The following is a 282982-nucleotide window of genomic DNA, read 5'->3' as shown; positions in this document are numbered from 1 at the left end:
GGCGGGTGGGAGACGGGGGGGGAGGGGTTGGGGGCGGTGGATCGCAGGGTCCGGAATATCTGTATCGGGGTTGGCTGGCTGGGGTTGGAGACTGGCAGTTGAGAAAGATGGTAGAACACGTGACCTCCCCTCGTCCGGCAAAATCCCTTATCTGGCACAGGCCAAGTCCCGAGGGTGCCGGACAAGTGAGGTTCAACCTGTACTGTGCTCCCATACAAGAGGTTGCCTGCTATTACCTTATTCTTTGGACAGTTTAAATAAAATGTAACCAATTGCAACCTTATACATGTGATTTGTGTATGTTCCTTTTGGGTCCGCGAGAATGTAACCTAAAGCTCCTTCTTGAATCTTGCTCATTAGAAGGTATAAGTTAGGTGCCTAGTTCCAGTGTGCCAGTGGATGCCTCTTTGGATTGAGTTGGCCATCTGCCTCCTTGTGCTGAGTCTTGATATTGCCCTGTAACTGGTTCTGCCACGTCTGCTGCTGGCTGTTTGGTCCCACTTACCTTCTGGCATGTTTACTGTTGTTTGACTAGGGGAGAGCTGGAGAGGCCAGAGGTAGCATTGCCCTAAGAGGCAGCAGACTCATCCCTAACTACTTTTCATGTTCTCAGGACATCCCAAAGTGCTTCACATCAAATTAACTACTTTTGGCATGTAGTCACTGTTATTATGTATGCAACAACCAATTTGCACACAGCAAGATCCCACAAAGAGATGAGCAAAATAACCAACTAATCTATTTTTTGGGTATTGGTTGAGGGAGAAATGTTGCCCAGGGCACCGGAAACCCCCATTTGTCCTCAAATAGTGCCATGGGATCTTTTACATCTACCATGGGACCTTAACAGGCAACCAGAGCCTCTGTTAATGTCTCCTTTGAAAGACATCATCTACAACAATGCAGCACTCTCTCAGAACTATACTGAAATGCCAGCCTGAATTATGTGGTCATGTCTTGGAACTTGGTTTTTCCAGGATGGAATTTCCAGGGTAGCGTGAGTACTTCCCCAAACACATACCCTTAATATGGGGGAACAGATGCTTATACCCTCATACTGTAAAATAAATCACTTTCAACTATGGAGTGGAATCTCAGCTCCACCCCATTTTCCAATCTCCTTCAATGAGTTACATTGGGTTTTAACCTTGACCCCAATTCGAATTTCAGGGCTTTAATTTCAGAACAGTTTTTTGAGAAAATACATAAAATTCAATCTATCAATTTAATCTGATAACCTCAGAAATGATTTCAAAATTCAATGTTATTTATCAAATTTTGTGAGTACAATTCAAGCAATTCCTTTTCATATTTTATCACCTACTCCTACCTACACTGGCTCTCCAGTTTCTTTGTCTGCATCTTACTATGACATTTGAGAAAGACTATGCTAGTTATTTAAGAAAAGCAATGTTAAAAAGAAGCTAACAAGATATTACAGTAGAGAGTGAGTGAGACTGAAATAAATTTAATAAGAAAGATTGAGAGAGATGGACCAGAGTTGTGGAGAGCAGAGTGCATCTTTAAATGCTGTTTGTACTATAAACTGATAAAATATAATTGAAATGTAAATATATGCAGCAAAACTCTTCCTGCTTCTTTTTGTCTAATTTCTCTTTTAAATCTATTCAGCTACATAAATACTTCTTCTAACGTTATTATTAGCACCTTCAGTACTTCAAGTGCTTTGATTTTCTCTGCTTGAACTGTTAATGAGACTGCTTAATGCCACATGGAATACCTGCCTGGAAAGTCTATTCAAACCTAATTCTCTGAGAATTTTGATGAATAGGGCCTTGTTGAGTTATGTGAATGTATAAGGGATACAAGTACTATTAAATGGTTGCTTCTTCTGCACTATAATACATTTCATATAATATAGTTGAGATGGCTTTATTCTTGAATAAAATTAATACTTAATACAAGCCTTTACATCTTAAACTAATTTCTCATAATTGTTCATTATCTGCTCCGAGAGGCACCAGGTTTAATTCAGTTTAATTCTGTTGCTGGAAAGTCTGGAATTTTTTTCAATGTTGCTGTATGCACAGAATCTGCACACAATTAAAACAACTTGGCAATCTGTACTCTAACATACAAGGGAGCCTTATTTACTGAAACATAGAAACATAGAAACATAGAAAATAGGTGCAGGAGTAGGCCATTCGGCCCTTCGAGCCTGCACCACCATTCAATAAGATCATGGCTGATCATTCACCTCAGTACCCTTTTCCTGCTTTCTCTCCATAACCCTTGATCCCTTTAGCCGTAAGGGCCATATCTATTTCCCTCTTGAATATATTCAATGAACCAGCATCAATAACTATCTGCAGTAGGGAATTCCACAGGTTAACAACTCTCTGAGTGAAGAAGTTTCTCCTCATCTCAGTCCTAATGGCATACCCCTTAACTTTAGACTGTGTCTCCTGGTTCTGGACTTCCCCAACATCGGGAACATTCTTCCAGCATCTAACCTGTCCAGTCCTGTCAGAATTTTATATGTATCTATGAGATCCCCTCTCATCCTTCTAAACTCCAGTGAATACAGGCCCAGTCGATCCAGTCTCTCCTCATATGTCAGTCCAGCCATCCCGGGAATCAGTCTGGTGAACCTTCGCTGCACTCCCTCAATAGCAAGAACGTTCTTCCTCAGATTAGGTGACCAAAACTGAACACAATATTCCAGGTGAGGCCTTACCAAGGCCCTGTACAACTGCAGTAAGACCCCCCTGCTCCTATACTCAAATCTACTAGCTATGAACGCCAACATACCATTTGCCTTCTTCACCGTCTGTTGTACCTGCATGCCAACTTTCAATGACTGATGTACCATGACACCCAGGTCTCGTTGCACCATCCCTTTTCCTAATCTGCTGCCATTCAGATAATATTCTGCCTTTGTGTTTTTGCCACCAAAGTGGATAACCTCACATTTATCCACATTATACTGCATCTGCCATGCATTTGCCCACTCACCTAACCTGTCCAAGTCACCTTGCAGCCTCTTAGCATCTTCCTCACAGCTCACACCACCACACAGCTTAGTGTCATCTGCAAACTTGGAGATATTACACTCAATTCCTTCATCTAAATCATTACTGTATATTGTAAATAGCTGGGGTCCCAGCACTGAGCCCTGCGACACCCCACTCGTCACTGCCTGCCATTCTGAAGAGGACCCGTTTATCCCTACTCTCTGCTTCCTGTCTGCCAACCAGTTCTCTATCCATGTCAGTACATTACCCCCCATACCATGTGCTTTAATTTTGCATACCAATCTCTTGTGTGGGACCTTGTCAAAAGGCTTTTGAAAGTCCAAATACACCACATCCACTGGTTCTCCCTTGTCCACTCTATTAGTTACATTCTCAAAAAATTCTAGAAGATTTGTCAAGCATGATTTCCCTTTCATAAATCCATGCTGACTTGGACCGATCCTGTCACTGCTTTCCAAATGTGCTGATATTTCATCTTTAATAATTGATTCCAACATTTTCCCCACTACTGATGTCAGGCTAACCGGTCTATAATTACCCATTTTCTCTGTCCTTTTTTTTAAAAAGTGGGGTTACATTAGCTACCCTCCAGTCCATAGAAACTGATCCAGAGTTGATAGACTGTTGGAAAATGATCACCAATGCATCCACTATTTCTAGGGCCACTTCCCTAAATATTCTGGGATGCAGACTATCAGGCCCCGGGGATTTATCGGCCTTCAATCCCATCAATTTCCCCAAAACAATTTCCGGCCTAATAAGGATTTCCTTCAATTCCTCCTTCTCACTAGACCCTCGGTTCCCTCGGAAGGTTATTTGTGTCTTCCTTCACGAAGACAGAACCAAAGTATTTGTTCAACTGGTCCGCCATTTCTTTGTTCCCTATTACAAATTCACCTGAATCTGACTGCAAAGGACTTACGTTTGTCTTCACTAATCTTTTTCTCTTCACATATCTATCGAAGCTTTTGCAGTTAGTTTTTATGTTCCCAGCAAGCTTCCACTCATACTCTATTTTCCCCCTCCTAATTAGACCCTTTGTCCTCCTTTGCTGAATTCTAAATTTCTCCCAGTCCTCAGGTTTTCTGCTTTTTCTGGCCAATTTATATGCCTCTTCCTTGGATCTAACACTATCCTTAATTTCTCTTAGCCATGGTTGAGGCACCTTTCCCATTTAATTTTAATCCAGACAGGGATATACAATTGTTGAAGTTCATCCATGTGATCTTTAAATGTTTGCTATTGCCTATCCGCCGTCAACCCTTTAAGTATCATTCGCCTGTTTATTCTAGCCAATTCATGTCTCATACCTTTGAAGTTATCTTTCCTTAAGTTCAGGACCCTAATCTCTGAATTAACTGTGTCACTCTCCACCTTAATAAAGAATTCTACCATATTATGGTCACTCTTCCCCAAGGGGCCTCGCACAAGAAGATTGTTAAATAGTCCTTTCTTATTTCACAACACCCAATCTATCATGAGAGATCCCTCCATGATACCTCATAATATATCAAGCAAACAGATCACGTTCACACTTTTGTTGAGATTTCCCACATTAATATTCAGATTGCTACAAAATGTAAATGAATGGTGTCATGTAAAATATAATCTATGGTTTAATTAGTAAACAAAATGAATGTTAATGTCCTAATTTAAGCAAAGTGCATCTTATTCAATTGATTTGTTTTTATGTTGTGACGGTGGAATGCTGAGATCAATCATAATCTTCAACAATTTTCTGTGCCCTGTGTAGAATAACTAATTCAAAATGAAGTTGGAAACCTAATAGACAATCTTGCAGAGGACTATATGGACAGTGAATTTTAATATTCTCCTCTCCTGTGAACTCTGGTTTTTAATCCAGTGCAGGCAAATGACATGAGCAACCCTGCCATGTAATGATAGTGTAGGGTGTGGAATCTTGGCAGCCGCACCCAATTCAGAAAATATAGCACAGTTCTCTTGTCACACAATAATTGCCCCTATTCTCTGCATTCTAACTCTGCATCGCCTTAAGGCTAAGAAATGTATCCAACTGAAAGTCACAGGCTTAGTATGAGGTTCTCTTTTGAGGTTGAAACACAAATTCACAGCAGTTGTAGGGTACATATACATGCCATACTTTGGGCTGGATTTTCGGCTTTACTGATCTTGGGGCAGTAATAGCAGCGGGGTGGTCCTGATACCGTCTGGAAGACATTTGCGCCCTCGTCTTCAAATTTCAAACAACAGAGAGACTAGAAAGATCATTCATTTTGCAGCACAGCTAAAAATCCAAAGCAAATTACAAGCATACTTGGCCGAACTGAAGAGTCCAGATGGCTGCACCTATGGGACTAATAGAGCACTTTGTGAAACGGCTAAAAATATTTTTCACCACAAATAGTATCATCGAAGTCCCCGATGATGAAATCAGTAATCAGGTGTTTTTAGAAACAAAACGGGCTATTTTCCTGACTGAAGCAGGTCTCGCGGTGTATGAAACCCTGAAAAATGTGTTTTTGCCATCAAGCCAAAGTACACCACATATGGAGATTCTAAGCAAATTAGAACAGCACTACAGTCCTGAGCCCCTGGAAATTGCTGCAAGTTATCATTTTGGAATAGAAAATCAATTCACTGACAAGAATAGCAGTGAGTACATTGCAGCATTAAAAAAGCTATCCATTCATTGTCATTTTGGAAACTTTCAGGACCGAGCATTGCGTGACCGCTTTGTTTGTGGGCTGAAAAATGAAGCAATCAGAAAAAAGTTGTTGACAACTCTTAACTTGACTTTTGATTTAGCTTGTCAGGCAGCTATGATCAATGGATATGGCCGACCAATATTCCCAAGAATTTTGTGCCATTTCCAGTCGTCAGATAACCAAGGTGAATTACCTGCAGGTTAAAGGTCAAATCCATAATAATGTATTGAATGAAGTGCTCAAAACGGCTAGAGAAGCACAGAGTGTGAGTGACTACTCGCAAGTGTGAGTTATTTCAAAACTCAGTGGCGTACATCGGGCACAGAGTAGTCAAATATGACTTATATCCAACCAAGGGAAAGCTGGATGCAATTAGAAATGCACCCACTCCCAAGAATGTCACTGAACTTCACTCATTTTGGGGTCTTTTGAACTATTATGGAAAGTTCCTACCAAACTTGGCTACAGTGTTACATCCACTGTAGCTGTTGAAAAAACAGGTCTATTGGAAGTGGTCAGAAGAGTGTGACGCAGCATTCAAGGAGTGTAAAAGCCAGTTGGTAGAGAGTACTATGTTAGTTCACTATGACGTACCTAAGGAGATCAAGCTAGCATGTGACATCCCTCCGTATGGAGTTGGGGCAGTGATCTCTCATGTACTACATAGAGGGAGGACAGACCAATTGCTTTTGCTGCACGTATTCTCACGGCCAGTGAGCATAATTTTGCGCAAATCGAAAGGGAAGCTTTGGTATAAATTTTTGGGGTTAAGAAGTTCCACAAATACTTGTATGGTCGTAAGTTTACCACCGTTATGGACCATAAGCCCCTGACAGCAATCCTCCATCCAAAGTCCCCAGTTCCAACCTTAGCTGCAGCCCGAAAGCAGAGATGGGCTTTGATTTTGTCAGCATAGACTTATGACATTGAGTACAGATAATAAGCTGATCACAGTAATGCTGATGCTATGTCTAGGTTGCCATCCCCATCACAAGTTACACCAAACAGGGAAGAAGTGTTCTATGTTTCATACATTGATGAATTGCCAATCACAGCTGAAGAGATAGGTAGAACAACCAAATGTGACCCAGTTATGTCAAAAGTGTATGATTACATAGCAAATGGCTGGCCAAACCAGGTATAAGAGGAAGATATTCATCCATACTTTGTTTGTAGGGATGAATAGTGCATAAATATTGTATCAGGCGGGGTGCATGAGTGGTTATCCCAAATAAATTAAAGTTCAGATTTCCATCCGACTGCCATATTAGTTTAAACACTCCCCAACAGCACGAGCAAACACTCCCCCAAGAACATCGGTTCCGGTCCTGCCCAGGTGCAGACCGTCTGGTTTGTACTGGTCCCACCTCCCCCAGAACCGGTTCCAATGTCCCAGGAATTTGAATCCCTCCCTCTTGCACCATTCCTCAAGCCACATATTCATCTTAACTATCCTGCTATTTCTACTCTGACTAGCACATGGCACTGGTAGCAATCCTGAAATTACTACCTTTGAGGTCCTACTTTTTAATTTAACACCTAGCTCCCTAAATTCAGCCAGTCGGACCTCATCCCGTTTTTTACCTAAATAGTTGGCACCTATATGCCCCACGACAACTGGCGGTTCACCCTCCCCGTCCATTCAGATAATAATCTGCCTTCCCATTTTTGCCACTAAAGTGGATAACCTCACACTTATCCACATTATACTGCATCTGCCATGCATTTGCTCACTCACCTAACCTCTCCAAATCACCCTGCAGCCTCTTAGCATCCTCCTCGCAGCTCACACTGCCACCCAGCTTAGTGTCATCTGCAAACTTGGAAATATTACGTTAAATTCCTTCACCTAAATCATTAATATAGATTGTAAATAGCTGGGGTCCCAGCACTGAACCTTGTGGTACCCACTACTCACTGTCTGCCATTCTGAAAAGGACCCGTTTATTATCACTCTTTGCTTCTGTCATGTACGTAACCACAATGTAACACCACTGTGTCACTGTATACACTCAACCAAGATGCACACCTTGACCACAAGGGGTGAACTTGTGGGAGACACTCGTTACCTGATCACACAGGTATAAAAAGGGAGGTCCCATGCAGGGTCCTCATTTTTGGAGTCCTGTGAATAAAGAGTTAAGGTCACAGAATGACCTTGTCCCTAGAATGTGCCTCGTGTGGTTTCATACTGTAGAGTAAGGACTTTACATTGGTGACGAGAAACGGGAATTCATGGCCCACGAGAATGGCCACCGGTAGCACAGAGGAATGGCACTGTGTTGGGGAAGACTGGGACGATTTTGTCGAGAGGCTTCAGCAAAGCTTCGTTATGAAAGAATGGCTGGGGGATGCAGTGGCCGACAAGCGAAGGGCTCATCTTTTGACCAGCTGCGGACCAAAGACTTACGCGCTCATGAAGGACATACTAACACCCGAAAAGCCGGCGGAGAAAACCTTTGAAGAACTTAGAAAATTGATCGGGGAGCGCCACAAACCGGCGAGTAGCATACATATGGCCCGACACAGATTCTACACCCACTGACGTCGTGAATGACAGAGCATACCGGACTTCGTAGTGAATCTCCGGCGTTTGGCCAGCCTCTGTAAGTTCACAGACGCCTGCAGGGGGGAGATGCTAAGGGAGTTCTTTCTCGAGGGCATCGGTCATGCGGGAATTTTCCTCAAATAATTGAAACCATGGATTTGACCTTGGAAGCGGCGGCGTTGATAGCTCAAACTTTCATGGCGGGGGAGGAAGGGACGAAAATAATATACGCATGTAATTCTGCCTCTAACGCGGCGATGGATCAGGGAGTCAACATCATCAATGCGACTCAGAGCCCCGCAGTAGGCAGGGGCAGTCCGACACTCCCCAGGCAGCAACAGACCCCAGAGTAGGACTTCAACAGAGACAATGGTAGGCTGAGCGGACATTCACGCCATCACAGTGGACAATGCGGCCCAGGATGGGGCCATTGACACCCACTAATAGGGTATTTAAGAGCAGTCAAAGGGACAATCAGTATGGAATGCCTGGCCATAGTCCCTTTATACCCAACAATGGAAACTTTAACTCATGCTGGAGGTGTGGGGGAAAACACTCAGCTAGATCTTGCAGATTTCAACAGTTTTTATGCAAGAACTGCAATCTCAGTGGCCACTTAGCTCGAATGTGCAGGAAGTCCTCAACCAGACTAATATATGAGGCGGATGGACCAGAAGAGGATTCTTTGAGGCAGGTTGACTTTTGGGGCAAATCGATGGACGCCGAGGTTCAGCGGGTCCATGTGGTGAATATTCACAGTTCATACTCCAAAACGCCACCAATGATGATGAAGGTTTTATTAAACATTATCCGAGTATGCATGGAGCTGGACACTGGGGCCAGCCAGTCACTCATGGGCGTTCAGCAATTTGAGAATCTACGGCCACTTAAAGCCAGTAGACCCAAATTAGCACGTATTGGGACACAATTACAGACTTACACTAAAGAAATCATTCCGGTGCTAGGCAATGCAATGTTGGCTGTCACACACAATGGGTTAGTGAATCGGCTGCCGCTCTGGATTGTCCCGGGCAATGGTCACGCACTGTTGGGGAGGAGCTGGTTCGCCAAGATGAACTGGAAATGGGGGGAATGTTCACGCAATGTCATCTGTGGAGCAAAGTTCGTGCTCACAATTCGATTCACTATTCCAACCTGGTGCGGGACTTTCATAGGCACTAAAGTAGTGATACACATACACCACAAAGTGCACCACAAAGCCACAGCGGTGCCGTAAGTGATGTGGGAAAAGATCGAGAGCGAATTGGACTGGCTGTTGAGAGAGGGCATCATCTCGCCTGTTGAATTCAGCGACTGGGGGAGCCCCATTGTTCCCGTCCTAAAAGTGGATGACTCTGTCAGGATCTGTGGCGACGACAAGGCCACCATCAATCGGGTGTCCCTACAAGATCAATGAGAGTGGAGGATCTCTTCGCCACACTGGCAGGCGGCAAGCTGTTCACAAAGCTGGACCTCACTTCAGCCTATATGATCCAGGAACTGGCCGACGAATCTAAACTACTGACCACCATCAACATGCAAAAGGGACTGTTCGTTTATAACAGGTGCCCGTTTGGCATTCGATCAGCGGCTGCGATTTTTCAATGAAACATGCTTAAATCCATTCCTGGAACGATCGTATTCCAGGACGACATCCTCATCACGGGTCGAGACACCGAGGAACACCTCCGTAACCTGGAGGAGGTGCTACGCTGACTGGACCGGGTAGGCCTGTGACTCAAGAAGTCTAAATGTGTGTTCTTAGCTCCTGAGGTTGAGTTTCTGGGCAGGAGGGTTGCTGCAGATGGGATTCGGCACACCGAATCCAAAACAGAGGCGCTTCGACGAGCACCCAGGCCCTGCAACACATCGGAGTTGCGTTCATTCCTGGGACTGTTGAACTATTTCGGGAACTTTCTGCTGAACTTGAGCACATTGTTGGAGCCGCTACACGTGCTCCTGCGTAAGGGTTGCGATTGGTTTTGGGGGGACTGCCAGGAACAGGCTTTTGATCGGGCGCGAAACCTACTTTGTTCAAACAAGTTGTTGACCCTGTACGACCCCTTCAAAAAATTGGTTCTGACATGTGATGCATCGTCCTACGGGGTTGGGTGCGTGTTGCAGCAGGGCAATGCTGAGGGTCAACTACAACCTGTGGCTTATGCCTCCAGGTCGCTCTCTCAAGCAGAACAGGGATATGGGATGGTCGAGAAGGAAGCGCTTACATGTGTCTATGGTGTAAAAAAAATGCATCAGTACCTCTTTGGTAGGAAGTTTGAATTAGAGATGGACCACAAGCCATTAACATCCCTGTTATCAGACAACAAGGCTATCAATGCCAACGCATCAGCTCGCATACAGCGATGGGCTCTCATGCTGGCTGCTTATGACTACTCTATCCGGCACCGGCCCAGCACTGAAAACTGCGCTGACGCCACTGCCACCACTGTGGGGGCAGCGGAGCAAAGCGCTGAGATGGTCAAGGCTGTCGATGCCTTTGACAGCGCAGGCTCCCCCAACACAGCCTGCCAGATCAAAATCTGGACAAACAGAGATCCCCTCCTATCCCTGATTAAGAAATGTGTCCTGACTGGGGATTGGGCGCCCGCACACGGAACATGCCCTGAGGAGCTCAGACCGTTTCACAGACGGATGGATGAGCTCTCCATCCAAGGCGACTGCCTACTATGGGGCAGCCAGGTAGTTATGCCCCAGAAGGGCAGGGAGGCATTCATCAGGGAACTCCACAGCGAGCACCCAGGCATTGTGCTGATGAAGGCCATTGCCCGGTCACACATTTGGTGGCCTGGAATTGATTCAGGCCTGGAACACTGTGTTCGCAGGTGCACGACGTGTGCCCAGCTGGGTGATGCCCCCAAGGAGACCCCGCTCAGCCCGTGGCTCTGGCCCACCAGGCCATGGTCACGCATTCATGTTGACTACGCGGGCCCGTTCATGGGAAAGATGTTCCATATTGTGGTAGATGCGTACTCGAAATGGATCGAGTGCATCATTCTGAATTCACCACCATAGAAAGCCTATGTGCGATCTTTGCAACCCATGACTTGCCGGACATCCTGGTTAGTGATAATGGCCCATGTTTCACAAGCTCCGAATTCCGAGAGTTTATGTCGGGCAATGGCATCAACCACGTCAGGACTGCGCCGTTCAAGCCGGCCTCCAATGGCCAGGCGGAACGTGCGGTCCAAATCATTAAGCAAGGTATGCTCAGTATTCAAGGACCCTCCCGACAATGCCGCCTATCGCGTCTCCTGCTGGCATATAGATTAGATCCCGACCACACTCGCTCACGGGGGTCCCGCCCGTAGAGCTACTAATGAAATGGACACTCAAAACTCGGTTGTCCCTCATTTGCCCAGTCCTGACATAGTTGAGGGCAAGCGCAAGTCACAAAACGAGTACCATGACTGTAATTCGAGGGGGAGATGTATAGAAATAAGTGATCCTGTATTCGTCCTCAATCAGGCCAGGGGGCCCAAATGCTTGAGGGCACTGTAGTTGACAAAGAGGGGAATAGGGTCATCGTGGTAAAACTCAACAATGGTCAGATATGCCGTAAACATCTGGACCAAGTAAAAAAAAGTTTCAGCATCGACACGGAGGAACCTGGAGAAGACCATGAGATGGAGGTCACAACACCGCCAGTGAATGAGCAACAAGAGCAATCAGAAGAATGCACAGTCCCTGCGGTCAACCCAGACAGGCCGGAATCACCACAGGTGATAGACACTCATGTCAGTGTCCAACAACCAGAGCCCCAACTGTGGCGCTCCACGAGGGAGCGTAGACCACTTGGAAGATTAAACCTATGATCCCAATAAGACTTTGTGGGGGGTGGGGGCGGGGGTGCAGGAGGGGGTCATGTATGTAACCACAATGTAACACCACTGTATTACTGTATACACTCAACCTAGATGCACACCTTGACCACAAGGGGTGAACTTGTGGGAGACACTCCTTACCTGATCACACAGGTATAAAAAGGGAGGTCCCATGCAGGGTCATCATTTTTCGAATCCTGTGAATAAAGAGTTAAGGTCACAGAGTGACCTTGTCCCAAGAATGTGTCTCGTGTGGTTTCATACTGTAGAGTAAGGACTTTCCAGCTTCCTGTCTGCCACCAGTTCTCTATCCACGTCAATGCATTACTCCCAATCCCATGGGCCTTAATTTTGCACACTACCATTGAACCTAATGAAATTATGCAAATACACCTGACTCCAGGAAATTCACAAGTCAGCAATCACCAGCTCAGGTTGACACAAAGTCTTACCCACCACACCTCCATTAATGATGGAACGACACAGAAAATCCTGCTGTAAATCTCTTAGGAACAAAAAGCTTTTTTTCAACTGTATATGAGTTAGTGTAGCCCAGGTCTAATAATCGATCATAAATTGTGGTAAATCATTTACTGGGCATTACATGGGATATCCATCATGTTCCACCGGAGATGGAAAATAACATATTGCTGGATCAGTGTGTCTAGCTACAATTATCCAGATTTACTTGAAGATAAAATAATGATGTGGAAGTAGAAATGGCAATGAGACAACGCTCACATAACAATGAGCTGCAGCTTCATTTAAATATTACAATCAATCAACCACTTGTAATTATAAAGTGCTTTAATGTAGAAAAAAGTCTTAATGCACTTCAAAGGGATGGCTATAAGGAATAACAGATGCTGAGCCAAAGAAGCAAAAATGAAGAGGAGCAATTAGAAGCTTGTTCGAAGAGGAAGTGGGTATTCGAGAAGGAGAGGGAGGTGAAGAAATAGAGAGGACAAGGCGGCTGAAGCTACAACCAGCAACGGTAGTGCAAAGGGTATGGATTTGTTAAAGAGGCCAGATTCAAGAGGAATTAAGATTTTGGAGGAGAGCAAGGGCAGGAGGGGGCGGGGGCGGTGCTGGAGGAGGTTGCAATGATAGGGAGAGGTGAGGCAATGGATGGATTTAAACATGAGAATGAGAATTATCTGAGCGAGAAAAATCAGGTTGAAGCTGTTTCTGCTCATTGTGCCCATTCAAAACAGTTCCCCCAAGTTCCCTTGTGCTTTTTCAGCCATCCCGCAATCTGGCCGCTGCGTCCACACTGGCCTTATTTGCATAAGTCAGAGTGAGAGCCAATGGTGTAATAGCTGCAGATTCTCTGGGTTTCTACCACTAATGCACTCTGGATTAGTTACCCTGAGATTTATGAAGCACAGCAGCTGCCAGGATCGCCCGATCAAGGTAGAAATGAGGAGATTGTGAGATCTAGTTAGTTTTTACTAATTTGAACCGATATCCCCTTGTCCTACTCCCACAATTTAATTTAAACTAATATTCTGGAGTTACCGTTTCCATACAATTTATTATTTTACATATCTCTATGAAATCACCTCCTCGATGCCTGCTGTAAAGAAAATCTGGCGAGGTGTAGAACAGTCTACAGATTCACTATCACCCATTTTGCACCATACCCCAAGATCAATTTCTGTCTTCGCGTTTTTCCAATCTTTATTGATATCTTCGACCCCCTGCCATCAGGGATGAGACTCGTGGCTCTTCTTTGCACTGACTCCAGAATTCAAATGTCTGCCATGTGTCTCAGTGAACAGAACTTGATGCAGTACTCAGGTCTGGTCTGACCAACACTGGACTGTTTCTTCATGACTTCTTCTGTCTTATAGTCAACCATTGCGGCTATGTAGTTCAAAATTTAATTGGCTTTCTTGATTGCTGCTTTGCTTTGGTTGGACATGTTTAGTGTAGAGCTTACTAAGGCATCTCGAGGTCTCTTTCCACCATGCTTAGCTATTTTACACAGTTGTTTACTTTTTCCATCCTATGTACAGTAATTTGCATTTGTCTGCGTTAGATTTCATCCACCATTGATCTACGCACATACTTATTTTATCCACTCATTCTGTTGTTTTTGAGCTGCAGGCTGGCTCCAGGTGGAGAGGCCTGAGGCACTAGGCCGCAGAGAGGAGGGAGGAAGCAAATGATCGCATGGGGGCAGGGGGGCTGCCGCAGGAGCGAGGGATGTTCCGGTGAAGATCGGGAGCCAGGACCAGCATGGGGGGGTGGGGGGCTGGTGGGGGGAGCGGGTGGTCGGGTGAGGATTGGGGGCCTGACAAGCATGGAGAGGGGTGTAGTCACGTGAGAATGGGGGGCCGGGAGGATTTGGTGAGGTTTGGGGGCCTGGACTAGCATGGGAAGGGTGGGGGGGAAAGAAGGGTTCAGTGAGGATCAGGGGCCGGTGTGCAGGGGTGGTTGGTTAGAGAACGATCATCAGTTGGAGGAGCATAGGATAGGGGGTGGCGGCGAAGGGGAATGGGTGGGGGTCGACCTTGTGGAGGGAAGTTTGAGGCCTGAGGGGGAGGATCAGAGGCCTCATGGGTGGGGGGGGTTCCAATCGTGGGGGATCGGTTCGGCAAGGACCCCCGATTCAGGAAGCAAACCCAGCCAGCTGAAGATAAATTGAAAGTGGAGGTTCAAGCAGAGGCTTCCAGCTTCATGATAATATTTAAATGGATGACCCGCTGTCTGGGAGTGGGTTGGCTGCCTGCCCCCTGTCACACCTCCGTTAAAACTGGAAGTGGGCGGGATTCTTATTTTTAACACTTTAACTTCCCATATGACCCCAACCTAGTTAACACGGATTTTCAGGCATCACTTTCCCCTTCTGAATCATGTTGGCTACTTTTTATTAGGCTATTAATATACAAAGTGATTATTTGCATGAACGATTTTGTGTCCTTATGCGCATTAGCGCAGTTGGCCCCGCTCTTTTTTGCGCATGCGCACCCGATCCCCTTCTGCGCATGCGCGCTGTACCGAGGGTCAGCTGCACATGCGCAGTAGCCCACAGTTACAGCTACAGTGCAGCACGGGCCATGCTTTGTTCAGCTCCTTGGGACAAGGCCCGTTACTGGGTTTGTGGGGAGAAGAGTGAGAGGGAGAGGGGGAGAGAGAGAGGGAGGGGGATCGGAGGGTGAGAGGGGATCGGAGGGAGAGTGAGGGGGGATAGAGGGGAGGGGGATCAGAGATAGAGAGAGGATCGGAGGGAGAGAGACGGGATATTGGAAGGATAAAGGGAGGGAGGGGGAGCTAGAGGAATCGCAGGGAGAGGGAATCGTAGGGAAGGAAGAGAGGGAATTGGAGGGAGAAAGAGGGGGAATTGGAGGGGGTTGCAAGAGAGGAGAGCAGGAACTCATGGGGGTGGTGGGGACAAAGAGTACGGAGAGCACAGTGGGGTGGCTGAAGAAAGTGATACAGTCTAAAGGAGGGGGACTTGAGAGCGAAAACATGATCCAGATGCGAAGACTGGATGAAATCTGAAGTCACGACATTGTCACGAATCACTTCAATAGCCAATAAACCTGTTAACAATCTGTGACCCACACAAAATGCCCCATCTAAGGTGGTGGGGTGGCGGTGGGGAGGGGGGAGTCAGGATCTTGTTGGGGCCAGAAGGTCATGAATCTGAGGGGGAAGAAATTGGGCAAGGGGAGAAATTCAGGAACCGAGGATGGGGAGTGGTGGGGGAAGAAGGTCAGGAATTTTGGGCAGGGAGAGAAGGTCAGGAAGCTGGGTGGGGGGAGAAGGTCGGAATTTGGGCCGGGTGGGTGGGGGGGTTGAAGGTCAGACATTTGGGTGGGGGAGGTCAGGAACCTGGGTGGTCGGGGGGGGTGGGCAGAGAGGGGAGTCGGTCAGAAACTTGGGTGGGGGGGCAGGACCTTGTTTGGGGGTGGGTGGGAGAAAGTCTTAACCTGTGAGGATGAGCCCCGTCTGTTCCAAGTGAGCTCTGTAATGTCTGGAGTTAGCAGTCAGAATGGCTTGAATTACACTTTGCAAAGTAACTGATTCCGTAGGCAGGGAGCATCTAATTACACATTCCAGAGAAACTGTTGGGTATGCCTTGTCCTCCAAGGGGATCAATCAGCAATCAGGACTTGTCATCCAAGGGGACGAATCAGAGCTTTAGGTGTTGCAAATTAACAAATCCATTAATATATAGATATTCCTCAAGTTTACTCTTAATGATTAATTCCATTATTTTACATGGAATGCTTCCAATCTATCAGTAACTCCCCATTGTCCAGCGATTCCTTCTAAATGGTTGGCAGTGCCAAGAAATCTTCTCCTGAGTTTCTTTCAACACTCTGATATAAAAACCATCTGTCCATGCCAATTTGTTTTGAGCCTTTTAACCTGTCTAGAACTTCTATCACACTTATATCAAAGGCATTGCGGAAGAAATTCTGGAGCACCACATTTGGGGTGCCAACCTATAAAAGTTGGGAAAATTAGTGCCAGGCAGCGAGGAAGGACTTCAATTTAGTCAATTTGTTCATGTCGGAGTTCTGCACTTGTGCCATCCGGTGGCCAGGAATGGTTCCGGATGAGGGGTGGTTCCGGATAAGAGAGTTCCAGATAAGGGAGGTTCAACCTGTACTGATAATATGTTTTTCTACAATATAAATGATTTTGCATCAGCTCATGTGGTTTAAAAAAAGCTGATTATAATACTAGATGTCTCTTGAGTTCATCGACAATTATAATCACAGTGAAGTGCAACATTCATTAATTACAACAAAACTTACAAATTGACAAAATCTTTTGCAATTTTCACAAACCCCTCCAGGTTACATATTTCTGCATTTGTGCTCCATTTGGTCCTATGGTAATAGAAACAAATTTGAACATTGATGCTAAAGAATGTTTAAAATGAGAATTTTAACATGAGAATTTTCAAACAGCACATTTTAATGTGCACTGCAGTTGTACAGAGCCTTGGTGAGGCCACACCTGGAATATTGTGTTCAGTTTTGGTCTCCTAATCTGAGGAAGGACATTCTTTCTATTGAGGGAGTACAGCGAAGGTTCACCAGATTGATTCCCGGGATGGCAGGACTGACATATGAGGAGAAACTGGATCAACTGGGCTTGTATCCACTGGATAGAAGAATGAGAGGGGATCTCAAAGAAACATATAAAATTCTGACAGGATTGGACAGGTTAGAGGCAGGAAGAATGTTCCCATTGCTGGGGAGTTCCAGAACCAGGGGTCACAGTCTAAGAATAAGGGATAAGCCATTTAGGACCAAGATGAGGAGAAACTTTTTCACTCAGAGAGTGATTAACCTTTGGAATTCTCTACTGCAGAAAGTTGTTGAAGCCAGTTCATTAGATATATTCAAAAGGGAGTTAGATATGGCCCTTATGGCCAAAGGGATCAAGGGGTATGGAGAGAAAGCAGGAAAGGGGTACTGAGGTTGAATGATCAGCCATGAGCTTATTGAATGGTGGTGCCGGCTCGAGGGGCCGAATGGCCTGCTCCTGCACCTAATTTCTATGTTTCTATGTTTCGATGTAAGGACAAACATAGGAAGGCATGGGGCTAGATTTTCCACTTTTGTGCACATCGCCCAAAAATGGGTGTTATTTCGGGTGTGGGCGGTAATTATGCATTTTCAGATCACCGGATTATCGCCCATTTTCAAATGCCCCTAGTTTCCATTTAAAAAAATGAACGTTAACCTGAGCGATCTGAAATGGGCGTTAGCGTTAAATCTCTCTGACCTTCTACCGTAAAGTCTCACCGTCCTTATCAACGGTGTGGCAACGCTCGTTTTCCGCGATTCAGGAGGTGAGGGGTCATCATTACATGCGCAGAAGAGGAGACAGAGTGAGAGGGAGCAGAGAGAGACTGAAAGTGTGTGTGGGTGTGGTGTGTGCTTGTTTGGCTGTTGTGGGAGGCACGAGGGAGATTCACCAGCAGCAAAAACCCTACTAAGCACCAAGAACGTAATTGGCACTGAGTTTTTGTCCAACAAGTAATATATAACATGGAAGGGATGGAGGAAGCCCTGGAGCTGTTAGCCAGGAACACTGGTGGCAGAGGGCTCCCAGTGGTCCCAGAGCATGGCACTGCACCCTAAGGTGCCGCACCCCCATTGCCAACCACACATGAGAGCCAGGAGGAAGATCTTGCTTCTGGCTCAAAGCACGTTCCCACCTCAGGCTTGTCCTCTCCCGTATCCGTCCAAGCAGAGGTTCTGCCGTTATCACCCCCAATGTAGCATCGTCTGAGGAGCTCCTCGGCCAGGCGGCTTGGAGTCACGAGGGGAAGGGGAAGGGGTAGAGGTGGGGAGGAGAAGCGGGTGGGAGAGAAGGAAAGTGAAGTGCATGGCCGCAGGTGTTGTCTGGGTCATATATTTAGGTTGCTGGTGCTATTTTGTTGGGAGGGTCAGGGCAAAGGTCGAGGGGGCTACCTTGTTGGTTTGCATTTGTCGTCTGTTTTGCGGGAAATGGGGACCATTGTAATGATCTAAATGTGATAAATTTGTTGTGGGATGGGCGGAAGTTGGGTGAGGTGTTTTTTACAGATATACTTATGATTTCAGACAAATGGTTGGCTTAAATGTCTTTTATTTAACATGACCTTGTTGTGCATTGGCTCAGATAGCTGCACTGTTACACACTGGTGATTCCTTAACATGAAAGGGTACAATTACATTTAACTTGAATCAACTTAAACTTTAACTGTCACCAAGGTGATGCACACCATTGATGTAAGACCTGCACATCCAGCAGTGTTGCAGCTTTGTAAATATCGCCAGCGTTCTTTCAAGCAAAGTGCTCATTTATGAGCCGCTGATATAAGAGTCTTGCAGCTATGTAGCTACCATGGGCCCTGTCCTGCAGTCTAGAGAGGGGCGAAGGCATAGTTTCAGCATCAGCCTGTTTGTCTGGCCTGAGGTCAACGTCCACCTCCTCATCCTCCTCTTTCTCTCTCTCCTGAGGTGGACGGTCAGTCCCTTCTGGTAATTCTTGTCCCCTCCTGATAGCCAAGTTGTGCAGCATGCAGCACACCACCACGAATTGACCTACCTGCTCAGGGTGGTATTGGAGCTCACCTCCTGAGTGGTCCAGGCATTTAAGTGCTGCTTAAGCACTCCAATGGTTTTCTCGACGATATTGCGAGTGAATCTGTGGCTCTCGTTGTATCGCTTCTCGGCTTCGTTGTGGGTTTCACGCAGTGGGGTCATCAGCCAGTTGGCGAGGCCATATCCTTTGTCACCAAGCATCCAGCATTGACCTTGTGGCTGATTGTTAAACAAGTCAGACAGTGCTCTCATGCAGGATGTGAGCATCATGGATGCTGCCCAGAAATTTAGCATTCACTGCCATAATAAGTTGTTGGTGGTCGACAACCAGTTGCACATTCAGGGAATGGAATCCCTTACGGTTCCTAAAAACCTCTGCATCCTGAAAAGTTGCCCGCATTGCGATGTGCATACAGTCTATTGCTCCCTGCACTTTGGGGAAGTTAGCAATTCGGTAGAATCCTAAAGCCGTCTCAGTCTGAGCCTCCCTGGTCATCGTGAAGCTGATAAAGTTCATCCTGCATGCATAAAGGGCTTCAATGACCTGTCTAATGAAGCAATGTGTGGCATGCTGAGATATAGTGCAACTGTTGCCAGCTGAGGCCTGAAAGGAACCCGACGTGTAGAGCGAAAGGTGACCTTGACCTTGATGGCCAGGCAGTCCTGATGGTGCTGGTAGGCTGCAGATCTCCCCTGATGAGCTGGCATATCTCACTGATAACCTCTTTGTGGAAGCCAAGTCTCCGAAGGCGGGTGGTGTTGGATAAGTTGAGGTAAGATTGCTTCTCCCTGTAAGTGCGGGGGGTGTAACGTCTGGTCCTCCTCATCAGTCTGGCGTGTTTTACATTGGGCACATAATGCTGTCGAATGTACATTCTGCCATCTCGAGTCTGCAGCATGTGCATGGTCATCAAGAGAGGCTAGGAAATGACAGGCCCCATTCCAATAGCTATCTGTATAACACCGATTGTACACAAACAATGAATGTCCCCACTAAGACATCTAAAGTAAATTCCAATCGTCCACAGTATGATAAGATGTTTGTTCAGATGTACACATCACCTCAAAATACCTCCAGAGTACATCCAAACTCTGCCGAAGTTGAAGCAGAGCAGCTTTATAAATTATGTGACCTGTGATTTAGAACATGGCGTCCATACTGCTGTGAGTAATTCCGGTTAGTTCAACTTTTTCACAACGGTTTTTTCAGCAAACGATATTGTCAGCAAGATGTGTGCGAGGTGCTGAAAGTAAGGATGGGTGATTTTCTGGGCATTAGTTTCGGCAAATGTTTATCTTTACGACAAAAAACAGTGGCCGGGCGGTATTATTAAATCTCGGCGTTAATTACATGCCAAAAGTAACACTGGGTGATATTATGGGCATTGCTGTCGCCCATTCTGATCTTCCCGCCCAAAAAAGTAGGCGGGTGGTATTATTTTTTATTGGTGTTACGTACATGCCGAAAGTAACGTTCGGCGATAAGTGACTGAGAAATGGGCATTACTTTCCATTTTGTGGCTAAATGGACGATATATGGGCGTTAGACCTCATTTCAGTGTTAAAATGGGCGTTAAGTGCAAAAATATGCAAAAATAATGGAAAATCTAGCCCATGGTCACCAATGATGAAACAAACATAGGGATAGGAGGAGGCCATTCAGCCCCTCGAGCCTGTTCTGCTGTTCAATTAGATCATGGCTGATCTGTACCTCAACTCCATTCATGCATGTTTGTTCCTTATCCCTTACCTAACAAAAAAGTAATCTCTTGTACAAAGTCGATCTGAATATGGCTTTGGGGATGGGTGAATTGGGGGTGGGGTCACAAACTTATTTTACGGGAGGAGAGGAAAGCACGACGGTAAAATGAAGTGCTGATGTCAGTGATTAAAAAATGTGTTGGACGCGGTTAAAAAATAGTTGTGGAAGCCTGGAATCAGTAAGTGAAGTTGGTGCTCTCTTCAGCTCACCAACTCTCACAAGCACTTGTCTGAAGCACTTGATCTTTTTTGTGTTTCAAGTACCACCAATTGCAGGAGTTGCATTAACCCAAAAAACTTCTGTGTACTTGAATAGTGCAGCTATGTAAATGATCCATGAAGCATTATATTAGCATTGTTAGAAAGATTGAAGAAATTTGTGCTTAGCATAGTAAAAGAGCATAAGAGGTGTAATACTCTAAAATGGAAGGGGACGAAATTCACCATCCCCGAAGGGATGGATACCGCGGGGTTTGGGTGGCCGATCAAAAAAATTGACCGGCCGCTGCGGTTGGATGATTTTCCCTCCCCGAGCCATATTCAGCTCGGGAGGGATTTGACCGGTGCTCAGTTCCGCCGGAAATGGTGGGATGAAGCCGCTGTAAAGGTAACTTTCCAGTGGTGAGCTCTGCAGCATGCAGGCTGCTGAAAAGCAGCAAGGACAGTAATTTTCAGCTGCAAAAAGGTAAGACTTTTCCCGGCAGTGCCCCCGCGAGGTATTCGATGCGGTGCTCAAACGCGACACCACGAGAGTGTTGCTGCAATCGGGCCCTTTGGTAGGGAAATAGTTTTATTAATTTTAGTGTTTTTATTTCAGATTCCAGCATCCACTGTATTTATCTTTTCATAGTTTTATTAATTATCAGTGTTCTTATGTCAGATTACATCATCCGCAGTATTTATCTTTTCATATAGTTTTATTAATTGTTTTGGCTCCATTCAACCTGCTGAGTGCTGCTCAGAGGTTTGCACATACTTTTGTACAGCTTTCAAGTCTGACTCTTTAGTGGAGGCCTATGGGCTGCAGAGACCTGCTTGGCAGGGTTCACCCTGAGGATGGGAGGAGTGTTGGGAGGGTGACACCTGGTACACCTGGTCAGAAGCAGGGCAGCACGCAGGAGAAGGCGTTGCCGCCAGCACCGTGCAGAGAGACAGTGGGCAAGGGTGGCAGCAGCCATAATGCGTTTATTCTGCACCAGACTAGTGTGCCTGCTGTCTTGTCCGCCTGAATCAGGATTGCGATTCGTTGCTTGGGGACAAGGGATATCCCCTGTCCACTTTGCTGCTCACTCCACTGCGGAACCCCAGGACAGTGCCAGAGCATGCATACAATGATGCTCATTGTGCCACCAGGTGCATCATCGAGCAGCGCATAGGCATCCTTAAGCAGAGGTTCTGGTGCCTGGCCCGCTCTGGTGGAACCTTGCATTACTCTCCTCAACAGGTCTCCATCATCGTCGTGGTCTGCTGCATGCTATACAACCTGGCCATCATGCAGGGACAGCTGCTGGAGGTCGAGTCAGCAGTACCACCTGAGGAGGAGGATGAGGCACAGGAGGAGGAGGAGGAGAAGGAAGAGGAGGATCCCCGTCACCCCAGAGCTAGGAGGCATCGATCCATCGCCACCCTTGAAGGGCTGGGTACAGACTGGCCAACACCCTCCTGGGAGGTGTGTCCTCACATATATGGAGGTGCCTGACACCTTCCCTGCAATCACCCTCCATGCATTATGTACTGACAGTCTGCCAGATCTCCCCACGTCAGGAGACAGTATTCTTCTGTCCTCCACACCGTCCATCAGTGTCTCCAACTCCATATCAGTGAACCTGTTGGCTCTCCTTGCACCTCTTACACCAGCCATCCTTCCAGACTCCTTCCAAACTCCTTCCCCGCTCAGAGCCTTGCTGCAAGCTCTGGCTTTGAGCAGCTGGCTCATTAGAAACCCTTACCTGTATGCTGAATTTCTCAGTGGTGATAACGCTCAAATTAAGACAGCCACACCACGGAAAAATCCACTTTGGTAGATTTCATTCGCGCTGGAACCCATTTATTCGCTCTTGGAACTGAATATGGGGCGGCCCAGCCATAAAAAACGTTGGCACTAATGGCCACAAAAAGTTTTCCAGCGGTACTGAATTTTGGGCCCCAAATCTCTTTGCTCTTTTCATCACTATAACAGCTAGTGATAAAATGGTGTAGTACCACGGCTGGTAAAATGCAGCAGCGGTGGATACAAGGAGGGTTGCTCTCTTTGCACTCCAGGGCCCCTTCACAAGGGGCAGCAGTACAGCATGCCTGGTTAAAAAAAAAAAGTTGTGGAAGGAAGTAACTTTGAATATCAATAGCAGTGTTGTGCTTAAAATGCAGGTTGGCTGCAGAAACCCTTATAGTCGATGACCGTGATAACCTATAGACCCACTTACTTGTCTTTGGAACTGGAAATCTACCCTTGTGTGGCATTCTCATTGAAAATGAATGGCAAAATAAGTATTTTCTTTCAATCTGGTAGATAGGTTGTGTCACTTCATATGTAGTGTACAGATTTAAATTTGTTATTGATTAAAGGTGTACGTTTTTTAAATTTTTTTATAAAGCTATACCTATTGGTTCCTAAAAATGATAAATGAATAATTATAGGAAAAAGCAATTCAGGAATAATTTATCAATTCAGTAAGAAAAAGCTTCTTGTAGTTGAGAATCTGGTTCCTCATGGGAGTAGAATGCTCAAGGCTGTCAAGCTCCCTCTCTTTATAAGTGCATTCGTCATAACAGAGACTCACTGTACTAGGTTAACAAGCTGCTTTAGTTTCTGGGTTCAGGGATTTACTGTTCTAAATTCCAAGCCATTCTACTTAAAATCAATGCAGTAGCTTAACTGGTCTTTACTGATCTTAACTGGAATTTTCTCCAAATACGAGGAAATTGAAATTTTGGCAACTCAAAATCATATAAAACTCATTTGCTAACAATGTTTGTTTTTTCAGTATTGCAAAGCTAAACCCAAAGATGTTAGGATTGATTTTCCCTATTGGTAACATAAAATATTTTCTGACATAAAATGACACTAAATTGAAAAGGGTGCAGAGATACATCATGCCAGATATCTGCCTATTTTGTGCAACACTTTTTATTTCTGGTAAGGGATTTGATGGGCGCTGGAAGGTCCTACCTAAAATAGCTGTAAGTTCAATTTGAATATTTTAATTAAGTCCTGATGACATCACTTAGACAGCACAACATCCTCCAATGTTCATGCATGCCAGCACTGGATCATCTATTTTCCAATATAAAATATCTGGCAGAGCTAGGGACTGAATTGTATACAGAATCTAATTAAAGAAACCCTTTCAGAAGATTCTTTTTATAATTATCAAGCCATCATTTCAACTGGATTTCTTGGCCTGGAGTTTCCATTAGGTTTTCCAATGCAATTTGCCCACAATTGGCACAAAAAGTTCAAGAATTTTCAAGAGCAAATTACGTCAGCGCAAATAGAGGGATGGATTTTATGAACCATGGTGGGTCTTGGCATGTGACATTGGGGTCGGGTCCCAGCCCCGCTGCTGGCTCCAGCCTGCTGTGTAGAATCAATTTACTGTGACTGGGCTTGTTAAGCCTACCCAGCACGTTTCCTGGCCAGCTAGAGGAAGATGATCAGGTGATATAATTTGATGACACGTAATCAGACAGTTTCCTTAAAGGAACCATGGCCAAATTTAATTTGACGTATGTGCTGTCAGTGTTTTACAGCATTGAGGTGCTGCAAACATTGACAATCTCTGCACAGAGCTGCAGGGCTACATTCAGGCTCTCCCATGACTCCCTCCATATGCTTATGGAGGGAGTCGCAGCATGCAAGAGGTCCTCTTCCCTTCCCATAGGTGGAAGAGACTTCCCTAGGAGATCAGCACAGCCTGGTTGCACATTGCACAGGAGGGCACAAACAGGAATGTAGTCAGGAGGACTTGGGTGCAGTGCCGCAAATGTTTCAATGATCTCAGTAGATCACGAAACGTACAAAGCCACACTCAACCTTGTCCTGCTGTGCCTCTCATCACATCCCCATCACTCTGCCTTCGCTTACTTACACCTGCATATTCTCAATTTGCACCTCCATCCATCTCTCTGTAGCTGCATTATCACATCCCCATCTCACTAACCGCCCCTCACACTCACCATCATCCTAGTGCAATCATACTATCTAACAACACACAAGGGTAGACCCTTGGGTGTTTTATCCAATGTTCATGTAAAGTTTCTGTTAATGTGGTGTCAAACATTGAAATCTTTATTTTCATTATTTTGCATTTTTGGACAGATTTGTGTGCACCGTTGGCAGTGGCTTAGTGAGTTGCAGTGAATGGTGATACATAACGGTAACCCCCACAATGTTGGTGAATGTGAAAGGAATGCTTTGAGCATTGTAGGGATACATTATGGTGTTGGTGTGGGATGGTGCCAACCTGGCACATCATGTGGCAGCCAGGGTGTACAATGTCAAGTGAAGTAAATCTGGCCATGGTGAGACCATCCCTGGCCTCCCGGGCAGAAATATGGGTGGATGCTGATGCCCTGTGTCCTGTGTAGCATCAGTTGATCACGGAGAAGGTTGGTGTTGTTGTTTGAGCTGCTGGTGTGCCTGATGCTGCTAGTTTGCCTGGTGATGCCGGTGTTGGGGCTGATCGTGGTGGGATTCTGAGGATCAAGGTGAGAGAGTATCAACCATGCTGATGGAATAGATGGCAGGTGAAGTAGAGATGACAGAAGCAATCTGTCAATGGTGGAAGAGGTAATGAGGTCAAACTGGATGGAGATGTGTAAAGACTTGCAGCATTCTGAATCTGTAGTGGGAATGCGGTTTAGAGAAGCCAGTGGTTAAGGGAACATTTCTCAATCAGCTGGGAGCTTTGAGTTGACATTTGAAGCTGTCAACTCATCAGGTGATTCAATGGCCACTGACCTCCTGCCTCAGCTTCACTGATGAGGTCTCGGCACAGTAGGAAACTGGTGGGTGACCTGTCAAAAAGCTGAGAAAAAAAACATTATTAAGTGGCTGTAAACAAGCCTTAAATGATTTTAATTCCCTTACCCTGCCGCTGCGTGTCGGGCCTGCTCAGCACTGACAGACCTGACATTTGGTAAAGGTGTGTGGCGATGGGTTCACAGCGGGATCCCGACCCGCTGTCAAAAAAAAACCACTTCCGCACCCAACCTGCCACCGATTACACCCGTTGATCCCCACCCCAGGAAAATCCAGCCCATATTTCTACTATCTTTTGCGTGGTTCTGGCGATTTTGGGCGAATTACATTGGGAAAACTAGCAGAACCTCCAGGCCAAGAAATCCAGTTGAAATGAAACCAGTGCAAATGATTGAGAAATTTCAAGCGCAAACCATGTCCAGCGCAAATAAAGTTTCTGCGATCTTTTGTGCTGATTCCAAAAAACATTGCGCTAGAAGCCAACCCCGCCCACAAAACTAGCAGTAACCCCAGAGCGAATTAATTAATTAATTAATTAATCACCATGTTGAGCTTCTGTTAATTGCTCCTGTTTGCGGGCCTTCGAGGAGCCCCTTAAAATGAAGCCTTTTTTTAGGCACAAGGAGCTATAGGCACCTTTTAAAAGCTTAAAAATATTAAAATAAATATTTCATTTATTAAGAAACTGACTATTGTACACCAATGAAACTAGGAAATAATTCTGTATAGTTTTTGAAAGTTATTTTCAGTTATTTAAAATTGGCTAACTCTCAAGTAGTGGACTAGGCACTTTGAATAAAATGCTTATTTTTTTCTGATAAGCCCATTTTCTAGCTGTATTAATAATAAATATATCAAAGAACATTTTTAATACAAATTAAAAAAAAAAAAATTCTAAAATGCTGCCCGATTGCAGTGGTTCTTGGAAGATTTTACATTTGTGATCAATGAGTTTGAGCAGAAATTTGAGCGAAGATTTAATTCAGAAAACGACTGCAATTTTGAGCGCAATTTGTACTTGGATTGCCGATTGCTCCCAAAGTGGAAACTCTACCCCCTTAGCTTTATTTGTTTTTTGCTGTTGTCACTTAAGTCTTGGCCTTGGTTCGATGTTAACACTCTTGTCGTTAAGTCAGATGGTTTGGATTCAAGTCCCACTCCTGAACTTGATTACATAATCTAGGCTGATAATTCAGTGGAGTAATGAACTGTTTTGGATGAGATATTAACTGAGGCTCCATCTGCCCTCTCAATAAAATATTACAAGGTGTAATGTATGAACCTGTGAGTATGCTCACAGGTTTATAGAGCTAGTTCATTGTGAGTGACAAGACTCAATAAAACCCCAGTCAGTTGGGTCTAGGTCATCCATGATGAGGCATGCAGTTGTGAGCCTAGTGGATGAACTGGTAATGTATAGTGTGATTGTTAAACCTTTGTTAATAAATCAACTAGTTCTTAATAGCAACATGTTGCTATGAATTCTTAAGCAAATAAACCCATGAAGCAAACACATTACACATGGCACTATTTGAAGAGGGAGTTCCCTTGGTACCTTGGCCAACATTGATCCCTCAACCATCATTAAAAAATGTACCTTATCTGGCCATTTATTTCATTGCTGTTTGTGAGATCCTATTGTGCACAAATTGGCTGCTGTGTTTCCCTACATTACAATAAGGATTAAACTTCAAAAGTACTTCATTGGCTGTGAAGTTCTTTAAGATATCCCGAGGTCATGAAAGGAGCTATATAAATATGAGTTTTTTCTTTCTTAGATGTTCAAGAGCCTTTGGGCATTTGTTGTGGTGCAGGTTTATGTTCTGCCAACAGCTCCAATACTGCCACAATAGCTTGCCCATAAATCCCTCTATTCTATGTGCTTTTTGGAGAAAGAACAGGAAGATTGATGGAAGGATGCCAGGCTGGTCAGGCTGCACAGAAGCTGCTGGTAACCACCTGCTGGCACTCCCATACAAGGTTTGCCAGTCCTGAAGAGAGACCTACTGTTTTTTTTCTTCTCTTTTCAGGATGACTGTCTGTTTCCATTATTTTCTGGTTAAATTGAGCAGTGGCAGACATTTAAGGAAATATTTCATAACTCGCAACAAAAATATATCCCAATGAGAAGGAAAGACTGTAAGAGAAGGGATAACCACCTGTGACTAACTAAGGAAATAAGGGAGGGTATCAAATTGAAAGCAAGGGTATATAATGTGGCCAAGACCAGTAGGAGGCCAGAGGATTGGGAAACTTTTAAAAGCCAGCAAAGAACGACTGAAAGAATGATAAAAAGAGGGAAGATAGATTATGAAAGTAAACTAGCACGGAATATAAAAACAGATAGCAAGAGTTTCTACAGGTATATAAAAAGGAAAAGAGTGGCTAAAGTAAATGTTGGCCCCCTAAAGGATGAGACTGGGGAATTAATAATGGAGAACAGGGAAATGGCAGCGACGTTGAACAAATATTTTGTATCGGTCTTCACAGTAGAAGTCACTAGAAACATCCTAATAGTGGATAATCAGGGGGTTATAGTGAGGGAGGAACTTAATACTATCACTAATGAAGTAGTACTCGGTAAAATAATGGGACTAAAGGCAGACAAGTCGCCGGGACCTAATGGCTTACATCCTAGAGTGTTAAAAGAAGTGATTGCAGAGATAATGAATGCATTGGTTGTAATCTACCAAAATTCCCTGGATTCTGGGACGGTCCCAGCGGATTGGAAAACCGCAAATGTAACGTCCCTATTTAATAAAGGAGGCAGATAAAAAGCAGGAACATATAGACTAGTTAGCCTAACATCTGTGTATGGGAAAATGCTGGAGTCCATTATTAAGGAAGCAGTAGCAGGGCATTTGGAAATGCATAATTCAATCAAGCAGAGTCAGCATGGTTTTATATTTGACAAATTTGCTGGAGTTCTTTGAGGATGTAACGAGCAGGGTGGATAAGGGGAAACCAGTAGATGTGGTGTACTTGGATTTCTAGAAGGCATTCGATAAGGTGCCACATAAAAGGTTACTGCACAAGATAAAAGTTCACAGTGTTGGGGGTAATATATTAGCATGGCTTACTAACAGAAAACAGAGTCAGGATAAATGGGTAGTTTTCCGGTTGGCAAACAGTAACTAGTGGGGTGCCGTAGGGATTGGTGCTGGAGCCTCAACTATTTACAATCTATATTAATAAGAACATAATAAATAGGAACAGGAGTAGACCATACGGCCCCTCGAACCTGCTCCGCCATTCAACAAGATCATGGCTGATCGGATCATGGACTCAGCTCCACTACCGTGCCCACTCTTCATAACTCCTTATCCCCTTATCGTTTAAGAAACTGTCTATTTCTGTCTTAAATTTATACAAATGTCCCAGCTTCCACAGCTCTCTGTGGCAGCGAATTCCACAGTTTTACAACCCACTGAGAGAAGAAATTTCTCCTCATCTCAGTTTTAAATGGGCGGCCCCTTATTCTAAGATCATGCCCTCTAGTTCTCGTCTCCCCCATCAATGGAAACATCCTCTCTGCATTCACCTTGTCAAGCCCCCTCATAATCTTATATATTTCGATAAGATCACCTCTCATTCTTCTGGATTCCAATGAGTAGAGGCCCAACCTACTCAATATTTTCTCATGTCAACCCCCTCATCTCCAGAATCAACATAGTGAACCTTCTCTGAACTGCCTCCAAAGCAAGTATATCCTTTCATAAATATGGAAACCAAAACTGCTCGCAGTATTCCAGGTGTGGCCTCACCAGTACCTTGTATAGCTGTAGCAAGACTTCTCTGCTTTTATACTCCATCCTCTTTGCAATAAAGGCCAAGATTTCATTGGTCTTCCTGATCACTTGCTGTACCTGCATACTAACCTTTTGTGTTTCATGCACAAGTACCCCCAGGTCCCGCTGTACTGCAGCACTTTGCAATCTTTCTCCATTTAAATAATAACTTGCTCTTTGATTTTTTCTGCCAAAGTGCATGACCTCACACTTTCCAACATTATACTCCATTTGCCAAATTTTTGTCCACTCACTTAGCCTGTCCATGTCCTTCTGCAGATTTTTTGTGTCCTCCTCATACATTGCTTTTCCTCCCATCTTTGTATCATCAGCAAACATGACTACGTTACACTTAGTCCCTTCTTCCAAATCGTTAATATAGATTGTAAATAGTTGGGGACCCAGCACTGATCCCTGCAGCAACCCACTAGTTACTGGTTGCCAACTTTGGATTAAGAGACCGAGTGTAATGTAGCCAAGTTTGTTGATGATACAATGATGGGTGGGAAAGTAAATTGCGAGGACACAAAAAATCTGCAAAGGGATATAGACAGGTTAAGTGAGTGGGCAAACATTTGGCAGGTGGAGTATAATGTGGGAAAATATGAGGTTATCCACTTTGGCAGGAAAAATAGAAAAGCAAATTATAATTTCAATGGAGAAAAATTGCAAAGTGCTGCAGTAAAGAGGAGCCTTTGGGTCCTTGTGAATGAAACACAAAAAGTGAATATGTACGTACAGCAAGTAATCAGGAAGTCAAATGGAACTTATTGCAAGGGGGATAGAGGATAAAAGCAGAGAAGTCCTGCTACAACTGTACAGGGCACTGGTGAGGTCACACCTGGAGTACTGCGTACAGTTTTGCTCTCTGTATTTAAGGAAGGATATACTTGCATTGGAGGCTGTTCAGAGAAGGTTCACTAGGATGATTCTGGAGATGAGGGGGTTGACATAAGAAGAAAGGTTGGGTAAGTTGGACCTATACACATTGGAGTTCAGAACAAAGAGAGGTGATCTTATCGAAACATATAAGATAATGTGGAGGCTCGACAAGGTGGATGCAAAAAGGATATTTCCACTCCAAGAAAGGAAAGATAGATTACGGAAGTAAACTTGCGCAAAACATAAAAACAGATAGTAAAAGCTTTTACCGATATATAAAATGGAAGAGAGTGACTAAAGTAAATGTTGGTCCCTTAGAAGATGAGAAGGGGGATTTAATCAGGGGAAATGTGGAAATGGCTGAGACCTTAAACAATTATTTTGCTTCGGTCTTCACCGTGGAAGACACAAAAACCATGCCAAAAATTGCTAGTCACGGGAATGTGGGAAGGGAGGACCTTGAGACAATCACTATCACTAGGGAGGTAGTGCTGGACAGGCTAATGGGACTCAAGGTAGACAAGTCCCCTGGTCCTGATGAAATGCATCCCAGGGTATTAAAAGAGATGGCAGAAGTTATAGCAGATGCATTCGTTATAATCTACCAAAATTCTCTGGACTCTGGGGAGGTACCAGCGGATTGGAAAGCAGCTAATGTAACGCCTCTGTTTAAAAAAGGGGGCAGACAAAAGGCAGGTAACTGTAGGCTGGTTAGTTTAACATCTGTAGTGGGGAAAATGCTTGAAGCTATCATTAAGGAAGAAATAGCAGGACAGCTAGCTAGGAACAGTGCAATCAAGCAGACACAACATGGATTCATGAAGGGGAAATCATGTTTAACTAATTTACTGGAATTCTTTGAGGATATAATGAGCATGGTGGATAGAGGTGTACCGATGGATGTGGTGTATTTAGATTTCCAAAAGGCATTTGATAAGGTGCCACACAAAAGGTTACTGCAGAAGATAAAGGTACGCGGAGTCAGAGGAAATGTATTAGCATGGATCAAGAATTGGCTGGCTAACAGAAAGCAGAGAGTTGGGATAAATGGGTCCTTTTCATGTTGGAAATCGGTGGTTAGTGGTGTGCCACAGGGATCGGTGCTGGGACCTCAACTGTTTACAATATACATAGATGACCTGGAAGAGGGAGCAGAGTGTAATGCAACAAAATTTGCAGATGACACAAAGATTAGTGGGAAAGCAGGTTGTGTGGAGGACACAGAGAGGCTGCAAAGTGATTTAGATAGGTTAAGTGAATGGACTAAGATTTGGCAGATGGAATACAATGTCGGAAAATGTGAGGTCAAAAAAACAGTAAAAGGGAATATTATTTGAATGGGGAGAAATTACAACATGCTGCGGTGCAGAGGGACCTGGGGGTCCTTGTGCATGAATCCCAAAAAGTTAGTTTGCAGGTGCAGCAGGTAATCAGGAAGGCGAATGGAATGTTGGCCTTCATTGCGAGAGGGATGGAGTACAAAAGCAGGGAGGTCCTGCTGCAACTGTATAGGGTATTGGTGAGGCCGCACCTGGAGTACTGCGTGCAGTTTTGGTCACCTTACTTAAGGAAGGATATACTAGCCTTGGAGGTGGTACAGAGACGATTCACTAGGCTGATTCCAGAGATGAGGGGGTTACCTTATGATGATAGATTGAGTAGACTGGGTGTTTACTCGTTGGAGTTCAGAAGGATGAGGGGTGATCTTATAGAAACATTCAAAATAATGAAAAGGATAGACAAGATAGAGGCAGAGAGGTTGTTTCCACTGGTCGGGGAGACTAGAAATAGGGGGCACAGCCTCAAAATGCGGGGGAGACATTTAAAACCGAGTTGAGAAGGAATTTCTTCTCCCAGAGGGTTGTGAATCTGTGGAATTCTCTGCAAAAAAGGAAGCAGTTGAGGCTAGCTCATTGAATGTATTCAAATCACAGATAGGTAGATTTCTAACCAATAAGGGAATTAAGGGTTATGGGGAGTGGGCGGGTAAGTGGAGCTGAGTCCACGGTCAGATCAGCCATGATCTTGTTGAATGGCTGAGCAGCTCGAGGGGCTAGATGGCCTACTCCTGTTCCTAATTCTTATGTTCTTATGTTCATAGGAGAAACTGAAACTAGGGGACATAGTCTCAGAATAAGGGGCCGCCCATTTAAAACTGAGATGAGGAGAAATTTCTTCTCCTAGAGGGTTGTAAATCTATGGAATTCTCTGCCCCAGAGAGCTGTGAAGGCTGGATCATTGAATAGATTTAAGGCGGAGATAGACAGATTTTTGAACGATAAGGGAATAAAGGGTTATGGGGAGTGGGCAGGGAAGTGGAGCTGAGTCCATGATCAGTTCAGCCATGATTTTAATAAATGGCGGAGCAGGCTCGAGGGGCCAGGTGGCCTACTCCTGCTCCTATTTCTTATGTTCTTACATTTCGGATTTCCCTAATCTTTCCTCATCTATTTACCTTTCTTCTTGATGGAGCTTTTCATGTGCTTTTCACCAACTTAGCTATTTACAATTCTTATATTCTAAGGTATTTTGATTGCCTCAATAAGATTTTCTTCTATATTATCTTATAATTTTCAGCTTTCCTTAAACATTTTGCAGGATATTCAATTTATTAATTTCCCTGTGATTGGTGCATCTGTTATCTTCCCCCCCCCCCCTTCTCTCTTCCACTTTCAGAGGCTATACGGTTTCCCTGAGGAGTAGCTGCATAAATGGTGGCTGTGAGCACAGCAAAGGAGGGGATTATGAAGTCCACATTGATATGAAAGACTAATACTCAATTAAGTAAGGAACATTATGTAAAAAAGTTTAAACTAACCAGGGCGATAATAATGGTATGCCAAATGCTTTGCTCAAATTTGGAGTGTTCCGCTAGCTTAAACCTATGTGGACACCACTGTTGGAATTTTCCCATTGCCAAGCGTGCAGGTTTGGGGGCGGGTCAGCACTTAAATCCGCGGAAATTGCCAGCGCGTCAGGAACCCACTATCATCCTGCCGACTTCTGCATTTAACTTGGGCGCGTTTGGAGACGCACCAGGGACCCGCTCGGAGAGGCGGGTGACCTCACTCAAGTGCTTAAATGCTTGTTGAGGGACCTTTAAGAGGGTTTTTAACAGCAGCTTTTGGTTTTAACTTCAAGAGCATGGGATTGACACACCTCGGGAACCTCGCCGTGAAGGGGAGGCGGAAGCCCAGTGGCCATTGTGTGAGTTCATTAATTGAGAGCTGGGAAAGCACATAAATACTCCCACATTACACCTGATGACTTGGCTATTAGAAAGGCTCTTGCTGACTCCATTTTGTGCAGAAATTTAGCTGTCAGGAGTTTGCAGGTCATTTCTGCAACCTCGGAAACCATTCTCATCACATTGGTAGTCAATCAGAACATTGAGGAATTGAGCTCTGATCTCCACTTTGAGTGACTGCTGTATGCCATGTGGCTGTGTGAGATGTAATTCTGTCACTAGGTTGCTGGAATGTCCCCCTCTCTCTGTCTCCCACCGCCAGAAGCTCTGCAAATCCAGAGATCTCCAGGTCCTCCTCCTATGCTGGAGTCAATTGAATGAAGACTGGAGGGCCATCTCCGGTTCTCTGCCTCTCCCTATTGTTGTAGGCTCTCTTCTCCTGCAAGGAGGGAAAGAAGAGAACTTTGAGCAAGAGTGATGGAATGCGTGTAAGGATTGGATGGGCTACATCTTGAGAGGGTGACTATGAGGGAGTGGCCTGACATTGCCAAATGGCCTCCTTCTATGGTGTTACTTGCTATGATTACATTAGGATGAAGGTGAGTGCCAACAATGATTAGTCAGATGGGGATGTGAGAAGGTACATAGACAGAGAGGGATGGGTAGGCCTGCAAGGTAGGTTGGTGTGAGGAATTATGTGCAGAAGTTGGCTTGGGAAGGCAGAGTGATGGGGTTGTGGTGACACGCACATCAGGATGTAGGTGAGTGTGGCATTGCACTCACCTTTTCTGATCTCATGAGATCATTGAATCTTTTCCTGCACTGATTCCATGTTCTCCTGACCACATCCTTACTGCTGACCTCCTCTGCGATCTTCAACCATACACTTTTGGTGTCTTTGGGTGGTCTTTTGCACCTATCGCCAGGGAAGAGGACTTCCCTGCACGCTCTCACTGCTTCAACCAGCACATCGAGAAAGGCATCATTAAATCTTTTGTGCGGCCATCTGCCTTTATGTACCCACACTTTTATTAGCTAGTCAGACCTCTGGAAATTAACTGGAACTCTCCTTCATCCAATTTTAAATGAGATGTGTGCAAGGCTGCCATAAATATCGGCGCTGGAAATGAGTCATCAATGACATCCTCAGACCCACATCATTTAATTGGGTTGGGAAATGCACATGACTGGTTTAATTGGGGCCATTAAGTAAAAGTTGTACTGAAGAACATACTGCTCACAACCCACCTCCAAGGTAAAGATTCCGGCCCACATCTAAAAGACACCGAAATTGTTGTGTCAACGGTCCAAAAGTTGGCTACCTGACAGAGTGCATAGATTTATGTGCCTGGTTGTATTTATGCTCTTCTATTTTAACAGTGCAAGATGATTGTGAGCTACGGTTTTAATCCACAGTCATGGTTTCCCAAGAAACAGCTTTGCAATAAATTATCCTGTAGCTTGTTTAATGCTTAACTCTTTCACAAGAGCTATAAAGCCAAGAATTTCTAGGTCTGTGTGATAGACTAATGTTTACTGCTGCTCATCTAGGCCTGATTGGCTGTGAAATATCAGGATGGACTGAATCTATTAAGAAAACGATTATGAACAAATGCCTCTGCTGGGTCCATATAGTTTCTTTACACAAATGGTTTTTGTCACAGCAGTGATTTTTGGGCTCAAGAAAAATCTATCTATTCTAGTGAATCTCCCAAGGCATTGTTCATAGACAGCGTTATGTTCAGAATAATTCCACAAGACTGTGTTGTAAGCTCAAACCATTGTGACCTTGGTCTCTTTAATGTAGCTCCAAAGTGAGGAAGCAGCATGGTGGATTGCCTTTTATACCTGCTTGCCCAGGGTATACAGGTGACCCTTAGGTCTCCCACAGGTGTGTCCCCTGGTGGCAAGTCTTACTCATTGGTGAGGTTAGCATACATAACAGGCAGTATGGGGTATGCAACTATAGAGTCATGGGATGATATAGCACAGGAGGCCATTCAGCCAATTGTACCTGTGGCGGCTTTCAAAATGTCATCCAATTAGTCCCACTCCCCTGCCCTGACATCATAGCCCTGCAAATGTTGTGCTTTCAAGTACTTATCCAATTCCTTTTTGAAAGTTATTATTGAATCTGCTTCTACCACCCTTTCAGGCATTGTTGTGATGTTTAGCTAGCTTATACCTTTGGGATTATTACTCAGTATTACCTATGGGGAAATTATGTAAATAAGTAAATCCAGAGAATTTTAGCTGCTTTTGAACTTTTGAGGTCAATCAGAGGATATTAAGTAATTCTGCTCCCCAGCCTGCTTCAATGGTGCTCGCAGGCCAGGGGCCGCTCAGCCTGCTCACCCACCATCTCACACACTAGGTCCCAGCAGGCTGAGCGGCCCCGGCCTGCGAGCACCATTGGAGCAGGCTGGGGAGCTGAAGGAGCAGCGTGGCGGCATACCACTCCAGGGAGCAGCATGTGCTGGAGCAGGAGAGCAATGGCAGTGAAGAGGGACGTCTCCAAGATCCAGGTCGGTGATTGGAGTGTGGGCAGATACAGCATGAGCGGCGAGGTCAGGGCGAAGGAGCAGCAAGAGATTGTAGAGGGACATGATCGGGGCCCAGGAGGGGCATAAGTTTGTGGCCCAGAAGAGGCGAGGCCCCAGGGGCCCTCTGCGATTTGTGTGTGCACGAGGCCCATGCAGCAGAGCTGGTCTCCAGTCATCTTGGTTAATCTTTGCTACTGGACCAAGACCTAGCTCTGTCAAGCCCGTGTGATGGTTGGTGTGCAACGGCCACCACACGTTAAAAAAATCCACGCACAGGCATCTTCCATCCTTCAAGATTTAGTCCGGGACCTGGAATTTTAGGTCCTTCATTGAAACACCTATGAACTTTTTGACGTGGAAGCAAGTCATCCTCGATTCAAGGAACTGCCTATGATGATGATGAGTTAGTAATTGCTTGTAAACCTCTGCTTTTAGGATAAAAGGACCTTTCATGAAATGATTGGCTTCCTTTCTCTTTTAAAATTGTTTTTTTCATTTATGAATATGTTTAAGTCTCATGTCTAGAGTGTATTGGACACATGCTAGATTCAAGACTTGGATATTTAAGGATAGTTTCCCAAGTTCTCGCCCGTGGAGCAGTACCTGACCCACTGTGGATGTAAATAGAAAAAAAATAGTGGGCAGCATGCTTGTGGTTTTCTGATCCATGCTCAGTGACTTGGAAAATCTATCCTATAATCTATAACATTCCCGTGTTAGTCATGGCTCAGTGGGTAGCACCCTCATCTCTGAGTCAGAAGGCTGTGGGTTCAAGTACTACTCCAGTGACTTGAGCACAAAAATATAGGCTGACGCTCCAGTGCAGTACTGAGGGAGTGCTGCACTATCGGAGGTGCTGCCTTTCGAATGAGATGTTAAACCAAATCTTCTTTCTCAGGTGGATGTAAATGATCCCATGGCACTATTTTGAAGAAGAGCAGGGTATTTGCCCCAGTATCCTGGCCAATATTTATCCCTCAATCAACATACCAAAAACAGATTCTTTGGTCATTATCACATTGCTGTTTGTGGGAGCTTGCTGTATGTAAGTGGCTGCTGCATTCCCTCCATTATAACAGTGACGACACTTCAGAACTACTTCATTGACTGTAAAGTGCTTTAGGACATCCCGGGGTCGTGACATGCACTTTATAAATGCAAGTCTTCCTTTTCCAAAAATGATACATCTATAAATACATTTCCAGTCCATCACAATTTACGTATCACTATCCGGTATCACACCTCCCGTGTCACAGTCTGCTGTCACACTTCAAAATGTACACACTTTGTTCACTACTTAAATTTTGCATTCATAAAACAATATCAAATCAGAACAGAGGAGGTAGGGAATGTATAACTAAAACAAGGAACATGGCTGGAAAACTACCCGTAAAAAACTACTAAGGATATGAAAAAAATCAATCCTGAATGTTTAGCCAGGAAGATTTATCAATAAAAGAAAATAGGGCAACTAATCAAATCATTCAAAATATTTTTTGAAATACATTCTTCTCTTAACAACTAAAATATATACAACATTTTAAAAATAATGGCCTACAAATCCCGGTCATAGAAACATAGAAACATAGAAAATAGCTGCAGGAGTAGGCCATTCGGCCCTTCGAGCCTGCACCGCCATTCAATGAGTTCATGGCTGAACATGCAACTTCAGTACCCCATTCCTGCTTTCTCGCCATACCCCTTGATCCCCCTAGTAGTAAGGACTACATCTAACTCCTTTTTGAATATATTTAGTGAATTGGCCTCAATAACTTTCTGTGGTACAGAATTCCACAGGTTCACCACTCTCTGGGTGAAGAAGTTTCTCCTCATCTCAGTCCTAAATGGCTTACCCCTTATCCTTAGACTGTGACCCCTGGTTCTGGACTTCCCCAACATTGGGAACATTCTTCCTGCAGCTAACCTGTCTAAACCTGTCAGAATTTTAAACGTTTCTATGAGATCCCCTCTCATTCTTCTGAACTCCAGTGAATACAAGCCCAATACATGTGCATCGTGTGCTGAAAACCGACTTTTGCGATGCTTTCCCGGGTCCGTACACATTCCGTACGGGCCCGGGGAGGCCGGGATTTCTAGGTCAATGTTTATGATATAATAAACATATAAAAATCATTAATTTCACAATGACATGGTTAAACTTATTTAGAAAATCATCTTTTGTGTCTTTTATTAACATTTTTCATTGGAGGATACAGCTTCTCTGAAAAGCTTTAGGTTTGAATTGATATTCTTTTGGGTGTGGGCCATCTTCTTGAACCACTGCAGTCCATGTTGTGAAGGTATCTTGTGTAGTGGTTTGATACATCTGAGTGCATTGCTAGGCCATTTCAGAGGGCAGTTAAGTGTCAGCCACATTGTGGGACTGAAGTTACATATAGACCAGACTGGTTCACAGTGGTGGAAACTGGCAGATTAACAACTTTGAAGTGCTGCACTTCGGTTTTCTGGCAGTTGAGCTCAAGTGCTAATGGTTCAGCCACATCCCTAAGTATATTCTGTGCCAGAATTACAATCTTCAGTGTTATGGCAAGAAGGGCACCATGGCCCACGTAGCCGATGTCGGCGAATGCTTCCAAACCCAGTTCAGTGCCGTTCATTCTTTGACCAGCTGTGCCTTCCAAGATCCAGTCCATGGGTGGCAAAAAACTGATCAGTGCCAGTGATGCATTGTTGCCGAACTCCAGATCCAATTTCAAAGAAGGTGTTGATTTTGTTGCCTATACATGCGCAACAAGTCGAAATAGTTAGACCAACCAGTAAAGCAACTACTCGTTTTAAAAGTAACCAAATTGAATTTATGTCCACTGAGTCAAATGTTGCCTGAAATCAATGTAGATTACCCATAGTGCTTTTTGGTGTTCTCTGCGTGTTTGGACTACGATGTTAAGCCCCGAAGTTTGGTTGGTTGTGGACCTGCCTGGCATGAAACCACTCTGCTGGTGTCATCTGTTACTTAAGAAGACATCTTTAATCCTTCCTAGAATTGTGGAAACAAATGCATTTCCTGGAACTGAGAGGAGAATGATTCCTCTGTCATTTCCAAATGTGGTTTTGCTTTCTTTGCCCAGAGTGAGATTATTACTCCACGCTTCCAATCTCTGCCCCCTTGCTCCCAGCATTGCGTATCAACTGATGTAGAGCTTTAGTGTACACCTCTCCACCCCCTTTCAGTAAATGAACAAATAGTCCACATATGGCAGGAGATTGTCCATTCTTGTTTTCTAATGGAAGCCTCCACTTGCAAATTATATCTTTCCATCTGGCCTTTGAAGTGTGCACTCAGCACATCTTTTTTGGTGAAAACTTTATTTTGTAGCAGTCAAGGGACTCATTTCCTGCTTGCTAACAGACTAAACTAATAATTGCTACCCTGATGTCATTAGTCCAAAATAGTTTGCTAATCTTGGTGATTAGGAAACTTCAACAATCCAACTTTCTTCATATTTGCTGATAAATAGCGGATCGAATTTCTGACGAGCATCCCCACTTTTTACTTTGATCTCAGACAATGCACTATTTTGGATGGATTCGAACTATCACTGTTTGCAATACATTCAAACTCCAGCAATGGAAAGCATGTCCATGGACTCGGGCTACTTAGCCAGTGAGTCAAAGATATATTATTCTTCAATAATTCATCAAATCAGAAGCATCCTGTGACTTTCCAAAATAAATTTGATACTTGGCAAGTATGTTATTAATCTTCTCACACAATAATATAAATATCACAATTATTTATGAGATTACTGCCTATTGTCAGATATTCCTAAAAATTGTATATAATTTATCACAGTTATTACAAAACATTGAGCAGGTACTAGGCTGTATATGGATTAGTATGATAACATCTGTAGATTTGTATGTGCAAAAGCAAAGCTGAATGGCAAATAAAAGTGAGATTTAATGGGTCCACAATTCGTCTGGAAGAGAGCAGATGGAACAATCTTTTCAGGTAATTTGGTATGTGACTATTTCAATATGAACATTTCATGGTTGAAAGTCCACAGGAATTACCTAGGCGACCATATCTAGGACACAGTGCATTTTTAAAAGAAATATCCTGGTAAGTTTTAAAATGGATGACTTCACAACTAACACAAATTGAACACATTAGCATGAACACTACTATAGCTACAGGGATTTCTGTATTTTGCAGTGAAAACATGTCCAAATAAAACAGTGTTTTGGAGCGCCCACTGGGGATGAAATTACTTGACATGAGAGTTAGCGCATGTGGTAAGTATGCATTAATGTTTGGTCATTTGGCAATTTAGCATTAACCTATTATTAGTGCATTTTTGTTCATGTTCCCAAAATTCCTCCAGGGATCAAACTGAATTAATGCACAGCAATGTGCAGACCAGGCAGTAATGTTTTTCTTGGCTTGTTAAGCATTTGTTAAGCACCAATTAAAGATGAATATGCAAATTTATTCTTGCTTACCTTCAAGTCTACATTTCATTAATGTTATGCTAGGTGCCCTGAAGAGACCTAGCATCATGGTTGTGGTGTGCTGCTTTCCACACAACTGAACTATTGAAAGAGGCATTAATTGTTTTTGGAAAATGAGTAGCCAGAAGCCATGGTTCAAGCAGAGAAAAGGTAGGTAAAGGATGATGACAAGGAACTAGTAGAAGCTTAACAACTACAGCAAGAAGGAGCTCGCTCTCACCAAACTTTGATTGTGCAGTTTTTTCCTTGAGGCCTGCGTTTCTGTCACAATGGTCCCAAAATTCCTTGTCATATTTGGCATTTCTGGGGCATAAAATTAGAGCAGCTCAATGTACCGACTTACAAATTGGATTGTAATCCCTTTCTGCCACTTTTCCACCCCAACATCAACATATCCAATTTCCCGATCGTGGTTTGGGCCTCTGCAATTCGACCGCTGAATCCCCATGGCATTTTCATGCTAAGCCTTCAGTAGTTATGCTCACAATGCAACATGGGTGATTTAGAACATGGTTTTAAGATGTACCTGTTGCTAGCATCACCTGAGACTAGCAGAAGTGAGGAGCTTCTGTCAGCCTGAAGAGTGTTGAAACTTTGTCTATGGCAAGAGTTTTTGGAGCATTTCTTTTTTGCTGCATTTTTTTCATAGACAGCAATGAACTTACTGCCTGCAGGACTGAAAGGCCATGGGATATTTCTCCCCCCCCCCCATCCCCCCACCCCCTCATCCACAGTTAAAAGTTCTCAGGTACGGGATTCCCAATGGGCATTCCTTTGTAGTAAGGCAGCATATCATAACAATGTGCCCTTTGAGATATTACACGCCAAAGAATTTACAGGCTACAAAGGTTGTATGAAGACCTGAGTGAGGAGCCCTGTGTTAAAAGCGGCACTTCACCAAAGAGGAAATAGGAAGCCATGCCAGCTGCTACATGAGGAGCTACAACGACTGTCTTCTGTCTGGACAGATCAAGCTATGGATCATTCGAGACAGATACTGCAGATTTATGAAATATAATCACAGGGATGTCACGGCGATTGTCTAGGTGTGCTACCGCTAACCCGCAGCCGCACTGTCAAGGGCAGTCACTCTCACCTCACCTCTGGACAGCTCTTTTGTTCATGTTTGGACCAAGACTGTAATGAGGTCTGGAGTCAAGTGGTCCTGGCAGAACCCAAACTGAGCATTGGTGAGGAGGTTATTGATTAGTAAGTGCTGCTTGATGGCACTGTCGATGACACCTTCTATCACTTTGCTGATGATTGAGGGGGCAGTAATTGGCTGGATTGGATTTGTCTTGCTTTTTGTGGACAAGACATACCTGAGCAGTTTTCCACATTGTCGGATAGATGCCAGTGTTGTAGCTGTACTGGAACAGCTTGGCAAGAGGCGCAGCTAGTTCTGGAGCACAAGTCTTCAACACAACAGCCGGGATGTTGTCGGGACCCATAGCCTTGCTCTATCCAGTACACTCAGCCATTTCTTGATATCACCTGGAGTGAATAGAATTGGCTGAAGACTTGCTTCTGTGATGGTGAGGACATCAGTAGGAGGCCAATATGGATCATCCACTCGGCACTCCTGGCTGAAGATAATTGCAAATGCTTCAGCCTTGTCTTTTGCATTCACATGCTGGGTTCCGCCATCATTGAGAATGGGGATATTCACGGAGCCTTCTCCTTCCGTTAGTTGTTTAATTGTTCACCACCATTCATGACTGGATGTGGCAAGACTGCGGAGCTTTTATCTGATCCGTTAGTTGTGAAATCACTTATCTCTATCTACGTCCACTGTTTAGCATGCATTTAGTCCTGTGTTGCAACATCCCCAGGTTGGCACCTTATTTTTAGGTATGCCTTGTGCTGCTCCTGGCATGCTCTTCTACTCCTCATTGTACTAGGGTTGGTCACCTGGTTTGATGCTGATGGTAGATATACCAGGCCATGACGTTACAGATTGTGATGGAATAAAATTCTGCTGCTGCTGATGGCCCACAACACCTCATGGATGCCCAGTTTTGAGTTGCTAGATCTGTTCTGAATCTATCATATTCAGCACGGTGGTAGTGCCACACAACACAATGGACGATGTCCTCGGTGTGAAGATGGGACTTTGTCTCCACAATGACTCTTTGGTGGTCACTGCTACCAATACTGTCATGGACAGATGCATCTGTGACAGGTGGATTGGTGAGGATGAGTTCAAGTTGGTGTTTCCCTCGTGTTGGTTCGCTCACCTCCTGCTGCAGGTTCAGTCTGACTCGACCAGCTCAGTCAGTAGTGGTGCTATCAAGTCACTCTTAGTTATGGACATTGAAGTCCCCCTCCCAATGTATATTCTGTCCCCTGCTACCCTCAGTGCTTCTTCCAAGTGATGTTCAACATGGAGGAATATTGATTCATCAGCTGAGTGAGAGCGGTAGGAGGTAATCACCAGGGGGTTTCCTTGTCCATGTTTGAGCTGAAGCCACGAGATTTCATGGGGTCTGGAATCAATATTGAGAACTTCCAGGACCACTCCCTCCCGATTGTATACCACTGTGACATCTCCTCTGGTGGGTCTGTTCTGCCGGTGGAACAAGATATACCCAGGGATGGGACATTGGCTGAAAGCTATGATTCTGCGAGTATGACTATGTCAGGCTGTTGCGTGACTAGTCTGTGGGACAGCTGTCCCAATTTTGGCACAGGTCCCCAGATGTTGGTGAGGAGGACTTTGCAGGGATGACCGGGCTGGGAATGCCTTTGTCGGTTGGTTTGTCCCATTTTATTCTTATTATTGGTTTCTGTAGCCATTGGTTACAACTGAGTGACTTGCTAAGCCATTTCAGAGTGCAGTTAAACGTCAACCACATTGCTGCGGGTCCTGAATTACTTATAGGTCATACCGGATAAGGATGGCCGATTTCCTTCCCTAAAGGACAGTAGTGAACCAGATGGGTATCCATGACAATGTGGTGGTTTCAATGGTGCACAACAAACTGTGAGATATTGCTGATGGCACCTTCAGCAGTCTTAAACGAACCTGAGGTATAAAAGTTAAGGGCACGATGACTTTGACAGCCACACATAACACTGTTCATGCCCTGTTTTGGGGCTGCAGTTGTGGCTGCAGCGCATTACAGAGGTAAGTAATAGTCTCCTTGGTGAAGCTCAGGCACCTCACGCATTTCTCTTCAGTGAAGTTGAGGTATGAAAAATGCTTCTTGAAGACCAGCTGTGGGTATGGCCTCCTGTGCTGTACCCTCCTCCTCCCTCTTCTCCGAACTGTTCCTGCTCTCTCCTGCTCCAGCCCAAATGGCAGACCCACCAGAGCACCCATGACTGCAATATAAATTGTTTGCAAAGCAGACAAAAGCAGTCTAACACCAGCACAAAGTTGTTCCTAGAAGTAAGAAAATAGCCCTCAAAGAAAGGACCAGAGGTTAACCAGCAGCATAAGAAGGCAAACCAGCAATTAATCTCTATGGAATGGCTAAGTCCTTTAAATAGCGCTCTTGCAGGGTGCTTGCTGCCTGTTGGCATCATAATTTGCTGGGTGAGTTTATCACATAACAATTCAGGCACTGAGGCAGACCAATTTCATTAAAGTTTCCTACAATAAGCATCGAGCCCTTATTCAAATATTATAATGAGGCTTTTAGATGTTTCTGGTGCGCTCCCTGGATGCTGACTAAGCCCAATCCAATATGGTGGAGGTGCACTTATGCCTTGGAAGGAACACGCGCAAGCCGGCCACCATATTGGACCCTTCGGCACAGCACGATTGAATTTCTAGGTGTGGATATTTTAAGTGATATTCCTCCCCTAGTTGCATTTCTCTGGCACTAACTATGTGTCACGCGACTGCTTCCAGCACTGTTAGGCAGTGCTTGGGATTGTGGAGATTGCACTGACTATTTCAGCCAGCTCCCGCCATACCACCTGAACCACAATCAATCCCTTGTTCCCAGGAATCATTCCCTTACAGCTCTTACTTTACAAGTAAAACATCCATGGCTATATCTGAGTGCCCCAGAGCTCTTCCTACAGATGATGATCCTGACGCTGCTGATCCTTCTTTCACATGTGCTTTACTTTCTAAAAAAGATGTTTTAAATGCTGCATCAGTTCTCAATTTCCTTCTCTCTCAGCAGCAGTAACCAATGGTATTACGGCTTCGAACGTACCCGCATAGGACCCCTGGAGGAAGATCCAGAAGATTAGCAGTGGACTTATATAGGTTGGTGGGTGATAATCCTTCCGCTATTAACTCACCAATCAGAGCCAATCCTATGCTGTGGGAGTGAATTTCCACAGGGGTTCACCTGTTCTCCTGCTATAACATTGATGAAAGAGCTGCGGAAACACCGGAAAAATTAGGTAAACACCATTTGCACCATTCCTCCAGGGTTTTCGTGGCTCTTCCACCAAAGTTACGATGGATAAACGAGTTATAATGGCCCGGATTTTGGGGTCAGCAGCGAACGAATGACGCAAGCCATTCATTATGTTTACACTTTCCCACAGACTTTCTGTGGGCTTTTGCACTGCGACCCCCTCTACAGGGGATTTGGGACTTGTGTGGCAGGGAAAGCAACAGTGTGATTGCTCAACCAATCAGATTGAAGAATCGTTAATGAGCAGCACAGCATCTGAACCAGGCAGTATCAGTTAGAATATTTAATTCAATGCCAAATCAGGTACAACAGAAAGCAAAATAAAGAGAGGGAAATAAAGATGGGATTAAGGGAGAGAGATAAGAGGCAGAAAGAAATAGCAAAAAAAATATTTAAACTTTTAAAAATCTCCAACAATTATTAAAATCTGAAGGAATGAGACTCTAAACTTGTAAAATTATTTTTTCAGTGTCAGAGAGGTTGTTTGGCAATAATTAAGATTTATCATGCCATTAAAAGTTCACTTACACTTGAATTGCCAAGCCCTAACTTTTTGTGATGTATTTAGTGGGTAAATACTACGTTCCATGTATTTTAATGCCAAGTCTCTTGGTGAGATACTGGTGCAGTGAAACTTCTGGAGGAGCAGAGCAAAACAGGCAGGACGTTCCTGATTTCCGTATTTAACTGCACATGTGCGGATGCTGGAAGTTGCACTGATAGCCTCACCTTAAATTTTACCACAAAATCCAGGGCAATATCCATATAGTAGAATACTGGGAGAGAAGACATTTGAGGCACTACTTAGCAGACATCTCCATTTGCACACTTTGCTCCATTATGATTGGAAAGTATCTAAAATTTGAAATGTGTATTGATTTCTATTACCTCCTGGCATTAGACAAAAAACAGAGGTTTCTGAAGATTTTAGATGAACCGTCAACATGTGAGCAGGAGTTTGTGCTTTTATTCTCCATATAGCAAATAACTGATCTATACTGTGCTATGTCAGGGAGTGAAGGAAACATTGGAGAACTGGCCCCTCCCTCCCCAGCTCTTTTTGTTTCTAGTGAAGAATAATATTGACAGAGGCCTGTGAGAAGATCTTGGCTAGGGAAGGTGAATAGCGCAGGAGAGACAAAATCAGAGCAAGAAACATAATAAATGATGTTCAGAAACCAAAACCAAATGAATGGAGAACACCACATAAAAATGTTGAGCTTAGTAGAAGCAAAGCTATTTGGGTTTCCAGAAACACTATCGATGTCGCCAACAACCACAAATCTTAAAATCCTGTAAACACACAAAGCAGCTGTTGCTGATATCCACAAAAGCAGCTCTAAACACAAATGTTTACATTTTATGTTTGCAAGTTATTTACTCAAATGTAAAATATTCATAGTTGTTTTACTGATATTGGTAGTACAACATTTTCCATTATTCTCTTGTGCTTTTCCCTCTATGCTTTGCTGACCTTTCCTGCTTAACATTTATTCAAAGCTCCATGTTGAATTTTGATTGAATAGCACAGGTGTGACTACAAGGGATGACGCCTGCTGGAAAACTGTGATAGAATATTACAAACCTGTGTCATCCATTGAAAATTAGTAGTGCCAAATTGTGATGCTTGAAATATACTAGTCACTTTTTATTGCTCAGATTTAGTACAAATAATATAACTAATTAAATATAAGTACGGTATGCAATACAGTATGTACAAAAACCAGCTTTCTTTCAGTCTCATTTAATATTCAATATAACAAAAAACTTCTTTCTCTTCTTTTTCTATACAATCTTTTGTCTAGATTTCCTTGCAGTCATTCTTGATGCAAGTTGCCTGATGGTCAACTCTCCAAGTGCCATCTTCATAGGAACAATGGCAAGTTGTGCATTCATCAATCTTCACCTCTCGACCAGCTGGGATAACAGTAACTCCTGCAAAACAATTGGGTCCTAAGACAAAACAGCACGGTGGTTATTACTTATTGTCTGTGCATACTGGATGTCCAACATGTGGCAAATATTGAAAGTAAATGCTTTTAAAAATATTGTCTAAGGTACAAATTGATATTCAAGTATTCAAAATAACAATACATAAAATTATTATTTTGATTTTAAAAAATTTGAACAAAATCAACATATTTCCAGTGGCACTTTTTATTAAAATATGCTCTATTCAAAGTAAAGATAGTGACAATATATAGAATAATTATGTATTTACTACATTTGATTATTTTACTATTTTCTCTTGATGTGAAAGTGACTTTCAGCCATGGATTGTTCTATTTTAAGGCAGGGTAAAATGGCTGGCAAGGATCTTTTAATGTTTGCATATGGAAGGTTATACTAATATAGCTGGTAATGGAAATGGAGTAATTGCTTTAGACACTATAAATTTATTATATTTATATTTTAGTTTAATAAAAGCTATGATAAAATATTAAAACTACATTAATTTGCATTGTTTGGTATAGTGTTAATTTGCTGCAGTGTCCAACATGATGGATTAGCATCAATTTTCCAAAAAATTATGCTAACTGCTTAGGCCTGTGATGGCAGCACTGTCTCTGTTAATGCAGTATATAGAAATAAACTACTTCCAGATCTTTGGAAATGTACAAATAACTACAATTTGAAGTAATAAATAACATTTTAAAAATCTGAACCTAATTGCTTCAAGACTGCCTTTTACTGATTTCCTGCAGGTTAACAATAAATAACTGCCCTCGCATGGTATTGACCAACAAAAGACAAGATAAAACATTCTTCAAAGGCATTATGCTTGAAAAATAGAACACACAATTCTACAGAATGCATAAAAAGACATGAAGCACTTCATTTTTACAGCCGTGACAAAATATTTTGTATTTCCTTTATGTGGGTCTTTATCTACACTGTATTCAAAATGTACAAGTCCGGGAAACAAGCCAACGGAAGTGCTTTGTTGTATTACTCCTGGCAGTTTTATACAGTAGAATTAAAAATTCATATATTCCACAACCTCTGCTTGATGCATATTCTACATCAGCAATGGTCTCTTCTCATATCATGGGTATATTAACATTGATGATTGTCTAGAAGCATTTCATAGTAACTGTTGTTAATGTATCTGAAATCAGTATTTCCATCCCTCAGGCTGAAAGAATGTTATAGAATCTGTATCCCGCAACAATACACAGGAATATGTTTTGTGATGTTTACCAAATCTAAATAATGTTTCTAAACCTTTGGAGATAATAGAAGTATTGCATAAACAAACAAATCGAAGCTAATTGTTTATGTGAAGAATTCAGAAATATTGTTTTCTTTAGTTAATTTTTATTTTTTATATTAAAAATTTACATAAAATGAAAGGGGGAGTGAGTCTGCTTGGTGCATTGCATGTAAAGACTATCCCAAGTTCAAATCTAGATTGCAAACTCTGACAGCTGTAAGAATCTGAAATGAGCTGGGCCAGTTTAGTCCAGTTCCCAAGGTGCATGTCCATAGAATTGCCTGTAATTTGGCACTAATTGGCTGTAATTGAGCCACAAGGATGGATTGTCTACTAAATGGAACTGTCATACTGCAGGAATGGGAGGATATCTCCAGAGGTCAGTGTTAAAGCATGACATTGCAGTTTTAGGGAAAGAAATTAAATTGCTTGGCTCTGGAGCAGTTGAGAGTTATTTGCATCACTTAGTGTCATGAGAAGAGCATGTGCAAATTACACCTTTTTTAATTCATTCCTGGAATGTGAGCATCGCTGGCGAGGCCAGCATTTATTAGCTATCCCTAAGTGCCCTTATGAAGTTGCTGGTGAGCCATCTTCTAGAACCTCTGCAGTTCGTGTGGTGAAGGTACTCACACAATGCTGTTAGAGAGGAAGGTCCAAGATTTTGATCTCGTGATGATGAAGGAACGGCGATATATTTCCAAGTCAGGATAGTATGTAACTTGGAGGGGAACTTGCAGGAGATGGTGTTCCCATGCGCCTGCTGCCCATGTCCTTCTAGGTGGTCGAGGTCGCGGGTTTGGGAGGTGCTGCCGAAGAATCCTTGGCGAGTTGCTGCAGTGCATCTTGTAGATGATACACACTGCATCCACATTGCGCCGGTGATGGAGTGAGTAAATGTTTAAGGTAGTCGATAGGGTGCCAATCAAGCGGGCTGCTTTTTCCTAGATGGTGTTGAACTTCGTGAGTGTTGTTGGAGCTGCAGTCATCCAGGCAAGTGGAGAGTATTCCATTATACTCCGGATTTGTGCCTTGTAGATGGTGGAAAGGCTTTGGGGAGTCAAGGGGTACGCCACAGAATACCCAGTCTCTGACCTGCTCTTGTCGGCACAGTGTTTATCTGGCTGGTTCAGTTAAGTTTCTAGTCAATGGTGACCCCCAGGATGTTGATGGTGGGGGATTTGGCGATGATAATGCCATTGAATGTCAAGTGGTGGTGGTTAGACTCTCGCTTGTTGGAGATAGTCATTGCCTGGCACTTGTGTGGCACAAATGTTACTTGCCACTTATTAGCCCAAGCCTGAATGTCATCCAGGTCTTGCTGCATTTGGGCATGGACTGCTTCATTATCTGAGGAGTTGCGAATGGAAGTGAACACTGTGCAAACATCCCCACTTCTGACCTTATGATGGAGAGAAGGTCATTGATGAAGCAGTTGAAGATGCTTTGGCATAGGACACTGCCCTGAGGACCTCCTGCAGCAAAGTCCTGGGGCTGGGATGATTGATCTCCAACAACTATAACCATCTACCTTTGTGCTAGGTATGACTCCAGCCAGTGGAGCATTTTCCCCCTGAATCCCATTGACTTCAATTTTACTAGGGCTCCTTGGTGCCACACTCGGTCAAATGCTGCCTTGATATCAAAGGCAATCACTCTCACCTCACCTCAGAATTCAGCTCTTTTGTCCATGTTTGGACTAAGCCTGTAATGAGGTCTGGAGCCGAGTGGAATTGGCAGAACACAAACTAGGCATCGGTGAGTAAGTACTGGTGAATAAGTGCCACTTGATAGCACTGTCGATGACCCCTTCCATCACTTTGCTGATGATTGAGAGTAGACTGATGAGGCGGTAATTGGCCGGATTGAATTTGACCTGCTTTCAGTAGACAAGGCATATCTTAGCAGTCTTCCACTTTGTCGGGTAGATGTCTATGTTGCAGCTGTACTGGAACAGCTTGGCTAGAGGCGCGGCTAGTTCTGGAGCCCAAGTCTTCAGCACGACAGCAGGGATGTTGTCAGGGCCCACAGCCTTTGCTGTATCCAGTGAGCTCAGCCATTTCTTGATATCACGTGGAATGAATCGAATTGGCTGAAGACTGGCCTCTGTGATGGTGGGCACCTCAGGAGGAGGCCGATATGGATCATCAACTCGTCACTTTTGGCTGAAGATGGTTGCAAATGCTTCAGCCTTGTCTTTGCATTCGCTGGGCTCCATCATCATTGAGGATGGGGATATTCATGGAGTTTTATCAAGTTAGTTGTTTACTTGTCCACCACCATTCATGACTGGATGTGGCAGGACTGCAGAGCTTTTATCTAATCCGTTGGTTGTGGGATTGTTTAGCTCTGTCTATAGCATGCTGCCTCTGCTGTTTAGCCTGCGTGTAGTCCTGAGTTACAGCTTCTCCAGGTTAGTACCTCATTTTTAGGTAAGCCTGGTCCTGCTCCTGGCATGCTCTTCTGTACTCTTGATTGAACCAGGGTTGGTCCACTGGCTGGCTTGATGGTAATGGTAAAGTGAGGGATATGCCAGGCCATGAGGTTATAGATTGTGGTGGAATACAATTATGCCGCTGCTGATGGCCCACAGCGCCTCATGGATTTGAGTTGCTAGATCTGTTCTGAATCTATCCCAATTAGCACAGTGGTAGTGCCACACAAGATGAAATTTCATCTCCACAAGGACTGTGCGGTGGTCAGTGCTACCAATGCTGTCATGGATAGATGCATCTGTGACAGGTGGATTGGTGAGGACGAGGTCAAGTAGATTTTTCCCTCGTGTTGGTTCTCTCACCATCTGCCCAGTCTGGCAGCTGTGGCCTTCAGGACTGGGCCAGCTTGGTCAGTATTGGTGATACCAAGCCACTCTTTGTGATGGTCCTTGGTGTCCCCCACCCTGAGTACATTCTGTTCCCTTGCTACCCTCAGTGCTTCTATGTCAGGCTGTTGCTTGCCTAGTCTGTGGGACAGCTCTCCCAATTTTGGCACAAGTCCCGAGATGTTAGTGAGGAGGACTTTGCAGTGTCGACTGGGGTGGATGTGCCGTTGTCGTGTTCGAAGCTGGTGAGTTTAAATTCCCCAGCTGCCGTGGTGGGATTTGAACTCACGTCTCTGGATCATTCGTCCAGGCCTGTGGATTACTAACCACTATGCTACCATTCCCTCATTGTTATGTGAGTGATATCTTTGCATCATGGATGATTAGAGAAAAGAAAAATATTCTGTATCAAAATTGGTAATTTTGTTGCAACCTCACCCTATTAAAATTTGCCTAACATATATTCATACCGAGGAAGGCTACTCTTCTTTAAAAGCTGAAAAATATGAGATTTGAAATGCATACAGCAACCTAAAGAAATATACATTTTCATGTTCAAGGTATTTATATTTTACTGATAGATATCCACCGTGTTGCCATTTAAGTGATTTTTCAAAAAAATTGCTGAGGCACAGAGTTGATCAATTACTAATTTTTAAGCATAATTTGCTAATACTTTGACATATACTTGAGCAGTAATGCTACTTCTAATTAAATGGTGCAGTGTCTTTAAAAGACTTTGGCACAGTGTTTTCAACATTGAGCTACCTGCCATCCATCATGTAAACACATTGCACAGAAGTTGATTATTCTTGAAGTGGTGATATGTATAATTTAGTTAAACCGTGTCTGATAGAACTTCTTTGCTCTCAGAAAGCAAAGCCCACTGGGGTTTAGTAATGAGTTACTGGAGAAGAGGTGGACACAACTATTATGGAATGCATGAAGCATCATCCTCAAGGCCAAACAGATAACTTTTTTAAAAAGTGTGCAATTAGAACATTATTCAAAACCACAGGTGGTGGTGGGGAATGATCTTGGACTTTCCAACAATGTGTAATCTGGAGAACATAATGTAGCTTGTCCATAGTCCAAGCGATGAAAAATTACATATGAATACAGGGGGACTTTCAACCCAAATTTAGCCACCTCCCAGAATGCTGTTTTTATGCCATGGTCACCTGGATCAACAGTTGGGATCGCCACTAGTATTGACCACAGTATGAAACATTGAACCAGCCCCTTCACATTGCTCTATTTGAAGGGAATCTGAAAAAAAATCACATATTTTGCTTAAAACAAAATTTGATCAATATATACAGGGCAAAAACAACTTACATATACATAGCACCTTTAACATAGAAAAATGTCCCGAGATGTTTCAGAGAAGTGCAATCAGACTAAAATTTACAACAAGCCAAAGGAGATATAATAAGGTATGGCAAAAAATTGGTCAAAAGGTTACAATTTAAGGAGGGTATTAGAGGACAGGGAGGTGGAGAGACAGAGAGGTTTAGGGAGGGGATCCACGAGGATGGGGGCTACACAGCTGAAGGCATGGCCTCTAATGTTGGGTTGAAGGGACAGGGGTATGCACAAAAGGCCAGAGGAATGCAAAGTTATGAACATATGAACAATGATGACAGGTAAAGACCCTCTGGTCCATCAAGCCTGCCCCATACAATTGTAATACCTTGAGTATCACAATATATACTCTCCACACCACCAAAAACATGTGATCTCCTGGGAGAAGTGAAAAACCAGATAAAAATATGCAGGCCAATTTAGGGGAAAACATCTGGGAAATTCCTCTCCGACCCATCTAGACAATTGAAACTCATCCAGGAGATCACATTAGCCCTGAATTCCATACCTCTGTAAGAGGTGATCTCCGCCCTAAGAGAGATCTCGAAGAGATATAGGGCTGCAAAAGGTTATAAAAATAGGGAGGGTGAGGTCATAAAGAGATTTAAACACGAGGATGAGAATTTAAAATTTGAGGCATTGGGGGACAGAGAGCCAATGTAGGTCAGCAAGCACAGGGGTGCTTGGTGTGATCGACCGTGTCAAAGGCTGCAGGGAGATTGAGAAGGATGAGTAGGGATAGTGCACTATGGGCACTGTAATAGAGGGTGTCATTTGTGACTTTGATTAGAGCCGTTTCAGTGCAGTAGCACGGGTGAAAATGTGATTGGAGAGAATCAAACATAGAGTTGCTGAAATTATGGGCATGGATTTGGGAGATGACAACGCATTAAAGGACATCAGAAAGGAAGCAAGTTGGACATAGGGAGGTAGTTTGCAAGGACAGAGTGGTCAAGGGTGGATTTTGAAGAGAGGTGTGATGACAACAGTTTTGAAAGGGAGAGGGGCAGTACCTGAGAAGAGGAAACCATTTACAATATCAGCTAGTACATGGGCCAGAAAGGGAAGTTGAGTGGTCGGCAGTTTTATGGGAATGAGGCTGAGAGAGCAGAAGCTGATGGACAAAATGAGCATGGAGCAGAGAAACTGGAGAATGATTTGGTTTCAGATTTAAGGCAGGGGTAGCCTGAGACGAGGTTAGCTTGGTGGGCAAGGGAAAGGGGGAGAGGGAGAGGAAGAAGCTGGGCAGCTGAATGAATGATTATCAATTCCAGTGACAAAGAATTGCATGAGCTTCTCACACTTATTATTGGAGGTGAGAAGATGGGGGAAAGAGGTTTAAAGAGATAGTTGGCAATGAAGTAAAGGAACTGGGGGTTATCTTTGCATTCCAGGATAATCAAGGAATAATGCTGGTTTTGGCAGAGGAGAGCAAAGCTCAATAGTGCTTGTATTGATTCAGCCAGATCTGTTGATTGATAGCTAAACCAGATATACTCAAGTCTGGGCCCTTTGGACTCAAGGGAGTGAATATGGGGGTCATACTGGGGGAACAACCAGGTTGAGAGAGTAAGGGTTATATTGGGGACAAGGGCATCAAAGGTAGAGATGGTGGAAATGAGGGAGTGGTTAAGCAAAAAGTAAACAACCCCAGAATAGTGAATTTTCAAATTATATTTACATTAGCATTTTACAAAGTCAAGGAAATAATTTGTAAGTGAGTGTAATATTAATTCTTTAGTCATTCATCTTGTAGAATAGTCAAATCTATATAATTAACATAACTGATAGTGTGAAGAACAAACTCCTGTGAGTTATAAACTTGTATTAAGTTTGTTGCCAAATGTTTTTTTCGTAAATGCAGTCAAATGTATTATTTTGTAAGAATTTTCTGTAACTGTATTTTTAAAGTGTAATGAATTATATTTGAAATATTTAAATAATATTTTTATGACTGAAGCCTTCAGACTCTACAGAATTACAAGCAGTAACATTAACAGAACTAGTTAATTAACCAGTCTTTAAAAATAAAACAACCATATCTCAATGCTGTGCTTCCTTGATTTTATAATGACAGCTTGATGCTTCAAATCTGACTGTAAAATCAGAATTGTTATTAGGTAAGGACATGAGTGCTTCTTCAGTTATGAACAAGAAACTTCAATTTGTTTCACAAGATGGAACAAATGTGTTCTGTGGCCACTGACAATCTTATTCTCCCTGATGTAATAATTCACTGCTGTAAAATAAAAAATGAGAATACATAGAAATGAGTTATCGCTCAATGGCCAGATTGTACAGCATACTCCAGAATGATTGAAAATGTCAGCGTTAGCACTTAAAGACAATGATTACAGAACCGACAGGACATAGCATGAATACTGGTACAGCACTGGTTTTAGTACACACACAAGACATTCTTACACAACTCATTTAGACTTGGAGTGCCCAACAATGATAGGAGGCATTTGATAAGGTGTTTTTCAAGAGACTTGTTGGAAAAATTGATGCATATAATATGAATGGAAATGGCGCAACATGGATTGAAAGTTAACGGGAAACAAAGTTAGAATGAATAGATGTTACTCAGATTAGAAAAGGCTTTGGAGTGTAGTACTCATGGGGCCAGTGCTAAGTCCACTTTTGTTCGCAGTATATATTGATTAAATGGACTTGGACACAGGGACCACAATTTTAAAATGTGCTGATGACACAAAAGTAGAGGGTTTGACAAACAATGAGGAAAACAGCAAAAGACTTCAGGATACACAGATAAGCGAAAAAAGCAGGAAGGTGGAATTTAATATGGATAAGTCTGAGATAATACTTAATGGGAGGACACACAAGGAATGGGAGTATACACTCAATGGAAAGACACTGAATTGCGTGGATGAACAGGGACACCTGTTCAAGTATATAATTCATTGAATGTGTGAGTGCAGGAGGTAGATTTTCATTTTTGGCTGTGGCAGAAAATGGGTGTATAAAAATATAGATAGAATTCCATGATTAAAAAGCAATGTGTGAGGAGAACACAAAAAATCTGCAAAAGGACACAGACAGGCTAAGTGAGTGAACAAATGGAGTATAATGTTGGAAAGTGAGGTCATGCACTTTGGCAGAAAAAAAATCGAAGAGCAAGTTATTATTTAAATGGAGAAAGATTGCAAAGTGTTGCAGTACAGCGGGACCTGGGGATACTTGTGCATGAAACACAAAAGGTTTGTATGCAGGTACAGCAAGTGATCAGGAATGCCAATGGAATCTTGGCCTTTATTGCAAAGGGGATGGAGTATAAAAGCAGGGAAATCTTGCTACAGCTGTACAGGGTATTGGTGAGGCCACACTTGGAATACTGCGTGCAGTTTTGGTTTCCATATTTACGAAAGGATATACTTGCCTTGGAGGCAGTTCAGAGAAGGTTCACTAGATTGATTCCAGAGATGAGGGGGTTGACTTATGAGGAAAGGTTGAGTAGGTTGGGCCTCTACTCACTGGAATTCAGAAGAATGAGAGGTGATTTTATCGAAACGTATAAGATTATGAGGGGGCTTGACAAGGTGGATGCAGAGAGGATGTTTCCAGAGAGGATGGGGGAGACGAGAACTAGAGGACATAATCTTAGAATAAGGGGCCGCCCATTTAAAACTGAGATGAGGAGAAATTTCTTCTCTCAGAGGGTTGTAAATCTGTGGAATTCGCTGCCTCGAGAGCTGTGGAAACTGGGACATTGAATAAATTTAAGACAGAAATAGACAGTTTCTTAAACGATAAGGAAATAAGGGTTTATGGAGAGCAAGCAGGGAAGTGAACCTGAGTCCATGATCGGATCAGCCATGATCGTATTAAATGGCGCTGCGGAATATGGCCTACTCCTGCTCCTAGTTCTTAAATTTTTATGTTCTTATTACAGCCATGATAATGACACAACAGAGATTTACTCGGTTATATTTGGGATGAGAGGTTATAGTTATGACCTACGTCTATATGCACTAGAGAAGAGAAAGATAAGGGGAATCTAATAAAGTCTTGAAGGGTTTGAGAGAGTGAATAGTGAAAGATTTCTTCCACTAGTTGGTTAATCAATAACAAGGGATTGACAGGATAGGTGCTGAGAGGTTGTTTCCCCTGGCTTGAGTGTCTAGAATTAGGGGGCACAGTCTCAGGATAAGGGGTCGGCCATTTAAGACAGAGATGAGGAGGAATTTCTTCACTTAGAGGGTTGTGAATCTTTTGAATTCTCTGCCACAGAGGGCTGTGGATGCTGAGTCTCTGAGTATATTCAAGGCTGAGATAGATAGATTTTTGGAGTCCAAGGGAATCAAAGGATTATGGAGATCGGGCGGGAAAGTGGAGCTGAGGTCGATGATCAGCCATGATCTTATTGAATGGCGAAGGAGCCTGCTCCTGTTTCTTATGTTCTTGAGAAACATACATTTAGGATTAGTACTGGACGCTTCAAGGAAGAAATTAGAAGATTTTTTTGTGTAAAGTGTTTTTAAATATGCGATAACCACAAGTGCCTAATGAAGGCAAAGCAATCATGGCATTTAAGACTGAATTCAAGAAACAATTGAAATGGAAAAGTATTAAAGAATACAGAGAAAGAGCAATGTTTTATTGACTCCCACTTGTTCATACATTATTGCCCATGTGATGAGCAGGGACCAATTTAAAACAAGGAAGCAGACAGATGGTTATTGTTGCTGTACCTTTTTCACTCTTCCCTTGGAGGGTAATGTGAAGTAGTGCAAGAATTTGCAGGCTGATTAATAGGCTATCAGCCATGCAACATAAATGTTGTTTTCATGAGTATAATCATCTTGATACCAGCCAATAGGGTGGTTAATCTTATCTGGTCAGAAGGTTTTATGAGCTTCCACAACCTATATGATGTGGGGTTGGCCGCCCATGACCATTGAATATGACTATTCCGCTGGATGTCAACCCAGAATTCAGAGCTGGAGCTCTAGTCTCCACCTGTTAGGACTGTCTGGTACTGAGTTCAAACTGTGCACCTTCAGCCTCAGAGGCAGGAATGCTGCCACTAAGCCAAAGGCTCGTTCCAGGTAGATGGTGAGAAGATAACTTACATAGATTTTTCAACTAGAAGAAAGAGATTATCCAGATTCCTAAATTTCAACGCATCCTACTATAAGGACAAGTGAAGCAGATCTCTGTCAGATTAGACAAAAGTAAACACTATTTAAATGTTTTTATGAAGCTTTTGGGTGGACAACAGAACCCAAGTCAAAAACTGATATTAGTCTCTGCTAAATAGTTGGATCTGCAATTTCCTCCAGATATGTGCTCAGAGACACAGGTAATCAGGATGCAAACCAATTTTGTGACTTAAAAGATTGCAGAATTTTGGGTATGATTTACCCATGTAACTACAATGTGCCCAAGTCTCCTCGATCTTTCACATCTGTCCATCAAATCCCCCATCCAAACTGGCCATGCCCCCAACTCTCACATTTGAGTATCCTCCAATTGCCCTTGTTCTGGGGATCTGTCAACACTGTGTCCCGATCTTCAGGTGCAGCAGGAAACAAAGTCATCGTTCTGAACTTTTAATTGCAAGTTTTTGAGTATTTTTGTTACATTTATCCTCACTGAGACCAGTTCTGTATTTTCTGTTTCTTTTAATGTATTTTTATGGCATAAGTATAGGTCACATTAAAACTGAAAAGCTTCCCCAATTCTTAAACATGCTGCATCTGATGTGTATGAAGGATGGTTAAATGAGCTGAAATTTCAATTTTAAGCTTGAAAGAATAAATAAACTGTTGTGAGTGGCATTTCCTTGGGTCTCGATTGTTTACGCTGAGTTATGCCACTTTACTCCATTTTAAATTTGGGCGTATTCTAATGTGATTGGGAAAATACTTATTTGTAATTTGACATCGACAAAATGAAAGCAACATTAGCACATTTTCAGGGTAAACTTTCGAGTTGCATTAACCAGCATTACCCATGTAGCCCTTTTGCTTTGTTTCTTATATTAAAAGGGTTCAGTTAAACACAACAAAACACTTTGGCCTGGAAACTGACTTCCTTAGCACCTACTGTTATCGCCTTCGGGGAGCGATAATGGGGAGCTAATGATTTATTGAATGGACGCGGCAAAATAAATGGCTCCCGCTAAATTGGCTGAGGGGTTTGCATTGGCTGTTAAACCTTGCGCCACGATCTCCTGCGCTCAGAGATTGTGACGCCATTGTCTTACGCATAGCCCCGGTAGTGCCCCAGAACCGACCTTCGGTTCTGCCCCCTGCAGCATCACTGGGTGACAACACCGACAGTTGCAGGAGGCGTTGTTCAGGAGGCCGAGCGCATTGGAGGCGCAAGTTAACGGATAATTTGGTGCGGTAACTACAAAAATTGTTTTAATGCATAAGTTCAATTTTTGTTATTAGTCTTTGGCCGTGATCGATCAGCCCGACACTCTGCTGGTGTGCTTGGGCCTCATAGTTTCAGAATAAGCGGTCGCCCATTTAAAACAGAAATGAGGAGCAATTTCTTCTCTCAGTGGGTCGTGAATCTTTGAAATTCCCAACGCCAGAGAACTGTGGAGGCTGGGTCTCTGAATATATTTAAGGTGGAGATAGAAAGATTTTTGAATGGTATGGGAGTCAAGGGTTATGGGGAGCAGACGGGGACGTGGAGTTGAGTCCAAGATCAGATCAGCCATGATCTTATTGAATGGCAGAGCAGGCTCGAGGGGCCAAATGGCCTACTCCTGCTCCTATTTCTTATGTTCTTATGAAGTTATACTGCATGTTTTCATTGATGTAGACCTGAAATTGCTTTGCATTTAGGTATCTATTCTGATCGAACACCTGAGCACATTAAAGCCAAGTGACGTGAATCCTTTCTCTCCAAGATGCAGTTTTAAATTAGGTTATATTGTAGCCAGTCAAGTATAATTTGGTTACACTATCGGGACAATTTTATGAAATCATGTTCAAGGTGCAAAGCCTTATCTGCCTGAAGTATAGATACCTACTACCCATGATTTAGCATCTATTAAAAGGAGTGTGCACTTAAATTCTTGATACATTCTCCCGGTGAGGCTTATGCTGGGAGTGCAATTTCATAAAATTATCCTCTTTAACTCCAGTCTGGTCCAGTCCCGTATAATTAATTGGAGTACCTGAGAATTTTTGAGATTTCTAATGGGATCTTTTTAATGTCTAGACAAATTGGATGCTTTCAAACAAGTGCTACAAAATAGCCACTTAGAGAGAAAAGTTCTGGTCATGCATCAAAGCAGACATGTGCAGAATTCCATGTCACTCATCTTGGTGTCAGGCAGATGGAGGTCAGTCTGCAGTAGAACATTATCCAGATGACTATATATCACAACTGGGTTTAGATCGGCAGTTTACCTATCATTGTAGATTAGTCATATACAGTTTTGAATTTAGAAAACCTTAAACAAATATATATCTCATCAAATCATACACTAACATTTTATCAGTCCAAATTAATTCACTGTTGTCGAGCAGTCGATTTTAACTCTAGCCACTTGGCGGAACCTGGGCAGGTAGGAAGTTAAATCGACCGGGTGACTTACATGCTGTCTTCAATTTTAACCTGCTCTTCTGAACAGGCAGCAAATGCACCCACCCAAAGCCAGCAGGGTCCTTCCTTAAATATGCAGATCGGTGTCCAATGATGTCATCAAGCCCCATCTGTGATTTTAACTCCCACCTGAGGAGGGAAGCTGCTGCGATTTTCCGCCATATAAATTTATGAGAGAAAAGGATCAAAAGAAGAGACCGTTTTTACTTTCCTTTTGGAGAGCCGGGGGGGCGGGGGCAGGCAGAACAGCAATGCTCCTCTGGGCCCCTGAAAAAAGGTTAAGGCCTTCACTGCCCGGGAATTCTCCCTCCTTCGGTATTGCGAGATCCCCTTGGATACCTTGACCCTACATTTCGCTGGCAGCCCAATTTTCGGCAGGGTTGCAGCGACATCATATCCACTTCCCGCTCATTCCAGATGGGAAGTCGACTGGCAGCATATTACTAAGGACTGGCGGTTAAAATTACAGGAAATTGAGAATCTAATTCAATTTATCAATTTTCTACTGTAAACACATTGGCAGTTAAAATCTCTGCCAAAGTTTCTGACCTAAGCATAAAATGTTCCTGCAATTGTTTTTATCACTCTCAGTAGACTGAATAATCAGTCTGTGATAACATTTCACATAGAGATTGCAGTACATTTAAAAATTCTAGGCAGCTTTTTGTCCAATTTGTTTAGTTTAACTGAATAAATAATTGAAAAGAAAACAATAGATATTAGAAAATTAGCTTCTTGCATGTACTGTCATTGTTTAAATATAATCGTCTGGAATTTCCGTAAGGGTTCTCCCAATCATCTGCCATAACTTTGGAGGAAGATCGGTGGAAAACCGGAGCAACGGTTTGTAGTAAGAAAAAAATTTAATTGCATTTATATAGTGCCTTTCACAACCTCAGGATGTCCTAAAGCGTTTTAAAGTCAATTAAGTACTTTTGAGTTGTTGTCACTATTGTAATGTAGGCCATTGTAATGTATCAACAAGAGCAGACATTGACGACGAGATCCAACACCGCCTCCAGTGCGTTAGTGCAGCCTTTGGCCGCCTGAGAAAAAGAGTATTTGAAGACTAGGTCCTCAAATTTGCCACCAAGCTCATGGTCTACAGGGCTGTAGTAATACCTACTCTTCTGTATGGCTCAGAGACATGGATCATATACAGTAGACACCTCAAGTCGCTGGAGAAATACCACCAACGATGTCTCCGCAAGATCCTGCAAATCCCTGGGAGGACAAACGCACCAACATTAGCGTCCTCGAACAGGCCAACATCCCCAGCATTGAAGAGCTGACCACACTTGATCAGCTCCGCTGGGCAGGCCACATTGTTCGCATGCCAGACACGAGACTCCCAATACAAGTGCTCTACTCGGAACTCCTTCATTGCAAACGAGCCAAAGGTGGGCAGAGGAAACATTACAACGACACCCTCAAAGCCTCCCTGATAAAGTGCAACATCCCCACCAACACCTGCGAGTCCCTGGCCAAAGGGGAGGAAGTGCATCTGGGAGGGCATGCAGAAATCAAGCGCAAGCAGCGGAAAGAGCGTGAGGCTAACCAGTCCCACTTACCCTTTCCCTCAATGACTATCTGTCTCACCTGTGACAGGGACTGTGGTTCTCGCATTGGACTGTTCAGCCACCTAAGGACTCATTTTTAGAGTGGAAACAAGTCTTCCTCAATTCAGAGGGACTGCCTATGATGATGATGATGAATGTAGAAAATACAGCTCTTGATAGATTTTCCATTGCTGAGAGAGAGGGGCAAATGCAGTTCTGGCACAGCCTTTAAAAGGCTGCAGATAATTAAAGGACAATATCACTTTCTGGATGAATGGCATAAGCAGCAGGCTTGGGGATGTCAGTGGCTGAAAGAGCTCCCAGATTCTCTGACACGTCCTTGGAGGTCTTTTTTGCAGGTCAGGGATAGGAGAGCGAGACGATTGGAGAGTGAGGGCAGGAAGCCTGATTAAAGGGTGGTGTAAGTTGTCTAGAGGGAGGCGGGTGACAGATACAATGGTGGTAATTTTGACTTTGTGCCATCAGGAGGCATTATCAATTGTGAAGATCTCGGCTGGGATTTTACTAACCTCGGCTGGTCCAGGACGGTCAATGTCAATGGCGGGTCCCGCTGCTGGCTCCAGCCTGCTCTGTAAAATGAATTTCCCTTGATGGGGCTTGTTAAGTTGGCCCAGTGTGTTTCCCAGTCCAATTAGAAGTGGGTCTGGTGACGTAATTTGATGACGTGTAATCAGCCTGTTTCCTTAAAAGGACCATGGCCATCTTTAATTTGACATTTGTGCTGTCAGTGTTCTACAGCATTGAGATGCTGCAAACACTGACAAGCACTGCATAAAAGCACAGGACTACACCCAAGCTCTCTCATGACTCCCTCCATATGCTTATGGAGGGAGTCACAGCATGCAGGAAGGTCCTCTTCCCTTCCCATGAGTGGAAGAGACATCCCCAGGAGATTAACATAGCCTGGTTGCACATTGCAGAGGAGGGCACAAGCAGGGATGTGGTCAGGAGGACTTGGTGCAGTGGCGCAAACCTTTCAATGATCTCAGTAGATCATGAAACGTTAGTACAAAGCCACACTCAACTTCATCTTACTGTGTCTTTCATCACATCCCCATCACTCTGCCTTGCCTACCCTACTCATGCACATCCTTACTCACACCAACTTACTTCTATCCATCCTATTTATCTCTATTGTCTCATTCCCATCTCACTGGTCATCCCTCACACTTACCCTCATCCCAGTGCAATCATACCAATTAACAACTCATAAGGTTAGGCACTTGGTTGTTTTATGTAATATTCATGTAACGTTTCTGTTAATGTTTCAAACATTGAAATCTTTATTTTCAATACGTTGTGTTCTTGGACAGATTTCTGTGCACCTATGGAAGTGGTTTATTGAGTTTCACTGAATGTTGAGACATTGGTGATGAGTGTGAAAGGAATGGCTTGGGCATTGTAGGGATCCTCTATTGTACCAAAGTGGTTTGGGATTGCACTGGGCCTTATGGGGTAGAAATTGCCCCCATCTGAAACATGGCGCATGCACCCCGTTTCAATGTTTTTTTACCACAGCTGTGATTGAGGTTGCCTCTTGAGCAAAATTCTGCTCTTTTGTTGTTTTTTAAAATTGGATCCGGAAGTCAGTCTTAATGGGGGCGGTGACTACACTAGAAGGGCGGAAGTTGGGGGTGGTGCGGAATGACCGCCGCAATGGCAACATCACGGCGGCATGTCATCACGGTTCTCCCCTTCACTTAAAAGGGAGAGCCACCGCGATTTTAAAACTTCAGTCCACTGGGCCACCAGGGAGGGTTTTGGCCGGGCCAGCGGCCTGGCACCCACGAGGGGGTGCCAGGCTGCCTATTGGCGGCCCGGCTGAACCTGGGGACATCATTGTCGGGCCGAGATGGCAGTCGGCCGACAAAAACAAAAATGGCGACAGCGGCAGTGCGTCCTCCCCTTTAAGAGAAGCTGCACCACTGTTGCAGCATGGCCGCTGATTTGCAGTGGTAACAGGCCTTAAGGAGAGGGGCAATTTTGGCCCTTCTATGATTCTATGAAAACAATGGGAATCATTTAAAACGGTGTTCAACAGAGACCAAGAAAAATATATTCTGCTTAAAAAGAACAAGCTAAACACTAATGAGACACCATGGATGAATAAAGCCACAAGGGAAAAATTGGAGGTAAAAAAAGAGGCATACACGAACTTCATGGACAGCAGGGGAGAGTATATGAATAGATTAAGAGAGATGTCAAAAAAGCAATTAGGAAGGCAAAGAGGAACTATGAAATTAAATTTTCAAAGAACATAAAACAAAATAGTAAAATATTCTGCAGGCACATAAATTAAAAAAGGAAAGTTGCGATGGGATTGGGTCACTAAGGGACGGTCAGGATAAAATCATAGGCAGTGATAGCAAAATGGCAGAAATATTAAATAATTACTTTGCTTCAGTATTAAACAGTGAGACAGATCAGGTGGACATGACATCGGAAGATGAGATTAGAAATGATATTACTGCATATAAAATAAAAAGAGGAAAAATATTAAATAAACTAATCAAATTCGAAAAGGATAACATCTCTAGATGGATTATATCCACGCATTTACAAATATTCTAGGGAAGAGATAGCAGAGGTTCTATTACACATATTTAATCATTCGTTAGAAAAAGGTGTAGTGCCAGAATCATTCTCGTAAATCTTTTCTGCACCTTCTCTAAGGCTTTCACATCCTTCTTAAAGTGTAGTGTCCAGATTTGGACACAGTACTCCAGTTGGGTCTGAACCAATGTTTTATACAGGTTCATCATAAATTCCACACTTTTGTATACACCTCTATTTATGAAGCCCAGGATCCCGTAAGCCTTTTTAACTGCTTTCTCAACCATCTTCCATCTTCAACGATTTTTGCACACATACCCCCAGGTCTCTCTGTGTGTGCACCCCCTTCAGGATTGTACCATTTAGTTTATATGTCCTCTCCTCATTCTTTCTACCAAAATGCATCACTTCACATCACTTTTCTGTATTAAATTTCATCTGCCACGTGTCTCCCCATTTCATCAGCCTATTTATGTCTTTCCTGAAGTCTATCACTCTCCTCCTCACTGTTCACTATATTTCCAAGTTTTGTGTCATCTACAAATTTTGAAATTGTGCCCTGTATACCCACATCCAAGTCACTAATATGTATCAAGAAAAGTAGTACTCCCAGAATCGACCCCTGGGGAACACCACTCTATACCTTCCTCCAGTCCAAAAAACAACCGTTCACCACTACTCTGTTTCCTATCACGAAGCCAATTCCATATCTATGTTGCCACTGTCCCTTTTATTCCATGGGCTTCAACTTTACTGGCAAGCCTATTATGTGGCACTTTATCAAAAGCCTTTTGGAAATTCATGTACACTACATCAACCGCATTATCCTCATCAATCTGTTGCCTCATCAAAAAACTCGATCAAGTTGGTTAAGCAGGATTTGCCTTTAACAAATCTGTGCTGGCTTTCCTTAATTAATCCACACTTATCCAAGTGACAGTTAATTTTGTCCCCGAGTACTGTTTCTAAAAGCTTCCCCACTACTAAGGTTAAACTGAGTGGCCTGTAGTTGCTGGGTTTATCTTTACACCATTTTTTGAGCAATGGTGTAACATTTCTTCTCTCAGAGGGTTGTAAATCTAGGGAATTCTCTGCCCCAGAGAGCTGTGGAGGCTGGTTCATTGAATATATTTAAGGCGGAGATAGACAGATTTTTGAGCGACAAGAGAGTAAGGGTTATAGGGAGCTGGCGGGGAAGTGGAGCCGAGTCCATGATCGGATCAGCCATGATCTTTTTGAATGGCGGAGCAGGCTCGAGGAGCCAAATGGCCTACTCCTGCTCCCATTTCTTATGTTCTTACGTTTTTATTTGCAATTCTCCAGTCCTCTGGCATCACCCCCGTATCTATGGAAGATTGGAATATTATGGCCAGTACCTCTGCGATTTCCTCCCTCAATTCCCTCAGCATCCTTGGAAGCATTCAATCCGCTCCTGGTGATTTATCTACTTTAAGTACAGCCAACCTTTCTAATACCACCTCTTTATCAATTTTTATCCTATCAAGTATCTCCACTACCTCCTCCGTCACCATGTCTATGGCAGCATCCTTGGTGAAGACAGAGGCAAAGTATTCATTTAGTACCTCAGCCATACCCTCTGCCTCCATGCATGGTCTCCTTTTTGGTCCTTAATAGCTCCTCTTACTATCCTTTTACTATTTATATGCCTATAAAAGACATTTAGATTATTTTTTATGCTGTCTGCCATTCTAATCTCAAACCTTCTCTTTGCCCCTCTTATTTTATTTTTCACTTCTTCTCTGACCTTTCTACAGATAACCTGATTCTCAGATGTGTTCGCAACCTGACATTTGTCATACGCGCTCTTTTTCTGGTTCCACATATTCTCTGTCTCTTTCATCATCCAGGGAACCCTGACTTTAATTGCTCTGCCTATCCTCCTAGTGGGAATTTACCTCAACTGTACCTGAATTATTTCCTCTTTAAAGGCAGCCCATTGTGCCATTACAGTTTTGCCCACCAATATTTGATACCAGTTTACCCGAGCCAGATCCATTCTCATCCAACTGAAATTGGCCTTCCCCCAGCTAATCTAATCTAAACCTAGCTAATCTTAATCTTATGATACTCTGATCGCTGTTCCCTAAATGTTCACCGACTGGCACTTGCTCCACTTGACCCACCTCATTCCCCAGAATCAGATCCAGCAATGCCTCAGTCTTCATCGGGTCGAAACATACAAGAAAGTTCTCCGGAAACATTATAGAAGTTCTTCCCCTTCACTATTATGCTCCCTGTCATGTATTTCACCATCTTGCAATGACAATAGTTATGTAACTGTAACTCATGCATGCTGTACCTGTACCCTTGAAATGCACATCCTGACAACAGGGGGTGGGCTTGCGGGAGACACTCCTCACCTAGGTTTCCAGGTATAAAAGGGGAGGTCCCACCGAGGGTCAGCACTCTTTGGTCCTGGGAATAAAGTGAAGGTCACAGAGTGACCGTGTCTGATAATGTACATGCCTTGTTTGAGTTTGTAACAAGGTGCAGAGACACTACAACTGGCGACGAGAAACAGGAATCGCCGAACCACAAGGATGGCCACCGGTGGCACAGAGGAACACGACTGTGTGGGTGAGGACTGGGATGACTTGGTGGAAAGACTCCAGCAGAGCTTTGTCACAAAGGACTGGCTGGAAGAGACAGTGACTGACAAGCGGAGGGCGCATCTACTGACCAGCTATGGTCCACAGACGTATGTGCTGACGAAAGACCTGCTCGCACCCTAAAAGCCAGCGGACAAGTCCTTCGAAGAGCTCAGCCAGCTGATCAGTGAGCATCTCAAGCCTGCAAGTAGCGTACACATGGCCCGGCACCGGTTCTACTCTCACCGGCGTCGGGAAGGTCAAAACGTCTCAGACTTCGTGGCAGAACTGCGGCGTTTGGGCAGTCTCTGTAAGTTCTCCGATGTCTGCAGGGGGGAGATGTTAAGGGACTTTTTCAGAGAGGGCATTAATCATGCCAGCATTTTCAGGACATAAGAACATAAGAACATAAGAATTTGGAACAGGAGTAGGCCATCTAACCCCTCGAGCCTGCTCCGCCAATCAACAAGATCATGGCTGATCTGGCCGTGGACTCAGCTCCACTTACTCGCCCGCTCCCCGTAACCCTTAATTCCCTTATTGGTTAAAAATCTATCATTCTGTGACTTGAATACATTCAATGAGCTAGCCTCAACTGCTTCCTTGGGCAGAGAATTCCACAGCTTCACAACCCTCTGGGAGAAGAAATTCCTTCTCAACTCGGTTTTAAATTGGCTCCCCCGTATTTTGAGGCTGTGCCTCTTAGTTCTAGTCTCCCCGATCAGTGGAAACAACCTCTCTGCCTCTATCTTGTCTATCCCTTTCATTATTTTAAATGTTTCTATAAGATCACCCCTCATCCTTCTGAACTCCAACGAGTAAAGACCCAGTCTACTCAATCTATCATCAGTAGGTAACCCCCTCATCTCCGGAATCAGCCTAGTGAATCGTCTCTGTACCCCTCCAAAGCTAGTATATCCTTCCTTAAGTAAGGTAACCAAAACTGCATGCAGTACTCCAGGTGCGGCCTCACCAATACCCTATACAGTTGCAGCAGGACCTCCCTGCTTTTGTACTCCATCCCTCTCGCAATGAAGGCCAACATTCCATTCGCCTTTCTGATTACCTGCTGCACCTGCAAAATAACTTTTTGGGATTCATGCACAAGGACCCCCAGGTCCCTCTGCACCGCAGCATGTTGTAATTTCTCCCCATTCAAATAATATTCCCTTTTACTGTTTTTTTTCCCAAGGTGGATGACCTCACACTTTCCAACATTGTATTCCATCTGCCAAATCTTAGCCCATTTGCTTAACCTATCTAAATCTCTTTGCAGCCTCTCTGTGTCCTCTACACATCCCGCTTACCCACTAATCTTTGTGTCATCTGCAAATTTTGTTACAGTACACTCTGTCCCCTCTTCCAGGTCATCTATGTATATTGTAAACAGTTGTGGTCCCAGCACCGATCCCTGTGGCACACCACTAACCACCGATTTCCAACCCAAAAAGGACCCATTTATCCCGACTCTCTGCTTTCTGTTAGCCAGCCAATTCTCTATCCATGCTAATACATTTCCTCTGACTCCGCGTACCTTTATCTTCTGCAGTAACCTTTTGTGTGGCATCTTATCGAATGCCTTTTGGAAATCTAAATACACCACATCCATCGGTACACCTCTATCCACCATGCTCGTTATATCCTCAAAGAATTCCAGTAAATTAGTTAAACATGATTTCCTCTTCATGAATCCATGTTGCGTCTGCTTGATTGCACTATTCCAATCTAGATGTCCCGCTATTTCTTCCTTAATGATAGTTTCAAGCATTTTCCCCACTACAGATGTTAAACTAACCGGCCTATAGTTACCTGTCTTTTGTATGCCCCCCTTTTTAAACAGAGGCGTTACATTAGCTGCTTTCCAATCCGCTGGTACCTCCCCAGAGTCCAGAGAATTTTGGTAGATTATAACGAATGCATCTGCTATAACTTCCGCCATCTCTTTTAATACCCTGGGATGCATTTCATCAGGACCAGGGGACTTGTCTACCTTGAGTCCCATTAGCCTGTCCAGCACTACCCCATTAGTGATAGTGATTGTCTCAAGGTCCTCCCTGCCCAAATTCCTGTCACCAGCAATTTTTGGCATGGTTTTTGTGTCTTCCACTGTGAAGACCGATGCAAAATAATTGTTTAAGGTCTCAGGCATTTCCACATTTCCCATTATTAAATCCCCCTGCTCATCTTCTAAGGGACCAACATTTACTTCAGTCACTCTTTTCCGTTTTATATATCTGTAAAAGCTTTTACTATCTGTTTTTATGTTTTGCACAAGTTTACCTTTATAATCTATCTTTCCTTTCTTTATTGCTTTCTTAGTCATTCTTTGCTGTTGTTTAAAATTTTACCAATCTTCTAGTTTCCCACTAACCTTGGCCACCTTATACGCATTGGTTTTTAATTTGATACTCTCCTTTATTTCCTTGGTTATCCACGGCTGGTTATCCCTTCTCTTACCGCCCTTCTTTTTCACTGGAATATATTTTTGTTGAGCACTATGAAAGAGCTCCTTAAAAGTCCTCCACTGTTCCTCAATTGTGCCACCGTTTAGTCTGTGTTTCCAGTCTACTTTAGCCAACTCTGCCCTCATCTCAGTGTAGTCCCCTTTGTTTAAGCATAGTACGCTCGTTTGAGACACTACTTCCTCACTCTCAATCTGTATTACAAATTCAACCATACTGTGATCACTCATTCCGAGAGGATCTTTTACTCGGAGATCGTTTATTATTCCTGTCTCATTGCAGAGGACCAGATCTAAGATAGCTTGCTCCCTTGTAGGTTCTGTATCATACTGTTCTAAGAAACAATCCCGTATACATTCTATGAATTCCTCCTCCAGGCTACCCCGTGCGATTTGGTTTGACCAATCGATATGTAGGTTAAAATCCCCCATGATTACTGCTGTTCCTTTTTCACATGCCTCCATTATTCCCTTGATTATTGCCCGCCCCACCGTGAAGTTATTATTTGGGGGCCTATAAACTACGCCCAGCAGTGACTTTTTCCCCTTACTATCTCTAATCTCCACCTACAATGATTCAACATTTTGTTCATTAGAGCCAATATCATCTCTCACAACTGCCCTGGTATCATCCTTTATTAACAGAGCTACCCCACCTCCTTTCCCTTCTTGTCTATCTTTCCGAATAAAGACCAAGGACATGACTTTAGAAGGGGCGGCGTTGATAGCTCAGAACTTTATGATAGGGGAAGAAGAGACCAAGCTAATTGACGCACACAGCCCTGGTTTTAACGTTGCGATGAACCAGTGAGTCAATGTTGTAAAAGTAAAACAGAACCCGGCAGGCAGGCAAGGGCAATTTGACACCGCCCAGGCAGGCAGGCAAGGGCAATTCAACACCGCCCAGGCAGCAACAAACTCCAGCAGGGACAATGCAACAGGGACAATGGAAAGGAGATCGGCAATTCACGCCATCACGAGGAACAATGCATCCCGTGATGGGACCATTCAAAGTGCTTAGAAACAGCCAAACGGGCCATCAGAGAGGAATGCCTGGGAAAAGTCCTTTTGTTAACAGCAATCTCAGCTCATGTTGGAGGTGTGGGGGTAGACACACTGCCAAAAGCTGCAGGTTGCAGCTTTACACCTGTAGGATTTGTAATGTCAGTGGACACTTGGCCAGGATGTGCAAAAAGGCAATAGCGAGGCTAGTCTGCGAGACAGAGGAACCAGACGAGGGGTCTGCAATGCAGGATGAAGCCTGGGGAACAACCATGGATGCTGAAGTTCAGAGAGTTCATGTGGCTGACGTCCACAGCTCATACACTAAAACGCCACCCATAATGATGAAAGTCTTACTGAATGGCTAATGGAACTGGATACGGGAGTTAGCCAGTCACTCATGAGCGCCCAACAATTTGAGAGACTATGGCAACACATAGCGAGCAGGCCCAAAGTGGAACGCATTGAGACTCAGCTACGTACGTACACCAAAGAGATCATCCCAGTGTTGGGCAGTGCAAACTTGGTGGTAACGCATAATGGATTACAGAACCGGCTGCCACTCTGGATTGTTCCAGGAAATGGCCCTGCGCTTTTGAGGAGGAGTTGGCTAGCTTAGATGAATTGGAAATGGGGGGGGTGTGTACGCCATTTCATCCGTGGAGCGAAGTTCATGCTAAGGGCATTAAAGTAGTGATACACATCACTCTGGACGCTAGACCAGTGCACCACAAAGCCAGAGCAGTGCCGTACGTGATGCGTGAGAAAATTGAAAGTGAACTGGACAGGCTGCTCAGAGAGGGCATAATTTTGGCCGTTGAATTCAGCGACTGGACAAGTCCCATCGTTCCCGTCCTCAAAGCAGATGGCTCGGTTCGGATTTGTGGCGACTGCAAAGCCACCATCAACCGAATGTCACTGCAAGACCAATACCCGCTTCCGAGAGCGGAGGACCTCTTTGCCACGCTGGCAGGTGGAAAGCTGTTCACGAAGCTGGACCTCACTTCGGCCTACATGACTCAGGAACTGGCAGAAGATTCCAAGCTTCTGACCACCATCACGACGCACAAAGGACTATTTGTCTCCAACAGGTGTCCGTTTGCCATTCGTTCGGCAGCGGCTATCTTTCAGCGAAACATGGAAAGATTGCTCAAGTCCATCCCTGGAACGGTCGTATTCCAAGGCAACATCCTTATAATGGGTCGAGACACCGAGAAACACCCCCGCAATCTGGAGGAGGTGCTACGCCGATTGGATCGAAAAAGGCCAAGTGCGTGTTTATGGCCCCAGAGGTCGAGTTCCTGGGCAGGAGGGTTGCCGCAGACGGGATACGGCCCACTGAATCAAAAACTGAGGTGATTCACCGGGCGCCCAGGCCCGGCAACACGTCGGAGTTGCGATCATTCCTGGGACTTTTGAACTATTTTGGGAACTTTCTGCCGAACTTAAGCACATTGTTGGAGCCGTTACACATGCTCCTCTGTGAAGGTTGTGAATGGTTTTTGCGGGGGATTGACTCAGATCTGGAACACTGGGTTCGCAGGTGCGCGACGTGTGCCCAGCTCGGCAATGCCCCCAGGGAGGCTCCACAGCCCGTGACCCTGGCCCACCAGGCCATGGTCACATATTCACGTAGACTATGCGGGCCCGTTCATGGGGAAAATGTTCCTGATCATTGTCGATGCATACTCGAAGTGGATCGAGTGCATCATATTGAACTCGTGCACGACATCCATCACAGTGGAGAGTCTGCGTACGGTTTTCGTGATCCACGTCTTGCCGGACATCCTGGTCAGCGACAATGGCCCGTGTTTTACCAGCCATGAATTCCAGGAGTTTATGTCGGGCAATGGGATCAAGCACGTCCGGACAGCGCCGTTCAAGCCGGCTTCTAATGGCCAGGCGGAACGGGCGGTCCAAGTCATAAAGCAGGGCATGCTACGCATCGAAGGACCTTCCATTCAGTACCGCCTATTGTGCCTCCTGCTGGTCCCGGTCGCACTCGCTCACGGGAGTCCCGCCAGCGGAACTCTTCATACGGGATTGTTTCTTAGAACAGTATGTTACAGAACCTACAAAGGAGCAAGCTATCTTAGATCTGGCCCTGTGTAATGAGACAGGAATAATAAACGATCTCCAAGTAAAAGATCCTCTCGGAATGAGTGATCACAGTATGGTTGAATTTGTAATGCAGATTGAGGGTGAGGAAGTAGTGTCTCAAACAAGCGTACTATGCTTAAACAAAGGGGACTACAGTGGGATGAGGGCAGAGTTGGCTAAAGTAGACTGGAAACACAGACTAAACGGTGGCATAATTGAGGAACAGTGGAGGATTTTTAAGGAGCTCTTTCAGAGTGCTCAACAAAAATATATTCCAGTGAAAAAGAAGGGCGGTAAGAGAAGGGATAACCAGCCGTGGATAACCAAGGAAATAAAGGAGAGTATCAAATTAAAAACCAATGCGTATAAGGTGGCCAAGGTTAGTGTTAAACTAGAAGATTGGGAGAAGTTTAAACAACAGCAAAGAATGACTCAGAAAGCAATAAAGAAAGGAAAGATAGATTACGAAAGTAAACTTGCGCAAAACATAAAAACAGATAGTAAACGCTTTTACAGATATATAAAATGGAAAAGAGGGACTAAAGTAAATGTTGGTCCCTTAGAAGATGAGCAGGGGGATTTAATAATGGAAAATGTGGAAATGGCTGATACCTTAAACAATTATTTTGCTTTGGTCTTCACAGTGGAAGACACAAAAACCATGCCAAAAATTGCTGGTCACAGGAATGTGGGAAGGGAGGACCTTGAGACAATCACTATCACTAGGGGAGTAGTGCTGGACAGGCTAATGGGACTCAAGGTAGACAAGTCCCCTGGTCCTGATGAAATGCATCCCAGGGTATTAAAAGAGATGGCGGAAGTTATAGCAGATGCATTCGTTATAATCTACCAAAAGTCTCTGGACTCTGGGGAGGTACCAGCAGATTGGAAAGCAGCTAATGTAACGCCTCTGTTTAAAAAAAGGGGGCAGACAAAAGGCAGGTAACTATAGGCCGGTTAGTTTAACATCTGTAGTGGGGAAAATGCTTGAAGCTATCATTAAGGAAGAAATAGCGGGACATCTAGATAGGAATAGTGCAATCAAGCAGACGCAACATGGATTAATGAAGGGGAAATCATGTTTAACTAATTTACTGGAATTCTTTGAGGATATAACGAGCATGGTGGATAGAGGTGTACCGATGGATGTGGTGTATTTAGATTTCCAAAAGGCATTCAATAAGGTGCCACACAAAAAGTTACTGCAGAAGATAAAGGTACGCGGAGTCAGAGGAAATGTATTAGCATGGATAGAGAATTGGCTGGCTAACAGAAAGCAGAGAGTCGGGATAAATGGGTCCTTTTCGGGTTGGAAATCGGTGGTTAGTGGTGTGCCACAGGGATCGGTGCTGGGACCAATGTCCTAGGGGGAGTGTTTGCTAGTGCTGTTGGGGAGGATTTAAACTAATATGGCAGGGGGATGGGAACCAATGCAGGGAGACAGAGGGAAACAAAAAGGAGACAAAAGCAAAAGACAGAAAGGAGATGAGGAAAAGTGGAGGGCAGAGAAACCCAAGGCAAAAAACAAAAAGGGCCACTGTACAGCAAAATTCTAAAAGGACAAAGGGTGTTAATAAAACAAGCCTGAAGGCTTTGTGTCTTAATGCAAGGAGTATCCGCAATAAGGTGGATGAATTAATTGTGCAAATAGATGTTAACAAATATGATGTGATTGGGATTACGGAGACGTGGCTCCAGGATGATCAGGGCTGGGAACTCAACATTCAGGGGTATTCAACATTCAGGAAGGATAGAATAAAAGGAAAAGGAGGTGGGGTAGCATTGCTGGTTAAAGAGGAGATTAATGCAATAGTTAGGAAAGACATTAGCTTGGATGATGTGGAATCTATATGGGTAGAGCTGCAGAACACCAAAGGGCAAAAAACGTTAGTAGGAGTTGTGTACAGACCTCCAAACAGTAATAGGGATGTTGGGGAGGGCATTAAACAGGAAATTAGGGGTGCATGCAATAAAGGTGTAGCAGTTATAATGGGTGACTTTAATATGCACATAGATTGGGCTAGCCAAACTGGAAGCAATACGGTGGAGGAGGATTTCCTGGAGTGCATAAGGGATGGTTTTCTAGACCAATATGTTGAGGAACCAACTAGGGGGGAGGCCATCTTAGACTGGGTGTTGTGTAATGAGAGAGGATTAATTAGCAATCTCATTGTGCGAGGCCCCTTGGGGAAGAGTGACCATAATATGGTGGAATTCTGCATTAGGATGGAGAATGAAACAGTAATTTCAGAGACCATGGTCCAGAACTTAAAGAAGGGTAACTTTGAAGGTATGAGGCGTGAATTGGCTAGGATAGATTGGCGAATGATACTTAGGGGGTTGACTGTGGATGGGCAATGGCAGACATTTAGAGACCGCATGGATGAAGTACAACAATTGTACATTCCTGTCTGGCGTAAAAATAAAAAGGGAAAGGTGGCTCAACCGTGGCTATCTAGGGAAATCAGGGATAGTATTAAAGCCAAGGAAGTGGCATACAAATTGGCCAGAAATAGCAGCGAACCTGGGGACTGGGAGAAATTTAGAACTCAGCAGAGGAGGACAAAGGGTTTGATTAGGACAGGGAAAATGGAGTACGAGAAGAAGCTTGCAGGGAACATTAAGGCGGATTGCAAAAGTTTCTATAGGTATGTAAAGAGAAAAAGGTTGGTGAAGACAAACGTAGGTCCACTGCAGTCAGAATCAGGGGAAGTCATAACGGGGAACAAAGAAATGGCGGACCAATTGAACAAGTACTTTGGTTCGGTATTCACTAAGGAGGATACAAACAACCTTCCGGATACAAAAGGGGTCAGAGGGTCTAGTAAGGAGGGGGAACTGAGGGAAATCTTTATTAGTCGGGAAATTGTGTTGGGGAAATTGATGGGATTGAAGGCCGATAAATCCCCAGGGCCTGATGGATTGCATCCTAGAGTACTGAAGGAGGTGGCCTTGGAAATAGCGGATGCATTGACAGTCATTTTCCAACATTCCATTGACTCTGGATCAGTTCCTATGGAGTGGAGGGTAGCCAATGTAACCCCACTTTTTAAAAAAGGAGGGAGAGAGAAAACAGGGAATTATAGACCGGTCAGCCTGACCTCAGTAGTGGGTAAAATGATGGAATCAATTATTAAGGATGTCATAGCAGTGCATCTGGAAAATGGTGACATGATAGGTCCAAGTCAGCATGGATTTGTGAAAGGGAAATCATGCTTGACAAATCTTCTGGAATTTTTTGAGGATGTTTCCAGTAAAGTGGACAAAGGAGAACCAGTTGATGTGGTATATTTGGACTTTCAGAAGGCTTTCGACAAGGTCCCACACAAGAGATTAATGTGCAAAGTTAAAGCACATGGGATTGGGGGTAGTGTGCTGATGTGGATTGAGAACTGGTTGTCAGACAGGAAGCAAAGAGTAGGAGTAAACGGGTACTTTTCAGAATGGCAGGCAGTGACTAGTGGAGTGCCGCAAGGTTCTGTGCTGGGGCCCCAGCTGTTTACATTGTACATTAATGATTTAGACGAGGGGATTAAATGCAGTATCTCCAAATTTGCAGATGATACTAAGTTGGGTGGCAGTGTGAGCTGCGAGGAGGATGCTATTAGGCTGCAGAGTGACTTGGATAGGTTAGGTGAGTGGGCAAATGCATGGCAGATGAAGTATAATGTGGATAAATGTGAGGTTATCCACTTTGGTGGTAAAAACAGAGAGACAGACTATTATCTGAATGGTGACAGATTAGGAAAAGGGAAGGTGCAACGAGACCTGGGTGTCATGGTACATCAGTCATTGAAGGTTGGCATGCAGGTACAGCAGGCGGTTAAGAAAGCAAATGGCATGTTGGCCTTCATAGCGAGGGGATTTGAATACAGGGGCAGGGAGGTGTTGCTACAGTTGTACAGGGCCTTGGTGAGGCCACACCTGGAGTATTGTGTACAGTTTTGGTCTCCTAACTTGAGGAAGGACATTCTTGCTATTGAGGGAGTGCAGCGAAAGTTCACCAGACTGATTCCCGGGATGGCGGGACTGACCTATCAAGAAAGATTGGATCAACTGGGCTTGTATTCACTGGAGTTCAGAAGAATGAGAGGGGATCTCATAGAAACGTTTAAAATTCTGACGGGTTTAGACAGGTTAGATGCAGAAAGAATGTTCCCAATGTTGGGGAAGTCCAGAACCAGGGGTCACAGTCTGAGGATAAGGGGTAAGCCATTTAGGACCGAGATGAGGAGAAACTTCTTCACCCAGAGAGTGGTGAACCTGTGGAATTCTCTACCACAGAAAGTAGTTGAGGCCAATTCACTAAATATATTCAAAAGGGAGTTAGATGAAGTCCTTACTACTCGGGGGATCAAGGGGTATGGCGAGAAAGCAGGAAGGGGGTACTGAAGTTTCATGTTCAGCCATGAACTCATTGAATGGCGGTGCAGGCTAGAAGGGCCGAATGGCCTACTCCTGCACCTATTTTCTATGTTTCTATGTTTCTATGACCACAACTGTTTACAATATACATAGATGACCTGAAAGAGGGGACAGAGTGTACTGTAACAAAATTTGCAGATGACACAAAGATTAGTGGGAAAGCGGGTTGTGTAGAGGACACAGAGAGGCTGCAGAGAGATTTAGATAGGTTAAGCGAATGGGCTAAGGTTTGGCAGATGGAATACAATGTCAGAAAGTGTGAGGTCATCCACTTTGGAAAAAAAAACAGTAAAAGGAATATTATTTGAGGGGAGAAATTACAACATGCTGCGGTGCAGAGGGACCTGGGGGTCCTTGTGCATGAATCCCAAAAAGTTAGTTTGCAGGTGCAGCAGGAAATCAGGAAGGCGAATGGAATGTTACCTTCATTGCGAGAGGGATGGAGTACAAAAGCAGGGAGGTCCTGCTGTAACTGTATAGGGTATTTGTGAGGCCGTACCTGGAGTACTGCGTGCAGTTTTGGTCACCTTACTTAAGGAAGGATATACTAGCCTTGGAGGGGGTACAGAGACGATTCACTCGGCTGATTCCAGAGATGAGGAGGTTACCTTATGATGATAGATTGAGTAGACTGGGTCTTTACTCGTTGGAGTTCAGAAGGATGAGGGGGGATCTTATAGAAACATTTAAAATAATGAAAGGGATAGACAAGATAGAGGCAGAGCGGTTGTTTCCACTGGTCGGGGAGACTAGAACTAGGGGGTACAGCCTCAAAATACAGGGGAGCCAATTTAAAACCGAGTTGAGAAGGAATTTCTTCTCCCAGAGGGTTGTGAAGCTGTGGAATTCTCTGCCCAAGGAAGCAGTTGAGGCTAGCTCATTGAATGTATTCAAATCACAGATAGATAGATTGTTAACCAATAAGGAAATTAAGGATTACGGGGAGCTGGCGGGTAAGTGGAGCTGAGTCCACGGCCAGATCAGCCATGATGTTGTTGAATGGCGGAGAAGGCTCGAGGGGCTAGATGGCCTACTCCTGTTCCTAATTCTTATGTTCCGATGTTCTTATGAAACGCACGCTCAAGACGCGGCTGTCCCTCATTCACCCAGACCTGGCAGACATTGTTAAGGGCAAGTGCTAGTCCCAAACCGAGCTCCATGATCGAGGCTCAAGGGGGAGGTGTATAAAAATAGATGACCCGGTATTTGTTCTTAACCATGCTTTGGGACCCAAATGGCTTGAGGGCATCATAATTGGCAAAGAAGGAAACAGGGTCATGGTGGTCAGACTAAACAATGGGCAGATATGCCGCAAACACTTGACCAAGTAAAGACAAGGTTCAGCATAGACACGGAGGTACCGGAAGAAGAGCATGATGAGATAGCACCCACATCACTGCCAGCGAACGAGCAACAAAGACAGCCCTCAGCATGCACAGTCCCTGCTACCAGCCCGGACAGGCCGAAATCACCTCAAGTGACAGAGACGCGTGCTGAGGCTCAGCCACAGAGCAACAACTGCGGCACTCCACGAGAGAGCGTCGACCACCCGATAGACTTAACCTCTGAAACCAGAAGACTTAAGGAGGGAGGTGATGTCATGTATTTCACCATCTTGCAATGACAGTAGTTATGTAACTGTAACTCATGCATACTGTATCTGTACCCTTGAAATGCACACCCTGACCACAGGGGGTGAGCTTGCAGGAGACACTCCTCGCGTGGGTTTCCAGGTATAAAAGGGGAGGTCCCACTCAGGGTCAGCACTCTTTGGTCCTGGGAATAAAGTGAAGGTCACAGAGTGACCGTGTCTGATATATACATGCCTCGTGTGAGTTTGTAACAAGGTGCAAAGACACTACAATTCCAGTCTATATTAGGATAGTTGAAGTCCCCCATTATTAGGACTCTACAGTTCTTGCACCTCTCTGTAATTTCTCTGCAAATTTGCTCCTACATATCTTTCCCACCATTTGGTGGTCAATGGAATACATCAAGTAATGTAATGGCACCTCTGTTATTTCTTAACTCTAGCCATATAGATTCAGTCCTTGACCCTTTGACCTGATGGCCTACATCTCGTGTTTTGAAAGAAGTGGCTATAGAGATAGTGGATGCATTGCTTGTCATCTTCCAAAATACCATAGGTTCGAGAACGGATCCCACAGATTGGAAGGTAGTTAATGTAACCCCGCTATTTAAGAAAGGAGGGAGAGAAAACGGGCAACTACAGACCAGTTAGGCTGACTTTAGTGGTCGGGAAAATATAGAATCTATTATTAAGGACGTGGTAACAGGGCACTTCGAAAATAATAACAGGATTGGGCAGAATCAACATGGATTTATGAAAGGGAAATCATGTTTGACAAATCTGTTAGAATTTTTTGAGGTTGTAACTAGTAGAATAGATAAGGGACCAGTGGGTGCGATGTATTTGTATTTTCAGAAGGCATTCAATAAGGTGCCACACAAGAGGTTATTAAACAAAATTAGGTTCATGGGATTGGGGTTAATATACTAGCATGGATTGAGGATTGGTTAATGGACAGAAAACAGAAAGTAGGAATAAATGGGTCATTTTCAGATTGGCAGGCCATAACTAGTGGGGTGCCGCAAGGATTGGTGCTTGAACCCCAGCTATTCACAATCTATATCAATGATTTGGATGCGGGGACCAAATGTAATATATCCAAGTTTACTGATGATACAAAGCTAGGTGGGAATGTAAATTGTGAGGAAGACCATGGCAAATGGAATATAATGCAGAGAAATGTGAAGTTATCCACTTTGGTAGGAAAACAGAAAAACAGAATATTTATTAAATGGTGAGAGATTGGGAAATGTTGGTGTTCAGAGGGACCTGGGTATCTTTGTACACAAATCACTTAAAGTTAACATGCAAATACAGCATGCAATTAAGAAAGCAAATGGTATGTTGGCCTTTATTAACAAAAGGATTTGAGTATAAGAGTAAAGATGTCTTACTGCAATTATATAGGGCCCTGGTGAGACCACACCTGGAGTATTGTGTACAGTTTTGGTCTCCTTCCCCAAGGAAGGATATACTTACCATAGAGGGAGTGCAACGAAGGTTCAGCAGACTGATTCCTGGGATAGGGGGATTGTCCTATGAGGAGAGATTGAGTAGACGAGGCCTATATTCTGTAGAGTTTAGAAGAATGAGAAGTGATCTCATTGAAACATTAAAAATTCTTACAGGATTCGACAGGGTAGATGCAGAGAGGATACTTTCACTGCCTGGGGAGTCTAGAACCAGGGATCACAGTCTCAGGGTAAGGGGTCGGCCATTTAGGACTAAGATGAGGAGAAATTTCTTCACTTGGTGGGTGGTGAATCTTTGGCGTTCTCTACCCCAGAGGGCTGTGGAGGCTGTCTGTGAGTATATTCAAGACAGAGATCGATAAATTTTGGGATATTAAGGGAATCAAGGGATATGGGGATAGTGCAGGAAAGTGGAGTCGAGGTAGAAGATCAGCCATGATCTTATTGAATGACGGAGCAGGCTCGAAGGTCTGTATGGTCTACTACTGTTCCTAATTCTTATGCTTTTATGTTATTTCTTACTTCAGTGCTCTCTGTCTCTCCCAATCCTTTGAGCACTTTATTTCCCCTTTCTAATGTTACTTCCTGGTGCCCATCCCCCTGCCAAATTAGTTTAAACCCTCCCCAACAGCACTAACAAACCTTCCCCCGAGGATATTGGTTCTGCCTTGTTGAGGTGAAACCCATCTGGCCTGTACAGATCCCACCTCCTCCAGAACTAGAGTGGTTGAAGCAAATAGTATAGGTGCATTGAAGGGGAGGCTAGATAAGCATATGAGGGAAGAAGGGAATAGAGGGTTATGCTGATAGTGTTAGATGAGTAAAGACGGCAGGAGGCTTGAGTGAGCATAAGCACCATCATGGACTGGTTGGGCCGAATGGCCTGTTTCTGTGCTGTATATCCTATGTAATTAGAAATACAAAGAGGAGTTCCTCAGGGCAGTGTCCTAGGCTCAACCATCTTCAGCTGCTTCATCAATGACCTTCCCTCCATCATAAACTCAGAAGTCGGGATGTTTGCTGATGATTGCACAGTGTTCATTCGCAACTCCTCAGATAATGAAGCCGTCTGTGTCTGTATGCAGCAAGATTTGGAAGACAGTCAGGCTTGGGCTGATAAATGGCAACTAACAGTCACGGCATGCATGTGCTAGGCAATGACCATCTCCAACAAGAGAGTCTAACCATTGCCCCTTGACATTCAATAGCATTACCATCGCCGAATCCCGCACCATCAACATCCTGGGGGGTCAACATTGATCAGAAACTTAACTGGGCCAGCCATATAAATACTGTGGCTACAAGAGCAGGTCAGAGGCTGGGTATTCTGGGGTGACTGACTCCCCAAAGCCTTCCCATCATCTACAAGGCACAAGTCAATAGAGTGATAGAATACTCTCCACTTGCCTGGATAAGTGCAGCTCCAACAACACTCAAGAAGCTCGACACCATCCAGGACAAAGTAGCCCGCTTGATTGGCACCCCATCCAAAATTTTAAACATTTATTCCCTCCATCACTGATGTACCATGGCTGCAGTGTGTACCATCTACAAGATGTACTGCAGCAACTTGGCAAGGCTTTTTCGACAGCACCTCCCAAACCTGTGACCTCTATCGCCTAGAAGGACAAATGCAGCAGGTGCCTGGGAACACCATCACCTGCAAGTTCACCTCCAACTCACACGCTTTTCTGACTTGGAAGTGTATCGCCGTTACTTCATCGTCGCTGGGTCAAAATCCTGGAACACTCTCCCTAACAGCACTGCGGGATGACCTTCACCACAAGCCAGTGATGAGCTTATTGTGAATGATCACAATGACATCACAGCCTTGACAGAGACATGGCTGAGGGGTGATGACACCTTTCCCCTTAATGAAGCTTCCCTGCCTAGCTATGCTTTCCACCACTTGTCCCACTTAAACTGCCAGTGATGGTGTCGCTCATCTCTAAATCACAACTTGGACTGTCTCCCTACTGCTCTTGCAATTTCTCCTCCTATGAGCATCTCACCTTGTTCCACCCTTCACCCCTCTCATTTAAAATCCTTGTAGTGTACCACCCACCCATGTATCACACCAAGTTTCTCACTGAGATATCTTCTCTGCTTTCCTCCCTCTGAGCAACTGCTCATCCTTGATGATTTCAACCTCCATCTCAACTGTTCTTGGTCTCTCTCTCCTCTGAGTTCACTCTTTTCCTCCCTAAATCTCTCCCTCCTTATAAACTCTCCTAATATACACGGCCACCCCCTCAATCTTGCCTTGCTACTCCCATCGTAACTATCATTAATATTGTAATCTCTGATCATTTCCTTGTATCACTCTCTACCCATAGGAGCAGGGAGGTCTTACTGCAGTTGTACAAGGCCTTAGTGAGGCCTCACCTGGAATATTGTGTTCAGTTTTGGTCTCCTAATCTGCCAAAGGACATTCTTGCTATTGAGGGAGTGCAGCGAAGGTTCACCAGACTGATTCCAGGGATGGCTGGATTGTCATACTAGGAGAGACTGGATCAACTGGGCCTTTATTCACTGGAGTTTGGAAGGATGAGAGGGGATCTCAGAAACGTATAAGATTCTGAGGGGACTGGACAGCTTAGATGCGGGAATAATGTTCCAGATGTTGGGGAAGTCCAGAACCAGGGGACATAGTCTAAGGATAAGGGGTAGGCTATTTAGGACTGAGATGAGGAGAAACTTCTTCACTCAGAGTTGTTAACCTGTGGAATTCCCTGCCGCAGAGAGTTGTTGATGCCAGTTCATTGAATATATTCAAGAGGGAGTTAGATATGGCCCTTATGACTAAGGGGATCAAGGGGTATGGAGAGAAATCAGGAAAGGGGTACTGAGGGAGTGATCAGCCATGATCTTATTGAATGGCGGTGCAGGCTTGAAGGGCCGAATGGCCTACTCCTGCACCTATTTTCTATGTTTCTCTGTTTCCCTTCCCCCTCCCAACCCCACTTCTTTCTGTGTCATCCCCTGGAAAAATCTCTCCCACAAGTCACTTCCCACTACACTTTCAAATTTCCAACTATGTAGCCTTTGGCCTACAATTCATCATGACATTTCTGCAACTATTGATTTGCTGAATCACATCTGATGCCCTTGACCCCATTAAAACTATTACTCTCTCTCACCCTATTCATTACCCGGGGTATACTCCTCATCTCTACTCCCCTCCAAGGGACGCAAATTTGAACATGTTTGGTGGACAACTGGTTTCACCATCCATTGCCAGATCAGGCTGGACCATATAAAGCATTATTGGTCCTGCTCACCATCACTAAAACAGCCCACTATTCATAGATCATCCAGGAATGCAAAGATAACCCCGGCTTTTCTTCTCCACCACAAACCATCTTCTTAAACCACCCTCCCCTGCCTCCTCCATCCTCACCTCCAACAACAAGTATGAGGAGCTCATGGACTTTTTGTCACAAAAATCAAGACTACCTTCAGCCACTTCTCTCCCTTCCCCAGCCTAACAAGCCAAACTTTACCTAATGTTCTCGGTGCCCTAACCCTAAATTCAAGCCTTTCACTAGATTCTATCCCATATCCTGCCTTGCTCTCGCCAAGCTCATCTTGTCCATGAGACCCACCTCTCGCTCCCTTGATCTTATTCCAAACAAACTGTTGATCACCCAACTTCCCATCCTGGGCCCCATGTTAGCTGATATTGTTAACACTTCCCTCTCCTCAGGTACTGTCCACCCTTCAAATCTTCAATCATCACCCCTTTCCTCCAAAAAACCCACCCATGACCCCTCTGTCCTTGCAAAGTACCAACCCATCTTTAACCTCCCTTTCCCCTCCAAAGTCCTTGAAGGTTGTCACCTCCAAAATCCATGTCCATCTTTCCTGCAATTCCATGTTTTTATCCCTCCAATCAGGTTTCCGGCCCCGCCACAGTACTGAAAGGGCCCTCATCGGAGTCATAAATGACATTTTTTGTGACTGCGACTGTGATAAACTATCCACCCCATCCTTCTCAACCTATCTGTAGCCTTAAAAACAGTTGATCACACCATTTCCCTCCACAAACTCCATTCCCTGGCCACCATTTTCAGCCCTGGCAAATCTCACCAAGATTGTCGACTTGCACTTCCACAACGTTGCCCGACTCCCACACTGCCTCAGCACATCTATGCTGAAATCCTCATCCATGCCTTTTGTCATGTTTGTAACCTTCACATAACTGTAAACTTTATGTAACAACACTGTACACTGTATACACCTGAGTAATGCGCACCTTGACCAAGGGGGTGAACTTGTGGGAGACACTCTTCACGTGGTCATCCAGGTATATAAAGGGAGGTCCCATGCAGGGTCAGCACTTCTTGGTCCTGGGAATAAAGGTTCAGGTCACGTAGTGACCTTGTCTGCAGTACATGCCTCGTGTGATTCTGTAGTAATGTGGAAGGACACCACATTTGGCGATGAGAAACGGGAATCAACGACCCACGAGGATGGCCACCGGTAGCACAGAGGAACGGTACTGTGTTGGTGAGGACTGGGACAATTTTGTTGAGCGGCTCCAGCAGAGCTTTGTCATGAAGGACTGGCTGGGAGAGGAAGCGGCTGGCAAATGGAGGGCGCATCTACTGACCAGCTGTGGATCCAAGACGTATGCGCTGATGAAAGACCTGCTCGCACCTGAGAAGCTGGCAGACAAGTCCTTTGAAGAGCTCAGCACTCTGATCGGTGAGCGCCTCAAACCGGCGAGCAGTATACACATGGCCCGGCACCGTTTCTATACACACCAGTGTCGGGAGGGACAAAGCATATCGGACTTCGTTGCAGACCTTCGGCATTTGACCAGCCTCTGTAAGTTCACAGATGCCTGTAGGGGGGAGATGTTAAGGGATTTCTTCATTGAGGGCATTGATCATGCCGGGGTTTTCAGGAAGTTTATTGAGACCAAGGACTTGACTTTGGAAAGGGCAACGTTGATAGCTCAGACCTTCATGGCAGGGGAAGAGGAGACCAAGATAATTTACGCATGCAGCCCTGGTTCCAACGTGGCGATGGACCAGGGAGTTAACATTGTAAACGAGACACAGAACCCCGCAGGCAGGCAAGGGCAATTCGACACTGCCCAGGCAGCAAATGGCTCTAGGGTCGGCCAGCAACAGAGACAATGGCAGGGGGATCGGCAATTCACGCCATCACAAGGGACAATGCGTCCCAGGATGGGACCATTGACAATCAGCAACAGAGTGCTCAGGAGTAATCAGAGAGACAATCAGAGAGGAATGCCTGTTAACAGTTCCTTTGTTCACAACAATCTCAGCTCATGCTGGAGGTGTGGTGGCAGACATGCTGCGAAAACCTGTAGGTTTCAACAATGTATCTGTAGAAACTGTAACTTCAGTGGACATCTGGCCAGAATGTGCAGAAAGCCCATAGCGAGGCTAGTTTATGAGGCAGAGGAACCAGATGAGGGATCTGCAAGGCAGGGTGATGCTTGGGGCAAAGCTATGGACGCTGAAGTCCAGCGGGTTCATGTGGCAGACGCCCACAGCTCGTATACCAAAACGCCACCTATGATGATGAAAGTTCTATTAAATGGCATTCCGGTACGCATGGAGCTGGACACAGGAGCCAGCCAGTCACTTATGAGTGCCCAACAATTTGAAAAACTATGGCCACTCAAAGCTAACAGGCCCAAACTGGAACGCATTGACACGCAGCTACGGACGTACACCAGAGAGATCATCCCAGTACTAGGCAGTGCAAACTTGGTGGTCACACACAATGGATCGGAGAACTGGCTGCGACTCTGGATTATCCCGGGGAATGGTCCCACACTCTTGTGGAGGAGCTGGCTAGCCGAGATGAACTGGAAATGGGGGGATGTGCACGCCATTTCATCTGTGGAGCGAAGTTCATGCTCACAGGTTCAACAGACATTCAAGCCACTTTTTCAATCAGGTGTTGGGACCTTTAAGGGCACCAAAGTAGTGATACACATCACCCCGGACGCCAGACCAGTGCACGACAAAGCCAGAGCCGTGCCGTATGTGATGTGTGAAAGAATTGAGAGTGAGTTGGACAGGCTGCTAAGAGAGGGCATAATTTCGCCTGTTGAATTCAGTGACTGGGCAATCCCCATCGTTCCTGTTCTCAAAGCGGATGGCTCGGTCAGGATTTGTGGCGCCTACAAGGTCACCATCCACCGAGTGTCACTACAGGACCAATACCCGCTTCCGAGAGCGGAGGATCTTTTTGCCACGCTGGCAGGTGGCAAGCTGTTCACCAAGTTGGACCTCACTTCAGCCTACATGACTCAGGAACTGGCTGAAGAATCCAAGCTTCTGACCACAATCACTACGCACAAGGGGCTATTCGTTTACAACAGGTATCCATTTGGCATTTGTTCAGCGGCTGCTATCTTCCAGAGGAACATGGAAAGCTTCCTTAAATCCATCCCTGGAACAATCGTATTCCAAGATGACATCCTAATCACGGGTCGAGACACCGAGGAACACCTCCACAACCTGGAGGAGGTGCTACGCCGACTGGACCGGGTAGGCCTGTGACAAAGAAGTCCAAGTATGTGTTTTTGGCCCCAGAGGTCGATTTTTTGGGCAGGAGGGTTGCCGCAGACGGGATCCAGCCCACCGAATCCAAAACGGAGGCGATCCGTCGTGCACCCAGGCCCGGCAACACATCAGAGTTGCGGTCATTTCTGGGACTATTGAACTTAAGTACATTGTTGGAGCCGCTGCACGTGCTCCTGCGTAAAGGTTGTGAATGGTTTTGGGGGGACTGTCAAGAATCTGCTTTGTTCTAACAAGCTGTTGACCTTGTACAACCCCTGTAAGAAACTGGTTTTAACGTGTGATGCATCATCCTATGGGGTTGGGTGCGTGTTGCAGCAGAGTAATGATGAGGGCCAACTCCAACCTGTGGCTTATGCCTCCTGGTCGCTCTCCCAGGCAGAGCGGGGATATGGGATGGTTGAAAAGGAAGCACTCGCATGTGTCTACAGGGTGAAAAAGATTCACCAGTACCTTTTCGGCAGAAGGTTCGAATTAGAAACGGATCACAAACCATTAACATCCCTGTTGTCCGACAGCAAAGCTGTCAATGCCAATGCGTCAGCTCACATACAGCGGTGGGCCCTCACGCTGGCTGCGTATGACTACACCATACGGCACCGGCCAGGCACCGAAAATTGCGCTATCGCGCTCAGCAGGCTCCCACTGGTAACCACCGAGGGGGCGTCGGAGCTAAGCGCGGAGATGGTCATGGCCATTGAGGCTTTCGACACCGCAGGCTCCCCCATCACAGCCCGCCAGATCAAAATCTGGGCCAACAGAGATCCCCTCCTATCCCTGATAAAGAAATGTGTCCTGACTGGGGATTGGGCGCCCACACACGGAGCGTGTCCCGAGGAGGTCAGGCCGTTTCACAGACGGATGGACAAGCTCTCCATCCAAGCCGACTGCCTGCTATGGGGCAGCCGGGTAGCCATGCCCCAGAAAGGATGGGAAGCATTCATCAGGGAACTCCACAGCATGCACCCAGGCATCGTGTTAATGAAGGCCATTGCCCGGTCACATGTACGGGGGCCGGGAATTGACTCAGACCTGGAACACTGGGTTCGCAGGTGTACGACGTGTGCTCAGCTGGGAAATGCCCCCAGGGAGGCCGCACTCTGCCCGTGGCCCTGGCCCACCAGGCCATGGTCACGTGTTCACGTAGACCACGCGGACCCGTTCATGGGAAAAATGTTCCTGATTGTTGTCGATGCAAACTCGAAATGGATCGAGTGCATCATATTGAATTCGTGCACGACATCCACCAAGTCTGCGTGGTAAGTCTGCGTACGGTCTTTGCGACCCACGGCTTGCCGGACATCCTGGTTAACAATAATGGCCCGTGTTTCACTAGCTAGGAATTCCAGTTTATGTCGGGTAATGGTATCAAACACAGGTTCAAGCTGGCTTCTGATGGCCAGGCGGAACGTGCGGTTCAAATCATAAAACAGGGCATGCTCTGGATTCAAGGACCCTCCCTTCAGTACCGCCTCTCGTGCCTCCTGCTGTCCTATAGGTCCCACCCGCATTCGCTCACGGGAGTCCCGCCCGCAGAACTACTCATGAAACGCACGCCTAAAACGCGGCTGTCCCTCATTCATCCAGCCCTGTCAGACATTGTTGAGGGCAAGCGCCAGTCCCAAATCGAGTGCCATGATCGCAACTCAGTGGGGAGATGCATAGAAATTGATGACCCTGTATTCTTTCTCAATCATGCTTTGGGACCCAAGTGGCTTGCGGGTACTGTAATTGGCAAAGAGGGGAATAGGGTCATAGTGGTCAGACTTAACAATGGGCAGATATGCTGCAAACATCTGGACCAAGTAAAGAAAAGGTTCAGCTTGGACACTGAGGAACCTGAGGAAGATCATGAGATGTCACCCACACCACTGCCAGTGAACGAACAACAAGGACATTCACCAGCATGCACAGTCCCTGCGGCCAGCCCGGACAGGCCAGAATCACCTCAGGCGACAGAGACGCATGCCAAGGCCCAACCACCAGAATCCCAACTGCGGCGCTCCACGAGAGAGCGTCGACTGCCTCAAAGACTCAATCTTTGACCCAAAGATGTTGGGGAGAGGTGATGCCATGTTTGTAACCTTCACATAACTGTAACCTTTATGTAACAACACCGTACACTGTATACACCTGAGTAATGCACACCTTGACCACAGGGGGTGAACTTGTGGGAAACACTCCTCACCTGGTCATCAGGTATATAAAGGGAGGTCCCACGCAGGGTCAGCACTTCTTGGTCCTGGGAACAAAGGTTCAGGTCACGTGCCTCGTGTGATTCTATAGTAAGGTGTAAGGACACCACACCTTTTTTTATCTCTAGACTTGATTATTACAAAGCTCTCCTGGCTGGCCTCCCATCTTCCACCTTTCATAAACTCGTGATCATCCAAAACTCTGCTGCCCATATCCTAACCCGCACCAAGTCCCTGTCCTCACTGAGCCACACTGGCTCCCGGTCAGAAGATCAGGGATGGATGACCAGGGTGGGAGGAGGGAAGATCATGGCTGGCTACTGGAGGATCGTGACGGGCCTCAGGATGATCTCAGCGGGGGCTGGGGGGAAAGAGAAAATTGGGGCCAGCTACCGGAGGATTGTGCCCAGCCTCCAGATGATCTGGATGAGGGGGGAAGAAGATCAGGGCTTCAAGATGATCGGGGGTAAGGAAGATCACGATGGCCACCGGACGATCGGGGCCTGCCTGAAGATCATCAGTGGGGGAGGCGGGGATAGTCTGGGAAGGTGATCGGCGGCCACATGAGGGGGTCTCCGATCGTGGGCGGTGGGTTAGGCTAGGATCCTTTATCCAGGAGGCAGGTGTAAAGGCACTTACCTCCTGGATGCAGCAGTGCTCGCCTTGTTGTAACTGCAGGGCTTTATAAAGTATGTAAAACCCGACCAGCTACAGGTAAAAATAAAATGGAAATTAAAAAAGACATCCCATTCGCTATCTGCCCCCTCCTACCCTTTGTCCCACCTCCGTTAAAACTGGAAGTGGGCAGGTTGGAGGCCGGTTTAGGTCGGGATTCCGATTTTTAACAATTTAACTACCTCCATACTCCAAACACTCCTGTATTTTTTAGGTTAAAATTCCCCCAATGTCACAACGGGAGATTAGATTGCCCAAGATATACCAGCAATCTAAGAGTTAATCTTATGATATAAAATAATGTTTAATATTAACCAATGGGTTTCCAATAAGTTGCTCATCATTCTGCACACTAAAAAATTAATTGAGATAAATTCCATAAGGTTCTAATTTTAAGCTTAAAGCAACCTTGCTCATTTACCAACTTCTACCCGCTCCATTCAAGCATTATGTGAAGAGAAGACAAGAGAAGAGAAAACCACAGAGCACCACTTTTAGATCTAGCAAAGAGGTGTTATTAAAGCCAACAGGGTGCTCTTCATGTCCACTTACTACTGAGCTGCTAACATAAGAGTTTACAATCCATCACTTAACTTATTATCAGTGATGAATTGTCACTTAGTCACAGGACATTAGTATTAATATGAGTTAATGAGCTCATGAGCGCTATAAGCCATCACCTTTAATATTGACGGCAGAGCTGAATGATTGGCAGTATAAAAAATTCCAGCAATCCAGGTTTATTGAAAGGGTGGACCATGTGATGATCAGAGGAAGGAGGCAGTAAGCAGGATGACCTCACTCGTTTGAATCCACCAAATCTTCACATAAGGAGGGTTGCCTGGCAGCAGATTGGAAGTTGAATCTCGTATGATGAACGTGAATGTATATTCTGGAGGGAGTTGCGGAGAAAGGCAATAATAGCCGATCCATTGGCAGAGTCCATAGGGTCAGCGCTGGGATTGATGAGAAAGACGGGAAGGTTGATAAGATTAGATCCCAGCGAGCGGGCAGGGCAGGAAAGGTGGGGAGAGAATAGGATGGGACGATTGGAGTTGCTGCTCGGTGGGAGGCAGCAACGAGTGCCTCAGTTGAGCTTTCAGAGGATTTCAAGAGAGGCACAGAGGGAAGTTGTAGGATTATGTAACAGGGAGTCAAGCCTGAGATGGCGGCGGGAGAGTAGGAAAGATGATGGGTGTTGAAGCATTAGGGTTTGTGAGGGTAGAGTACCCGAGGGCGGAGAAAAGTAAGGAGGCATGATGGCAGGAGAGGTAAAGTGGAAATACGGAGAGGTAAAGAGGAACTAGAAGTGATGGGCTTGGGTCTGGAGTGGCAGCCAAAACGCAAACGTGAATGGACACGCGGAAACTAAGTTACATCGGTGTAGTTACATGTTAGTTCAAGATAGCTATGCTTTGAAATGCACGGGGAGTAGAGAGGAGACAACACATGGGATAAACTAGATTTAAAATCAGAGGTCTGATAAAGTTGATGTAGGTTGGGGAAAATCAGCGACAAACTGATGTCCGGGTGCCCAGACAGGTGAGTGAGACCAGAGACTATTTGAGGGGTAGAGCATTGAGATGTATATTTCCAATAATTTAAATATTTCCTGCGGCTATATTGAAACCGCTGTTGCTGGTGCCTGGACTTCCACATGAAGACAAGCTGGCAACTGGTGTCTGGGGATGGGTCTCCCCGGAATCACAGCTGAGAAATTTAAAAGTCGCAATAACGATGTGCCATTTCTCCAACAGTCAGACTGAGAATCAAGAATCATTTTAGTGAAACAAGTTTTATAGTTTCCTATTAATTTCAAATCAATTGAAAAATTAATTAAATCCCCCAGCTGTCACTGCCGGTAAATCAAAAGCTGTAGCGAGAAGTCGCTGTCCGAACTACTGTTGCTCCAATGACTGATAAGGACCTTGGGTGATTTGACAGTGAGGCAGCCTGTGACTGTGGAGCATGTCCTTCAACAAGTCTCTACTGCCTAGCCTTCACAAAAAGAATAGTGATAGCTCGTTGAAAGTGACCGGAGCTGCGGGGTGGATCAATATTGATGTCGATATCATTAGTGTTCTTTTCAGTCACTGTACTGGTTGAAGTGGATATCATTAATTGATGGCAGCATTTAATCCGAAGGACGGATCTGGTCTAACAGTTTTATCAGCGAGCTAGCCCTCTCCCCAGTGCTGTGAGATCCCAGGCCCCCCTTTAAACAAACTCCAATTCTGCCGAAGAGACCCAGGATACAGCTTACTGCTATGATAGCTAGGAGCCACCCTACAAATCGCAACTATGGCCACCATGTTCATGTACAGTAACATACAGTGAGATTTGCCGACGATATAAAGATGGGAGAAAAAACAATGTGTGAGGAGGACACACAAAATCTGCAAAAGGACATAGATAGGCTAAGTGAGTGGGCAAACAATTTGGCAGATGGAGTATAATGTTGGAAAGTGTGAGGTCATGCACTTCGGCAGAAAAAATCCAAGAGCAAGTTATTATTTAAATGGAAAAAGTGCTGCAGTACAGCGGGACCTGGGGGTACTTGTGCATGAAACACAAGGTTAGTATGCAGGTACAGCAAGTGATCAGAAAGGCCAATGGAATCTTGGCCTTTATTGCAAAGTGGATGGAGTATAAAAGCAGGTAAGTCTTGTTACAGCTGTACAGGATATTGCTGACGCCACACCTGGAATACTGCGTGCAGTTTTGGTTTCCATATTTACGAAAGGATATACTTGCTTTGGAGGCAGTTCAGAGAAGGTTCACTAGGTTGATTCCGGAGATGAGGGGGTTGACTTATGAGGAAAGTTGAGTAGGTTGGGCTTCTACTCATTGGAATTCAGAAGAATGAGAGGTGATCTTATCGAAACATATAAGATTATGAGAGGGCTTGACAAGGTGGATGCAGATTGGATGTTTCCAGTGATAGGGGAGACTAGAACTAGAGGGCATAATCTTAGAATAAGGGGCCGCCCATTTAAAATAGAGATGAGGAAAAATTTCTTGAGGGTTGTGGTTCTGTGGCATTCATTGCCTCAGAGAGCTGTGGAAGCTGGGGCATTGAACAAATTTAAGACAGAAATAGACAGTTTCTTAAACAATAAGGGAATAAGGGGTTATGGAGAGTGGGCAGGGAAGTGGACCTGAGTCCATGATCAGATCAGCCATGATCGTATTAAATGGCGGAGCAGGCGCGAGGGATCGTGTGGCCTTCTCCTGCTCCTAGTTCTTGTGTTCTTAGATGTAGTTTAAATTTTTCAAATCATATAATATTAATGTCTTAGTTAACTGAGCATTGTGTATAGGAAATGATCAGAAAACATCAGTGGAAAACTGCAGATACCCATAGGTAGTTCTGTTAGATTCAATATTTTTTCTTTAGCCCATGTCCATTTGTTTGATGAGCTAAGTTTGGCTGAATGGCATTCTCCATTCACATTTATCTTGTTGTCTTGTGACTTTCTAGCTGCTGGAAAATGTTTGGAGGCAGCTATGAATAGAATCAACAAGTGACAAAAATAAAGGATAAATAATTATTATTACTGAATGTAAATTAGACTGCTGAGAAATCATCTCCAGAAGAAACTGTAAATGAGTATACCGCAGAGGTCTCCAACAGCAATTTTGGATAATGGTTCTATCACTGTTTCCGAGAACACTGCTATTAAAAATATATATCCAAACCTCTCCTCAGGTATTAAAATGAGTCTTTATAAAGTCCCTTGCTTGACAGACCTAGGATAGGCATTAGAAACAAAAGACAGCCTCAAGAACAATTACATGGTAGTTATCCAGTGACGGCATTTGGCTCTTAGCGAAACACCCTTGGAACAAAAACCTCACAGGAGCAAAGTACCTTTGAACATGCCGCCTTAAAGCTCAAGTAATAATTATAGTACATTTACGATTGTAAAAGCAATGAGTTCTCCCCATAGTTAGCTAGTTTTAAATGTTAAACAAATTTTAGCTGTAAAGCGATTATCAAATAGCTAAATGCGATTAGTCAGAACTATCTGATATTTTTTTTCCCCTCTGGGTGTACAATTTCTGTTGCAGCTTTGATCTTTATATTTTCAACTCTATAGTAGAAACATAGAAAATAGGTGCAGGAGAAGGCCATTCAGTCCTTCTAGCCTGCACCGCCATTCAATGAGTTCATGGCTGAACATGCAACTTCAGTACCCCATTCCTGCTTTCTCGCCATACCCCTTGATCCCCCTAGTAGTAAGGACTACATCTAACTCCTTTTTGAATATATTTAGTGTATTGGCCTCAACAACTTTCTGTGGTAGATAATTCCACAGGTTCACCACTCTCTGGGTGAAGAAGTTTCTCCTCATCTCGGTCCTAAATGGCTTACCTCTTATCCTTAGATTGTGACCCCTGGTTCTGGACTTCCCCAACATTGGGAACATTCTTCCTGCATCTAACCTGTCTAAACCTGTCAGAATTTTAAACGTTTCTATGAGATCCCCTCTCATCCTTCTGAACTCCAGTGAATACAAGCCCAATTGATCCAGTCTTTCTTGATATCAGTCCCGCCATCCCAGGAATCAGTCTGGTGAACCTTCGCTGCACTCCCTCAATAGCAAGAATGTCCTTCCTCAAGTTAGGAGACCAAAACTGTACACAATACTCCAGGTGTGGCCTCACCAAGGCCCTGTACAACTGTAGTAACACCTCCCTGCCCCTGTACTCAAATCCCCTCGCTATGAAGGCCAACATGCCATTTGCTTTCTTAACCGCCCGCTGTACCTGCATGCCAACCTTCAATGACTGATGTACTATAGAAACATAGAAAATAGGTGCAGGAGCAGGCCAATCGTCCCTTCGAGCCTGCACCGCCATTCAATGAGTTCATGGCTGAACATGCAACTTCAGTACCCCATTCCTGCTTTCTCGCCATACCCCTTGATCCCCCTAGTAGTAAGATTTGAGTACCATGACACCCAGGTCTCGATGCGTCTCCCCCTTTCCTAATCTGTCACTATTCAGATAATAGTCTGTCTCTCTGTTTTTACCACCAAAGTGGATAAACTCACATTTATCCACATTATACTTCATCTGCTATGCATTTGCCCACTTACCTATCCAAGTCACTCTGCAGCCTCATAGCATCCTCCTCGCAGCTCACACAGCCACCCAACTTAGTGTCATCTGCAAATTTGGAGATACTACATTTAATCCCCTCGTCTAAATCATTAATGTACAGTGTGAACAGCTGGGGCCCCAGCTCAGAACCTTGCGGTACCCCACTAGTCACTGCCTGCCATTCTGAAAAGTACCCATTTACTCCTACTCTTTGCTTCCTGTCTGCCAACCAGTTCTCAATCCACGTCAGCACACTACCCCCAATCCCATGTGTTTTAACTTTGCACATTAATCTCTTGTCGAAAGCCTTCTGAAAGTCCAAATCCACCACATCAACTGGTTCTCCCTTGTCCACTCTACTGGAAACATTCTCAAAAAATTCCAGAAGATTTGTCAAGCATGATTTCCCTTTCACAAATCCATGCTGACTTGGACCTATCATGTCACCTCTTTCCAAATGCGCTGCTATGACATCCTTAATAATTGATTACATCATTTTACCCACTACCGAGTCAGGCTTACCGGTCTATAATTCCCTGTTTTCTCGCTCCCTCCTTTTTTAAAAAGTGGGGTTACATTGGCTACCCTCCACTCCATAGGAACTGATCCAGAGTCTATGGAATGTTGGAAAATGACTGTCAATGCATCCGCTATTTCCAAGGCCACCTCCTTAAGTACTCTGGGATGCAGTCCATCAGGCCCTGGGGATTTATCGGCCTTCAATCCTATCAATTTCCCCAACACAATTTCCCGACTAATAAGGATTTCCCTCAGTTCCTCCTTCTTACTAGACCCTCTGACCCCTTTTATATCCGGAAGATTGTTTGTGTCCTCCTTAGTGAATACCGAACCAAAGTACTTGTACAATTGGTCTGACATTTCTTTGTTCCCTGTTATGACTTCCCCTGATTCTGACTGCAGGGGACCTACGTTTGTCTTTACTAACCTTTTTCTCTTTACATATCTATTGAAGCTTTTACAGTCTGTCTTAATTTTCCCTGCCCTAATCAAACCCTTTGTCCTCCTCTGCTGAGTTCTAAATTTCTCCCAGTCCCCGGGTTCGCTGCTATTTCTGGCCAATTTGTATGCCACTTCCTTGGCTTTAATACTATCCCTGATTTCCCTTGTTAGCCACGGTTGAGCCACCTTCCCTTTTTTATTTTTACGCCAGACAGGGATGTACAATTGTTGTAGTTCATCCATGCGGTCTCTAAATGTCTGCCATTGCCCATCCACTGTCAACCCCTTAAATATCATTCGCCAATCTATCCTAGCCAATTCATGCCTCATACCTTCAAAGTTACCCTTCTAAATAGTGTCTATAACATCATAGTTTCTAAATGGATACTAGAATTACTGAGATATGGAAATAACCTAATGATGAAAGATTGTTTGCGTAAATGAGTGGCTTGTTTCTTGTAGAAGAATTGTTTGAGAAAGTTGGGTGGTGGAGAGCAGCGGCTGAGAAAATTTGCACATAGGTATTTAATAGATTGCATTTGCACATAGGTATTTAATAGATTGCGAGGGATGGTCATTTCACATCTACTTGTGTATGAGAATGGAAGGTTGTTAAGGAAAATAAAGCCACCAGAAATGGGATATTGAGTGTTCTTAATTTGGGTATTTAGCTGATTCAAGAGTTTTATATAGGCTGAAGTCTAGTGATAGATTGTAAACAAAAGCAAAAAGAAATACAAATATAGAGTGGGGATTCAGTCGTGGCGACTCTTGGGCAGTTGAAGCAGATGCAGAGACAGGGATAAGGGAATAAGGTGCATTAGCACTGATCTTCTGTGCAACATTGGGGGAGCAGGACTCAATCACAGTATATAGTCATTTCATAGCATTCAAATACCATATTTGTCCCTGACTTTCAATTGGCATATGGTGGGAGTATGTTGCAAGGCCTATGGATTTTGAGGCTGTGTATAATTTTTAATCAAGAAATGAATTTCTGAATTTTATTGAAAACGACCCTATTTTGCACTTGGGAATGAATTAGTTAAAGGCTTGGAGTTTCCTGAAACATAACCTGGAACTCGGCCCCGATTGCTGCTGCTACAGTTCTTCCCTCTATCCCAGCCTTTTCTCTTCCCCGATCCAAGCTGGCCTGACTGCAGGCACCCCCCCCTCCTGCCCTCTGTTACGCTCTCTCCCTACCACCACTACCCTCCCTCCTGATTCGGCTGGCCACCCCCACCACCGTTAACAACTTGCCAGACGGCCACTGCTGATGTTATAGTGGTCCGATCTTCGAGTCCGGGGATTCTTACCTGTGTGCCCGTTTTTGGGCATGCTCCAATTTCATCGGCCATTAAGCATTTGTGCAATAGTATCACATAGCATAATTTCAAGCCTGACAATGAACTAGTTCTTTAAACTTTAAGCATAACAGCTCTATCTATGTGGGGAATGAAATTCATTTGCTTTTTAGCTTTAATAAAGCAAATGAGAGTCCTCCAAAAAAGAAAATAATTTTTTCCACATTAATGAATGTTTAATATAAATGTTAAAGATCAGTGTTCTTAACCGGGGTTCTGCAAGAAGGTTTCAAGGGATCCGCCAAAAATAATAATAAATTCCTGTTGGACCATCGCTGAATGACAGCAAGTGAGCAGCTCCCAGCAGAAGGGAGGCTGGAAATTGAAACTTAGGGCCAGTGGGTCCCTGTCTCCACCGCGCAGACAATTTATTATCGATATAAATGCCAATCCCCAAAGCTTACAGTATCCAAGGCACAGAGTTTCATCTTCCAGCCCCGAATAACCAATCAACACCAGCACAGTATCACTTTAGTCCCTGGCCCCGCACAGGACATGAGGAACCGGAAACCCCGCTTGGCCTCAGAGGCTCATGGTCATTGCTCCGCTCGCCTCATTAGTAACAGACAAGAGGAGAAGGGAGAGCTGATACAGCCGTCAATATCATCGGTCTCATCAGCTCCAAATGACACTTTAGTAACCTCAGTGACAGTCTAACTTCAGTATAACTCTACCATCTTCAGCAGAACTCTACCAACCTCAGCCACAGTTTAGCTACTTCAGTGTTCAGCGCCAGCAACAAATTTCACATTAAGCAAGTCAATAATAAATATATATATTTAATCGTCTGACTAATTTTTATACAGAAAAAAATACATATGTTATATTACAGGGGGTCTGTGGAATTTTTAATGACACTAGAGGCGGACCTCAGAAGCAAAATGGTTGAGACCCCCTGCTATAGATAACAAGAGAAAACAGAAAAGATATAGTGGGCCAGAGAATACTTTTATTAACTTTGTTGACTTTGTGTTGAAAGTAATGTCATCTATAGCGTTAGAACTATCTTGCTATACATGAATTGGTTGTACTGTGACTAACCTTATGAAAGTAACTTTGCAAAAATGAACTGTAATTTCTAGATTGCAAAGTTGTGTTGGGGAGCCAGAGAGTGGCAAACTAGCATTGCCAACTCTGCACGTATTCCTGGAGGTATCATTACATGACACTTGCGCCTCCAACCAGCCCTCCCCCACACTCCTGCCAGCGGCAGAAGAAAATGCTACAAAAAATGAGGGCTCAAAAAAAATGTCACTTACCTTATGGGCAATCCCTTTAAATACCGCTTTCCAAGCGCTGGCCTAACTTACAACACCTCCTGCAGCCAGTGTTGACACCCGGCGACACTGCAGGGGGCCGAACTGAAGTTTGCATCTGGGGCAGTACCAGGGTGCTGCGCACTAGATGACGTCATGATCTCTGGGGCACAGGAGATTGTGGCGTATGGGGTTATTGCTGCCGTTAACCTGCAAGGGAAGTTCGCGGGTGTTGGTACTCTCATCACAGAGCCCCGGAGGTGCAAACAGGAGGCACAAAGGAGGCCAATTTATCCCCCAAGGTGTTCAAAGAAAATGAAAAAATAACAGTCCTGGAGGGTTGGCAACCCAAAAATAGACATCAGGAGCTAATCAATGTGGCATTTCGATAAAGAAGCACAGAAAAGGTGAACATTTCTCTTAATGGTGTTTGAACACAGTCAAGGGCAAGAATAATGGGAGGGGTGTAGTCTTGGGATGATGCTATGCCTAACAAAGAGAGATTTAGGAAATCTGCTTTCATACAGAGAGAAAAGAGAGACTCCTGTCGAGGCGTATGACCCCACACTAACCTTTGAAAAATGGGCGAGCTGCCTGTGGAGGTGTGACAGACACCGGCTGTCGGCTGCCAACCTTTCCATATTATCCGGGCGTCTCCGCAAATGAGGATTGATTTACAAGGATTGAGCTCACTCTTGTGAGTAACCAGGGAGAAAAAAATTACAAGATCGCCTGGTAACCGTCGCTGCTGTATTGGGAAGGCTGCAGCTTGTTCTTTCCAGCTCTTGGTCCGTAGCCGTGTAGATTACAGCAATTCAAGTAATTTTTAAATGCAATGAGGGTTTCTGCTTCTACCGCCCTTTCTGGCAGTGAGTTCCAGATCCCCACCACCCTCTGGGTGAAAAAGGTCCTCCACAACTTCCCTCTAATCCTTCTACCAATTACTTTAAATCTATGCCGCGTGGTATTGACCCCTCTGCTAAAGGAAATGGGTCCATCCTATCTACTCTATCTAGGCCCCTCATAATTGTATACACTTCAATTATGTCTCCCGCCAGCCTCCTCTGTTCCAAAGATAACAACCCCAGCCTATCAAATCTTTCCTCATAGCTAAAATTCTCCAGTCCAGGCAACGTCCTCGTAAATCTCCTCTGTACCCTCTCCAGTGCATCTTTCCTGGTGACCAGAAATGTATGCAGTTGTGTTTTATACAGTTCAAGCTGCTATGATCAGATGATGTCACATGTTCAAACCTCCAGTTGGCAATCCTAGCCAGCAGATCGGCCAAATATTGTTAATGAGGACCTCAAAGGTAGTAATCTCAGGATTGCTACCAGTGCCACGCGCTAGTCAGAGCGGGAATCGCAGGATAGCTCAGATGAATATGTGGCTTGAACAGTGGTGCAGAAGGGAGGGATTCAAATTCCTGTGGCATTGGAACCGGTTCTGGGGGAGCTGGGACCAGTACAAACCGGACGGTCTGCACCTGGGCAGAACCGAAACCAATGCCCGAGGGGGGGTGTTTACTAGTGCTGTTTGGGAGGAGTTAAACTAATATGGCAGGGGGATGGGAACCTATGCAGGGAGACAGAGGGAAATAAAATGGAAACAGAAGCAAAAGCTAGAAAGGAGAATCGTAAAAGTGGAGGGCAGAGAAACCCAAGGCAAGAAACAAAAAGGGCCAATTTACAGCAAAATTCTAAAGGGTCAAAGTGTGTTAAAAAGACAAGCCTGAAGGCTCTGTGCCTCAATGCGAGGAGTGTTTGCAATAAGGTGGATGAATTAACTGCGCAGATAGCAGTCAACGGATACGATGTGATTGGCATCACGGAGACATGGCTCCAGGGTGACCAAGGCTGGGAACTCAACATACAAGGGTATTCAGCATTTAGGAAGGACAGACAGAAAGGAAAAGAAGGCGGGGTGGCGTTGCTGGTTAAAGAGGAAATTAATGCAATTGTAAGGAAGGACATTAGCTTGGATGATGTGGAATTGGTATGGGTGGAACTACGGAATACCAAAGGGCAGAAAACGCTAGTGGGAGTTGTGTACAGGCCACCAAATAGTAGTCGTGAGGTTGGGCACAGCATCAAACAAGAAATAAGGGATGTGTGCAATAAAGGTACAGCAGTAATCATGGGCGACTTTAATCTACATATTGATTGGGCTAACCTAACTGGTAGCAATGCGGTGGAGGAGGATTTCCTGGAGTGTTTTAGAGATGGTTTTCTCGACCAATATGTCGAGGAACCAACCAGAGAGCTGGCCATCCTAGACTGGGTGATGTGTAATGAGAAGGGACTAATTAGCAATCTTGTTGTACGAGGCCCCTTGGGGAAGAGTAATCATAATATGGTAGAATTCCTTATTAAGATGGAGAGTGACAAAATTAATTCAGAAACTAGGGTCCTGAACTTAAGGAAAGGTAACTTTGATTGTATGAGGTGCGAATTGGCTAGATTAGACTGGCAAAACTACTTAAAGGATTGATGGTGGATAGGCAATGGCAAACCTTTAAAGAGCATATGGACGAACTTCAGCAATTGTACATCCCTGCCTGGAGTAAAAATAAAACGGGGAAGGTGGCTCAACCGTGGCTAACAAAGGAAATTAAGGATAGTATTAATTCCAAGGAAGAGGCATACAAATTAGCTAGAGAGAGCAGCAAACCGGAGGACGGGGACAATTTTAGAATTCAGCAGAGGAGGACAAAAGGTTTAATTAAGAGAGGGAAAATAGAGTATGAGAGGAAGCTTGCCGGAAACATAAAAACTGACTGCAAAAGCTGATACAGATATGTGAAGAGAAAAAGATTAGTGAAGACAAATGTAGGTTCCTTGCAGTCGGATTCGGGTGAATTTATAATGGGAAACAAAGAAATGGCAGACCAATTGAACATGTACTTTGGTTCTGTCTTCACAAAGGAAGACACAAATAACCTTCCGGATGTACTTGGGGACCGAGGGACTAGTGAGAAGGAGGAACTGAAGGATATCCTTATTAGGCGGGAAATTGTGTTAGGGAAATTGACGGGATTGAAGGCTGATAAATCCCCAGGGCCTGATAGTCTACATCCCAGAGTACTTAAGGAAGTGGCCCTAGAAATAGTGGATGCATTTGTGATAATTAACCAACAGTCTATCAACTCTGGATCAGTCCCTATGGACTGGAGGGTTGCTAATGTAACACCACTTTAAAAAAAAGAGGGCGAGAAAACAGGTAATTATAGACCGGTTAGCCTGACATCAGTGGTGGGGAAAATGTTGGAATCAATCATTAAGGATGAAATAGCAGCGCATTTGGAGAGCAGTGATCGGATTGGTCCAAGTCAGCATGGATTTATGAAAGGGAAATCATGCTTGACAAATCTTCTGGAATTTTTTGAGAATGTAACTAATAGAGTGGACAAGGGAGAACCAGTGGATGTGGTGTATTTGGACTTTCAAAAGGCTTTTGACAAGGTCCCATACAAGAGATTGGTGTGCAAAATCAAAGCACATGTTATTGGGGGTAATGTACTGACGTGGATAAAGAACTGGTTGACAGACAGGAAGCAGAGAGTCGGGATTAACGGGTCCTTTTCAGAATGGCAGGCAGTGACTAGTGGAGTGCCACAGGGCTCAGTGCTGGGACCCCAGCTCTTTACAATATATATTAATGATTTAGATGATGGAATTGAGTGTAATATCTCCACATTTGCAGATGACACTAAACTTGGTGGCGGTGTGAGCTGCGAGGAGAACACTAAGAGGCTGCAGGGTGACTTGGACAGGTTAGGTGAGTGGGCAAATACATGGCAGATGCAGTATAATGTGGATAAATGTGAGGTTATCCACTTTGGGGGCAAAAACACGAAGGCAGAATATTATCTGAATGGTGGCAGATTAGGAAAAGGGGCAGTGCAGCAAGATCTGGGTGTCATGGTTCATCAGTTATTGAAAGTTGGCATGCAGGTACAGCAGGTGGTGAAGAAGGCAAATGGTATGTTGGCCTTCATAGCAAGGGGATTTGAGTATAGGAGCAGGGAAGTCTTGCTGCAGTTGTACAGGGCCTTGGTGAGGCCCCACCTGGAATATTGTATTGAGTTTTGGTCTCCTAATCTGAGGAAGGACGTTCTTGCTATTGAGGGAGTGCAGCGGAGGTTCACCAGACTGATTCCAGGGAAGGCTGGACTGACATATGAGGAGAGACTGGATCAACTGGGCCTTTATACACTGGAGTTTAGAAGGATGAGAGGGGATCTCATAGAAACATATAAGATTCTGACTGGACTGGACAGGCTAGATGCGGGAAGAATGTTCCCGATGTTGGGGAAGTCCAGAACCAGGGGACACAGTATTAGGATAAGGGGCAGTCCCTTTAGAACTGAGATGAGGAGAAACTTCTTCACTGAGAGTTGTTAACCTGTGGAATTCCCTGCCGCAGAGAGTTGTTGATGCAGGTTCATTGGATATATTCAAGAGGGAGTTAGATATGGCCCTTACGGCTAAAGGGATCAAGGGGTATGGAGAGAAAGCAAGAAAGGGGTACTGAAGGAATGATCAGCCATGACCTTATTGAATGGTGGTGCAGGCTCGAAGGGCCGAATGGCCTATTCCTGCACCTATTTTCTATGTTTCTATGTCAACATTCAACCGTTAGTCAACCTCCTTCTTTCTATGGTTCATAATGTTACGTTTTGAGGAAGCATAAGATACTTGATGGTGGAGGCTACGGAACAGAATTTATTGTTATCTGGTATAGTTGATCAGCCCAACTAGACACAGTGGCCATGAAATTGGGCTGTTGTTTCGGCGCCATAATGATGTCTGCGTGCACACACTTCTGGTCCAAGTTTCACTGCACGTGCACAGAGCATGCGCTGGATGTATGCAGAGTAGGCAGATCATGATGTCAATCAGCGTGTAATGCTGATTTCACGGCAGCGCTGCTATTTTGGAGCTCAACACTCCAGCTAACGCCCTCACTTAAACACACACAGCTGAACACACAGTTCAACAGCAGGAAGGACCCCCCACGAGTGCTAATTAAAGGGATCATCAACTCCTTACAGGTTAGTTGCTGATTCATTTCTATTGTCTCTTGCTCTGTTTGTCGAAATGTTTGGTGGTTTCTCGAGTGATTTAAACCTGCTAAATTCTTAAGGGAGTGATGTGGAAGGTGCTGACGAACTTTGTCCTGACTTCAAGAATTCTGCAGACCACTTGCTCCCAGACATGGGTGCACCAGCAGACATTCCTGTTGGACTACTGCATGACATGGAGAATGAGCAGAGGCGACACTGAGCAGGACAAGCTGCTCAGAGGAAGGAGAAGAAGGAGGAGGGGGAACGAAGAGCTCTCAGCAGGAGCCCATATCCACCCAGGCTGTTCAGGGAGCAATACTGATTTCTGAACCTCAGAGAAGGAACAGTGTGTCAGACGTCTATGCTTCACCAAGACATTTTCACTGACATCACCACCTGCTGAAACCACAACTGCAGCCTTGGAGCAAGGCGAGGACCACATTGCCAGTAGTTGTTAAGGTCACAGTGGCCATGAACTTTTATGCATCGGGCTCCTTCCAGGCCGTCCACTGTAACCGAGACTCTGTATTCCAAGAGAGCTGAATAGATTTCCTTCTCTCTGACCAGTGCGCAACAGGCAGAGTGAACCCGCGGCTTCGTGAGGATTGCAGGCTTCCACATGGTGCAGATGCCATTGTGGGCACTGCATGTAAACTCTGAGATGTACTGTAACCGAAAGGGATTCCACTCCCTCAATGTCCAGTTGGTGTGTGACCATACTCAGCGAATCATGCAGGTCAACATCCGGTATCCTGACAGCAGTCATGATGCCTTCATTGGTGGACAGATTGCTGGACTGCTGTGACACCCTGCAAGCCTCTTTGAACACTGGTATCTACAGGCACAATGGCAGCAGTCTGACCTTGCATGCCAGAGGTCTGAACTTCCACTGTAGGACCCAGACGTTGGGTGGCTTCTGCTTGTGCTGCAATGCAAGCGGAGACATCGCCCATCAGACACTGCATCAGAGTTGAGTCCACAAGTGTGCTAATGGAGTTGGCCGCCACTTCCATCTTGGAAAGGATGGACTCCAAGCTCTGCGCAAAGTCCCGTGCCAAGTTGGTGCTGGACTGCTCCATGCTCCTTGACATTGCACACATGTTTTGACAGGCCTGCAAATGCACTCAGCATTTTATTGTGCATACCCATTAGCCTTCTTCTGTAGCCCGCCCCATCGAAGTCCTCATCTGAGTCCTGTGCAGCAAAACTTGTGTTAGTATCTGATTTAGTGGCTTCAAGTGTAAAATCAAGTGACGGTGCTCTGCCTTCATCATCACTGCCGCCTTCTTCCAATTGTTGCTCTTCCACCACTGCCTGGCCAGGTTGCAGTTCCTGGTATCTGAAAGGAGAAAGGCATAAAGGGTAGGTCTGCGGTATGGGAAGTGGGGGGAAAGTAAAAAGTGTATACTTGCACCACCTCCACTGTTTAAATCAAAAGACATTGTGGGAGGGGGGGGGGAACTGGGATGTGAGAACAAGGATTATGTATGAGGATACAATCATCTTTGATGGTTTCAGCCCCGCTGCTGGCCATGACCTCACTGATGGCTACTCCAATGGCGGCGACCTCGGTCTCCTCCATCGGGAATAGGCCATGCAGTTGTGGCTGTCTCCAAGGGCCGTGTTAGAGAACCTTAAAGCACGCTCTCTCCCCTGTTGAGCCATTATTCAGTGTTCTTTCTGCTCAGAGTCTCCCCCACAACAAGTTCCTGCATCAGAAGCAACAGGCGCTGGTTATTTGCGCATCGCGATCCCCAGGCCCGTTTTTGAGGGTATTGAAATTAGGCCCCAGAGAGTGGCTTTCGGTGTATAGTTCTATCTTTCGAGCCCTCTGAAAAACAATTGAAAACCATACACCATATTTTGGCTACATCAAAAGTGCATGTCACAGATAAGACCCCATCACGTGTCTGTTCCCTTGAAAACAGTTTATTCGTGTAAACAGTTAAGAACATAAGAAATAGGAGAAGGAGTAGACCACATGGCCCCTTGAGCATGCTCCGCCATTCAACATGATCTTGGCTGATCCGATCATGGATGTCATGTATCTTACATTTTTATATCTAACTGTATCCTAACATGCTATACATGACTGTAATAAGATATGACCTGTAACCACCAGCATACCTTACCACCAGGGGTGCACTTGCAAGAGACAGGTATATAAGGGCAGGTCTCAGGCAAGTGCAGCATTCCAGAGCTGTGAAATAAAGGTGCAGGTCCAGAGTGACCTTGACTTCACGACATGCCTCGTGTGAATCTGTACTGAGGGGACAGGACTATACAGTGGCGACGGGTTACAGGATTACAGAATCCACAGAATGGTGAACAACGGATCAGATGAAACGTACAATGCGGGAGACAATTGGGAGGACTTTATAGAAAGGCTCCAGCAAAGCTTTGTAACCAAAGACTGGTTAGGCGACGATAAGACAGACAAGAGAAGAGCCCATCTCTTGACCAGCTGTGGCTCCAAAACATACGCTTTAATGAAGGATCTGTTGGCACCCGAGAAACCAGCAAGCAAGTCGTTTGAAGAATTGAGCACACTGTTAAGAGACCACCTGAAGGCAGCGAGCAGCCTACACATGGCCAGACGCAGGTTCTACAACTACAGACGCTGTGTGGGCCAGAGCATACCCGACTTCGTGGCGGAACTTCAGAGGTTGGCTCGTTTATGTGAGTTCTCCGATGAACTGAGGAGAGAAATGCTGAGAGACTTTTTCATTGAAGGAATAGGCCATGCAGGCATATTCTGAAAGCTCATAGAGACCAAGAGCCTGACCTTAGAGGCAGCAGCACTGGTTGCACAGACATTCTTGGTAGGGGAAGAAGAAACGAGGTTGATTTACAATGCAGGTACAACAACTAACGAAATATTGGAACAAGAAGTTCACAGCACTAAACAAGCTGCTACCCCCACACACAGACAAAACCGGGAGAACAGATTCTCGACAGCAGACAGAAGCCATCAAGGGCCACAGAAACGGCCGTTCACACCTCATCAACCCACAATGCGAGCAATCAACTACAAACTGAGAGAAGCTCAAGAGAGATCAGCCAGACGCAGCTCATTCTTTGGAAACTCTTTGAACAATGGAACAGGTCTGTGCTGGAGGTGTGGGGGTTGGGGGTGGGCACTCGTCAAGGGGATGTCGATTTCAGCAGGCTGTTTGCAGAAATTGTGAATATACAGGGCATTTGGCCCGCATGTGCAAAAAAACAGCAGCTCGGCTGGTATACGAATCGGATGGGTCGGAAAGCGGACCAGAAGATGGTGGGGACAGTATCCAGGACACCGGTGTACAGCAGGTCAACACGATCAAAGGCCGCTGCTCCTACACCAGGATGCCTCCTATAATGGTGAGGGTCCTACTCAACGGGATATCTGTCAACATGGAGCTGGATACGGGAGCGAGTCAATCTCTCATGGGCGCTCAACAATTTGAACAACTGTGGCTGCATAAAGGAGACAGACCAAAACTCACAAGGGTTGACACCACACTAAGGGCCTATACCAAAGAAATCGTACCAGTCCTCGGCAGCGCCATGCTCTCTGTCACACACAAAGGGACAGTGAACCGACTTCCCCTGTGGATTGTCCCCGGAGACCCCCCAGCACTGCTGGGGAGAAGCTGGCTGGCAAAACTAAACTGGAAATGGGATGATGTCCATGCCATGTCATTAGAGGAATGGACCTCCTGCTCAACAGTTATAAAGCGATTTGAACATCTCTTTCAGGCAGGTGTGGGCACTTTCAAAGGGACCAAAGTCAAAATCTACATCACACAGGATGCTAGACCGGTCCATCACAAGGCCAGAGCTGTACCCTATGTGATGAGGGAAAAGATTGAACACGAACTAGACAGGCTTCTGCGGGAAGGCATTATATCACCTGTGGAATTTAGCGACTGGGCAAGTCCCATTGTCCCAGTCATGAAGCCTGATGGATCCGTACGAATCTGTGGAGACTACAAATCTACCATAAACAGAGTCTCCCTACAGGACCAGTACCCGCTGCCCAGAGCGCAGGACTTATTTGCCACATTGGCTGGAGGTAAACTTTTCTCAAAATTAGACCTCACATCTGTGTATATGACGCAAGAATTGACCGAAGAATCCAAGCTACTCACCACCATCAACGCACATCGAGGCCTTTTTATGTACAATCGATGCCCATTCGGCATCAGGTCGGCAGCTGCCATATTCCAGCGCAACATGGAGAGTCTGCTCAAGTCCATCCCGGGGACGGTTGTATTTCAAGATGACATACTTATCACGGGCAGGGACATTGACTCCCATCTCCGTAATTTGGAGGAAGTACTAAAGCAGTTGGATCGGGTAGGCCTACGAGTCAAGAAATCCAAGTGCCTGTTTCTCGCACCCGAGGTTGAATTTTTGGGCAGAAGGATTGCCGCTGATGGAATCCGCCCAACAGAGTCCAAAACAGAAGCAATTCGCCTGGCACCCAGGCCCCGGAATGTCTCAGAGCTGCGCGCCTTTCTCGGGCTACTCAATTACTTTGGGAACTTTATGCAGAACTTAAGCACGTTGTTGGAGCCTCTCCACATGCTACTCAGGGGTGCGATTGGTTTTGGGGGGACGCCCAGGAACGCGCCTTCAATAAGGCATGCAACGTTCTGTGTTCCAACAGTGTTTTGACTTTCTTTGACCCAGGTAAAAAGCTAGTTCTCACATGCGATGCGTCAGCGTATGGGGTCGGGTGCGTTTTGCAACATGTCAATAGTGCGGGCAAATTACAATCCATAGCTTATGCCTCCAGGTCACTTTCGTGGGCGGAGCGCGGGTACGGAATGGTAGAGAAGGAGGCGCTCGCGTGCGTGTACGGTGTCAAAAAGATGCACCAATACCTTTTAGGGGCCAAGTTCGCATTAGAAACCGACCACAAGCCCCTCACGTCCCTCCTATCTGAGAGCAAGGTAATAAACACCAATGCCTCGGTGCGAATTCAATGGTGGGCACTCATGCTGGCGTCCTACGACTATACCATAAGGCACAGACCAGGCACAGACAACTGTGCCAACGCGCTCAGCAGGCTACCCCTGGTGACCACGGAAGGGTCTGACGAACAGAACTGTGAGATAGTCATGGCAATCAATGCCTTTGAGTCCACAGGTTCGCCCATGACGGCTCGCCAAATCAGAGCCTGGACGGCCAGCGATCCCATGTTATCCTTAGTAAAAAGATGTGTCCTAACCGGTGACTGGGCAGAGGCTCGTGATGCCTGCCCCGAGGAATTAAAACCCTTTCACACGTGCATGCATGAGCTATCACTACAAGCAGACTGCCTGATGTGGGGCAGCTGAGTAGTCATGCCTCTGCGAGGTAGAGAGGCATTTGTCCGGGAGCTCCACCGCGAGCACCCGGGGATCGTTCTCATGAAGGCCATAGCCAGATCCCACGTCTGGTGTCCTGGTATTGACGCGGACCTGGAGCTCTGCGTCCGAAGGTGCACCATTTGTGCCCAACTCAGCAATGCCCCCAGGGAGGCTCCACTGAGCCCCTGGCCCTGGCCTACCAAACCGTGGTCGCGGGTGCACGTAGACTATGCGGGCCCATTCATAGGCAAAATGTTCCTTGTAGTTGTAGATGCATTTTCAAAGTGGATCGAATGCACCATTTTAAACTCGAGCACAACCTCCACCACTGTGGAGAGTCTCGCAACCATGTTTGCAACGCACGGAATCCCTTACATATTGGTCAGTGACAATGGTCCGTGCTTCACCAGTGCAGAATTCCAAGACTTTATAATTGACCACGGCATAAATCACATCAAGACGGCACCGTTCAAACCGGCCTCCAACGGCCAGGCGGAGAGAGCAGTGCAAATCATTAAACAAGGCATGCTTAAAATCCAAGGTGCCACGCTGCAGGGTCGCCTGTCGCGACTTCTGCTGGCAGACAGATCTCGTCCGCACTCACTGACTGGGATCCCCCCCCGCGCAACTGTTGATGAAAAGGACTTTAAAAACAAGGCTCTCATTAATCCTCCCAGACATGCACTAAATCGTTGGGGCAAAGTGCCGTAAGCTGACTGAGTACCATGACAGAAATTCGAGGGGGAGATGGAATTAAATAAGGGACAAAGTGTTTGTACTAAACTATGGCAGGGGTCCCAAATGGCTTGCAGGGACAGTAACGGGCAAGGAAGAAAACAGGCTACTGGTAGTACAAATGGACAATGGCAAAACCTGCCGAAGGCATGTAGACCAAGTCAAAAGCAGATTTACCAAAAACACTGCGGAACCAGAGGCAGACTACAATGTGGAACTCGCACCACACCTGGTGGACAGACAGAGGGAACAACCTGAGGAAAGGGCAATCCCAACAGACAGCCCAGGTGAGTCAACAACAATCACACCAATCGAAACAGACAGCCCAGGCGAGATACCAGCAACCACACCCAAAGAAAAACAGACACCAAGGCAAACAACTGAACCACAACTCAGACGCTCCATGCGAGAGCGTAGACCACCTGAGAGACTGAACCTATAAAGACAATAAGACCTTGGGGGAGGGTGATGTCATGTATCTTACATTATTATATATAACTGTATCCTAACATGCTATACATGACTGTAATCAGATATGACCTGTAACCACCAGCATACCTTACCACCAGGGGTGCACTTGCAAGAGACAGATATATAAGGAAAGGTGTCAGGCAAGTGCAGCATTCCAGAGCTGTGAAATAAAGGTGCAGATCCAGAGTGACCTTGACTTCACTACATGCCTCGTGTGAATCTGTACTGAGGGGACAGGACTTTACAATGGACTCAGCTCCACTTCTCTGCCGTCTCCCCATAACCCCTTCTCGATTAAGAAGCTGTCTATCTCTGTCTTAAATTTATTCAATATCCTGGCTTCCACAGCTCTCTGAGGCAGCGAATTCCACAGATTTACAACCCTCTGAGAGAAGAAATTCCTCTTCATCTCAGTTTTAAATGGGCGGCCCCTTATTCTAAGATTATGCCCCCTAGTTCTTGTCTCCCCTATCAGTGGAAACATCCTCTCTGCATCCGCCCTGTCAAGCCCCCTCATAATCTTATACGTTTCAATAAGATCACCTCTCATTTTCTGAATTCCAATGAGTAGAGGCCCAACCTCCTCAACCTTTCCTCATAAACCAACTCGCTCATTTCCAGAATCAACCTCATGAACCTTCTCTGAACTGTCTGCACAGCAAGTACATCCTTTTGTAAATATGGAAACCAAATCTGCACACAGTATTCCAGATGTGGCCTCACCAATACCCTGTATAACTGTTGCAAGACTTCCCTGCTTTTATACTCCACCCCCTTTGCAATAAAGGCCAAGATTCCATTGGCTTTTCTGATCACTTGCTGAACCTGCATGGTAACCTTTTGTGTTTCATGCACAAGCACCCCCAGGTCCCGCTGTACTGCAGCACTTTTGCAATTTTTCTCCATTTAAATAATAACTTGCTCTTTGATTTTTTTTTCTGCCAAAGTGCATGACCTTACACTTTCCAACATTATACTCCATCTGCCAAATTTGTGCCCACTCACTTAGCCTGTTTAAGTCCTTGTGCAGATTTTTTGTGTCCTCCTCACACATTGCTTTTCCTCCCATCTTTGTATCGTCAGCAAACTTGGCTACGTTGCACTCGGTCCCGTCTTCCAAGTCGTTCATATAGATTGTAAATAGTTGGGGTCCCAGCACTGATCCCTGCGGCACCCCACTGGTTACTGATTGCCAACCCGAGAATGAACCATTTATCCCGACTCTCTGTTTTCTGTTCGTTGGCCAATCCTCTATCCATGCTAATATATTACCCCTAACCCCGTGAACTTTTATCTTATGTAGTAACCTTTTATGTGGCACCTTGTCAAATGCCTTCTGGAAGTCCAAATACACATCCATTGGTTCTCCTTTATCCACCCTGTTGATTACATCCTCAAAGAATTCCAGCAAATTTGTCAAACATGACTTCCCCTTCATAAATCCATGCCGATTCTGCCTGACTGAATTATGTTTTTCCAAATGTCCTGCTACTGCATTTTTAATAATGGACGCCAACATTTTCCCAACCACAGATGTTAGGCTAACTGGTCTATAGTTTCCTGCTTTTTGCCTTCCTCCTTATTTAAATAGGGGTGTTACATTTGCAGTTTTCCAATCTGCTGGGACCGCCCCAGAATCCAGGGAATTCTGGTAAATTACAACCAATGCATCCACTATCCCTGCCGCTACTTCTCTTAAGACCATAAGATGCAAGCCATCAGGTCTAGGGGTTTAATCCAAAGCTACTTCCCTCAAATAAGTCTTCCTGATTTGAATCCTTTGAAGAATAGGCTTTATTAACTGTTATATTTCTATGCTATCATTAATGGATCTCCCTATGTTTATTGTACCAGCCACTGAAGTTATACTTTAATCACTCATGCTTGATATCTTCCCAGTCACTTATTTCCTTGCACAAGCATTTCTCGTAGATAATACTCAAACATCAAATACAGAAGACAAGCTATGCTTTCTTCTCATGGCAACCCAAAGCTACCTTGTTTAGATTGGAAAGCCTGTTGTTCCAAGACACAATTAAGTTTGATTATTAACCTTTAAGTCTCGAAGATGTCCAGCATACAACTCTCCAGGATGTTCATTAGAGATCCAAGGCCCAATTTCAGGTCGGACTTGGGTCTCCCAGTTGTGGTGGCAATCATTTCAGGCCTGAATGTGGGTCAAGCGTTACTCCATGTGTTTCAGTGTCAGTTTGCGACTTAAACTGTTACTTTCACATTGCTGTCAAGTGGAAACCATTTCACAGCAGCACAAATGTGGTTACACGACTGCACATTATCCTTTAGACCATTAGAAACCTAACTGAAATCTTCTGGCTGTGAATAGAACATTTAATTTTAAAATAATGTGGCCTGTGATCCGGTGCTAATAACAGAAAGAAGTGCCTGAGTTTCAGCTGTGGGTTTGACCCAGCACTGACACAACAATTATCTGCATCATGCCTCTAATTTTACTGCAGTTATGAATTGTCGTCATTATGTAATGACATGCAAAATACTTTACTTGTGCCCAGCACAAAAATGTCCATGCTTGTAAGTCAATTCTTCCTTCCTGTGAAGTGAAAGATTAGCTCTGATTTTAAACCCCTGTGCCCGAGGAAAACGGGGAGGAGAGGGATTAAGATGGCAGCCAAGTGCCAGTCCCTTGCTTCTCACCGACTTCGTGCCATGTACCATTTAAACGGAGCATTTTCGGTAGTGTGTGATGCCCTCCCCACATTCAGGCAAGGGTCTCATTCAGATTCAAAATTAAGGGTCTGATGAAGTCAATCAGCCCGAAGGCAATTTTAACTTTGTGTCGCAAAGTCGGACTTGGGGCTGGCCTCAGCAGGGAAACCTGGAGCCAAGGAACAGCAGGACCAGAAAAGATAAAGGACAGAATTTTCCTTACCAAGTCAGATAGGGTGCGTGCGGATCACGTGGCGGGTCGGTACTGCGTTGTATTGATCACCCTGCTCCTCAGAGTGACTTTCAGTTAATAGCCCCATTAAGGCAGACATGCGCATTTCCTGGCCTTATTAAAGGGTGCAGATCGGATGACTTATTTCCAGTGGGGATATTTAAAGCAGCCTTGGCCACATTGCATTTGAAGGTTCATCTAGGAGTGTGGAGGGAGTATATTGGCGGATCTTTCTATTGCTCAGACTTGTAAACATGACTTCCTAAAGACAGAGCTGCACCCAGGTTTCCCGATGACTCCTACAAATTCTTGTGGTGGGAGTCAGAGTACACAGGGAGGTCCTCTTCCCTGTGGATGGGCAGAAGAGATCTCCCCAGGAGACCAAGAGCCTGGCTCCAAATAGCTGAGGAGGTGACCAGCTGGGATGTGGTGAGGCAGACCTGGGTGCAGTGCTGGAAGCGCTTCAAGATCTGATGAGATCAGGAAAGGTGAATGCAAAGCCACACTCACCTTCATCCTTCTGTGCCTGTCATGACATCCCCATTACTCTGCCTTCCCAAGCCTACTCCTGCACATCATTACTCACACTAACATACCTTGCATGTCTACCCATCCCTCTCTCCCTATCTACATACCCACATCCTCCTCTGACTAACCACCCCTCACACATTAAGAATACACAATTTTTTGCTGTAAATTTGTTAAGAACTTGACCAAACTTACAAACTTTACCAAAGTTAATGGCCCAGCATGCTTCGGGAAGCCAAGAGACTAATTCCTGTGAGTACTTTTTAAAACAGTTGCAGCAGAAAACTGTTTGTACAGATAAGGGGATTAACGGACCTTGGGCAGGAACAGACTGGTGAGCTATCACAAGGAGAAAAACAAGACCATCTGCAGACAAAGATTTCTTTGAGGCTACTGAAGTAAAACATAAAACATTTAATTGACCGACTGTTGAGAAGACGAAATAAAGAAAACAACTAATATAGTTTGGAACACGCACGCAGTGGGCAAGTTACGAAGTTTTGGGGTATAAACAGTACTACAAAAAGACATTCGGAGCTGTAGTCAAGAGAGTAACTTTGTCAGTTGTAAGTTAGAGTTGGATATCACCGAACCGACCACTCACCGGTTTTAGTATGTATGTGGTGTTTGCTTATCAAAGTTTGATTTTAAAGTAAGGGAATAATCCTGTGTCTGCTTAAGTATAATCAAAGAGATATTATCCGCAACAGATTTGTGTGAACTTGCTTGTAATTTCTTGCTGATTTTAAGTAAAAAGAAGTCTTTCACAGATTCATTGTTTTTTATGTTGTTCTGTTCCATGGGTCCAAACTCTATAAACTGTTGGATGGGGCGAGGGGTTATTTCCGAACGTCTTACAACACCACTTACCCACATTCTGATGAAATCATACCAACAACACACGAGGAGGCAATTGGCTTTGGCACCCCACTCCTCATAGTCACCCTCTAAAGATGTAACCCACACAATCCTTACACTCATGCAGTCACTCACTCAAACATCTCTTCTTTCCCTCCTTGCAGAAGAGAGTGCACACAACAGGAAGAGGGAGAGAACCGGAGGCGGCCCTCCATCCTTCAGCACTTTAACTCCAGCAGAGTTCTGGAGGTCTCAAGAGCTGGCGGTGGAAGATGGGGAGAGGGGGACCTCTCAGCAACCTGGTGACAGAATTACATCTCATACAGCCACATGGCATACAGCAGACATTTATATGGTGACTGATGTCAGCAGCCAGTGAATGTTCGTCATGTGCACAATGGTATTGTTATCAATTCTTAATATAACATTTCTAAATCATCTCTTTAATCTCCCACAGGTCAATCAAGAGCCATCCCACCGCACCCCCCTCCCCCCTGTCCAGTCAGACGAGGAAGATGACTCCTCAGAGGAGCCTTCAACCTCTGAGGGTGCACCGTCAGCAGACCCAAGCGCAAGCAGCACCAGCGCAGGTACCTACACCTTGGTGGGATCCTGTGCGAGACAGCATTGTGTTGTCTCCTAGAAACAGAGAAAAAAGTTGCAGGGGTAGGCCATTCGGCCCTTCTAGCCTGCACCGCCATTCAATGAGTTCATGGCTGAACATGCAACTTCAGTACCCCATTCCTGCTTTCTCGCCATACCCCTTGATCCCCCAAGTAGTAAGGACTTCATCTAACTCCTTTTTGAATATATTTAGTGAATTGGCCTCAACAACTTTCTGTGGCAGAGAATTCCACAGGTTCACCACTCTCTGGGTGAAGAAGTTTCTCCTCATCTCGGTCCTAAATGGCTTACCCCTTATCCTTAGACTGTGACCCCTGGTTCTGGACTTCCCCAACATTGGGAACATTCTTCCTGCATCTAACCTGTCTAAACCCATCAGAATTTTAAACGTTTCTATGAGGTCCCCTCTCATTCTTCTGAACTCCAGTGAATACAAGCCCAATTGATCCAGTATTTCTTGCTAGGTTAGTCCCGCCATCCAGGGAATCAGTCTGGTGAACCTTCGCTGCACTCCCTCAATAGCAAGAATGTCCTTCCTCAGGAGACCAAAACTGTACACAATACTCCAGGTGTAGCCTCACCAAGGCCCTGTACAACTGTAGCAACACCTCCCTGCCCCTGTACTCAAATCCCCTCGCTATGAAGGCCAACATGCCATTTGCTTTCTTAACCGCCTGCTGTACCTGCATGCCACCCTTCAATGACTGATGTACCATGACACCCAGGTCTCGTTGCACCTCCCTGTGTCATGCCTGTGTCACCTTCCTCATCTGTCACCATTCAGATAATAGTCTGTCTCTCTGTTTTTACCACCAAAGTGGATAACCTCACATTTATCCACATTATACTTCATCTGCCATGCATTTGCCCACTCACCTAACCTATCCAAGTCACTCTGCAGCCTCATAGCATCCTCCTCGCAGCTCATACTGCCACCCAACTTAGTGTCATCCGCAAATTTGGAGATACTACATTTAATCCCCTCGTCTAAATCATTAATGTACAGTGTAAACAGCTGGGGCCCCAGCACAGAACCTTGCGGTACCCCACTAGTCACTGCCTGCCATTCTGAAAAGTCCCCATTTACTCCTACTCTTTGCTCCCTGTCTGACAACCAGTTCTCAATCCATGTCAGCACACTACCCCCAATCCCATGTGCTTTAACTTTGCACATTAATCTCTTGTGTGGGACCTTGTCGAAAGCCTTCTGAAAGTCCAAATATACCATATCAACTGGTTCTCCCTTGTCCACTCTACTGGAAACATCCTCAAAAAATTCCAGAAGATTTGTCAAGCATGATTTCCCTTTCACAAATCCATGCTGACTTGGACCTATCATGTCACCTCTTTCCAAATGCGCTGCTGTGACATCCTTAATAATTGATTCCATCATTTTACCCACTACCGATGTCAGGCTGACCGGTCTGTAATTCCGTTTTCTCTCTCCCTCCTTTTTAAAAAAGTGGGGTTACATTGGCTACCCTCCACTCGCTAGGAACCGATCCAGAGTCAATGGAATGTTGGAAAATGACTGTCAATGCATCCGCTATTTCCAAGGCCACCTCCTTAAGTACTCTGGGATGCAGTCCATCAGGAGCTGGGGATTTATCGGCCTTCAATCCCATCAATTTCCCCAACACAATTTCCCGACTAATAAGGATTTCCCTCAGTTCCTCCTCCTTACTAGACCCTCTGACCCCTTTTATATCCGGAAGGTTGTTTGTGTCCTCCTTAGTGAATACCGAACCAAAGTACTTGTTCAATTGGTCCGCCATTTCTTTGTTCCCCGTTATGACTTCCACTGATTCTGACTGCAGGGGACCTACGTTTGAATTTCCTTACCTTTTTCTCTTTACATATCGATAGAAACTTTTGCAATCCATCTTAATGTTCCCTGCAAGCTTCTTCTCGTTAAGGCGTACTTGTGCAGCTACAGGGAGAAGGCAAAAAAGAAGTAGAAAGAAACAGAAAGGTGACATCACAGCCAAGGGGGTAAGTGATTAGCTGGTGACTGGTGAGTAGTTTTTCTTTCTTCTTTGAAGTGAGTCAACTTTAGCATTGTTGTTGCCTATCTAAGGGTTAAGTCATGACAGGACAGCTCGGTCGCGTGTTATGCTCCTCCTGTACCATGTGGGAACTCAGGGACGACTCCATTGTTCCTGACGACTACGTGTGCGGTAAGTGTATCCGCCTCCAGCTCCTGATGGACCGCGTTGCGGAGTTGGAGCTCAGGGTGGATTCACTCTGGAGCATCCACGATGCTGAGAATGACGTGAGTAGCACGTGTAGTGAGTTGGTCTTACCGCAGGTAAAGGGTCCAGAGCCAGATAGGGAATGGAAGATCAGCAGGAAGAACAGTGCAAGGAAGGTAGTGCAGGGTGGTCATCCCCCTGCAAAACAGATACACCGCTTTGAGTACTGTTGAGGGGGATGACTCATTCAGGGGAGGGCAGCAGCAGCCGAGTTCATGGCACCGTGGCTGGCTCTGTTGAACAGGAGGGGAGGAAAAAGAGTGGGAGAGCGATAGTGATAGGGGATTCAATTGTAAGGGGAATAGATAGGTGTTTCTGCGGCCGCAACCGAGACTCCAGGATGGTATGTTGCCTCCCTGGTGCAAGGGTCAAGGATGTCTCTGAGCGGGTGCAGGACATTCTAAAAAAGGAGGGAGAACAGCCAGTTGTCGTGGTGCACATTGGTACCAACGACATAGGTTAAAAAAAGGGATGAGGTCCTACGAAACGAATTAAAGGAGCTAGGAGCTAAATTAAAAAGTAGGACCTCAAAAGTAGTAATCTCGGGATTGCTACCAGTGCCACGTGCTAGTCAGAGTAGGAATCGCAGATGAATACATGGCTTGAGCAGTGGTGCAGCAGGGAGGGATTCAAATTCCTGGGGTATTGGAACCGGTTCTGGGGGAGGTGGGACCAGTACAAAGCGGACGGTCTGCACCTGGGCAGGACTGGAACCAATGTCCTAGGGGGAAGTGTTTGCTAGTGCTGTTGGGGAGGAGTTAAACTAATATGGCAGGGGGATGGGAATCAATGCAGGGAGACAGAGGGAAACAAAAAGGAGACAAAAGCAAAAGACAGAAAGGAGATGAGGAAAAGTGGAAGGCAGAGAAACCCAAGACAAAAAATAAAAAGGGCCACTGTACAGCAAAATTCTAAAAGGAAAAAGGGTGTTAAAAAAACAAGCCTGAAGGCTTTGTGTCTTAATGCAAGGAGTATCCGTAATAAGGTGGATGAATTAACTGTGCAAATAGATGTTAAAAAATATGATGTGATTGGGATTACGGAGACGTGGCTCCAGGATGATCAGGGCTGGGAACTCAACATCCAGGGGTATTCAACATTCAGGAAGGATAGAATAAAAGGAAAAGGAGGTGGGGTAGCATTGCTGGTTAAAGAAGAGATTAATGCAATCGTTAGAATGAACATTAGCTTGGATAATGTGGAATCTATATGAGTAGAACTGCAGAACACCAAAGGGCAAAAAACGTTAGTGGGAGTTGTGTACAGACCTCCAAACAGTAGTAGTAATGTTGGGGAGGGCATCAAACAGGAAATTAGGGGTGCTTGCAATAAGGGTGCAGCAGTAATAATGGGTGACTTTAATATGCACATAGATTGGGCTAACCAAACTGGAAGCAATATGGTGGAGAAGGATTTCCTGGAGTGCATAAGGGATAGTTTTCTAGACCAATATGTCGAGGAACCAACGAGGGGGGAGGCCAGCTTCGACTGGGTGTTGTCTAATGAGAGAGGATTAATTAGCAATACCGTTGTGCGAGGCCCCTTGGGGAAGAGTGACCATAATATGGTGGAATTCTGCATTAGGATGGAGAATGAAACAGTTAATTCAGAGACCATGGTCCAGAACTTAAAGAAGGGTAACTTTGAAGGTATGAGGCATGAATTGGCTAGGATAGAATGGCGAATGATACTTAAGGGGTTGACTGTGGATGGGCAATGGCAGACATTTAGAGACCGCATGGATGAACTCCAACAATTGTATATTCCTGTCTGTCGTAAAAATAAAAAAGGGAAGGTGGATCAACCGTGGCAATCAAGGGAAATCAGGGATAGTATTAAAGCCAAGGAAGTGGCATACAAATTGGCCAGAAATAGCAGTAAACCCGGAGACTGGGAGAAATTTAGAACTCAGCAGAGGAGGACAAAGGGTTTGATTAGGGCAGGGAAAATGGAGTACGAGAAGAAGCTTGCAGGGAACATTAAGACGTATTGCAAAAGTTTCGATAGATATGTAAAGAGAAAAAGGTTAGTAAAGACAAATGTAGGTCCCCTGCAGTCAGAATCAGGGGAAGTCATAACGGGGAACAAAGAAATGGCGGACCAATTGAACAAGTACTTTGGTTCGGTATTCACTAAGGAGGACACTAACAATCTTCCGGATATAACAGGGGTCAGAGGGTCTAGTAAGGAGGAGGAATTGAGGGAAATCCTTATTAGTCGGGAAATTGTGTTGGGAAAATTAATGGGATTGAAGGCCGATAAATCTCCAGGGCCTGATGGACTGCATCCCAGAGTATTTAAGGAGGTGGCCTTGGAAATAGCGCTTGCATTGACAGTCATTTTCCAACATTCCATTGACTCTGGATCAGTTCCTATCAAGTGGAGGGTAGCCAATGTAACCCCACTTTTTAAAAAAGGAGGGAGAGAGAAAACAGGGAATTATAGACCGGTAAGCCTGACATCAGTAGTGGGTAAGATGATGGAATCAATTATTAAGGATGTCATAGCAGCGCATTTGGAAAGAGGTGACATGATAGGTCCAAGTCAACATGGATTTGTGAAAGGGAAATCATGCTTGACAAATCTTCTGGAATTTTTTGAGGATGTTTCCAGTAGTGTGGACAAGGGAGAACCAGTTGATGTGTTATATTTGGACTTTCAGAAGGTTTTCGACAAGGTCCTACACAAGAGATTAATGTGCAAAGTTAAAGCACATGGGATTGGGGGTAGTGTGCTGATGTGGATTGAGAATTGGTTGGCAGACAGGAAGCAAAGAGTAGGAGTAAATGGGTACTTTTCAGAATGGCAGGTGGTGACTAGTGGGGTACCGCAAGGTTCTGTGCTGGGGCCCCAGCTGTTTACACTGTACATTAATGATTTAGACAAGGGGATTAAATGTAGTATCTCCAAATTTGCGGATGACACTAAGTTAGGTGGCAGTGTGAGCTGCGAGGAGGATGCGATGAGGCTGCAGAGCGACTTGGATAGATTAGGTGAGTGGGCAAATGCATGGCAGATGAAGTATAATGTGGATAAATGTGAGGTTATCCACTTTGGTGGGAAAAACAGAGAGACAGACTATTATCTGAATGGTGACAGATTAGGAAAAGGGGAGGTGCAACGAGACCTGGGTGTCATGGTACATCAGTCATTGAAGGTTGGCATGCAGGTACAGCAGGCAGTTAAGAAAGTAAATGGTATATTGGCCTTCATAGCGAGGGGATTTGAGTACTGGGGCAGGAATGCGTTGCTACAGTTGTACAGGGCATTGGTGAGGCCACACCTGGAGTATTGTGTCCAGTTTTGGTCTCCTAACCTGAGGAAGGACATTCTTGCTATTGAGGGAGTGCAGCGAAGGTTCACCAGACTAATTCCCGGGATGGCGGGACTGACCTATCAAGAAAGACTGGATCAACTGTGCTTGTATTCACTGGCGTTCAGAAGAATGAGAGGGGACCTCATAGAAACGTTTAAAATTCTGATGGGTTTAGACAGGTTAGATGCAGGAAGAATGTTCCCAATGTTGGGGAAGTCCAGAACCAGGGGTCACAGTCTAAGGATAAGGGGTAAGCCATTTAGGACCGAGATGAGGAGGAACTTCTTTACCCAGAGAGTGGTGAACCTGTGGAATTCTCTACCACAGAAAGTTGTTGAGGCCAATTCACTAAATATATTCAAAAAAGAGTTCGATGTAGTCCTTACTACTAAGGGGATCAAGGGGTATGGTGAGAAAGCAGGAATGGGGTACTGAAGTTGCATGTTCAGCCATGAACTCATTGAATGGCGGTGCAGGCTAGAAGGGCCGAATGGCCTACTCCTGCACCTATTTTCTATGTTTCTATGTTTCTCGTACTCCATTTTCCCTGCCCTAATCAAACCCTTTGTCCTCCTCTGCTGAGTTCTAAATTTCTCCCAGTCCCCAGGTTCGCTGCTATTTCTGGCCAATTTGTATGCCACTTCCTTGGCTTTAATACTATCCCTGATTTCCCTTGATAGCCACAAGTCACAAGTGAGCAAGAGCAGATGGTGGAGAGTGGAGACTCTTTGCCGGATGGTGCAGCATGCTCCAAGCTCTGCTCAGCTGCAAGGCAGGCACTGAGCCTCGGGGGCCATCAAGAAAGAGGGTGATCATGGGGGGGGCAGCAAGTAATGCAGGTGGCTCTGGCAGGTTTTGCAGCCACGATGTCTGCAAATATGCAGAGAATGGATAATGTCACAGGCGATGGAGACGGCATACTCTTCCATGGAAAGGATGGCCACCTGCATGGAGCAGCGAATGAGCCACTCACATGAGTACATGCTAGCTATGGAAAACAGATGGCAGCGGCTCATAAAACTCCTCTCTAGTAAGGATGCAGCAACGTGCTTTCCAGCTCCTTCCTAGCAGGGAAAAGCGGGTGGCCCATGAGAGGGATGATGGAGAGGGAACATGCAAGGGGGCTCTATTCAAAGTGCTCATACTTGTCCCCCATTGCACCTCCCCCTCTGTCAGAGACCCAGATACCTCCTCAGATTGTGATAGCTGAGCCTGCCTCTGCACAGTTGCAGAAAGAGCAGATTTTAGTGGGCCATTAACATTTTGATGGCTCCAAAACCCAGAGGATGTCCGCCAAAAGTGTTTACGCAATTGCAGCAGGGAAGTAAGCAGCCTACCTCTCCCTTTTCTGAAGCTACAGGGATTGGACGCGAAATAGAAAAATGACAGAAGTAGATGCACAAGGGTAAGCACATGGGTGTTTAAAGAAGTGTTATTGTTAAGGTTCCATTACTGTTATGAAACATATAATAGTTTTTATTTTCACCACTTTCAGGTCATGCCCATTATTGTCTGCTACTTTGGAAGTGGCTTATTGATTTAGAGTGAATGGTGAGACATAATGCTACCTTCAGCAATGGGGGAAGGCAGTGTGAAAGGAATGGCTTGGTCATTGTGGGAATGCTTTATGGTGTTGTTGTGGGGGAACTTGGCACAGCATGTGACAGCCGTATGGTTGCAATGCAGGAAGTTAAGTGAATCTAGCCATGATGAGGCCATCCCTGACTCTGGTGCTGTGGTGCTGCTGGTGACTTTGACAGCCACTGGTAAGGCATGTCCACCAGGTCCTTGGGGCTGCCGGTCTTGCTCCAGGGAGCTGCAAATGACTGCGATGACCTTGCACGATAGCCTGAGCCTCCTTTTGCACTGCTGCTCAGTCATGTTGAGGAAGCATCCTCTGCCTGTATACCTGGTGTTGGGGGTATCGCCTCCGGTGCAATGCTTCTTCTTAGGCGGTCCCTCGCATCAAGGATGACTTGCTTCCACACCAAAAAGGAATGAGTTCAATGAGTTCACAGGTATTTCAATGAAGAACCTAATATTCCAGGTCCCAAACTGCATATTGAAGGGTGGAAGATGCCTGTGTGTGGATTTTTTTAACCTGTAGTGGCCGTTGCACACCAGCCACCACATGGGCTTGACCGAGCTTGGTCTTGGTCCAGTGGCAAGGATTAACCAAGACGACTGGAGACCAGCTCTGCTGCACGGACCTAGTGCACACACATATCGCAGTGTGGACTGGCCCGTGCTGTCCCTGGGCCCACGGCACGTCTGGGCCCCAAACTCATGCCTCTCCTGGGCCCCGATCACATCGCTCTGCAATCTCTCGCCGCTCCTTCGTCCCGACCTCACCGCTCCTGCTGTACCTGCCCACACTCCAATCACTGACCTGGATTATGATGACATCCAATCCAGTCACCCTCTTCACAGCCGTCCCCCTCCTACACCAGCTCGCGCTATACCCTGTAGTGCCTATTGCAAACACTGAAGAACTGACCATGACCAAAGGTACACGTTAGATTTTCTGCTATATCGGTGCGGTGCAGCCCTGCGCTCATGCCCTTTATCCTGTAGAGCATCAGGTTGTTGAGGTGAAGGTTGTTAGTATTGTTACTGGTCCTGCTGTGTTGGGACTCATCCTGCTCCGATTCAGTGAGACAGCATAAATGGCACCCCTGCTGATGTAATAGATGGCAGCTCAAGGAGAAACCAGAGGAGCAATCTGTCACTGCTGTGGTATCGCTAGCAATGTGGTAAAATTGGCTTCCGAGGTTGCAGGAAAGAATTGCAAACTGTACACACCTAAATTTGTGCTCAAAATGCACTCAGCCAGGGCCTTTCCCATAGGCAAGTAAGCTGGTGTAGTGTAGGTGTATTAATTGGGATTTCCATACTCTGCATTAATGACCTCGATCAGTGACCACTGAGCTTCGGCTTCAGGTTGGCACAAATGGTTCCCGAGCTGCGTGATTCCCGCAGTCATCCAGTGAAATTCAAAATGTCTGGTTAAAATCCCTGTTAAGGGTCTCACAAGGATTTAATGAGATTAATGAGGTTGCCTGCCTCTGCTGTTCAGGTCTGTGGTACCCGAGTTAAAGATGCGAGGAGGCACGCTCCCATTTTTAACTTTTACTGCCGACCCACCTTCAAACCCCACACACGGCACTGAGAAAATTCCGGCCAATGTGAATTACATTTTTTAAAAGATGTCCTTGTGGGCTAGAAGGAGCAGCTTTATTCCTCTGGACTTCACAAAGAAACCTTTGGCCTCCCCTGCCCCAGGCTCGCGCCCCCCACCACCTTCCCCCCCTTACGTGCAACCATAATCACCGACTGCCCTCCTGATCCACTTACCTGACTTTCAGGGACTGTGCCTGCCAGTTGCAGGCTCCTGCTGCTCTTGGTCGACTCCTACCTGCCGGCCTCATGTCACCGACACTGTGTTCGGGCAGGAGTTGTCTTGATGTCTTTAAATGAGGCCCGGGAGTTAAATGGCCCATGTCTCACGTCAGCAAGCTGGGACGAACATGGGCAATCTTCGCACTTACGCCTCCTGCCGCCACCCCCCCCACACCCCACTCCGCCACTCCACATTCGCCGCTTGTCCAGGATTAAAATCAGGGTTGTCAATTTATGTGTGAACTCATCTGCCATAGCACACCCTCAGTGAACAATGAACTCTTTCATTGTTACTGAACAACGCATAGTCCTTCCATCGTATCTCATATTTCTGAAAATGCTTTATATCATTCAAGGCACTCATTAACGATCTGACAGATAAAACAGCCAAACAGGGTTCTTGCAGAGCTGGAGATAATATAAGTGCTTTCAGAGAATTATATAACAAGGTTCCCTAATGAACCATCAAAATACAGATTTTGCATGATTTGCATAGGCATATACCTACAGCATATCCTGGGATTTTTTGCATGTCCCATCAGTAAACAAAACTAAATTGCTGATACACAAAGCACTTTGAAAAATAGTCTCTGCTTTGAAGATAAGTCACTGTGGCACTGGCAACCTGCTCAAAGAACATCAACAAGCCCCACAACTTACAAATACAAAGGTATGACAATGTTGGCCTTTCAGTCTTTCTTCAAACCAGGCTGCCTTCCTGACTGGATTGACAAAGTAAATATTGTGTATGTTTACACAATAATCCAACAAGGTAATGAGTTACTCATCTCACATATCAAATGATAGGCAACACAGTACAAATTAAAATCAGGAAATGTTCCAGTGGAACATTGGCACTTATCAGTTTTGCCATTAACACATTAGCATATTAATATCAAGAGATACAGTAAAGAAAAAATTTCATGGTCAAAATGTTCCATTTTGTCACAATTATAAAAAAATGTATTTCGGTAATTCTAGAATTTATGGCAACAATTCAATGCTGCACAATTACACTCATTACAAACTGAACTGCAGGCTGAGAGTAGAGAAAGAGGGGAGAGACATTTATACAGTGATACACCTCCCAAAGACAATGGGGCCGAAATTGCCCCTCTCCTTAAGGCCTGTTACCATCGTGGCCACCGTTTTTTTGTGGAATGGCCGCTGCTAACCCAATTGCCTTCCCAAGTTTTCCTGGCGGTGCCCCGATGCCCCCCCCTACCACTCCGCTGCTGCTGATCCGTGGTAAACATGTCATCACCGTGCGCACCGACGATCTATCCCCCCGATGGCAACATTCCCCTCTGAAAATCTTCAGCCCACCCGGCAGTGCCAAAACCTGTTTTTTCCTGGTGGTCCAGTGAGGCAATGGCGGTGCGGCTTCTCTTAAAGGGGTGCACTGCCACTGCCACCATGTTTTTTTGTCGGCCGGCTGCCATTTTGCTATCACTGCCTGTGATTTTATCCTGACCGTCCCTTAGTGACCCAATCCCATCACAACTTTCCTTTATTTTTAATTTATGTGCCTGCAGAATATTTTACTATTTTGTTTTATGTTCCTTGAAAATTTAATTTCATTGTTCCTTTGCCTTCCTAATTGTTTTTTTGACTTCTCTCTTAATCTATTCATACTCTCCCCTTAGTGTATGCCTCTTTCTTTACCTCCAATTTTTCCCTTGTGGCTTTATTCATCCATGGTGTCTCATTAGTGTTTAGCTTGTTCTTTTTAAGCAGAATATAATTTTCCTGGTTTCTGCTGAACACCGTTTTAAATGATTCCCATTGTTTTCATAGAATCATAGGCCCCAAGTTTCCACATGATTTGCTCCTGATTTTTAGGAGCAACTGGTGTAGAACGGAGTATCTTAGAAATCGGAATTCTCGTCATTTAGTTTGCTCCAGTTCTAGTCAGTTAGAACAGCTTCACTTTGGAACAGAATTTTTTTTTCAACACATAAATTAAAAATAAAGGAAAGTTGTGATGGGATTGGGTCACTAAGGGACGGTCAGGATAAAATCACAGGCAGTGATAGCAAAATGGCAGCCGGCCGACAAAAAAACATGGTGGCAGTGGCAGTGCACCCCTTTAAGAGAAATTGGCGGCCATGCTGCAACAGTGGTGCAGCTTCTCTTAAAGGGGAGGACGCACTGCCGCTGTCGCCATGTTTTTTTTTGTCAGCCGACTGCCATGTCGGCCTGATAATTATGCCCCCGGATTCAGCGGCAGCCCGGCACCCCCGTTGGGTGCCAGGCCGCTGATCCAGCCGAAACCCTCCCTGGTGGCCCAGTGGACCGAAGTTTAAAAATCGCGAAGGCTCTCTTCTTTAAGTGAAGGGGAGAACCGTGTCACTCCACACCGCCCCCAACTTCCGCCCCTCAGGTGTCCCCACTGCCCCCATTAAGAATGACTTCTGGATGTAAGGAAAAAAAAAGAGCCGAATGTCGCTCAAGAGGTGACCTAAACAGCAGCTGCGGTAAAAACCATCGAAACAGATGGGAACGACCCATTTCGGGCGGGGGGCAATTTCTACCCCAATAAGTGCTTATAGTAACAAGAAATTAAGGGGGAAAAATTGGGCTCCTTTGAGCCTCCCAGTGGCATCTTCGGGGCGATAACAGGCCGCAAATGGGTTTGTGATCAGGTGCGGCACGGTCAGTGACTCCCGCTAAATTCGCCGGGAGTTTTGCGGCAACAGTAAGACATTGCGTCCTGATCTCCTGCGCCCAGAGAACATGACATCATTGCCGTGCACAGCACTCTGGATGAAAAATTCCCTCTCGCCACCTGCTTGTGCGCTTGCCGTTAACAACGACAGGTAGAGGAGGCGGCATTCAGTCAGATGTTGGAGGAGCGCTATTTAAAGGCACCAACAACTGGTTTACTTTTATTTGGCTAACAATGCTACCTTGTTAGCTTCACATAGGCAAACAGGACTTTTGATCGATTTGAGCATTTTGGAGTTTAACGAGTGTTCTGGCTCATAAAGATTCTTAAGTTTCATTGAAGCTTTGAAGCTGCAATATTTGGATCCTTTCATGGGGGCTATAATGGCACAGAACCAGCCCTCCAGCGTCAATGTCGGAGGCAACTGAGGCACAGAGAAAGAGTGCAAAATGTGGCCAGAGATTGGAGGGCCAAGAGGGTTCTCATCAGGAGGCCTTAACCATCCAGGGTATTCCAGAAGCAGTTCTCCTACATGAATTTCACTGAGGAACAGTGTGTTCGAATGCTCCACTTCAGCAAGAACACAGTCATAGAACTCTGCCACCTCGTGCAGCCAGACCTCGAATCTCAGACTAGGGTAGCAATGTCTCTCTCAGTGACAGTTAAGGTCACCATTGCGCTCAAGCTCTACACCAGCGGATCCATCCATTGCGGAACAGGAAACATCTCCAACATCTCCCAGTTTGTTGTCCATTGCTCCATCCGCCAGGTCACAGATGCTCTGTACAGAAGGTGAAGGGACTACATTTCATTCCCCATGACCAGAGAGAAGCAGCTGAGTGTGCATATTGCTTTGCCAGGATAGCGGACTTCCCCATGGTGCAGGGCGCCACTGACTGCACCCAGGTCATAACAATGATGAGGTATTCCGTAACCGCCAAGGCTTCCATTCACTTAATGTGCAGTTGGTGTGCGACCATACACGGTGAATCCTCAGCGTCAATGCCCGCTATCCTGGCAGCAGCCATGATGCCTTCATCCTGTGCCAGACCAGTGTGACAGCTCTCTTCCAGCCACCACATGAAGCTCGCGGCTGGCTGCTGGGAGACAAGGGCTATCTGCTCTCCACCTGGCTCATGACTCCCCTCTGCAATCCCAACACTCGTGCCTAACAAATATATAATGAGAGCTATGCTGCCACCAGGAACATCAGTGAGCAGACCATCGGAGTGCTCAAGCAACAGTTCTGTTGCCTTGACCGCTCGGGAGGAGTCCTGCAGTAATCAGCTGAGCGGGTGTCTTCATTGTCTGCTGTATGCTGCACAACTTGGCCATCATGAAGGCGCAGCCATTGCTACCAGGCATAGCTCCACCACATCAGGAGGGGGAGGACAAGAACGAGGAGGAGGAAGAGGAGGAAGAACAGCAGCGACCATGGAGGCAGCCACTCAATCGGACTTCTGGAATATCAGTTCACGACCGCCTCATCAGACTTCGTTTCCAGTGACTTCGAGGCTTCTTCCCAGTTGCTGAGCATGTCCCCATCAGCACATCAATTTGGCATTCCATACCACACCCCAAAACTGAAATGAGGGACAGTACCAAATCTGCAACATTCCAGTAATAAACTTATCAAAAACCATTAACCACATATATACAATAGTGACTAATCACCCTTGTGCAAACCCTTCCCCTCTTTACAGTCCTTTTTCCTAATCTACTGCTCCTACGTAGTGTCTCCCCAATGGCTGCAGCAGGGCTTTTGGAAGGCTGCTGAGTGTCAGGGCCAGTGACTACAGATGGCCGTGCAGGACGCCCTTGACCAGCTCTGGGCCTGGAAGGCCCGGCTGTAGACTGCACCACCTCAGGCTGGGCAGCAGCAGTCTGGGCGACAGGCAGCAACAAGTGTAATGGTGGAGTGACAGTGGTGGGATCCGGAATACTGTCATCCTGAGAGAGGACTGCAGGTTCCTGCTCCACTGACCCACTGTCACTCCCCCGGGGCAGCAGCTCAGTATCCCTACCAATCTGCTGGGGCACAGATTGGTGGCCTGCTGTGAAATCATGAGATCCCCAGTGGACTGTGGTGGAGCCAGTGATGATAGCAGCAGTCAGAGCTTGAGACAACTCCTGGGCCACTTCCTTCCACATTACCCTGAGGACCTGGGGCAATGGCCTCCTTCTAGTGGCCGGCCACAGCACTGCCCTCCTTCACTTCACTCCAGCCACCAATGCCTCCATACCTCATCTGTGAAACGACAAGCTCTCTCCCTGGGAGTGGGATCAGCTATTGCCATCAGGGGATTCAGTTGCTCGCAGTTCGCCTTCCGAGTCAGCAATGTTGAAAATGAGCATCTGCACAACGATGCAACCTCCTCTTTAAGAGCAGGAAAAAGCCAGTGTGAAGGATCATTGCTAAATGCATTGCAACTGGAATTCATTATCACTCTGCTGGTAGTGCCCCTGTAGCACCCTGTTGAGGTCAGTAGTGCTTGATTTAGCACTCCACTTCCTTCCTGGGACGCTAACATCCAATTTAGTAGAAGTTCAGAATCATTTGCGCTTGATGCTAAATTTTCAACAGTTCAAAAGCAAAGGTCCCAAGTGGGATGCAACTGCATTTCTCCCCCTAACTATACAAGCGTCTGCCCCAAATAAGTAAGTCTTAAAAAACCATGCCAAAAATTGCTGGTCACGGGAATGTGGGAAGGGAGGAACTTGAGACAATCACTATCACTAGGGGGTTAGTGCTGGACAGGCTAATGGGACTCAAGGTAGACAAGTCCCCTGGTCCTGATGAAATGCATCCCAAGGTATTAAAAGAGATGGTGGAAGTTATTGCAGATTCATTCGTTATAATCTACCAAAATTCTCTGGACTCTGGGGAGGTACCAGTGGATTGGAAAACAACTAATGTAACGCCTCTGTTTAAAAAAGGGGCAGACAAAAGGCAGGTAACTATAGGCCGGTTAGTTTAACATCTGTAGTGGGGAAAATGCTTGAAGCTATCATTAAGGAAAAAATAGCAGGACATCTAGATAGGAATAGTGCAATCAAGCAGACGCAACATGGATTCATGAAAGGGAAATCATGTTTAACTAATTTACTGGAATTTTTTGAGGATATAACGAATATGGTGGATAGAGGTGTACCGATGGATGTGGTGTATTTAGATTTCCAAAAGGCATTCGATAAGGTGCCACACAAAAGATTACTGCAGAAGATAAAGGAGTCAGAGGAAATGTATTAGCATGGATCGAGAATTGGCTGGCTAACAGAAAGCAGAGAATCGGGATAAATGAGTTATTTTCGGGTTGGAAATCGGTAGTTAGTGGTGTGCCACAGGGATCGGTGCTGGGACCACAACTGTTTACAATATACATAGATGACCTGGAAGAGGGAACAGAGTGTAGTGTAACAAAATTTGCAGATGACACAAAGATTAGTGGGAAAGCAGGTTGTATAAAGGACACAGAGAGGCTGCAAAGAGATTTAGATAGGTTAAGCGAATGCGCTAAGGTTTGGCAGATGGAATACAATGTCGGAAAATGTGAGGTCATCCACCTTGGAAAAAAAAACAGTAAAAGGGAATATTATTTGAATGGGGAGAAATTACAACATGCTGCGGTGCAGAGGGACCTGGGGGTCCTTGTGCATGAATCCCAAAAAGTTAGTTTGCAGGTGCAGCAGGTAATCAGGAAGGCGAATGGAATGTTGGCCTTCATTGCGAGAGGGATGGAGTACAAAATCAGGGAGGTCCTGCTGCAACTGTACAGGGTATTGGTGAGGCCGCACCTGGAGTACTGCGTGCAGTTTTGGTCACCTTACTTAAGGAAGGATATACTAGCCTTGGAGTGGGTACAGAGACAATTCACTAGGCTGATTCCGGAGATGAGCGGGTCACCTTATGATGATAGATTGAGTAGACTGGGTCTTTACTCGTTGGAGTTCAGAAGGATGAGGGGTGATCTTATAGAAACATTTAAAATAATGAAAGGGATAGACAAGATAGAGGCAGAGAGGTTGTTTCCACTGGTTGGGGAGACTAGAACTAGGGGGCACAGCCCCAAAATACGGGGGAGCCAATTTAAAACCGAGTTGAGAAGGAATCTCTTCTCCCAGAGGGTTGTGAATCTATGGAATTCTCTGCCCAAGGAAGCAGTTGAGGCTAGCTCATTGAATGTATTCAAATCACAGATAGATAGATTTTTAACCAATAAGGGAATTAAGGATTATGGGGAGCGGGCGGGTAAGTGGAGCTGAGTCCACGGCCAGATCAGCCATGTTCTTTTTGAATGGCGGAGCAGGCTCGAGGGGCTAGATGGCTTACTCCTGTTCCTAATTCTTATGTTCTTATGTTCTAATGATCTTTGTTACTGCAATTTAGAAATTACAGATTTGCTGTAGCAAAGTTACATTGCAAGTTCAGTCAAAACAAAATCATTTCAAATACAGCAACACAATCACGCCATTCAATAAATTACCACAACATTATTTTTAACTTATAGTCAATTATGTTGACACATCAGTCATGGCCTGCGCTATTATGTCTGGGACCCCTGGTCACTTGTGGCGTCCATCATCCATTGGTATCTACCAAGGATGGGCTCCAGAGACGCAAATGCAAATGCTGAGGCGGCCTCCACCACACTCAAATTAAATGTATCCACGCTCGGCTGGATCCTCGCTAATGCACACATTAGCTCACGGTGCATCTGCATTGACTCCTTGGACATGGCCTCCAAGTCCAGGTGCTCATCTGCCTGTCTGTGAGCAGGACTCATGGGCCGAGTTACCCTCCCAAGCTTCCCCGAGCACTGGGCATTGCTGCAGGCCACTGGGAACAGGACCCTCAGCTTCATGCAACCCCAGGAAGACAGTCTCTTCCACTGAGGCGCTCTCCCCGCTCGCTCTGAATGAGGACGTGTTGCGCTGTGCCGGCACACTGCTCTCCACCTCCTCCTGATCTTCTCTGGTGTCTGAAGATGTTCTCTCACGGGCAGGCTGCTGCTCTTCTGGCTCATCATCTGTAAGCACGATGCAACAGAAGTGCAGTTATAAGCTGGGGAGGGGGCAGGAAGACAAGAAGGAGGGGGGGCATCGTTATTTTGGTTGCAACATGTTGCAAGGCATGTGGCCTCAAGGCTAAGGGCACTCACACAAAACACTCATCTCATTCACATACCATCACTGTTGAGCGGGGGCTCTGCCTCTCTGCCCTCCATCGCCACAACTGTAGCGCCCATGAGGGTCGACACTCGTTCCTCCACCTCGGTGAAGTCCTGGAGGTAGGACTCACCTCCACATCTACGATGCAGCTTGCGCATATTGTGTGCAAATCTGACCTGCAATGACAATAATTAAAAGCTATTAGTGGCTGTGTAGGTGCTGGTGTGCCACATGTGTCTCGCGAGTAATATGAGGAAGTGTGCATATCGGCAGTTCATGCTGCATGGCAACGCAAAGTGGTTTTGTGAACGTTGGATCTGGGGCACAAGCAACTACCAGTATGTATGAGGCTTAGGCCTGTGACTGCATATGAAGAGTTGAAAGTTGTTGCTAGGTGGGCTCAGGCTAAGTAATGAGCTAGGAGGTGAAAGACGCTTGAATGGCAAGGCATGTCTGGTGAGGCGATAGAGAGGTCTCAGGCTGGCTTCAGCAAGGAGGAGCATGGCCTGGTAAATAGAGAAGGGGTAGACACTGCAAAGTCTTTATATTGTGTGAGGCAGTGAGGTTCACGTGATGGTATTGGAAGGTGAATGGAAAGGGTACTCACCCTGAAGACCCTGGTAAGGTCGCTGAATTAATTGCAACATTGCGTCACTGTTGTGGCCACCGTGTTCCGGGCTGTCACGTGCTGTGCACCTCCCTCCAGTCTTGTCAAAACCCTAGGTTGTGGCCTTCGTATCCCTGCAGGTTGGAGGGCATTCCAGCGACTCTCCGCTGTCTCCAGCAAGGCATCAAGGGCGGTGGGCGAGAAGCAGGGAGATAGCTGGCATCCTCCTTGCTCCTCCATTTTCACACTCTGAAGACACAGCTGCTCATGCACTAACTTACATTGCTGCGCCTTTAAGACTCGGATTTTTCCGAGATCTGAATCGGAGTTTGGCTCATGCGCAATTGGTCCGCAAAATTTATCAACCAAACTTTTGTTTATCTCCTCCCCAGCTCTGGTGTGCTATGGCTGATTTAGCACAACTGTCAGCTGTTCGACCGATTGTGACGAATTTCTGGGCGGGCGGCGCAAACCTTTTCAAGGTGCTAAAAGTATCGCTCTGCCTGGATTAACGCTACAACAGAGGCACAACTGAATTTCTCCCTTAAGGGCCTGAAGTTTCCGCTCGGTTACGCTGGTATTTTCGACGTAATTCATCCAAAATTGGCCAAACCAGCAGAAAAGATTGCGGAATTCGAAGCGCAAATGACGGTCAGTGCAAATCAAGATTTTGCAACTTTTCACGTCAGTTTAAAAAACATTGTGCTAGAAGCTGGCCCCGCCACAAAACTGGCCATGCTCCCAGGATGAATGAATCACGATTGGGGGTTCCCGCTAATTGCACTCATTTGCAAACTTTCGAGGAGGCTCTAAAAATTAAGGTTGTTTGTTTGGGTGCAATGACACTAATAGGCACATCTTAAAAGCTTTTGAATATAATTTATTTTTACATTTTCTAAGAAATTGACTATTGTACCCCAATATAACTCGCAAATGGTTCTGTACATTATTTTAAAGTTATTTTCAGTTCTTTAAAATTGGATTACTCACCTGCGGTGTACACTCTGATTAAAATGCTTATTTCTTGTGATAAACCCACTTTCAGCTGTATTAATTAAACTGTACCAGGTTACAACTCAAACATATCAAGGAATACTTTTCAAACTAAATTTATTTTCTAAAAAATGACATTCTAAAACATTGCTCAATTGCACTGGTTCATGGGAGATTTTGTGTTGGCAATATGCAAATGAGTTTGAGTGGCAACCTGAAAAAAAAACTCTTCCTAAAACGAGCACAAGTTTGGGTGGAATTTGTGCCCGAATCGCTGATTGTGCCCAAAGTGGAAACTCTAGCCCATAGAAATAAAATGAAACAGAAAAAAGGGGTATATGATAAATGCCAGGTTCATAATCCATTGGAGAACAAAGCTGAATACAGAAAGTATAGGGAAGAACTGAAAAAAAAAAGAAATGAGGGTCAAAGAGAGTATATATGAGAATGGATGTGTTTGTAACCCCAAACCCCAAAATCTTTTATTTATACATAATATATAAATAGTAAAAGTTTAGTCAAAGGAAGGGTAGGGCTGATTAGGGACCAAAAAGGAGATGCAGAGGGCATGGATAAAGCACGAAAAGAGTACTTTGCATCTGATTTCACTAAAGAAGCAGATGCTGTCAATGGAGCAGTAAAGGAGGAGGTAGTAGAGAAATTAGATGGGATAAAAATAGATTAAGAGGAGGTACTAAAAAGGTCAGCAGTGCTCAATGTAGAAAAGTTACCCGGTCTGGATGGAATGCATCTGAAATTGCTAAGGGAAGTAAGTGTGGAAATTGCAGAGACTCTAGAGGCCACAATCTTCCTTAGATATGCGAGTTTTGCCAGAGAATTGGAGGATTTCAAATGTTACACTCCTGTTCAGAAAAGTGGAGTAGGACATACCTGGCAATTACAGGCAGTCAGCCTAGCACGTTGGTGGGGAAATTTTTAGAGATGGCTCAATTTTCCCCAGTGATTTGCGCCATTTTTTTGGAGCAGGCTGCTCTTTTTGGCCTAAGTTGAAAAACCAGAGTTTCCACAATCAATTTGCACCAGTGTAACTCAGTTAGTTATGATTTTTTTAGGTCAGTTTTTTTTTCAGCCAAAGGGTGCGTAACCAGCCACCCGCACCGATTCTGGCCATTTATGGAAGTTTTGCTAGCTGAGAGTTACTCCCAGTTCTGCTTAGGCTAGGATATGTGGTCTCTCCAGAAAACCCTTGCGGAGTGTTAAATAAATTGGTGCAAGGAAATCGGAGAGTAAGACCGGACTGGCAAGCCCTTCGGGCGGGGGTTGGAGGTAAGTTGCTGTTATGTGTTTTTCAATTCGTTTAAGGTGTTGGGAGCTGGCGGTATACTTCACTTTGCGGCCTCAGTTCGCATTATGTCCCTGGTTACCATGGCAGCCTGATCTTTTTGACGCAGATCAAGGCTCCGCCCCCAAAACTGAAGTACAGGTTTGGCCATATCAAAATGAAGAAATCCAACAGAGAAACTTAGAACATGTTTTTTTGGCATACTTGGGCCCCCAAAAATTGGGCGTAACTCTTCAAGTACGCCAAAAAAAAAGCTTTGGGGAAAATTGAGCCCAATATTCTGAATTAAAATGAATTGGCACTTGGAAAAATGTGGGTTAATATAAATGAAAGTCAGCATGGATTTGGAAAGGCAAATCGTGTTTGACTAACTAGATTAAGTTATTTGATGGAGTAACGGAGAGGGTTGATGAGGGTAGTATGGTTGATGTTGTGTATATGGACTTTCAAAGGGCGTTTGAAAAAGTACCGCAAAATAGACTTGCTGGCAAAATTGAAAGCCATGCGACTAAAGGAGTAGTGGCTGCATGGATATGAAATTGGATAAGGAAAAGAAAGCAGAGAGTAGTGGTGAGTGGTTGTTTTTCAGACTGGAGGAAAATATGCAGTAGTGTTCCCCATAAGTCGGTATTAAGACCACTGTTCTTTTTGATATAATGGATTTGGGTATACAGGGCATAATTTCAAAGTTTTCAGATGGCATGAAACTCGGAAATGTAGTAAACAGTGAGGAGGATAGTAAAAGACTTCAGAAGCCGATAGACTGACTGGTGAAATGGGCAGACACCTGGTAGATGAAATTTAGCGTAATGGAGTGTGAAGTGATTCATTTTGGTAGGAAGAATGACGAGAGGCAATATCAACTAATTATACGCAATTATAAACATTTATACGCATTGAGATTAGCAGCAGCAAGGAAGTCCTACAGCTCCTTTTTGAGCTGGTAACTTATTCCAAGTGTTAATAACCCTCTACACAAAAAAAAGCATCCTGACATCTAACCTGCTCCGATGCTTGGATTGCTTATGTATGACCCCTCTTTGGGCCCAAGTTTCGGCATCTGGTGAAAACGGCACACCTCCGAGACTTACGTGACCTACTTGGGCTCGAAGGTACGCCGGAATATTCTGCAGCAATTCTCCAGTCCTCCTGACCCATGGCGTGGCACGGCGTGGCGCAGCGTAGTCTCCCTGAGGAGGAGCCTGCCTGCAGTGGTGCGGGGCTAGGGATCATGCCTTCTTCTCAGTGCCGGCAGCGTTGCGCAGGTGCGTTGGAGCATATGTGCCTGCGCAATGGCTCAGGGGAGCGTGGGTACCGGGGGGGCGTGGGGTACCGGGGGGCGGGCGTGGGGTACCGGGAGGTGGGGAAGCGTGGGTACCGAGGGGGGGGGGGGGAGCGTGGCAACCAGAGTGGGGAGGGGGTGGGAGCGTGGCAACCGGGGTGGGGAGGGGGTGGGGGCATGGCAACCGGGGTGGGAGCGTGGCAACCGGGGTGGGGAGGGGGTGGGAGCGTGGCAACCGGGGTGGGGAGGGGGTGGGAGCATGGCAACCGGGGTGGGGAGGGTGGAGCGTGGCAACAGGGATGGAGGGGGGGGGGAGCGTGGCAACCGGGGTGGGGAGGGTGGAGCGTGGCAACAGGGATGGAGGGGGGGGGGAGCGTGGCAACCGGGGTGGGGAGCGGGGAGCGTGGCAACAGGGATGGAGGGGGGGGAGCGTGGCAACCGGGGTGGGGAGGGGGGAGCGTGGCAACCGGGGTGGGGAGGGGGGAGTGTGGCAACAGGGATGGAGGGGGGGGGGAGCGTGGCAACCGGGGTGGGGAGCGGGGAGCGTGGCAACAGGGATGGAGGGGGGGGAGCGTGGCAACCGGGGTGGGGAGGGGGGAGCGTGGCAAAACAGGGATGGAGGGGAGAGCGTGGGCAACCGGGGTGGGGAGGGGGGGAGCGTGGCAACCGGGGTGGGGAGGGGGAGCGTGGCAACCGGGGTGGGGAGGGGGGAGCGTGGCAACCGGGGTGGGGAGGGTGGAGCGTGGCAACAGGGATGGAGGGGGGAGTGTGGCAACCGGGGTTGGGAGGGGGAGCGTGGCAACCGGGGTGGGGAGGGGGGAGCGTGGCAACCGGGGTGGGGAGGGGGGAGCGTGGCAACAGGGATGGAGGGGGGGAGTGTGGGTTAGAGGGAGCATGGGTTGGGGGGCACTCAATGATCGAAGGGCTGGAGGAGAGAGCAGGGGGGCCCCTTCCAGCCTCTCCCCCACTACACACACACCCACCCCTCCACACACACCCCCAACCCCACACATCCCCTCCCCCCACACACCCCATCCCACCCCCCACAAACCCCCCATCCCCCCACACACACATACACCCCTCCCACCCACCCCGCACACACACCCCCCCATCCCCCCACACACACACACCCACCCCTCCACTCACACCCCCCCACCCCTCCACGCACACCCCCACCCCCACACATCCCCTCACACACCCCCCTCCCCCACACACACCCCATCACACCCCCCCCACCCCCCCACCCACACACACACCCCTCCCACCCCCCCGCACACACCCCTCCCACCCCCCCGCACACACCCCCCCCATCCCCCCGCACACACCCCCCCCATCCCCCCACACACACACACCCCTCCCACCCCCCCGCACACACACGCCCCCCCACACACACACCCCTCTCCCACCCCCCACACACACACACCCTCCCACCCCCCACACACACACCCCCTCCCACCCCCCCCACACACACACCCCCTCCCACCCCCCCACACACACACACACCCTCCCACCCCCCACACACACCCCCTCCCACCCCCCCACACACGCACACTCCCACCCCCCCACACACACACACACCCTCCCACCCCCCCGCACACACCCCCCCCATCCCCCCACCCACACACACACCCCTCCCACCCCCCCGCACACACACGCCCCCCCACACACACACCCCTCTCCCAGCCCCCACACACACACACACCCTCCCACCCCCCACACACACCCCCTCCCACCCCCCCACACACACACACACCCTCCCACCCCCCCACACACACACCCCCCTCTCCCACCCCCCACACACACACACACCCTCCCACCCCCCACACACACCCCCTCCCACCCCCCCACACACACACACACCCTCCAACCCCCCCACACACACACCCTCCCCCCACTCTCATACATACACACACACAGACACACACACACACCCCGCACCCCTCACTGTCAGATACAGAGAGAGAGACACTACAGTGAGAGACACTGACAGAGACACCTTCCCTTCACATAAAGGTAGGACTTCTATTTTGTATTGATTGATTACTTATTACTTTGGTCTTGGTGTTTTAGGTGCAGGGTTCCTTCTATTTTTTATTAATTAATTGCTTATTACTTTTTGTGCTTCGTTTAGTGCTTGGTGCTTTAAATGTACTGCTTTGTTTTGTGCTTAGCGCTTTAAAGTACTTTGCTTCTTTAATGTTGTTGTGAAGGTGTTTATGGAAAATCCTCTAACTTCCCTTCCCCCCCGCTGTTGTGATGTTGATGTGTCCTTTGTGTTTAATGCTTCCCACCCGCCGTCTCTGGCTGTGCCTGCACTAAACTTAACTCTCGGTAAGGTTTTTCAGAATTTACAAAAGTGGACACTTACTCCATCCTAAGTTAGTTTTTAGTAAGTTTTCACTGCCGAAACTTGCAAAACAGGCCTGAGTGGCTGGACACACCCCCTTTTGAAAAAAAGGTACCTTACCTAAAGCCAACCTAAACTAACTCACTAGAACTGGAGCAAACTAATATCCGAGAATTGCAATTTCTAACATACTCCAAACTAAACTAATTGCTCCAAAAAACTAGGAGCAACTCCACCCGAAACTTGGGCCCAAATTTGTCCCTAACTTATCTAATTCAAATAATCTATCCATACAGACTCGAGTCCACTAATCATTTTAAATACTTAAATTAAATCAGTTTTAGCAGTGTAAAAAAGACCAGCCTATTGTGACAACTGAGGGTTTTTAAACTAGATGTGGGAGAAATGGGTTTTGGTTCGTGGGACACTGGCACCAATACTGGGGTAAGAGGGAGCTGTTCCATTGGGACGGGCTCCACTTTGACTGTGCTGGGACGAGGGTCCTGGCGCATCAAATAACTAGGGCTGTAGAGAGGACTTTAAACTAATTAGTGGGGGAGGGGCGGGGCGGTGGGGAGGATTCAGGTGAGCGAAAATTTTAAAAGTCAAGTAATAAGGAGAAGGCAATAGAGCAGGGTAGCACTGGGGAAATGAAAACCAGAGCGTGCCAGGAAGGGACAGAATGTATAAACATAAAGGTGAATCAGAAAGTGGGTCAAAGCAGGAAAAAAAATGGTAAAAAACAAATTTAAAAGCTCTTTATCTGAATGCATGTAGCATTCGTAACAAAATAGATGAGTTGACGGCACAAATAGATACAAATGGGTATGATCTGATAGCCATTACAGGGACATGGTTGCAAGGTGACCAGGACTGGGAATTAAATATTCAGGGGTATTGGACAATTCGGAAGGACAGACAGAAAGGAAAAGGAGGTGGGGTAGCACTGTTAATAAAGGATGAGATCAGTGCATTAGTGAGAAACGATATTGGCTTAGAAGATCAAGATGTTGAATCAGTTTAGGTGGAGATAAGGAATAATACAGAGAAAAAGTCACTGGTGGGCAAAGTCTATAGGCCCCCTATCAATAGCTACACTATTGGACGGAGTATAAATCAAGAAATAATGGAGGGTTGTAAAAAAGGAACAGCAATAATCATGAGCAATATTAACCTTCATATTGATTGGACAAAGCAAATTATCCAGGGTAGCCTTGAGGAAGAGTTCATAGAGTGTATCCGGGATAGTTTCCTTGAACAGTACGTTGCGGAACCAACCAGGGAGCAGGCTATCTTAGATCTGGTACTGTGTAATGAGACAGGATTAATAAATGATCTCGTAGTAAAGGATCCTCGAGGAATGAGTGGCCATAACATGGTTGAATTTCAAATTCAGTTGGAGGGTGAGAAAGTTGGATCTCACACCGGTGTCCTAAGCTTAAATAAAGGAGACGACAAAGGTATGAGGGCAGAGTTGGTTAAAGTGGACTGGGAAAATCGATTAAAGTATGGGACAGTTGATGAGCAGTGGCAGTCATTTAAGGAGATATTTCACAACTCACACAAAAATATATTCCAATGAGAAGGAAAGACTCTAAGAGAAGGGATAACCATCCATGGCTAAGGAAATAAGGGATGGTATCAAATTAAAAACAAGGGCATACAATGTGGCCAAGACTAGTGGGAGGCCAGAGGGTCAGGAAACTTTTAAAAGCCAACAAAGAACGACTAAAAAAATGATAATGAGAGGGAAGATAGATTATGAAAGTAAACTAGCACGAAATATAAAAACATATCGTAAGAGTTTCTACAGGTACACAAAAAGGAAAAGAGTAACTAAAATAAATGTTGGTCCCCGAGAAGATGAGACTGGGGAATTAATAATGGAGAACAGGGAAATGGCAGACATTGAACTAATATTTTGTATCGGTCTTCACGGTAGAAGACACTAAAAACATCCCAATAGTGGATAATCAAGGGGCTATAGGGAGGAACTTAATACAATCACTATATTAATGAAGTAGTACTCAGTAAAATAATGGGACTAAAGGTGGACAAGTCCCCTGGATGGCTTACATCCTAGGGTCTTAAATGTAGAGGTTGCAGAGATAGTGGATGCATTGGTAGTAATCTTCCAAAATTCCCTTGATTCTGGGGCGGTCCCAGCGGATTGGAAAACCAGAAATGTAACACCCTTATTTAAAAAAGGAGGCAGACAAAAAGCAGGAAACTATAGACTAGTTAGCCTAACATCTAGGAAAATGCTGGAGTTCATTATAACGGAAGCAGTAGCGGGACATTTGAAAAGCATAATTCAATCAAGCAGAGTCAGCATGATTTTATGAAAGGGAAATCATGTTTGACAAATTTGCTGGAGTTCTTTGAGGATGTATCGAGCAGGGTGGATAAGGGGGAACCAGTGGATGTGGTGTACTTTGATTTCCAGAAGGCATTCGATAAGGTGCCACATGAAAGGTTACTGCACAAGATAAAAGTTCACGGGGTTACGGGTAATATATTAGCATGGATAAAGGATTGGCTAACTAATAGAAAACAGAGTCAGGATAAATGGGTCATTTTCTGGTTTCAAACAGTAACTAGTGGAGTGCTGCAGGGATCTGTGCTGGGTCCTCAACAATTTACAATCTATATTAATGACTTGGATGAAGGGACCGAGTGTAATGTAGCCAAGTTTGCTGATGATACAAAGATGGGTGGGAAAGCAAATTGTGCGGAGGACGCAAAAAATCTGCAAAGGGATATAGACAGGCTAAGTGAGTGGGCAAAAATTTGGCAGATGGAGTAGAATGTGGAAAATGCGAGGTTATCCACTTTGGCAGAAAAAATTGAAAATCAAATTATTTAAATGAAGAAAAATTACAAAGTGCTGCAGCACAGATGGACATGGGAGCCCTTGTGCATGAAACACAAAAAGTTAGTATGCAGGTACAGCAAGTAATCAGGAAGGCAAATAGAATGTTGGCCTTTATTGCAAGGGGGATAGAGTATAAAAGCAGAGAAGTCCTGCTACAACTGTACAGGGTATTGGTGAGGCCACACTGAGAGTACTGCGTACAGTTTTGGTCTCCGTGTTTAAAGAAGGATATACTTGCATTGGAGGCTGTTCAGAAAAGGTTCACTAGGTTGATTCCGGAGATGAGGGGGTTGACTTATGAAGCTAGGTTGAGTAGGTTGGGTCTATACACATTGGAGATCAGAAGAATGAGAGGTGATCTTATCGAAACATATAAGATAATGAGGGGGCTCGACAAGGTGGATGCAGAGAGGATATTTGCACTCATAACAGAAACTAAAACTACGGGACATATTCTCAGACTAAAGGGCCGCCCATTTAAAACTGAGATGAGGAGGAATTTCTTCTCTCAGCGGGTTGTAAATCTGTGGAATTCTCTGCCCCAGAGAGCTGTGGAGGCTGGGTCATTGAATATATTTAAGGCGGAGATAGACGGATCTTTGAACAATAAGGGAGTAAAGGGTTATGGGGAGCGGGCAGGGAAGTGGAGCTGAGTCCATGATCAGATCAGCCATGATCTTATTAAATGGCGGAGCAGGCTCGAGGGGTCAGGTGGCCTACTCCTGCTATTTCTTTTGTTCTTATGTATCATTCTAGTGGCTCTTCTTTGAACCTTTTCCTGTGCCTCTATATCTCTGACTTTATGAAAGGACAAAACAAGACCCAGTATTCCAGATGAGGCCTAATCAAGGTCCTGTACCATGGACACTATGGTTATTGTTGTTTTGTGTTGGATTTTCCTTGGTACTCTATTTCCCTTCACACAAGCCTCTCGCCACTGGTTGTACACATTGACAGACTCATAATTTCTATGTCCGTTTCCCGCTCATCAGACCTTAATTCTGTACCAAGCACGTTATACACATATTTGGCGTTAGCCCTACCCACATGCATAACTCTCCATTTATCGACATGAAATTACATTTGCCTAAGGCTGGCCCATTCTCCCATCGTATCTAGATCAGATTGTAGTATTTTTCTCTCATTGAGGGTCATAACTCAAAACTTTTTGTCATCTGCAAATTTGTGGACAAAGCCTTCATCTAGCTCATTAATATAGATAGTGAAGAGCAGCAGACAAAACACCAATTCCTGTGGGACTCCAGTAGTAACTGATCTCGACATAGAATCACTTCTATTGGGAACAACCTTCTGCCTGTAAGAACACAACAAATTCCCTGTCCAATCCAGGATTTGCTCTTCTACCCCACAGAACTCTATCTCATGAAGTAACCTATTGTGTGGCACCTTGTCAAAACCTTTCTGAAAGACAAAATATACAATGTTGGCAGGGCTATTTTCATCTATTTTAGTTACATTTTGCAAAAATTCAACAACTTTGGTGCAATGTGACTTCCTTTTCCAGAAGCCATCTTGCGAGTCTCTAAGCCCTGCTCTGTACAGGTGGTCCGACAGGGTATCCTCATGATCCCTTCTAACAACATCCCAAGAACGCAAGTTAAGCTAATGGGCCTATAATTTTCCAGTTCTGACTTGTTGCCCTTTTTAAATATTAGTACTTCATTAGCCTTCCTCCACCCCATGGTAACAATCCCTCTCTAGTTAACTATTAAATATATAAGCCAGGGGCTCTCTTAATACATTACCCATTTCTGTTAGTACCCTGGGATGAATGCTGACACCCAGTAGCCCTATCAGATTTGAGACCCCTTATTTTTTCTTGACTTTTATCTGCATCCACTTTGACATTCTCAACTTTAGTATGAACTGTACCTGAACATCATCTACTGTAGTGAAGACTGATGCAAAGTAGCCTCCTCCATGTCCTTATAGTCCATCAGTTTTCTATGTCCTATAATGGCCCAATAAAGGCCTATTGAGGCCTAACATAGCCTTAAAAAAAATTGCTGTTGCAAACAGTTATCCACAATGTTTTTTTTCAAGTAACCATTTGGCTCTTTTACTAAGTGCACTTAGTAGCACTTTTACTAAGTACTCTACAGCAGGGGAATGACAGGAATTGGTATTGATAATGGAGTTTCTCTCAGGCTGACACATCTGTACCTCTCAGCCACTTCACTTCAGGGATAGCAGATGTGTCTCTGAGCATGTAGTGCCCTGCCAACCATCGCATTGGTCCCCACAGTACCTGTATTTATAGAACGATTTATTGATCCAAGAAGGTACTGATGCACCTCCATTCTTAGAAGCATATACTTTCATCCAGCAGATATCTAACTCATTTCCTCCTGAAACTGAGAGGACACTTAGAACTTAGGAGAAAATGGTTAGGAACAAGAAGACTTACACTACACACATTCACTAAGGAAAAGCACTGGGCAAAGAGACATTGGGCACAACTGTACCACACATTGATGAGGTTAATAGAAGTTGGGTTAACTAATACTGGAATGTGTCCTGACAGTCCTTTGGTATGAGGCAGATTAAGATTTTTGGAGACCAAAATGGTTTCTGGTCCCATACATTTTTATGCTCCAAATGATGTGGCATTTGAGAGCTTATCTCGGCCCAATGGAGGCTATGCTTTATTTAGCAAGGACATTGGGCGCATATAGAGCATGTTGTGCATTGGAGGTATGACACAATTAATTACAGTTTGGTCAATTAAATCCTGCCTGAAGACGCATGATGACTCTGCTGTTGGTTGCTGTCTTTTGTCTTGAGGTTGAGCTCATCTGCTTCCTGTGATTGTTGCTGCTTTTCTTCTGCTTTCTTTAGGGCAAATATGTGCAGGATACAGTAGGTTGCAATAATCTTTGAGTCCTTGGCTGGGCCGTACTATCGTATTTTCACTGATCTGACCCAGCATCACACCAGGGATTCTACAAAGTTGTGAATGATTATGCAGATAAGGCAAGATTGGAAAGTTGTGCTATTTTCACTTGAGAGTCAGACAGCAATGCTTTGCACCCAAAGGTTAAAATCAGATTGTTTCTGCAGAGCATTAAAAGCCATCTCAAATCATCTGATCATCCTGACATGCCTTTGTTCATGGAGTACCATATAAAGCACAACATGCTGTGACTGACATGCTTCATAAGAATCTTCCAACTTAACAGTTAGTCATACATTTACATCTCATTGTGATTTATTTTTTATTTAAACTCAGGATGTGGATAACACTGGCTAGCCTGCATTTATTTTGCTTCCCAATTGTCCTCAGAAGGTGGTGTTAGGCCTTTCCAATGATGAAGTTAGGTGGGAAATTTGAGGATTCTGATGCAGCAACATACCATGGAATTAGATATGTTCAAGTCAGGATGAAGTGTGATTTGGAGGAATTGGTGTTGCCACATGACATGATGGAGGGTTTCCTCAGTGTGAAGATGGGACTTAGTCTCCACAAGGACCGTGCAGTGGTGACCCCAACCAATGCTGCAGTAGACGCACACATCTGTGTAAGTAGATTGTCGAGGACCAGGATAGGTCGGTTTTTTCCTTGTGATGTATCTCTCACCACTTGCCGCAAGCCCAGACTGGCAACTATGTCCTTCAGGAATTGGCCAGCTCGGTCGGTAGTGGTACTAGTAATCCACTTTTGGTGATGGACATTGAAGTCCCCCATCCAGAATGTATTCTATGCTGTTGGTACCCTCAGTACTTCCTCCAACTGATCTTCAACATTGAGCATTTATTCATCAGTTGAGGGAGGGCAATAAGTGGTAACCAGCAGTCAGTTTTGTTATCCATGTTTGACTTGAAGCCATGAGACTTCATGGGATCCAGTGTCAATGTTGAAGACTCCCAAAGCCACACCCGACTGACTGTATAACATTGTGCGCCCGTACCTCTGGTAGAATGGTGATGGGAAAGTTTGGGACATTGGCTGATAGGTATGATTCTGTGAGTATGACTATATCAGGTTGTTGCTTGACTAGTCTGTGGGACAGCTCTCCCAACTTAAGTATCGGTCCGCAGAATGTTAGTGAAGAGGACTTTGCAGGGCCAACTGGGCTGAGTGTAGCTTTGCTGTATCCTGATCCGATACCGAGGCCCCAGCCGAATGGTCCGTCCAGTTTAATTCTTCTTATTCTATATAGCAGTTTGATACAACTCAGTGGCTTTTTCAGGCTACTTAGGAAAGCAGTTAAGAGTCAACCATGGAAACATTGAAAATAGGTGCAGGAGCAGGCCATTGGGCTCTTCAAGCCTGCACCGCCATTCAATAAGATCATGGCTGATCATTCACCTCAGTACCCCTTTCCTGCTTTCTCTCCATACCCGTTGATCCATTTAGCCATAAGGGCCATATCTAACTCCCTCTTGAATACATCCAATGAACTGGCATCAACAACTCTCTGCGGTAGGGAATTCCACAGGTTAACAACTCTCTGAGTGAAGAAGTTTCTCCTCATCTCAGTCCTAAATGGCTTACCCCCTATCCTTAGACTGTGTCCCCTGGTTCTGGACTTCCCCAACATCGGAAACATTCTTCCTGCTTCTAACCTGTCCATTCCCGTCAGAATTTTATATGTTTCTACGAGATCCCCTCTCACCCTTCTAAACTCCAGTGAATACAGGTCCAGTCGATCCAATCTCTCCTCATATGTTAGTCCAGCCATCCCGGGGATCAGTCTGGTGAACGTTCGCTGCACTCCCTCACTAGCAAGAACATCCTTCCTCAGATTAGGAGACCAAAACTGAACACAATATTCCAGGTGAGGCCTCACCAAGGCCCTGTACAACTGCAGTAAGACCTCACTGCTCCTATACTCAAATCCCCTAGCTATGAAGGCCAACATACCATTTGCCTTCTTCACCGTCTGCTGTACCTGCATGCCAACTTTCAATGACACCCAGGTCTTGTTGCACCTCCCCCTTTTCCTAATCTACCGCCATTCAGATAATATTCTTACTTGGTGTTTTTTCCCCCAAAGTGGATAATCTCATATTTATCCACATTATACTGCATCTGCCATGCATTTGTCCACTCACCTAACCTTCCAAATCATCCTGCAGCCTCTTAGCATCCTCCTCACAGCTCACACCGCCACCCAGTTTAGTGTCATCTGCAAACTTAGAGAAATTACACTCAATTCCTTCATCTAAATCATTAATGTATATTGTACATAGCTAGGGTCCCAGCACTGAGCCCTGCGGCACCCCACTGGTCACTGCCTGCCATTCTGAAAAGGACCCATTTATCCCGACTCTCTGCTTCCTGGTTCTCCCTTGTCCACTTTACTAATTACATCCTCAAAAAATTCCAGAAGATTTGTCAAGCACGATTTCCCTTGCATAAATCCATGCTGACTTAGAGCGATCCTGTCACTGCTTTCCAAATGCGCAGCTATTTCATCTTTAATAATTGATTCCAACATTTTCCCCGCTACTGATGTCAGGCTAACCGGTCTATAATTACCTGTTTTCTCTCTCCCTCCTTTTGTAAAAAGTGGTGTTACATTAGCTACCCTCCAGTCCATAGGGACTGATCCAGAGTCGATAGACTGTTGGAAAATGATCACTAATGCATCCACTATTTCTCGGACCACTTCCTCAAGTACTCTGGGATGCAGACTATCAGGCCCCGGGGATTTATCAGCCTTCAATCCCATCAATTTCTCGCATAATAAGGATATCCTTCAGTTTCTCCTTCTCGCTAGACCCTCGGTCCCCTAGTACTTCCGGAAGGTTATTTGTGTCTTCCTTCAGGAGACAGAACCAAAGTATTTGTTCAACTGATCCGCCATTTCTTTGTTCCCCATTATAAATTCACCTGAATCTGACTGCAAGGGACCTACACATGTCTTCACTAATCTTTTTTTCTTCACATATCTATAGAAGCTTTTGCAGTCAGTTTTTATGTTCCTGGCAAGCTTCCTCTCATACTCTATTTTCATCCTCCTAATTAAACCCTTTGTCCTCCTCCACTGAATTCTAAATTTTTCCCAGTCCTCAGGTTTGCTGTTTTTTCTGGCCAATTTATATGCCTCTTCCTTGGATTTAACACCATCCTTAATTTCCCTTGTTAGCCACAGTTGAGCCAGCTTCCCCGTTTTATTTTTACTCCAAACAGGGATGTACAATTTTTGATGTTCATCCATGTGATCTTTAAATGTTTGCCATTGCCTATCCACCATCAACCCTTTAAATATCATTTGCCAGTCTATTCTAGCCAATTCACGTCTCATACCATCGAAGTTACCTTTCCTTAAGTTCAGGGCCCTAGTCTCTGAATTAACTGTGTCACTCTCCATCTTAATAAAGAATTCTACCATATTATGGTCACTCTTCCCAAGGGATCTCGCACAACAAAATTGCTAATTAGTCCTTTCTCATTACACATCACCCAGTCTAGGATGGCCAACCCTCTCGTTGGTTCCTCGATATATTGGTCTAGAAAACCATCCCTAATTCACACCATGAAATCCTCCTCCACCGTATTGCTACCGGTTTGGTTAGCCCAATCTATATATAGATTAAAGTCGCCCATGATAATTGCTGTATCTTTATTGCACGCATCCCTAATTTCTTGTTTGGTGCTGTCCCCAACCTCACTACTACTCTTTGGTGGTCTGTACACAACTCCCACCATCGTTTTCTGCCCCTTGGTATTCCACAGCTCCACCCATACAGATTCCACAGCATCCAAGCTAATGTCCTTCCTTACTATTGCATTAATTTCCTCTTTAACCAGCAACGCTACCCCACCTCCTTTTCGTTCCTGTCTATCTTTCCTGAATGTTGAATACCTCTGAATGTTGAGTTCCCAGCCTTGGTCACCCTGGAGCCATGTCTCCGTGATGCCAATTATATCATATTCATTCATTGCTGTCTGTGCAGTTAATTCGTCCACATTATTATGAATACTCCTCGCATTGAGGCACAGAGCCTTCAGGCTTGTCTTTTTAACACACTTTGCCCTTTTCGAGTTTTGCTGTAATATGGACCTTTTTGATTTTTGCCTTGGGTTTCTCTGCCCTCCACTTTTACCTTTCTTCTTTCTATCTTTTGCTTCTGCCCCCATTCTACTTCCCTCTGTCTCCCTGCATAGGTTCCCATCCCCCTGCCATATTAGTTTAACCCCTCCCCAAAAACGCTAGCAAACACTCCCCCTAGGACATTGGTTCTGGTCCTGCCCAGGTGCAGACCATCCAGTTTGTACTGGTCATGTTGGTGCCTGATTGCAGTACAATATAGGCCAGACCATATAAGAATGGCAGGTTTTCTTCCGTAAAAGCACATTAGTGGCATGGCATAACTTTTGAGATGCGTATTTCAAAGCACATTTGTTCTATCACTTACAACAACCTGGGGAAGTATCAAAATCTGTTTATATTTGCTGTTACCGGCTAAACATGTTGGGTGAACAGATTATGGCCACTTGATTCTCTACTCAAACCAGCTGTGACCTGATTTACACAATCCCCAGCATTAAAGCACACTTGATCAGCTACGCTGGGCAGGCCACATAGTTTGCATGTCAGACAAGAGATTTCCAAAGCAAATGCTCTATGTGGAGCTCCTTCATGGCAAATTAGCCAAAGGTGGGAAGGGAAATATTACAAGGATACCCTTAAAGACTTCCTGATAAAGTGCGACATCCCCACCGACACATGGGAGTCCCTGGCCAAAGACCGCCCTAAGTGAAGAAAGTGCATCCGGGAAGGCGCTGAGCACTTCGTGTCTCAACGCCGAGAGCGTGTCGAAATCAAGCGCAGGCAGCGGAAAGAGCGTGCGGCAAACCAGTCTCACCACCCCTTCCCTCAACGACTGTTTGTCTCACCTGTGACAGAGGGCCCAAGTTTTGGCATCTGGTGAAAACGGCGCACCTCCGAGACTTACGTGACCTGCCTGGGCTCGAAGGTGCGCCGGAATATTCTGCTGCAATTTTCCGGTCCTCCTGGACCATGGCGTGGAGTGGCGTGGCGCAGTCTTCCTGGGGAGGAGACTGCCTGCAGGGGGGCGGGGCTAGGGATCATGCCTTCATCACAGAGCCGGCAGCGTTTAGCAGGCGCGCTGGAGCAATGGCTCAGGAGAGCGTGGGTACCGGGGGGGGGGGGGGGGAAGAGAGCGTGGGTACCCAGGGGAGGGGGGGGGAGCATGGGTACCAGGGGGGAACATAGGTACCGGGGGGGGGGCGGGGGGAGCGTGCGTACCCAGGGGAGGGGGGGGGAGCATGGGTACCGGGGGGGGGGGGAAGAGAGCGTGGGTACCCAGGGGAGGGGGGGGGGAGCATGGGTACCAGAGGGGAGCATGGGTACCGGGGGGGGCGGGGGGAGCGTGGGTACCCAGGGTAGGGGGGGGGAGCATGGGTACCGGGGGGGGGGGGGGGAGCGTGGGTACCCAGGGGAGGGGGGGGAGCATGGGTACCGGGGGGGGGGGGAAGAGAGCGTGGGTACCCAGGGGAGGGGGGGGGAGCATGGGTACCAAGGGAAGCATGGGTACCCAGGGGAGGGGGGGGAGCGTGGGTACCCAGGGGAGCAGGGGGGAGCATGGGTACCAGGGGGGAGCATGGGTACCCAGGGGAGGGGGGGAGCATGGGTACAAGGGGGGAGCGTGGGTACCGGGGGGGCGGGGGGAGCGTGGGTACCCAGGGGAGGGGAGGGGGAGCGTGGGTACCCAGGGGAGGGGAGGGGGAGCGTGGGTACCCAGGGGAGCAGGGGGGAGCATGGGTACCAGGGGGCAGCGTGGGTACCCAGGGGAGGGGGGGGAGCATGGGTACCAGGGGGGAGCGTGTGTACCGGGGGGGGCGGGGGGCGCGTGGGTACCCAGGGGAGGGGGGGGTGAGCATGGGTACCGGGGGGGAGCGTGGCAACCGGAGGGTGGAGCGTGGCAACCGGAGGGGGAGGGCAGGGGGAAGCGTGGCAACCGGGGTTGGGAGGGGGGGAGCGTGGCAACCAGGGAGGGGGGGGAGGGAGCGTGGCAACAGGGATGGAGGAGCGTGGGTTGGGGGGCACTCAATGATCGAAGGGCCGGAGGAGAGAGCAGGGGTGCCTCCTTCCAGCCTCTGCCCCACACCTCCCACACACACCCACCACCCCACCCCCACATCCGCCCCCCTCCCATCCCCCCCCCCACACGCACACACTCCTCCCATCCCCACCACACACAACCTCTCTCACCCCCCCTCACCCCCACTAAACACACACCCCCTCTCACCCCCCCCACACACACATAACCCCTCCCACCCCCCACCCCCACTTCCACACCCCCCCTACTCCCACCCCCCCCCCACTCCCACACACCCACCCCACTCCCACACATCCCCCCTCCCACTCCCACCCGCCCCCCACTCCCACACATGCACACACAAACACACGCACACACACACACCCACCCCCACCACACCCCTCAGTCAGATACAGTGAGAGACACTGACAGAGACACCTTCCCTTCACATAAAGGTAGGACTTCTATTTTTTATTGTTTGATTACTTCTTACTTTGGTCTTGGTGCTTTAGGTGCAGGGTTCCTTCTATTTTTTATTAATTAATTGCTTATTACTTTTTGTGCTTCGTTTAGTGCTTGGTGCTTTAAATGTACTGCTTTGTTTAGTGCTTAGTGCTTTAAATGTATTTTGCTTCTTTAATGTTGTTGTGAAGGTGTTTATGGAAAATCCTCAAACTTCCCTTACCCCCTGTTGTGATGTTGATGTGTCCTTTGTGTTTAATGCTTCCCACCCGCCGTCTCTGGCTGTACCTGCACTAAACTTAACTCCAGGTAAGGTTTTTCAGAATTTACAAAAGTGGACACTTACTCCATCCTAAGTTAGTTTGTAGTAAGTTTTCACTGCCGAAACTTGCAAAACAGGCCCGAGTGGCTGGACACACCCCCTTTTGAAAAAAAAGTACCTTACCTAAAGCCAACCTAAACTAACTCACTAGAACTGGAGCAAACTAATATCCGAGAATTGCAATTTCTAACATACTCCAAACTAAACTAGTTGCTCCAAAAAACTAGGAGCAACTCCACCCGAAACTTGGGCCCAGAGTCTTTGGCTCTTGTATTGGACTGTTCAGAATTCACTTCAGGAGTGGCAGCAAGTCTTGCTCGATTCCAAGGGACTGCCAATGATGATGACAATTGGATATGTCAACTGGCTGGGCCTCTCAATATTTCCGACAAAGGGCTAAAAGATGTTGCAGGCATATAATGTGAACATATCTTCCACCTTCGCTACTACTGGCAAGGTTGTGTCAATGGCCCAGGAAATGCGGTTAGTTGCTCCCGCGGGCGATCGAGGGGAAAACTTAAAAATGATGCGCACTTACTTGAAGCTGCTGCGCCCATGCGAGTTCCTGGTCCGGAGGCCTCCACTGACTGCATTTTGTAAGTTGGAGTTCTCATTATTATGAATGAGAAACCCCCCCAAACAGACAAAACTCTAATAAAAAATAGAAAAAAATACACCACGTATTTTTATGTATGTATTGTAAAAAAATATTTTTTTCTGATTTAAAAAAAAGTTTTTTTAATTATGGTTTAAAATAAACTTACCATAGTTCGGAGGGTTTTTAACAACAAAATGTGTTTTTTTATCATTTTATTTTAAAATGTTTTTGTGTACTTCCAGCAGGAGCTATTAGTTTTCACAACTAACATATTAATTTGAGTTAAAAAGTCAAGTATTTGGGTGAAAATTATTAGTTTTTACTAATTGACATATTAGGCTAGAAATTGTTTAATGTGTTCATATGACATTTCTCTGTTCGTTGTTTCATGTGTTACCCATTTAAAATATATGGGTTTGCACCTCTGTTAAAAGTAGTGGACAGAAGAATGACATATGAAGGCGTTAAGTGTTTGCCCACGAATTGCAACAACAGTCATTTCTAGGCTTTAAAAAAATTCCATTAGTTCTTTGGTTACATTGTGCATTGGAATGTCGATTATCTATCTTCATGAAGTAGACACTTGTGTGATAATTAAAATTGGCAAGTGGTGATTTTACACAGTAATACCCTTGGAACAATGGCAGAAAAATGAGCCTAAATTAAACTTTCTTCAGAGTGTCTATTGATACCACCTTGTCAGCCAATGAATTACATTGAGTCTGCCAATGAGTTGGAGGTGGGGCAGGATATAAGTCAGAACTCACAGCATACAATGGGGGCTAAATTCGGTTCGGCCTGAAAACAGGCATGGGGATTGCGATGTGAGATCTGCCCGCGCCCGTTAAAAGTAATGCAGGCAGCACATGAAATTCGTGCTGCCTGCTAATTGACATGATTGAAGCGCTGAGCCCAGTGCTGAACACACTGCTGGTTGCACAGCGCTCAGCAGGGGGTCCAATTTTGTGGGAAGTGTGATCTCTATTTAAAGGTAGCCTGCAGTGTGAAATGCAGTCAGCACTTCTTAACGGGGAAGTGCTTTCTGAAAGAAGCACCTCACTGTTTTTGTAGCAACTAAAAGTGGAAGGTGGCTATGTTTCAACAGGGCAAAGAAAGGGCAGCTCGTTTCTTCGACGCAGCACTCGAGGCCTTAGTGCAGGGAGTCGAAAGGATGAGACAGGTCCTCTACCTGCAGGATGCCTGGAGGTCCTCCAAACTGACTATAAGGCAAGTGGGAGCAGATTGCAGAAGCGGTCTGAGCCACCAGTCTTTCCCTCAGGACCTGGTTCCAGCACCACAAGAAGTTTAATGACCTCACACGAGTGGTCAAGGTCAGTGAATGAATCTTCAAACAGCCCAGCCAGTGCATGACGAACAAGCGAGTGATGGAGAAGAAGACACTGTCACTCGATCTGCCACTCAGAATCACCAGCTCAGAAAATGGCACAGTGCGTACTTTAGGGAGTGGTATAGAGGCGGCATCTGCACAGTGAGTCAACAGGCATGAGTGGACTGCGGCCAAGGCAGGGGAAAGGGTAGCACAGGTGTCAGCTCCCTGGAGGGCGAGGTCGCACATGAGTTCTGCTGCAGAGGAGTCAGATGAGGATTTCAATAGGACGGCTTACAGAAGAAGGGTGATGGGCATGTACACAGAAATGCTTGGTGCATTGGCGGTCCTGCCATAGAGTCTGTTGTCACTGTCATGGAGCATGGAGGAGTCTGGGTCCAAACTTGCACAGGGCTTGCACAGAACTTGGTGTCGATGATTTCAAACATGGAAGTGATGGGCATCTCCATCAGAGCACTTGCAGAACCAACCACGATGCAGGGTCTGATGGGCGATATCTCAGCTTCCGGTGCAGCACAAGCGGAAGCCACCCAATGTCTGAGTGCTGCAATGGAAGCTCAGACTTTAGGCAGGCTCAGCTTGCAGTATGGAAAGGGGCTTGCAGAGTGTAACAGCAGTCCAGCAATCTGTTCTCCAACAGATTACTAGAATTGCGAAGATGCCACCTTGGGAGAGTGGCAGTGGTTCCATGGAGAACGAGCCTGGTATCCTCATTCTGGATGACAACATTCTATTTCCACCACTGCCACTCTGCCAATGTCCTTCCTGTTGCCAGTCAGCCAGACTGCCAGACTGCAGCTGCCCATGCTCAGATGGTGCAGTCTACAGCAGGGCCTTGTAGACCCAGTGCTACACAAGGCCGTCTTGCAAGGCCATCTGCAGTCTCACCCACAGAAAGTCAGCTGCCTTCCACCAGCCATGTTGCAGCCACTGGGGTAGCACGGTATCTGAGCACTAGGACAGGCAAAGGCACACGGAAGACTCACACTAAGGGAATGCACAAGAGTGATTAGTTGACTTTGTTACGTAGTTTGGGAATTAGTTATTTATAAATTATCTTCGGAATGTTTATTTTGTGGTGGCTCCCATTTCAGCATTGCGGCGAAGAGAACGTGGTGATGTTCCGTGACGAAGAGATGGTAAGGTGGGGAAGTGTTTAGCATCGGGGCACTGGGCTTTCATTCAGGGGAAGCTGTGTCGAATGAAGCACTCATGAACAGCCTAACCGGAATGGGGATTTGTAGGCTACCTCCTGCCTTCCTCCTGCTCCTCCTCGAGGTGGTCGTGGATCTGTGGTGGAAAGGGCTGTGCCCTCTTGATGGCCACGATGGAGGATGCAGCGAACAATCACGAATTGGGACTCTCGCTCCGGCGAGTACTGGAGGGCTCCTCCTGAGCGATCAAGGCAGCGAACGCTTCAGCAGGGAGCCTTCCTAGGTGGGAGTCCATTATTAAAGAAGCAGTAGCAGGACATTTGGTAAAGCAAAATTCGGTCCGGCGAAGTCAACATGGATTTATGAAGGGGAAGTCATGTTTGACAAATTTGCTGCAGTTCTTTGAGGATGTAACAAACAGGGTGGATAAAGGGGAACCAGTGGATGTGGTGTATTTGGACTTCCAGAAGGCATTTGACAAGGTGCCACATAAAAGGTTACTGCACAAGATAAAAGTTCACAGGGTTGGGGGTAATATATTAGCATGGATAGAGGACTGGCTGACTAACAGAGAACAGAGAGTCGGGATAAATGGTTCATTCTCTGGTTGGCAACCAGTAACTAGTGGGGTGCTGCAGAGATCAATGCTGGGACCCCAACTATTTACAATCTATATTAACGACTTGGAAGAAGGTTCTGAGTGTAACGTAGCTAAGTTTGCTGATGATACAAAGATGGGAGGAAAATCAATGTGTGAGGAGGACACACAAAATCTGCAAAAGGACAGAGACAGGCTAAGTGAGTGGGCAAAAATTTGGCAGATGGAGTATAATGTCGGAAAGTGTGAGGTCATGCACTTTGGCAGAAATAAATCAAAGAGCAAATTATTATTTAAATGGGGAAAGACTGCAAAGTGCCGTAGTACAGCGGGACCTGGGGGTACTTGTGCATGAAACACAAAAGGATAGTATGCAGGTACAGCAAGTGATCAGGAAGGCCAATGGTATCTTGGCCTTTATTGCAAAGGGGATGGAGTATAAAAGCAGGGAAGCCTAGCTACAGTTATACAGGGTATTGGTGAAGTCACACCTGGAATACTGCGCGCAGTTTCGGTTGCCATATTTACGGAAGGATATACTTGCTTTGGAGGCAGTTCAGAGAAGGTTCACTAGGTTGATTCCGGAGATGAGTGGGTTGATTTATGATAAAGGTTGAGTAGGTTGAGCCTCTACTCATTGGAATTCAGAAGAATGAGAGGTGATCTTATCGAAATGTCTAAGTTTATGGGGGGGCTTGACAAGGTGGATGCAGAGAGGATGTTTCCACTGATGGGGGAGACTAGAACTAGAGGGCATGATCTTAGAATAAGGGGCCGCCCATTTAAAACTGAGATGAGGAGAAATTTCTTCTCTGAGGGTTGTAAATCTGTGGAATTCGCTGCCTCAGAGAGCTGTGGAAGCTGGGACATTGAATAAATTTAAGACAAAAATAAACAGTTTCTTAACGATAAGGGGATAAGGGGTTATGGGGAGTGGGCGGGGAAGTAGAGCTGGGTCCATGATCAGATCAGCCATGATCTTATTGAATGGCGGAGCAGGCTCGAGGGGCCGTCTGGCCTACTCCTGTTCCTATTTCTTATGTTTTTATGTTCCTGCCCCTCCTCCTCCTCCCTCTGCAAGCAGCTTGTCTTTTTTGCATCCTCTGTTCTATCTCCCCGTCATGCTACAGTGCGAGAGAGATTGTAACCAGAGCCCCCATAACTGATGAGGGTTCCTTGTGCAGCTGAATGCACAGCTGTGCATGTTTAGGAGAGGCCGTTGAATGGAATGGCTATGTCCAAAATGGCAGGGCGTGCGCCAAATCAGCGTTACACACTGACTGATGTCACGATCTGCCTACTCTGTATTCTGCCAGCATACGTATAGCCCACCGGCGCTATCACCCTCATCAAAACTGGCCTTAACTACTGGTGCTAAAGTGCTGAATTTCACGGCCAATGTATTTTGCAGCAAAGTCTATTTACTCAGCAGGGTCCGTTTAAACACACTAAAGCAAGCAGTCCACAGAGTCTATTTTAAACGTGTCCCTATTAACTACACCAAACAAAACTCATGACCAAAATGGCAGCAATGTCTCCCGATAAAATAGGTTGATTTCTTCAGCAAAATGCAATGATTGGAGGATAGTTACACACAAATTATGTGCGTCAAATCAAATCCAGCCACTTACAGCAGTGCGATCTCTCGGCATGATTGATGGGAGAATTAACCAATTATCTCCAGTCTGGCCTGGAAATGTATTTCTTCTTCCTTCCTGGGATGTGGGCATCACTGGCAAGGCCAGAATTTATTGCCCATCCCTAATTGCCCTCGAGAAGGCAATAGTGAGCTGCTTTTTTGAACTCTGGCACTCCGTGTGGTGAAGGTACTTCCATAGCGCTGTTAAGAAGTGAGTTCCAGGAGTTTGAACCAGGGACAGACAATGAAAGAACAGCGGTATATTTCCATGCCAGGATGGTGTGTGACTTGGAAAGGAACTTGCAGGTGATGGTGTTCTCATGCGCCTGCTGCCCCTCTCCTTCTAGATGGTAGAGGTTATGGGTTTGGGAGGTGCTGTTGAAGAAGCCTTGGCGAATTGCTGCACTGCATCTTGTAGATGGTACACACTGTAGCCATGGTGCACCAGTGGTGGAGAGCATGAGGGGAAGAAATTAGATGCATTTCATTAGTGCCCCCAGGATCGCTAACTGGGCGTAAACGACTTTGCGACTGGGTGCGGTGTCACTAACGACTCCTGCTAAATTCGGCGGGAGTTTAGCAGCGGCGCTACGTCGTTGCGCCCCGATATCCTGCACCCAGACATCGTGACATCATTGCCATGCGCATCATCCCATTAGCACCCCAGCACTTAAATTGGCTTTTGCCCCCTGAAACTGCGCTGGGAACTAACAGCGACAGCTTCAGGGGACACATACCCGGCGGCTGGCCGTTACCAGGGTGAAACTTAAAGGGGAAGTGACTGGCTGCTGCTGAAGAAAAACTCCCGTTTCATTTCCCGCTCCGGTGTCGCTTTGGTCGTGGGTCAGTGCCACGATTGCTCAGCCCGACACGCTGCTTGATCGCGCAGCACCCCCGCTCCCCTGTGGTCCAGGTAGGTGGGTTCTTCGTATGCAGAGTATGCAGCTTGGGCTCTTTCCTTTAATTTCCTTTAATTTAGCTCATACACGGCCCAGTGCATACCGCTGCTGATCTGTGTGCCATGCTCCCGCCCCAGGAAGAAAGTGGAGCGTTTGATTTAGCGCTCCACTTCGTTTCGGGGGCAGTAACCCTAATTTATTGTGACGGGCGAGACTTCTGCACCTGGCACAAAGTTTTGTGCCTCGCAAGTGTTAAATGGGGCGGTACCCAATTTCTAGGCCTGAATGTTTAAAAGTGGTAGATGGGGTGCCAATCAAGCGGGCTGCTTTGTCCTGGATGATGTAGAGATTCTTGAGTGTTGTTCGAACTGCACTCATCCAGGCAAGTGGAGGTTATTCCATCACTGACTTGTGCCTGTAGATGGTGGAAAAGTTTTGGTTAGTCAGGAGTTGAGACACTCGCTGCAAAATACCCAGCCCCTGACCTGCTCTTATAGCCACAGTATTTATGTGGCTGGTCCAATTAAGTTTCTGCTCAATGGTAACCCCCAGGATGCTGATGGTGGGGGATTCGGCAATAGCAATGCTGTTGAATATCATGGGATGGTGCTTAGACTCTCATTTGTTGGAGATAATCATTGCCTGGCACTTGTGTGGCACAAATGTTACTTGCCACTTATCAGCGCAAGCCTGAATGTTGTCCAGGTCTTGCTGCATGTGAGCATGGACTGCTCCATTATCTGAGGGGTTGTGAATGGAACTGAACCCTGTACAATCATCAGTGAACACCTCCACTTCTGACCTTATGATGGAGGGAAGGTCATTGATGAAGCAGCTGAAGATGATTGGGCCTGGGACACCGCACTGAGGATCTCCTGCAATGATGTCCTGGGGCTGTGATGATTGACCTCCAACAACCACAAACATTTTCTTTTATACTAGTTATGATTCCAGCCAGTGGAGGGTTTTCCCCCCTGATTCCCATTGACTTCAATTTACTTGGGCTCCTTGATGCTACACTCAGTCAAATGCTGCCTTGATGTCAAGGGCAGTCACTCTCACCTCACCTCTGGAATTCAGCTCTTTTGTCCATGTTTGGATCAAGGCTATAATGTGGTTTGGAGCCGAGAAGTCCTGGCAGAATCCAAACTGAGCCTCGCTGAGCATGTTATTGGTAAGGTGCCGCTTGATAGCACTGTCAAGGACACCTTCCATCACTTTGTTAATGATTGAGAGTAGGCTGATGGGACGGTAATTGGCCGGATTAAATTTGTCCTGCTTTTTGTGGACAAGGCACACCTGGGCAGTTTTCCAGATTGTCGGATAGATGCCAGTGTTGTTGCTTGCTGAAAAAGCTTGGCTGGAGGAGCGACTAGTTCTGGAGCGCAAGTCTTCAGCACGACAGCAGGATTTCTTCGGGGCCCATAGCTTTTGCTGTATCCATTGTGCTCAGTCATTGCCTGATATCATGTAGAGTGAATCGAATTGGCTTAAGACAGACTTCTTGAATGGTGGGGACCTCAGGATGTATGTGGAATAGTCATGTCACTATATGCAGCTGTCTTTCTTGGACTGTGAAGTTCATTTAAGTCAGACAGGAGGACACTAGTGCTGGAGAGTTGTGATTGAAACAAAATCGTGTGTATGGCTTAGTTGCACAACAATTCTATCTCATAATATCAGCAAGGCCAGCAATTGTCGAACAAATGGTGGAAGCCCCAATATGCATGGTACAGTTTACACAGTAGTTTACATGGAATTCCTAAAATGGCTTGCAGAGGAACCTGAATAACCGATTCTGGGGAGCAGTTGAGGTGCTGTAATTGTTTGCTGCATTAATTCAGTGGACAGCTTTTTCCATGGACAAATGCTCATTAAAAATCAGGTGGAATGATTTAGGAAATATGAATATAAGCCTCAATAGTACTTAAGCAGACAGCAATGCCCACAAATATAAAAAGACTAGCATTTAAAGCTTCTTTGTCCAATCAATGTCCTCTTCATGCACATCCATCAAAATCTCAAGCAATAAGAAATGGCAGATTCACCTTTCATATTCCTTACACTTTGCTAATTAGTAAGTAAAATATCATATAGTATGAATGATCTATACCCAGCACAAGATAATATTGAAATGTAAATCTCATGCAGGCAACACTAATTTTGAATTGTCATGACAAATTAGTCATAGAATGAAACTTACCATGTTTGTTTTCAAATTAATATTATGAACTGGAATCTTGTTAAACTTTTGGGGGGAGAATGTGTGTAGCGCCCCGTTTGTGGCTATAACTTTTGCAGTAGCACTACGCAAGTGGGTCCGACGGGAACTTCTGGTTTAGCACTCCAGGAAGGAAGTGGAGCGCAAAATCAAGCACTACCACTTCCCTGGTAGTGCTAAAGCCGGCAAGAGGGGCGGTAGCAGCAGAGCAGTCGAGGGCAGCGCTCACTGGAACGGAGGCTCCTTCCCTCCCTTAAAAGGAAGTGCCATTGCTGCACACTCTGCATGAAGTCGACGTCGCTCACGCTGACGGCAGCCGTGATCCGTGATGATCAGCCCCCAGCATTCTAACAGATCAATCGCGGCAGAACAAAATGGTGAAAAATATATCCAAGGGATCCAAAAACATTTTTTACCGCTCCCCAAGCGGCCGGCCTCCTTCAAAATGCCTCGTGCAGCTGTTGGTGTCGAAGCCTGGTGATGCTGCAGGAGGTGGAACTGAAGTTCAGGTCCAGGGCAATGCGCAGCATGGTGATGTCACGATCGCCGGGACGCAGGAGATCGTGGCACTAGGGGTTACTGCCGCTGCAAACCTCCACGGGAATTTCATGGGCGTCGGTACGCTCACCACACCCAGTCATACAACTTGTAGCACGTCGTTATCGCCCCCCAGAGATGCTAACGTGGGGCGCAAAAGAGGCCAATTTCCAGCTCTTGGTACTTACATTCTTCTCAAAACATCAGGATTCCTAGGTCTAATTAATGTTACAGTAACTTGCAATATGACCTTTATCTTATTTTGTTACTGCTTTTTGATATTTTTTCAAGGACAAAGAAAGTATATTAATAAAGGAAACTAACAATTAGTGTATGACACATCTGTATATCATGGACAGGTTGTAAACTCAAAATGCAATTAATGTTAGTCATGAGCAAAATTGGAAGATGGCCAGACAAACCCCTAATTTTCATTGCATTTAAGATGGAATTTATGTAATTTATTATTGCAAATTCTACTAAGGTGTCTATTTCCTAGTGCAAAATAAAATAATGCTGTTTGTGCAAGAAATTATACAAAGGTGGTACAAGTTCGCTGTTGGGCACTGTAATGTCCTCTTAGACCCCACTGATAAGCAAAAATAATCTATTATTTTACTCCCGATCATCTACTAGTCAGAGTGTTGTGAGGTGCAGTGTCTCTAGGGAGGGAGATAGTGGCAGAAACTGATTCAGCATTGAAGATAGCCATGCAGTACTTCATGACTCAGGGGGCTTAAAATTCACCTCCGCTCAAAACAGGGCGCACCATCCTGTTTTTGAAATTTTTCTCCGCCGCATGGGTTGCGGTGGAGGTGCCGGCGATATTCGGCACTTGGAAGGTTTGTTTGGTGGGTGCGGATGTAGTTGCCGCTGAGGGGGCGGAAATGCCCTTGTAGCGGGTCGGCTGCCCCGATGACTCATCAGAACTGCACTAATGACGTCAGCGCGACGCGGATGCACTGCATCACGCTGACACATCACCATGTATCTCCCCTTCGGTTAAAGGGGAGAGCCGCTGTGAGCGCTGCATATTTCTAAGTTAGATCCACTGGGCCACCAAGGGAGGGTTTCGGCCAGGCCAGCGGCCTAGCGCCCAAGAGGAGGTGCCAGGCTGCCTGTTGGCCATCCGGCTGACCTCGGGGGCACAAATGTCTGGCCGGCCTGGCAGTCAGCCGACAATAAAGAATAAAAGGGCGTCGCCGGCAGCGCCACCACCCCTTTACAAGGAGTGCACTGGCACAAAAAGCTGCCGGGGGCACCAGTTGGGGGCAGCGCCACTCCCGCGGGGCAATTCCACAAAAGGGATATTTCCCATGGGCCAATTTTGGGAAGGGGTCGCTGCCGGTCAGTAAGGGGTCAGCATGTGCACGCCGCGGTGGGAAAACAGGTGGATCGGTCCCCTACACCGCTCCAATGAAGAGCAATTTACAAAATGGCGGCTCCTCCGCAGAGAGTCGACAGCCATTCAGATCCGTGGCTGCCGCTTTCAGGCGGCCAGAGGCCTTATCGGGAGAGGCAATTTCGGCCCCAGGTTATCCCACCTTTCCAGCTGAATGGAGCTGAAATCAACTGAGTCAAAAGGAATCCACAGGGAGAAAAAAAAAAATCGACTAATAACAAGAAATCAGTCAGTAAAACAAAATCTACTGCTATTTAGCTTCACTCATTAACATCTAGAAGCATGCAAATAAAATTCACAGAATTTATCTCTGAACTATCTACAAAAGCAAACAAATCTTCAATTTGTATTCCAGACATTCAGCCAAGTTAAGACAAACAAATATAACGATCAGGATTCTATTCATGATTTGAGGACTGATCAGTGCACCACAAAGCAAGCTATTGTTATGAAAAGTTAAGAGTTCGAGTGTGAGCTAATAACATAGTTGTTGAACAGAATGTAATTGCTGCATCTTAATGTCACACAAAATGTTGGGGGTAACTTTAAGGATTTGCAGTGAATGGATCTTGGTGAATTTTACCAGGTCTCCAACCCCTTTACATTGCCCAGAATATTGCTCTCCTGCCCGCTCACCTCCAATTGTGGGGCCCAGTGTGGTTCACACTTGAATTCCCAATGAAGGTAATCCTGTGATCCTGCGTTTCCAGTAGGAAAGCTACACACACACACATAAAGAGAACAGGTTGGACATAATGCGACAACACTGCTTCCCCGATTGCATGGCAGGATTATCATAGAATCATAGAAATTTACAGCACAGAAGGAGGCCATTTTGGCCAACTGTGTCTGCGCCGGCCAACCAAGAGCTATCCAGCCTCATCCCACTTTCCAGCTCTTGATCCGTAGCCCTGTAGGTTATGGCACTTTAAGTGCACATCAAAGTATTTTTTAAATGTGGTGAGGCTTTCTGCCTTTACCACCCTTTCAGGCAGAGAGTTCCAGACCCTCACCACCCTCTGGGTGAAGAAATTTCCCCTCGTATCTCCTCTAAACCTCCACCCATTTACTTTGAATTTATGCCTCCTGATTATTGACCCCTCCGCCAGGGGAAGCAGGTCCTTCCTATCCACTCTATCCAGGCCCCTCATAATTTTATATACCTCAATCAGGTCTCCCCTCAGTCTCCTCTGTTCCAAAGAAAACAGACCCAGCATCTCCAATCTTTCCTCATAGCCAAAATTCTCCAGTTCAGGCAACATTCTTGCAAATCTCCTCTGCACCCTTTCCAGTGCAATCGCATCTTTCCTGTAATGTGGTGACCAGAACTGCACACAGTACTCCAGCTGCGGCCTAACCAGTGTTTTATACAGTTCAAGTATAACCTCCTTGCTCTTGTATTCCATGACTCGACTAATAAAGGCAAGTATTCCATATGCCTTCTTAAACACCTTATCTACCTGGCCTGTTCCCTTCAGGGATCTGTGGACCTGCACTCCAAGGTCCCTTTATTCCTCTACACTTTTCAGTGTCGTACCATTTAATGCATTCAATGCATCAACCATTCCCCAAATGCATTACCTCACATTTATCTGGATTGAATTCCATTTGCCACTACTCTGCCCACCTGACCAGTTGATTGATATCTTCCTGCAGTCCGCAGCTTTCTTCATCATTACCAACCACACAGCCTATTTTAGTGTCATCTGCAAACTTCTTAATCATACCCCCAACATTCAAGTCCAAGTCATTGATATATACCACAAAAAGCAAGGGGCCCAGCACTGAGCCCTGCGGAACCCCACTGGATACAGCCTTCCACTCACAAAAACACCCATCAACCATTACCCTTTGCTTCCTGCCTCTGAGCTAATTTTGGAACCAACTTGCCACTTTGACCTGGATCCCATGAGCTTTTACTTTGGTGACCAGTCTGCCATGTGGGACCTTATCAAAAGCTTTGCTAAAATCCATATACACTACATTGTACGCACTGTCCTCATCAACCCTCCTGGTTACCTCCTCGAAAAATTCAATCAAGTTAGTCAGATACAACCTGCCCTTGACAAATCCATGCTGACTGTCCATGATTAATCCATGTCTTTCCAAATGAAGATTTATCCTGTCCCTCAGGAGTTTTTCCAATAACTTTACCACCACTGAGGTTAGGCCGACTGGCCTGTAATTACTTGATCTATCCCTTTCTCCCTTTTTAAGGGCCTTCTCTTAATTTGCACTCCTGACAAATGAAACTCTGTGCTGGGAGCTCAAATTTGTAAAATTTATACTATAAAATTGGTCTTTTTCCTGATGTCCTCATTCCCTTCTCGTTGGAGTTGAAGTGTTCGCAAACTAACTGTCATATTTGACCTTGAAATGAGTTTCCAGCCACATATCCGCGGCATAACTAAAACTGACGTTTTCCACCTCTGTAACATTGCCCGCCTCCGCCCCTGGCTGCTGAAACCCTCATTCATGCCTTTGTTACCTCTAGACATGTCTACTCCAACTCACTCCTGGTCGGCCTCCTACATTCCACACTACGTAATCTTGAGGTCATCCAAAACTCAGCAGCCCGTGTCCTAACTCGCACCAAGTCAAGATCAGCCCCTGTACTTTCTGACCTACATTGGCTCCCAGTTTAAACAAACCTCTATTTCAAAATTCTCATCCTTGTTTACAAATCACTCCATGGCCTTGCCCCTCCCTATCTCTGTAATCTTTTCAGCCTCACAACCCCACAAGATGTCTGCGCTCCTCAAATTCTGGCCTCTTAAACATCCCTCATTTTAACTGCTCAACTGTTGGTGGATGTGCGTTCAGCTGCCTGGGCCCTAAGCTCTGGAAGGCTCTCCCGAAACCTCTCCACCTCTCTTTCCTCCTTTAAGACACTTCTTAAAACCTACATCTTTAAACAAGCTTTTGGTCATCTGCCTTAATTTCTTCTTTTGTGGCTCGGTATCAAATTTATCTGTTTTGTCTTGTAACACTGTTGTGAAGCGCCTTGGCGCTATATAAATAAAAGTTATTATTATAATAAATAAGAAAATTGATGATATTTGGTATTTGTACTTACAGTTTAAGTCCAGCAGGAGGTCTCTTTGCCTCAATGCTTGGCTCTCTCAGACACTCTAGTCGGAGGGAATTCCAGCACAAGCCGAACACCAGCTTTGTCAGGAATCGCTATGTCCCAATGCCCTGGAATGTACTACCAGGAAACGGAGGCACAAAACAGGGAATGCCCCCTTTCACCTCATTTACATCTATATGTCAGACCTGCTCGATGTTGGAGGTTGAGGCGGGGAGGGGGGGTGGGGGGAAGCAATTTTCTGGGTAAAGGGGTTGGAGACCTGGTAAAATTAATCTCGGTTCCTTTTTCCTGAGTTTTGCGCCCAGGAATAGGCATAACTTGAGTCCTTTTTCATTCTCTGTTTGTCTTCTGTTGACCACAGGTTGACAAAGCTGGATTAAATAACTAACCTGTATAAAAGGGAGAAGTAGGTGATCTGAGAGTAGCAGAACATTTAGGGTCCAGTGAGCCGAACATAATTAGGTTTACACCAAGTGTAGATAAAGAAAAATTGAATTAAAAGAGGTCTTGGACTGGAAAAGAGCAAATGCTGGGCTCAATTTTCCATTTTGCCGATTTTTGGCACCCAGGAGGATTAACGGGCGATTTTTTTTTGTGTCCGATTGTGGCGAAAAAAAAAGCTGGAATTTTCGCCAAAGTAAAATTTCATTTTGGCGCTGCGGTACCCGAAACTAAATATGGAGGTGGAGCTTCAAGTCTGCGTCAAAAGCTGAGGTTGCCAGGGTAACGAGAGACACACTGAGGGAGGTTGCCAGGGTAACGAGAGACACACTGGGGGAGGTTGTCAGGGCAACGAGAGACACACTGAGGAAGGTTGCCAGGGTAACGAGAGACACACTGAGGGAGGTTGTCAGGGTAACGAGAGACACACTGAGGGAGGTTGTCAGGGTAACGAGAAGCACACTGAGGGCTGAAGCTCCCCCTGCAAGTTAAAGTTCCACGGCCAGGGCTTGCAACAGTAGGGGAGCAGGGGAGGGGGTTGGGAATGCCCGCGATTGCAGCAGGACCGGGAGTGGGGTGGGGAGGCATTCGGCCCGGGATTGCAGCGGGGAGCCAATTGGCCCGGGATTGCAGCGGGACCATGGCGGGGGCGGTGGGGGGGGGGGGGGTGTCATTCGGCCCGGGGTTGCAGCAGGACCGGGAGAGGGGGGGCCAACACCAAAATAAATCATCTTTAATGTAAAGAGTTGAAAAAGGAACATAGTTTCATTATAAACTATCTTTATGAACAAGACTAAACTGCAAAGAAACAACTCCGATACAGACCTGAGCGCCGATTTTCTAAACTTAACGTAGGGTTTTTCTGATTGACACTTAAGGCCACTCTGCACCGTCCTTAAAAAAAAATCAATGTTGGGTAGATGGCTTAAATGGCCAAAAACGCTGCGGAAATCAGTTTTCACCAAGATCTGCAGCAAAAAATCTGCCGTATAAAAAATCAAGTGCTGACAGTCGCTGCCGGCGTACAAACTTTAAGGACAGTTGCAAAATCAAGATTGCTCCCAAAAAAATCAGCGGACGCCAAACAAACGGCATCCACTGGTGGTGAAAATTGATCCCGTTATCAGGATAACAGAGCACTGAGCCCAGATTAACTGAATGGCAAATGAAATAGCAGACCAGCAGTAGAAAATGTTTAAGTACAGATGGGTTAAGATACAAAGGGGGAGAAATTTGGGGCGTTTGCGTCTCCCGTTGGTGCAAACAACTTTTCGCCTGGGCGGGGCGCCGCTACCGACTCCCGCAAAATTCCGCAGGAGTTTAATGGTGGCACTAACCGGTAGCGTCTACTCCTGCCGTTCGCGCCCCAGGCTGCTGCGCATACCAGCCGCTCGTGGGGCGAAAATTAAAGGGGAGGTGCGTCACTCAAAATGTTATAAATAGCCAACTTACCGGTCGCAGCCTTCTGAACTTCAAATCACAGGGTCCGTGCCGCGAGGTTGCAGCCCAGTTCTCCGCCTTGTGCCGGGCTGCTGCCACAGCACCCCCGCTCCCTCATCATCATAGGCAGTCCCTCGGAATCGAGGAAGACTTGCTTCCACTCTGAAAATGAGTTCTTAGGTGACTGAACAGTCCAATGCGAGAACCACAGTCTCTGTCACAGGCGGGAAAGGATGGGTGGGACTGGTTTGCCGCACGCTCTTTCCGCTGCCTGCACTTGGTCTCTGCATGCTCTCGGCGACGAGACTCGAGGTGCTCAGCGCCCTCCCGGATGCACTTCCTCCACTTAGGGCGGTCTTTGGTCAGGGACTCCCATGTGTCGGTGGGGATGTTGCAATTTATCAGGAAGGCTTTGAGGGTAGCCTTGAAACTTTTCTTCTGCCCACCTTGCGCTCATTTGCCGTGAAGTAGTTCCAAGTAGAGCACTTGCTTTGGGAGTCTTGTGTCAGGCACGCGAACAATGTGGCCTGCCCAGCGGAGCTGGTCAAGCGTGGTCAGTGCTTCAATGCTGGGGATGTTGGCCTGGTCGAGTACGCTAATGTTGGTGCATCTGTCCTCCCAGGGGATTTGCAGGATCTTGCAGAGACATCATTGCTGGTATTTCTCCAGCAATTGGAGGTATCTACTATATATGGTCCATGTCTCTGAGCCATACAAGAGGGCGGGTATTACTACAGCCATGTAGACCACGAGCTTGGTGGCAGATTTGAGGGCCTGATCTTCAAACACTCTTTTCCTCAGGTGGCCGAAGGCTGCACTGGCACACTGGAGGCTGTGATGAATCTCGTCGTAAATGTCTGCCCTTGTTGATAAGAGGCTCCCCAGGTATGGGAAGTGGTCCAAGTTATCCAGGGTCGCGACGTGGATCTTGATGACTAGTAGTCTAGCGGTGGTCCCTTTTCCCTAATGCAGAGTCCGCAGTGTGCCCTCCCCTTTAATGGAAGGGGAGGGCCCAGTGTTCCCGCCAGCACTAAGTGCCTCTCCGCATTGTGCTGGAAGATTCCTGAAGGTTGGTGCCCCCGCCCTGCCCCGCCCCTGAGAGGAAGTGGAGCACAAGACCAATTTAGACTGATAAGCCCAATTTAGCTGCTGGGGCGGGACTTCTGTGCCTTCTGCAGGAGTTCCCGCCTTGCAGCTGTTACCACCCCCAACTGAAGCGGTACGCAATTTCACACCCAAAGTATTCCAACTAGGACTAAAGGGATGGTGACAAAAGTCAGAAAATCATCTTGGCTGTGAATCAGGTGCACTGATGTCCAATCAAAATTCCCATTATACATTCCGTCACTCAAAATTTTAGAATTTACTTCACAATAACACTAAGGCTAGTAAAAAAAAAGGAAAGCCATGTGACATATCAAAAGAGAAAGAAAAAAGGGAAATTACGAAGGCTAAGAGAGTTTGAGGAGAGACTGGTAGTTAAAATAATGGGTAATAACAGAGGCTTTCAAAAGCACATCAAAAGCAGGAGGACAGTCAGTAGGAGAGGAGCCACTAAGAGAAAAGAAGGCAATCATATGGTAGAGAATAAAGGAATGACAGACATACACAACAAGCATTTGTCTCTTTATTTCCAGAGGAATATGAAGGCAGGACTGCAGGGAGGATAAATTGAACAGGGCCCAAAAACAAGAATGGGGATCGCGATTTTGAATTAATCCATGCCCTTTGCTTACGATGCAGGCAGCAACCTAATTTTTGCTGCCCACTAATTTGCATGACTGCAGCGTGCAGCCAGTGCCAACCAGTGCCAGCCTGAGGAGGGGGACCAAAGCACCATTTAAAGCCAGCCTGCACCTCTTAAAGGGGAGATGTGTTGTGGCTGTTGCAGGTGCTGGAAGTCATTGTGGAGGACATTCTGACCTGGAGAAGACGTAATAATGGTACAACAGGGCAGAGAGCAGGCTCCAAGAATTTACGACGCTGCACTGAAGGCTTTGGTGAAGAAGGTGGAGAGGAGGAGCAATTTTATCTATCCACAGGTGGCCAGGAGGCCCTCAGACAAACTCTGCAAAGGCAGTGGGAGCAGATAGCCATGGCCGTCAATGCCAGGAGCCAAGCCCTGAGGACCTAGATGCAGTACTGAAAAAGTTCAATGACCTCATACAAATGGTCAGGATTAGCAAATACATCTTCAAATGCCATATCCCACCAACTACACCACTAGCCTCACCAACAACTTCGAACAATGAAGATTCATACCTAACATTCATAGGTTCACCTCACCCTCACCCAGGAAGCACTGCTATAAGCCTCACACCCACATCTCACATACTGACAGATATTTAACAATGACAGCCACATCACTCAAACACATTGCATCACACTCGCTGACATACTTCCCTCTCTCTTTCAGGACAAGATGGCGCATAACTGGAGGCAGCAAAAGCTAAGTGGTGGAGGACAGATATGACTGCATGTCAACTGTAGCTCAGTTGGTAGCACACTTGCCTGAGTCAAAAGGTTGTGGATTCAAGTCCCACTCGCGGGACTTGAGCACAAAAATCTAGGCTGACACTCCAGTGCAGTGCTGAGGGAGTGCTGCACTGTTGGAGGTGCCATCTTTTGGTTGAGACGTTAATCCAAGGTGCCATCTGTCCTCTCAGATGCACATAAAACATCCCATGGCACTATTTTGAAGAAGAGCAAGGGAGTTATCCCTGGTGTCCTAGACAATATTTATCCCTCAATGTAACAAAACAGATTACCTGGTCATTATTACATTACTGTTTTTGGGAGCTGGCTGTGTACAAATTGGCTGCCGTGTATCCTACATTACAACAGTGACATCACTCCAAAAGTACTTCATTGGCTGTAAAGCACTTTGATATGTCCAGTGGTCATGAAAGACGCTATATAAATGCAAGTCTTTCTTTCTTCTTTAATGTCCTTTCTTCTTTCACTTGCCCCCACGTAGGAGACTGTGCTCGCCATCATTGGAGCAATCATTGCTGAGGCCGTGGCCAGCGGCATGTGCTGAAACAATAAAAGATGATGGTATCCTCATACATTATTCTCCATTTCATATCCCACTTCCCTCTCATCCACAATCTCTTCTGATTTACGAGCTGCAGATGTGCAAGTATGCACCTCTTGCTATCCTTTTGCCTTTCTCCTTTCAGATATCTAAGTACTACAACCTGATCAGGCAGTGCAACAGATGGAAAAGCTCAGATACCGACATTGCACGTAATTTAGGGGTAGCTTAGAGATGGGGTCTGCACATGATGAGACACCAGGCACGAATGGCCTGCAGGCAGAGCAGAGGCAAGGGTGGGAGAGATCTCAATTCATTGGAGGGTGAGGTCGCACATGAGTTCTGCAAAGGGATATAGACAGGCTAAATGAGTGGGCAAAAATTTGGCAGATGGAGTAGAATGTGGGAAACTGTGAGGTTATCCACTTTGGCAGAAATAATGGAAAAGCAAATTATCATTTAAAATGGAGAAAAATTGCAAAGCACTGCAGGAGAGAGAGAGACCTGGGGGTCCTGGTGCATGAAACACAAAAGGTTAGTATGCAGGTACAGCAAGTGATCAGGAAAGCAAATGGAATGTTGGCCTTTATTGCAAGGGGGATAGAGTATAAAAGCAGAGAAGTCCTGCTACAACTATATAGGGTATTGGTGAGGCCACACGTAGAGTACTGCATACAGTTTTCGTCTCAGTATTTAAGGAAGGATATACTTGCATTGGAGGGTGTTCAGAGAAGGTTCACTAGGTTGATTATGGAGATGAGGGGTTGACTTATGAAGATAGGTTGAGTAGGTTAGGCCTGTACTCATTGGAATTCAGTAGAATGAGAGGTGATCTTATTTAAACTTAAGATAATGAGGGGGCTTGACACGGTGGATGCAGAGAGGATATTTCCACTCATAGGGGAAACAAAAACTCGGGGACATAGGGCTCAAGTTTCCACACGATAAAAAACGGGCGACCCTCTGAGCTGGGCGCCCGTTTTTCGCGCTTAAAAAAAAAATCGCGATTCTGGAGCGTTCTGCAGCTCCTTGTCTGCCTGGCGCGGCGCCCAGGGGGGTGGAGCCTACACTCGCGCCGATTTTGTAAGTGGGAGGGGGCGGGTACCATTAAAAAATGTTTTTTTCCTGCCCGCAACCCTGCGCGTGCGCGTTGGTGCGTTCGCGCATGCGCAGTGTGAAAAAAACATTGGCACTCGGCCATTTTTGTCGTTCTTTGTAGCTGTTTAATTTTTGAACATTTTTTAAATAAAAGCACATTGCTATCAGCACATCAGCACTTGCACCCTTCTCACTGTCTCCTCCACCCCCCCACCCCGCGGGAAGAACGGGCGCCTCCACCCCCTCCCCACGGGAAAAACGGGCGCCTCCTCCCCCCCCGCGGGAAAAACGGGCGCCTCCTCCCCCCCCCCCGCGGGAAAAACGGGCGCCTCCTCCCCCCCCGCGGGAAAAACGGGCGCCTCCTCCCCCCCCCCCGCGGGAAAAACGGGCGCCTCCTCCCCCCCCGCGGGAAAAACGGGCGCCTCCTCCCCCCCCCCGCAGGAAAGAACAGGCGCCTCCTACCCCCCCCCCCCCGCGGGAAGAACGGGCGCTTCCTCCCCCCCCGCGGGAAGAATGGGCGCCTCCTCCCCCCCCCCGCGGGAAGAATGGGCGCCTCCTCCCCCGCCGCGGGAAGAATGGGCACCTCCTCCCCCCCCCCCGCGGGAAGAATGGGCGCCTCCTCCCCCTGCCGCGGGAAGAATGGGCGCCTCCTCCCCCCCCCGCGGGAAAGAACGGGCGCCTCCTCCCCCCCACCGCGGGAAGAACGGGCGCCTCCTCTTCCCCCCCCCCCGCGGGAAAGAACGGGCGCCTCCTCCCCCCCACCGCGGGAAGAACGGGCGCCTCCTCTTCCCCCCCCCCCCCGCGGGAAAGAACGGGCGCCCCCTCTCCCCCCCGCGGGAAGAACGGGCGCCTCCCCCCCACCCCCTCGCGGGAAAGAACGGGCGCCTCCTCTCCCCACCGCGGGAAGAACGGGCGCCCCCTCTCCCCCCCGCGGGAAGAACGGGCGCCTCAGGCTGACTGCAGCATTCTCCGTGCCTGAAGCACTTTCACACAGGTAGGAAGATGGTTTATTTAATCTTTTCTTTGCTTATAAATGTTTATTCAGGTTGGATTTATTTGTATAGTATTTGTAGAAGTATAAATAAGGATTTATTGTAGAATGTAATGAGCTCCCTTCCCCCCCCACCTCGTTCTGGACGCCTAATTTGTAACCTGCGCCTGATTTTTTAATGTGTAGAACAGGTTTTTTCAGTTCCACAAAAATCTTCACTTGCTCCATTCTAACTTCGTTTGGAGTACGTTTTCACTGTGGAAACTTTGAAATCAGGCGTCAGTGGCCGAACACGCCCACTTTTGAAGAAAAAATTCTGTTCCAAAGTAGAACTGTTCTACCTGACTAGAACTACAGAAAAAAAAATGTGGAGAATTGCGATTTCTAAGATAGTCCGTTCTCCACCAGTTGCTCCTAAAATTCAGGCGCAAATCATGTGGAAACTTGGGCCCATAGTCTTAGAATAAGGGGCCGCCCATTTAAAATTGAGATGAGGAGAAATTTCTTCTCTGAGGGTTGTAAATCTATGGAATTCTCTGCCCCAGAGAGCTGTGGAGGCTGGGTCATTGAATATATTTAAGGCAGAGATAGACAGACTTTTGAGCGATAAGGGAGTAAAGGGTTATGGGGAGCGGGCAGGGAGGTGGAGCCGAGTCCATGATCAGATCAGCCATGATCTTATTGAATGGTGGAGCAGGCTCGAGGGGCCAAATGGCCTACTCCTGCTCCTCTTTCTTATGTTGTTATGAGTTCTACTGCAGAGGACTCAGATGGGCTGAGATACAGAAGAAAGCTGATGGGTATGCACAATGAAATGCTTGGTGCATTGGCAGGCCTGACATAAAGCCTGCAGGCAATGTCAAGGAGCATGGAGGAGTCTGGCACCTACTTGGCACAGAGCATTGCACAAAGCTTGGAGCCCAACCTTTCCAGCATGGAATTGGTGGCCACCTCCATTAGCACATTTGCAGAACCAATGATGCAGCATCTGATAGTTGATGTCTCAGCTTCCATTGCAGCACAAGAAGAAGCCTCTCCACATCTGGGTGCTTCGGTGGAAGGTTAGACTGCTGCCATCATGTCTGCGGAGGGAGCAGCGTGGCGGCCTGGCCCAGCAGGCTGAGCGGCCCCAGCCTGCGAGCACCATCGGAGCAGGCCGGGGAGCGGAAGGAGCAGTGTGGCAGCATACCACTCCAGGGAGCAGCACGTGCTGGAGCAGGGGAGCAACGGCAGCGTAGAGTGACCAAGATCCAGGTCGGTGATTGGAGCATGGGCAAATACATCAGGAGCGGCGAGAGACTGTAGAGGGACGTAATCGGGGCCCAGGAGAGGCGCGAGTTCGAGGCCCAGGAGAGGTGAGGGCCCAGGGGCAGCAGAGCCAGCCCACACTGCGCACTAGGTCTGTGCAGCAGAGCAGGTCTCCAGTCATCTTGGTTAATCCTTACTACTGGACCAAGACCTAGCTCTGTCAAGCCCGTGTGGGGCTGGTGTGCAATGGTTGCCACACGTTAAAAAAAATCCATGCACAGGCATCTTCCACCCTTCAAGATTTAGTTCGGACCTGGAATTTTAGGTCCATCATTGGAACACCTGTGAACTTTTTGACATGGAAGCAAGTCATCCTCTGTTCGAAGGACTGCCTATGATGATGATGATACCAGTGTTCAAATAGGCTTGCATGGTGTCATAGCAGTCCAGCAATCTGTCTGCCAACAGATTACTAGGAATGCTGAGATGTCGCCCAGAGGGAGCGGCAATGGTTCTGGGGAACACCAACCTGCTGTCTTCTCTCATGATGACAACATTTGTCCTCCCACTGCTGCCACTCCCTCAGTGCCCTTGCTGTTGCCAGTCAGCCAGCCAGCCCAGACTGCTGCTGTCCGTGCAGAGATGGTACAGTCTGAAGCCGGGTCTTCTAGGCACAGAGCTGCTCGAGGTCATCCGCCATGGCCATCTACAATCTCTCCCACGCATAGGAGGGACTCGCCCCTTCATTAAAAGGGAGGGCCCAAGCTGCCAACTGTGGGGCCCTACCTGGGTCACTGGGGAGCAGAGTGCCAGGCTGCCAGGTCGCAGCACAGACCCCGTGTTCAAAGTGGCAACATGCCGCAACAAGTAAGTCGTTACATTTTTTAATTGACCCGCCTCTAAGTTGCGAGCCTCCTGCCGCCCTGAAGCTGCCGCTGTCACCACCCGGCACAGTTACGGGGGGCACCGGCCAATTTTTGTTCCGAGCGTTGCGCTCGGTCACAAGGTCATCATCGTTGGCGCAGCGGAGTGGGACGCTACCGATTGCCTCTGCTAAACTCACGCGGAATTTCGCGAGAGTCGTTAGTGGTGCTGTGCCCAGGCGAAAAGTCGTTTCCACACTATTAGCGCCCCCCGGGGGGCATGACTGCTGCCAGGATACCGGGAATTTTCTGCATGATTTTCTAGTTGTTGAGGGAGTGGAATCCCTTTTGATTGTGGTACACATCAGAATTGACATGCAGCGACCGCAAAGTGACGTGCATGCAGTAAACGGCACCATGGGGAAGCCTCCAATCCTTGCAAAGTCACGTGCTTGCTCCGCTTGCTGCTCTCTGGCAAGAGAGAACGAAATGTAGTCAGTTGTCTTGGGATAGAGAGCTTCAGTGACCTTCCTTATGCAACAGTGAATGGCAAAATCGAGATGTTACAAATATCTCCAGCACCAGCCTAAAATGAGCTTGATGCATAAAATTCATGGCATGATCACCTTCAAAGCCACTGGCAATGCAATTCTCGCCTTGCTCTGAGGTTGTGGTTGTGGCTACAGGTGGTATATTTCAGTGAGAACATCCTTGGTGAAGTACAGATGTAGTTGATGATGACTTTAAATAGCCCTGGTGGAGGGTGGGAGAACACCTCCCTGCAGCTGAACGCATGTTCAGCTGTGTGAGCTTAAGAGAGGGTGTTAGCTGGAGCTTTGAGCTCCAAAATGGCAGTGCTGGTGTCAAATCTGTGTACCACGATGAGTGACGTCATGATATGCCTACTCTGCGTATTTCCGGCAGATATTCATTGCACGTGCGCTAATGCCCTCATCAATATGACATCCGGCGCGACTCGCACCAGAAGTGGCCTGCGTGCCGTGGACGCCATTTTGAACCTCTAAGGGGACTTGTAACATCCAATAAATGGGTGCTGTGGATCTGATTTTTGCTCCCCAGGAACGTTAAAGAAGGACATTGATGTCGGGATAGATTTTCCTTAGCTGGTCTTTTTGAAGCCAAAAAATGTCCTGTTGGCTTTGCGCCTGTGCATGAATGACCTCATCGAATCTTCCAGGGTCAACTCTAATTTAATTTTCATGGTGAGCTCCCAGCCTGGATTGAAGCTCCTGTTGACAGCTCACTCAACATTGGGCCAGAATTTTCGGCACTATTGTAGCTCTTAAAGTGCCTGAAGCGACAATTTAATGATTTAATTGTGATTAGTTAAATTGTCTAGAACTTTGAAATATTCTCAAATAATGCAGCAGCAATTGGCAATAACCCCATGCTTCATGATTGCAGCTGCTGTGCTGGTGCTTCAGGATGAAGGTTGTCATGTTCAGCTCTCCTGCACATCATCACCACAGGATAGTGGCGCGGAATACGAGGGAGGAGGTGTTGCAAAGGATGCAGGTGTCGAACGTTCAGTGAACTGGGTGCAGATAAAAAAAGAAGTTTGGCAGCCTAAGAAAATCTTCCACAGTAAGTCTGCTCAGCATTGCCCGATAGCAAGTAGGATGGCAAAGCATGCTAACCTCTCAATCTATTACACCTTGACTCCACCACATGCAAAGCACGCGAACAACCTTATTACTCTTTCATATTATTCCTGACCTGCAGCAGGGCACACTTTTTAGCTGCAACTTTATATTCCAACTGTTACATCTGTAAAATGTATACAGAAAACATTTTTTAAGAAAACCTCGGTGCCTGATGCAAGTTCATTTACTTACACATACATTGAAATATGAATGCATCAATAATGCATTGGACTTTGGGGAATACTGCAATACAAAAAAAAAATAGTGGCCTCACATTCTGCTGCTGGCTCTCAATGGGGAAATCAATGATAATGGGGAAATTGACGATAATGTCTGCCCTCATGGACGATGCATCAATGCTTTGTTTGATGTATTGGTGCATTGCAGATTGATTGATGTCCACTGAGGTAGTCTGGCAGGAGCTAGAGGCATAAACATTTAATGCTCTGGTGACTTTCACTGCCAATACCATACCTGCAGTAAACATTATCTGCTGGCCAAATTCCAACGCTGTCATTTTCTCCCGAGTGAAGTGATGCCCATGAAGGCAGTTGTCTTTGTACATTGCCAGTTAAGTGTGTTTGGGTCTGTACACTTGGCTGTATGGGTTGAGGCATGTAGATGCAAGTGAACTTGCCTTGCATCCCTTCATCCTCTTCTTCCTTATCCAAAAATCAGAATCACAGAGGAACACACATTTCCCATATTCAAAATTTAGACTGTAGGAATCAAAAATATTGCTTTATGAAGTCACTTTCTGAAAGGCCATTATATGATTGGACTTTATGGCTTATATAGGCAAGCCAAGTGCACAACGTATTCTTGGGAAAATCGTAAAATCGCACTAATTTCCATCTAATTAACAGTACATTTAACCATCTACATGAAGCTTTTGCCCATATTGTATGAGAGCACTTTAGGGTGTTTAAAAGACTGACTGGAAACTCCTGCACAGCTTGATTTGAAATAGGCCTTGTCTGATTTCTTAGCCCTCGCACACCCAAATGGCACTGGTGGAAACAATCATACTAATTGGAAAATTCATCCCACAAATATTAAAAATGGAATAGTGGTACATAGAAGAGTTAATGGGATTTCAGGTTAATAAGTCACTGGGTCTGGAAATCTGCAATCCAGAATAAAGTGAGTGATGAAATAGCAAAGGCATTGATTTTCCAAAAGGTGCAAAAGCCTTTGTAAATGGAATTGCAACAAAAGGTGTGAGAGAGATGAATGCTATGCTCCTGTTCAAGAAAAGGGAAATGGGTAAGTCAGGTAATTATAGACCAGTTAGCTTCAAATTTGTAATCAGAAAACTGCTAGTAATGATAAAATGCATTAACATTAGTTAATGCTTTGAAAGATATGGAATAAATATGAACACAGATTTGGAAAGGGCTGATTACGCTTGACTAAATTAACAAATTCTTTGAGGAATCACTGAGTATACAGCCAAAGGGAATCCAATGGATGTGATACGCTGAGATTTTTTAAGCTTTTGCTAAAGTATCAGATACAATACTTACTTACAAAAATTAAGGCCCATGGCATTAAACATGAATGACAAAATGGAAAGTGGGATGGTTAAAGGGTAGAAAAAAAGAAAACAGATGGTAATAAATTACATTTATATAGCATCTTTCATGTTGTCAGGATGTCCCAAAACACTTCCCAACAAATGAATTAAAGTTATTTTAATGGGCTAGATTTTCCAGTCCTTTGCGCTCCGGGTTTCGCCCCGGAGCGGCGTGAAAGGCGCCGTTCAGGTTTCCTGCGCCCCTTCGGGATCTTCTGGTCTGTTTTTGCGGTGGCGCTGAGCAGCACCGCCGGGAAGAGCTGCGCCAAGTGTGCAACGCCTCTCATTGCGACACTGTTCCAGTTTGACTCGAACCCGACCCGTATGCCTGGAATCGGGCCTTGTAATGACAGCCTGGGAAATCAGAATGGTCCAGTCATGCCAGTGGCGGTGAGGAAGGCAGAGTGCTGTAATGGTAAATGCAAACGTTTATTCTTTGAATTTTTTTTAGTGGTTTGTGTTGTGGTGGCTGGGCAATGTTTTGGGAATTTTTTTGTGTTTTTTTTTAAAGCTAGTAATGTTCCTAGAGTCTCTTGTTTTCCATACACATAAATAATTTGGACATTGGCTTTGAACGGCTAGTATCAAAGTTTGCTGCTAACGTAAAACTAATAAGCATGCAAACAGTCATCGTCATCATCCAGCAACACAGACTTCCTTTCACTTCCTTCTAATTATCATTATTCTCCTCCTAATTATCACTGTCACCCTTTTCGTGCTCTTCCACACTTCCTTACCATGTGGGATTTTCAGAAGATGACGAAATGAGGCAAGTAGGTGATACAGCATCCAGAGAGGGTGGCGAGGTAGAGACACAGCTGGAGTTCTATGGCAGCTTGGTTCTGTAGCACGAATAGGTGGTGCACAGCTCCTACTTATTTGCAGCTGGGACTGGCTACCAACAACAGCTTGCATTTATAATGCACCTTTAATGCAGTAAAACATCCCAAGACACGTTATCAAACAAAATTTGTCACCAAGCCATATAATGAGATACTAGGGCAGGTGATCAAAAGCTTGGTCAAAGAGGTAGGTTTTAAGCAGCATCTTAGAGGAGAGAGAGGTAGAGAGACAGAAATATTTAGGGAGGGAATTCCAGAACTTAGGCCTAGGCAGCTGAAGGCACGGCCACTAATGGTGGAGCGATTAAAATTGGGGATGCACAAGAGGACAGAATTGGAGGAGCTCTCGTGGGGCTGGAAGAGGTTACAGTGATAGGGAGGGGTGTACGGGCTGGAGGAGGTTACAGAGATAGGGAGGGCTGAGGCCATGGAGGGATTTGAAACAAGGATGAGAATTTTAAAATTGAGGTGTTACTGGATCGAGAGCCAATGTAAGTCAGCAAGCACAGGTGTGATAGGTGAACAGGACTTGGTGTGAGTTGTATGAGGTGGGAGGCCAGCCAGACGAGCATTGGAATAATGGAGTCCAGAGGTAACAAAGGCCTGGATGAGGGTTTCAGCAGCAGACGAGCTGAAGCTAGGTGGGAGACAGGCGATGTTACAGAGGTGGAAGTCTTGGCAAAACTTGCTATTGCCAACTACCAAAAGCGGCTTACCTCCCCTGGAGTGCCCTTATATCCAGGACCTCTGCTGGTCGCCCATCTCTCCTGAGCACTGTGAGCCAATTTCTACTGGAACAAAGTGGGTGAAACTAAGTAGATGAAGGAAATCTCCTAGGAGGCAGTGGACAGGTGATATAACTGGAAAGACAAGTGCTAGAAGGAGGAGGACCTTGAGATGATCACCATCACTAGGGAGGTAGTGCTGGACAGACTAATAGGATTGAAGGTAGACAAGTCCCCTGGTCCTGATGAAATGCATCCCAGGGTATTAAAAGAGATGGCGGAAGTTATAGCAGATGCATTTGTTATAATCTACTAAAATTCTCTGGACCAGCGGATTGGAGAGCAGCTAATGTAACGCCTCTGTTTAAAAAAAGGGGCAAGCAAAAGGCAGGTAACTATAGGCCGGTTAGTTTAACATCTGTGGTGGGGAAAATGCTTGAAACTATCATTAAGGAAGAAATAGCGGGACATCTGGATAGGAATAGTGCAATCAAGCAGACGCAGCATGGATTCATGAAAGGGAAATCATGCTTAACTAACTTACTGGAATTCTTTGAGGATATAACGAGCATGGTGGATAGAGGTGTACCGATGGATGTGGTGTATTTAGATTTCCAAAAGGCATTCGATAAGGTGCCACACAAAAGGTTACTGCAGAAGATAAAGGTACGCGGAGTCAGAGGAAATGTATTAGCATGGATGGAGAATTGGCTGGCGAACAGAAAGCAGAGAGTCGGGATAAATGGGTCCTTTTTGGGATGGAAATCAGTGGTTAGTGGTGTGCCACAGGGATCAGTGCTGGGACCACAACTGTTTACAATATACATAGATGACCGAGAGGAGGGGACAGAGTGTAGTGCAACAAAATTTGCAGATGACACTAAGATTAGTGGGAAAGCGGGTTGTGTAGAGGACTCAGAGAGGCTACAAGGAGATTTGGATAGGTTAAGCGAATGGGCTAAGGTTTGGCAGATGGAATACAATGTCGGAAAGTGTGAGGTCATCCACCTTGGGGAAAAAAACAGGAAAAGGGATTATTATTTGAATGGGGAGAAATGACAACATGCTGTGGTGCAGAGGGACCTGGGGGTCCTTGTGCATGAATCCCAAAAGGTTAGTTTGCAGGTGATCAGGAAGGCAAATGGAATATTGGCCTTCATTGCGAAAGGGATGGAGTACAAAAGCAGGGAGGTCCTGCTGCAACTGTATAAGGTATTGGTAAGGCCGCACCTGGAGTACTGCGTGCAGTTTTGGTCACCTTACTTAAGGAAGGATATACTAGCTTTGGAAGGGGTACAGAGACGATTCACTAGGCTGATTCGAGAAATGAGGGGGTTACCTTATGATGATAGATTGAGTAGACTGGGTCTTTACTCATTGGAGTTCAGAAGGATGAGGGGTGATCTTATAGAAACATTTAAAATCATGAAAGGGATAGACAAGATAGAGGCAGAGAGGTTGTTTCCATTGGTGGGGGAGACTAGAACTAGGGGGCACAGCCTCAAAATACGGAGGAGCCAATTTAAAACCGAGTTGAGAAAGAATTTCTTCTCCCAGAGGGTTGTGAATCTGTGGAATTCTCTGCCCAAGGAAGCAGTTGAGGCTGGCTCATTGAATGTTTTCAAGTCAAAGATAGATAGATTTTTAAGCAATAAGGGAATTAAGGGTTACGGGGAGAGGGCGGGTAAGTGGAGCCATGATCTTATTGAATGGCGGAGCAGGCTCGAGGGGCTAGATGGCCTACTCCTGTTCCTAATTCTTATGTTCTTATGTTCTTAAGGACTCTAATATGAGAGAGTAGACTTGTAAGGGGCAGCATGTAAGATGGGAGGAGGCCAGCATCGCGAGAGCGGAGCGGGCACGGGACTACAAAGGATGGCGGCAGCTTGGCGCAGCGGCAGTCAGGAGGAGGCCAACTGAAGCAGGGGCAGAAAGTAAACAAAGTAGTAAAAAGAGTTCAAAGTGTGATGTCACAGCCAAGCGGGTAAGTGATTGGCTGGTGGATTGGTGAGTATTTTATCTTTTTCTTTTCTTTCGGTAGGAAACATTTGACATTGATGTAAGTAAGTAAGGAAGAACTGAAAGTAAATATATGTGATCCTTATTATCTAAGGAGAACCAGTTAATTAAATCAGCTTTTGCTCAGTAGTTTCTGGGCGTGTTTTGCTAAGGTTTAGAGTTTAGTTCGACTTGATAGTTGTGGGTATAACTCGAGGGCAGCTCAGTCAAGTGGATTGCACATCCTGTGGCATGTGGGAAGTCCCGGATGCTTCGCGCAGCCGGAACGACCACGTGTGCAGGAGATGTCTCCGGCTGAACTAACACGAGCTCCGTATTTTGGAGCTTGAGCGGTAGCTGGAGTCACCACGGTGCATCTGCGCGACTGAGAGCAACGTGGATAGCACGTTTCTAGAGGCGGTCACCCCACAGCTTAAGAGTGTGCAGGCAGATAGGGAGTGGGTGATCACCAGACAGAAGAGGAGGACTAGGCAGATAATACAGGAGTCCAGAGTCCACTGAGTCCATCTTGCTCTCCAACCGATACTCTGTACTGAGTGCCAGTGGGGGCGATGGTGGCTCTGGGGAGTGCAGCCAAAGCCAAGTCCACGGCACCATTGGTGGTTCAGCTGTACAGGGGTGGCGGGGGGGGGGAAGGAAAAAGAATGGAAGAGCTATAGTGGTAGGGGATTCCATAGTCGGGGGAGCAGACAGGCGTTTCTGCGGCTGCAGACGTGACTCCAGGATGGTATGTTGCCTCCCTGGTGTCAGGGTCAAGGATGTCAATGAGCGGCTGCAGGGCATTTTGGGGGGAGAAGGTGAACAGCCAGAGGTCGTGGTCCACATCGGTACCAATGACATAGGTAGGAAGAGGGATGAGGTCCTGCAGGCAGAGTTTCGGGAGCTAGGAGAGAGATTAAAAAGCAAGATCTCAAAAGGTAGTAATCTCCGGATTACTCCCAGTGCCATGAACTAGTGAGTGTAGAAATAGGAGGATAGAGCAGATGAATACGTGGCTGGAGAGATGGTGCAGGCGGGAGGGTTTTAGATTCCTGAGACTTTGGGACCGTTTCTGGGGGAGGTGGGACCTGTTCAGAGCAGGGACCAATATCCTCGCGGGGGGGTTTGCTAGTGCTGTTGGGGAGAGTTTAAACTAGCTTGGCAGGGGGATGGGAACCTGAGAGTTGATTCAGTAGGGAGGGGAGAAAAGCGGAAATTAGAAAGCAAAAATAAAGAAAGTGAGTTTAAAGGAGAGAGGAAACAAGCAGGAAAAAAGTGTAAAATAACAAATTTAAAGGCACTTTATCTAAATGCACGTAGCATTTGTAACAAGAGATGAGTTGACGGCACAAATTGAGACAAATGGCTGTGATCTGATAGCCATTACAGAGACGTGGTTGCAAGGTGACAGGACTGGGAATTAAATATTCAGGGGTATTTGACAATCTGGAAGGACAGACAGAAAGGAAAAGGAGGTGGGGTAGCTCTACTGATATAAGATGGAATCACTGCAATAGTGAGAAACGATATATGCTCGAAGGATCAGGGTGTTGAAACAGTTTGGGTGGAGATAAGGAACAATAAGGGGAAAAAGTCACTGGTGGGCGTAGTATTTAGGCCTCCTAACAGTAGCAACTCTGTTAGTCGGAGCATAAACCGGGAAATAGTGGGGGCTTTTAAACCAGGAAATAGTGGGGGCTTGCAAAAAGGGAACAGCAATAATCATGGGTGATTTTAACCTCCATATTGATTGGACAAATCAAATTGGTCAGGGTAGCCTTGAGGAAGAGTTCATACAGTGCATAAGGGACGGGTTCCCAGAGCAGTATATAACGGAACCAACCAGGGGCAGGCTATCTTAGATCTGGTCCTGTGTAATGAGACAGGATTAATAAACAATCTCTAGTAAAGGATCCCCTTGGAATGAGTGATCATAGCATGATTGAGTTTCAAATTCAGATGGAGGGTGAGAAAGTTGGATCTCTAACCAGCGTACTAAGCTTAAATAAAGGAGACTATGAAGGTATGAGGGCAGAGTTGGCTAAAGTGGACTGGGAAAACAGATTGAAGTTTGGGACGGTTGATGAATGGTGGTGTACATTTAAAGAGATATTTCACAACTCTCAAGAAAAATATATTCCAGTGAGGAGGAAAGGCTGTAAGAGAAAAGAAAGCCATGTGTGGCGATCCAAAGAAATAAAGGACGGTATCCGATTTAAAAACAAGGGCATATAAAGTGGCCAAAACTAGTGGGAGGACAGAAGATTGGGAAGCTTTTAAAAGCCAGCAAAGAATGACTCAAATAATGATTAAGAAAGGGAAGATAAACTATGAAAGTAAACTAGCACAAAATATAAAAACAGATAGCAAGAGTTCCTATAGGTATATAAAAAGAAAAAGAGTGGCTAAAGTAAATGTTGGTCCCATAGAGGATGAGACCAGGAAATTATTAAGGGGGAACATGGATATGGCAGAAACTCTAAACAAGTATTTTGTATCAGTTTTTACGGTAGAGAACACTAACAATATTCCAACAGTGGATAGTCTAGGGGCAATAGGGGGAGGAACTTAACACAATCATAATCACTAAGGAGGTGGTGCTCAGTAAAATAATGGGACGAAAGGCAGATAAATCCCCTGGACCTGATGGCTTGCATCCTAGGGTCTTGAGAAGTAGCAGCAGGGACAGTGGATGCTTTGGTTGTAATTTACCAAAATTCCCTGGATTCTGGGGAGGTCCCAGCAGATTAGAAAACTGCAAATGCAACACCCCTATTCAAAAAAGGAGGTAGACAAAAAGCAGGAAACTATAGACCAGTTTGCCTAACATCTGTGGTTGGGAAAATGTTGGAGTCCATTATTAAAGAAGTATTAGCAGGCTATTTGGAAAAACAAAATTTGGTCAGGCAAAATCAGCATGGATTTATGAAGGGGAAGTCATGTTTGACAAATTTGCTGGAATTCTTTGAGGATGTAACAAACAGGGTGGATAAAGGGGAACCCGTGGATGTGATGTATTTGGACTTCCAGGAGGCATTTGACAAGGTGCCACATAAAAGGTTACTGCACAAGATAAAGGTTCACGGGGTTGGGGTAATATATTAGCATGGATAGAAGATTGGCTGACAAACAGAAAACAGAGAGTTGGGATAAATGGTTCATTCTCAGGTTGGCAATCAGTAACGAGTGGGGTGTCGCAGGGATCAGTGCTGGGACCCCAACTATTAACAATCTATATTAATGACTTGGAAGAGGGGACTGAGTGTAATATAGCCAAGTTTGCTGATGATACAAAGATGGGAGGAAGGGTAATGTGTGAGGACATAAAGAGGCCGCAGGAGGACATAGACAGGCTAAGTGAGTGGGCAAAAATTTGGCAGATGGAGTATAATGTTGGAAAATGTGAGGTCATGCACTTTGGCAGAAAAAAAAATCAAAGAGCAAGTTATTATTTAAATGGAGAAAGATTGCAAAGTGCTGCAGTACAGCGGGACCTGGAGGTACTTGTGCATGAAACACAAAAGAATAGTATGCAGGTACAGCAAGTGATCAGGAAGGCCGATGGAATCTTGGTCTTTATTGCAAAGGGGATGCGTTACAAAAGCAGGGAAGTCTTGTTACAGCTATGCAGAGTATTGGTGAGGCCACACCTGGAATACTGCGTGCAGTTTTGGTTTCCATATTTAAGAATGGATATACTTGCTGTGGAGGCAGTTCAGAGAAGGTTCACTAGGTTGACTCCGGGGATGAGTGGGTTGACTTATGAGGAAAGGTTGAGCAGGTTGGGCCTCTACTCATTGGAATTCAGAAGAATGAGAGGTGATCTTACAGAAACATACAAGATTATAAGGGGGCTGGACAAGGTGGATGCAGAGAGGACGTTTCCACTGGTGGGGGAGACTAGAACGAGAGAGCATGATCTTAGGATAAGGAGCCGCCCATTTAGAACTGAGATGAGGAATCATTTCTTCTCTCAGAGGGTTGTGAATCTGTGGAATTTGCTGCCTCAGAGAGCTGTGGATGCTGGAGCATTAAATAAATTTAAGAGAGAAATAGACAGTTTCTTAAACAATAAGGAAATAAGGGGTTATGGGGAGCGGGCAGGGAAGTGGAACTGAGTCCATGATCAGATCAGCCATGATTTTATTGAAGGGCGGAGCAGACTCGAGGGGCTTTATGGCCAATCCTGCTCCTATTTCTTATGTTCTTATCGGCTTGCGAGGCAAGTTCAAAACACTGGTTCCAGATGGAACAGTTAGAGAGCCATTGAACCAGTGTACTGTGAATGAAGACTTTTCATTACATTGATGGAGTGAAGGTGAAGGTGGCTCTTGGTGCCATAGTAAACAGGGGGAGACCATTGTTTTCTTAACCTGGGCACCCTCAACCATTCCTCAACAGATAAAGACTACCACTACTGGTCAGATTGTGAATAATTAAGATTTGCTTAATTTTCACTGAGCCGTTTACCACAAACATTGTGCACTTCACAGAAGGATAAAGACTTCCAACATTTATAGCAGCTAAATGGCTTATTAGTTGCTTGAGAGGGATTAAAAGATAATTGTCGCAGGTGTATTGTGATTGGTTGCTAGTTTTTCCAATTACCAGTCACAACATTATTCTTCAGAAGTACTTGTTTCAAAAACATGCATTCCTACAACTTCATTAATCTCAATAAAAATTAACTGCGTCCAATTTGTGAAAAAAATATGGGAATTTCAAGGCTAGTAATCAGAGTAGATCAACAAGTTGTAGTTATATATATATTCAGAAATGAAAAAGCTGTTCCGTTGCTCTCCTTTCAGAACACAGTCTGCAGTAACTGGTTGTCAACAAGCAACAACATAACAATTTTATTGGCCTCTGGTGCCTCACAGATAGAACCACTGCTCTACCATGGCTACTCAGTGCTTTGAATGGGAGTGGTAATAATCAATATATCGAAAATAACTGTTATTCAAGTTTGGAATATTTTTAGACGTCGTGAGGTGAATTCTCTATCCGTGTTTTGCTTGGTTTTTTTTAAACTGTAGCGTGTTTTATTGAGCTAAAAGTCAATAATCAACAACCATGATGTGTATTAATTTACTTGATATGCAAATCTATTGATTAATAATGCTGATGTAATTTACATAATCATACTAATTAATAAGCACTCTGGGGGCAATTTACAGCCTGTTGGGCATTAAAGCACTTTAGACAACTGGGTATCTAAATGATCTTCCAATTTGACAAGAGCACTGCAAATTTTGATACCCACCATCTTAATCAACTGTATCTTAGTGAAACTCCTAAATAAGCAGGCATTGAGCCAGTTGATCCGTATAAGTTATTGGATAGAATTCAGTGTTGACTGGAAAATTTCGATGTAACAAAAAGGAGGAAAGTCTGTCTTGCTGAGCAGGAGGTCTTGAATTGCCTTGGAGCTCATGGTTAAGGGGTCAACGTTCACAACTGGCTCTAATTAGCCCCAACCCATACAGTGGGAGGGAGTCTTGGAACAGAATGTATGATAGTTCAACTTAATTCAATAATGTGAATGTTGTGGTTGTCTGCTGCAGGATCAGGATAAGTATCTGGGACTTGGATCACTCACGAGCAGCTTCATGGGAGATCTCCTTGTCTAAAGAATAAATTTTACTCGTACAGTGAGTTAGATTGCTGTACTTTCAATTTGGATGACTGATCTTATAAATACGCATTCCACAAGACCTTAGCGCAGTGCTAGATAATAGATTCTCTCAAAATGGCAAAGTTTAGCTGAGATCAATAAACAGCACGCCAGAGATAATGAAGCACTGATCACAATCACACATGCCCGTCTCTAAATGCCAGCTTGACATCAACACTCTCATCTCGGAGATGGAATATGTTCAAGCCCTATCCCAGGACCTAATCACATAATCTTGGCTGACACTTTAGTGCAGTACTGAGGGACTGCTGGATTGCTAGAGGTGTCGTCTTTTGGGTAATAAGTTAAATTAAGGCACCAGGTGAATGTAAAAGATCCCATGGCACTATTTGAAGAGTGGGGAGCTGTCCGAGACAACATTTATGCCTCAATTGATACCAAGAAAAACCTGGTCATTTATCTCATTGATGTTCGTGGAATTTTGCTGCTATGTTAGTCCACAAAATAACAGTAATGAAGCTTCAGAAGGAAAGTTAGAAGAGTTTCACCAACAGATGGGCTGAGACAAGGGCAGAGGTGAGCGATATTACAAAGGTGGAAATAAACAGTCTTTATGAGGGAGAGTATATGGTGTTGAAAGCTCAGCTCAGAGATGAATAGGCTGCGAACTGTCTGCTTCAGCCTGAGGCGGTGGCTGGGGATGGAATCGATGGCATCGGTATGGAATTTGTGGCGGGGGTCAAAGATCATGGCATTGGTCGTCCCAATGTTTAACTGGAGGAAATTACAACTCATCCATTACTGAATGTTAAGCCAAGTAGTCGGATAGTACAGAGGCAGTGGGAGGAGTTGAGAGAGGTGGTGGAAAGGTGGAGCTGGGTGTCATCAGCATATATGCAGAAGCTAACTCCACGTCTTCGGAAGATGTCTACAAGGGGTAGCATGTAGATGAAAAAAAGGAGCATGCCAATGATAGATGCCTGGGTTAACTTCAACGGTGTGGGAGCAGGTAAAAAAACCATTGCTAAAGATGCATATTCTATGATATGATAGGTAAGATTGGAACCAAGATTCGATGAGCTGATTAAGTCTATTTTGGAAATTAAGTGCGAAGAATGCAGTTTAAAGATATTTGATCAGATTTACTAATATGTAATTTGATGGTATCGTTCCCATGAGTTTTCCATTATGGCGTGAGGGTAGATATTCTGCCCCTTCAAGCATAGCTTGGCGGAGGAACTAGAGTTGACAACTAACCTCAACTACATCAGGTTTCCATCCCAATTACAAAGCTGTAATCAATTGAGATTGTGGGAGTGCAGGGCAGAAATATAGAATTATAGGGCCCAAGTTTCCACACGATAAAAAATGGGCGCTCCTCCGAGCTGGGCGTCCGTTTTTCGCGCCTAAAACGGCGCCTAAAAAAAACCTCACAATTCTGGAGCGTTCTGCAGCTCCTTGTCTGCCTGGTGTGTCGCCCAGGGGGGCGGAGCCTACACTCCCGCCGATTTTGTAAGTGGGAGGGGGCGGGTACTATTTAAATTAGTTTTTTTCCTGCCAGCAACGCTGCGCGTGCGCGTTGGAGCGTTCGCGCATGCTCAGTGTGAAAAAAACATTGGCACTCGGCCATTTTTGTAGTTCTTTGTAGCTGTTTAATTTTTGAACATTTTTTAATAAAAGCACATTGCCATCAGCACATCAGCACTTGCAGCCTTCTCACTGTCTCCTTCCCCCCCCCTCCGCGGGAACGAACGCCTGCAGCATTCTCCGTGCCTGAAGCACTTTCACACAGGTAGGAAGATGGTTTATTTAATCTTTTCTTTGCTTATAAATGTTTATTCAGGTTGGATTTATTTGTATAATATTTGTAGAAGTATAAATAAGGATTTATTGTAGAATTTAATGACTTCCCTTCACCCCCCCTCCCCCCCCCCCCACCTCGTTCTGGACGCCTAATTTGTAACCTGCGCCTGATTTTTTAATGTGTAGAACAGGTTTTTTCAGTTCTACAAAAATCTTCACTTGCTCCATTCTAACTTAGTTTGGAGTACGTTTTCACTGTGGAAACTTTGAAATCAGGCGTCAGTGGCCGGACAAGCCCCCTTTTGAAGAAAAAATTCTGTTCCAAAGTAGAACTGTTCTACCTGACTAGAACTGCAGAAAAAAAAATGTGGAGAATTGCGATTTCTAAGATAGTCCGTTCTCCACCAGTTGCTCCTAAAAATCAGGCGCAAATCATGTGGAAACTTGGGCCCATAGAATGATTACAGCACAAAAGGAGGCCATCCGGCCCATTGAGCCCATGCTGGCTTTCCGCAAGAGCACTTCAGCGAGTCCTACTCCCTTGCCCTTTCCCCATAGCCCAACAATTATTTTTCCTTCAGATACTTATCCAATTGCCTTTTGAAAGCTACAATTGAATCTGCCTCCACCACCTTTTTAGGCAATGCATTCCCGATCCTAACCAGTCGCTGTGAAAAAAGTTTTTTCCTCATGTCGCCTTTGGTTCTTCTGCCAATCACCTTAAATCTGTGTCCTCTGGTTCTCGACCCTTCCACCAATGGGAACAGTTTCTCTCTGTGTCTAGGCCCCTTATGATTTTGAGCATCTCTCAAACTTCTCTGCTTGAAGGAGAACAACCCCAGCTTCTCCAGTCTATCCACATAACTACAGTCCCTCATACCTGGAACCATTCTTGTAAATCTTTTCTGCACCCTCGCTAAGGCCTTCGCATCTTTCCTAAAGTGCGGTGTCCAGAACTGGACACAATACTCCAGTTGAGGCCAAACCAGTGTTTTATACAGGTTCATCATAACTTTCTTGCTTTTGTACTCTATGGGGCCGAAATTGCCTCTTTGCGCATGGCCAGTTAGCACTGCCGGCCGGCGCTAATGGAGCGCTAATTAGTTAGCGCGCGGGCACGGCAGCCACATCAACCCGCACAGACATGTCCCCGGGGCTGCGTTGGCGACAAGTGGTTTGTGCCGCGACCCGCGACTACTTCATTGGCGCTCTGCCAACCCTTTATCGCCCACGCCAACCCCTTTGCGCCCCTCAGGAGAAATTTCCCCAGTGAGCGCGAGGTCGGCGTGGAGTGATGCCACCAACAGCTTCTCAGTGTGAGAAGTTGTGGCACCTCGGTCGCCCTTAAAGGGGAGCTGGTAGACTGGCGGCCAACATCTTTTTTCTGTCGGCCAAACGATCAGTCGGCCCGACAATGGTGGCCGCTGGTGTGGCCGGGCCACCAACAGGCAGCACGGCACCTCCTCTTGGGTGTCGGCTGGGCCATCAGCCTGGCACCCTTCCTGGTGGCCTAGTGGGCGCCACTAAAGAGGCTAGAGTTCGCAGCGGCCCACCCCTTTAAATGGGAGGGACGTTGTGAGGCGTCAAGTGTGACGTGGCACATCCGCGCTGTGCCGATGTCATCAGTGCCGTGCTTACATCATCAGTGTTGCGTTCATGTGCTGAGCGTCGCGCCCCGCGAGCGCTAGGGGAATGCCGGGGGAACACCCCGCAGGTAACATTTATTTTCAATAAAGAGCCCAAATCCGCGGCTATGCAAAAACAAACACTTTCCACAAATGACCGCCCCAAACCCAGCGTGGGGCAATTTTGGTCCCTATGCTTCTATTTATGAAGCCCAAGATCTCATATGCTTTTTTAACCGCTTCCTTAGCCTGCCCTTCCACCTTCAACGATTTGTGCACATGTACCCCCCAGGTCTCTCTGTTCATGCACCCTCTTTAGAATTGTACCCTTTAGTTTATATTGCCTCTCCTATTCTTTCTACCAAAATGCATCACTTCACACCTTGCTGCGTTAAATTTTATCTACCATATGTCCGCCCATTCCACCAGCGTGTCTATGACTTCTTGACGTCTATCACTATCCTCCTCACAATTAACTATACTTCCAACTTTTGTGACATCTGCAAATTTTGAAATTGTGCCCTGCACACCCAAGTCCAAGTCTTTAATATATCAAGAAAATCAGTGATCCTAGTACTGACCCCTGGGGAACACCACTGTGAATCTTCCTTCAGTCTGAAAAATATCCGTTCACCACTACTCTCTGTTTCTTGTCACTTAGCCAATTTTGTATCCATGCTGCCACTGTCATTTTTATTCCATGTGCTTCAACTTTGCTGACAAGCCTATGATGTGGCACTTTATCAATTGCCTTTTGGAAATCCATGTACACGACATTGCCCTCCTGTTACCTCATCAAAAACTCAATCAAGTTAGTTAAACATGATTTGCGATGAACAAATCCGTGCTGGCTTTCCTTAATTAATACATACTTGACATTCTTCTGCCTGCTCCCCTCTATCCAGAGAGCAAATTAGTGGTGTTTCTGGGGGCATTCCCATGCTTCCTTGCGAATCCTAGAAAAAATGCTTCTGATAAGTCCTACATCTACTGAAAGCAGGCAAAGGTGCTATTCTGGGCCAAATGTGGACCCCATAGTAACATCTGCAAAGTGCATTTAATCCCAGAGGGATCGCTTACCATATGGTATCGACTGCTGTTGGATTTTGGGCCTGCAAATGATGGAGCCATCAAGTTACTAAAAAATATTTGCCTGACCAGCCTATTTCAGGCTGTTTAAGAAACAGGAGCAGGAGTAGGCCATTCAGCCCCTCGAGCTTGCTCCGCCATTCAATACGATTATGGCTAATCTTCTCCCTCAACTCCACTTTCCTGCACTATCCCCATATTCCTTGATTCCCTTAATATCCAAAAATCAATCTATCGCTGTCTTGAATATACTCACAGACTGAGCCTCCACAGCCTTTTGGGATAGACAATTCCAAAGATTCACCACCCTCTGAGTGAAGAAGTTTCTCCTCATCTCAGTCCTAAATGGCTGACCCCTTGTTCTAGACTCCTCAGCAGAGGAAACATCCTCCCTGCAAGTACACGGTCAAGCCCTCTAAGAATTTAGTATGTTTCAATGAGATCACTTCTCATTCTTCTAAACTCCAGAAAATATCAGCCTAGTCTACTCAATCTCTCCTCAGAGGACAATCCCTCCCATCCCATCCCAGGAATCAGTCTGGTGAACCTTCGTTGCACTCCCTCTATGGCAAGTATATCCTTCCTTAGGTAAGGAATCAAAACTGTACACAATACTCCAGGTGTGGTCTCACCAGGGCCCTATATAATTGCATTACTCTTATACTCAAATCCTCTTGTAAGAAAGGCCAACATATCATTTGCTTTCTTAATTGCTTGCTACCTGCATGTTAACTTTTAATGATTTGTGTACAAGGACACCCAGGTCCCTCTGAACACCAACATTTCACAAGCCTCTCACCATTTAAAAAATACTCTGCTTTTCTATTGTTCCCTACCAAAGTGGATAATTTCACATTTCTCCACATTATATTCCATTTACCATGTTCTTGTCCACTCACTTAACCTGTCTATATCCCCTTGAAGCCTCTTTGCATCCTCCTCACAACTTACATTCCCACCTAGTTTTGTCTCATCAGAAAATATTACATTTGGTCCCCTCATCCAAATCATTGATATAGTTTAATCTGGGTGGCACTGCCATTTACATAGGCATCCACCCCATTATGTTAATGACCCTACATTGGGCCATTGGGAGTCCAAAACGACGAGCAGTGCCAGTGGAACATTTAGCTTTTGATCATTTCTTGCATTGTGATTACTTTTTGTGTCAGACTGTGAAGTAAGTAGCTTAAAATTACTGTACTTTGATTATTGAGCTTTGTAAGGGGCTTAGAGGGCTCAATTGCTTCCTATTATGAAAAAAAGACTTTAAGAGGTGATAGGATTCAGGCATTTAAAATTACAAAGGAAGTTGATTAAATAGCTTCTTGTAAAAAGCCATAAGCAAAGAATCCATAGCCATGATTATAGGTTTAGGAAAACACCAGGTTCAATATGCCACTACAAAAGCAAAATACTGCAGATGCTGGAATCTAAAATAAAAATAAAAAATGCTGGAAATCTCAGTGGGTCAGGCAGCATCTGTGAAGAGAGAAACAGAGTTAATGTTTCAGGTCGATGACCCTTCGTCAGAACTACTGTCACATACAGAATGAAAAACCAACAAATCGGCAAATGCATAAAATCTTTTGATGGGTACTTGATGTATTATTCAGGCAGATTCAGTTCCCAGAACACTCAAGTACGCTCTCCTGAATCTCAGAGGCACTGCTATAGGCACTAAAGATAAAATCCTCCAGGCCATGAACTGAAAAGTGTGCAGGCAATTTTCTAAGGTTACTCAGTGAATAATTAAGTTGCTAAAGCATCCCCTAATGTATTGTACACCGTGGAGGTGAAATTAGTCTTCGGCGGTAGCTCAAAATGGGTAGGGCATAAAGAGATTGGTCAGGAAGGACAACGAGGGTGGCGGAGGGTGCGGGGGCTGGGGCCATATAGATCAATCGGGGCCAGAGAGTTGAGAGTGACTGCCCTTTACATTAAGACAGCATTTGACCAAGTGTGGCATCAAGGGGCCCTAGTAAAACTGGTCAATGGGAATCAGAGGGAAAATTCTCCACTGGCTGGAGTCATACCGAGCACAAACAAAGATGGCTGTGGTTGTTGGAGGTCAATCATCAGAGCCCTAGGAGTTCCTCAGGGCAGTGACCTAGGCCCAAGTATCTTCAGCTGCTTCATCAATGACCTTCCCTCCATCATAAGGTCAGAAGTAGGGATGTTCACTGATAACTGTACAATGTTCAGTGCCATTCACGACTCCTCAGATAATCAAGCAGCAAGACCTAGACGACATTCAGGCTGGAATTGAGGGAGGGCACAATTTCAAAATCTGCTGATAGGTGACAAGTAATATTTGCGCCACACAAGTGCCAGGCAATGGTTATCTCCAACAAGCGAGAGTCTAGCCACCTCCCCATGACATTCAACAGCATTACCATCGCCAAATCCCCCACCATCAACATCCTGGGGGTCACCATTGACCAGAAACTTAACTGGACTAGCGACATAAATACTGTGGCAAGAAGAGCAGGTCAGAGGCTGGGTATTCTGCAGCGAGTGTCTCACCTCCTGACTCCCCAAAGCATTTCCACCATCTACAAGACACAAGTCAGGAGTGTAGGAGTGTGATGGAATCATCTTCGTCTTCTGGTTGACTTCAGTAGTTTACAAACACCTATAATTATCTAAATGTAGCAAATATTTGAGCATTGGCTATAAAAGGACATGCCAGGGTAGCGGTCAAACATCACAATCATACTCCAGATACCAGACTATTGTTAGTAATGCGATGGGAAATTTTCTTGAGTAATATATTTACATACGCACAATGCACAGATACACACACAGATATATACACAGCAGGCATACACATACACTATTGAAGTATATTCTATCCTCACATACTCCAGGTCATCTTTGGAGCAGGTCCAACATAACTATATTTTGCAATAAGCAATAATTCACCTTGCCCTCTGACTGTGTGAACCATCTGGCCTCCCCTGTACATCATACTTGATGACTAATAGAAGTAAATAATTGAAACCTGGCTGATAAAGAGGCACTCAGCCCAGTGTAAACATTTTGACATTTTTAAAGTACTTTGTTTATGATGCCTTTCAACACGTGATATTCATTCAGATAAATGCTCCCATCCTTCATACTTAATGTTCATATTTTTCTGCATTTTTAAATAATACAATCCATTGATTGTGATGTTTGGTGTTGCATTGAGCCACACACACCAGAAAAGGTCCAGGTATGATTCCTGTACCTGTGCTGAGTTTGCTGATCCCAGGTGGGATCAAGGAGGAAAGGTACAATTGGCCTCAGAATTAGGGGTTAGGGAGAAGAGTTAACTGGAGCTTCTCCTCCTGATTTCTATCCAGTGACTCCTGCTGGATGTTAGGTGAGGATAGGATCAGGTTTGGCTGTAATGGTCCCGTGCTTGAAGAGATTGCCAACACTCACTGTAAAGGCTGATACGTAAAGAATGGCCACTTGGATACCAATATTACAACAGTGACTACACTTCAAAAGTACTTAATTGGCTGTAAAGTGCTTTGGGATGTCTGGTGGTCGTAAAAGACGCTATATAAATACAAGTCTTTCTTTTCTTTTATACCAGAAGGCTGCTGTCATCTGAGGAGTTACATATGTCAATGGTAGCATAGTGGTTATGTTACTGGAGTAGTAATCCAGATGTCTGGACTATTAATCCGAAGATGTGAGTTAAAATCCCACCATGGCAGCTGGGGAATTTAAATTCAGCAGCAAGGGTGACGATGAAACTATTGGATTGTCATTAAAAACTTATCTAGTTCATGTTCTTTAGGGAAGGAAATCTTCCATCCTTACCTGGTCTGGCCTATATGTGACTCAGACCCACAGCAATGTGGTTGACTCTTAACTGCTCTCTGAAATGGCCTAACAAGCCAGCCAGTTGCAACAAACTACTATAAGAAACAATAATATGACTAAAACAGGAAGGTCCACCTGGCATCAACCTCGGCACTGGACACGACAACGGCACACCCAGCCCAGTCAACCCTGCAACGTCCTCCTCACTAACATCTGGGAATATGTGCCATAATTGGGAGTACTCTCCCACAGACTAGTCAAGCAACAGCCTGACACAGTCATACTCATAGAATGTTACCTTTCAGCCAAAGTCCTAGACTCCTCCAACACCATCCCTGGGTATGTCCTATCTCACTAGCAGGACAGTCCCTCCAGAGGTGGTGGCATATTGGTATACAGTTGGGAGGGAGTGGTCCTGGGAGTCTGCAACATTGACTCCGAACCCCATGAGGTCTCACGACTTCAGGTCAAGCATGGGCAAGGAAACCTCCTGCTGATTACCACCTACCGCCCTCCCTCAGCTGATGAATCAGTACTCCTCCATGTTGAACACCACTTGGAAGAAGCACAATCAACGGATCAAATCAAAGCTCTGCAGTCCTGCCACATCCAGTTGTGAATGGTGGTGGACTATTAAACAACTAAGGGAGGAGGAGGCTCCATGAATATCCCCATCCTCAATGATGGCAGAGCTCAGCACGTGAGTGCAAACGACAAGGCAGAAGCATTTGCAACCATCTTCAGCCAGAAGTGCTGAGTGGATGATCCGTATCGGCCTCCTCCTCAGGTCCCCACCATCACAGAAGCCAGTCTTCAGTCAACTTGATTCACTTCATATGATATCAAGAACCGGCTGAGCAAAGGCTATGGGCTCCGAAAATATCCCGGCTGTTGTGCTCAAGACGTGTGCGCCAGAACTAGCCGCGCCTCAAGCCAAGCTGTTCCGGTAGAGCTAGCACATTCGTATCTATCTGACAAAGTGTAAAACGGCCCAGGTATGTCCTGTCCACAAAAAGCAGGACAAATGATGTTATGTGTGTAAACATTCTAACTGTGTAAGACTTGCCACCAGAGGGCGCAACTGTTGGAGGCCCAAGGGTCATCTGCACACCTCATGCAAGGGAGTATAAAAGGTTGTCTGCCATGCTGCTTGGGCACTCTGGAGTTGTATTGGAGAATAAGGTCGCATCAGTTTTAGCTCACAGTACTCAGTCTTGTGGAGTTCTTCCATACTTAACAATTGGCAATGAGTAAAAGATTACGAACTTTCACGCGATCATGGCTGCCGTTGGTATCTGAGAGACATTTGTAGAGGGTGATGATTGGGAAGCCTTCGTTGAGCGTCTCGACCAGTACTTCGTGGCCATCGAGCTGGATGGGGATGATACAGCGATCAAGCGCAGGGTGATTCTCCTCATCGTGTCCACAATATATGGCTTCATCAAGAATCTGCTAGCACCGGAGAAATCAGCGGAGAAGACATATACAGAGTTGTGTACGCTGGTTCGGAACCACCTCAAGCCGAAGGAGAGCGTCTTAATGGGCAGGTATCGCTTTTACATGCACCACCGCTCCGAGGGCCAGGACGTGGTGAGTTATGTCGCCTCAGATGCCTTGTGGGAACTTGCGAATTTGCTGGATTTTTGGGGGAAATGCTGCAGGACTTTTTTTGCATTTAGCATCGGCCATGAGGTCATTCTTTGCAAGCTGCTGTCCGCCGAATCCCTAGACCTGAGCAAGGCCATCACGATAGCCCAGGCATTCACATCCACGAGCGATAATACCAGATATCTTCCCAGCATCGAAGCTCACTGGCAAGTACTGTGCATAAAATAATGTCACTAGCAGGCAGAACTGCATATGGCAGGACCTACACACCTGAAGCTGCAAGACCTAGGATGACTCAGAGTCCGCCATTGGGCGTGAATGCAAATCCATTAGCACCATGTCGGTACTGCAGTGTAATCATCGAGACCATCAATGTCGATTCAAGCACTACATGTGCAGAGGCTGCAAAACAATGGGGTACCGCCAGCGAATGTGCAAGAGTGCTGCGACTCACCACGTGGCAGAGTTGGCAGAGGATGATCGATTCAGCGCGGATCACGCAGCACAAACAAGAGAGGCAACTCAACCCGAGGAAGAAGTGTATGGGGTATACACCTTCACCACCAAGAGCCCTCCTATCATGCTGAAAGTCAAATTGAACGGTATTCCGGTATCAATGGAGTTGGCACGGCAAGTCCGTCGATTATGAGCCAGAAGACTTTTGAGAAACTGTGGGGCAACAAGGCACAAAGGTCCAAACTGAGCCTGATTCAGACAAAACTGCGCACCTACACCAAAGCGCTCATACCAGTCATTGGCAGTGCAGCAGTTAAGGTATTGTGCGATGGAGCTGTGCATGATTTATCACTGTGGATTGTACCAGGCGATGGCCCAACGTTATGCAGCAGAAGCTGGCTGGGAAAGATTCGACAGAACTGGGACGACATCAAAGCACTATCTTCAGTGGATGATGCCTTGTGTGTCCAAGTGCTGAGCAAGTTTCCATCGCTATTTGAACCAGGCATCGGCAACTTCACAGGCGCCAAGGTGCAGATCCATCTAGTCCCCGATGCAAGGCCCGTTCATCACAAGGCTCGAGCGAATCCATATATGATGAGGGAGAAAGTTGAGATCGAACTGGGCAGACTTCAACGAGAGGGAAGTATATCGCCAGTCGAGTTCAACAAGTGGGCCAGTCCGATTGTTCCGGTGTTGAAAAGCGATGGCACGGTCAGAATCTGTGGAGACTACAAGGTAATGATCAACCGAGTCTCTTTATAAGACCAGTACCCGCTACCCAAGGTGGATGACCTGTTCGCAATGTTAGCAGGGGGGAAGCCGTTCACTAAGTTGGACCTAACCTCCGCCTAGACACAGGAGCTGGCTGAATCTTCGAAAAGATTGACGAGCATCAATACGCACAAAGGACTGTTTATATACCACAGGTGCCCTTTTGGGATTCGCTCAGCTGCTGCCATAGAAACATAAAAAATAGGAGCAGAAGTAGGCCATTCGATCCTTTGAGCCTGCACTGCCATTCAATATGATCATAGCTGATCCTCTATCTCAACACCATATTCCTGCTTTTTCCCCATACCCTTTGATGCCTTTTATGTCTAGAAATTTATCTATCTCCTTCTTAAATATATTCAGTGACTTGGCCTCCACAGGCTCATCACCCTCTGAGTGAAGAAATTTCTCCTCATCTCAGTCCTAAATTTCCTCCCGTATCCTGAGACTGTGACCCCTTGTTCTAGATTTTCCAGCCAGGGGAAACATCCTCCCCGCATCCAGTCTGTCCAGCCCAGTCAGAAATGTTATACGTTTCAATGAGATCCCCTCTCATTCACCTAAACTCTAGTGAATACAGGCCGAGTCAACCCAATCTCTGCTCATACGACAGTCCTGACATCCCAGGAATCAGTCTGGTGAACCTTCGTTGCCTTCCTCTATGGCAAGTATATCCTTTCTTGGGTAAGGAGACCAAAGCTGCACACAATACTCCCAGGTGTAGTCTCACCAAGGCCCTGTATAACTGTAGTAAGACATCCTTGCTCCTGTACTCAAATCCTCTTGCAATGAAGGCCAACATACTATTTGCCTTCCTAACTGCTTGCTGCATCCGTAGGTTTGCTTTCAATGACTGGTATACAAGGACACCCAGGTCCCTTTGTACATCGACATTTCCCAAGTCATCATCATTTAAATAGTACTTTGCCCTTATGTTTTTCCTACCAAAGTGGATAACTTCACATTTATCCACGTTATACTGCATCTGCCATGTGTTTGCCCACTCACTCAACCTATCTAAATCGCCTTGCAGCATCTTTGCATCCTTCTCACAACTCCACCTAGTTTTGTGTCGTCAGCAAACTTGGAAATATTCCCTCATCCAAATTATTTATCATATTGTGAATAGCTCGAGCCCAAGCACTGATCCCTGTGGTGCTCCACTAGTTACTGCCCGCCACTCCGAAAAAGACTCATTTAATTCCTACTCTCTGTTTCCTGTCAGTCAACTAACTTTCAATCCATGCCAGTATATTACCACCAATCCTATGTGCTTTAATTTTGCACACTAACCTCTTATATGGGACTTTATCAAAGGCCTTCTGAAAATCCAAATACACTACGTCCACTGGTTCTCCCTTATCTATTCTTTCAGTTACATCTTCAAAAAACTCCAGTAGGTTTATCAGACACGATTTTCCTTTCATAAATCCATTTTGACTTTGTCTAATCCCATTGATATTTTCTAAGTGTCCTGTTATCACATCCTTTATAATAGACTCTAGCATTTTCCCGATTACTGATGTTAGGCTAACTGGTCTGTAATTCCCTGTTTGCTCTCTCCCTCCTTTTTTAATAGTGGGGTTACATTTGCCACCCAGCAATTTGCAGGAACTGTTCCATAATCTATAGAATTTTAATACATGACAACCAATCCATCCACTATTTCCATGGCTACCTCTTTTCATACTCTGGGATGCAGATTATCAGGCCCTGTGGATTTATCGGCTCTCGGTCCCAGTAGTCTCCAGCACTATTTTCTGACGAATAATCATTTTCTTTAATTGCTCTTGCTCACTAGACCCTTGGTTCACTAACATTTCTGGGACATTATTTGTGTCCTCTTCTGTGAAAAAAGAACCAAAGTATTGATTTAATTGTTCTGCCATTTCTTTGTTTCCCCATTATAAATTCTCCAGTTTCTGACTGTTAAAGAACCTACATTTGTCTTCACTAATCTTTTTCTTTTATTAGCTTTGTGTCTTGCATTCTAATCACACGCTGCCTCAATATGAGAGGTGATTAACATTCCCCAGCAGTATTTATGCTGAATATTGTTCATATTTTGACAACTGAATTTTATCATCCAATTCCACTAACTAGTTCTATTTTTTGTTGGTGGGTATTGTTTTTCCGTATTATGTGAGGGAAGGGCAAAAACAACTTGTATTTATATAGCACCTTTAACGTAGTAAAACATCCCAAGGCACTTCACAGGAGCGTTATCAAACAAAGTTTGACACCGAGCCACATAAGGAGATATTAGGGCAGATGAGCAAAAGTTTGGTCAAAGAGGTAGGTCCCAAGGAGCGTATTAAAAGGAGGTGTAGAGAGGCGGAGGGGTTTCGGAGGGAAATTCCAGACCTTAGGGCCTTGGCAACAGAAGGCACGGCCACCAATGGTGGTACCATTAAAATCAGGGGTGCCCAAGAGGCCAGAATTGAAAGATTACAGATATCTCAGAGGGTTGTAGGGCGGGAGGTTAAGCGCGACATAACTAAAACCATCTATTTACACCTCCGTACATCGCCTGTCTCCGTCTTTGCCTCAGCTCATCTACTGCTGAAACCCTCATCCATGCCTTTTTTACCTCTAAACTTGACTATTCCAATGCTCTCCTGGCTGGCCACTTACGTTCTATCCTACGTAAATTGAGGTCTTCCAAAGCTCAGCTGCCCATGTCCGAACTCGCAGCAAATCCCGCTCACCTATCACCCCAGTGCTTAGGGTGACCTGCATTGGCTCTCGGTTTAGCATCACCTCGATTTCAAAATTCTCATCCTTGTTTTCAAATCCCTCCATGGCTTTGCCCCTCCCTATCTCTGTAATTTCCTTCAGCCTCACAACCCACTGGTATCTAGCAAAAACTCTCAAGAACAAGCGATATACAGGGTAGCTAATACTATTTATGAATAAAATGACAGTGTTTAAAGAATTAAATTATCAATGAAACTCTCTTTACAATTGATTTCTGATGACTGTAATGCTACTGGGGAATTGTGAAGCTAACCTGTAAAACAAATCGAGGGAAATGTGATTAGTTTTTGAACAATGCAAATTAAGGGCATCACAGCAATTGGGGAGTCATTTTGCAACAGGATTCCACAGATGTTAAATTATTTAATAAACACCATTTTAAAAGGAAATTGTTTTTTGAATCTCTCTTAGCCAAAGGATATATTTTGCCTTTTATGTCAAGGATTTTTCAAAGCTTCCAAAGAGGAAAACCGCTAATTAAAAGCAGCTGTGGGTCAAGGGTCAATCTAACTTGACTTTTGCTGTCAACCCGTCAGAATTTCACAATCAGGGTGCCTCTGTTCAATTAGTGACTTTCTGAATACTTGAGTGGATTGCAAAATAGACAATTTTCTGCCCAATGCTATTCAAGTAATCGACTTAAAAATGGTAGATAATATATAGAATCAAAAATAAGACAATTTGCGTGCTGTATTAAACTTTACAATTTATTTCACCATCATTGAATAACTTTTTAAAATGTTGGTGCAGAAGTGCTTATGGAAGCTGTCATGGGGTTAAATTTAAATCAGAGTAACAGGGGATACCAATGTGGTTCTTCAAAATTGAAATAACTTGTCCTTGCAGAAATTTTGTAAATGCCATTACAATAGCAATAAAGATGTTGCTATTAGCTGGATAGTATATACACATGTTGCTGTTTCAAACTTAAAAGCTTAAACACCATAATACTGCCAAGCCAAATGACTCAGTGCAGGTAAATTATACTGTGAATCGATAGCCCCCTCTTACTCTCCTTTACTTGGATATGAACCACAAAACACATATTTTTAGAAACTCCAGTCAGTTTAATCCCTGTACAGATTGTCCAGACTCGGAGCTGCAGGCCAGTTAACTGAATTGAATACATATTTCTCTTACAGTTCAGACTAGTACTTGTGGTTTGTGTGAATTAGATTATAAGAGTATAAGAAATAGGAGCAGGAGTAGGCCATTTGGCCTCTCGAACCTGCTCCGCCATTCAATGAAATCACGGCTGATCTGATCTTGGCCTCAACTCCACTTCCCTGCCCGCTCCCCAGAGCCCTTTACTCCTTTATCATTCAGAAATCTGTCTATCTCCACCTTAAATATATTCAGTGACCCAACCTCCACAGTTCTCTGGGGTAGGGAATTCCACAGATTCACGACCCTCAGAGAAGAAATTCTTCCTTATAATATGGTGCAGCTGCAGTATTATATCTTCCATTTTTTGGTGCTGAAATAGGCACCAATTCCATTAAATAGTATGAGGGAATTCCAAAACAAAATTCTATTTTTTGAAATTTTAGATTTATTATTCTTCAAACATGCCAAAATGATAATTGTATGCAGTCATAAATTCTAATTTAATTTTACAGAAATCTGACACAAATGTTCTATGCCAACATCAGAAAAAATATCACTGCGACGAAGTCATAAGATCATGTCCAGTTTTCCAAAACTGAAAAGAGCCGACAAAAATACTTCATTTGCACCACCCTGTTGAAACAGTCACTTTTACAAACTTTAGGTCTGGATATCGCAAATACAATTTTATAAATTTAATTTGAAACTAATCAGGACCAGCGAACTCTTAGAATTTACCAGAAACTCTGCCTTCTGAGAAAATGTCTGCTGTGTTTGGAACCGATTCAAATTTTCTTCAACATTTACTATTAACAGTGAGACCAGCAAAAAAAAACCATGGGAAATGGTAGAAACATAGACAATAGGTGCAGGAGTAGGCCATTCGGCCCTTCGAGCCTGCACCACCATTCAGTAAGATCATGGCTGATCATTCACCTCAGTACTCCTTTCCTGCTTTCTCTTCATACCCCTTGATCCCTTTAGCCGTAAGGCCAACATCTAACTCCCTCTTGAATATATCCAACGAACTGGCATCAACAACTCTCTGCGGTAGGGAATTCCACAGGTTAACAACCCTCTGAGTGAAGAAGTTTCTCCTCATCTCAGTCCTAAATGGCTTTCTCCTTATCCTTAGACTATGTCCCCTGGTTTTGGACTTCCCCAACATCCTGCATCTAACCTGTCCAGTCCCATCAGAATTTTATATGTTTCTATGAGATCCCCTCTCATCCTTCTAAACTCCAGGGTCCAGAGGAACATGGAGAGTCTGCTGAAATTGGTCCGCGCATCGTTGTGTTTCAAGACGACATCCTGATCACCGGTCGTGACACCACCGAACACTTGCACAACCTGGAAGAGGTACTAAGTTGACTAGACAGAGTGGACTCCGGCTGAAATGCTTCAAGTGTGTTTTCTGGTGCCGGAGAAAGGGAGAAAAGATTGTGGCATCAGACCCATGGACTCAAGAAAGCACCCAGACCACCAGAATGTGCCGGAGCTGCGTTCGTTCCTGGGACTCCTCAACTATTTTGGTAACTTTCTACCCGGGTTAAGCACTTTGCTGGAACAGTTGCTCATGTTGCTATGTAAGGGTGACAACTGGGTTTGGGGTAAATCTCAAGAGATAGACTTTGAGAAGGCCAGAAAACTACTTTGTTCTAATAAGTTACTTGTACTGTATGACCCGTGTAAATGATTAGTGCTAGCTTGTGATGCATCTTCATACAGGGTCGGCTGTGTGTTACAGCAAATCAATGTATCGGGCAAACTTCAACCAGTTGCATACGTGTCTAGAAGTCTGTCTAAGACTGAAAGAGTCTACAGTATGGTCGAGAAGAGGCGTTAGCATGTGTATATGGGGTTAAGAAAATACACCAATACATATTTGGACTTCGGTTTGAGCTTGAAACCGACCACAAACCGCTCATTTCGCTCTTTTCAGAAAGCAAAGGTTTAAACATCAATGCTTCGTTCCACATCCAAAGATGGGCACTAACATTGCCCGCCTATGACTATGTTATCCGCCACAGACCAGGCAAGGAGAACTGTGCTGATGCCCTCAGTCGGCTACCATTGCCCACTACCGGGGTGGAAATGGCGCAGCCCGCAGACTTGCTTCTGGCCATGGATGCTTTTGAGAGCGAGGGGTGACTCGTCACTGCTCACCAGATCAGGACCTGGACCAGCCAGGATCCTGTGCTATCACTTGTAAAAATTTGCATCCTCAAAGAGAGCTGGTCGGCCGTTCCCGGGGAAATGCATGATGAAATTAAGTCGTTTCACCGACGCAAATATGAAATGTCCATCCAGTCGGATTGTCTCTTATGGGGTAATCGTGTGGTTTTGCCAAAAAAAGGCAGGGAAACGTTTATACGCGACCTACACAATACCCACCCAGGCATAGTCATGATGAAGGCTATAGCCAGGTCACATGTTTGGTAGCCTGGCATTATCTCGGACTTAGAGTCATGTGTACACCAGTGCAACATGTGTTCACAACTGAGCAATGCACCAAGGAAGGCTCCATTAAGTCTGTGGTCATGGCCCTCCAAACCGTGGTGCAGGATCCACGTAGATTTTGCTGGCCCCTTTCTCAGAAAGATGTTTTTAGTTGCAGTGGACACTTACTCTAAATGGATTGAATGCATAATCATGTCATCCAGCACATCCACTGCCACCACTGAAAGCCTCTGGGCTATGTTCTCCACCCATGGCTTGCCCGATATCCTTGTCAGTGACAATGGACCGTGTTTCACCAGCTCGGAATTCAACGAGTTTATGACCTGCAATGGCATCAAGTATGTCAGGTCTGCCCCGTTTAAGCCCGCATCCAACAGTCAAGTAGAACAGGCAGTCCAAACAACTAGCAGAGCTTGAAACGTACAGAAAGCTTGAATGGACAAACGTACAGAAAGCATTTGGATCAGATCAAACTGCGGTTCACCGACAACCAGGAACAACCTGAAGAGGACATCACCATCATCGATCCACCAACACACACCCAATCAACAATCGATCTCGCTGTCAATCAAGAGGATGAATCCACCATTCCCAACAGTCCTGTCAGACCAGCCTCGCCGCAGTGCAGCAATGGTCCGACCAACTCACCCATGACAGAGTTTGAACTCAGACGATCAACCAGGGAGCGTAGGGCCCCGGATCACCTCAACTTGTAAATAATTTGTATCAAAGACTTTTGGGGGGGGGGGAAGTGATGTTATGTATGTAAACACTGTAACTGTGTAACACTTGCCACCAGAGGTTGCAACTGTTGGAGGCCCAAGGATCACCTGCACACCTCGTGCAAGGGAGTATAAAAGGTTGTCTGCTATGCTGCTTAGGCACTCTGGAGTTGTATTAGAAACTAAGGTCACATCAGTTTTAGCTCACAGTATTCAGTCTTGTGGAGTTCTTCCATACTTCTTCCAGCTAATTACCGCCCCATCAGTCTACTCTCAATCACCAGCAAAGTGATGGAAGGTGTTTACAGCAGTGCTATCAAGCGGCACTTACTCACCAATAACCTACTCACCGATACTCAGTTTGGGTTCCGCCAGGAACACTCAGCTCCAGACCTCATTACAGCCTTGGTCCAAAGATGTACAAAAGAGCTGAATTCCACAGGTGAGAGTGACTGCCCTTGACCTCAAAGCAGCATTTGACTGAGTGTGGCATCAAGGAGCCCTAGTAAAATTGAAGCCAATGGGAATGAGGGGGCAAACTCTCCACTGGCTGGAGTCATACGAAGCACAAAGGAAGATGGTTGTGTTGTTGAAGGTCAATCATCACAGCCTCTGGACATTGCTGCAGGAGATCCTCAGGGCAGTGTCCTTGGCTCAACCATCTTCAGCTGCTCCATTCAGCTGCTTCACCTTCCCTCCATCATAAGGCGGAAGTGGGGATGTTCATTGATGACTGCAGTGTTCAGCTTCATTCACAATTCCTCAGATAATGTTGCAGTCCATGCCTGCTTGCAGCAAGACCTAGACAACATTAAATCTTGGGCTGATAAGTGGCAAGTAACATTCGCACCACACAAGTGCCAGGCATTGACCATCTCCAACAAGAGAGCGTAAAGCCACAACCCCATGACATTCAACGGCATTATCATTGCCGAATCCCCACCATCAACATCCTGGGGGTCACCATTGACCAGAAACCTAGACCAGCCACATAAATACTGTGGCTACCAAGAGCAGATCAGAGGCTGGGTGTTCTGTGGTGAGTGTCTCACCTCGATTCACCAACACCTTTCCATCATCTACAAGGCACAAGTCAGGAGTGTGATGGAACACTCTCCACTTACCTGGATGAGTACAGCTCCAACAACATTCAAGAAGCGCGACACCATCCAGGACAAAGCAGCCCGCTTGATTGACACCCTATCCACCACCTTAAAAACATTCACTCCTTCCACCATCAGTGCATCATGGCTGCAGTGTGTACCATCTACAAGATGCACTGCAGCAACTTGCCAAGACTTTGTCGGCAGCACCTCCCAAAACTGCGATCTCTACCATTTAGAAGGATAAGGGCAGCAGGCACATAGAAACACCACCGCCTCCACGTTCCCCTCTAAATTACACACCATCCTGACTTGTAAATATATCGGCATTGGTTCAAAATACTGGAACTCCCTGCATAGCACCACTGTGGGAGTACCTTCATCACACGGACTGCAGCGGTTTAAGGCGGCAGCTCACCACCACCTTCTCAAGGCCAATCAGCGATGGGCAATAAATCCTGGCATTGCCAGTGAAGCCCACATCCCAGAACGAATAAAAAAAAAATTCCAGCATATCAATTCTTTCGCCTTAGGTGATCATGTGATTGCCCTTTTTTGGGGTGATATGGCCTCAAGTTAGGACCTAATTTCATAAGTAATAAAAAGTTTTAGAAGAACAGTATAAAGTTTGATTCATCAACTACCATAATATAATGAAGGCCTTTCTACTCGAAAAACATCCTTTTATATGAATTCATATGACTGAGAACTGGAGCAGTCTGAAATGGAATAGCAACGTGGCAATATTTTAATAAGTCTCCTCCCAGTAATAAGCTTCAAAAGAGGAATTAAATCTGATTAGTTAAGAATATTACAATTCATTCTGAAGACCACAGAAAGGCAAAATAATAAATACTCAAATTTCTATCGACGTTTTTGAAAAGTCTTAGGAATAGATATTCTGGGGCAAAAATTCAACTCACAGCTATTCATTTTGCATGTGAAAAACAGGCAGCCAGGAGTTGAAATTCAGGGAGGGGGGTGAAGAACCTCCGCAGACCATTGATGCCCGAGGTCTGCCTGATGCAATACTCGGTGGGGCCTGTAATTTGAAGAGAAGCCTACCCACCTGAAATTGGCATATGGCTGCTAGTCTTTCCAAACACGGTCCTACATCTGCTGCAGGACCCCAATATAAAATATAAATATGCAAAGCTGGTGCAGTGCAAGCTCCACCGTACCATACCAGGTCATGACCAGCCTAATCAGAAGTCCCATTTGTGTTCATTAATGGCTGGAGGCTGCTCAGAAAACAGCTGCAAAACTTTTTCAAAGTTCTATTTTAGTGCTCCTCCTGGCTCCACAAAAAAATTGCGGGCTTTGCCAGCATGAGTTCGCCACCACTGCTTCCCCCCTTCCTCCCTCCCCTTTCTCCTCCTCTCCTCCCCTTAACCTCTCGCCCCTCCTTCCCTCTTCCTCCCCCCCTGGCCTCCCTCCTCCCCTTATCCCCTTACCCCCTCCCCTTCCTCCCTGTCCCACTCCCACACCATTCGCCCCCCTCCCCCCCCCATGGTGGCTTCATCCCCCCAAAGAACTACCTGTGGGCCGGACCAGGTAGTTTTCCGAACCGGTTGGAATTCATCAGGGTGTGACCATCAATCTGATTAGCGTCTGGACCTCACTAGTTTTATTCAAATGAAGCCCAATGCTGCATTTGTCTCGGTCCCCAGGCTGGCACGGACTGGAATGCAGAGCAGTTGCTCCACCGACTTGCCATCGATTTTGGGCACAGAGTGAAATTTCCCCCCACTGTGTGTTTTAAATCTACCATCTATTTTCTTCCCAGGGAAATTGATGCTGTGGTATAAACACTTCAGTATTACTTTAATAAAAGTAATAAATTATTACTGCCGGTGAAATAAAAATATTAAATGTGCCAATTATTGGGATATGGATGGATCCAATTAACTGAAGCAATACTGCATATTTGGAACTTAAATGGTATATGACCCAGCACCAGTTTGCTCAAGTTCCAACAATACAGCAGACTAAAGACAGTGCAAAAATTGTAGAACATCATTTACATCAGTCATCGTGATTGTGCTGTCTGAGTAGAAGCAGGGAAAATGAAGAGAAGCCAGCAAATAGGAAAAGCTTACCCAGGAGAAAAGCTCTACAGGCCTTGAATGAAGTACCTAATTTTAATGGCAGTGCAGCACATTAGGTGGTTTAGGCTCACCAGGGAAATAATTACAAAGATCTGTGCATTGCTGGCTCCAGGATTTCTAGTGACTTCAGCAGCTGGTGATACTGAAGTAACAGCAGTTACTATTATATTTAGCTAGTTATATTTTTCAGATACCAGTAGGAGATTGCACAAACATTGTTCAAGGCACTGTGCTCACCAAACTTGAGAAAGTGATTGATGCACCGTTCTGGAAGGCTGGCCAGTTCTTTAATTTATCCAAGTGTGCAAATAAATAATACTACAAAGGCAAAATACTGTGAATGCTGGAAATCTGAAATATAAACAGAAAATGCTGGACATACTCAGCAGGTCAGGCACCATCTCTGGAGAGAGAAACAGAGTTAATGTTTCAGGTCAATGACCCTTCATTCTGATAAAAGGTCACCAACCTAAAACGTCAACTCTGCTTTTCTCTCTCCACAGTTGTTGCCTGATCTGCTGAGTATTTCCAGCATTTTCTGTTTTTAGTGCAAAGAAACAGCTGGTTGTGCGTCATGAATGTTATAGCATTGCTGACTATCCCTATATGAAGCTATGGGCACTGTTAGTTAATCCAATGACCTGCATTAACCATATGCAAGTGCTCTATGGTTCCCAAAAAATAATCTTTTTCTTGATTGCCAAATTCTCCAGGTTCATGTGTGACTGTCAATTCCTCGTCTTGTGTGCCTAGCTTATTTCAGCATGTCAATAGCTTGTAGAAGCTGACTTTTGGATGATCTATGTCTAAGACCATATATCATAGCTCATGGTCACCCAAAGCAAATACGCAGCAAACCTTTAGCTCAAACAGCAATTTTAGCACTTTGTTCATTCTGAGGGTGACTGGCAGCATGTACCATCTAAATTGTATACATTTTTGTGTAATGTGTTTCATGCTTCCACAAGGACATCAACACTAGCTTTGCCAAAGAATGGTCTTACATCCTTATTACAGATATTCTGAAGTAGGGTTGATTATTAGTAAGGGAGGTTCATAAGAACATAAGAAATAGGAGCAGGAGTAGGCCATACATAGTATATTACCAACAATCCCATAAAACCTAATCTTGTGTAACAACCTCCTGTGTGGCAACTTATCGAATACCTTCTGAAAATCCAAATATACCACATCTAGTGGTTCCCCCTTATCAACCCTGCTAGTTACACCCTCAAAAACCTCAAACAGATTTGTCAAACCGATTTCCCTTTCATAAAACTGTGTTGACTCTGTTTAATCTTAGTGATTTTCATACTGTTACCACATCCTTAATAATAGATTCTAACATTTTCCCTACTTCTGATGTCAGGCTAACTGGCCTATAGTTCAGTTTTCTCTTTCCCTCCTTTTTTGAACAGTTGAGTTACATTTGCTATTTTCCAATTCACAGGAACTGTTCTAGAATCTAGGAAATTCTGGAAGATCAAAACCAATACATCCACTATCTCTGCAGCCATCTCTTTTAAAACTCTAGGATGTAGGCCATCAGGTCCTGGGGATTTGTCGACTTAGTCCCAGTAATTTCTCCAATACGTTTTCTTTACTAATAATAATAATTTTAAAGTTCCTCACTCTGATTAGACCCTTGGTTCCCCACAAAGTATGTTCTTTGTGTCTTCTATTGTATCTTGCTGACAATTTTCTCTCTTGGAGAGGGGCACCTTAATCGCCCAAGGTCTACCTGATGCCGTACTCAAGTGATTCTGTAAATGGGCAAGCAGACCACCCAGCTGAAGCAGTCATAAGACTTTGCAAATCGGAGTCCTATGCTGGTTGGAGGACCACAAAGCAAAATTAGTATACAAATGCCTAACCAGCATTCCTTAAAAGCTGCTCAAAAATGGCCACAAAACTTTTTCAAGTTTATATTTTTGTGAAGCCAGAAGGAGCAGGAGTCCTCCTTTTAGCTCCACAAATATATTGTGCAACTATGCTGGGCCACACTCTTGCCCCCTAAACTTTGCCTCCACCACTCCTGGGAACTACCTGTGGGTAGGCTCGGCATTGCACCTCGCCAGAATACCTTATACCCCCGACAGGTGAGTTACATTGGGATGCCCGTTTGGTGCCCGCAGCTCGCCCCTCCCATTCAAATGAGACTTGGTGCCAAATTTGGCTCAGACCTCAGACCAGTACAGATAGGCACGCCAACCAATTCCTCCATAATTAGCAATTTTAGTGATAGGAATTTTGGGCAGTTGATCAAATACCACCAGTTTTACCCTCCATCGTAGTTGAAAGTTGAAAGCTGAATCTAATATGTTCAATCTATCAAAATGATGGATTGCATAAATAGTTTGGATTTTGAAGTTAACTATGCATCTGTGAATCAATGATGATATTCAGAACACCAAGCTTCATTCGTTAAACCTTGGCAAAGCGTCGTTATTGAGGGAGTGCAGCGAAGGTTCACCAGACTGATTCCCGGGATGGCGGGACTGACATATCAAGAAAGACTGGATCAACTGGGCTTGTATTCACTGGAGTTCAGAAGAATGAGAGGGGATCTCATAGAAACGTTTAAAATTCTGACGGGTTTAGACAGGTTAGATGCAGGAAGAATGTTCCCAATGTTGGGGAAGTCCAGAACCAGGGGTCACAGTCTAAGGATAAGGGGTAAGCCATTTAGGACCGAGATGAGGAGAAACTTCTTCACCCAGAGAGTGGTGAACCTGTGGAATTCTCTACCACAGAAAGTTATTGAGGCCAATTCACTAAATATATTCAAAAAGGAGTTAGATGTAGTCCTTACTACTAGGGGGATCAAGTGGTATGGCGAGAAAGCAGGAATGGGGTACTGAAGTTGCATGTTCAGCCATGAACTCATTGAATTGCAGTGCAGGCTCGAAGGGCCGAATGGCCTACTCCTGCACCTATTTTCTATGTTTATGTTGGATCACCTCGCAGCTTGAATATTACTAGAGTACAAGAATTAACTCAGAATTCGCCAAATGAATAATCTAGCATTATAATTAAAATGCAATCTTAAGGTTTCAAACTCCATTCTCCATTTTTTAGGTGCCCTGTGTCAACCAGTATGGGAGTTGGGGAAGCTCTAATGTTTATAATGCAACTGTTACCATATTGATTGGACAAATCAAATTGGTCAGGGTAGCCTTGAGGAGGAGTTCATAGAGTGCATAAGGGTCGGGTTCCTTGAGCAGTATGTAACAGAACCAACCAGAGGGCAGGCTATCTTAGATCTGGTCCTGTGTAATGAGACAGGATTAATAAACAATCTCCTAGTAAAGGATCCCCTCGGAATGAGTAATCATAGCATGATTGAATTTCAAATTCAGATGGAGGGTGAGAAAGTTGGATCTCTAACCAGCATACTAAACTTAAATAAAGGAGACTAGGAAGGTATGAGGGCAGAGTTAGGTAAAGTGAACTGGGAAAATAGATTAAAGTGTAGGACGGGTGATGAACAGTGGTGTACATTTAAGGAGAAATTTCACAACTCTCAAGAAAAATATATTCCAGTGAGGAGGAAAGGGTATAAGAGAAAAGATAGCCATCTGTGGCTAACTACAGAAATCAAGGATGGCATCCAATTAAAAACAAGGGCAAAGTGGCCAAAACTAGTGCGAGGACAGAGGACTGGGAAGCTTTTAAAAGCCAGCAAAGAATGACTAAAAAAATTAATAAGAAATGGAAGATAGACTATGAAAGTAAACTAGCACAAAATATAAAAACTATAGCAAGAGTTTCGATAGGTATATAAAAAGGAAAAGAGTGTCTAAAGTAAATGTTGGTCCTTTAGAGGACGAGACTGGGGAATTAGTAATGGGGAACATGGAGATGGCAGAAACTCTGAACAAATATTTTGTATCAGTCTTTACGGTAGAGGACACTAACAATATTCCGACAATGGATAGTCTCGGGGCTATAGGGAGGGAGGAATTTAATACAATCACAATCACTAAGGAGGTGGTACTCAGTAAGATAATGGGACTAAAGGCAGATAAATCCCCTTGACCTGATGGCTTGCATCCTCGAGTCTTAAGAGAAGTCGCGGCAAGGATTGTGGATGCATTGGTTGTAATTGACCAAAATTCCCTGGATTCTGGGGAGGTCCCAGCAGATTGGAAAACTGCAAATGTAACACCACTATTCAAAAAAGGAGGCAGACAAAAAGCAGCAAACTATACACCAGTTAGGCTAACATCTGTGGTTGGGAAAATGTTGGAGTCAATTATTAAAGAAGCAGCAGCAGAACATTTGGAAAAGCAAAATTCGGTCAGGCAGAGTCAGCATGGATTTATGAAGGGGAAGTCATGTTTGACAAATTTGCTGGAGTTCTTTGAGGATGTGACGAACAGGGTGGATAAAGGGGAACCAGTGGATGTGGTGTATTTGGACTTCCAGAAGGCATTTGATAAGGTGCCACATAAAAAGTTACTGCACAAGATAAAAGTTCATGGGGTTGGGGGTAATATATTAGTTAGCCAATCCTCTACCAATGCTAACAGAGAACAGAGACTAGGGATAAATGATTCATTCTCTGGTTGGCAATCAGTAATCAGTGGGGGTGCCGCAGGGACCAGTGCTGGGACCCCAACTATTTACAATCTATATTAACGACTTGAAGAAGGGACTGAGTGTAACGTAGCCAAGTTTGCTGACGATACAATGATGGGAGGAAAAGCAATGTGTGAGAAGGACATTAAAAAAATCTGCAAAAGGACATAGTCAGGCTAAGTGTGTGGCCAAAAATTTTGCAGATGGAGTATAATGTTGGAAAGTGTGAAGTCATGCACTTTGGCAGAAAAAATCAGAGCAAGTTATTATTTAAATGGAGAAAGATTGCAAAGTGTCACAGGACCTGGGGGTATGAAACACAAAAGGATAGTATGCAGGTACAGCAAGTGATCAGAAAGGCCAATGGTATCTTGGCCTTTATTGCAAAGGGGATGGAGTATAAAAGCAGGGAAGTCTTACTACAGCTATATAAGGTATTGGTGAGGCCACACCTGGAATACTGCGTGCAGTTTTGGTTTCCATATTTACGAAAGGTTATACTTGCTTTGGAGGCAGTTCAGAGAAGGTTCACTAAGTTGATTCCGGGGATGAGGGGGTTGACTTATGAGGAAAGGTTGAGTAGGTTGGGCCTCTACTCATTGGAATTCAGGTGAGCTTATCGGAACGTATAAGATTATGAGGGGTTTGACAAGGTGGATGCAGAGAGGATGTTTCCACTGATGTGGGAGAGTAGAACTAAAAGGCATGATCTTAGAATAAGGGGCCGCCCATTTAAAACTGAGATGAGGAGAAATTTCTTCTCTCAGAGGGTTGTAACTCTGAGGAATTTGCTGCCTCAGAGAGCTGTGGAAGCTGGGATATTGAATAAATTTAAGACAGAAACGGACAGTTTTTTAAACTATAAGGGGATAATGGGTTATCCCCTGGTGGGCGTAGTTTATCGGCCCCCAAATAATAACTTCATGGTGGGGCGGGCAATAATCAAGGGAATAATGGAGGCATGTGAAAAAGGAACGGCAGTAGCCATGGGGGATTTTTAACCTACATATCGATTGGTCAAATCAAATCGCACGGGGTAGCCTGGAAGAGGAATTCATAGAATGCATACGGGATTGTTTCTTAGAACAGTATGTTACAGAACCGACAAGGGAGCAAGCTATCTTAGATCTGGTCCTGTGCAATGAGACAGGAAAAATAAACGATCTCCTCGCAAAAGATCCTCTCAGAATGAGTGATCACAGTATGGTTGAATTTGTAATACAGATTGAGGGTGACGAAGCATAGTATGCTTAAACAAAGGGGACGACAGTGGGATGAGGGCAGAGTTGGCTGAAGTAGACTGGAAAGACAGACTAAACGGTGGCACAATTGAGGAACAGTGGAGGACTTTTAAGGAGCTCTTTCATAGTGCGCAACAAAAAAATATTCCAGTGAAAAAGAAGGGCGGTAAGAGAAGGGATAACCAGCCGTGGATAACCAAGGAAATAAAGGAGAGTATGAAATTAAAGACCAATGAGTATAAGGTGGCCAAAGTTAGTGGGAAACTAGAAGATTGGGAAAATTTTAAACAACAGCAAAGAATGACTAAAAAAGCAATAAAGAAAGGAAAGATAGATTACGAAGATAAACTTGCGCAAAACATAAAAACAAATAGTAAAAGCTTTTACAGATATATAAAACGGAAAAGAGTGACTCAAGTAAATGTTGGTCCCTTAGAAGATGAGAAGGGGAATTTAATAATGGGAAATGTGGAAATGGCTGAGACCTTAAACAATTATTTTGCTTCGGTCTTCACAGTGGAAGACACAAAAACCATGCCAAAAATTGCTGGTCACAGGAATGTGGGAAGGGAGGACCTTGAGACAATCACTATCACTAGGGGGGTAGTGCTGGACAGGCTAATGGGACTCAAGGTAGACAAGTCCCCTGGTCCTGATGAAATGCATCCCAGGGTATTAAAAGAGATGGCGGAAGTTATAGCAGATGCATTTGTTATAATCTACCAAAATTCTCTGGACTCTGGGGAGGTACCAGCGGAGTGGAAAGCAGCAATGTAACGCCTCTGTTTAAAAAAGAGGGCAGACAAAAGGCAGGTAACTATAAGCTGGTTAGTTTAACATCTGTGGTGGGGAAAATGCTTGAAACTATCATGAAGGAAGAAATAGCGAGACATCGAGATAGGAATAGTGCAATCAAGCAGACACAGCATGGATTCATGAAGGGGAAATCATGTTTAACTAATTTACTGGCATTCTTTGAGAATATAACGGGCATGGTGGATAGAGGTGTACCGATGGATGTGGTGTATTTAGATTTCCAAAAGGCATTCGATAAGGTGCCACACAAAAGGTTACTGCAGAAGATAGAGGTACGCGGAGTCAGAGGAAATGTATCAGCATGGATAGAGAATTAGCTGGCGAACAGAAAGCAGAGAGTCGGGATAAATGGGTCCTTTTCGGGTTGGAAATCGGTGGTTAGTGGTGTGCCACAGGGATCGGTGCTGGGACCACAACTGTTTACAATATACATAGATGACCTGGAAAAGGGGACAGAGTGTAGTGTAACAAAATTTGCAGATGACACAAAGATTAGTGGGAAAGCGGGTTGTGTAGAGGACACAGAGAGGCTGCAAAGAGATTTGGATAGGTTAAGCGAATGGGCTAAGGTTTGGCAGATGGAATACAATGTCGGAAAGTGTGAGGTCATCCACCTTGGGAAAAAAACCAGTAAAAAGGAATATTATTTGAATGGGGAGAAATTACAACATGCTGAAGTGCACAGGGACCTGGGGGTCCTTGTGCATGAATCCCAAAAAGTTAGTTTGCAGGTGCAGCAGGTAAACATAGAAACATAGAAAATAGGTGCAGGAGTAGGCCATTCGGCCCTTCTAGCCTGCACCGCCATTCAATGAGTTCATGGCTGAACATGCAACTTCAGTACCCCATTCCTGCTTTCTCGCCATATCCCTTGATCCCCCTAGTAGTAAGGACTTCATCTAACTCCTTTTTGAATATATTTAGTGAATTGGCCTCAACAACATTCTGTGGTAGAGAATTCCACAGGTTCACCACTCTCTGGGTGAAGAAGTTTCTCCTCATCTCGGTCCGAAATGTTTTACCCCTTATCCTTAGATTGTGACCCCTGGTTCTGGACTTCCCCAACATTGGTAACATTCTTCCTGCATCTAACCTTTCTGAACCCATCAGAATTTTAAACGTTTCTATGAGGTCCCCTCTCATTCTTCTGAACTCCAGTGAATACAAGCCCAGTTGATCCAGTCTTTCTTAATAGGTCAGTCCCGCCATCGCGGGAATCAGTCTGGTGAACCCTCGCTGCATTCCCTCAATAGCAAGAATGTCCTTCCTCAAGTTAGGAGACCAAAACTGTACACAATACACCAGGTGTGGCCTCACCAAGGCCCTGTACAACTGTAGTAACACTTCCCTGCCCCTGTACTCAAATCCCCTCGCTATGAAGGCCAACATGCCATTTGCTTTCTTAACCGCCTGCTGTACCTGCATGCCAACCTTCAATGACTGATGTACCATGACACCCAGGTCTCGTTGCACCTCCCCTTTTCCTAATCTGTCACCATTCAGATAATAGTCTGTCTCTCTGTTTTTACCACCAAAGTGGATAGCCTCACATTTATCCACATTATACTTCATCTGCCATGCATTTGCCCACTCACCTAACCTATCCAAGTCACTCTGCAGCCTCATAGCATCCTCCTCACAGCTTACACTGCCACCTAACTTAGTGTCATCCGCATATTTGGAGATACTACATTTAATCCCCTCGTCTAAATCATTAATGTACAGTGTAAACAGTTGGGGCCCCAGCACAGAACCTTGCGGCACCCCACTAGTTACTGCCTGCCATTCTGAAAAGTACCCATTTACTTCTACTCTTTGCTTCCTGTCTGACAACCAGTTCTCAATCCATGTCAGCACACTACCCCCAATCCCATGTGCTTTAACTTTGCACATTAATCTCTTGTGTGGGACCTTGTCGAAAGCCTTCTGAAAGTCCAAATATACCATATCAACTGGTTCTCCCTTGTCCACTCTACTGGAAACATCTTCAAAAAATTCCAGAAGATTTGTCAAGCATGATTTCCCTTTCACAAATCCATGCTGACTTGGACCTATCATGTCACCTCTTTCCAAATGCGCTGCTATGACATCCTTAATAATTGATTCCATCATTTTACCCACTACTGAGGTCAGGCTGACCGGTCTATAATTCCCTGTTTTCTCTCTCCCTCCTTTTTTAAAAAGTGGGGTTACATTGGCTACCCTCCACTCGATAGGAACTGATCCAGAGTCTATGGAATGTTAGAAAATGACTGTCAATGCATCTGCTATTTCCAAGGCCACCTCCTTAAGTACTCTGGGATGCAGTCCATCAGGCCCTGGGGATTTATCGGCCTTCAATCCCATAAATTTCCCCAACACAATTTCCCGACTAATAAGGATTTCCCTCAGTTCCTCCTCCTTACTCGACCCTTTGACCCCTTTTATATCCGGAAGGTTGTTTGTGTCCTCCTTAGTGAATACCAAACCAAAGTACTTGTTCAATTGGTCTGCCATTTCTTTGTTCCCCGTTATGACTTCCCCTGATTCTGACTGCAGAGGACCTACATTTGTCTTTACTAACCTTTATCTCTTTACATATCTATAGAAACTTTTGCAATCCGTCTTAATGTTCCCTGCAAGCTTCTTCTCGTACTCCATTTTCCCTGCCCTAATCAAACCCTTGTCCTCCTCTGCTGAGTTCTAAATTTCTCCCAGTCCCCGGGTTCGCTGCTATTTCTGGCCAATTTGTATGCCACTTCCTTGGCTTTAATACTATCCCTGATTTCCCTTGATAGCCACGGTTGAGCCACCTTCCCTTTTTTATTTTTACGCCAGACAGGAATGTACAATTGTTGCAGTTCATCCATGCGGTCTCCAAATGTCTGCCATTGCCCATCCACAGTCAACCCCTTAAGTATCATTCGCCAATCTATCCTCGCTAATTCACGCCTCATACCTTCACAGTTACCCTTCTTTAACTTCTGGACCATGGTCTCTGAATTAACTGTTTCACTCTCCATCCTAATGCAGAATTCCACCATATTATGGTGACTCTTCCCCAAGGGGCCTCGCACAATGAGATTGCTAATTAATCCTCTCTCATTATACAACACCCAGTCTAAGATGGCCTCCCCCCTACTAGTTGGTTCCTCAGGAAGGTAATCAGGAAAGTGAATGGAATGTTGGCCTTCATTGCGAGAGGGATGGAGTACAAAAGCAGGGAGGTCCTGCTGCAACTGTATAGGGTATTGGTGAGGCCGCACCTGGAGTACTGCGTGCAGTTTTGGTCACCTTACTTAAGGAAGGATATACTGGCTTTGGAAGGGGTACAGAGACGATTCACTAGGCTGATTCCAGAGATGAGGGGGTTACCTTATGATGATAGATTGAGTAGACTGGGTCTTTACTCGTTGGAGTTCAGAAGGATGAGGGTGATCTTATAGAAACATTTAAAATAATGAAAGGGGTAGACAAGATAGGGGCAGAGAGGTTGTTTCCACTGGTCGGGGAGACTAGAACTAGGGGGCACAGCCTCAAAATACGGGGGAGCCAATTTAAAACCGAGTTGAGAAGGAATTTCTTCTCCCAGAGGGTTGTGAATCTGTGGAATTCTCTGCCCAAGGAAGCAGTTGAGGCTAGCTCATTAAATGTATTCGAGTCACAGATTGATAGATTTTTAACCAATAAGGGAATTAACAGTTATGGGGAGCGGGTGGGTAAGTGGAGCTGAGTCCACGGCCAGATCAGCCATGATCTTGTTGAATGGTGGAGCAGGCTCGAGGGGCTAGATGGCCTACTCCTGTTCCTAATTCTTATGTCTTATGTTCTTATGTTATGGGGAGCAGGCGGGGAAGTGGAGCTGAGTCCATGATCAGAGCAGCCATGATCTTATTGAATGGTGGAGCAGGCTCGAGGGGCCGTATGGCCTACCCCTGTTCCTATTTCTTATGTTCTTATGATGGTACTTAAGTGTTTCCTTCGAAGTGTCGCTTTGAGGGACTGCCTATGATGATGACTTAAGTGGGATCATCCTCAGTTCTGAGCTTTGAGTGATCAAGGCAACTGAGTTGTAATATTAAAGTAAACAAATTTCAGTCCTTGCAAAGCAGTAGAACCTGAGGCCATAGGATCTTTAACACAATGGAGCTCAGTTATAATCAACTGACAAAATCAAAAGCCAATTCTCAATACTATTCAGTACACAAAGGCATTTAGTCAGTGTTCAGAAAAAGACAAATTTATTTTGTAAACACTTGAGTCTTCTTGTCCTGTCTGCAGAATTTTTGACATAATTTGGGGAGCTGGGAGTAAAAAAGGGTTGGGAACATGCTGCACTGTATTCCTGATAACTTCTACATCCTTCTGATTTCCTGCCAGGAGGTGGGCGGTTTACAATATGCTGGACACTAGGGGTTCCTCTTCCTCTCTAGTGTCCAGCATTGCTTTGGCAGTGAAAAATAGTATTGATGGTTTAGGGGCTGGATGTCCCACTGCTCTCTCGCCCGAAAAACCCCCATCTCACTGCCCTGATCTGAACTTCCCACCCATGCTGCTTGTAAATTCCCCTCCCGCCTGCCCCTGTTCTTGCTGCTTCCTAGAACTGCAATGCTGGAGGCTTGAATGGCTCGAATGTGGCAAATGGAGAGACCTCCTCTCCCTCCAATCACTTACATGCTGAAGGCCTTAGACTAGGCTGAGGCCTCAGTCAAAGTTCTGTCCAGGGACCTTTAGGTCCTTTTAATGATGCCTCCTGTCTCTGCGGGTGTTGCAGCAGCACTCCCATTTCAGCAACTGCTTGATTTTCCTTAGGTACGTTGACAGGCTCCCGCTTGCTGACAGGAATCCTGTCAGGAGCTCGACATGAATACTTAATGTTCCTGATGCAGGAAACTGGGTCGTAGTCATGGCTAGGTTGGGAAAATACAGCCCTAAAACTCTCGAAAACCAATGCGATCATTTGATTGCATAGCAAAGATCGCCAAATTTAAAAATAAAATAAAGTCCGTCTTTTACTGACAACTCTTGAGGTCTGCAGCAGCATTTCACTACACTGGAGTCTCCAAGGCCTGCCACAACAAAACTCTGCCTCCACACTTGGCGGAGGCAGGCAGATTGATCAGGATCATGAGCGCATCGTTGTGTCAGATGAAAGTCTGGTTATGCCAGAGATGTGCCCCAATTTCATGAAAGTGAAAAATCTGGGCCAACTGCAATCAGATCATTGAGTAGGAAATTCAGGGCTCCAAATGAAAGCATATATTGTGTATATATTTTGCTTTGGGTGAGCAGTAACATATGAGGCTAGTGCTAAATCCATTTTCATAAATTGTTATTTTGAACTTCTGCTGATTAACTATACATATGAACATTGAAAGACTTGCCTCTCAAATATTATTCATTACTACCGCTGATAAAGTGGAGAGTTGAGAAAGCCAACCTTGACCCTGGATTTCAACTATAAAATTACTCTGGTCTCTGAGTCAGAAGGTTGTGGCTTCAAGTCCCACTCCCAAGACTTGAGCACAAAATCTAGGCTGACATTCCAGTGCAGTACTGAAGGAGTGCTATACTGTCGAAGGTGCTGTCTCTCAGATGAGGCGCTAAATTGAAGACCCATCTACCCTTTCAGGTCGATGTAAATGATTCCATGGCACTATTTTGAAGAAGAGCAGGTGTCCTGGCCAATATTTATCCCTCAGCCAACATCATTAAAACAAATTATCTGGTCATTAACCCATTGCTGTGTACGAGACCTTGCTGTGCACAAACTGGCTGCCGCATTTCCTACATCACAATAGTAACTACACTTCAAAAGAACATTAAGGAGTTATAGCTGAGTGAGTTTCTCGACTTTCCCAGGAAATTCCGTTCAGTCCACCTCGTGATAGACTCAGGAATAGATTCCATTAAGGGCCTAACAAAGGACCCAAAATTTAGCATGGAGCTCGTAATCAATTACGTTCTAGAGACAGCATAATACATCCTTTTGGAGTTGCAGAGTTAACCTGCTGATTGTCTGGTCAGGTCCTTCCTAGACCTCCTGTGGTTTCCAGTTCTCCATCAGGGTGGGCCCGCTGGAGTACCCTTAGACTCTTTGACAACCTGCCCAGTGTATGGTAATGGCACCAGTCGCAAAGTTTTTTTCCACTTCATTGCCACCTTTCCCTTCCTCCCTTCCCACCTGACCTGTGTGCAAATTTGTTGCCGTGTTTCCTATGTTACAACAGTGACTAAACTTCAAGTGTATCTCATTGGCTGTAAATCACTTTGTGACGTCCTGAGATTATGAAAGGTGCTATATGAATGCAAGTTCTTTCTTTACAAAATTATCTTTTATCTCATGTCTCCATGGGCTGCACTCTGCCCCGCTACAGAATTCCAGTTTAACAACAGAGATGGTATTATTAAATATTGAGGACATAAGTCTGCTTTAATCTTTTAATTTTCATTGCATCAAAACCCCATGGTGATCAATTAATTTTGTCTTGTAAATAAAAATAAATTGTATACACGATGCACTGCTGTCTTCTTCATCCTAATTAGTAGTTGGAATGACATAAAAGAACCTGTAATAAGAGCAACAGTTTCTGAAAATCAGCACGCAAGACCCAATCTGTAAAGAACAATTGCTTGTTTTATGACTGAGAATGTTTATCTGAAAGGAGCAGGAGAGGACTTTACAGCAAATAAAGAACATGCATATAAGCCATACCAGACTGAATCTCAGGAGAACAGGGTTTTAGTCTTGGCGTCTTCACAAGTTCAGAATATTCGCTATTAGAACTGGATTCTTTTAAAAACTAATATTGATTATAGCAATGTACTGTACAAAATGGTCTATGTTGTGAGATCTTACTGCAATTTAGGGAATATTAACAGCTGTTCTAGAAAAGCTGGTTGATTATTTTCTTTAATTGCATAATTTGCAGTCTGAATTCTAATAGTCCAACTAAATGATTAATGGCTTCCTTTATGTAATTGTTTGCAACAGAGGGTGACTGATTAAAGACTTCCCGATTGCACACTCATGTGATAGCTATGGGTTTGTACTTGTCAACTAAACAATAGAAAGTCCCTACCTTAGAATATATAAAGCTTTGTGTAGCCAATCCAGAGAGAAGGGTGGTTTGCAGACTGGCAGAAAAGCAGGAACAATTTTGACGAAGGCTTGAGGGGAACATACTGCTGCTCTGACCCAGCAATCATACTATAATGCCAAGTTGCTTCGTGTTTCTTGAAGCCTTGCAATATAGAGCTAATTCTTCTTTAGGGACCACTAAAATCAATGTTACAATGCTTTTTGAATGCAGAAACAGGAGCTGTACTCTTAGACAAAAACTGTCTACTTTACAGGATACTGTAACCAACTAGCAAGGGCAAATAGGATACAATTTCCAAAATATTTTACTAGTCAGCAAATCATTTGTGCATTGCAGGAAATTTGCAATTTGTAACTTTGTTAATCTTAGTGTACTCGTACTACTTTGTAACATTCACCTCACTGCAGAATACTTGCATCTAAATGAGTGAATAATTATGTAATTGTTGTATGCATATTTCAGTTGAGTAATTTGTACTGTCAGGAGAGATGGAGGCAAAGGTCAGCAAGTTATGAAAGTTAAGATGTACTGATTTTGAAAACATGTGGGGAACAAGTTATTAAAATTGTAACCAAAGACTACTTAACATAAATGCTTTGTAACATTTCTGAAAGTAGAAAGACGTTGCCCTGAGGTGCATGTTGCATTACAATGGGGCGTGGAGCTGCAAAACACTTTAAATAGGCCCTTTTTATACATTCCACCTTCTTGAAAGACAAAATACACAATTCCCTTGCAGGCTTGCATTGCATACTCTCAAAATTGAACACAACCACTTGAACAGTAGCACTTCAAAGGCATAGGCATTTAGCAAATCTGGCACCTGGGACTGAAAATCTACAGCCTCTCAGTGCACTTCTGCCATAAGTTCAGTGGGAGTACACCAGAAGGGCTTGAAATTAGGTAAGTACTGGTCTATCTGGATCCCAGCCTAATGTCTGCAATGCCACAAAGCCTTGTAAGAGGTGGAGTCTCTGGCCACCACCTCTTTCCATTCAAAGCATTGAATTGGGAAAATGCACTGTGCAGAACACTCCCCTCCCACCCCCTCTAGTTCGGTCTCTGGTCTGTGCTAAGTTAGCCAATTATAGTCAATGCCAGGGATGTTATAGTTAACCTCATTTTTCCGGGACTGGGTATCGACCCCATCACTGTTCAGTGACCTGTGCTGGAAAGAGCACATAGGTGGACATAAGATGAGAAGAAGAAGAGGCTTCACTGCAATGCCTCCTGACACTTACATGAAGAATGCTCACTTGGGAAAGGGCTGCTGGCACCCCATGGATCAGGACCCTGACCATGACTCATCACCTTCAGGAAAGGAAAAGAGATAAGGGAATAAACTGACAGCAAGCAAACAATGCATCATGGGGCTGAATTTTCAACCCTTCTGCTTGGCGGAATTGATGGTAGCACCCCAAAAATGGTAGTCAATGAATTATCATCACATTGCTGCCATTACTGTGGCCATGACAGTGTTCATTGGGCCAACTGCTTTATAGTGGAGCAGGCCATGAGTCAGGCAGTAGGCCCATTTAACATTGAAATTGGGGTCCTATGGGCCCAAAATTGGTGAAAGCTAAATTCCGCCCAAGTACCATCCAAAGGACCGCTGAGATCCTGACAGTACTTTGGGTGGAAGTTTCAGGGAAAAATCTGAGAAAGACCGCCTACCAGCAAAAATGGGACTTGTGCGCCGATTCGGTGGAAAATGCAATCCTCGGCAAAGTAACGCCAAGTATTGAGTCAGGCTCAGAGAGAGGGAACTGATGAAATAAAACAGTTTCAAAATATTAAAAAAACACTAGAAATTCTTCAGGGGGCCCCATCCATCTGAATCCCTGCAAAAAAAAAGAAAAGTGGACTAAACTTTTTTTGCAGGTCTTCATACTTACCGTTGGAGGTTAGACCTGCCTCCATGTGGCGGTCTTTTCCCCTGCTGCAGCGGAGGTCCGCCCGGACCAAACTGGCAGCTCAGCGGGTGGGAGGACTCTTCTAGATGGTGCACCCCGGTGCACGCCAGCGGACGGTACCTAGCGGTCTTCTCTCCCTGCTGGCGGGAGGACTCCACCAAACTCACTCCGCCCAGAAACCAGGGAGACCGCCGAGAAAACTTGGCGGCATTCTAGTAATTCCACCAATTTCAGGCCCTATAATCCCAAATGCCATATTTGGACTGAACTGGCTGGAGTGTGGTGGGTTGGAAAGATTGTCCACTGCTGGAGATCTGCTGACTGTGTTTAGATAGATAGTTGTGAAACTGCCCACGGGCAGTCTCATGAGGCTATGCAATGAAGGAGAGGCTTTGGAAATGGATAACAAGGTCAACCATATCAAATCTATGGAGTAGTCAAGGATAACAGAGGATGTAATTTGCAACTTTGATCAGAGCAGTCTTGTTACATGAGAAGGACAGAATCAGACTAGAGTTTGGAATGGGGAATTTTGAGAGAAGGGCACAGAGTTGGGAAATGATGACACTTTTGAAGATCTTAGAGAGAAAAAGGAATGTGACAATTGGGTTGATGATTTGTCTTTTAAGGAGAGGGGTGATGATGGTAATTTTGAAAGAGAGTGGGACAGTAGCTGAGGAAAGAGCCATTAACAATGTTGGCTAGCATGGAGACTAGCAGAGCTAGTTAAGTGGTCAAGAATTGAGTGAGGAACAGATCAAGAGAGCAGGAGGAGATCTCATGGAATAGTTGGCCCTTTGAGATGGTGAAGAGGGATGGGAGGAAAGCTGCAGAGTGATAGAAGATTGGGGTAGAGTAGTCAAGAGATTTATGGAAGGTTGGGAATAAGTGAAGAGAAAGAGTTGGCAGCAGAGGCAGTTCAATCTTAAAGATAAAGAAATTCATGGGCTCTTTGCACTTGGTATTCTAAATGAGATTGGAGAAGGTGAGGAAAGAGGTGAAAGTCAGAGAAACATATTTTTGGGTTATCTTTAACCTCCAGAATTCTGAAGTAGGAAATCTTGGCTGAAGAGAGTGAGGTATAGGATTGCTTGGTATGGTCAATTCAAATTTGGTGAATAATAACTAGAATGGTTGTGCACCTAGTACATTCAGGTTTGAGGCTCTCTGATTTGAGGGAGTGAAGATGGGGACTGTTCCATGGGGAATGGTATTGGTGGGGGTGGTGAGTGATTTAGTGGTGATGACTGCGTCAAAGGCAGAGGCAAGGTTTCAGCTTAACAAGCCAACAGCAGATGTGGTATCATGAAAGGTACAAAGGCTAAGGAGAGGGAGATGAGAGTTTGAGAGTAAATTAGTGAGCGAGTTGGTTGAGGGAAGATGGTGAAACTACTGATGTTAGAGGAAAGTAAGAGAATGTGGATTGAAAAAAAATAAGCAAGTGGCGAGATAGCTTTTTTAGTGACCAAGGTCTTGGGAGCAGAGATGAAAGATGATGGGGTCAAGCGGGTAGTCATGGGTACAATGGGAGAGTTTGTGTGAATGATAAAATTGAGTGAAGATAGGAGGGCAGAGAAGATAGAGGAGAGGGAAGAATTGAAAATATCTAAGCTAAGGGAGAAAGGAGGGGAGACATTTTGATGAGGAAGTTAGTCTGTGGTTTTAGAGGATAGTACAAAACAAGGATCAAAGTGGGAGAGGTAGTCAAAGGAGGTAGTGTAGTAGTTATTATACTGGACTAGAAAGTGGAGGTTGTTGGTTCAAATCCCACTATGGCAAGTCATGAAATTCAATTTTGTAATTTGTGGGTTAGCACCAGAAAACATGACCATGAGTGATGCCAGACTGTGAGGGCAACTAAGAATGACTAATAAATGTGGCCTTGCCGCCATTACACACATCCCAAAAATCAATTAAACAAGAAAATGCCAGTCGAAAAGGAAAGGCCAAAATGGGCATCAGCAATAAGACCTACAGCACTGCCATAGCAGTTTGTGCTGGGCAAGTGATGACATGAATTGGCAGGCAGGGAAACCAGGTGGAAGAATCACTGCCCATGAGACAAGTTTCTTTCAGTTACATTCATCAACTATGAGGTCATTAATGGTAGGCACCTTTTTCACAAGGAACATTCTGGGAGGTGAACTGAATGGGTTAGTGATTGATGATCAGCTGGTTGGGCTGTGGAAGAGATTGGGCAGAAGGGCAAGATTAGAGAAGGTAACCAACTAAGGAGTGAACTGGACAAAATGGTCCCCCAATACAGGGGGAGAGAAAGTTGCTCCGAGAAAAATAGGTATAGCAGAGAATATTGATGGAGGCACAGAAGGAGAATATGGTTTAGTTTTAAAGGAACTTGAGCCTCGCACAATGACGGAAAGAAGTTAGGCTGATGAATAGTATTAAGTGTGAGAAAGAATCAAGGGAGACATGGCATTGGAGGAGGAGAAGAAAAGAAACAAACAGGACAAACAAGCCAATCCAAATCAACAATCTATAGTGAACTCCCTGATATAAAATACAGATCATTTTTAGTTCCTTATTTATCTTCGCCCCACCTTCAACCAACATTGTTGTTATTGATGAGGAATGTGAAATCGTCCAGCCCGTGAATGCTGTCTGCATTAAGTTTTTGTTAGTTTGCTGAAAAATGCACTTGGGAGATCTGGTAAGACGGTTACTTTTTAAAAAAAAACTCTTTTATTAATGGTACAGTTCCTAAAATGCCCATCTCAAAACATTCATCCCAAATTTAGCACATAAGTTGATCAATTGTTTATGTACTATTGTTGAGATTTAGGCATTGGTGAGTTTTGAGCATTATTAATGTTCCTAGATTGTAAAATAAAATAATTTAATTATAATAAAAATGGAATGGTACTCTCCGGGCCACCCCTCTTCATTATTTAAAAAAATATATATATTCCTTATGGGGAAATATATGGAATTTATGATGAATTGTGAACTCCATCCTGTATCATGCTTTAACATATTTCTATATCATCCAATTTCATATGAAGTTTAATTAGGTCAATGTACAACAATCTTAAAATATAATTTTTGCTGCTAGGACTTCCTGTTCTGTTTTTGCTGCGATCTGTGAATAAAGTGAAATGATAATACTGGCTAAGGGCAGATTGGAGTTAGTTGCCTATAATTACCACCATTGTTAAAGGAGCTGCTGTACCACATACAAAATTTCACTAGGCTTTGCCTGAAGACTGACTTAATAAATACTTTCCAGATAACAATAATCAGCTGTCCATCCACATGAGAAAAAGAAGTCATTAATATTGATTATTTGCGTGTTGAGAAAGAATTGGGATAGAAACCTGCCAACAGGAAAAAGGACTGCTTTGATCTGATGTGAAATGCTGTACGGAACAATATATTTGGCTGCTAGCTCTCTTTGTCCTTCAGTTCACTCAGTTCATCTGTATTCCCACAATTTGTTGGTGAGAAAGAGGTTTGACCCACGTAAAAGCTCATCAAAGGATTCAGGTTAAAGATTCTGAAAACAGATTTTAACATTCTCGAGAGATTTGTTTTTTCTTCAAATCACAAAATCAGTTGTGTGTAGGTTTAACCTTGTTCTGCTGCATTTGCATTTTGCTTCTTGCAATAAGTTCAACTAGTAATTTAGCCTGAAATATATGGTCTGACAGCCTGATGTTTTTCTGCCTAGCGAAGAGGACACATACATGGTAGGTAGCTCATGTGAAACCTGTATGTAAAATAACTCGGTAATAGGGTCATTGTTAATCCTGTGGCATGCTAAGCCATTCACTTCGTGCATGCCATTATAAATCTTGGATCATGGGAGATGAGGTATTCCTAAAAAGGCTATCTTTTGATGTAAGTGTGAAGAAAGTGTTGAGAGAGAGCCTGAATCATCATAATTGAGTAATATTACCACATGATGTCAAAATATGTACTATAAGATATAATAATCAATCATCGTCAAATAAATTCCTCATTTACAATTAGTTTATATACAATATTTGATGTTTGAATTGCCAGTCATGCACAATTTAGAATAAATGAAAATAGTGCAGTTATTTTTGGAAAGCACATACCATCTTTGCAGATAGGGCAGCACTGCTCTGGTTCGTATACTGGATCCACACATTCAATCTGAGCACATTCTGCTACGGAACAGTGCACTTCCCCATTGGGCTCACAGCGGCATTTCTCGCAGGGAGAAACCTAAAACGGAAACAGCATTTGAACAGTGACAGGAACAGGCTCACTTTATAGGAGTTACAGTACTGGACATAAAGAACACTTTATAAAGATCCATGGGGTGGGATTTATATCCCACAAGTGAGTCGACTGACCTTAAAGCTTCCTAATGTTATAGCTCTGCATTGTGCATTCTGTTTGTATCACACACTAAATTTGAATTACAAAGAATTAGATAAAGAGCTAAAAACAAGGTAGGTTTAATATTATACAATATTCTTTTCCAGGTTGGTTGCACTGTAGCTGGAGGCAGGGAGAGTACTAATTACATTCTCTGATGTATTTAGAATGTTAAGAATCTGAACATAATTTTTTTTTAAAAGAGTTTTCAAAGGAAAATAGTTCTCAATCAGAATGTGATAATACCCATCTGCAACATATGAAAAATATTTCATGGAAATATCTTATGATTGAAGCAACAAGTTGAGGTTGCTTCGAACTCACATTGTCCAGGTGGAGAGAGTTAGGGAAGCAAGTGAGAATGTGAGCACGGTTGGGTGACTATTCAAACGCAACATTCTGGATCTGTCTCAAATTGCCAGGATGGTCTCATATTTGTTGGATTTTTTTCAGTATCAAGGTGCATGAACCAAAATCTTAAAAAAAAAGACGTGCCTACACAATTCCTTGGAGGTGCAGGTAGTCTATATCGATAAACTGTGGAAAATGTAAGTTTGGAATAACTCCAGTAAAGAGAACTATGACCAAAATAATATTGCACTATAAGTATTACATAGTTGGTAACATTAACTTTCAAGACAGTGTTGCTCTTCATAGTTAATTATAAGTAAAAAAACTCCAAAAAACCATAATAAAGATGATAGTGAATAAAGTCAAGATACAGGATAAGCTGGACTTGGAGATTACAATTTTGATCAAATGGGCTACTAGTTTAGTAGCATATGTACGTAGTAGTTTAGTAATGTATGCACCATTCAAAGCAGGATGATATGGAGCTACCAAAGTGTGTTTGATACCGTTGTGTCTGGCAAAATCACTCACAATGCAATGTCAAAAAGTGGAAGTTTGTTTGATTTCCTAGCGCTGACATGCCTGATCTTGATCTTGTTCTGTCACACGTACAAAACATAATCACCAAAGTTGTCAAAGATGTTTACCCTTGAGAACTCAATATCCCACTGAAAATATGACAGTTATTCTACCACCATTTTTTCAAACTGTAATTTTAAAACATTTAGACAAAATTAGCCAAATAAAATTAAATCCATAAAGTACAAGAGAGCTCTGCAAATAAACTCAACCTCCTTAATTTTGTGAGATTTTATGTACAGAGATATTGATGTGTACAAATTACAAAAACAACTTGCAGATAATTAGCTACAGTAGAACCTAAAAAGAAAGCATCTCCCAAAGTGTACCATTAATGTTGTGCAGAAACCAGAGAAAGAGAATTAGTAATAACATATTTCAGCATATCTCAATCAAAGCAATATCCATCTGGTTCAAGAGACAAATTTGGGGGTGAAATTGCCCCGTGACCCGATTGGGGGCAGTAATTTTCCGGGGCTTTTATTGCCTGGCCCGGAAATCTAGCCCCCGACACGGAATTGGAGCGTGCCCCCCAGAAACGAGGCGGAGCACCGTCTCCGCTGCTCCACCTCGTTGGAGGGACACTCCCAGAGCGACAGCGTGGCGCTGAGTCCAGTGGCATGCTAAAGAAGCCATGCTGTGCCGACCATCCATGTAGTTCTAATGCGCTGCAACACCCCTCCACTTCAGTTAATGGGAGGGCCTCTGCAGGCCCTTTGGTGACTGCCACTGGGCAACTAGGGATGCTATCGACTGGGCCAGTGGCCTTGCACCCAAGGCGACAGGGCAAGGAGGTGGCAGTTAGCATTGCTGTCAGAGAAAATCTAGTCCAAAAATGTTTATTTCTTTTTGCTATTCATGTTGCCACTTCATGTAGTTTGTTGATTTTCTTATCATTTGTGTTGCTTGTTACCTTCTTCTAATTTTTCCATCTTTATAGTTGTGCTTTTCTGTTTTTTTTCTCTTAGTAGCTGTACTTTTCCAATTTTCTTTCCCTCCATTATTATTAAATCGCTTTATCGTTTTCCACAATGATCCCAGTCGCCTTAGATCACAAGTCATGAAAGAGAGAAACCTATTCCAGCAATGCCACCAAGAGGTGACTATTATTAATTTCATCCCCTTCCTACCATCGGGAGGCACCGAACCTCCACACAGTACTGCCACAACACCCAAGATAGAAAGTTTAATGGGTCTTAGATGGGGAGGAGTGAACATAAGTCCCATCACTCTAAAGGGCAGAGTGATTGGGCATCACTTTGCTGCACCCTATCCTAAATGTCTTTCTTTTAATGCGTATAGACTTAAAATGATTTTTAAAAATACTTTTGTATTTTTCTTCCCTCTAAATTATCCCGATTTCACTCCGTCTGTGATTCCATGACAGGAGATGCCCTGGGCACAGACTCTAATCGTTGCATTGTAGTAGGTGCCAGAAACTATCAGGAACTGCCAAGCTATTGCTCCTCCCTTGGATCTCCCCACACCTACAGCAGGACTCCACAGCCTCTACTTAGTGCCTTCCTGATTTACATGGCTCAGTCCAGGACTGTCCAGCACTTAACCCCACAGCCAACCCTACGCAATGGTTCCAAATACTAATGTTCAAAGCTGTTCTTTGGCCTGAAAGCTTTACATTCCTTGGCTTTGTTTTATTTCATTTCATTTACAAGGAATCGTATCTTCTCTTGGGAGAACTTAATTTCCTCAGCAATTTTTGTTGAGTGCTAGTTCTGTCATTTATGGGCAATCTACTGGGAATAACATGTGCCAGAATATTTCCTCACAGCTGCTGCCGCACTGCCGGCATAACTTTACCAGAAGTGCAATGGAAATCATATTTACCTCTGATAAAGTTACAACAGTAGAGCAAGAGAAGTTCTGAGGGAATACTCAGCCATAGTTTTGGACATTAACATATCATTAGCACGACTGGGGGAAGGTTGTTGCACTGGAGGAGGTTATGTGGATGGGACCGAACAAGGCTATAGAGGGATTTATGTATGAGGAAGAGAATCTTAAATTTGAGACGTTTGGGGCCAATGTAGCTCAATAAGAACAGAAGTGATGGGTGATGGGGACTTGGAGCAAGATATGAGCAGCAGAGCTTTCAATGAGCTGAAGTTCACGGAGGATGGGAGGCCAGCCAAGAGAATATTGGAATAGCAGAGTCTGGAGGTAACAAAAGCATAGATGAGATTTTCAGAAGAAGAGCTGAGATAGAGATGACCAAACATGAGGAATGCAAATACTGAGGGAGGGAGAATATCTCAGGGAGAAACTTGGGGTGTTAGCGAATGAGAATTTTAAAGGAGAAGCAGGATGGGTGGAACACATTGAGGTGCTTTAGGAAGTCAGTGCCAGAGGAGTAGAGAGAGAGGCCAAAGTGTGACTTGGTGAAAACGACCAAACTATTTTGATAGTTGGATGGTTCAGGTGATGGCAAGCACAGCAAAGCAGGGAGGCTTCAGTGAGGGGCAAGGTGTCATCAGCTGAGCCAAGTTTCTATCAAAGCAAGAAAGTCAATGTAATCATCCATAATAAGCTTATGTGTGACAAGTACCTTGTTTGTGAGTGAGCAAAAATTCTAGAGGAATATTTGAACAGAAGCAGTGATTGTTGATCCACTCGCATAGTCCAAGGTGGCAGTGGTTGAGCGAGATGTGGGATGAGAAGGAGTTTGGCAAGATTGGCTCCAGCAGGGCATGCTACAACAACAACTTGTATTAATCTAGCGTCTTTAACATAGTAAAACATCCCAAGGCGCTTCACAGGAGTATAATAAGACCAAAAAGTTGACACCGAGCCACAAAAGAAGAAATTAGAGCAGGTGATCAAAAGCTTGGTCAGAGATGGATTTTTAAGGAGCGTCTTAAAGGAGGAGAGAAGCAATGAGGCAGAGAGGTTTAGGGAGGGAGTTCCAGAGCTTAGGGCCTAGGTATCAGAAGGCACGGCCACCAATGGTTCAGCAATTATAATCAAGGATGCTCAAGAGGCTGGAATTTGAAGAGCGCAAATGAAAGTAATGGACTTGGGCCCAAAGTGGCAGCCAAAATGTGCACGTGAATGGAATAAAGGCAATTTGGATTACAACGACACAGCAGAGATTAGGCATGTCATGTGATGATCGACAACAGGGAGGAGACAATAAGCAACAGATCTAAGTTTAAAGTCCCTGAGGCGGCATGAATTAGATTTGTGGACAGCATAGAGTCAGTTTGGAGCTTCCACGAAACAATGTCCAGATTCAAAGTCAGTTGTGGAGTGGGCGGGGGGGTGGATCCAGAAGCCATTCAAGGTGTAGAGCCCCGGAATTAAATAAGGAAATAAGAAAATGGATAATGGGACTAAGGTGATTAGTTGCATGCTCAATAGTAAACAGATTGACCATCTGGAAGTTTTGTAAGAACTTCCTCATTTCTGGAGGCCTTGTTCACAATAACATCTGTCATGCCATAATGAATCATCTAGGGCAGTGTGGGTGACTAGAGGCCTATAAAGATCTTGAGCTTCTCTTCACAATTTGTGGAGTCAGAATCGAAAGGATTGAGGTTACATCTGTACCCCAGACGGGAACTGGGGTAGTATTGTTTATTTCTCTGCACGTCTACTGCTTAGAGACATTGCATGTGTCAAAGTCTTGGCCGAACACAATAAAAGGATTAAGTTGCAAACCATACTTGGTGTCAAATTTGAATTATCTTACACCCCAGCAAGCTAAACCCATTTCCTTATTTAGGAATAATAATTTCCCAAGAGACATCGTGGCCATGGGTGCTAATGTTCTTTTCTCTATCCATAAATACAAATGAAGAGGTGATTTTTTTTATTACCTTATTGCATGCATCATGCACACTTCCATATTGAACAATAGATTTCAATCCCATCATGTATTGTGATTATATAGCTGCCAATACTAATTTGAATTAAGTTTGAATTTCATTCTGCAGTAACTTAATTAAATACATTATTTTCCTTTAGATGGTGTAATAGATTATATCATGCCTGCTTAGGTTTCATAAATAATTGTGTTGAAAGAAATTATTGATTAAACTTGTGCAACATTTAGAACAGGTTGTTTTATTTAGTTGTATATTACCTGAAAATATTACATCTATTTTGATGAAATATGGGTTATGTAATTAATGACTCATCTCCTTGATGCATGTTCTCAAGTTCCCACTTTCAGAACCTATGATCTCAGTGGCTACAACATCATAGAAAGGGAGGTACTTGGAGGTAGTGAGGTTGGGTCAATGCAATGGAGGTCTGCTCCAGCTTTAGTTTCAGTTTTCCTTTTGTTACACTCATTCTTAAGCCTGAGGACTCCATTGAACTATACCTTGAGTGGATACAGTTCTGTAGATGTTAGAAGCTCACTGGCTCTTTGGTGAAGTGACCATTCATTATGTGTGCCCTGGAAAACGAGTGTCACATGGCTATTTTCTCATGGGGCACATTACAGTTTAGGCCTATCCTGTCCTCATCTGATGTCCAAACTTACACTTTCCTGCATAGGGCATTGGAGGATAGAGATCAGGAGCAGCAATTGAGTTGATTATTTTTCACTACTCAAACCTAGAAGCATTGAGGTCAATTGAACAATCCTAAATATTGCCCTAGCAGCGATTACCTAACTGAGCACTCTAATGCTAAAATTCAGCAGAGGAGGACAAAGGGTTTAATTAAGAGGGGGAAAATAAAGTATGAGAGGAAGCTTGCTGGGAACATAAAAACTGAATGCAAAAGCTTCTATAGATATGTGAAGAGAAAAAGATTAGTGAAGACAAAGGTAGGTCCCTTGCAATCAGAATCAGGTGAATTTATAATGAGGAACAAAGAAATGGCAGACAAATTGAACAAATACTTTGGTTGTGTCTTCACGAAGGAAGACACAAATAACCTTCCGGAAATACTAGGGGACCGAGGGTCTAGCGAGAAGGAGGAACTGAAGGAAATCCTTATTAAGTCAGGAAATTGTGTTAGGAAAATTGACGGGATTGAAGGCCGATAAATAACCAAGGCCTCAGTCTGCATCCCAGAGTACCCAGGAAGTGGCCCTAGAAATGATTGGTGATCATTTTCCAACAGGCTATCGACTCTGGATCAGTTTCTATGGACTGGAGGATAAAGTGGGTAACACCACTTTTTAAAAAAGGAGGGAGAGAAAATGGGGAATTATAGACCGGTTAGCCTGACATCGGGAGTGGGAAAAATGTTGGAATCAATTATTAAAGATGAAATAGCAGCGCATGTGGAAAGCAGTGACAGGATCGGTTCAAGTCAGCATGGATTTATGAAAGGGAAATCATGCTTGACAAATCTTCTAGGATTTTTGAGGATGTAACTAGTAGAGTGGACAAGGGAGAACCAGTAGATGTGGTATATTTGGACTTTCAAAAGACATTTGACAAGGTCCCACACAAGAGATTGCTGTGCAAAATTAAAGCACATGGTATTGGGGGTAATGTATTGACATGGATAGAGGAAGCAGAGAGTTGGAATAAACGGGTCCTTTTCAGAATGGCAGGCAGTGACTAGTTGGTGCTGCAGGGCTCAGTGCTGGGACCCCAGCTATTTACAATATGCATCAATGATTTAGATGAAGGAATTGAGTGTAATATCTCCAGGTTTGCAGATGACACTAAGCTGGGTGGCGGTGTGAGCTGTGAGGGGAATGCTAAGAGGCTGCAGGGTGACTTGGACGGGCTAAGTGAGTGGAAAAATGCGTGGCAGATGCAGTATAATGTGGATAAATGTGAGGTTATCCACTTTGGTGGCAAAAACACGAAGGCAGAATATTATCTGAATGGTGACAGATTAGGAGAAGGGGAAGTGCAGCGAGACCTGGGTACCATGATACATCAGTCATTGAAATTGGCATGCAGGTAAAGCAGGCGGTGAAGGTGGCAAATGGCATGTTGGCCTTCATAGCTAGGGGATTTGAGTATAGGAGCAGAGAGGTCTTACTGCAGTTGTACAGGGCCTCACCTGGAATATTGTGTTCAGTTTTGGTCTCCTAATCTGAGGAAGGACGTGTTTGCTATTGAGGGAGTGCAGCGAAGGTTCACCAGACTGATTCCCGGGATGGCAGGACTGACATATGAGGAGAGACTGGATCGACTGGGCCTGTATTCACTGGAGTTTAGAAGGATGAGAGGGGATCTCATAGAAACATATAAAATTCTGACGGGATTGGACAGGTTAGATGCAGGAAGAATGTTCCCGATGTTGGGGAAGTCCAGAACCAGGGGTCACAGTCTAAGGATAAGGATAAGCCATTTAGGACTGAGATGAGGAGAAACTTCTTCACTCAAGAGAGTTGTTAACCTGTGGAATTCTCTACCGCAGAGAGTTGTTGATGCCCGTTCGTTAGATATATTCAAGAGGGAGTTAGATATGGCCCTTATGGCTAAAGGGATCAAGGGGTATGGAGAGAAAGCAGGAAAGGGGTACTGAGGTGAATGGTCAACCATGATCTTATTGAATGGTGGTGCAGGCTCGAAGAGCCGAATGGCCTACTCCTCCACCTATTTTCTATATTTATATGTTTTTATGTAATAACAACATCTCACTCTTTCGCTATCAAAAGTGTACCATGAATGAATTAAGGTACAATCCATTTTCAGTACTGTAATCATTTCTGTATCACCAGAAGTATCATCATCATAGGCTGTCCCTCGAAATGGAGGCAGACTTGCTTCCACTCTAAAAGTGAGTTCTCAGGTGACTGTACAGTCCAATGCGGGAATTACAGTCTCTAACAGGTGGGACTGATAATGGTTGAAGGAAAGTGTGGGTAAGGAGTCTGGTTTGCCGCACGCTCCTTCCACTGTCTGCGCTTGATTTCTGTATGCTCGCGGCGACGAGACTTCAGGTGCTCAGCACCCTCCCGGATGCTCTTCCTCCACTTTGTGCGGTCTTGGGCCAGGGATTCCCAGGTGCCGGTGGAGATGTTGCACTTTATCAAGGAGGCTTTGAGGATGTCCTTGAAACGTTTCCTCTGCCCACCTGCTTGCTTAAGAGTCTTGTGTCGGGCATGCGGACGATGTGGCCCACCCGATGGAGCTGGTCGAGCATGGTCAGTGCTTCGATGCTAGGGATGTTGGCCTGAGCGAGAACACTGACGTTGGTGTGTCTATCCTCCCAGTGAATTTGCAGGATCTTGAGGAGGCAGCGCTGGTGGTACATCTCCAGGGCTTTCAGGTGTCTATTGTATATAGTCCACATCTCTGAGCCATATAGGAGGGCAGGTATCACTACTGCCCTGTAGACCATAAACTTGGTGCCAGATTTGAGGTCCTGGTCTTCAAACACTTTCTTCCACAGGCGACTGAAGGCTGCGCTGGCACATTGGACCTTGTCATCGATATTTGCCCTTGCTGATAATAGGCTCCCAAGATGTGGAAAATGGTCCATGTTGCCTTGGATTTTGATAACCTGGGCGGGGGCGGCGGCAGGGGCAGTGCTGTGTGGCAGGGTCAGGTTGGTGGTGGACCTTTGTCTTACAGATGTTTAGTGTAAGGCCCTTGCTTTCGTACGCCTCGGTGAAGATGCTGACAATGGCTTGGAGTTTGGCCTCTGAATGTGCGCAGACGCAAGTGTCATCCGCATACTGTAGGTCGATGACACACAGTAAATGTAACGGTAAATGACAAGTGAATGCTGTAAAATGTATTCTGTTTGACACTATTTTTAAAAGGTCACAAAATATATCTAGATTTGCCTAGTTATTGATTGTGTGATGTAGTACTCCTCAACAAAAGAAAGAGTTAGTGACACATTGTAACAATAACCAAGTTGTACCTTTTACAATCTGAGGGAAAAAAGCTGCTACAAAATGACAGTGGAACCAAACAATTTTTTTACACTATTGGATTTAAATCTGTATGTGCAGCAAACTTCATTGTGGTTTCAGTCAGACATTTGCTTTCAGTGAATTTCACAATTAGAAAGAAAAAAAATAAACTTTAGCATCTGGTACTGTGAGATTAAAAAGCAAAGGGGCCAAAATTCAGGGTCCGGATATCGGCAGTTAGCGCGGTTTTGAGGCGGCCATGCGGCGGAATCGAGTGGCCACAGTGCAGTCCATTGGACGCCACGATACAAATTCACCTTGGTGCTGCCGACTGCCCCAAGCGCATCATCAAAGCCGCTCTCCCGCATCTGCATCCCACCCTGTGCTAAATTTACCTCAAAAACTCCACGAACTGCCGCGCGGTGACCCCGGCAGCTTTTTCTGTCGGTGCACCTTGTTTTGTGTGTGAGAGCCATGGCAGTGCGGCGGCCCTTCAAGGGGCCATGGTTCTTTTTGCTGGCCGACTTCCCGATCGGCTGAACAATTATGGCCCCAGGTGCGAGGCCGCTGGCCTGGCCAAAACCCTCCCTGGTGGCCCAGTGGCCAAATCTAGAAAATCGCTGCTTCTCTCCCCTTTAAATGAGGGGCGAGACGTGGTGACGCACACGTGCACTGACATCACCACCGCTCCACCACTGAGTGATAGCAGTGGAGACTCCACCCCTCACCAGCATATACCGCCTCACTTCTGCCCCACTATGACCGACTTCCAATCCGCTCAAAAAAAAATTGCCAAAGAGGTGAAGATGGATCAAGAGTCCGCCTTGTCAGACCAGATGATAAAAACATCTAAAAAAAGGTAGGTGCGCCAGCTTTCTCGTGGGCCTGAATGTCGGCCCCTAAGTCGACAAATAAAGGGCTAGAAATTCCACAAAATCTGCCACCGTCGGGCTGCCGCCCCCAAAAAACGCTAAGCTTATTAAATTAACGGCGGCAAAAAATTGGTGAGAAGGAAAGAATTCTGCCCGGTGGGAAAAATGGGTCCTACACGCGGATTCTTGGCGGTAAACGCGATCCTGGGCAAATTGGGCGGTACTTACTCAAAATTTAGTCAGAGGCTGCGGGTTGGGCCTAGGGAGGGGGAAAAAAAAACACAAAAAATCTTTTTCCAAAAAATAAAAATCGGAAAACACTCTCAGGACCCTTTTCCACTTAATCGCTGTAAAAGAATTTGAAAAAAACTTTAACTTACCTTTTGTTGCAGGGCTTCATACCTACCGCTCAGCTCATGGGTGTTTTTTTTCTACTCACCTACGGGTCATCGCTGTGACTAAACTTGAACGGCAACAGTTTTTTCGGTGGGGCACGCCAGTGGTCTGCTCCCAAACGGTATTTCGAGACCGCCGGCAGAACTCTGAAGAAATTCCTGCTGGGTGGTTTTCCGCCGAAAACAAAGAATACCGTCAAGAAACCGGGCAGAAATGGTGCTGAAATTCTAGCTCAAAGAGTGTTTCATGCTGTCACCTTTACTTGGTCAACTGTCAACATAGCAACCATTAGCCTAATTCATTATCACCCCAAGGAGTTTGGGGGCTTTTTTTTTTACAATATTCTGAGGTCTGAAATTTGCCTGCACTTATCAACATTAGTTATTACGACGTCTCTGCTGCAGTGACATTTCAGGAATAAAGGCAATATTCTGAAGGGGTACCAAAAATCTAGGCCTTTAAATTATGTGTACTATGTGCTAACCCTTTCGAGGATTGCAATAGTGTTTTGTACTACCTATAACATGGAAAAAAAAAAGCAAATTCATATTTTCCAATTGCTCAGCAGTAAGCAGAGCTCTGTGGCTAGATCCCATTGTGTCTGTTAGGTATTTTGTAGGATATTATTTCAGAAAAGAATATGTGCTGAAAGTATGAAGTAAATGAAATGTTTTATTCAAAACAAAAGAGCTTTTTAAAAGTAGTGAAACAAGAATATACAACCAGCAATTCACAGTTTGGCTCCCTTGATACCCCAACATTGCTTATTGAAGTGAGAAGTGAGATTCCGTGATGTTAGGAAGAGGTTATGAGAGCGCATGAAGCATTCATCCTTTAACTGTCACCAATAACTACAATCATTTCATATGATCCCATATTTCTGTGTAATGTTAGTAGATGCTAGCAGAATCTATTATGCTGTAATCTGCTTTACTAATTTGTTTTACCTACCAGCAAGTTATATTAGAATGTGCTGATACATTTTTTTAATTAATTGACTATTCATACAAAGGATCAATGATACATTCTCTGCAATAGACAAATTAAATATTGAGCATTAAAGATTCTTCTGATATCGTTAAATGGTTTAAACATTCAAATGTTAAAGCTCTTTTGTTTTTAATAAAACATTTCATTTACTTTATACTTTCAGCACATATTCTTTTCTGAAATAATATCCTACAAAATACCTAACAGACACAATGGGATCTAGCCACAGAACTCTGCTTACTGCTGAGCAATTGGAAAATATGAATTTGCTTTTTTTCCCCCATGTTGTAGGTAGTACAAAACACTATTGCAATCCTCGAAAGGGTTAGCACATAGTACACATAATTTCATTTTTTAGATTTAAAGGCCTAGATTTTTGGTACCCCCAAAAATAGGTGCGGGGATTGCGATGCAACAGCAACCCGCAACCATTTGTGGGACTGTAGGCAGCACATAAAATTCCTGCAGCCTCCGACTTTGCATGATTGTAGCATTCAGCAGAGTGCCGAATGTGCTGCTGAGTGGCTGAAAGGGGTTGAAGTTCGTGCGAGGCTAACTCCAGTTAAAGCTAGCCTGCACCTCTTAAAGGGGAGGTGCATTCTGCCTGCAACAGAAGCTGGAAGTGCTTGTGGAGGCTACTGTCCTATACAAGTCTGAGTAATGGCTCAACAGGCCTGAGAAAGGACTACAAGGTTCTTGGATGCAGCACTGGAGGCATTGGTCCAGGAGGTCAACACCAGGAGAGGTGTTCTCATCCCACAGTGGGCCAGGAGGCCCTCCACAAAACAGACAAGACACGGGAGCAGATAGCCAATGTGGTCAATGCAAGCAGTATAGCCATGAGGATCTGGACTCAGTGCAGGAAGAAGCTTAATGACCTCACTTGAGTGGTCAAGGTCAGTGAATTCATCTTCAAATGCCATATCCCACCATCTGCAACACTAGCCTCACACACTGCTTAATGCACTGCACCCCTGTCACTCACCAACCAAAAATCTCTACCAAACACGACTCAAACCTCGAATTCATAGCTTCACCTCACCCGAAAACACTTACCACTGCTGCAAGCCTCACACCCACATCTCACAGGTTGAACACAGTATCAGCTATTCAACCATGACATGCATATTACCCAAACTCATTGCACTTCACTCACGGACCAACTTCCCTTTCAATTACAGGAAAAGATGGAATATAACGGACGTTAAGCTGCAGGGGACAGGCTTGCCTGCATCACCTTACCCTCATGGATGAGATGGTGTGGGCCATTTCTTCCAAGATTTGAGAGAGCTATTTGAGGGGTCTAGACAGAGTAGATAGAGAGAAACTGTTCCCATTGGCGCAAAGGTCAAGAACCAGAGAACATAGATTTAAGGCGATTGGCAGAAGAACCAATGGTGAAATAAGTTTTAAAAAATTTTACGCACTGAATGGTTAGGATCTGGAATGCACTACCTGGAAGGGTGGTGGAGGCAGACTCAATCGTGGCTTTCAAAAGGGAATTGGATAACTATCTGACGGAAAAAGAATTGCAGGGCTACAGGGAAAGGGCGGGGGAATGGGACGAGTTGAAGTGCTCTTGTAGAGATCTGGTACGGGCTTGATGGGCCGAACGGCCTCTTTTTGTGCTGTAACCATTCTATGATTCATTCTTGGTAGGGGCATGGCTGAGCTCGTGGCCACCGGTGGGGCTGAAGGAATACAAGATGTCTGTATCCTCATATTTTATCCTCCTTCTCACATGCCACTTCTTCCTCATCCCAAAATCTCTTCTGATTTACAAGCTGCACCTGGTGTAAGAATGCACTTCTTGCTTTGTCCCCTATCCATCCTAGTAAAAGATCCTCTCCTAATGAGTGATCACAGTATGGTTGAATTTATAATACAGATTGAGGTTGAGGAAGTAGTGTCTCAAACGAGCGTACGATGCTTAAACAAAGGGGACTACAGTGGGATGAGGGCAGAGTTGGCTAAAGTAGACTGGGAACACAGACTAAACGGTGGCACAATTGAGGAACAGTGGAGGACTTTTAAGGAGCTCTTTCACAGTGCTCAACAAAAATATATTCCAGTGAAAAAGAAGGGCGGTAAGAGAAGGGATAACCAGCCGTGGATAACTAAGGAAATAAAGGAGAGTATCAAATTAAAAACCAATGCGTATAAGGTGGCCAAGGTTAGTGGGAAAATAGAAGATTGGGAAAATTTTAAACGACAGCAAAGAATGACTAAGAAAGCAATAAAGAAAGGAAAGATAGATTATGAAGGTAAACTTGCGCAAAACATAAAAACAGATAGTAAAAGCTTTTACAGATATATAAAACAGAAAAGAATGACAAAAGTAAATGTTGGTCCCTTAGAAGATGAGAAGGGGGATTTAGTAATGGGAAATGTGGAAATGGCTGAGACCTTAAACAATTATTTTGCTTCGGTCTTCACAGTGGAAGACACAGAAACCATGCCAAAAATTGCTGGTCACGGAATGTGGGAAGGGAGGACCTTGAGACAATCACTATCACTAGTGGGGTAGTGCTGGACAGGCTAATGGGACTCAAGGTAGACAAGTCCCCTGGTCCTGATGAAATGCATCCCAGGGTATTAAAAGAGATGGCGGAAGTTATAGCAGATGCATTCGTTATAATCGACCAAAATTCTCTGGACTCTGGGGAGGTACCAGCAGATTGGAAAGCAGCTAATGTAACGCCTCTGTTTAAAAAAGGGGGCAGACAAAAGGCTGGTTAGTTTAACATCTGTAGTGGGGAAAATGCTTGAAGCTATCATTAAGGAAGAAATAGTGGGATCTCTAGATAGGAATAGTGCAATCAAGCAGACGCAGCATGGATTCATGAAGGGGAAATCATGTTTAATTAATTTACTGGAATTCTTTGAGGATATAATGAGCATGGTGGATAGAGGTGTACCGATGGATGTGGTGTATTTAGATTTTCAAAAGGCATTCGATAAGGTGCCACACAAAAGATAAAGGTACGCGGAGTCAGAGGAAATGTATTAGCATGGATAGAGAATTGGCTGGCTAACAGAAAGCAGAGAGTCGGGATAAATGGGTCCTTTTTGGGTTGGAAATCGGTGGTTAGTGGTGTGCTACAGGGATCGGTGCTGGGACCACAACTGTTTACAATATACATAGATGACATGGAAGAGGGCACAGAGTGTGGTGTAACAATATTTGCAGATGACACAAAGATTAGTGGGAAAGCGGGTTGTGTAGAGGACACAGAGAGGCTGCAAAGAGATTTAGATAGGTTAAGCGAATGGGCTAAGGTTTGGCAGATGGAATACAATGTCGGAAAGTGTGAGGTCATCCACTTTGGGAAAAAAAACAGTAAAAGGGAATATTATTTGAATGGGAAGAAATTACAACATGCTCCGGTGCAGAGGGACCTGGGGGTCCTTGTGCATGAATCCCAAAAAGTTAGTTTGCAGGTGCAGCAGGTAATCAGGAAGGTGAATGGAATGTTGGCCTTCATTGCGAGAGGGATGGAGTACAAAAGCAGGGAGGTCCTTCTGCAACTGTATAGAGTATTGGTGAGGCCACACCTGGAGTACTGCGTGCAGTTTTGGTCACCTTACTTAAGGAAGGATATACTAGCTTTGGAGGGGGTACAGAGACGATTCACTAGGCTGATTCCGGAGATGAGGGCGTTGCCTTATGATGATAGATTGAGTAGACTGGGTCTTTACTCATTGGAGTTCAGAAGGATGAGAGGTGATCTTATAGAAACATTTAAAATAATGAAAGGGATAGACAAGATAGAGGCAGAGAGGTTGTTTCCACTGGCCGGGGAGACTAGAACTAGGAGGCACAGCCTCAAAATACGGGGGAGCCAATTTAAAACCGAGTTGAGAAGGAATTTCTTCTCCCAGAGGGTTGTGAATCTGTGGAATTCTCTGCCCAGGGAAGCAGTTGAGGCTAGCTCATTGAATGTATTCAAGTCACAGATAGATAGATTTTTAACCAATAAGGGAATTAAGGGTTACGGGGAACGGGCGGGTAAGTGGAGCTGAGTGCATGGCCAGATCAGCCATGATCTTGTTAAATGGCGGAGCAGGCTCGAGGGGCTAGATGGCCTACTCCTGTTCCTAATTCTTATGTTCTTATGTTTTTATGCCTTTCTCATTTCAGACACTCAAGAAATCCAGCCTACCCAGCCAATGGTTGAACAAGAGCGAGAGGAGAGAAAATAAACTCTATCACTCGATTTCACACACCCAGCCATCAGCTCAGTTGCTGACACTCTAATTTAGAGCATAGGGTAGATGTGGAATTGGCACATGGTGAGACACCATCCACGAGTGGCCAGGGCAGGGGCAAAAGGTAGCTCAGGTGTCAGCTCCCTGGAGGGCGAGGTTGCACGCTGATGGGTATGCACAATGAGATGCTTGGTGCTTTGGCAGGCCTGCCAGAAAGCCTAAATGTAATGTCAAGGAGCATGGAAGAGTCCAGCTCCAGCCTTGCACAAGGCTTTGGGCAATGCTTTGAGCCAGTCCTTTCCAGCATGGAAGGGCTGGGCAGATCCATTAACACACTTATGTACCCAACTGTCATACTGAGTTTGCTGGCTGAAGCCTCAGCTTCTATTGCAGCGCAAGCAGAAGCCACTTAATGTTTGAGTGCTGCACTGGAAGCCCAGACTGAAATTATTGCCATCATGGCTAGGTTTACCAATGTGGAAAAGGGCTTGCAGTGTGTCACAGCAGACCAGCAGTCTGTACTCCAGCAGATTACTAGGATTTCTGAGGCACCAACCCAGGGGAGTGGCAATGGATCCATGGAGGACAACCCTGCTGTCCTCTCTTAGAATGATAGCATTCGTCCTCCTACCAATGCCACTCTGCTAGTACCCTTGCTGTTGTCTGTCAGCCAGCCAGCTGCCATCCATGCCAAGGTGGTGCAGTCCAAAGCTCGGCCTTCTAGGCCTTATGCTGCTCGAGGTTATCCTCCAAAGCCATCTGCAGTCTCCTCCACTGAAAATCAGCAGCCTTCCATCAGCTATGCTGATCCACCGGGGTAGCACTGCGGAAGAGGCCTGGGAAAGGCTGAGGCACATGTAAGACACTGACTAAGGTAATGCACAAGCGTGATTCGTTGAATTTTTGATGTAATATTAGATGGACATATTAATTAAGTTTGATTGGAATGTTTCCTTTGTGGTGACTTGTATTTCAACATTGTGGCCAAGATGATGCTGTGGTGATCTATAATAGAGGGAAGGTACACTGTGGGACTAATGTTGAATGGGGAATTGGGGTTGCGTTCACTTGTACCTCAGGTGGATGATTCGATCACGGATATCCTGGCCAGAAAGGGGCTGTCTGGATTGTGTCCTTCCTTCCGCTTCCTCCTCTTCCAATTCCTTTTTCTCCTGCTCCTCTTCCTGAGCTGGTGGAAATATCCCTGGTGGTAATGGCTGTGCCACCATGAATTGGGAAACACACTCCGGTGAGTACTGTAGGCCTCCTCCATAGTAGTCCAGGCAGCGGGAATGTTGTTTAAGGACCCCAATGATCTGCTCTATGATATTCCGTGTGGCAGCATGGCTAGCATTGTACGCATACTGCCCACGTGTGGTTGGATTGCAAAGCGGCATCATGAGCCAGGTGGTCAGCGGATAGCCCTTGTTGCCCAGTAGCCACCCTTTGGTTTGTCAAGGTGGCTCAAAGACTGTGGGAACAGCAGACAGGAGCAGAATAAACGCATCATGACTATCAGGATACTGGGCATTCATTATCATGATGTGCTGAGCATGGTAGCCAACCAACAGTACATTCAGTGAGTGGTTACCTTTATGGTTGCAGTACATCTCAGCATTTATATAGGGTGCTCACAATACAAAGTGTGTGCAGTTGATGGCACAGGAAGTCCACAATCCTATCAATGTAATGTGCACACTCTATCTGCTTCTCTCTGGTCAGCGAATAGCGAGATGTTACAGAAGTTGTCTGCTCCAGCCTGGAGGGATGCCAATGCAAAGAAATTCAGGGACATGGTCACTTTCACAGCCACTGGCAGTGCGGTCTTTGCAATGCAGTGATGCTGCAGGTCTGGTTGCAAGAGGTTGCAGAGTTCTGTGAGCACCACCTGTGTAAAGCGCAGATGCCTCACACATTGCTCTGGCTCAGCTTGAGGCAAGAGAATTGCCTTGGGAGACCCTAGGCGGGACCCTAGGTTCCTGCTGAGACACCTTCTCCCCTCCGTCTCCTCCCTCTATGAGTAGCTTGTCTTCTTCTTTGCTGCCTCTGCACCATCTCCCGATCATGCACCACATGCTGAATTGTACTTCACGACAATCTGTAACCTCATGGCCTGCAACATCCCTCACTCTACCATTACCATCAAGGGGACAAACCCTGGTTCAATGAGGAGAGCAGAAGAGCATGCCAGGAGCAGCACCAGGCATACCTAAAAATGAGGTGCCAATCTGGGAAAGTTGCAACACAGGACTATATGCATACTAAACAGCGGAAGCAGCAAGCTCTCGACAGAGCTAAGCAATCCCACAAAGAACGGATCAGATCAAAGCTCTGCAGTCCTGACACATCCAGTTGCAAATGGTGGTGGTCAATTGAACAACTAATGGGAGGAGGAGATTCCATGAATATCCCCATCCTCAATGATAGTGGAGCCCAGCACGCAAGTGCAAAAGACAAGCTGAAGCGTTTGCAACCAATCTCAGCCAGATGTGCCAAGTGGATGCTCCAACTCTGCCTCTTTCTGAGGTTCTCACCCTCACAGAAGCCAGTCTTCAGCCAACTTGATTCATTCCATGTGATATCAAAAACCAGCTGAGCGCACTGGATGCAGCAAAGGCCATGGGCCCCAACAACATCCTGACTGCTATGCTGAAGACGTGCGCGCCAGAACTAGCTGCGCCTCTAGCCAAGTTGTTCCAGTACAGCTATAACACTGGCATCGACCAGACAATGTGGAAAACTGCCCAGGTATCTCCTGTCCACAATAAGCCGGACAAATCCAATCTGGCCAATTACCGCGCCAGCAGTCTACTCTCAATGATCAGCAAAGTGATGGAAGGTGTTGTCGGCAGTGCTATAAAGCAGCACATACTCACCAATAACCTGCTCACCGATGCTCAGTTTGTGTTTGGTCAGGAGTACTCGACTCTAGACCTCATTACAGCCTTGGTCCAAACATGCACAAAAGAGCTGAATTCCAGAGAGGTGAGAGTGACTGCCCTTAACATCAAGGCAGCATTTAACTGAGTATAACATCAAGGAGCCCGAGTAAAATTGAAGTAAATAAGAATCAGGGGAAAATTTTCCACTGGCTGGAGTCATACCTAGAACAAAAGTGAGCCGGTTGTAGTTGTTGGAGCTCAATCAGCTCAGCCCCAGGACATCACTGCAGGAGTTCCTCAGGGCAGTGTCCTAGGCCCAATGATCTTCAGCTGCTTCATCAATGACCTTTCCTCCCTCAAAAGATCAGAAGTGAGGATGTTCGCTATGATTGCAGTGTTTAGTTCCATTCACAACTTCAGATAATGAAGCAGTGCATGCCCGCATGCAGCATGACCTGGACAACATTCAGGTTTGGGCTGATAAGTAGCAAGTAACACTCGCGCCACATAAGTGGTAGGCAACCACCACTCGTTGACATTCAACAGCATTACCATCGCCAAATTCCCCACCATCAACATCCTGGGGGGGTCACCACTGACCAGAAACTTAACTGAGCCAGCCACATAAATACTATGGCTACAAGAGCAGGTCAGAGGCTGGGTATTCTGCAGCGAGTGTCTCACCTCCTGATTCCCCCAAAGCCTTTCCACCATCTACAAGGCAGAAGTCAGGAGTGTGATGGAATACTCTCCACTTGCCTGGATGAGTGCAGCTCCAACAACACTCAAGAAGGTCGACACCATCCAGGACAAAGCAGCCCGCTTGATTGGCACCCCATCCACCACCTTAAACATTCACTCCCTTCACCACCGACGTACCGTGGCTGCAGTGTGTACCATCTACAAGATGCACTGTAGCAACTCGCCAATGCTTCCTTGGCAGCACCTCCCAAACCCGTGACCTCTACCACCGAGAAGGACAAGGGCAGCAGGCACAAGGGAACACCATCACCTCCAAGTTCCCCTCCAAGTCACACATCGTCGTGACTTGGCAATATATTGCCACTCCTTCATCATCACTGGGTCAAAATCCTGGAACTCCCTCCCTAACAGCACTGTGGGAGCATCTTCACCGTATGGACTGCAACGGTTCAAGAAGGCGGCTCACCACGACTTTTGGATGGTGGTTTTAGAGGAAGCGTAGGAATTCAGGTGTCATGTGTGCAAATATTATGCTAATGGTGATTATAACAGATGCCAAAACGGACACTATTAGTTATGTGGTGGTGAGGAGTTGTCAAACACACTGTTGACAAGAAATGAAAATGTAAGTCACTTGAATTGGAGTTTGTTTCAAGATCATTCGGGATTTGGATTGGCCTTGGTCTACTTGGGTTGCATTGTGCTGGCAAGTAGATACATTGGCACTGAAAAGTCTCATTAGGAGACACTGATCCCTGAAGTACAGTATGCATCAAGTTTCTCTGCTGCTGCTTGTAACCACAAAGATAGTTATGGATGAGGAAGGCGATTTGGACCATCGAGCTTATTCGATAAGGTGCCACACAAGAGGTTATTGAACAAAATTAGGGTTCATGGGATTGGGGGTAATATACTCGCATGAATTGAGGATTGAGGATTGGTTAAGACAGTAGGAATAAACGGGTCATTTTCAGGTTGACAGACTGTAACTAGTGGGATGCCGCAAGGATCGATGCTTGGGCTCCAGCTATTCACAATCTATATCAATGATTTGGATGAGGGGACCAAATGTAATACATCCAAGTTTGTTGATGATACAAAGCTAGGTAAGAATGTAAGTTGTGAGGAGAATGCAAAGAGTCTTCAAGGGGATATAGACAGGATAAGGGAGTGGGCAAGAACATGACAAATGGAATATAACATGGAGAAATGTGAAGTTATCCACTTTGGTAGGAAAAATAGAAAAGCAGAGTATTTGATAAATGGAGAGAGGCTGGAAAATGTTGGTGTTCAGAAGGACCTGGGTGTCCTTGTACATGAATCACTGAAAGTTAACATGCAGGCACAGCAAGCAATTAAGAAAGCAAATGGTATGTTGGTCTTTCTTACAAGAGGATTTGAGTTTAAGAGTAAAGTAGTCCTAATGCAATTATATAGGGCCCTGGTGAGACTGCACTTGGAGTATTGTGTACAGTTTTGGTCACCTTACCTAAGGAAGGATATACTTGCCATTGAGGGAGTGCAACAAAGTTTCACCAGACTGATTCCTGGGATGGGGGATTGTCCTATGAGGAGAGATTGAGTAGACTCGGCCTATATTCTCTAGAGTTTAGAAGAATGAGAGCTGATCTCATTGAAACATACAACATTCTTACAGGGCTTGACAGGGTAGATGCAGGGAGGATGTTTCCTCTGGCTGAGGAGTCTAGAACCAGGGGTCACAGTCTCAGAATAAGGGGTCAGCCATTTAGGACTGAGATGAGGAGAAATTTCTTCACTCAGAGCGGGGTAAATGTCTGGAATTTTCTACCCCAGAGGGCTGTGGAGGTGCAGTCTTTGAGCATATTCAAGACAAATAGATTTTTGGATATTAAGGGAATCAAGGGATATGGGGATAGTGGAGGAAAATGGAGTTGTGGTCAAAGTTCAGCCATGATCTTATTGAATGGCAGAGCAGGCTCGGGGGCTGAATGGTCTACTCCTGCACTTAATTCTTATGTTCTTATCTTTCAAAGAATCCTATGATCCCCATCAAAGAATTCAACTGACTTTTGAATGTATCCAGAGCTTTTACATTCATTACCCTCAAACAGAGCAGCAAGAGAGTGGCACGTCATTTCTGGATTCAATCTCTGTTTTTTGTATGTGTTTATTTGCCTGTCATTATAGGGGGAATCTATGTGCTTTCATGAATGAATCTAAAAGTACAAAATGGCTAGCAAATCTTCATATTAAACTTTGTGGGGTAGAATTTCACCTGGGCCCATCTTCGTCCAAACCAAGACCTTGGAATTCAGGACTCATTAAGATTTTATGCCCAAGCTATCAGTGCCTGTAGCATTGCCGCAGGCAGCTTGCGTTTTGTTGGTCACGAATGTCAGATTGCTTTCCTTTCCATAAGTAAATCCCAGAGGAGGGTTGGAGCAGTGGCGGAGGCGGCGGGTGGAGAAAAGGTTAATGGGGGCGTGAGCCGGAAAGCACTGCTGCTCCTGCTGCCTCCATAGCAACTTTTCTTTTCCAAATAGTAGCTGTTGAAGAATCCAGGCGCGTTCCTCCCACAAGGAAAGTTTGGGCTCCCCCCTTCTTCCCGAGAGACCCTCCCAAAACACCCACCCCGTAATTTACCTTGTTGCCGGAGATCATTACTTCAGTGCCCACCAGCCGCCTGAAATTCCATCTCCACCCACCGGTCAGTCGCAGCATACCGCCCATTCTGGGTGGGAAGCTAACCGGCAGCATGAAGTTGCATTGATTTCAATGGAAAGTAAAACCGTGCAGAGTGTAAAAGGTCCACCTGATCCGGGCAGCTTAGGTTAAATTTAACCTACTTACAATCGACCGAACCTCACGCTGCTGAGGTTGTGTAGGTTTATCACTTGCCTCAATGCCAGGATAAAATCGGGGTTTGTATTTTTAATCTAAACTCTCACAAAATGTAATGAAAGGTATAGAAATAATAAAAAAATGATTCAACTTTATTGCTGATGTCACTTGTGACTCGAGATAAGCAAACCAGGGAACTATATTAGGGCCACCATACATCACTGTCTCTTCAAATCCTAAGGTCATGTGTAAATGCATTTATACTGTTCAAGCTCCCTTGTGAATAGAGTTATTTTTTCCAGAGTTGCCACACTGTAACAAATTGATTTAAATTCAAGCTCTTTTAGTACTTTGCTGAAATTATTAGAAAGATCGAGAGTAATGATGTGCAACAGATAATTAACAAAAATTTCCACATCTATTTAATAACATGAAAAAGGACAACTTCTCCTGGAAATGATTAACAGATAATTTATTGACTCTTCCCTTCAAGCCTGGCTTTTTTATGATGAATAATTGAAAATGTTACCAAGTCTTGGCAGAAGAAACATAATATTTTACTCAACTAGACAATCAGAGACAACTCACACAGTACACACCTGCTGATCCCAGCTTGCAATAATAAGCTGGAATTTTCTGGGGTCTGTGCATACGCAATTGGAGGCAGGGGTTGGGTGGAAATTTGAAATATCTTGGAACGGGTTGAGAACTCACCGTCATCCCGCCCCCATGCGCCTTTCCCTCAGGTGTGTTCGTCAGTGCAGCAGCGACTTGAATGGCAGAGACGGGCGACCTAATTTAAATCATTATCAGGTATTTGTCAGACCCTGAAGTGCCTTTTTAAGCCTACTTTTCAAATTTTCCTGCATGACCATGGGAATCACACAGCTCGGGAACCATGTCTGCCAACCTGAGGCGAGAGTCGAGTGGTCATTGAACCAACATGTTGACAGCATGAAAAGTACTATAAAAGCTCCGACCTCACAACTGATCACTTTCCTCAGGCAGAAGCTGTTGCTGACTGCATTGCCAGCACAGATTTAGCTTTCTACAGGCTGCAAGTGTTTTCAGCAAAGTCACCACCAGTGTCACCTCACTGGGAGAGCGTCTCTCACCATTGACAGATTGCTTCTGTCAGCTCTACTTGACCTGCCATCTATTCCATCAGCATTGGTGCAATTTATACTGTCTCATCTTGGTTCTCAGAATCGCACCACAATGAGCCCCATCGCCAGTAGCACCGGCACACCAGCAGCACCACCTCCAACCTTCTCAACTACCTGATGCTGCACAGGACATAGGGCTTCAGCACAGGGCTGCACCATGCCAGAGGCGGTACCCCAACACAGGGTATACAGACAGAAGATGAGCTGTCATTGGGAAAACACTGGAGTCCATTATTAAGGAAGTAAATATATAAACATAGAAAATAGGTGCAGGAGTAGGCCATTCGGCCCTTCGAGCTTGCTCCACCATTCAATAAGATCATGGCTGATCATTCCCTCAGTACCCCTTTCCTGCTTTCTCTCCATACCCCTTGATTCCTTTAGCCGTAAGGGCCACATCTAACTCCCTCTTGAATATATCCAATGAACTGGCATCAACAACTCTCTGCGGTACGGAATTCCACAGGTTAACAACTCTCTGGGTGAAAAGGTTTCTCCTCATCTCAGTCCTAAGTGGCTTACCCCTTATCCTGAGACTGTGTCCCCTGGTTCTGGACTTCCCCAACATCGGGAACATTCTTCCTGCATCTAACCTGTCTAGTCCCGTCAGAATTTTAAATGTTTCGCTGAAATCCCCTCTCATCCTTCTAAACTCCAGTGAATAAAGGCCCAGTCGATCCAGTCTCTCCTCATATGTCAGACCAGCCATCCTGGGAATCAGTCTGGTGAACCTTCACTACACTCTTTCAATTTCAAGAACATCCTTCCTCAGATTAGGGGACCAAAACTGAACACAATATTCCAGGTGAGGCCTCACCAAGGCCCTGTACAACTGCAGTAAGACCTCCCTGCTCCTATACTCAAATCCCCTAGCTATGAAGGCCAACATACCATTTGCCTTCTCCACCGCCTGCTGTACCTGCATGCCAACTTTCAATGACTGATGTACCATGACACCCAGGTCTCATTGCACCTCCCCTTTTCCTAATCTGCCGCCATTCAGATAATATTCTGCCTTCGTGTTTTTGCCCCTAAAGTGGATAACCTCACATTTATCCACATTATACTGCATCTGCCATGCATTTGCCCATTCACCTAACCTGTCAAGTTACCCTGTAGCCTCTTAGCGTCCTCCTCGCAGCTCACAACGCCACCCAGTTTAGTGTCTTCTGCAAACTTGGAGCTATTACACTCAATTACTTCATCTAAATCATTGATGTATATTGTAAATAGCTGGGGTCCCAGCATTGGGCCCTGCAGCACCCCACTAGTCACTGCCTGCCATTCTGAAAAGGACCCATTTTTCCCGACTCTCTGCTTCCTGTCTGCCAACCAGTTCTCTATCCACGTCAGTACATTACCCCCAATACCATGTGCTTTAATTTTGCACACCAATATCTTGTGTGGGACCTTGTCAAAAGCCTTTTGAAAGTCCAAATACACCACATCCACTGGTTCTCCCTTGTCCACTCTACCAGTTACATCCTCAAAAAATTCCAGAAGATTTATCAAGCATGATTTCCCTTTCATAAATCCATGCTGACTTGGACCAATCCTGTCACTGCTTTCCAAATGCGCAGTTATTTCATCTTTAATAATTGATTCCAACATTTTCTCCACTACTGATGTCAGGCTAACCGGCCTATAATTACCCGCCTTCTCTCCCACTCCTTTTTTAAAAAGTGGTGTTACATTAGCTACCCATAGGAACTGATCCAGAGTCGATAGACTGTTGGAAAATGATCACCAATGCATCCACTATTTCTAGGGCCACTTCCTTAAGTACTCTGGAATGCAGACTATCAGGCCCCGGGGATTTATCGGCCTTCAATCCCATCAATGTCCCTAACACAATTTCCCGCCTAATAAGGATATCCTTCAGTTCCTCCTTCTCACTAGACCCTCGGTCCCCTAGTATTTCCGGAAGGTTATTTGTGTCTTCCTTTGTGAAAACAGAACCAAAGTATTTGTTCAACTGGTCTGCCATTTCTTTGTTCCCCATTATAAATTCACCTGAATCTGACTGCAAGGGAAGTAGTAGCAGAACATTTAGAAAAGCATAATACAGTCAAGCAGTATCAGCATGGTGTTATGAGGATGTAACGAGCAGGGTGGATAAAGGGGAACCAGTAGATGTCATGCATTTGGATTTCCAAAAGGCATTCTATAAGGTGCCACATAAAAGTTTACTGCACAAGATAAGAGCTCACGGGGTGTGGGGTAATATATTAGCATGGATAGAAGATTGGCTTACGAACAGAGAACAGAGAGTCGGGATAAATGGGTCATTTTCAGGTCAGCAAACTGTGCGTTGCCACAGGGATCAGTGCTGGGGCCTCAACTATTTACAACCTATATTAATGACTTGGATGAAGGGACCGAGTGCAATGTAGCCAAAGTTGCTGATGATACCAAGTTGGTGGGAAAGAAAGTTGTGAGAAGGACGCAAAGAATCTGCAAAGGGATATAGATAGGTCAAGTGAGTGCGCAAAAATTTGGCAGATGGAGTATAATGTGGGAAAATATGAGGTTATCCACTTTGGTAGGAAAAATAAAAAAAGCAAATTATTATTTAAATGGGGAGAGATTACAAAATGCTGTGTACAGAGGGATCTGGGGGTTCTTTACATGAAACACAAAAAGTTAGCATGCAGGTACAGCAATAATTAGGAAAGCAAATGGAATGTTGGCCTTTATTGCAAGGGGGATTGGGTATAAACGTAGGGCAGTCCTGCTACAACTGTACAGCATGTTGGTGAGACAACACCTAGAGTACTGAGTACAGTGTTGGTCTCCTAAGGAGGGATATACTTGCATTGGAGGCAGTTCAGAGGTTGATTCCTGAGATGAAGGGGTTGTCGTAAGAAAGGTTGAGCAGGTTGGACCTATAATGATTGGAGTTTAGGAGAGGTGATCTTATTGAAACGTATAAGATTCTGAAGGGGCTTGACAGGGCAGATGCAGAGAGGATATTTCCTCTCGTGGGGTAATCTAGAACTAGGGCGCATAGTCTAAGAATAAGGGTCGCCCATTTAAAACAGAAATGAGGTGGAATTTCTACTCTCAGAGGGTCATGAATCTTTGGAATTCTCTACCCCAGAGAACTGTGGAGGCTGAGTCATTGAATATATTTAAGATGGAGATACAGATTTTTGAAGGATAAGGGAGTCAAGAATTATGGGGAGAGGGCAGGGATGTGGAGCCGAGGCCAAGATCAGATCAGCCATGATATTATTGAATGGTGGAGCAGGCTTGAGGAGCCAGAAGGCCTACTCCTGCTTCATACATAGAAACATAGAAATTAGGTGCCGGAGTAGGCCATTCGGCCCTTCGAGCCTACACCGCCATTCAATAAGATCATGGCTGATCATACAACCTCAGTACCCCTTTACTGTTTTCTCTCCATACCCCTTGATCCCTTTGGCCGTAGGGGCCATATCTAACTCCCTTTTGAATATATCTAACGAACTGGCCTCAACAACTTTCTGCAGTGGAGAATTCCACAGGTTAACCACTTTGAGTGAAGAAGTTTCTCCTCATCTCGGTCTTAAATGGCTTACCCCTTATTCTTAAACTGTGACCCCTGGTTCTGGAACTCCCCAGCAACGGGAACATTCTTCCTGCCTCTAACCTGTCCAATCCGGTCAGAATTTTAGATGTTTCTATGAGATCCCCTCTCATTCTTCTAAACTCCAGTGCATACAAGCCCAGCTGGTCCAGTCTCTCCTCATATTCCCGTGATGGCAGGACTGACATAAGTCTGGTGAACCTTCGCTGCACTCCCTCAATAGCAAGAATGTCCTTCCTCAGATTAGGAGACCAAAACTGAACACAATATTCCAGGTGTAGCCTCACCAAGGCTCTGTACAACTGCAGTAAGACCTCCCTGCTCTTATACTCATATCCCCTAGCTATGAAGGCCAACATGCCATTTGCCGCCTTCACCGCCTGCTGTACCTGCATGCCAACTTTCAATGACTGATGTACCATGACACCCAGGTCTCGTTGCACCTCCCCTTTTCCTCATCTGTCACCAGTTAGATAATATTCTGGCTTCATGTTTTTGCCCCCAAAGTGGATAACCTCACATTTATCCACATTATACTGCATCTGCGATGCATTTGCCCACTCATCTAACCTGTCCAAGTCACCCTGCAGCCTCTTAGCATCCTCCTCACAGCTCACACCGCCACCCAGCTTAGTGTCATTTGCAAACTTGGAGATATTACATTTAATTCCTTCATCTAAGTCATTGATGTATATTGTAAATAGCTGGGGTCCCAGCACTGAACCCTGCGGCACCCCACTGGTCACTGCCTGTCATTCTGAAAAAGACCAGTTTGTTCCGACTCTCTGCTTCCTGTCAGTGATGTATGTAGCACTCAAATCACTGACTCCACACGGTCTGGTGTTGTAGTAACTGCTGTGACCTTGGTCCTTTATTGTGTATCTCCAGAGTGCCTCTCAGGTGTCGTGGGCAGCCTTTTATACTCTGTCTCGCAGGTACTTTCGGGTCTCCCACGACAGTGCCCCTTGAGGCGCACCATTGTAACTATACATTTAATGTACATGGACAATACATAACATCTCACTCGAGAGAGAGCCGCCACACTCTGAACGCACCCGGGAGCCGCAACGCACCGGCCCCCGCACCGCCGCATCCTCCGGAGCACCCCACGCAGCTGACCTTTTTGCCCGGGAGCCACCACACACACACGTCCTCCGGAGCCGACATCCTCACTGCCGCAGCTGATCGTGGACGAGCCCCGCTCCTCGGAGCACCAGCCCTCATGACGTCGCCGAGCGAGTCCTGCTCCCGAAACTGCCGATTCACCGCTTCTCCCACTGCAAGCCCCGCAAACGTCCGCCTCTGCCTACGGGCCGGCGGTGCCTGCTGGAGCAGCCCGTCGAAGCCCTTCTCTCTTCTCCAGCTCGGTTGGCACTGCTGCTGGTTCCAGCGCCTCTTTCTCACTCTCAGACTTTGCAGGGGAGGGTCGACAGCAGCCCCTGCTCTGCCCAATCCCACACACGCTTCCTTCGCTGCCATCCAATCTGAAGGTGGAGGCTTACTCTGCCTGTGAACACGGGGGACAGCGGTCTGTGGAGGAATGAAGTGTTCCCAGCTCCCACGGACCTTCCCCATCCATCTCCTGCTGAGTAGCGTCGGCCCATCGCCTGCAATGATCCACAAAAGTGCGTCTCGCCACCATGAGATACCTGCACATCCGCTCTGCCAAAAACAGGTATCAGCTCCTTGGTGTAGGTGAGCAGCTTCGCCTTGACCGGGACCAGCTTGGGTCGTGCAGCTGGGTTGATCCACACTTTATCAAAAGTTTCCTGACTCATCAGCGACTGACCCGACCCCGTGTCCACTTCCACACTCACTGGGACTCCGTTAATCTTGACTTCCATAATCACTGGGGCCGAATCGTCGGTACAAGTATACAGTCCAAACGCATCATCTTCTTCTACCTGGGGCTGGGATGCTTGTCAAGCCAAACCGCAATGCTCCTCGCTGGATAGCAGACCATCTACCATCTCCTCAGCCACACGGTGAGTTGTGTTTCTTTTGCACATACGCTGAAGGTGGCCTTTCGTGTGGCAGGTATTGCACGTATACTCCGCAAACCTGCACCGGTGAGTCCCATGGCTTCCTCCACAGCGCCAGCATGGTGCTACTCGATTAGCCATCCTCGGCAGACTCTGAGTTCCAGGACCCTGAGGTCCGTGCTCGCTACCCTGGGCAGAGCTACGTTCTGCAGTTTTGTCCGTGACAGGTGCTATCCTGTGAATAGTTCCTGCCGGGTTCGAGACCGTGTGGATCATCTGCTTGGTGCTGCAAGTCGAGGTCATAAATGCCCGTCTGATGTTAATGGCTTGATGCAGGCTGACTGTAGGTTCAGTAGATAGCAGCTTGTGAAGGAGGCCCTCATGGCGAATCCCCATAACAAAGACGTCTCGCAACGCCTCGTTAAGGTGTATGTCAAAATCACACAGCACCGCAAGTCTCCTGATGTCCGCAGCATATTTTGTGACATCCTGGCCCTCAGGCCTGCAGTGGTGGTAGAATTTGTGCCTGGCCGTGAGGATGCTCTCCCTCGGTTTCAGTTGGTTACAAATTAGTTCAATCAGCTGCTCATATGACTTGTCCTTGGCGCTCGCGGGTGCCAGCAAATCCCTGACGAGACGGTAAACCTCATCGCCACAATTGGACAGCAATAACGCCTTACGCTTCTCTATCAGTGCGTTCGTGTTCCCTGTCAGGTCGTTTGCTATAAAATAGTACTCGAGCCTTTCCGTAAAGGCATTCCAGTCATTACCCTCTGTGAAATCCTTTAGTGTGCCCAAAGTAGCCATGGTTGCGTGAAGAGCTCGTCCGTGTCCTTGTTGCCAATTTGTGATGTATGTAGCACTCAAATCACTGACTTCACACAGTCTGGTGTTGTAGTAACTGCTGTGACCTCGGTCCTTTATTGTGTAACTCCAAAGTGCCCCTCAGGTGTGGTGGGCAGCTTTTTATACTCTGTCTCGCAGGTACTTCTGGGTCTCCCACCACAGTGCCCCTTGTGGCGCACCATTGTAACTATACATTTAATGAACATGGACAATACATAACACTGTCTGCCAACCAGTTTTCTATCCACGTCAATACATTACCCCCAATACCACGTGCTTTAATTTTGCACACTAATCTCTTGTGTGGGACCTTGTCAAACGCCTTTTGAAAGTCCAAATACACCACATCCACTGGTTCTCCCTTGTCCACTCTACTAGTTACATCCTCAAAAATTCTAGAAGTTTTGTCAAGCATGTTCTTATGTTCTTATGACTGAGCAGCAGTGTCAAAGGAGACTCAGGCTATCATGCCAGGGCAGCACAGATATTTGCACATTGCTGAAACAAGACCTGCAGCCCAGACAAGCAGGTTGACACACCTTACCAGTAGCTGTCAAAGTCACCAGTGCCCTCAACCTCTTTGCCTCAGGCTCCTTCCAGTGATCTGCAGCAGATATTTGCAGCATCTCGCAGTCAGCTGCCACAGATGCATCACACAGGTCACCAATGCCATCTTTGACAAATCAATTATATTAACTTTACCATTGATGAAGGCAGTGTTACGGAGCAGGCACACTGCCTTGCCACTCAGGCTGGCTTCTCATGGTTGCAGGGCATCATCGACTGCACACATGTGGCCATCAGGGTGCCCATCATAACCCAGGTGTTTTTGTCAACTGCAAAGAGGGTACAGGGGAGATTTACGAGGATATTGCCGGGAGTGGAGAATCTAAGCTATGAAGACAGATTAGATAGGTTGAATTTGTTTCATTGAAACAGAGAAGCTGAGGGGAGATCTCATTGAGGTGTATAAAATTATGAGGGGCCTCGATATAGTGGATAGAAAGGGCCAATTTCCCTTACCAGAGGGGTCAACAACCAGGGGCCATAAATTTAAAGTAATTGGTAGAAGGTTTAGAGGGGATTTGAGGGGAAATTTCTTCATGCAGAGGGTTGTGCAGGTCTGGAACTCATTGCCTGAAAGGGTGGTAGAGGCAGAATTCTTCACCACATTTAAAAAGTACTTGGATGTACCTGTAGGGTTACGGACCTAGAGTTGGAAAGTGGGATTAGGCTGGATAACCTCTTGTTGGCCGGCATGGACACGATGGGCTGAAATGGCCTCCTTCCGTGCTGTAAACGTCTATGATTCTATGAAGGGCCTCCACTCCCTCATTATGCAGCTGGTCTGCAACCATGGTAAGATCATCATGCATGTGTGCGCCAAATTCCTTGGCAGCTGCCATGACTCTTTCATCGTTTGCCAGTCCACCCTCCCTCAGTTCTGCGCTCCTCCAAACAGACTTTCTGGCTGGCTGCTTGCAGATAAGGGTTGTGGTTAATGACACCCTTGAGGAGGTCAAGTACTGAGGCTCAGGAGATATATAATGGAAGCTGCATTTCCACCCGATGTCACAGAGCAGACGATAGGCATGCTCGAAATGTGCTTCAGATGCCTTGACAGATCTGGAGGAGCCCTTCAGTATGCACCAGTCAGGGTCTCCAGAATCGTCGTGTTCTGCTGCACCATGCACAACATAGTGCAGCAAAGAGGATTAGTGCTGCACGAGGAGCAAGAGGAGGAGCAGGGGGAACCTGCGGTCCAGATCCCACCAGCACCCGAGCCCATCCCACAGCAACACCTTAAAGCATCCCTACAACAACAAAGCCATCCCTTTCACACTGACCACCATTGCTGGAGGTAACGTTATGTCTCACCATTCACTCCAACTCACTGAGCCACTTCTAAAGGCATACACAAATTTGTCCAAGACCGGCAAGCGGTGAAAATAAAGATTTTTGTGTGTGACATCACAGTAATAGAAACTTTGCAGAAACATTGAATAAAACACCCAAGTGAATCTACTTGTGTGTCATATTTCTCTTATGCGTGCTGCTACGAGGTGCTACCCCTATGGCTTTAGCAGAGGCTTATATCTCTGCCCCGACTGCTTGGATACTCTTGGAGGATGTCCTCTGGGCTTTGGAGCCTGTGACGGTCCCGCCATAGTCTACTCCTCCAGCGACTGTGCTGGGGCAGACTTGACCATTGCTGTCTGGAGGGATCTGGGGCTCTGACTGAGTGGGTGGCAATGGGGTAGAAGTGTGAACACTTTGAGAGGAACCCCCACTTCCATGTGCTTTCTCACTATCATCTCTCTCATGGGTCACCCACATTTCCCTGCTAGCAAGGAGCTGGAGAACACCTTGAAGCATAGCAGTGAGGCCATGAGGACCCACGTCCACATTGACATCCCTCCTAGAGAGGTCTATGAGCATATGGATCTTTCTCCATAGATATCAATCTGTTCTCCAAAGAGACCATGAGCTCCTGTGAGTGGCACATTAGCTGTTCCATGAAGTTGCCCATCCTATCCATGGAAGAGCCTATGGTCACCATCGCCTACAACATGGTGGTGCTCATGTTGGAGATGGACTCCTCCATTCTCTGCACATTTGCAGACATCGCGTTCACAAAACTGCCAGAGCCTCCTGCACTTCTTGCTGCACCTCCAGGATCAGCCTCTTTCTGGACGGCCCCCGAGGCTTGGCAGCTAAGCAGAGCTGGGAGCTTCCTGCGCCCTCCGGCAAGGAGTATTCACTGTTGTCCCTGTCTTCACCATCTGCTCTTGCTCACTTGTGAGGTGTGACACACCAGGTGACAACACTACTCTAACTCGTGCTGCACCTACCGAGATGTGCATATCTGCGCTGGTGCTGGGTGCGCTTATGTCTGGTGACGGTGCACCTTCAGAGGCTGGAGGCTCCTCTGAGAAGTTGTCTTCCTCTTCCTCCTGGACAGTGGAGAGCAGCTCTTGATGGACCTGTGGGAGAGTAAAGCGATAAGTTAGAGATGTCATTTGAAGAATGGGTGCAGATATCATTATGCACGTGATAACATTCACTGGCTGCTGTCACCAGTCCCCATATGACTGACTGACTATGCCATGTAGCTGTACGATATGTAATTCTGTCACCAGGTTGCTGAGATGTCCCTCTCGCTCCATCTCCCACCTCCAGCTGCTCGGTGTCTTCCGGAAATTCTAAGGCAGCCTCCTCTGCTGTTATTAGGGTTGCCAATAATGGCATTCCATCTCCGGTTTGCTCCTTCTCCCTCTTATTGTGGGTTCTCCTTTCCTGCAATGAAGGATTAAGAGAAGGTTGAGTGAGAATGAATGAATGAGTGCAAGGAATAGATGGGTTACATCTTTAGAGGGAGACAATGATGGAGTGGGGTGCCAAAGCCAAGTGACACCTTTGTGTGTTGTTAGTTGCTATGATTGCATTAGTATGAGGGGTGTGACCAAGTCGATCGAGAAAGGAATGGGTGGACATGCAAAGTATGTTGGTGTAAGGATGTGCAGGAGCAGAGTTGGGAAAGCAGAGTGGGGATGTGATGAGAGGCACAGCAGGATGAAGTAGAGTATGGCTTTTTACTTACCTTTCTTGATCTAATGAGATCATTGAAACATTCGTATCACTGCACCCAGGTCCTCCTCACAACATCCCTGCTGTTCACCTGCTCTACTATGTGGAACCAGGCTCTTTTGGTCTCCTGAAAAGATCTCTTCTGCCCATTAGAAGAGAAGAGGACCTCCCTGTGTGCTCTGACTCCCTCCACAAGCATATGGAGGGAGTCAGCGGAGAACCTGGGTGCAGTCCTCTGTCTCTGTGCAGTCATCTCTGGAAATGTTTGCAACACTCCAATGGTGCAGTATGCTGCCTGCACACTCCTAGATATACCTTCAAATGCAATTTGACAATGACTCCTTTAAATATCCTGACTGAAAACGTGTGATCAATGATGTCATCAGACCCGCACCATTTAATAAGGCCAGGTAATGCGCAGGGTGGGCTGAATAGGCCCCATTAATGCAAAGTCAATCTGAGGAGTTGGATGGAATCAACAACGGGATTGTGATCAGCCACGGTCATCGCCTGTACCCGACACACCCAAGTAAACAACATTTCGGCCAAAGTATTCAGTGCTTTCTAATATTCAGTACCTTCTAACTCTGACCCTAAAAATAATTAGGATCTTGATACAGTTAAGTACACAAAATAGTGGTCAGGTTGTTGTTCTGGGCTAGTGGTACCATTAGGAGTACAATCATTCTTTCCATTTCTGGTTGAACCTGCCACATTTAGAATCTGTAATTACTGGAGAATAGCAAATCCTGACATTTAAAAAGGAATGACATGAGCAGGAAAATTATAGACCAGTTAGCCTAATATCTGTATTGGGATAAATGGTTGAGAGCATTATATGAGATGCTGTCAATACTTCAGTAATTAATACACAGACATCAATTTAGAAGTAATAGATCACCCTTCATTAATTCCAGCAAAGTAGTTTATGATGTAACTAAACAAATTAATGAAAGCTATCCACTGGATAAAATTTGCTTGGATTTCTAGAAGATATTTAATAAAGTCCATGTGTAAAACTTTAAGAAGTTTAAGGTGCATGGAATTAATGGCAAACTAGGTAACTGGATTGAAGTGGCTTAGCAATAGGAAGCAGAAGATTATTATAATTAGAACATTTCTTTCTCAAGGGCAGTGGCCAGTGGAGTTGCACAAATGTCTATTCAGAATTTCTTGCAGCTCACAATATTCAAAAATGATTTGGAGACTAGTAATTATTATATAAAATTTGCTGATTATAGCAAGCTGGGCGACAAACTGGAAATTACAAGGGAGATAAATAATATTCAAAGAGATCAGAATTAATTAAATAGATGAGCTAAGGAATCATAGATGGATTTCAATGTTCCTACGATTGAAGGTAATATATAATACAAAAAGAAACAAGATGCATATACATTAGCAAATGTGGGGAAAGAAAATAAGTTGAGATTAATTATTGACTGATGAATTTTTCCAGTTAATACAAGAAAACTCAAACATTAGAATGCATCTTTATAGAATGTGAATGCAAGCTCAAATAAATGTTTTCAGCTTTGTACTGATCACTGAATGGGCCACATTTGGACTCTCATGTGTAGCTTGGGCACCCAAGGATGTTGATGCATCAGCGATGTTCAGAGGAGAGTGACAAGAATGATTTCAGTATTATGGCTCCAAATAATGAAGACTGTCAGACCTGGAATTGTTTACATTACAAAAAAGACTGAAGAGAGACTAATATATTCAAAAAGGAGTTAGATGTAGTCCTTACTACTAGGGGGATCAAGGGGTATGGCAAGAAAGCAGGAATGGGGTACTGAAGTTGCATGTTCAGCCATGAACTCATTGAATGGCGGTGCAGGCTAGAAGGGCCGAATGGTCTACTCCTGCACCTATTTTCTATGTTTCTATGTTTCTATGAGACATTATCCAGGTCTTGAAAATGCTGAGTTGCTGTTGAGGGGATCAGATGATTTAATTTGGACTGTGATTGCAAAATTAGAAGAGATTTAAAATTAAACCAGAGATTAAAAAATCTTTTTTTTCCCTCACATCTTAATGGATATATGGAACTTACTTACAGGAAAAACAAATCATGTTCCAGGAATTAACTTAAAAAAAACATCGGGTTGGAACAGGATAGGTATAGACTACGATGTTTGAATATTCCATAGCTCGGGCTAGGGGTACTGGGGTAATGTCGTCTGGGGAGAGCAGCAGGCAATGGTTGAATAGTGACGGTGTGGAGATTAATGAATATTTTGGTGTTTTGCTTGATTACATTTGGGGTTCTTGGAGCATTTACATTAAAAAATTCCCTCAGGAGATTAAATGGGTGATGAGCAGTCCATAATAAGGTTCACTGTACGTGGTCCGTTCAAGGAGAGGGCTTGATGGGCTTAATGACCTTTAGTGGTTCCATGTTCTCTGATTTTCTTATTCTGTTTGTTTGACTTGGAGTAAATTTTCATCAAAATAATCAAAGAATGAACACATACTATTAAGATAAATTGTTCTAGATTTTCCAAACTCCATCTGCCCAACCTTTAGCCTGCTGACTTTGAATGCATTTCCAAAGTCAGTCTTGTTATCATAATGTGGGCAAGCTTCTGGTATAGAAATTACCTGCCGTTAGACATCACAGAGCTCTTCACAAGCTATGAATTATTTTTGAAATACTATGTACATTTAGGCAAACCCCAAGGCACCCATTCTCTTTCTCATAATATATTTATAAAAAAGAATTTGATGAGTATTGACATTCAAGTAAATACACCAGCAAATTGCATGAAAGATGCTTAAATATCATCTGGTTCTGTTTTAATATAAGCAACAAACTGACTGGCACTTCCAACTCCAGTATAAAAGCCAAATGCCAAACTGGATGTAGTGTTAAATGGGTGGGGAACCGATATGTCAGATTTCCACTCCACTTTCAGGTTGGTTATTCCCAGACTGTTACTGTGCAGAAAATCTAAGCCGATGTCTGAAAAAACAGCAATAAAGCCAACAATGCAACAATTGTAAAACTCATTCTATTTGCAACAAATAAAAGGAAGGTTTTATGGGTATAATTTAGTTAAGACTTCAGACAATTACAAACTATCAATCGTTAAAATGTAATACTCAGTGATTCAGGTTCTAAGCATGTGTATAAACACATTTTATATCAGGGATATAAATCAGGAAATCAGGGATAGTATTAAAGCCAAGGAAGTGGCATACAAATTGGCCAGAAATAGCAGCAACCCCTGGGACTGGGAGAAATTTAGAACTCAGCAGAGGAGGACAAAGGGTTTGATTAGGGCAGGGAAAATAGAGTACGAGAGGAAGCTTGCAGGGAACATTAAGATGGACTGCAAAAGCTTCTATAGATATGTAAAGAGAAAAAGGTTAGTAAAGACAAACGTAGGTCCCCTGCAACCAGAATCAGGGGAAGTATAATGGGAAACAAAGAAGTGGCAGACCAATTGAACAAGTACTTTGGTTCGGTATTCACTAAGGAGGACACAAACAACCTTCCGGATATAAAAGGGGTCAGAGGGTCTAGTAAGAAGGAGGAACTGAGGGAAATCCTTATTAGTTGGGAAATTGTGTTGGGGAAATTGATGGGATTGAAGGCCGATAAATCCCCAGGGCCTGATGGACTGCATCTCAGAGTACTTAAGGAGGTGGCCTTGGAAATAGCGGATGCATTGACAGTCATTTTCCAACATTCCATAGATGCTGGATCAGTTCCTATGGAGTGGAGGGTAGCCAATGTAACCCCACTTTTAAAAAAATGAGGGAGAGAGAAAACAAGGAACTATAGACCGGTCAGCCTGACATCGGTAGTGGGTAAAATGACAGAATCAATTATTAAGGACGTCACAGCAGCGCATTTGGAAAGAGGTGACATGATAGGTCCAAGTCAGCATGGATTTGTGAAAGGGAAATCATGCTTGACAAATCTTCTGGAATTTTTTGAGGATGTTTCCCGTAGAGTGGACAAGGGAGAACCAGTTGATGTGGTGTATTTGGACTTTCAGAAGGCTTTCGACAAGGTCCCACATACGAGATTAATATGCAAAGTTAAAGCACATGGGATTGGGGGTAGTGTGCTGATGTAGATTGAGAACTAGTTGGCAGACAGGAAGCAAAGAGTAGGAGTAAATGGGTACTTTTCAGAATGGCAGGCAGTGACTAGTGGGGTACCACAAGGTTCTGTGCTGGGGCCCCAGCTGTTTACATTGTACATTAATGATTTAGACGAGGGGATTAAATGTAGTATCTCCAAATTTGCGGATGACACTAAGTTGGGTGGCAGTGTGAACTGCGAGGAGGATGCTATGAGGCTGCAGAGTGACTTGGATAGGTTAGGTGAGTGGGCAAATGCATGACAGATGAAGTATAATGTGGATAAATGTGAGGTTATCCACTTTGGTGGTAAAAACAGAGAGACAGACTATTATCTGAATGGTGACAGATTTGGAAAAGGGGAAGTGCAACGAGACCTGGGTATCATGGTACATCAGTCATTGAAGGTTGGCATGCAGGTACAGCAGGCGGTTAAGAAAGCAAATGGCATGTTGGCCTGCATAGCGAGGGGATTTGAGTACAGGGGCAGGGAGGTGTTGCTACAGTTGTACAGGGCCTTGGTGAGGCCACACCTGGGGTATTGTGTACAGTTTTGGTCTCCTAACTTGAGGAAGGACATTCTTGCTATTGAGGGAGTGCAGCGAAGGTTCACCAGACTGATTCCCGGGATGGCGGGACTGACATATCAAGAAAGACTGAATCAACTGGGCTTGTATTCACTGGAGTTCAGAAGAATGAGAGGGGCTCTCATAGAAATGTTTTAAATTCTGATGGGTTTAGACAGGTTAAATGCAGGAAGAATGTTCCCAATGTTGGGGAAGTCCAGAACCAGGGGTCACAGTCTAAGGATAAGGGGTAAGCCATTTAGGACCGAGATGAGGAGAAACTTCTTCACCCAGAGAGTGGTGAACCTGTGGAATTCTCTTGCACAGGAAGTTGTTGAGGCCAATTCACTAAATATATTCAAAAAGGAGTTAGATGTAGTCCTTACTACTAGGGGGATCAAGGGATATGGCGAGAAAGCAGGAATGGGGTACTGAAGTTGCATGTTCAGCCATGAACTCATTGAATGGCGGTGCAGGCTCAAAGGGCCGAATGGCCTACTCCTGCACCTATTTTCTATGTTTATATATATATATGGTCACCCGGTGTCTGATGCATGCAGAAACCCATTATATTAAACAGTTTCCTCATCAAACAGCAGAGAAAACCATATTATTCGAGTTTTGGTTTGCTTGATTTGGACACCCTCACCCCAGAGTGTAGTTTGTTAGTTCGTGTTTTAGTGGTTAGTGTTTTTTTCGTGATTAGCAGTTTTTTGGTGTTAGCTAAACAGTTAAATTGCCTTAAAACTAAAAAGAATCTATAAATAAATTTTATTATCAAAAATAAATATAGACTAAGATATGACAGAACAGGTAGTGTATCTGGACTGCAGTATGAAGGAGTTTGTAGACAGTGAGACTATCCCGAGTGAACACATCTCTGCCTGAAATCTCTTCATCTAAGAATCATTGAGCTGGAGTGTGAGTTGGAGACACTCCGACACATAAGGCCGGTGGGGGGGCGGCGGAGCGCATCTGGATAGTTTGCTCCAGATCGAAGTCACACCTCAGAGAGGTGCAAGATAAGAATGGGGTTAGAGTGACCAATAGTGTACAGAGTAAGGGGATCCCAAGTGAGTTAGAGAATGAGGAGCTGCAGAAACTGATCTTATTCAACAGGTACATTGTACTTTCTGCCTGCGAGGATTCGGATTAAAGGGCCTTAATTTGCCCCTCTGCTAGAATGGTGTACCTCCATGAGGTGCGCGGACTTTGTAGTACAGAAACAGCGCCGATTTCTTACCGCCGTATTCTCCCCGTTGGTTCCAGGCCTGTGGCGCAGCGTATTGTAACGTGTGGTGGGCGGAGCTACAGCCCTGCGCCGAAAAGAATGCCGGCAGCTGCGTGCGCGCGCAGTGGAGTCTGCACGCGTGTGCAGTAGCTCCTGGCCCTCCAAGCGCGTCGTGTCTCCGGGCGAACCAATCCCTGGCCGAAGGGATGACGCAATGTTCGCAGCCCCGATCCCGGGCCGAGTGGCTTGCCGCACAGGCCGGCCGCTGCCTTCCCGCACTCCCTGAACAGTTCCCATGCCAACACTGCAGTATGGAGTGTGCACACAGGGAGATTTAGGCCACTTTGTTTGCAGTGCTAAGGAAATAATGTTGGTAGTCTATATAATATATTCCAGCACATTAAACTTAATTACTTTGAGCATGCCTATATGACATAATTAACGAGCACTCTTTTCAAGAGGCAGAACTCTTTGTTCTTGGATTAGCAGCCCTGCCAGAACTTACCCTTTGATGTCTATGTATCTCAAATAGTATTAGCATTTGACACGATGGCTAAGTATGCTGCAGGAGGTGAGATAGGAACTTTTAATTTTTTATTTATTGATAAATGATAAATAAATTATTGATGATGGTTCTTTATTTTTAAAAGTGAAGTGTTTAATGCTTTGGAAAATCCTCTAACTTCCCTCTAACTTCCCTTCCTCCCCCCCACCCCCCATCTCTGGCAATCTGCGCCTGATTTCTAAAGTGACCGCAAGGTTTTACAGAACGTACAAAAGTGGACACTTACTCTGGCCTAAGTTAGTTTGGAGCAACAATTTGTTGGCCAAACTCGCTTAAATGGCCAAAACAGGCGTAAGTGGCTGGGAAAGCCCCCTTTTGAAAAAAAAAACTAAATAAAAACCTAACTCACTTACACTGGCGCAAATTAAATGACTAGAATTGCAACTAAAAAGATACTCCAGAAAAATCAAGTTGCTCCAAAAAAAACCGGAGCAACTCCTGTGGAAATTTGGGCCCAAAAAAACTATCAGAAGGACAGCCAGAGTGCTGTCCATGGCATCTTGGAGCAGGAGGCTGTTAAAAGAGTGGAGGAAGGGAAGCATAATATAAAGGTGAATCAGGGATGAAAGCAAGAAAAAAATGGTAAAAACCCAAATTTAAACGTTCTTTATCTGAATGCACATAGCATTCGTAACAAAATAGATGAGTTGACAGCACAAATAGATACAAATGGGTATGATCTGATAGCCATTACAGAGATGTGGTCGCAAGGTGACCAGGACTGGGAACTATATATTCAGGGGTATTTGACAATTCAGAAGGACAGACAGAAAGGAAAAGGAGGTGGGGTAGCACTGTTAATAAAGGATCAGATCAGTGCGTTAGTGAGAAACGATATTGGCTCAGAGGATCAAGATGTTGAATCAATTTGGGTGGAGATAAGGGGAAAAAGTCGCTGTTGGGTGTAGTCTATAGGCCCCTTAACAGTGACTACACAGTTGGGTGGAGTATAAATCAAGAAATAATGGAGGCTTGTAATAAAGGAACGGCAATAATCATGGGCGATTTTAACCTTCATATTGATTGGACAAAGCAAATTGGCCAGGGCAGCCTTGAGGAAAAGTTCATAGAGTGTATCCTGGATAGTTTCCTTGCACAGTACGTTGCGGAACCAACCAGGGAGCAGGCTATCTTAGATCTGGTACTGTGTAATGAGACAGGATTAATAAATGATCTCGTAGTAAAGCATCCTCGAGGAACAAGTGACCATAATAACATGGTTGAATTTCAAATTCAATTGGAGGGTGAAAAAGTTGGGTCTCACACCAGTGTCCTAAGCTTAAATAAAGGACACTACAAAGGTACGAGGGCAAAATTGGCTAAAGTGGACTGGGAAAATCGATTAAAGTATGGGACGGTTGATGAGCAGTGGCAGACATTTAAGGAGATATTCCATAACTTGCAACAAAAGTATATCCCAATGAGAAGGAAGGACTGTAAGAGAAGGGATAACCATCCATGGCTAACTAAGGAAATAAGGGAGGGTATCAAATTGAAAACAAGGGCATACAATGTGGCCAAGACTAGTGGGAGGCCAGAGGATTGGAAAACTTTTAAAAGCCAACAAAGAACAGCTAAAAAAATGATAAAAGAGATTATGAGAGTAAACAAGCACAACATATAAAAACAGATAGTAAGAGTTTCTACAGGTACATAAAAAGGAAAAGAGTGGCTAAAGTAAATGGTTGTCCCCTAAAGGATGAGACTGGGGAATTAATAATGGAGAACAGGGAAATGGCAGAGATATTGAACAAATATTTTGTATCGGTCTTCACGGAAGAAGACACTTAAAACATCCCAATAGTGGATAATCAAGGGGCTATAGGGAGGGAGGAACTTAATACAATCACTATCACTAATGAAGTAGTACTCGGTAAAATAATGGGACTAAAGGCAGACAAGTCCCCTGGACCTGATGGCTTACAGAGATAGTGGATGCATTGGTTGTAATCTACCAAAATTCCCTGGATTCTGGGGCGGTCCCAGCGGATTGGAAAACCCCAAGTGTAACGCTCCTATTTAAAAAAGGAGGCAGACAAAAAGCAGGAATCTATAGACCAGTTAGCCTAACATCTGTCGTTGGAAAAATGCTAGAGTCCATTATTAAGGTAGCAGTAGCGGGACATTTGGAAAAGCAGGTGAATTTATAATGGGGAACAAAGAAATGGCAGACCAGTTGAACAAATACTTTGGTTCTTTCTTCACGAAGGAAGACACAAGTAACTTTCCAGAAGTACTAGGGGACCGAGGGTCTAGTGAGAAGGAGGAACTGAAGGATATCTTTATTAGGCGGGAAATTGTGTATGGGAAATTGATGGGATTGAAGGCCAATAAATCCCCGGGTCTGATAGTCTGCATCCCAGAGTACTTAAGGAAGTGGCCCTAGAAATAGTGGATGCATTGGTGATCATTTTCCAACAGTCTATTAACTCTGGATCAGTTCCTATGGACTGGAGGGTAGCTAATGTAACACCAATTTTTAAAAAAGGAGGGAGAGAGAAAACATGTAATTATAGACCGGTTAGCCTGACATCAGTAGTGGGGAAAATGTTGGAATCAATTATTAAAGATGAAATAACAGCGCATGTGGAAAGCAGTGACAAGATCGGTCCAAGTCAACATGGATTTATGAAAGGGAAATCATGCTTGACAAATCTTCTGGAACTTTTTGAGGATGTAATTAGTAGAGTGGACAAGGGAGAACCAGTGGATGTAGTGTATTTGGACTTTGAAAAGGCTTTTGACAAGGTCCCACACAAGAGATTGGTGTGCAAAATTAAAGCACATGGTATTGGGGGTAATGTACTGATGTGGAGAGAACTGGTTGGCAGACAGGAAACAGAGAGTCGGGATTAACGGGTCCTTTTCAGAATGGCAGGCAGTGACTAGTGGAGTGCCGCAGAGCTCAATGCTGGGACCCCAGCTATTTACAATATACATCAATGATTTAGATGAAGTAATTGAGTGTAATATCTCGAAGTTAACTAAACTGGGTGGCAGTGTGAGCTGTGAGGAGGGCGCTAAGAGGCTGCAGGGTGACTTGGACAGGTTAGGTGAGTGGGAAAATGCATGGCAGATGCAGTATAATGTGGATAAGTGTGAGGTTATCCACTTTGGTGGCAAAAACACGAAGGCAGAATATTATCTGAATGGCAGCAGATTAGGTAAAGGGGAGGTGCAACGAGACCTGGGTGCCATGGTACATCAGTCATTGAAAGTTGGCATGCAGGTACAGCAGGTGGTGAAGAAGGCAAATGGTATGTTGGCCTTCATAGCTATGGGTTTTGAGTATAGGAGCAGGGAGGTCTTACTGCAGTTGTACAGGGCCTTGGTGAAGACTCACCTGGAATATTGTGTTCAGTTTTGATCTCCTAATCTGAGGAAGGACATTCTTGCTATTGTGGGTGTGCAGCGAAGGTTCACCAGACTGATTCCCGGCATGGCTGGACTGACATATGAGGAGAGACTGGATCGACTGGGGCTTTATTCACTGGAGTTTCGAAGGATGAGAAGGGCTCTCATAGAAACATATAAAATTCTGACGGGACTGGACAGGTTGGATGCAGGGAGAATGTTCCTGATGTTGGTGAAGTCCAGAACCAGGGGACACAGTCTAAGAATAAGGGGTAAGCCATTTAGGACTGAGATGAGGAGAAACTTCTTCACTCAAGAGAGTTGTTAACCTGTGGAATTCCCTACCGCAGAGAGTTGTTGATGCAAGTTCATTGGATATATTCAAGAGGAAGTTAGATGGGGCCCTTACGGCTAAAGGGATCAAGGGGTATGAAGAGAAAGCAGGAAAGGGGTACTGAAATGAATGATCAGCCATGATCTTAGTGAATGGTGGTGCAGGCTCGAAGGGCCAAATGGCCTACTCTTGCATCTATTTTCTATGTTTCTATAATACAATCAAGCAGAACCAGCATGATTTTATGAAAGGGAAATCATGTTTGACAAATTTGCTGGAGTTCTTTGAGGATGTAGCAGGGTAGATAAGGGGGAACCAGTGGATGTGGTGTATTTGGACTTCCAGAAGGCATTTGACAAGGTGCCACATAAAAGGTAACTGCACAAGATAAAGGTTCACGGGATTGGCGGTAATATATTAGCATGGATAGAGGATTGGCTAACTAACAGAAAACAGAAATTGTACAGGTAGAGCATCCGAAATCCGGAAATCTCGGGACCGAGGCCGTTCCGGATATTTCGGAACATCTCTCTGATGTCGCGAATCCGGAAATTCTTGGGCCGAAGTAAGGCGGGTGGGGAGTTGATGGACTGGGCTGTCGGCGACTGGGAAAAACCTGCATTGAAGACCTGAAAAAAAGGTAAGTTAAAGATTTACTTTTTTCATTCTTTTTCAGCGATTTAGTAGATAATGGTTTTGTGAATTTTTATTTTTTGGGGTGTTTTTCCCCCTCGCAGCAGTAATCAATTTTTAAAAAGCGTCCGGATTCCGGAACATTTTCCAGATTCAGACGACCCCACCATGGATCGGCTTGATGTCCGGATTCCGGAACATTCCAAATTTCGGAACTCCGGATTTCAGACGTTAAACCGGTATGATGAATTACTGTGGGGTTTTGAACCCCATGATAAGTGCTGGGACCCCAACTATTTACAATCTATATTAACGACTTGGAAGAAGGGACTTAGCCGCCGACTGCCCAGTCCGCCAACTCCCCACCCCCCCTTACCTCGGCCCAAGCATTTCCGTAAGTCTGGAACTCCTAGTACTATGAATGAGAAAGACCTCCCAACACCCAAAACACAAAAAAAAAGCAAACAAACTACATGTTTAACATTCATTTAAATTAAAGTTTTTATTAAAAAAAAAAATTCCCAACTTTTTAAAAAGTTTTTTTAATTAAGTCTTAAAATAAACTTACCGTAGTGGGGAGGGTTTTTAAAAATAAAATGATGTTTTTATAACTATTTAAAAATGTTTGTGTATTTTTAAACACTTGCGCCTATAAAAGTAGGCCTCTACGCCTGCTTTTTCAGGCGCAAGATTTTAAAGGACATTTGCAGGGCAAGATATTTGTAAATATCGGAAATCTTGCCCTGCAAGTGTCCTCGCTCCCAATCTGTGGATGATCTGTCAAGCCAGAAACTTGTCAGATCGGAAAAGCCGGTTTCCAGCGCATGCGCATTGCGCGCTGAAACCTGGTTTTTCCGATGCCTTCCCTGGTCCGTAGAAATTTCATATGGACCCGGGACATCAGAATTTCAGGGCCAATATTTCAATGGAGAAAGATTGCAAAGTGCCGCAGTACAGCGGGACCTGGGGGTACTTGTGCATGAAACACAAAAGGATAGTATGCAGGTACAGCAAGTGATCAGGAAGGCCAATGGAATCTTGGCCTTTATTGCAAAGGGGATGGAGTATAAAAGCAGGGAAGTTATGCTACAGCTATATAAGGTATTGGTGAGGCCACACCTGGAATACAGCGTGCAGTTTTGGTTTCCATATTTACGAAAGGATATACTTGCTTTGGAGGCAGTTCAGAGAAAGTTCACAAGGTTGATTCTGGAGATGAGGGGTGTAATCTCTGTAAGCTTGTAATGTTTGTAGCTCCACACTGTGGATGTGGACGTATTGTGTACTGTAACTAAAGAGTTAATAATAAACAGAAGCAGGAGGTTCTGGAGACTTCCGAGAGCTGCCTGCCATGTTAGAAAGCCGTGATCTGTGCTGTGCTCTGTCAATATATCACATTTGGCGACGAAATGGGATTTTTCGGATGGTATAAGCTGCAATTTTTGTTGGTGAAGGATTCAGCCAGCCAACAGAGAAACTTTTGAAACTTCTCTGTCTTTGGAAAAAGCTACAAAAATCTGAGCTAAAAAACGAGCACACTGTCTGCACTGCAGAGACAAAATGGCAGCAACCGCAGGTGTAATGGGACATTTGGGTGAATATAGACATGACCGGGAACATTTTAAAGCGTATGTGGATCAGCTAGAAATGTATTTCACTGCAAATAATATAATCAAAGTTCCAGGGAATGCAGATCAGAACCGGGCTGTGTTGGAACGTAAGCGAGCTATCTTCTTATCTGAAGCGGGTCCGGAATTGAATGAAACGCTGATAAATCTGCTTGTGTCTGACGAGCCAAAGGACACAATGCTTAGAGATTTTAATGAAGCTGGAGCAGCACTACAACCCCAAACCGTTAGAAATTGCTGAAAGCTATCGTTTCGGTCTACGAAATCAAAAGACTGCTGAAAGTATCAGTGATTCCATTGTTGCATTAAAAAAGCTATCTATTCACTGTAATTTCTGAAACTTTCAAAACCGAGCATTGCGGGATCGTTTTGGCTATGGGGTGAAAAATGATGTGGTCAGAAGAAAATTTTTGACGATGGGTGACTTGGCTTTTGTCAGACAGCGAGGTCGATGGGCATGGCCGATCAATATTCCCTAGAATTTCATAATAATTACGGTCGTAAGTCAACCGAGGTAAATCGCCTGCAGATTCAAACAGGGCATCTTGCGAAGGCATGCCGACTGAAGAGTAAATCAGCCTTCAAAGCTATGAGTCCAGCGCTCAAAGCTATGAGTAGAAATCCCCAGAGAGTACGTTGCATGGAAGAACAACAACTGAATGAGGAGATGTTAGAGTTACACGTCATCAGGAGCACGAAGTTAATGGACAGTGATTCGAAAAGTATCAAAATCCACGTAGAGGTTACAGGATTCAAGATACCAATGGAAATCGACACTGGTGCATCCGTGAGTGTAGTACTGGAGTCACTATACCTCGACAAATAGCATGATTTCCCATTGGAGAAATCCAAGATAGAGCTGCGAGGCTACTCGGGAGAGAAAATTCCTGTGCTAGGTCATATCACTGTACCAGTGAAATATAAGGATCACTTTCAGAACTTGCCTCTAATAGTTCTGCCTTACTATGAAGAAATTGGTTGAGATCACTGAAGCTGGATTGGAGTGAGATTTTCCGTGTGGAAGCGAAATTAGCATCAACGGATGATGTTATCAAGAAGTATCCGAAGGTGTTCTGCAAAACGGGCAGTCCGATCCAAGGATTCAAGACAAGTGTCAGGGTACAGAAGAACGCTAGATTGGTTTACTGCAAGCTACGTTCCGTACCATATGCACTCAAGGAGAAAGTTGAGCAATAACTCAAAAGATTAGAGACTGAGAACATTATTTCTAAGATAGATCGATGTAATTGGGCTATACCCATTGTTGTTGTACCCAAGTCTGATGGTAAGGTAAGATTGTGTGGTGATTATAAAGTAACCGTAAACCAGATTCTGGAGGGTAATGTCCCCAATTCATTGCCAAATATAGAAGATTTGTTCACAATACTGACAGGTGTTCAGATCTTCTCAAAACTGGATCTTACGAATGCCTACTTACAGCTTGAACTAGATGAGGAGTTCATGTCATGCTTGACTATAAATACTCATCTAGGCCTGTATCAATTTAATAGGCTACCGTTTGGTGTCTTTTGCCCCTGCCATATTCCAAGGGGTGATGAACTAGATTTTGCAAGGTATTGAAGGGGTAGTATGTTATTTAGATGACATACTAATTGCTGCACCAAATAGACAAATTCATAATAACATACTGAATGAAGTCCTCAAACGGCTAGAGAAGCAGAGTACGAGTATCTGCTCGTAAGTCTGAGTTATTTCAAAACTCAGTGGAGTACTTGGGTACAGAGTAGACAAAGATGGTTTACATCCAACCATGGGAAAGCTGGATGCAATCAGAAATGCACCAATTCCCAGGAATGTCACTGAACTTCGTTCATTCTTGGGTCTTTTGAACTATTATGGGAAGTTCTTACCAAATTTGGCTACATTATTACATCCACTGAATGACCTATTGAAAAAACAGGTCCATTGGAAGTGGTCAAAAGAATGCGATACAGCATTCAAGGAGTGTAAAAGCAAATTGGTAGAGAGCACTATGTTAGTTAACTATGACATATCTAAGAAGATTAAGCTAACATGTGATACCTCTCCGTATGGGGTTGGGGCAGTGATCTCTCATGTATTAAGTAGTGGGGAGGAGACACCAATTGTTTTTGCTTCACGCACTCTCAGTGCCAGTGAGAGTAATTATGCACAAATCAAAAGGGAAGCTTTGGCATTAATTTTTGGGGTCAAGAAGTTCCACAAATACTTATATGGTCGTAAGTTTACTATCATTATGGATCATAAGCCCCTAACAGCAATCCTCCATCCAAAGTCCCCATTTCCAACATTAGCTGCAGCCCAAATGCAGAGAAGGGCTTTGATTTTATGAGCATATACATATGATATTGAATACAGATGATCAGCTGATCACAGCAATGTCTAGATTGTCTTCCCCATCACAAGTTACACCCGATAGGGAAGAAGTGTTTTATTTTTTATACATTGATGAACTGCCAGTGACAGCTGAAGAGATTGGTAGAGCAACCAAACGTGACCCAGTAATGTCAAAGGTGTATGATTATATTGCAAATGGATGGTCAAACCAGGTAACAGACAAAGATACACATCCATTCTTCATTCGTAGGAATGAATTATCAGTCGATAAAGATTGTATCATGTGGGGTGCAAGAGTGGTTATACCAAATAAATTCAGGTCCAATTAGGAGACCTCCATGACCAGCACCTGGGAATGTGCTTAACCAAGAGTTTTGCACGCAGTTACTTATGGTGGCCAGGTCTTGATAATGATATGGAGTACATCATGAGTCAGAGTACAACATGTCAATCGGTGAGCAAGCAACCACCATCAGTGCCATTACAGCCATGGAAATGGCCTCCCAGGTTGTAGCAAAGGCTACATATCGATTTTGTTGAACTCGAAGGACAACAATTGTTCATTGTGATTGATAGCCATTCGAAGTGGGTGAAAGTGTTTCCAATGTGGAAAATAACAACAAGTTATTTTGATATTTTGCGAAGTTTATTTTCTTCATTTGGCCTCCCAGAAGAAATTGTTTCGGATAACGGACCACAATTTCATTCAGAAGAATTTGCACAGTTCACGAGCAAAAATGGAGTGAAACATACCAAGGTTCCACCGTACCATCCTGCTTCGAATGGTGCAGCAGAGTGCACCTTACAAATGGTAAAACGTGCCCTCATAAAACAAATGTTAGATCCAAATCCAAAGAAACGACAGTTGTCATTGGATCACAAATTGGCTAATTTTTTGATTACGTAGCATAATATTCCTCATACAACTACTAGTAGAACACCAGCAGAGTTGTTTCTCAAACGACAGCCACAAACCAGATTCTCGTTGTTAAAACCAAATTTGGCACAGTCCATAGAAGAGACACAATTAAGACAGAAAGAGAATCATGATAGAGGTAGAGTAAAAGAGAGTTGTGAAATTAAACCAGAAGGGGGGAGTGAAGAACCATCACCATAAATGGGTAAAGTGATTACTCGGAAGAGTGGTGAAGATATGTGGTCCTCGCACATATTTGGTAAAGATGTTTGATAAAGGACAGGTTAGGTTTGTTCATATTGGTCATATTTTACCTACAGATATGGAAGGAGTTGAAGGTGGGAATGAATCAATTATTCATTGGATATATTCAAGAGGGAGTTAGATATGGCCCTTATGGCTAAAGGGATCAAGGGATATGGAGAGGATGCAGGAAAGGGGTACTGAGGTGAATGATCAGCCATGATCTTATTGAATGGTGGTGCAGGCTCGAAGGGCCGAATGGCCTACTCCTGCACCTATTTTCTATGTTTCTGACTCATCAGATAGTTTTGATACACCAGTAGCATATCCTACATCTAATGTACTGGAAACAAATCCAAGAGAAAATCAGAATTTAAGTCTGACTCCGAGTCAGGAAAACAAAGAGTCTGAAGTTAGAGTGAGTTCAAATGAAAATCAAGGAAATCCCTTGGAGGAAAACATTCCTCAGGAGGAGCCTCGAATGAGTTTAAATTTGACAATATGTTTAGAAGGTTCTGTTCGAGAGTGAAGGTATCCTCTTCGAAACAGAAAACAAGTGGTTAAGTTAAATTTGTAAATATGGAAAAAATAAGTCTATATACTGTGTTATGTATAAACATGCAAGTTATGTATGATGTTGTTGTAATAACTTCTTCATTAAGGAGGGAGAAGAGTAATGTCTGTAAGCTTGTAATGTTTGTAGCTCCACACTGTGGATGTGGACGTATTGTGTACTGCAACAACAGAGTTAATAATAAACAGAAACAGGAGATTCCGAAGACTTCCGAGAGCTGCCTGCCATGTTAGAAAGCTGTATTGTGTGCTGTGCTCTATGAATATATCACAAGGAGGTTGACTTATGAGGAAAGGTTGAGTAGGTTGGGCCTCTACTCATTGGAATTCAGAAGAATGAGAGGTGATCTTATTGAAACATATAAGATTATGAGGGGGCTTGACAAGGTAGAACTAGAGGGCATGATCTTAGAATAAGGGGTCGCCCATTTAAAACTGAGATGAGGAGAAATTTCTTCTCTTAGAGTGTTGTAAATCTGTGGAATTCGCTGCCTCAGAGAGCTGTGGAAGCTGGGACATGGAATAAATTTAAGGCAGAAACAGACAGTTTCTTAAACGATAAGGGAATAAGGGGTTATCGGAGCGGGCAGGGAAGTGGAGCTGAGTCCATGATAGATCAGCCATGATCTTATTGAATGGCGGAGCAGGCTCGAGGGGCCGTATGGTCTACTTCTGTTACTATTTCTTACTATTTCTTATTTTCTTATGTTTTTAAAATGCAAGTGGAAAACTTAGTAGAAGGTTCATACCCTACTTGAGCTATGATAGTTAACAACAGACAGGTTAAGTGATACCGTGTAACCAGCACCTGTAAATTCATTCTTATCCTCTCATTCAGATCCTGGTTGCGTTGCTGTTTGGAATCATACCCTTGTTTGAATTTGTTAACTGCTCCTGTCTTAGGCCAGAAAAATCTCTTCATTCTAACAGTAGGATTAACATAATCAAACAGGGGCACAATAAGATTCTTTTTGGTAACATGTATGATAACACAATAAAATGACAGCTGCTGAAATACAAATAATGATTACAACTAAGATGCTGCTATTTAAAATATTAAAACACATTTGATTTATAAAACACGGGAGACTAAGCCATGCTCACTCTGACCAAAAGCCTCTGTATTCATTATACATGTTTTATTTAATACCAGGTTCTGCGGCTGCTTCAGAAGTAAATGTACTATCAACGGGCTCAATTTTCCTGTTATCTCCGTTGTTATTTTGGCGCGCGCCACTTTTTTTGGCCTAAATTAAAATATCCAAGTTTCCCCAAAGTTTCTGCGCCAGCGTAACTCAGTTTGTTACCATTTTTTTAGGTTAGTATTTGTTTGCGTCATTGGGGGATGTCGTAACCTGCCACCCGCGCCAATTCTGGCCGTTTAAGCAAGTTTGGCCAGCTCCGATTTAGTCCAATTTTTCTCAGGACAGTGTATGTGACCACTGTGGAAAAACCTTCTGGGCAGTTATCAAAATCGGCGCAGGTAAGAAAATCAATGCAGCAGATGCAGTTCAACGGCCTGGACAGTGTGGTGTCCCTGCACCTTGCTACTGAATCACACGAGGCATGTACTGCAGACACGGTCACTGCGTGACCTTTCTTTATTCCCAGGACCAAGAAGTGATGACCCTGCGTGGGACCTCCCTTTAAATACCTGAGTGCCCAGATGAGTAGTGTCTCCCACAAGTTCACCCCCTGTGGTCAAGGTGTACATTTCCAGGACATATATACAGTGTACAGTGTGGTTACATGGATTGGATTCTTCAGCCAGTTCCTGAGTCATGTAGGCCGAAGTGAGGTCCAACTTGGTGAACAGCTTGCCACCTGCCAGCATGGCAAAAAGGTCCTCCGCGCACGGAAGTGTGTATTGGTCCTGCAGTGTCACTCGGTGGATGTGGCCTTGTAGTCGCCACAAATCCTGACTGAGCCATCCGCTTTGAGAACAGGAACAATGGGGCTTGCCCAGTCACTGAATTCAACATCTGAGATTATGCCCTCTCTGAGCAGCCTGTCCAATTCACCTTCAATTTTCTCACGCATCACATATGGCACCGCTCTGGCTTTGTGGTGCACTGGTCTAGCGTCCGGGGTGATGCGTATCACTACTTTGGTGCTCTTAAAAGTCCCGACACCTGGTTGAAACAGTGCCCCGAATTTCTGTAGGACCTGTGAGCATGAGCTTCGCTCCACAGATGAAATGGCGTGCACATCCCCCCATTTCTAATTCATCTCGGCTAGCCATCTCTTCCCCAAAAGTGCGGGGCCGTTTCCCGGGACAATCCAGAGTGGCAGCCGGTTCTCTGACCTATTATGTGTTACCACCAAGTTTGCACTGCCTAGCACTGGGATGATCTCTTTGGTGTACGTCCTTAGCTGCGTGCCAATGCGTTCCAGTTTTGGCCTGCTAGCTCTGTGTGGCCATAGTCTTTCAAATTGTTGGGCTCTCATAAGGGACTGGCTGGCTCCTGTGTCCAGCTCCATGCCATTCAATAAAACTTTCATCATCATGGGTAGCGTTTTGGTATATGAGCTGTGGACGTCAGCCACATGAACCTGCTGAACTTCAGCATCCATGGCTTTGCCCCAAGCATCATCCTGCATTGCAGACTCCTCGTCTGGTGCCTGTGTCTCGTAAATTAGCCTTGCTACAGCCTTCCTGCACATTCTGGCCAAGTGTCCACTGATGTTGCAATTCCTACAGATAAATTTGCTGGAACCTGCAGCTTTTCGCAGTATGTCAAGCCCCACACCTCCAGCATGAGCTGAGGTTATTGTTAACAAAAGGACTGTGACCAGGCATTCCTCTCTGATTGTCCCTTTGGTTGTTTCTAAGCGCTCTGATGGTGGATGTCAATGGTCCTATCACGGGACGCATTGTTCCTCGAGATGGTGTGAATTGCCGATTCCCTTTCCATTGTCCCTGTTGTGGGCCCACCCTAGCGTCTGTTGCTGCCTGGCCGGTTTCAAAATGCCTTTGCCTGCCTGCGGGGTCCTGAGCCGCATTCACAATGTTAACTCCCTGGTCCATCGCCACGTTGGAACTTGAGCTGCACGCGTAAATTAGCTTGGTCTCCTCTTTCCCTGCCATGAAGGTCTGAGCTATCAACGCCGCCCCTTCTAAAGTTAAGTCCTTGGTCTCTATGAGCTTCCTGAAAATCCCGGCATGACTAATGCCCTCAATGAAGAAATCCCTTAACATCTCCCCCCTGCAGGCGTCTGTGAACTTACAGAGACTGGCCAAGCGCCGTAGGTCCACAACGAAGTCCGAGATGTTTTGTCCTGCCCGACGCCGGTATGTGTAGAGCCGGTGCCGGACCATGTGTACGCTACTCGCCGGTTTGAGATGCTCACTGATCAGCTGGCTGAGCTCTTCGAAGGACTTGTCTGCCGGCTTCTCGGCTGCGAGCAGGTCTTTCATCAGCGCATACGTCTTTGGTCCGCAGCTGGTCAGTAGATGCGCCCTCCGCTTGTCAGCCGCTGCCGCTCCCAGCCAGTCCTTCATGACAAAACTCTGCTGGAGTCTCTCAACGAAGTCGTCCCAGTCCTCACCCACACAGTAATGTTCCTCTGTGCTACCGGTGGCCATCCTCGTGGTTCGGTGATTCCCGTTTCTCGTCACCAAATGTGGTGTCCCTGCACCTTGCTACCAAATCACACGAGGCATGTACTGCAGACACGGTCACTGCGTGACCTTTCTTTATTCCCAGGACCAAGAAGTGATGACCCTGCGTGGGACCTCCCTTTAAATACCCAAGTGCCCAGGTGAAGAGTGTCTCCCACAAATTCACCCCCTGTGGTCAAGGTGTGCATTTCCAGAACATATATACAGTGTACAGTGTGGTTGCATGAAGGTTACAGTTACTTGAAGGTTACAGTTGTATGAAGGTTACATACATGACAGGCAGCAGCAGCAGAGAAGGGGGAGGTGGGGGGAGGGGCGGGATGAAGAGAGGACAGGGGAGAGGGAGGGGTGGTGGGGAGGGGGGGAAGAGGAGGGGGGGGGGGGGAGTCTTTTGGCTAGGGTTAGGTGCGGCAACTGGCACCGGCAGGGGAGGGAAGTCTTTCGACCAGAATTAGGAATGTTGCTCAGCATCAGGAGGGGGGAAGCCCTTCGGCCAGGGCTAGCAGTGGCATTGAGAGGGGAGGGAAGCCTTTTGGCCAGGATTAGGAGTGGCACCAGGCACTGGGAGGGGGCAGGGGGATAGATTTTTAGCATAAACACTTTAATAATTTAATGATGGAATGATGCTGCAATGTGTAAGGTGCTTGTGAAGGTTGCTGTGAGCTGGCCAGAATGTGTTGTATGTTTCACTTTCCAGCCTCAGCCCGCAGTGTGTCCCTGGTTACCCTGGCAACCTGACATTTTTGGCACAGAGCTTTGACTTCACCCCCAAAGCTAAAGGACAGGCTAGGTAGCGGCAAAATCAACAATTCAAACGGGGAAAGTTGGATGATTTTCTTTTGGTGTAGTCGGGCCCCCCCAAAAAATGGGTGTAACTCTTCAATTACGCCAAAAAACGGCCTTGGGAAAAATTGAGCCCATTATTAGTTCATATGATTCTATGGCATTTCTGTGTGTTTAACGCTGTACAGAAACCTGTTGCAAGAGGGCAATGACAGGCACGCTGCAATTAGCATTTCTGCTTCTGTAGTGAGCAGAAACATCATTCAGGCTTCATTGCTATCACTTAACTTCACAGGAAAGCATGTATTGGGATGTTGGCTGAAGATAGATTGTGCTCAACTATAATCTGCCCCATAATCCATTAGGCTACCAACAGTCATGATCAAAGCTCACACATGAGTAATGGCTACTTGTGATGGTACCAAATACTGGCCAGCTCATGACTGACCATACGTCAGTTTGAGACAGCACTTACAGGAAAGAATTGGAGAAAATGGATGGAGAAATAAGAAATGAAATAATAAATCAAATATTTGAATTGAATGAATAAAGAGGAACAAAATTGCAGGAAAAAAGTTAAGATTCAAAGGATAAAAGATAAAACAGCAGATGAAAGCAAGAGTTTTTTCTTACCGTGAATTCCTCCAATTGTTTATATTTCTTTTCCCGAAATTCACAGTAGTTTTTCATTTCTTTGCACTGAGGGCAGCAACGGTTGGTGTCCACTCGGATACAGCGAGGATGCAGGCTAGGACACTCAGGCTTGACACACAGCGGCCCATCTTCAGTACAGACACATGGACAGGCGGCGGGACCCGGTGTGAACTCCTCTCCAATTTCATACACAAAACCATTCTCGTCCATGCAGCCTTTGCCCCTGTAATCTGGGTATGAATATTCAGAGGTGGAGGCAGCACCAGTGACAGTGGGCAGTGACTCAGCCCCATTGGTAGTGTCTTTCTGGGACTGGGACACGGAAAAGGGAAAGCAGAGGGTGACGAACAGTAGGCAGCCGGTGAAGAGAGATGAGTAGACAATCCCAGGGGCCATGGCAGAGATTTGTTAAGGGCATTCCTCACAGTCACAGATTCTCCAACTAGGACAAAAAGAGCACAGTCACGTATAGTCCTGGCATGTCAGCCTTAAAGGGGCATTGTCATTTGATAAAGTAACTTGAAAGACACTTCTGTTCAAAATGGCATCATAAGGGTCATTCTCTCTGTTTATTTCGGTAATTTTCTTAAGATTTAGTATTAAAATAGCAAAGTAAAATAAATCACTGCTTATGCCACAATAGATCTAAAATTGTCTCCAAATTTAAATGATTTGAAATGAAAGAATTTCCTCTGAATCTGGAACAAGCTGGTTTTCACTGGTTCCAGCAAAACTCCCCAATAAAGTAACAATGCTCCTTTAACAATTAGAAATTTGTAATTGTTTTAACGGAATTAGCTTCAAATCTGCGACTTGAGACTGATGATTTCATGCAAACATATGTATTACGTTTTAACATGTGAACTCTGACAAGTCAGTATGGCGCTTCGAGCTTATTTTAATGATTTTCAGTTGAGGGGCGAGTCTTGAAAATTCAAATTGAGTTTGAAAGTTGTCTGTGAAAAAAATAAATGACAAAATCCCTTAGCTTTTCTTTTCGAGTAAAACGGAAATTGTAATATCCTTTTGTCAGTTATTTTCTGTGACACTGTCAAGTTCAGTAACGAAAGAGCACTCAATGCACCTTAAACTTCACAAGGAGATAGTAGCAAGTCAATGCCACACACAACGCATTACCAAGAGATTGAGAAAGCCGGCCGTGCCCAATGCTGCTTAAAAGCACCGCGAATGCACGAAGCTGCTAATATTTGAGGTTACCAGCACTTTTAGCATCAAGCGAAGCAAAACATAAAGGTAATATGCCAAGCCCCAGTAATGACAGCATCCATAAAGTGCGGTGGTCTGTTCACTGAAGATCTGAACAAGCTGCTGAAAAGAGGAGATTCCAGTCAGAAAATGCAGCGCCTGCTGGCATTTTATTGCAACCAGGCGAACACATCGCGAGGCGCGCAGTCAACTCCCGCCACCGAGCTGGTGGCGATTGCACCCCAGAGGCTGCATCAGATGCCGGGAAAGCGTGCAAGTTCCCGGGAGCGAGCACTACCCACCGCCTCCTCACATTTTATTATTGTTATTATGTGACTGTTATTGTTTGAAAAGGATAAGATCACTGCAGCGAAACCGAGATGGCACTGAATGCAGCTGCTGTTGTTACATCCAGACACCCGGA

General features: G+C 45.1%; 1 protein-coding gene across 1 annotated transcript; it reads right to left on the bottom strand.

Moving 5' to 3' along the window:
• Positions 1 to 46853: 46853 nt before the first annotated feature.
• Positions 46854 to 281748, bottom strand: vwc2 (von Willebrand factor C domain containing 2). The gene is made up of 3 exons (XM_070880214.1): positions 281332 to 281748; positions 226778 to 226907; positions 46854 to 47078 (listed from the first exon to the last, which is right to left on the bottom strand). The coding sequence occupies exons 1-3, from the start codon at positions 281746 to 281748 to the stop codon at positions 46927 to 46929; spliced, it is 699 nt and encodes a 232-aa protein (XP_070736315.1). The 3' UTR covers positions 46854 to 46926.
• Positions 281749 to 282982: the final 1234 nt, after the last annotated feature.

The sequence above is a fragment of the Pristiophorus japonicus genome, chromosome 5 (genome assembly GCF_044704955.1).
Source record: "Pristiophorus japonicus isolate sPriJap1 chromosome 5, sPriJap1.hap1, whole genome shotgun sequence".
NCBI classification, from domain to species: Eukaryota; Metazoa; Chordata; class Chondrichthyes; family Pristiophoridae; genus Pristiophorus; species Pristiophorus japonicus.
This window is presented reverse-complemented; position numbering and strand designations above follow the sequence as displayed.

Coding starts and splice junctions, on each gene's coding strand:
- vwc2 (XM_070880214.1), bottom strand. CDS start 281,748: ATGGCCCCTGGGATTGTCTACTCATCTCTCTTCACCGGCTGCCTACTG. Junction 226,908..281,331: donor AACAATTGGAGGAATTCACG/GTAAGAAAAAAC, acceptor TTTCCGTTTTAG/GTTTCTCCCTGCGAGAAATG. Junction 47,079..226,777: donor CTGCCCTATCTGCAAAGATG/GTATGTGCTTTC, acceptor GTTTTGTCTTAG/GACCCAATTGTTTTGCAGGA.